Source organism: Hippopotamus amphibius, chromosome 8, assembly GCF_030028045.1.
Source record: "Hippopotamus amphibius kiboko isolate mHipAmp2 chromosome 8, mHipAmp2.hap2, whole genome shotgun sequence".
NCBI lineage: Eukaryota > Metazoa > Chordata > Mammalia > Artiodactyla > Hippopotamidae > Hippopotamus > Hippopotamus amphibius.
Window position 1 is genome coordinate 98,416,307 of NC_080193.1, and position 287,852 is coordinate 98,704,158.

The following is a 287,852-nucleotide window of genomic DNA, read 5'->3' on the forward strand; positions in this document are numbered from 1 at the left end:
CACAACTTTGTGAGCGTCTGTTTTTGCCGTATAACGTAATTCAGGGATGACTCCAGACTGTCAGGTTGTCTGACCTCCGCTCCTGCCCCCGCCACACACTGAATGACTGCAGTCTTTACCCTGTGTGACTCTACTTCCTCTGCTGCATCCTCCCTGTTTGCAAGTTGCAAGTTCTCTCCGTTGCCTTCTAGCAATATTTATCTCCCTGTCAACTCACAGATCAGAGAAGCAAGCTTGGTAACAGTGCAAAAAATAACTATAATTCTAATTCAACAGGCAGTAGTCGGAACGCGTAACCTGGGTGACCTAGGGGAATGAAGTGTGTAGACTTTGTGACGGCTCTAATCTGAGGTTATGTATCTGATTGGAACTTCTGTGCTAATGGAAAGGAACCTTGTAAAAAGCAGAGCTCAGTGGAATTGATAAATAATTTAGTATAGCCAGCTCATCTTCCATTTAGGATTATAGGTTTAGAAGGGGAGAAGGTGAAAACTTTTAACTGAAACAAGATTTTGAAGTGACTGGTGGATGATGATGGTTTTTTGGGTTACCCATGATGAGCCAATTCATGATTCCTTCTTAGACATTAAGTATTTTATCCTAGCTGTTCACAACTATCAGTACTGATGACTTTGAACGTAACCTATTGTTTTCTTAAAAATTCTGCCTGATCTTAATATAGTTCTACATACCACCCCACTATATTTAAAAATACCGAAATGACAAAGAGCTACAAGAGAGGGGGAGAACAAGATTCGTGTTTGATTAGAATTTTCGCTTTGTGTACTGCATTCGCATTGTCCAACAAGACTTCATAGTAATGGAATAGGTATCATTGACCACCATGACCCTTTGCCTTCACAAATAGAGACACTGGAACTCAAAGAGGGCATGTGACTTTGCGAAGGCCCAGGGGACACAGTAAGCGACAGCCCTGGCTCCGAGGTCCCCTGCCTCTGGACTTGCCTCACTGCTCCTCAGTGACCCAGGAGCCAACTGGATGCTTATGTGTGTCTATCCATACATACCATTGACAGCACTGACAATTTCCCCACTTCCTTCCCTTTAGTCACAGACGGTAACCTATAATATAGATAAATCATCACTTGCTAGAGTTGGAAGGGATCTTGGCAATTTCTTTCAATGCCACCGTTGTACTTGAATATACTGGAGCCCAGAGAGGTTGCAACCTGCCCAAGATCGTAAAGCATGTCCTTTGCAGAACAAGAGTCAACCCAGGGTTGTTGATATGCAGTAATGCTCAACTAGTCCTGGAGGTATTTCTTAAACTTAATCACTTGAGTACGGCCTTCAAGCCTCTTGTGATATCCTTGCACTGATACTTCCTTAATTTTTTTCTTTAAATAGACCCACTTTTAAAAATCTTAAATGCCTGTTTTAGCTTTGTCCTAAGCCAAAATTTGACTGATATGACTGTTTCCCCTTCAAATATAAATGAAAATAAATATATAACTCAGAATAAAAACACACATAATTGTGTTACATTGAAAGACTCAAATTACTCCTGGTGGTACTGGAGAGGCATCATTCTGTGCCATTCTCTAAAATCTATTCTGCACTATTTCTCTTTAGCTAATTATTTAGTTCATATGATGATCCTCGAGCACATTTCAAATTGAATCTAAAACTAAGTGCATGTGAAAATTTAATAAAGACTGATTTGATGACTGGGAAGTTACTTAAGAACCCAGAGGTCTCTTAGGAGGAAGAAGATAATGTGGCTGTGAGTGGAGTTGAGCCTGCACTCTCTGCCTTGCTTTCCCATCCTGGGAACACCCATCTTCCCTCAGGGAAAGGCGCTCTCAGTGGATGGGCTCATGGCCAGGTCACGCCATTATTTTAGAAATGGAGCCCTGAACATTAGGCGTTGACTGCATCAAGGAACTCACCCTATCCTCGTGTCCCCCAGTCAGCAATCAATGCCTAGAAACAAAAATGCATGCTGTGAAACATGGCATCAGAAGATGTGTTCACCTTCCAGGCATGTTTCCTGGGACCCCCAGCTCACCACCTCTCCATGCACACATACGCACAACCCAACCCCCAAAATATTCTTCCAGCCAGCTTCCAGGTACATGATATGCTGCTATTAATTTTTTTTTTTTTTTTTTTTTTTGCCTAAAAACTCCCCTGTTGTAAGATTTCAGCTAGCCAGGAAGAGCTAACTCTATATTTATCCATGATGTGTACCTTAACGTGAATGAGTGTATTCCAGCCTTTCCCAAGAAAACAACTTTAAGTACAAGGAAGATGAGAGACATGGGGATTCTGGATAGGAAAGTAGGTGGCTAACTTTGGGACTCAGGAGGGGTGGGGGCAGGATAAGCAGTTAGGCAGGCAGTTCTTTGTCTATCACCGCGGAGCCACAGGGTAGGCAAATGACTTCGTAAAGGGACCGAAGCATTATTGTGTTGCCAGCAAAGTCTCCTATGGGATCAAAATGAGAGTTTACAGGAACCTACGTCTGCAGAGCTTATCACAGGAAACAGCTACCAACAAATGGGTAGCCACTAGTTGGATATAATGGCAACGACGGATTTCTGGTTGCTGGGTTTGATTCTGTTCCCTGAAGCAACAACTTCTAGGGTCCTGGTCTGCTCATGAAGATGGAAGTGTACGTGAGTTATTGGGGGAATAGGTAAAGGGTCATCATTTATGGACTCAAAGAGCCAAAGCAATGATGATATATTTTCTGCAGTTCCACATCATGCTATGTTCTCAGTGTTATTTGTGGACTGTTCTGAGAGGTCCATGATGATAGGATTGCCTTTCAAGGAACCCAGCCTGCAAGAAATAAACACCCTCATCTCACTTACATGCCCTGCTGAACTCACAGAAAGAAAGACAGAAAGATTTGCCACTTGAAGTATTAAATGAGTTGACTCGGTGTCAAATTGGTACAAAGTCATTTTCCATCCCTGCTTAGAAATATCTAATCACACTCTATTTCTCATGTTAATATGGCAATACTAACGAATGGCCAAAAGTTGAAGCTTGTCTTTGGTTCTGGGGACTTTTAACACCTTTCTGTCTCCAATCTTGATATTTTTGTTCCCATTTATTCTCACTTCCTCTTCCCTTTCTCTCTCCTGGTATCTGGTATTTGGAACTGGCTCCAAAGCCCATACTGGACTTCTCTCTGGTATTGCCCCAAAGACCTGACCCATCATTCCATAAGCTCCTCCTTCCTCCTCCTCTCCTCCTCTGTGCCTTTATAATGTCACTATAGCCCAGTTGGAGGGTGTCCATTTTTGACATAATTTAAAATGACACTGCTAAGAGAATGGTTGTGGTGGTTTTCCTTGTTTCCTTAAGTACAGTTAGAAACAGAAAACTGCAGGATGATATGGAAGATTCCAGCACATCCTTGTTTGTTAAACACTGTGATCTGCCAGGTAGTGGGTCAGACACTTAGGATGTGTGTGTTGTTTAAGATGTGTCAGCCACATACACACCCATTTGAATGTTTCTGAACAAGACACGTGCAAGAATAAAATAATAATGAAATAACTTCTTGATGAATCTTAGTGAGTCAAGATTATAAAATCCCAAATATAAATTTTCTCCCTAGCTCACAGTTCTGTCCATTACAATAAAGGTGGGTTTTGATTTTTACGTAATGTAATTATCCCCCCAATAGACATTGTTTAAATGCATGCGGAAACTGTGTGTGGTGCTATTCAGGGTGCAAACCAATGACCACCTGCATCAGAATCACCAAGCATGCTTTTTAAAAAAGCATAGTCTCATCCCAAACCTGAATCAGGTTCTTTAGGGGTAGCCGCAGACATCTGCATTTTAACAGATTCTCTCAAGGTCATTTTCAGAGCACCTCAGAGTCTGAGAAACATATAAAGAAAAGCAACATTTTTAAATAGCATTATTTGCTATTGCGTTCTTAGTTCTTATGAAAATGTGGGTTTTCATAGGTATTTATGATTTGCTCAGAGTGCGGTGTATCTGTTCATCGCTCTGCATGTGTTCGGGGTCTGTCACAATAAGAACACCCCTATCTTCCAAGAAGGCAGCGGATCAGGTTAAGTCCCAGGAACCCTCTCCTGAAAATGTGTAGAGATGGACCTCCTCTGGTGGTAACTCTCTGGGGACAGTGTGTTTTGATTTGGATTCTGTTGATTCAATCCTCCCAGTTGGCTCTGGCAGCTCATGTCCTGTGCTAAGATGGTCCCTGGTAGAGGGCCTCACTGGGGCATAGGAGCGCCAACTTGTCACTAGGACCTAACAACTTACCCACTTTGGGCTTGAGACCCCAGTCTGGGCCCTGGCCTTGGCTTCTGCGACACCAACGACACCCTCTCTGAATCAAGTCCTGTTTGTTTCTTAAAACTTGGCTGCCTTTATGCCAGTGAAGTCCATCCTTCAAGCAGAAGTCCCCTGGGACTAAGAGCTTGGAGGAGCCCATGTGAGTCTGCTGTCTGTCAGCAAAGCCCCTTGAGCCAAGCCCAGTTTTACATCCAGATTTTATCAACTAAACGAGAGGCAAGAATTCATGTCACAGTTGGAGAATATAGGCTTTTCTATATTCTGAGAAAGCTATTCTAAAAATAGGCCCCTGGAAGACCTAGCAGGGAAAAATAGGAGCAAAGAAAGAATTTTAAAAATGATTGTGAAAGCTCTTCCTGAAAATGTACAGATACACATCCTGCTGTGTCCTTCCTCTGACCCGCAGCACCCCAGAGATGAGGCAGGTAGCTCTGGGAACAGGAAGGGAATTGCCATATATCCGAGCTAATTTGGAAAGGGAAGGATGAAGCAGATACTCTGCAATCAATAGAGAGACAACTTATTTTGTGGTAAATGTTTACAGCTCTGTTGCTGCAATGAAGTCCTGCTGCAACAGAACATGGACCCTTAGAGGTGAAATGAGTTCACCTAACACCCTCGGTATGTAATTGGTACGCCTCCCTCCTCCACGGACAGCAGCCCAAAGTTCCTGGCTTCCAACTAGAGAAAAGATCTCAGATGATTCTCGACATCCTCTTTACCTTTTTATTACTCCAGGATTCCCAAGAAAGAGAGAAAAATGACCGATGTCTCTTTCCTTAGCCCGTGCTGGCAGGACGGGATGTACCAACGGCACTTAACGTTTCCTTCCACTTCTGAAAGTGCTACTGGGGAGCAAATGAGGAAACGAAAACAATAAGAACAGGGGCTGGTTTGTTCCTCCACTGACTGAACTCAAGGAGCGATGCCTTGCTGAGCCACAGGGGGAAAGAAGCAACGCCTGTGTTTCCTTGTCATGCAAAAGGGAGGGTGTGAAAAATGCTTTGACTGAGAGCGGAGCGCACTAATTGATTGTTAATGACTACGCAGCCCTAAATGTCTGGAATTTGGTTTAGATTCAATGTAATTTGACATTTGCCAACCATTATTAAATCCCTTTGATGCTCTCCATGTGCAGCAGTGATGAGCAGCTGATGGGCTCTTGGGGTTGGAAAATGAGGCTGGCTGGGCACCGAGTCAATGGGGTATCTGGAAGGCAGCCACCGTCACCCAACTCCCCTCAGCTCCGCCAGCCTCGCACGCGCTGGCGTTCCCAGTGCCCTGTCTTCTCCGTCCCCTCTCCTGTCTCTGCAGGCTCTCTTCTCTTCCGTTTCCCCTCATTCTCCAGGTCATATTCCCTGTCCAGCTCCAGTTCACCTGCCCCTTTAAAAGCAAACAATCCTCTGCTCAATCGGTTTCTCTAACTCAAAATCCAACCTCTCTTTGAAAAGCAAAAAACTTACTACAATTGTATCAAGATTAAAGGATTAATGAAAAAAAAAGTTGCAGGAGGATTTCATGAAAACCCATTGTAGGAAAAATAGTCCCTGAGAGAATTTGAGAGTCCTCGCCTCCCTCATTTTTCATTTCTGTTTTCCTTTGCCTGTATGCTCTACTTTCCACAAACAAGCTGCTTTGCTTCCTCATCCGTTGTATACTGTCCAGCATACCTTTCACCAGAGCCACCTCCGAATAACTCCCTTGGCTCCAGCCTCAGCAGAACCCGTCTCCTGGCTCCCCACAGGAACGGACATAGTCGCAGGGTCCCAATTCTACTTTCCCACGAGAAAGAATGTAATTGGCCAGGCTCAGGTCTAGGGCTCATCACTGGCTAAATCAGCTGTTGCAGGGGGTGGGGGTGAGGGTGTGTGGAGAAAGGCAAGGCAAGTATTGTTCATTTTTCCAGAGCTGGGAGGGGGAAGGAGGAAAAGATGGCAGTCCCTGCGCAGTGTCCAAGAGCCAACCTCCTCATTTGAGGGTCAACTCTCTCAGAATATCCAACACAGCCTTGCAAGTAGTTCCATTTTTTATGTTCCTAATTTTTGATATACTCCAACAGTTGCACTGACCCACTTATTTTACCGGAACCAATTCCTCCACATCCAGATTTCTGCTGCATCTCCTTTCAGAAGATTCAGGAGGCAGAAAAAAAAATCAGAAAATCTTTTAAGACAGATCCATGTGAATCAAGAGAAGAGCTGGGGCAAAGAGAGAAAAAACACGTAATTCCATTACAGTGAGGACAAAGGTGGATTTCCTTATCAGTTCATCTCCGAAGCAGCAGGAAAGGGGTACAGACAGAAAGGACAGACGAGGAGGAGGCAGGAAACGTTTTCCTAATTCTAACTACGCCTCTGGTGAGCTGTGACCTGAGGCAAATCATTTAACCTTCTGGGCCTTGCTTTTCCCTTCTTGAAAAATAAGAAGAATAAATTAGATGAGTCTTTAAGTCCTTTTTCTTCAATTCAGTGATAACTTCAAGAAATATTTGATACAGAAATTACAGAACAGCAAAAGAATTTGAATGGTTCTGAAGAAGTATTCATCTTTCCATTCATTCTCTTAACCTATTAAGCAAAAATTAATTTTAATATTTTAACTCATTTAATTAATTAATGCTTTAATGCTCGCTAATCTCAGGGCTAGGCTCTGATATGCAAATGACAATACGCAGATATGATCCCTACACCCACAAAAGGCGCAATTTAGCACGTTAAGGAAAATCTTTATCATCTACATTTCAGTATTTCTGAGATAAACCTTCTTTTATGTATAATGCTGTTTTCTCCCGTAGAACTCTTAAGATACTGACGATATACGGCTTCTTTCTCTTTGTCAAACTGGAACCGAAGCCTTCCCTCTCTCGGTGAGACACTTAGAAACCCTAACACTCAGCTGCTAAGGAAAAACATGGCCGTGACTGGATGAAGAAATGGGCCTGCTTTTCCATCTCCTTCTGTGTCAGGTCTTTCTAACAAGACTCCCTCTTTAGGTTCGGAATAAGTTCCAAAACCACCGGAAGCCTTTATATTCAAAGATAAATGTAAAAGCATCACGAAACACAAGCAGACACTAATTACAAATTATCCCCCATGTTGACTGTCCGAGGCTCTCTGAGCCACTGGAAGTTCGTTTCAAGAATGACACCAGTGGATCCATGGCAATGATGGGAGTTGGGCCTGGCACCTCTTACCCTCTCACTAGGCACTGGCTGTCACTGTTGATATTAATAGAAAGCTGGCACATTTCAGGGCACAGTCTCTTAGATCTGAATCTAATCCTCATCTTTGAGCAGGTGGACCCGCTGCTCACACTCACCCCAGGTCTTGGACTGGGGGCCTCTGCTTTGGGCTCAGGGAAGGAGAGACAGCACAGTAGCTACAGCCTTTCTCTTTCCTCCTCCCCTGCAGCCACCCCAAGTGTGTGCCCCCTGCTCTTTGCCCAGCGCAGATTCTCCTTAACTGGGGACTCACCAGACAGGCTAGGGGGTCAGTGCTTTGCAGGTTCAACCCTGCTCATCATTCCCCCAAAGCAAATCAATGTGTTCTCAGAAAACACAACCCCGGTGGAAATGTTTGCCATTTTCTTGGCTAAGTGTTATTTTTTCCATATTAGAGGCCTGATTTCCTGCCATTCTTGGAGAGTACCCGGAGGAAGAAGGGTCAGGAAGCTGGGCCCAGAGGGGAGCAGTGATTAAACGCCCACTCATTTCCGTCCTTTTCCTTCACAACTGCGGGAAAGGGTTCTGAGGTGTTTCTGCATCAGTTATTTTTGCACAGAAAAGAACAGTGTCTTTGTTAAGAGATGCTAGATGGTATGCACGGAAGAGTCAGCGTTTTCCCTTCGGTTCTGTCACTCACAGGCGGTGTGGCTTTCAGAGAACTGGCTCACTGGGCCGTTTCCTCAGCCCTTAAAAGGAGACACTACTTGCTTGCGAAATGACTTGGATTTCCTTCCAAATAAAATGTCAGGCCCCTCTAACATACTATTTTATTTTTTTTATTTTTTTTATTTTTTTAGGGGGGTACACCAGGTTCAATCATCTGTTTCCATACACACATCCCCGTACTCCCTCCCTTCCCCGAGCCCCCCCTCGAGTCCCCCCCACCCTCCCTGCCCCAGTCCTCCAAGGCATCTTCCATCCTCGAGCTGGACTCCCTTTGTTATACAACAACTTCCCACTGACTATTTTACAGTTGGTAGTATATATATGTCTGTGCTCCTCTCTCACTTCGTCTCAGGTTCCCCTTCACCCCCCGCCCCCCCCATACCTCGAGTTCTCCAGTCCATTCTCTGTATCTGCATCCTTATTCTTGTCACTGCGTTCACTAGTACCATTTTCAGATTCCGTATATGTGAGTTAGCATACAATATTTGTCCTTCTCTTTCTGACTTGCTTCACTCTGTATGACAGATTGTAGTTCTATCCACCTCATTACATATAGCTCCATCTCATCCCTTTTAATAGCTGAGTAATATTCCATTGTATATATATGCCACATCTTCTGTATCCATTCATTTGTTGATGGGCATTTAGGTTGCTTCCATGTCCTGGCTATTGTAAATAGTGCTGCAATAAACATGATGGTACAAGTTTCTTTTGGGATTATGGTTTTCTTTGGGTATATGCCCAGGAGTGGGATTACTGGATCATATGGTAGTTCTATGTGTAGTTTTTTAAGGAACCTCCAAATTGTTTTCCATAGTGGCTGTACCAACTTACATTCCCACCAACAGTGCAGGAGGGTTCCTTTTTCTCCACACCCTCTCCAACATTTGTGGTTTCCAGACTTTGTGATGATGGCCATTCTGATGGGTGTGAGGTGATACCTCATTGTGGCTTTGACTTGCATTTCTCTGATGATTAGTGATGTGGAGCATCTTTTCATGTGTTTGTTGGCCATCTGTATGTCTTCTTTGGAGAAATGTCTATTTAGGTCTTCTGCCCATTTGTGGATTGGGTTATTTGCTTTTTTGGTATTAAGCTTCATGAGCTGCTTGTATATTTTGGAGGTTAATCCTTTGTCCGTTGTTTCATAGGCAATTATTTTTTCCCATTCTGAGGGTTGCCTTTTAGTCTTCTTTATGGTTTCTTTTGCTGTGCAAAAGCTTTTAAGTTTCATGAGGTCCCATTCGTTTATTCTTGATTTTATTTCCATGATTCTAGGAGGTGGGTCAAAAAGGATGTTGCTTTGATGGATGTCAAAGAGTGTTCTGCCTATGTTTTCCTCTAGGAGTTTGATAGTGTCTGGCCTTACATGTAGGTCTTTAATCCATTTGGAGTTTATTTCTGTGTATGGTGTTAGGAAGTGTTCGAATTTCATTCTTTTACATGTTGCTGTCCAATTTTCCCAGCACCACTTATTGAAGAGGCTGTCTTTTTTCCATTGTATACTCGTGCCTCCTTTGTCAAAGATAAGGTGCCCATATGTGTTTGGGCTTACTTCTGAGTTCTCTATTCTATTCCATTGATCGTCCTTTCTATTTTTGTGCCAGTACCATACTGTCTTGATCACTATGGCCTTGTAGTATAGTTTGAAGTCAGGAAGCCTGATTCCACCAACTCCATTTTTCCTTCTCAAGATTGCTTTGGCTATTCGGGGTCTTTTGCGTTTCCATACAAATCGTAAGATTTCTTGTTCTAGTTCTGTGAAAAATGCCATTGGTAATTTGATCGGGATTGCATTGAATCAGTAAATTGCTTTGGGTAGTACAGACATTTTCACGATGTTGATTCTTCCAATCCAGGAACATTGTATGTCCCTCCATCTGTTTGTGTCGTCTTTGATTTCTTTCATCAATGTCTTAAAGTTTTCTGCATACAGATCTTTTGCCTCCTTAGGCAGGTTTATTCCTAGGTATTTGATTCTTTTGGTTGCAATGGTGAATGGGAGAGTTTCCTTAATTTCTCTTTCTGCTCTTCCGTTGTTAGTGTATAGGAATGCAAGAGATTTCTGTGCATTAATTTTGTATCCTGCTACTTTACTAAACTCATCAATGAGTGCTAGCAGTTTTCTGGTAGAGTCTTTAGGGTTTTCTATATATAATATCCTGTCATCTGCAAAGAGTGACAATTTTACTTCTTCTTTTCCAATTTGGATTCCTTTAATTTCTTTTTCTTCTCTGATTGCTGTGGCTAACACTTCCAAAACTATGTTGAATAACAGTGGTGAGAGTGGACACCCTTGTCTTGTTCCTGTTCTTAGAGGGAATTCTTCCAGTTTTTCTCCATTGAGAACAATGTTGGCTTTTGGTTTGTCATATATGGCTTTTATTATGTTGAGGTAATTTCCTTCTATGCCCATTTTCTGGAGAGCTTTTATCATAAATGGATGTTGAACTTTGTCAAAAGCTTTTTCTGCATCTATTGAAATGATCATATGGTTTTTATCCTTCAATTTGTTGATATGATGTATCACATTGATTGATTTGCGTATATTGAAGAATCCTTGCATCCCAGGGATAAACCCCACTTGATCGTGGTGTATGATTTTTTTCATGTGCTGTTGGAGTCTGTTAGCTAGTATTTTGTTGAGGATTTTTGCATCTATATTCATCAGTGATATTGGTCTGTAGTTTTCTTGTTTTGTGACGTCTTTGCCTGGTTTTGGTATCAGGGTGATGGTGGCCTCGTAGAATGAGTTTGGGAGTGTTCCGCCTTCTGCAATATTTTGGAAGAGTTTGAGAAGGATAGGTGTTAACTCTTCTCGAAATGTTTGATAGAATTCGCCTGTGAATCCATCTGGTCCTGGGCTTTTGTGTGTTGGGAGATTTTTAATCACTGCCTCAATTTCCGTACTTGTGATTGGTCTGTTCATGGTTTCTATTTCTTCCTGGTTCAGTCTTGGAAGATTGTATTTTTCTAAGAATGTATCCATTTCTTCCAGGTTATCCAATTGATTGGCATATAGTTGCTTGTAGTAGTCTCTCATGATGTTTTGTATTTCTGAGGTGTCCGTTGTGACTTCTCCTTTTTCATTTCTAATTCTGTTGATTTGCATCTTCTCCCTTTTTTTCTTGATGAGTCTGGCTAATGGTTTATCAATTTTGTTAATCTTCTCAAAGAACCAGCTTTTAGTTTTATTTATTTTTCTTATGGTTTCCTTCCTTTCTTTTTCATTTATTTCTGCTCTGATCTTTATGATTTCTTTCCTTCTGCTCACTTTGGGGTTTCTTTGTTCTTCTTTCTCTAGTTGTTTTAGGTGTAAGGTTAGGTTGTTTATTCGATCATTTTCTTGTTTCTTAAGGTAGGACTGTATTGCTATAAACTTCCCTCTTAGAACTGCTTTTGCTGCATCCCATAGGTTTTGGGTTGTTGTGTTTATGTTGTCATTTGTTTCTAGATATTTTTTGATTTCCTCTTTGATTTCTTTAGTGATTCCTTGGTTGTTTAAGAGTGAATTGTTTAGCCTCCATGTGTTTGTCTTTTTTGCAGTTTTTTTCCTGTAATTGATATCTAGTCTCATGGCGTTGTGGTCTGAGAAGATGCTTGATATGATTTCAATTTTCTTGAATTTGCTGAGGTTTGATTTGTGACCCAAGAGGTGATCTATCCTGGAAAATGTTCCGTGTGCACTTGAGAAGAAAGTGTATTCTGTCGTTTTTGGATGGAATGTCCTATAAATATCAATTAAGTTGAGATGGTCTAATGTGTCATTTAAAGCTTGTGTGTCTTTATTGATTTTCTGTTTGGATGATCTGTCCATTGATGTAAGTGGGGTGTTCAAGTCTCCCACTATTATTGTGTTACTGTCAATGTCCCCTTTTATAGCTGTTAGCATTTGCCTTATGTATTGAGGTGCTCCTATATTGGGGGCATAGATATTTACCATTGTGATATGTTCTTCTTGAATGGATCCGTTGATCATTATGGAGTGTCCTTCCTTGTCTCTTTTAATAGTCTTTACTTTCAAGTCTAATTTGTCTGATATGAGTATTGCTACTCCAGCTTTCTTTTGACTTCCATTTGCATGGAATATCTTTTTCCATCCCTTTCCTTTCGGTCTATATGTATCCCTTGGTCTGAAGTGGGTTTCTTGTAGGCAGCATATAGAAGGGTCTTGTTTTTGTATCCATTCAGCCAGTCTGTGTCTTTTGGTTGGAGCATTTAATCCATTTACATTTAAAGTGATTATTGACATGTGTGTTCCAATTACCATTTTCTGAATTGTTTTGGGTTTGTATTTGTAGGTGTTTTCCTTTTCTTGTGTTTCCTACTTAGAGAAGTTCCTTTAGCACTTGTTGTAAGGCTGGTTTGGTGGTGCTGAATTCTCTTAACTTTTGCTTGTCTGGAAAGCTTTTGATTTCTCCCTCAAATCTGAATGAGATTCTTGCTTGGTAGAGTATTCTTGGCTGTAGGTTTCTCTCTTTCAGGACTTTCAGTATATCCTGCCATTCCCTTCTGGCCTGCAGAGTTTCTGTAGAAAGGTCAGCTGTTATCCTTATGGGTTTTCCCTTATATGTTGTTTGTTGCTTTTCTCTTGTTGCTTTTAATATTTTTTCTTTGTGTTTAATTGTCGTTAGTTTGATTAATATGTGTCTTGGTGTAGTTCTCCTTGGGTTTATTCTGTATGGGACTCTCTGTGCTTCTTGGACTTGGTGAATTATTTCCTTTCCCATGTTGGGGAAGTTTTCCACTAGAACCTCTTCAAATATTTTCTCAGACCCTTTCTTGTTTTCTTCTTCTTCTGGGATGCCTATAATTCGAATGTTGGTATGTTTAAGGTTATCACTGAGATCTCTGAGACTGTCTTCTAATCTTTTTATTCTTTTTTCTTTTTCCTGCTCTGTGGCAGTTATTTCCCCCATTCTATCTTCCAACTCACTTATTCATTCTTCTGCCTCAGTCATTCTGCTGGTTATAGCATCTAGAGTATTTTTAATTTCAGTTATTTTGTTATCCATTGCTTTTTGTTTTTCTGAGTTCTTATGAACTGTTTCTTGTACTTTCTCTATTTTGTTATCGAGATTTTGTATCATTTTTACTATCATTACTCTAAATTCTTTTTCAGGCATTTTTCCCATTTCCTCCTCATTTATTTGGTCTTGTGGGTTTTTTTCCTGCTCCTTTGCCGGCATGGTGTTTCTTTGTTTCCTCATGGTTGTCCAAACTCTTGGGGTTGCTTGTCCTGGCGATAGAGGTGTTTATAGAAGACTGTCCAAGCCTCAGACTAATGTCCAAGTATTGAATTAAACGAATATTAAGTCTAGGAAACACATACATGTATAAGACACACAATTACTGAATCCATTAGGACTTAAGGCTCTAGAAAGACCTGACAGAACCCCAGTGTGCTATCAGATATTCAAAGAGAAACCCAACAGAAATTGACAACTGAAACAGAACAAATCAGAGACAAAAGCAAAAGCAAACAAACAACAAATAACACCTTACACATACAAACATTAATCCAGGGAGATTTTGTAAGCTAGGATCAAATATAGAAAAGAGCTGGAGTACCACCAGAGAGAATGGAGATTCTCAGAATGTAATTAGACAACTGTACTAAGAACTAAGATAAAGACAAAAGCCTAATATTAAATACCAAGGCAGTGCGTCATCTGGAGAATAGAGCAAGGAGTCTGAGCAGACCGATAGTGTTGCTTATAAGTATGTTAAGATAAAATAAACTTAAAATGGCTGGAAGAAAGGGGAACAGAAGAGTGTAATGTGGTTGGAAATATGCAAATAAAAAGAAAGGAATAGAAATGTATAAAAGATAGGGATGAAAGGAAAGTATGAGAGATATTTTGTCCATACTACCAAAAACTTAGCTAGATATAGAAGTATATAAAAAGGCAAAAAAAAAAAATATCATTAAAAAATTATGTTATAAAACTTGTAGATCCCTTAGGGCTAAGATCGTATTTAATAAATCAAAAAAAAAAAAGAGAGAGAGAGAGAAAGAAAAAAAAAAAATCCAGAACTGATCCCAGAATGGACCAGTTCAATAGGTATTGATACTACTATTTCTGTTTCCTTAGTGTCTCAGCTGTAAGGGTCCTTCTCCTTGCCTTGGGTTTTTTTTGCGTTATTCTGTGACCAGCAGAGGTTCCTTTATTGTTCGTCTGTAAGCGTTGGTGTGTGGGGAGGGAGAGGGTACAATAGTGGCTCCTTCTCCTGGGAGTGAGTGAGCAGTGGCACACTGTTGTTTCAGTCAGGCTTGGAGGTGCCTGTTGCAGAGGGCGCTGGTGGCTCAAGCGTAAACAGAAAGTCTTAGAGTTGGGCCTCTCTCGGGGTTTTTTTTCTTTTTGATGCTGTTGTTTTTTTTTTTGTTTTTTGTTTTCTCTCGGCAGCCTCCCTGATGCTGGCGTTGCAAGGGGTTTTAATCTAGCCCCGCCCGAGCGCCTGAGGGTGCTTGTTATCCCTGAGCACCTTAGGTGGCCCACAGGGCATCTCTCCACTGCCTGTTGCAGAGGCGCCGAAAGAGAGGGAGAGGCTACGCACGCGGCTCCTCCCCCGCGCCCGGGAGCCTGCAGCCTCCAGCCGCCATCATGGCCGGGCAGCGCTCAGGGGCAGGCACTCCTCTCCGGGGACCTCCTCCCTCCTGTCCTCTCGGTCTGTCACCCTACCGGCAACCAGCTGACCCAGCTCTCCGGTTCCCACGCTCCCGCTCCTGGACCCTCCGTTCAGCCGCGGATCGATATCTGGGTCCGGGAACGCTGAGCTGCGCTGCGGACCCTCCGTATGTTTCTCACTCCCTCCCGTCTGCCACAGCTCCGCCGCTTCACCCTCTCTGAGCCCTCGCAGATGCCTCCCTACCGGCTATGTCGGGCTCCCCGCAGCCCTTTCTGGTGTCCGAGGCCGTCTGCTGGTGTTCAGCTGGTTCTCTGTGGGAATCACTGCGTCCTTCCGTGCATTCCCAATGCATCTGTGGAGAGGGATGCCCTCCACGTCTCTCTACTTCGCCGCCATCTTTTCTCTCCTAACATACTATTATTACTGCGAAAGGCCTCTGTCTTGGGAAGTAGCACTCAGTGAGAGGTGAAGAAAAGAGAGGGCAATCTTGAGAAGGGAAAGGGACCAGACAGGGTCACAGAAGAATATTCTCAGACATTGTCCCCTCCACCCCACCCCCTCTCTAAGAGGAACTTTAGTGTGGTTTTCACTAACCAATCACAGGTTGCAGTACTTAGAACAGTAAACCTGTTATGGGTTAATGGAACTGATTGATTTGATTATGCATGTATATATAGACATATTTTTATTTGGCCGCACTACACATCATATAGGATCCTAGTCCCCTGACCAGCGATGGACTCCGCACCCCCTGCTTTGGAAGCACGGAGCCCTAACCGCTGGTCCGCCAGGGACGTCCCCGTGCATATTTTTAATACCAGCTCTCCACGAGCACAAAATGAAGAGAACACGATTTATCCACGTGTTCACTGGTGATATAATGGGATAATGGAGAAAGCTATACCCCTTTTGATGACTGTTTTAATAGCTTGTCAATAGCTTTAATGTATTATTTCATTTAATATTCCTAATAAACTTGTGAGGTCATGAGGATAGGTCTTACCTAAGCCCCCCTCCCTTCATCCTCTTTGTCTTTTGAGTGAGGAAACTCAAGCCCAGGGAAGCTGAGTGGCTGGCCCAAAGTCACAAAAGTGCTAAGTGAAAATATCGAGGTGAACACATCACTCTTCTAGTAATTCCCTTTCCCATCCTCCATGTGATGACCAGTACTTCAGGAAGCAAATTCGGCCCTGTTGTGAAGGTTTAGTTCACTTCACAGCTGTTTATGCTTATACCTGAACTATTACCGTATTCCAAAAGTTTGTTCCAAAGGTGAGTTTTATTATATTTTTATTAAAGTAATTAGTCCATGTTTAAAGGCTAAAAACACAGCTTCATTGTTGTATTTTGTCCTTCACAAGATCAAGTGTTTTTATTCAGGATTGTGAAAACTGTATGAAAAAAGAATTGGGATAAGAATAATTTAATTTGTTAACTTATTTAATGAATACAGTAAGCTAACATGGTGTTCAACACTGGGAGTCAAAGATGCCCAAGGCAATTTATATTAGTTAGAACTGTATGTTTATGCTTGCCTGTTTATTTTTGGTGGTGACAGAAATTCAACTTGTGACCTGTGCATAAAGGTGAATTCATTATAAGGACTGGGGTATAATTTATTGTAGGAATACTAAAGTATCCTTGTGGAAACCCTAGAAATGAAATATGACTTCTAGAACCACCAGAAATGGGGATTCATGAGCTCAGGGCCCACCATCTCAGCTCTCTTCCTCTCAGCTCATTTATTTCATTCTTCTCTTTCTCAAGACTCCCACTGTTTTGCTCTGATGTCTAAAAACGTGGCAGCCAGTAACACTCAACTTTAGTGCTTCAAAACCAAAAGCGATTGAGTTCCTTTTGTCAGTTCCAATTCCCAAATTGGACCAGGAGCTCACTCTAAACCAAATGACTTTGCCCTTCAGGATGGGATACTCTGCTTTAGTCAGGTACTCACTCCCAACCAATCCCTCCGTGCAGGTGAGGGGAGGGATTACACTGGACTAGCATGGAGGATCCTCTGACTACCATATGGGTGGAGGGGAAATGAGCTGCCACCAGAAGAGGGATGCGGAAAAAACAACCCTGTGAAGAATGGACAGCCTCTACCCTCATGAAGCTCCCAATCTCATGATCAGTACACAGATAACGACACTATAGTTACATGAAGTCAGAGAAATATATCAGGTGGCTCTAAAAACAGAAGGAACAATACTCTGCCTAAAAGGAATCAGGACGTGTGTACAGAGAAAGTAAGCTTCAAGCTGAGTCTCAAAAAATGACAAGAAGATCATCAGGAAGGAAAGGGCGTTCCAAGCAGAGGGAACGGCATGTGCAAAAAGGCTCAGAGGCATGAAACCATGACACAAAGGAGGGAAAAGATGAGGCTGGAAAGGGGAACAGCCCCTGTGTCCCTCTGTACCTACGACCCATCCACCTTCCCCGTCCTCTAAGGAGCAAACGAGGTCCTGAAACGATAGAGGCACTTTGTGTGGCACTTCTGGCTTTTGGGTAACATAACAGAGCACTGTCACGTAAACTCTTTCACTGGGTTCACACAATTTTGCCATGATGTAGGTAGGACTCCCATTTCCCCCGCTATTTTGTTGATGAGAAAAGAAATCTTTAAAGTACTATGACTTGGCTAAGATTAGTTTAGGGAGAGAAGCTGAACTAGAACTCAGGTTTTCAATTCCCAACTCAGTGTTTTTCTGCCTCTTCTTAGGGTTTTCCTTTAATGCCAACTTAAGGAATCACCCCTGTGTCACTAATAATTCAGTCTACTGTGACAGACCACTCAGATGGCCCCAAATGAGTTATGTATATTTTATTTTGGTCAGTTATTAAAATATCTTGCAGAGCCTCCATTCCAGAAAATTATCTGAAAGAGGAGATCCTTGTCACCTGGAATGGGAGGAGAGAAGGACAAAGAAATGACCTTTCTATAAGTTGTTTATTCCTGTGATTCTTTTATTATAACCAGTACATGAAGATTTAAGCAAATCTCATAAATACATAAAATGAACTGGTGATCAATTTTCACCTTACAAAGGGCCTGCTAGATTTCAAGCTAACTGAAGACAGGGAATGTATCACATTTTTCAAGAGCTAGAATTTGCCCAGTGTGGCTGTTGTGTCTGGCCACACTGGGCAAATTCTGGTCATTAATTTTAATTAATTAACTAATTAGTTTTTTTATTTATTATTGGCTGCGTTGGGTCTTCGTCACTGCCCGGGCTTTCTCTAGTTGTGGTGAGTGGGGGCTACTCTTTGCTGTGGTACGTGAGCTTCCTATTGCAGTGGCTTCTCTTGTTGCAGAGCATAGGCTTTAGGTGCACGGGCTTCAGTAGTTGCAGCACGTGGGCTCAGTAGTTGTGGCTCATGGGCTAGTGGTTGTGGCACATGGGCTTAGTTGCTCCGTGGCATGTGGGATCTTCCCGGACCAGGGATTGAACCTGTGTCCCCTGCACTGGCAGGTGGATTCTTAACCACTGTGCCACCAGGCAAGTCCTGGCCCTTACTTTGTAAATGCTCAATAAATGTTTGATAGATGAATGGATAAATGAACAAATGAACACAGGGAATTTTCAAAAATAAGAACTCAACATAGATCTATGAGGAAGAGTAGGCCTTGGTGTCAGATATATTTGGGATCAATTTTTGGCTGTACAACCTAGTAAACATGAAACAATCGGCAAATTATTATCTAGGCCTCCATCTCCTTAGTTGTGAAATGAAAATAATAATGGAACTTACTCCCAAGGTTTTTATTGAATAAAAACTTTTTGAGCTTCTGTTTTGTGCCAGGCACTGTTCGAGGTTCAGGAAGACAGTTCAGAAAACATAGTGACAGGGGCCCTGGACAATAAACAAGGCAGTACATCAGTGGGTGAGTTCCTTTTCATTGGGATGCAGTGCCGTGGAGGAAGTAGTGCAGGCTCGATTGTGGACATGTGGACTGCTTTAGATAGCATGGTAAGAAAAGGCTTCTCTGAGGAGGTGACATTCGGATGAAGACCAAGGGAGAGAGGGTGAGCGTGCAAAGGGAGAGCCAAGGAAGAGCTTTCCGGGCAGAGGAGGCAAGAGCCAAGGAGAGGGGGGGGCAGGATTGCAAAGCTGGAGGAATAGCAAGGAAGGCCCTGGGGCCAGGGGTACGAGGTGGGAGAGAGGCTGGAAATTGGCCAGGTCCAGAAGTGCCTTGTAGGGCAAGGTCAGGGACTGGGGCTTTTCTCTAAGAGCAATGGAGACCCACTGACGAATGTAAACAGAGAGGTACCCTAATCTGATTCACATTTTTAGAAAAGCACTCTTCCTCAGTAGAGAGCACTAGCATCCATCTAACAGCTTATATGAGAAATCTGAATCTTTCTTGGCTTCTCAATTTCCCTTTCCCTCCCCATCAACTAATCCAGTAAACCAGCTCTCTAAAATATACCTGCAGCATCTTAAGTTCTCTCTGCTTCCACTAAAACCACCTTCATCTAAGCCGTCTTCCCTAGTCTAGGCTATTGCAAGCCTACTTTATGAATTTATTTATTTATTTATTTATTTAAATTTATTGGCTGCGTTGGGTCTTTGTTGCTGCGTGCAGGCTTTCTCTAGTTGTCATGAGCAGGAGCTTTTCTTGTTGCAGAGCACGGGCTCTAGGCACGTGGGCTCAATAGTTGTGGCTTGCGGGCTCTAGAACACAGGCTCAGTAGTTGTGGTGCACAGGCTTCATTGTTCCTCGGCATATGGGATCTTCCTGGACCAAGGATCGGACCATTTTTAAAAATTAACACTCATCCTCCTGGTGCTTTGCAGCATGATGCAAAGATCAAGGGGTTTGGAGCAGGAGACTTGGGTTGATGTCCTGATTTTAAAGAAGTGTGGCTTTGGACAAGTTCTAATTTCTCTGAGCTGCTGTTTCCTCCTCTGAGGAATGAAGATGTAAACACCTGTTCTTTCTATCATACAGGGCTGTTGTGAGGGTTAAATATGGTGATGGATGTAAAAGTGCTTTGTAAGCTGAAAAGCATCTTTTCGTGAGTGATCAACTATATGAAATTGTATTTAATTCAGTTTCCCTTTGAACGTGACCTCTCAGGTTCCTATGTTGTAAGGCAATATTACAAAAGAAATTTTATTATAGGTCACTGGGGTCTTCAGCTTACAGGAAGACTGAGTCCCAGATTCTTGAACCTCTGCCTTGTGTAGTCAAAACCAGTGCTATCCAATAGGCCTCTCTGCTGAAATGGAAATGTGTATCTCTGCTCTCTAACATGGTAGCTACTAGCCATTGTGGCTACTGAGCACTTGAAACATGGCCAGTGTGACAAAGGAACACTACATTTAATTTTTAATTTAGATTTAAATAGCCACATGTGGTTAGTGGCTGCTCTATTGCACAGTACAAGTCCCAAAGCTCTGCTTTCTCAGGGTCCTTTCTAGTTTTATCTGTGCTTCTACGTATACAATTCAGACATGGGTAAGCTAATTTGGATAAAATAAAAGCTGAATCTGGGGTCAGTTTTCTTGTTCTTGGGTCAAAGATAATCCTACATTGTTTTTAAAAAATTCTGGACTTCCTAGGTGGCGCAGTGGTTAAGAATCCACCTGCCAATGCAGAGTACATGGGTTCGATCCCTGCTCCAAGAAGATCCCACATGCCTCAGAGCAACTAAGCCCGTGTGCCACAGCCATTGAGCCTGGGCTCTAGAGCTCGTGAGCCACAACTATTGAGCCCATGTGCCGCAATTACTAAAGCCCGTGTGCCTAGAGCTCGTGCTCTGCAACAAAAGAAGCCACCGCAATGAGGAGCCCACACACCACAATGAAGAGTAGCCCCTGCTTGCTGCAACTAGAGAAAGCCCATGTGCAGCAACGAAGACCCAATGCAGTCAATAAGTAAATAACTGACTAAATAAGATACATTAAAAAAATGTTTAAAAAGTTCATAGCTGGTTTATTTATCAACAAGAGGAAAGACTTTGAAACAGTGACAACACAGTCTTAAGTAAAAGGCAATCCTAGAAGATGAACTATTATACTTAAGGAATACATTCTCCTGGGAGTTATATTTCCATATGGAATAGAATACTTGTTCCAAACTTAACTTTCTCCATTTCTCATTAAGTAAAATCGCCAGGGAAGAAAATATTTGGAATTAAATAAATAAACGGATGGCTGCATTGGGGATTGTTTGTATGATGCTGACAGTTGCCAGATCATAAGGGGTTTCCATGATGAAGCTGGCACTAATTTTGTCTCTTTGTATAAGAACTGTGTTCCTGTTATTGGAGACTTAGAACATAACATGAAATACACAGAGAAATAGACAGAAAAGGAAGGTAACATGATTGAATTGTTTGGGGGAAAAAAATGAGAGCTCAGCAGAAAGGAAACCCAAGACAATTGAGAGGACGAGAGATGAGAGATGGCAAGAAGTGAGAAAAGCTTTTGAAGGGGAGAAATGAATATGGAACTGAAATCAAGAAGACAGAGAGGGAACAGATTGAGGTAGGCGGAGTGAGGAGCAGAGAAGAAATTCCAGACCCATTTGTGAACGACACCAGGAGCTAAGCCTGTCTGTGGGGAAAAAAAATAAGAAAGACCAGAAAAAAAATTACTTTGGAAAGAAAGAGAGTGACAAGGTAGTGAGGACAAGGAGGGACAGCTGTCATGTCATTTAATTAAGAAATTATTAATGGAACAGACGGGCCAGCCACAATGAGGCTTTACTGATGAGATGCTACTAAAACTTCAGATAATAGCAGCTGAAAAGTTATTGAGAGCGACAGTGGTGAGAATGTTAATTTAATTGATAATAACATTATACTTAGCGCTATGCTTCAGAATTTAAAAATCACACATTAAGTAAATTTAAATGACTCTGGTTATCATCTAATTATGGTTGTTTAAATAATATAATACAATTAAATGTAAAAAAAAAAAAGCCTTAGTAATTTTAAGTGATCACTCTCACGTTCTGAATTCTCCTTTTAAGCATTTACTATTCAATCCTGTAGTCCTTGTGGAGGTAATAATACTCTGCGGGCTACACCTTTACTAAACAGAGTTAGTTGTTGGATCAGAAGAAGATAAATGGCTAACTTAGCTTCTAAATGCTTTATTTTTTTTCTTCTCCGTCCTTTATTTTTCCATTATCAGAATAGGTGGCTTCTTTCTCCAAACAACTACCCTGTTTCTTTCTCCTTCCTCCTCTCATCAAACAGGTCCTCTGACAACACAACACCTCCCTAACGTCATTACGGGAAAATATGGCATCAGTCCTGTTAGACTAAACGTAATACAGGTCATATAGGAGCTCAGTCATGCAGGCTCCCTTCACAAAAAGCTGTGGGGATTGCAACATTGAGAGCCAAGAACCATAGCCCTGCGGCCATGACTATGTTGCTAATGGTTGTTGGAGACGAGAAGGACATTTTGCTTACCTGACTCCTTTATGGGCAATCCTTCCAGAAGTTCTTCTCATAGTGGGTGGAAAGAAAAGGCAAAGCAACTGATTTATTTGAAAATACCTATTTTTCCTAATAGTACATGAATGTTGTAAATTATTCACTCCAATGCAGAGAAAGTTAAAGCTCTTATAACCTCACCCAGACCATCACTATTAAGAATTTGATGCGTATTTCCAGATATCAACATACATATGAACGTAAATGGGATCTTATCTAGGTAGTGTTCTGCAGGATCCTTTTTAAACTCTATGTACGATGGCCTTCCTTCCATGTCAATATGCCTTACGTCACTGAGTGAAAGATGCTTGTGATTGTAAGATGATGTACCTGTAAGAAGGAGAAAATGCTGCAGATTATAATCGGCAGATTTTGGAGAACCTAAGACACATCCTAATTTCAAAGATGTTAAGATATTAAAGAGGCATCTTATCAATAATGAAATACAGTATTAAAATTTTTACTTAACATTTTGAGAGCTGCGTAATATTGCATTGTATGGCCATATCCTAAATTACTTAACAAATCCCCCATTAGCAGACATTTGTGTTGTTTCCAATAATTTCAAATTTTCTTGGCTTCCCTTAATGTCTATTTTTGCATATTTGTCCTATTACTTCCTCAGGTTGAATTCTTAGAAGTGGAATTGATGTGTTAATCTTGTCTGCACCAGGTGGTACTGATGTACACTCTTCCCAGTTGTGTTTCAGAGTGCTTACTTCCCCAGGTCCTCAGCAACTGATGTATCTAGCCTGGACCTCAAGGAAGAAAAATCCAAAGCCTAACACCTCAGTTGCTACCCATTATCATCCTTATCTTTCTTCTTGGTGTTTCCAGTATTCAAGAAACTTCAGGAACTTGAAAATGTGATGTCCATCGACGATTCCTCGATAATGGACAAAGCCCAGATCTATTTATTGGCAAAGACCCACCCTTAACAACAGGGCTGTATTCAATGACCTGCTTTGCTGCCCTTCATCTTTCTGCCAGTTAGAGACAAGGCCTAAGGACCACATCTTTGGATGTGACTTAATATTATTAGCACCAGTAATTAGGAATTACATCGGGACTACTTTCCTGAACTATTTTGTTCATTTGATCTGAAATCAGTGAACGCACACTGTGTACTAGGCTGTGGGGACACAAAGATGAACAGCTTACAGTTCCTACCCGAGCGTGCGATTGAATGGGGGAGATGAGAGTCACTCATATAAAGTTATAGAATAACAGAAGACAAGATCATTGATTTCATGAGACAGGATATGATTTAGTGTCAATTATGCAGACATTAAGTCCAGAATTTGAATGAAATCTGGAGACAGAATGCCCTGTCCCTTTGAGAGGCACCAAGACCAATGCTAATGTGCCGTGACCCTCTGAAAGCACTAGGATGACACATGGTCGATCTTCTCCAGGCAGCATCTGCGTCCTCAGGGATCTAAGGCACAGCAACAAATGCTCATCTTTTCCTGGAGCACCAGAGGCCAGCTGTCCCAGCGCCCTGTGTGTCCTGGAGGGGAGAAGGCAGACCTTTTGACTCCGGCCCCTCTTCCGGAGGAGCGCCCCGAGGGCAAGACAGAGTTCCAGGATGGGGGGTGGGGGTGGAGGCAGGGCTGAAATGCTAAGAAAGTGGAATTTCACCTCTCACAAGTCGATGCCCAGTGGCATAGGAACTAAAGTCCGTTTGTAAAGCAAGCTTCCCAGTTCATCAGCAATTCAAGTTTGGGGACATATGCCTCCCAAACCAAATTTCAAGACAGAAAGAGAGAGAGAGAGAGAGAGAGAGAGAGAGAGAGAGAGAGAGATTGAGATGGCCGTTTTCTTTTATTGTTTCTGAAATCAGATACACATGGCTTTTAGGAGGCCCCACCTCGTGTCCTGCTTCAGGGCTCTGATTTAATAAGGGTGGCAAGAAACAAACGACTTGCTTGCTAATATTGGAAAAGTGCAAACACACCTGCCCCAGGCCCTCCAGGTCAGGGCATGTATTTGTAACTGACACTGGGGTTGTGAGCCGGTGGGAGGAGCCCTGGATGGAGACTCAGCAGAGCCAAATGGACCCGATTAGTAGATCTTAATCAAAACTGGGAGACAGAATACTGGAAACTCTTTCAGAATGGATGCAGGTTTGGACACACCCAGACCTCCTGAATCAGACTCTAGAGGTAGGTGGGGCATTGTTTCTCCAGAAATTCCACCAGAGATTCAGATGTGCTCCTCTTGTTAAAAATCACTAAACTCGGTCAGCTCTAACCAGGAACTCTCAGAATCATTTCTGACATTTTGGGGCATTTAAGTAATTTTACAAAATGAAGGAAAGTCAAAATGGGGCTTCAAAATCATTTAAAAAGTTGGTACATCTTAAATCCCACAACTTGTGTGTATATTTTACTTAATAACACTATTGGGTTGTAATGCAATTTAATCTCACAATGTAAGGATTTATGAAAAATATTCATTCTTGGGGAACTGTAGGCAATCTGATCCGAAAATAGAATACAAGTTTAAGGTTGTTTGATGAATGGCTTCTTTCAGTCCCGTCAGGGTGACTCTGAGCCTGAAGATACCACCTCATTTGATGAAATGATTGAAGTATCAGTTTGAGCCTCTTCATTAGCGGCAAGCACAGGCTCATGGTTATCCTGCCTCCCCTCCTCCCCTTGTACGCCCATGAAAGTCCTGGGCTTCAGCTGTAACCATCGACAACACCCTGGTCTAATGTTTGGTCATGCTATTTCTAGGCTGACGACTTTACCCCCCAGGGGAGAGTTGTTAATGATAATATTAATAAGAACAGCTAACATCTGCTGAACTCTTATTACGTTTCAGGCTCCACGCTTGGGACAGAAAATAGATTTTCTTTTCTATGCCAGGAATCCGGGTCCCTGAAAGTTTATTATTCCTATTCAAGAGAAGCAGTCTATTTTCCAGAACAGGCTCCATATTAATTGTATTACAAGAGTGAAATATGGTTCTTTTCTATTCTTTCTGCCAGTGTATTGGCTTTCACGTGATTCTCATCTCTTTTTAGAATACTCAGGCACCATTCGGGCCCCAAGACTTTGACACTGGACACAGTGTTGAGATTTGATGACCAAGAAATGCATAGAGCTAGAGGGGCAAGACTGGATGAGTGATCATGAGCGCCCAAGTGAAATGAGAATAAGAGGGAGACGGGAGCACTTGCAGGTCTGCAGCCTCGAGGACAACTGTGGTCCTCGTGGGGTCAGATCTCTGCCACCCGCTCCTAGGGTGGCAGGCTTTCCCCCTTCTCACATCCTCTGCCTCTCTTGGAGTCAGAGTTATATTCCTCTTCTCTGATGTCCCCTATGAGGAGTCCCTCAGCCCCAACCTGTGTCTTTCATTCCAACCCCTCCCAAATTCTCCTCCAGACATTTTCACATTCCACACGCCTTCTCTGTCTTACAGCCTCAGTAGGGTCCTCCTCGCCACATCCACATCCCCTTAAGACTCAAGGTGAGAACCGACTTCTCTTTCCTCTGTGACTGTGGTGCTCTCTACCCAATGATGTAGCTTTCCACTTTTCACGTTAACATTTTTTGTTGGGGAAAGAAAGGATTCTGCAGTTACTGATTCCACGTACTTATCACGTCACCAGTGTGAAATCTGGTTTCTACGCCCACTGGGCTCCAGTGCACCACATGCCTTAACACTGTCACGTCCCCTGACCCAAGGCCCCTCCTCCTGGGCCTCTTCCCAGGATTTGGGACCCTCGGTTCCGGGATCCTCACTGCCTGCCATTTTGATTCTCACAGATGACTCCTCTGTCCCTTTTGGACTCTATTCTTCCTCCTAATCTCTAAAACTCTAGTGATTTCAAAAGATTGTGCCCATTTGTTCTCTCTCTATCCCCTCTCTTATCCATTTCATCTACTCTCACAACTTCATTGTCAACAAATCACATCCCCAATCTGGTCCTCAACTCTGAGTTAGCTTTCCCAACTTCCTTTGAGACACCTTCCACTGAATATGTCTCCGAAACGTCACACTCTGCTTTCTAATATCAAACTTATCCGTGTTCTCCATACCCAAACCTAAACCACTTCTTCGCCTATCTTCCCTATTTCTATTAATTCCCTATTCCTTATTTTTTGATCTAGAAACATTTCTTAATCTAGCAACAGCTCAAGGTAGAAACCTCAGCCCCGCGCCCCCCCCCCCACCCCCGCCAGCAGAGCAGAGGTGGAGGAAGGGTGGGCTCTGCGCTAACTGCCATTCAGGGACCAGATGGACAGTGGTTCTGCCACCTTCAGTGCACGCATGCCTTCCAAGGAGGTCTCAGGTGCTGACATGCAGATGGCAAGAGGAGAAAGGGCACTGAGACTCTTTTGTGGGAGGTTTATCCAGACCAGGACCAGAGTGGTGCATGTCATTTTGCTCACATTGGCTAGAAGTTGGTCACATGACCTAAGCTGCAAAGGAGGCTAGGTAACGTTGTCTGTCAGTGTGTCCAGAGGGAGACGGGTTTATTCCCCTGTAATCTGTATTCAAGGCCTGGAAGGAGGTAACCCCTACTTCTACTCATCTGCTTCCTTTTTCTCGTTAGTCGCAGGTCCTGTCGCTATTTCTTCCACAGTATCACTCACCTATCCAGTACCACCATCCTAGCTAGGCCCTCATAAGCTCTGACTAGGTGACTAGAGTGGCCTTCTAATTCAAATCTTCCCCCTTCTAATCTCTCATCTATTCAACAAATATTAAGTGCTACCCTCCAGGTACGATGTTAAGTGGCTGGGGGAAATGAGAAAAGGGATAGACCTTGTCCCTGCATTTATAATCTCGAGGGGACTATAGATGAGTAAATGGCCCTTTCCACGCTGGGTTGTTATTCCCCGTGATGGGGAAGTGTGGGGTGGGTGCAAAAGAAATATGTGGGAGGGGCCCCGCACTCTCCTGACCGTGCCACTCAAGCAGGACACAGCTCTGCCTACTCACTGAACTCTCATTGCACTCACTGGTCCCTAGCCCACCATTCTGTTTTATTTTCATCACAGTCCTTAATGCCATCTGAAATGATCATGCATATTTATGTCTTTATTTGTTAGTTTTGTGTTTTGTCCCACCAGAATGGGAGCTCCACCAAGAGCAGGGACCCTGACTAATTTGTCAGCAGCATATACACAAGGTCCAGAAAAGGGCTGAAATGTAGTAGGAAAGGACCTAATCTAGAGGGGTCATTAGGTTTCTAGAAGAAATGATCTGGAAGAAATGGCCTGAGGGATGCATAGGAGTTAGTCCGGTTTTTCTCGTGCTGGGGGTGGGGTGGGGGTGGGGGTGGGAGGAGTTATTGTTTTAAACCGGAGGGGAGAGCGCATGACTGAGGGTCTGTGTTGGTAAAGGGGAGAGTTGGGGATGGAGGTGTGAGTTTGGATCTGCACATATGGGTTTGGATTTGCTCCTAAAACCATTCATTGGTTTAACCACTGGAGCTACATTAGGATCCAATTAGAGTTTTAGATCCCTCACTGCTCTTTGTGGAAGAGATCGGAGTGGGGCAGGACCGAGGGCAGGACAGCCTGTGAGAACCCAGGAGCGAGATCCTGGTAGCATGAGCCGGAAGAGCACGTTTCAGATGAATTTTTCAAAAGTATTAGCTCAGAGGATATCATTCCCTCAGAAATGTCTCCAAATGGTAAACACTGCAAAAAGTTGGATAATTACTGTATTTTTTCAATTCTGTTTTATCTTCCCTTCCAACTCAAGTCTGACCTGCTCCTTGAAGCTTTCCATGATTTACCCCAGCCCTGAACTGTTGTAAAATTCCACATTTATCCACCTCATCTTGCACAGGTGCGTAGTCCTATATTTTTTGGAGTCTTTACATTCATCCCCAACCTTCCTGCAGTCAATTACCAGCATTTTCAAAACGTGACCTTGGTATATCATTTCATAAACATGTGCTAATAGAAATATAATTTGAACAAACTGATTCACACTTGGATGTTTGTCACTGATTATGACACCTTCCCCTATGATGTTGGGATCTTAAAAGAGAAAAAAAAGTTCTTGGGAGAATAAGAAATGTTTAGTCTAAAGAGAAATTCTATCTTCTTAGGATTTTCTAAAGTGCAACTATGGCCCATTGTTTACCCCAATGCTACAAAATCAATCTTCGTGGAATTTCTGAAACCCTTGGGGAGAGATTTTGGGTGAAGGTATCCTACAGACGGTGCCTCCACCAGGACCCTGAAGCCAGGCACCAGCCATTTCCCAGAGACCAGTACATCCTTCCTGCCTAAGGCACATTTGGATGCTGCCCATCAGACACTCCAGCAGGTCTGAAATGGTCCAGGTAGCATGAGGCCCGATGTCTGGGTCTTGTTGACAGGCTCACAGAGCTGGGGAATATGTTTTAATTTCAGGTGATGTTGGAGGGTCACCCAGTTCTGAAAAGGAGATTTTTCTCTTAAAGGCAGCCTTTCTCTTCCTATTTCCATCCTCTAAACTCTAGGTGCGTCAAGGCCAAACTTGCAATTCAGAGAAAGAAGAGCACGGGAGGACCCAATGGGATTTTTATTTCTTAAGTGCTTGTGCTGTGAGAGGTCGAAGAGGGTAGGAGAGAATGTTTGGAGAAGGCAGAGCAATTGTCACCTGGGAAGCCAGTTATTCATGAACGCCGGGGAAGTAAAAATGAAAAAGCTCTTTTATATCAATCCGCGTCTCCCCCGTCAGGGCAGAACATGCCGGTGATAATCGCTGCAAAGGTGAGCACCCTGACGCTGACATCCTTTATTCCCCCTTCCTCTGTCTTTCAACCCACAGGTATGTTTCCTCAGCTTTCTCTGCTATTTTTCTTTTCAGTAATAATTAAAATAGCAGACCCTTATCTTCTGTAGGATTTATCTTTGCATTTGGTTTTTCTTTTCCATTTTATACCATCCTGATATTTACATGTAAATGCCCTCTTTTCATAAAAATTGCATTTCCATAGCTCTTATGATTGCAGTGTTAAATTATCGAGGCATTTGTTCGCCTTGTGTGTGAAAAGACATGCCCTTGGGGCCGTTTAGACACTCACACACACGTACCATTCACCGGTTTGTGCAAGAAGGTCAGCAAGAATATCTTCCCCCAACCCCCTTTTTTTCCTTTCACACAGTCCAAGTGAGACTATGGTGTCTGTGAAATGCAGAAATCTTAACAGGAATTATGGAAGGAGTCATCTACATCTACTGATATTTTGATGTTCAAAAACAACTATTTGTGCACTCAAGCAAAAAAAGAAACAAACAAAAAAAGGACAGCTAAACAAGCAACACCAGTGTTACTTAGAAACTAGAAAACAGTAGTTGACCAATCTGTTCCTATTTCTCAGGTCTTTCCCGTTTCCCACCTTTCTGGAAGAGGTGTTGAAGGCAAGTAGCCAACAGGAGAAGTAAAATCAAAGGATTTTCATCTACTGCAGTCTTGGGTAAGCTGTCCCCCAACAGCAGAAAGCTGACCGTTCTTATTTCTGGACGCACCCTTGGGCTGAGGGAGCAAGAACATTCTGGACACTTCACAGTAAGTGGGGGCGGGGGTGGGGGTGGGGCGCGGCTTGCAGCTTCTTACCAGTGTCTACTTCCCAGAGGCCAAGGCGGTGTGGCTGTGTTCACACACTGCGTGACCTGTCTGGACTTTCTACTTGGCAGGCTGTCATTGCTTTTGCTTGAAACCAGACCCTGAGAGGAACATGAACTTGATCCACGCCATAAATCACGTTCTAATACGGGGGGAGCGCCGTAACCCCTCTCCTCCCAGCGCCCCCCTCCTGGGAGGCTCCTGCACATGCCTCCAATGCTATTGAAATGATTCAGAGAGCCGGGCTGTTATTTTTATCACTCAGTCCCAAAGGTAAAATGGTTGGCTAATTTGGTTCTTATTCTCGACGCCCCCCCACCCCACCCCCCATCTTCTCCCCCGTATTTAGACATGGAAGGGGAGAGACTCAGAAAGGAATGCTTAGGCAAATCAGTCTGAAAACAGAGCTCAGGAAAAACTGGAAAGAGAATGAAGGAAAAGAGCCAGCAGAAAGGATGCAGGCTGTGTCTAGACAACCCCCCTTTGTTTTCAGAAACCTCCCCTCCTCCTCTTATGACTGTTTCTTCCTTCACTCTTATTAATTTTTCTCTGCAGCTTATCTCTGCGCCCTTAGGTAGGGAAAGATCAGAGCCTGTGCACTGGCTCCAGAGGCTGGTGGCTCTCCTGGCAGCCCGGACCTGCAGGGAGCTCAGGGAACACACTCACTAGGCAACCACGAGGCCAGCAGGCATCCGGCAGGCGCCCCGGCTGCCCTCTCAGAGTAGAGGCGATTTTCTCATCCCTCACAAGCACCCTGAGGGAGATGAATAGTCGTCCTCAGCTTTGGGCGTTTGTTTTTCTTCCTGTGTCCTTGACACGTTCAAGATCCACTTTAATGCCTCTAAGCAGAAGGAATAACCCCAAAAAGTTAAGGCCGGGAGTGGACAGTGTTATTCAAAGACACGCTGCTTGGAACCCTTAATGATCACACTCTAGAGTTGCTGTGCCTTCGTTATGTGGTTGTCATTGAAATGTTCAGAGGGGTTAAAAACTGGGGGCTTGAAATGAGCATGTTTTCAGATCAACCTTTTTTTTTTTGTTTTTTTATTGGAGTATAATTGCTTTACAATGTTGTGTTCGTTTCTGCTGTACAGTGAAGTGAACCATCTTGGACCTCCCTTCCTTTTGATACATGTTATCTGCGTGACCTTAATCAAGTTACTTAAATGCTCTCAGCCTCAGCCTCCGCATCTAGAAAATGGGAAGGATAATAACGATAACACTTAGCTCAGAAGGTTTTGTGAGAATAAGATGAGTTCATGTGAGTGACGTGTTTAGCACAGTACTGGCTATATGTAAGGACACCACAAACTAGGTTGAGTGGTAAGAAATGCTATTATTACTGTTGTGATTGTGTTATTAATTTTAATTATTGGTGGTGACCTGAAATAAGATTAAGGTGTAATCTGTACCTGTATCCAATGAAGAGTCTCAGAAAAGAACAGACCGGACTGTGATTTCAGGGTCCAGTCAAGCAAGAGAAACCATTCTAAGTATTTTAAATGGAGGGAATTTTCATACAAGAGCTGATTATGCGGATGGTAGAAGAGAGGAGAAGCCAAAACAGAAGTGGGGGAAGCAAACCAGAGATGAATAACAGCAGGAAGCTGCTGCCACCCTTAGCATTGCAGAAACACAGGGAGAAGCGGATGTGACAAAGGCCGGAAGCCAGGGGCTACCTGGTGGGAGCTGGGACCTCAGAGGGAGAGGCTGTTGGGAAGGCAGCTTAAATCACACAGAGGAATTCAACCACTACCGTAAACTGTCACCTGAAGCAGAAAGACAGACCCGCCCAGGTCCTCCCTTCCTTCTACCCTCCCGTGCATTGATCAACCTGACCAGAAGCCTATTGAGGCAGTCTGGGAAATGTAGTTTGCAGATTCATCCATGGCTATAGATTCAACAGAAATGTATTCCAATCATGGAGGAGAAAACTCTTCATACCTATGAGGTCAAAGGAAAAACTGCTTGATATACTGAGAAGAAACCATTTAGATTCTGGTTTTCAGCTTTTAGCTGGAATGCCTAAAGATCCAGAAGTTTGAAGCCAGGTAATGATCTTGTGATGAATGTTGCTACCTGAGATGTAAGATATTAGGAACACAGAAAAGGAGGAAAGCTGACAATCCCACATCTTTGGGGAAACTTCTTTTATTCCTTTTCTTTTTTCTTATCTAGAGAGCTCTTATCCACAATCATTTCAATAACTTTCACCAAAAAAGCTCCATTATTATTTATTGAGGTTAGTTGTGTAAGTTATTGATTAAACCACTATTGACCACAGTGAGAAAATGACTGCCATCGTGGAAGGCCAACAGTGATTCTTTGGAGCATTAAAGAGTGCAAAGGGGAAAGAAAAATTGTCAGTTTCTTCACTTTCTGCAGAGTTGCTTTCAAGCTGAGGGATGTTCCCTTTGAAAATGTATCAGCCTTAAAGTATGAGAGAGGGCACTGAGTAAAGACTCAATCTGATACATGCTGGAAATGTTCACCTAGCGCTTTGGCTTCATCTCTCTGTCCTAGACCATAACACTTGTTTCTTGTAAAGTGCCGGGCTCTGGCTCTCTTCCCAGCACAGAATGGGCTCCCTAGCCATTTCATTACCAGAAATTACAATGATCATCTGCCTAACTGGGAATAGCATTATCTGAAACACAATTATAAGTAAACGCGCAGAAAGTCTAGGTGGCCTGGTGATGACTATTCAGAAATATCACTGCCTGGCACCTCACACCAGATCATAACTCAGGATCATCACAGATACTCATCGTTTTCAGAAGCACCTCAGTTACCATGAACGTGGCTGTAAGGAATGAAGCAGTTACTAATATCTTCAACTTAGGTGTCTAGAAATTGCAGCACACAAAGGTCCAGGGACATTAGGGTCAAAAGCCCTGGTCAAAACATGTTCTTAACCCGATGAACATGATAATGATTTGATCTGCTGTGATTTCAACTCTAGGATTCTCACCCAGTGGGACTGGGAAGAAAGTAACCCCCCAAAATGGGACTGCTCAGGGCTAGAGCAGCACCCATGAATTTAAGGTACGAGGTAGCAGGGCACACACTTCAGGAGAAGCAAGCTACAGGAATTTCCCAGAAGACAGAAAGCACTGGAATGTGGCTTTATTTGCATCTGGAAATAAACGTAGGAATAAAGTCACCTCCATAGGACTTATGGGGATCTAGCCTCAAGGTCACTGATTTTGCCAAGACCAACTCTTTCCTCTCTAAGGCAAAACTAACTCAAAAAGCAACCGCACATGTGTTTGCCATGATGGAAGAGAATATTTCAGAGTAGACTGTGTGTGTTTTTAGCCTTATAATAATGCAGTCACATGACAGCAGAATGATTCCTTGTTGTGTTTTAGGTCTGAACTTTGGGACAAAGCTCGGTTCGGGTTAACTCAGGAGACTGAGGACCAACAGGTCAGACAGGAAAGTCAGCTGCCATGTCTAATGTAGCTCAGAAGAGTAGGATCAAGAACCTTGACCATTAGGGGCCCAAGCCACTCTAGATTCTCTTTTTCGAAACTGCAGGGATCACAGAAGAGGTAGCAATAGCACTGTGTAGCAGCACCAACGGAGCACTTCTGGAGTTGCCTAAGAACAGCCGTGGTGGCTGGTAAATCAGGCCATCCCTGTGACCAAAGCAAGGGTAAAGGATAATAAAATGAAGGTTTAGTTTACCTCGGTACTCCCCATGCATTAAATATAAGAGAAGTGTTCCCAAATGAATTGCGGTCTTTCTGAAAATGATGCTCTAGGAAAAAGAGCAAATATTGACACTTCAATAATGTTTGCCCAGCAATCAGTGAGCTGTATACAGCACTCAGGGTATCTATGTTACTGGAATCAATTAGGAAAACGGAGAATTGATATCCTCCAATGAGAAATATATGGTAACTGCTGACATTACGGATAACGTCGGCCCTGCAAATCATCTCTGAAGTCGTAGGCCTACCCAACATTGTCATTGATGCTTGGGGAATCTGTCTGAGAACACAGCTCTTACTTCAGTTATACCGCCCATTGCTTTTACCAGATACTATCTCCCCCAATGTGCAGTTTCCATCCCCGCAACTTTTTCTATTCATTCATTCATTCACTCATTCAATAAGTTTGCTGAGAGCCTACCTTGGTAGCATTATCTTAGGATGGACAGAACCGCTGGTTCCAGTAGGGGAAAAGAAACAATGGAAAGGTACAAAGTAAGGTATTTTCATAGGAAAATGAAAATGAAGGAGTCATGTGAAGACCTGAGTAAGGAACATTCCAGCTAGGGGACCAATGCATGCAAAGGCCCTGGGGTATATTCAACTGCCTTCTCTTTAACCTCCTGGAGTGTTTAGTTGTTCTCTAGTCTCTGGTTGTCTCTCCAACTGGTTGCTCTTTCCTTCATTCTTTCCTTTTCCCCACCTTCTTCCTCCCTCCCTTTCTTTTATTTTATAATTTATACTGTCAGAGTTCTTTTAAGGAAGTCTTATGGCCATGAAGATCTTACATCATAAAGCCTCTCTTCCCGAACAGAATTTTGTTGTCATTATTGTTCAGATGCCTCAATCTCTTCCCGCAAAGATTTTAAGTTCTTTGAAATAAGGACACACTCAAGTGTCTTAGATTTTTATGGATTTCCCAAATTGCCTAATATAACAAGGGGCATATAGCAGAGGCTCAGAACAATAAATGTTGGCTCAAACTAAAATGTTTCTAGCTGGAGAAGGTTGTTGAGATAAATTTGCCCACCCAAGACATTTTTTGACCATACATTCGTGGTCTCTCTCCTTCTGTTATTTATTTGTATTCAGTTTATTTCCAGAGAACTAAAAAATTTTAAAGCACTCTGGGGAAGAAATGCTTAGATGTTGCTAATGGTTTTATTTAGTTGCATTTGGGGTATCCATTCTTATCCTATGAAGTAACTGATAAAGTCTTTATTGATAGAGGCATTCCAGTAACAAGTAGTTTTTATGCAAGGAATACATAGGTACAGTGTAATCAGGCTGGCCTAAAGTTGAAAGATAAAGTTCATTAGCTTCTCCTAATAAGAGATGATTCCAAAGAGCCAACCAATGATTTATAATGTGTTTGGGAAAAGCCTAATCCTTAACTTTTGGAACCAGAAAAAATTTTTTTTTTCTCGCTGCTCCTCTTTTGAGAGGAAAGATGTGACCCTGGGTGAGATGGAGGGGCTGTTAAAGTAAATTCTCAGTCTGTGGCTTTCAGGATCACAGCTTTAGCCACCTAACCTCAAACTAGTGTAGATGAAAAGGGTTTTTATAGCAGCGGGCTGGTGCCCGTAGTGATAGGACGGTTGCTAAGGATGTCATTATCACTCTGATTGCAGGAATCAGGGAGTTAATTGGCATGACCTCATTCAAGTCCTCAGGGCCTACCTGTTCACAAATTACAAAGGAGACAAAAAGTTGATCTTTTTATAGTGTCAGGAGGCAGCACCTGTTAACATTTAACATAGCATTTGAAACAAGGTATAACAAACACTATTTATCTACCTGATACCTTTTTCTCACACTGCATCCTCCTTTCTCCTCTCTACTACATGGAATTAAGACTTGCCCTTCTCAAAAAAAATTTTTTTTAATTGCGCAGTTGTTCCTGTTCCCTCTAGAAGAAGGGGGAATTTTTTTTTTTTTGTCTGAGAATCAGCCATTAAACTGAAGACGACTCAAGGAAATGAACTGAAATGTCTTGTAGGAAGAAAAATAGCACGATGAAGATGAAAAAAAAAAAAAAAAAAAAAAGCCCAGGATAATGGAGATTGATCGCTCGATCTATCTATGGCCTCAAATAAAACTGATTGAATTTAACATGTTAGGTTACAGTTAAAATGCTTAGTTGTTTCAGTCAGGGTAATATAGTTTCAGATTTTCATAGGGAGCCATTTATTTATTTTTGCATTTGTGAGTCATTTAGTCATTCCCTTGTGAGTGAGAATACATTTATTTTCCAACTCCCTGCTGTTAGGCGTTCTATTAATACCACACTAGTTGAAATAAATGGAGCAGTAGAAACTGTTTGGTGGTGAATTTGTTTTTCAGATTTTTTTTGATACTGCTATTTTGGTAAGTTGGTTTCCCAACCTCTCCAGCGGTTTAAATAGAATCTTAACTTTGCACCCTTTCCCCTCTCTAGCTGCACATTTGATTGTTGCTTTTGCCTCAGTATCGACAACTTCAAGGCCACCTGAAGCCTTATAACCCAAGAAATGCATAAAAGAGAGGATGTTATGGTAAAAATAATTCTAGTCAAGCAATAGGGTTGTCAAAAATTATGGACAAAGTGACAGCTTTCTTAAACACAAGTTTTCTCTTCACCTTTCTGTACTCTACCCCAAAGGAAAATCCAACCTAATAAAGAGGAAAATTGGCTCTACAGGTTATAAGGCAGCGGCAAGGGTCATGTTTTTCAGGCTTCTAAAAGGGAATTTTCAAATGTAATTGTGCTTAAGCGCAGTAAGATTTGCTCACGCGCCTTTGGAGTAAAGCTGAGCAAAGACAACGTCCTTGTTATTCCGGGCAGCTAATTACTGTCAGTAATTGCTGTTTGTAGTGGACACCATGCGGGTTAAGGTTTGGGGGGCAGGATGGGACACTAGTGCTGGGAGGCGGGTCCACCGGCTTTGAACCACATCCAGCCCTCGGAGGCGGATTCGAAGGAGCCGCAGGAGGGCTCCTTTGGGGGCAAGTTCAGAAAGGCCCCAAAGGGGCATTGGAGGAAAGCACGTGGATCTACGCACTTTCCGGCACTGGCAAAGGTCAGGCAAATAATCGAATCACTCTTGCTGGGCTTTCATTTCATCGACTGCGCTCATGAGGATGGGGGCGGGGGTGGCTGGAGAGGGTGTGGTAGTAGGTGGCCCATCCTCCTCCTGGTAAGGGGGAGGGGCCTGGTCAAGGACGTTCCATTCCATTCGCTACTCTCACTGAAGCCTTGGGAAAGAACAAAGAAAGAATGACGAGGATGCAGACATGCCAGGCACGTGCCTTCACAAACGCACACACAGGCAGCACTGGCGGTAAGGAGTCAATAGGAGCAAGGATAATTTATGCCGAGACTGGAAACACTGAGAGAAAACCAACGCAGAAGTGCAACGTGGCCAGGGGAGAGAGAATGAAGACAATCCCTTGCATTTCTAACGGGTCACTCTCTAAGATCTTAAATTACACCCACGCCTGAGATAAGTATAAAAGCAGTATCACCTGAAACTGACAGAGGAGGAAACTGAGGCTCAGAGAAAGGAAGTAAATCCTTCCAGGACACAGATCAAATATTCACGGAAGTAACAACTACAGCTCAGGTCCCTGAGCTGGTGTCCTGACACCGCAGGAACCTGCGCAGGTGGCAATGGCTAAAAGCAGCGCAATGGAGGAAGGATGCGAGATGGGGAGCGCACCAGGGCAGGCTTCAATCTCCTTCATAAAGAGACTTGCATGTTGGTGAGGTTCTGGACTTTCTCTGATTCCTTTCACTTGTTTTATGAAACCAATGAAGTGAAGTCAGTGAAACATTTTACTGGCAGCTCTGGGTGTATTCTAATTGGCCTGTAGTTGGAATTACCGTTATTGCCAGGGAGAAAGCAATCGCCCCAATTCCCTAAAGATTATTTGGGGGTAGATTTATGAGGGGGAGAAAGGAACAGGGGTAGAGACTCAACTTCCTAAAGCCATTTTCTTTGATTGGGGTGGGGAGAGTTTTGCCACCAATTTCCTGCCTACATTCCTAAACATTTTTACCAAGGTCCTTCCTCCATTGCCATTTTCATCAACAGACTTGAAATTTCCAAAGATCAGCTTACAGGGACTATCTCATCCAGAGGAGAACCATCATCTAAGACACATCCCAATCACTTTCCACCTCTGTCCGCCGGCCAGGCTGGATGCTGACTGGGAGAACTGGATTCTAGTGTTTTCCCCATCCCAGCCTCCCCCAAAGTTAGTTAATGAAGCTGAAAAGGAACTCTCTGCCTCTGCTGCCCAGGGCCACGGTGACTTTGCATTATGCTGGGACAATGAGGGCAGTGTTTGTGGCTGGGGCTCCTACAAGCAAGTGTTACTGAATATGTTTGGAAGGGGCATGCTTGGTTAGACACTGCCATGCTGTAGGAACCAAAACCAACTGCAAAAGGAAGAAAGAGTGTAGAAGAGTTTAACTTCTTAAATTTCACCATATAGGGTCTGAACTTGGACCTAGATTCAGATTTTTAGCTAAAGTAGATTTTGCATCTTGTTCAACTTATTTCACCTCTTTTGTGCCTCAGTTTCCTTATCTGTTAAAAAACAAAGCAAACATAGCATTTGTACCCAATTTACAAGTGTATTATGAGGATTCAATTACATTATTTGTGTGAAGCAATTAGCACAGTTTAAAACATAATTAGTACTTGACAAATGTTAGTTTAACAAGCCTCGCTGCCTTTTAGTTCCTCATATATCTGTTACCCTTTCAGCTCTTCAATTTATAGAACTTAACTAATACCTTATACATAGAGTCAGACTGAGGACATGAAGAATAGAAAAGGATTTAACTTTTGACTTTGGTATTTCGTTGTTGTCGATATGTTTTTCTAAATACCACTCGCTGAAGAGTGTTAACTGTTGCAAAATGAGAGAAGCTTTTATAAAGTCTTACAAATGTTGACTTTCCAATTCTGCTTAATCTTATGATTTGGTTCAATCAAATGTAACGCCTTGTGCGTGATGGGTTTATCATCATTAAATAGACATTGTCAAGTGTCCACATAGTCACCACACATTTTTAATGTTTAGCAGTTTTGTGGCCAAAAAGAGCAGACTGCATTTTGGCGGGGTGTGGACACACTGTCTCTCATTTAGATGTGACTCCATTTACTGCAGGAAGCGAGAGCAAACAGAAGGCATCCAGCCTGCTTTTGGGTTGTCTGGGCAGATTTTTGAAGGACACTCCAGCTACTGAGACATGAAGCAAGTCCTTTCTGGCTGTCAGGTGGCAGGTAACAGCCCATCCGTTTGCCATCACTGGAGGAGTGACCGTAGAGGACTATCACATGACACCATGATAAAGCGGAGCCTAGCGGTAGAGAGTTCCAAGCATTTGAACATCCTGGCAGGTGGGCAGCATCAGGGATTCTTTGAGGAGATATCGGGACCACAGACACTGGGTTCCCTTCCATGACAATGGTTTGAGATTGTAAAGAGAGTCTAGTAAGGGTCTTGGTTTTAAAGAAGCTAAATACTAGGCAAGCTATCAAGACAAGGGCTTCAGGCTTGAATTAGGAACCAGCTGCCAGTATTGGAGCGCAGGCCAGGACTGAGCCATGTGCTTTGGCTGTGTTAACTAATCCCCACAGTAAGCCTGTGGGTTGGGTATTCATCATTATGCCCATTTTTCAGAGGAAGAAACTGAGGCTTGGAGAGGAACTTGCCCAAGGATGCACAGCAAGTAGCAGAGTTGGGATCAACCCAGGCAGTCTGGCTTCAGTGACCATATCCAACCACTGTATCCAACACCCCTCAAAGCAGATGTTCCTTTGAGGATTATAGAGTTCGAGAACCGTAGCCAGGGCTGACCCTGCAGGTGAGTATTGAGGGCCCCCGGCTATGGGGTAGGTGTAAGAGTTAGGCTTAGCCTGATACTGTGTCCCAGTGTCCCTTGGAGAAAAGCTTCCTAGCTCTTCCCAATAAATGGCAGTTTATGTTCGAGTCAGGAGTTTCCTCTGTTTCAGTTCAGACCTAGGAATTTTGGCTCAGCTCTCAGTCCTTTCTAACTCAGAAATCCTCCCAGGAAACCAGATAATTTCTAGCACTGATCTGTAGAATTCGAGGCGGCTCTCAGCAGACTCAAAGATCCATCTGCCATGTGGTTAGACCATAGTGCAATTCCAAAGAGAAAGGGAACGGGATTTGTCTGCATTCCAATGTATACATCCTTTCCTTTGAGGAAGGGAACTTGACTTTATTGAGGTCCTACTATGCACTTTACATAAATAATTGCTTTTAATATTTACAATGATTTAATTTCCCAGGGCTGCCGTAACAAAGTACCACCAACTGGGTGACTTAGAACAGTAGAAGTTTATTGTCTCACCGTTCTGAAGGCTGCAAGTCTGAAATCAAGATTGTGGGAGGGCCGTGCTCCCTCAGACACCTGGAGGGGAAGTATCTTTCCTTGCCTCTTCCTCGCTTCTGGTGGTTCTCAGCAATCCTTGACATTCCTTGGCTTGCAGATTCATTACTCCTGTCCACCATCCTCACATGGTGTTCTCTCTGTGTCTCTTCACATGTCTTGCCTCCGTGCATGTCTCTCTGTGTCCAAATTTCCCCTTTTTATAAGGACATCAGTCATATTGGATTAGAGACCATCTTAATGATCTCATGTTGACTTGACTATGTCTGCAAAGACCCCATTTCTAAGGAAAGTCCCATTCAGAAGTTTTGGAGGTTAGAGGTTTGGGGGGCATATACAACAACCCCATTAGTACCCCTTCCTCTCTTTTGCAGACAAGGAAAGTGAGGCTCAAATTCACGCAGCTAGTAAGCGTTGGAGAACAAGAATCAAATCAAGTCTAATTCCAAGGTTGCACTCTTCCTATCCACATCATGCTGCCTTCTCAGGATAGCAAGCAGTTTGTTCCTCTCCCTAAGTGACACATTTTAAGAACCAATGTGTTCGCTTATGATGTATCTCAATCTTGCTAGTGACGTGGAAGTTCTGGGGCCCACTCAACACTTGTTCTTTGAACAAGCCTCCTTTTCTTCCTGCTGAATAAATATGATGTACGCCCATGTTATTGAGGGGAGTCATAGATGAACACCTGTTGGGTACCCCTACGGGTAGAAGTGACATCCCAAGAGGTCTACACCGCTCAGGGGATTTTCTCATGCTGTACAAACAGCAGATGCTATATGACGTGTTTTACCCCGGGAAGATTTATTTGTTGTACAAAGAGTCAGAAACTCACAGAGATAATCCCATATTGGCACCTGATGCCTTGAAATGAAGTGTGTGGCCTGAGGCGACTCGCTTAACCTCTCAGCCTCACCATCTGGGACCTGGGAGTAATGATGGCCGGCTCCTTGGAGGCATCATTTGTGGGCAGCTTCAGAAATGGCCTGGAAGACTGTGGCAAATGAAAATGCTCTATTGACAGCAAGAATGTTAACCGAAAGTAATTGGTATTTATAGAATGCCGTTCTTAGGGATGCTAAATTTTTTGTGGCTGTCATTCCCAAGCTTCAGGAATTGGAAGAACTGACCTGGAATGTGGTGAACATGTTCCCTCCTCCCCCATCTTCCTTACCATTCTGTTTTTAGTTAGAATCCAATTTGAGTTCTCGCTGAAAACTGAACACTGGGTCAAGGGGGAGGTTTGGGATTATTAACTACCATCCATCTTCTGAGAGTGAATGTGCTTCTGCATCAAAGTCTTCTTTCGATTTCCTTCTTCGATAAAATGTATTCAGCATCCAGGCTCTGAGGCAGACACTCCTCTCCCCTATTCTTCCTGCCTCGCTCAAGTTATTTAATTATATTGTTTCCACTATCCCTTACTGTCTGGCTCTTGGATACCCATGTAATTATGTGATTAGCTCCTATGTAAAATCCTTGCTTTTGGTTTTCCTTCCAATATGCTAAATATACGTCTAGTGGCAAAGAGCTGGCACTGGTACATTAAGCAGCTCAGAATAGAGTGGAGCCAGATGTAAAAGGATCTCATCTTACTTTATATTGGAGCTCCAGAAGTGGAGAGACTCTTTCTTGCCCATGTTGAAGATCTGCTTGGAAGAGAGCCACACCATAGCACTATTTTGCATCATGGGTCCCATTTACCTTTACTAATAAACAGCACATTTACAGGTTCCAAATAAAGAGGGCAATGCAATCCCATTACACTACTTGTTCCCTGTAATGAGTAGGAAGATGATGTCTGATTAAAATTATTTGTAGTGCCACCTTTATGTTCTATCAGAACTTTCTGCTTGCTTAGGGTTCATGCCACTCTTGGTGTCTCTATTTGTTTTAAAAAAGAAGAGCGAGAGAGATTTGGAGCTGCCTGACTTGTGTCAGAACATTTTTAGCCTGCACATTTCCTAGCAATCAGATATTTGGTCAGATACACAGAGTGATTTGATTGGGTGTTTAGTCCTCAAATGATGGTCACTGCGAGTGAACAAAGAGAAAACAATTTAACTTACACAAATGCCATTATTTAATCACTCATCTGCTGTAAACTTGTTTCAAAACCAATGGACTGTCTCTCTAGACCAGCACTGATCCACTGCTGCATATAAATGATTAGCCAAGAGAATCTATAAATGGCATTATTTTCTTCGATTCTAGTTTGCTTTCTGCTGTTGGACTTTGAGAACTTGAAAATATGCTTTCTGATCATAGCACTTTTCAAGGAAGTAGAAAGAATTGTTAGCGGGACTCAAATTTCTGTTTATTTGTTATCTGAGGTAGGCAGAATTGAGACAATTCATAAAACACTATCATTCTTGCAAGACCCCTATTTTATTTTATTATTTTATTTCATCTTATTTTATTTTGTTTCTGCCTTGATCCCCATCCCTAATACCCCCCAGCACTCCCATCAACACCTTTTTAAGGGTATTTACGTAGATTCTTCTAATTCACCTTGCATATGTTTATTTAGTTTATTAGAGTTTATTTGGAAGGTTTTATTGTGTCATTTATGTATGCATTTTAAAATTATATACATGGTAATGTGCTATAAATCTCATTCTCTCTCTTATTTTGCATCTAAAGGAATGTTTTGACAGCTACACATTTTTCCTGGTATAAATCCAGTTCATTGCTTCTGAGTTCTGCAGATTATTTCAGTACCAATGTATATACCATTTCCGACTCTTGCATGGAGCCCATTTTACTTATTCATTTCCCTAGTGGATATCTAATGGTACTTAGATTCTCTAGAGGGTACTTAGATTGCTTTCAACTTTTTCGTACCACAAATAATGCTACAACAATACTCTATCATCATGTTTTCTTATGGGTTTCTGAGCAAGAGATTCTCTAGAGTATATTCCCAAGAGTGGAGTTTCTGAGTTATGAGGGTATACAGATACTTTACTTCATTAAGTACTTTCAGATTGCTATACAGAATGTTTGCACCAACTTATCATTTCACCATTAGTGAGTGTGAAATTTCCCCACATCCTTGCCAGCACCTTCCAATTTTTGCCAATCTGGTAGGTATAAAATAATATCTCATTTAAAAGAACTTGCATGTCTCTGGTTGCTAATGAGGATATATATCTTTCATATACTATAGTAGCTGTTTCCATTTCCCCATCTGTCAATTGCCAGTTTGTGTCCACTGCCCATGTTTTTCTTTTAAATTTGCTCTCTTTTTCTTATTTGTTCGTAAAGTTTCTTATATATTCTAGATACCAATCCCATGTCTCTTTTGTAAATATCTTTTTTGTAATATTTTGCTGATTTGTCAAAAATGGAAGTCTTTAATTTAGATGTGGTCATATCTACCAAATTCTTTTCCATTAACAGATTTTCATGAGCAGCCTCTGTGTGAAATCTTTGTTTTCCATTCTGATACGCTAAATACACATGTAGTAGCAAAGAGCCGGCTTTGCTTGAGCAGCCTAGAATAGAGTGGAATCAGAATGGGTCTCATCTTAGTTTGTATTGGAGCTCCAAAGCTGCAGACACTCACCCACATTGCTGCATTGCTCAGAACAAAACCACATCATAGCTTATTTAGCAATGTGGATTCCGCTTATTTTTTGTAAATAAACAGCACATTTGCAGGTTCCAGATAAAGAGGATGATACATTCTCTTGTACTATTGTTCTCTGTGATGAGTATGGGGATAACTAGTTAGGATATTTTGCAGTGCACCTTTGATGTTCAGTCTGAACTTTCTACTTGTTTTTCCATTTTGTGTTGTTTGTTTTGGTTTGATTTTGGCCTGGTTTTTTGGACCTTAGGTGTATAGGGTTAATCAATCATACTCCTCAGTTTATGGACTATTACCATTACTTGTCCATGCAAAACACCTCTTCATTTATTTGTTTTTTTACAAATGTATGTATGTATGTATCTATGTATAGATGTGTGCACACACTTAACATCTATCTACTATCACAGCAAATGGAATTATTGATTCCAAAAATTTAACTTTCCTATACTGATATTATTTAGCTATATCCTTGCCATAGCCTCCTGGTGGGTGGGGCAGTTTTCCTGACACTTGACTTGGGCTTGGCCATATGACTTGCTTCAGCCAATAGGGTATTGGTCCCATTGCATTAACCTGGTTAAACTCACACACTTGAGCTCCTGCTCTATCATCACAAGAACATACCTAGGGTAGCCACCAGCCTAGGGAGGATGAGACACGTATGGAACAGAACTGGACTCAACCTGTAGCTTGTAACCAAGTTCCCAACCTAGATCAGCCAACTCCCAGCTGACCTGCACATGCATGAGAAATGTTTGTTGTAAACCACTGAAATTCTAATATTTGTTGTATATTATTACTGCAACAATAGCTAATATGTCTTTCTTCCTCCCTCCATCCCTCCCTCCCTCTCTCCCTCCCATTCTCCTCCCTCACTCCCTCCCTTGGTTCCTTCCTTCCTTCCTCTATGTATCCCATTTTATCCTCATACCATACCATTTCCCTCCATCCAGATTAATGTGTTTTGTGTGAATCTTTGTGTATTTTTGAGTGTATATAATTTTTAAATTTTTGTAAATGATAACTGTATTATACATCTTCTTCTGTTCCCAACTTTTTTTTAACCAAGTGTGCGAACATCTAGTCCTTTGATTCTAATTGTTATGTAATACTCCATGATGTGTACCAATCACATTTTTCGTATTCTCATTCACAGTGATAAATACCCAGGTTACGCCAAATCCCTTTCATGTCCCCTTACAGACCCAAAGAATCTTTTTAGTGGATCCAGTAGTACAAGACAAATGGTGCAAAGGATGTATTTTTTCCTTTAATTTTAGGAAATTCTTCACCATTATTTTTCGAGTATTTTCTTTTCTCCATATGGAAGCTGATTTATCTCCATCTGCAACTCGTGGGATGGAGCCAATAACTTCTAGTTCTATCTTCCATATTACTTAACTTCTACTTCAAGTTCTTATATATAATTTTCTAGCTTACTAATTCTTTCTTCAGCTATGTTTATTCACTCTGCTATTCAAACTACCCTTTGAGTTCTTGATATTTTGAACTCTGTTTTTGGCTTCATACTCCCAAGTTTACTGGGCTGCATTACTGCCCTGAGGTTATATCACCTTGGACTGACACTGGCCTGCCTTAAGGCAGCAGGGAGTGAGCAGGCATCTGACAAGACAATGTGGAGGAGAGAAAGCTTTCTTTGGCCTCTGACCTACCTTCCAATGCTGTTCTTACCATTTTTGCCCTCCCAAGGGCTACTTGCAGTTAGTGATAAATAATGAAGGCTTTGTGCTCCTTTAGCTACTTAAACTCTCGTGTGGCATCTCCAAGGTTGAGTTGCATTGGAGTGGTTGGGGGAATAATCTGTGCTAACTCACTGTCTTGTCTGGACCATTAAACCCAGAACATCATTTCTTTTCTTTTTCTTTTTTTTTTCATTCTAGGATCTTCATTAAGTAATCTTATTAAGCTTTGGGTTTTTTTTTCTTTCTATAATTTAAAAGAGAGTGATATATAATTTGTTAATTGAGAGTATTTGTTCTCAATTTTATAGGAATCTTGGGGAAATTAAAATCATAAAATTGAGAATCATAAAATTCCTACTATCTGAGAAATGGTTCTAATTATGAAAATTCCCAAAAGCGTTGGGTTCTAATGCTAAAATATCCTGATGCTAAAACATTGAAAAACAGGCTCTATTCTGGTTCTTGGTCTCATTTTCATGTCAGGAGAAGTGATTCTGACTTAGGCAATGTTCTGTGGGAGGCACATTAGTTATGGTGTAGGCTTCAGGACCACGTGGACCTGGTTTAATTCATGGATCTGCCGTTTATTCCTACATCTTAGTCATCTTTGTATCTCCAGGGCCTAGCACAATTTCTGGCACATAGGAAATCTTCAATAAATCTGTATTAAACAAAAATATTTAGCATTTCTAAGCCTCAGTTTTCTTCACTTAAAAAATGGGGATAATAACTTTCTAACATAATATTTGGCAAAGAATATGTGTTTAACAAATATTTGTTTTCTTTCCTACTTTGCCCTCCTTGTGGTCTCAGCCACTATATTACCCAAGTAGCTTATCTCAGTGCCCAGGGAATCCTGTGCTCACTTGTCGTTATTACCTCAATTCTTAGAACAGAGCAAGGAGGATGATTTTTCCAGCTGTTATTCGTACAATGATTTCCTAAAGAGTAAATTATGAATGAACTCAAATTACAAAATGCATCCTAAAGTCTGAATCAGGTTAGAAGATGCATTAAAGCTAATGAAATATCTAATTTGGAAACAGATTTTAGAATCTGCAAAGCTAAGGAATTGGCATGGTCTGATACAGAATTCAAAATTAATTTCATTCATAAATTCCCAATGTTGCCTTTTGAAGGGACACTGATGGAAAACGTTGATGGAACTCTAACCTAGTCTTGTTTTTTTGTTAAGTGATATATTTTGTTTACTTTTTATATCAGAATTGGCTACCATCCTTTTTATATCAGAACCTACCATCCAAGGCACGGAATGCAAAGAGGCAAATACTAGAAAAGGTTTAAGTCTTGACTCCTTCTTCAAGAGATTTGGTAGCTAATTAAAAGATTCCATTGTAATGTTTTCTTCACCCCTAGAGGTTTTTAAAATAATATAAGGGAGAAATGAGATCAAAGCCAGAACTATTTAAAACAAGTCATCCACATCCTTGGCCCAGTTAGACCTTGGTCTTGACATTGTCGCTTCCAGTTGATTTTAGCATCTTGAGACCTTGTATTAGAGTCTGTGATTACAACAAAAGGAAAGGACTATGGCCAACTTACACACAATGGGAATTTGCAAGGGCGCAGAGTGGAGTACCTTCGAGGGAGGTTTACAAAATGGGAGGGAAAACTCACGAATTGGACTAAGGGGAAAAAAGGAACTGAATTGCTTTAGAATTCTGTTTCAAGATTTACTTGACCATCTCACCATCCTCTGTTGCCAGAATGAGTGAGTGACACCCACAAGATATTTAGGAGGGAGGCTCTGATGGACATGGCTTTTTGTTTTTCTTTTCTATCACTCGTCTAGAGGAGGAAAGAGAGGCTTCATTTATAGTCCGACCCACAATATATACTTTGGGAGAAATATATTATCCCTAAAAGGAATTGGGATTCCATTACCAAAAGATGAGGGGATAGATTCTGAATAATCAAATAAAGAACAATTGTTCACTGTATATCATTCCAAAATGCAATTTAAAAGAAGAATCTTTTAAATCAGAAAGCTTCTTAATGAGTCCATTAATGAATCTAAAATTCAAATGTCAACAAGCCATGACTTAAATTTAGTGTTCTCTTATTTGAATCATAGGGAATAATTTGAGGACAGGCCATAGCCTTTATAGATCGGATTAAAGATGGGAATAATTTCCTTGAAGAATAATTTCAGGTGGAGAGAAAGGTTAGTGGTTGTAGTGGTGAACAAGTTGACCTTCTGGGCTTACCTGCTAACCCATTTTATAATCAACAGTGAGTAATTTAATTTACCCAGCCTTGCAAATCATTAAAAATAAATAAATAAATAAATAAATAAGCCTGCAAAAATTCTGCCTGGCCTGCAAATTGTGCTTTGCTGTCGTCCACGTTGCCAGTACTTCTGATCTCTATGGCTTCTTTCATGGGCAACTAAGAACATGTATGCTCTGATACACTCCAGCATACTCAAACATCTTCCGTGTGTCACTTCCTGGGAACCAACCCCCCTACCAACACACACCCAAAAGGAACAGAAATGGGGGAGGGGTATGGAGGGAAGGAGGTGATTGTTTTCTCATGAGGCTTCACATAATTTCTTTTCCACCCAGAGCATGTGGCAGGAGGTGATTTTTGCAAATAAATTAACCTCTGTGCTCTTCAGGGTCAATAATACTTTCCCATTTTACTGGGGAATTTGAATTATTGACTGTCTTGTGTCTTCATTCCCTAGAAGGTGAATTGAAGGAAATAAGGTTTTTGAAGTAGTTTTGTTGTTGTTGTTAAATTGTTTATATCTTTCTAATAATTAGTATTTTGCTAGTATTATTTTATTCATCCTTGATTGCTTTGCAAAACGATATAGTAACTAAAATCACTAAGCTCACTTTCTAGGGAGGCATAGGGAAGGTAAGTGTGGGACTTTGAGAAACAAACTGGTTTCAGAATAGTCAAGGAACCTTCCAGCACAAACTGGTCGAGCACGGGACATAGTAAGTTCATAGTAAGTTCTACATTCATATTAAGTTCTACATTCCACTGGCAACTAACTTGTAGGACTTTAGGGGATAGGCTGTCTTCCAAACTGATCACATACCGATTTTCTAAGATCCGTTTTGACTAGGTTGTGCCTTTAAAATCCAACTTAAATATTTGGAGCAGTTATCCTGGAAAAGAGAGAATAAATGATCAGCCATCTCAATACTTATCTGAGAGCCTAGATACCTATTTAACTAAAAACAAACAAACAAACAAAAAACCCATATTTTAGAAGACCATGTCTGAACTCTTTATTAAAACCAACAGACGGCAATAAAGTTTCTTTACAAGTTGTTGAAAAAAGCCTGGTGACGCAGAATAAAAAGTGAGAGGCTTGGAATTCCAGTTAAATTTCCAGCTCTGCCTCTTGCTAGCTGTGGGCAAATTGCCTATTTCCTCTTAAAGCTTCATTTTCCTCATTTATGAAATAAGGAAAGTAAATAGTGCAGGTTTTGTGGTGAAAATTAAATAAGGCTAATGTATTCAAAGAACTTGTGAACTCCCTGCATACAATATAAATTCAATCAGTAATACCTATCAGAAAAGAGAATCCAAACCTAGTATGCAGGCTGAAGTGACTTGGGTTTTAATATCTATTTGATCTTTTACAGGAAGTAGATCATCACCAAGTTATTTTTCTCTTGGTGAAGAGTGAATGGGTCCAAAGTAAATCACTGGTTCATCACACAGCCTAAGACAACTCTCCAGGAAAGGGAGGTTTTTGCCCTTCTTTGCAAGGTCAGTTTCTTTTCATTTTCTCCTCAAGTCTCTCCCCACCCCAACACCCACATCTCCTTTATATGTTTATCTATTTCATAGCTTTCCTCTATAGTCTGTGTTTTATACCTTCTTCCCTTCCATGTAAGAAAGATAGCTTACTTGATGATATTTCTCATTCACTAAAGAAAGTGCTAAGTCAAACAGCAGTAGGGTCTGAAGAGGTGAGTCTCCCCCTATCAGAAGAGACAATGGCTAATAGACATCATGCAAACTTTTACATACAGATTATTATTATTATTGAGCTTATAGCACCTTGGCTGTTTGCCCAGCATGTCCTTGCTAACTCAGGGTCACAAAAAAAGAGTAATTCTCTGCCACAACTCAGTAAGACATGGAATCTGCATGATTCAAATGGCCTTAGCATTTGGATTCCTGAAATAATGGCACTCGAAATTAAATTAAAAACGGGTTAGATTGCTTTCCGTGAAGAATTGCTATTACCCTGTACCTTTCTTCTTGCTCCCCTCCAAAGTCTTTATTGATTTCACTGTTGCTCAGATCTGATAACATCTGTCCTATTGTTTGGAAGAATTGAAGATGCTTACAAAGTCTTAATCAAATTAATGAATTAATGGAGGGAGGGTGGAGAAACAAAGAAAATTAGGTGATTTAAATATGTATATAGACACGCATCCCTAACAGAGGTTGCTGCTGTGGTAGACACTTTTTTGATAAAACCAGAGCAGAATTCTTTGTTCAGTAGTCGCTTTCAGGGTAAATGTGTTTAGTCGGGACATGAGACCGGTGGCCCCTGGACAACTGCAGCTCATTTGCCCCACAGCAACCACGGTGCCCGCACAGACCGTTTTGCTAATTAAATTTCCAGAAAACCTGCTCTGAATCACCCAATAATTGACTAAATTTGTATTTGGATGCCGTTGCTGATGAGAATAAAGCACCACATGATAATGCTTTCCCTTTCACAGTGGTTTTATTACCTTATTGGACCACCAGGGACCTGGTACATCCCAAAGGGAATACTTTTCAATTTAATTAACCTGCAGAAATTTAGCTTAAAGAGTAATAAATAATAGACAAATACTCCCCTTTCTCCTATTTGTCTCTTATGGAGAATTACAACTACTAATACTATAATAATGGAAATCCAAAATAAAACTACACAGCCAGGGATGTAATCAGACCATGTGGAGGAAGGAGAGTCCAGCTGCAGAAGGCGAGTGGGGACGCCTGGACACTAGATATGGTGACATAGGGGTCTCCTTTGCTTTAAGTTACTAACTCAGAGGCAGGGAAGAGAGAATTTACTTTCAGGGGTACGATTTCAGGAGTCTCACCAAAGGGCCCCAATTCCATGCTGCCTCCTTCCTTCCCAGCACACTGAGCCTTTAACCAAAAACAAAGCCTTTCTTCCTATTGTTACATAAAAGGCTTGGAATGTGAAGTCTCCCTGGCGAGGGCGAGGATGATGTAAGCTCATTAACAATGAGAGGCAAATGACTGATGTCATATCCTCTCCTGAGAGCTGACTTTGATGATGAAAAGAGGAGAGGAGGCCTGGGCTTTGGAGAGGGATGGGGAGGGAAACAGGGTCTGGGGTTTGTCATACTTCACGCCTTCACCTAGGGCTGTTTGCTTGGTGAAACATCATCCCTCCATCATCTGAAAGGAACGTTCCTGGTATGTGGATCTGGATTAGGCATTTAGTGGGTGCCAGGTTCTGTGAGAGGTATTTTCCCACACACTATTGTAATTATCGCAACACAGCTACAAAATAGGATTTCTAGTCCCCTTTTGCTGGATAAGAAATTGAGGCTGGCACACATAATTTATCCACAATCATTTGGCTTCTTTTTTTTCTTTTTTTTTTTTTTTTTGGCCACACCACATGTGAGATCCTAGTTCCCTGACCAGGGACATATCCTGTGCCCCCTGCCTTGGAAGCACAGTCTTGTCCACTGGACCACCAGAGAAGTCCACATCTGGCTTCTTAATCGCAGAACAAGGATTAGCATCAAATTCAGCCTGAGTCCAAGCATATGCTTTTAACTCCCACCATGATAAACCCAGAGCTCGATCTAACATTTGGGGGTGATTTTTTGTTGTTCTCAAAATAAAAATAAAGTCAAATTTTGCCATTAACTTTGGAATATTTTGGTGAAAGGAATCAGAAAGATTAAGTTCACTTTATAGATAAGACTGAAAAAGGATAGGCAGGAACCAAGCCAAGTTCCTACAGCAAAGAATAAAGTAATTAGGATTTTGTATTCTGATGTTATACCCAATTGCCTATTTGGTCTCTCCTATTGGGTAACTCAGTTCTTTGGGTACCTCAACTCAGTCTGTGCAAAACTAAACCCAAGATCTTATATTAGCCCATTATCCATACCTGTTTCTTGTCCTAACCTATTCCCTCTTATAGTTCCTCTCTTGATTACTGGACATCATTCAACTTTAGTCATTTAAGACAGGAATCTAAAAGTATGTCCATAATTCTCCCTCTGCTGTACTTCCCTGTTCTATGCCCCACATCTAATCAGTCTTATTGAATATACTTCCCAAATTTCTCTCAAATCAGTTTCCCTTTCCCTTTTCTTCATCTACACTGTCAGTACCTCAGTCATTTCTCCTCTGTCTTATGCTGGAATCTCCTAAGCGAATTGGCCACACTGCATTCTTTTTTTTTTTTAATTAATTAATTAATTAATTTTATTGGCTGTGTTGGGTCTTTGTTGCTGCACACGGGCTTTCTCTAGTTGCAGTGAGTGGGGGCTACTCTTCGTTGTGGTGTGCGAGCTTCTTATTGCGGTGGCCTCTCTTGTTGCAAAGCATGGGCTCTGAGCGCATGGGCTTCAGTAGCTGTGGCACATGGGCTCAATAGTTGTGGCTCACGGGCTCTAGAGCGCAGGCTCAATAGTTGTGGCGCATGGGCTTAGTTGCTCTGCTGCATGTGGCATCTTCCTGGGGCAGGGATCAAACCCTTGTGCCCTGCATTGGCAGGTGGATTCTTACCCACTGTGCCACCTAGGAAGTCCCGGCCACACTGCATTCTATGCTCCCATGCGTCCCCGATCATACTCAAATTGATGACAGATTGGTTCCCTAAAACCCAAAGCCTGGTACATAGAAAATGCTGAATGAATAAATGAGTGAATAATAAAATAAACAAAAAGAGATCTACTCTGAAGTACAAATACTAGAATAGCAACAAATCAACTAGAAAAAAATATAAACTGTTTATACTCCCTTAAATTGAGGTAAGATATACACAGTGAGCTATAAATCTTATGTGTAATGTTCAGTCGGTTTTGTCAAAATATACACCTATGTAAACAACACCTCAATCAAGATATAGAACATTTGCATCATACTGGAAATTTCCTTCATGCCTTTCCCTGATGATTAATGCTGCTGAGGATTTTTTCACATGCTTATTGGCCATCCATATATCTGCTTTGGTGAAATGTCTATTTGTGTTTTTCACCTGTTTTTAAATTTGGTAGTTTGTGGCTTTGTAGGATTTCTTTATAAATATGGATGAGACCTTTGTCAGATAAAACAACAGTGACTATTTTTTCCCAGGCTTACCTTTTCACTTACTTACTGCAGTTTTTGAGAAGAAGAAAAAGTTGAATTTTGATAAAGTCTATCTGATCAATATTTTTTCTTTTATAGTTAGTGCTTTTTGTGTCTTGTCTAAGAAATCTTTGCCAACCCCAGGATTCAATAATACTCTTTTCTTTTCCCTAGAAATTTGAAACTTTCAGCAGTTATGTGTAAGTTTGGAAGCCATTTAAAGTCAATTTTGTGTATGGTGAGAGGTAGGGGTCACAGTTATTTTCTTTCCCCACTTGGATATCCAGCACCATTTGTTGAAAAGATTTCTTTTCCCCATTGAATTGCTTTAGTGCCTTTGTTGAAAATTAGTTGATTTTCTATGTGTCTATTTCTGGATTCTGTTATGTTCTACTATCCTGATACTACTTTCACACTGTTGGTTAATATACCTTTACAGTAAGTTTTAAAACTGGTAGTGCAAGTACTCCAACTTTCTCAAAATTGTTGTGGCTATTCTAAGTCCTTCGGCCTTCCTATATATTTAAAGAAATCAGCCTAAATTTTCACAAAGGAAAATCAATTGAGATTTTGATTGAGAGTGTGTAGAAAACTTTAGTTCTGTTTGGAGGAGAATGAACATCTTAGCAGCAGTGGTTTTTCCAATCCACGAGCAATGATTTATGTCTCTATTTCTTTAGCTTTTATTTATTTTCTCATAGGTATAGGTCTTGCACCTCTTTCATCACATTTATTCTTAGCTATTTGGTGCTCTTTATGCTATTTTAAATATTGTTTTTTTAAATTTCATTTTCCAATTGTTTGTTAGTGGTATATAGAAACATTTAAGAATATTCTACATAAATAATCATGTAAATAGATGAATAAACTGAGTTTTGCTTTTTCTTTTTCAATAATTATGCTCTATTTCTTTCTCTTTCCTTAAGAAGTCCAGTGCAATTTGCATAGAAGTGATGAAATTTGCATTCTCTCAGTGTTAGAGAGAAGAGATCCAGTGATTCACCACTGAATACAATGTTAGCTTTAGGCTTTTTGTAGATGCAGATGTAGATCAGGCTAAGAGGGTTCCCTATTTTCAGCTTACTGGAAGTTCTTTACCATGAATGAGTGTTGAATTATGTCAAATATTTTCCTGCCTCTAATAAGATGATCATGTCATTACTCTCTTTTTCACCTGTTGATGTGGTAAATTATATTGAATGATTTTTTTTGGGGGGGGGTATTAAAACAGTCTCCTGTTCTTAGGAAAAACCTCACTTTCTCATGATGTGTCACTCTTTATATTTCATGGAAATCAATTTGCTAATATTTTATTAAGGATTTTTACATCCCTGCTCATGAGAGATATTGGCCTGTAATTGTCTATTTGTAATGTCTTTGTCAGGTTTTCGTATCAGGGATAAAGTGGCATCATAAAATGAGTTGAGGAGTATTTGCTCCCATATTCTTCTCTGTTCATCTCCATTGCCTTAGAAACACATCTTTATAACTTTTTGGTTTGCTTTTTGTTACTCTAAGGCAGCAATTCTCAAACCACCTAGAGATTTTGTTAAAACAAAAATTGATAGGCCCCTTACCCCAGAGTTTCTCATTTAGTAATTCTGGGTAGAGACCAATCATTTGCATTTTTAACAAATTCCTTCATGATGCTGATATGGTAGTCTACAAGCCAAACTTTGAGGACTACTTTTCTAGGGATTAAAACATGCATCTTTAATTTATCATAATTTACTTAGAGTTAATATTGTATCACTTCACATAAAACGTATGAAAGTTTCAACAAAAGTGTTCTATTTAATCACTATCTTTTGTGCTATTCTTGTCATGGGTTTTATATGTACCTAAGTAATAAAAACGAAATATGATTTTATCATTATGTAAAGGGCGAACTGTTTTTTGGCAAAATTAAGAGAGGGAAAATATATCTTTTATATTTATCCCATATTTATCATTTTAAATTCTCTTCATTCCTTTTTGTAGATCCATATTTTTAACTGGTATTATTTTATTTGGATGGAGAAAATTCCTTTAGCATATCTTGTACTGGCCATGTGCTAGAGTTTTCTCAACTTTCATTTATCTGGAGGTATCTTTATTTCACTTTCATTTTCTTTTTAATGAATTTATTGATTTATTTATTGATTGGCTGTGTTGGGTCTTTGTTGCTGCGCACGGGCTTTCTCTAGCTGCGGTGAGTAGGCGCTACTCTTCGTTGTGGTGCACAGGTTTCTCATTGCAGTGGCTTCTCTTGTTGCAGAGCACAGTCTCTCGGCATGTGAGCTTCAGTAGTTGTGGCTCACAGGCTCTAGAGCACAGGCTCAGTAGTTGTGGCACACGCGCTTAGTTGCTCCTCGGCATGTGGGATCCTCCCAGACCAGGGATTGAAATTGTGTTGCTGTTTCTACCCCATTAAAGCTCTCATTTCATTATTTTTTTACTTCAGTTGTTTCTGGGGAGAAATCATATATTTTCACATTATTTTCTTGAATGTAAGATGTTTCTCCTCGTTTCCTCTGGCTGATTTTAAGACTTTATCTTTGGTTTTCAGTAGTTTGCTATGATGTGCCTATGTGATCTTTTTAAAAAATCATTTTTCTTGGGTTTGTTAAGATTCTTGGATTTATAAATTGATATTTTTACACAAATTGAGGAACCTTTTGGCATTAATTATTTGTATATTTCTTCATATTTTTCCCCATTCTCTCTCCTTCCCTTTTGTATATCCAGTTATAAATATACTAGCCTGTGTCAATAATCTTTGTTAATTTTTCCCCCCTGTTTTTCAGATTGGATAATTTTTCTTGATCTGTCTTCATATTCACTAACTCTTTCTTCTGTAGTTTCCAATATTCCAACTGTTAAGTCTATCCAGTGAATTTTTTGTTATAGAATTTGTATTTTTCAATTCTAGAATTTTATTCATTCTTCTTATGGTTTCCATTTCTCTGTTGAGATTTCCCATATTTTCCTTTAAGCCTCTGAACACATTTATAATAGCTGCTTTCATGGTCTTGTCCATCTTGTCTAGGCTATCTGGGGATCTGTTTCTCTTTATTATTCCTTATTATGGGTCTCATTTTCCTGCCTCTTCCTATATTTCTTAATTTTGTATTGTATGATGAGCCTTGTGGATGATTTGTTGTAGGGACCTAAATTATTTCATCTTCTTTTAAATAATGTTGAATTTTGCTTTGGAAAGCAGTTAAATAACTAGAAGATCTTTTAGGTTCTATTAGGTTTTGTTTAATTCCTTTATAAGGACAGGTCTTTTTTGGTTTCCATCTTAAACTTGTGATATAGCCTTACTCTCAGGTATGATTTTATTACAGAAGTGTGGCCTTTTGGAGTTCTCAACTGAATGCCCAAGGTGCTTGATGAAGTCTTCCCCACTCTGCATGCACCAAGGTTTGTTTCTTAACACTACACAACTTCCTGTTTCTCCAGTCAGCTCTCAGCCCTATAGCAGCTGCTCTCTACAAGATTTTCTTGAGTCTTGTCCTACAAAGTCCCAGCCCAACCTTCAGCCAAGGACACATGATGAATCCCACACAAACTTTTGGAACACCCACTTTTGGAGCTCCATCCTTCCCAGTATCCTAAAAAATTCCAAAGACTTCCACAGTCTAGAATTCTGATCTCTGCCTTTTCAACCCAGCAAAAGTGCCACTCCAGTTGGGCTCCAGTTTCCTACATTGTAGCAGGAAAATGCCCCCAGCAGAAAACCATGGAGGTTCACCCTATGTGTATCTCAGGTATCACAATCCTTCACTGCCTATTAATGCTTAAAAACAGATACTCCATATACTTTGACCAGCTTTATACTTGTTTACTGTGAGAGGGCAAATCTGGTACCAGTTAGTCCCTCATGTTTGGGAGCAGAAATTTGAAAGCTCTTTGTATCCTTAAGTAAAGATGTTATGACTAACCACAAATGTGTTTGCTGAGAACAATGCAGTAGAAACTAAAGTCTTTCTCAATGCCCCCTCCCCCCATGCCCTCATACACTTACAGCAACCATCTGCTAATTCTGAGCTCTGATTACCACTGGGTGTTCCAGTGTGGCTAACATCTTGACAGCAGTGGTGTTTTAAACACTTTCATGAGTTGACATTAATTAAAAATTTAAGAAGACTGACATAAAAATCCACAGTTTCTACTTCTGTTTTAAGATGAAAAGATCCGGTGGCACTAAATAAGCTTGGCAACAATAGCCTGGAGTAGAGTAGTGGTTTCCTTCTGTACAGACGATATTTGTTTTCTGGTCTGCCACAGTCTCAAGCTAGTCCATTTCACTCAGTTATATTGTCTGCCTGATCCCTGTAGCTATTTATATATGTAATCCTGCATGTGGGCAGATAATCTTACACATAAGTAGCATGCTCATGATATCCAACATGATCCACCACACCACTGCCACATTCCCCATGTAGCTTTATTCCATGAATATACCCAGTTTTCCCAGTCTCCTTCTGGGGATGTAAATATCTCACTAGAGAAAAGAAGTAAAGAGACAGGGAGCAGAGGTATGGAATGAAGTTAGATTTGGCCAGTGTACTTTGGTCTTCATGCAGGTAGAAGTTCATCAGTAAGTGGTCAGTGGCCAGCCATGCTGTCTGCTCCCATTCTGATCCCAAGATTAAGATATGTTTATGCCTTTCAGCCAGCAAACCTCTCTCTTGCTTAAAAGCTTCTCAGATATTACTTTCCTGGAAATTCAATTTGGCCCTGCTCTGAATTTTATACCCATAGTTTTGTTTGAAACTCAAAGAAATGAAAAACCATAATTGTTTTGCTTATGCAATAGGGAAATGGTCTTTGTGTTTCATAATCGAAACATTGCTTTTTCTTCAATTTATTGTGTGTGTGTATGTGTTTTGAGGGATAATAATATTAACCAACATGTTTTGGATACTTACTATGTACTAGGAACTCTGCTAAACATATTCTATGAAAGATGAAATTTTATCTTCAGTAACAATCCTGTGAGGTAGGAAAGAATTTTCTCTTCTTTTTACAGATGAGAAAGTGAGGCACAGAGAGGTTAAATACCTTGCCTGAGATCAAATGGCAAGTAAGTGGTGATGTTGGAATTTGAAATCTAACCAGGTTGTGCCCTTTGGCTTCCTGAGTGTAATAGTTACCAGCTAGAGTGTCCAAGTCACTCCTGCAGTGCAGATCCCCCAACTACCACCAGTCTAGCAAGCCCCTGGCTTGCACATCCTGAGGGGTTTTCCTTACCTAGAGTTATAGTCAGGTATTCACTATGAAAAGGAACCCCTTCAAGTGCATGCCTCTTTTGCATGAAGTCAGCCGAATCTGCAGAATGAACCACAAAGTGTCCCAATGAAATGTGCAAATCCCATAGGAAGTGAGTTTCACCCTCTGTGCTCTACACCGACTTTGCAGCTCATCCCCGTGTATTGAGCTCACAGCTCTTAGACTCAGAAGGCAGGCAGGACAGAGACGTAAAGAAAATCCCTTTCGTCTCAAGACCAAAAAGCCTGCAAAGACTTGGCTGAGGGGACCAGGTAAATCTTAAGAAATGTTCTTTCTTCTCACGGTCATAAAACATGAAAGCTGGAAGAGCCCAGGGAGGTACTTCGCTCTAGTCCTCTTATTTTACAGATGGGGCAACTGAAGTCCAGAAATGGGGTCTGACTCCCTAGCTAAGTCAGTGATGACAGAATAGAACCCGGTACCCAGATCTCGTGGCTCCCTAATCTATGGCTCTCTGCACAGGACACGCTATGCCTCTGCTGGGCAGGACTTAAGGGTCTGTTCAGAAGGTGACTCCACTCCACCTCTGGACGCAGGAGCAGAGGGAGAGCAGTGCATCCAAGAAAAAGGAGCTGGCGGTACAAGAACAGTGATGAGTCAATCAAGAGCCAAATACCAGGTTATTAAAAATAGAGCTAACGTTTCCCCTTTTATTACCACCCAAACTTTCACAGACATTTCCAAGCTGTCTTCTAAGAGATGTGAAGTAATAGGAAACAGAGGATATTGTTTTTATTTTATTGGTTCCTTCTCTGATGATTAGTGCCAGGAAGCAGAGAAATTACAATTGTGAGGGTCCTGAGGAGGATGACTGACATAGAACATCTCACTCATTTTGTACTCTGACACAGTAATTGCTGCTTGGCCTCTTTTATGTGTAGTGTAGTGTCCCATTGTCGTAAATGAAGAAAATGAGCTGGCAGAAGTCAATAGATTTTCTGAAGTTTGCTTATCTACTAGGTTCAAAGGCCGGACCTAGAACCTCTGCACTTCCAGTTGTTCCTTCTGTGAGATGGGCCACCATCAAATGAAACATATTGAACCTTAAAGAAGACATCAGCCTGGGGAGGCAAACTTTGAGTAGTAGACAGAGCTGGGATACATTCTACCCATGAACAGATGTCAGCTCACTTGCTGCATGCCCATGGCCAGCCACTCGACTTCTCTAGGCTTTCATTTTCTCATCTGCACAATAACAACAATAATGGCTGCCTTAGGGGACTGCTGTAAGGATCACATGGTTATCCTTATATTACATAAAGTGGTTGTCATGTAATAAATGTTTAGGAAATGTCAGAGTGTGTTCTCTCTGATATCCTCTGTCAACACTCAAAATATTCAAGAGTAACCAGAACAAAAGATCTATAACTAGTTAGGGAGAATCAGGATACCAACAGAAATACCAAACCATGACTGCAGTATGGCCTCTGGTCAAACTTTGCCATGGCACAGATTTGTTCCCCTCTTTTGATGACTTTTCAGATATTCCTATTGGCATGCAATAAGGCAGGATATGGCTTCTTAATTTTTTCCAAGCCTCCCTATTTAAATCCTTCATATAGGACTTCCTAGGTGGCGCAGTGGTTAAGAATCTGTCTGCCAATGCAGGGGACACAAGTTTGAGCCCTACTCTGGGAAGATTCCACAAGATTCCACAACTAAGCCCTTGCGCCACAACTATTGAGCCCATGTGCCGCAACTATTGAGCCCATGTGCCGCAACTATTGAAGCCCACATGCCTAGAGCCTATGCTCTGCAACAAGAGAAGCCACTACAATGGGGAGCCCGTGTGAAGAGTAGCCGCCGCTCGCAGCAACTAGAGAAAGCCCGTGTGCAGCAACGAAGACCCAAGGCAGCCAATAAAATAAATAAATAAAAACAAATTTATAAAAAATATAAAAATAAATCCTTCATATAAAACTTTGCCTCTCCTAACTTTGATATGCTGATTTAGTATGTGTATGGGTTTTAAAGAGAGAATAGTTGAAAAGAATAAAGGCTGTAGATAGGCCCTCATCTCAGGCTATAGACTTTTTTTTTAATTAATTAATTTATTTATTTATTTTATTGGCTGTGTTGGTCTTTTTTGCTGTGTGCTGGCTTTCTTTAGTTGCGGTGAGTGGGGGCTACTCTTCATTGTGGTATGCGGGCTCCTCACTGCCATTGGCTTCTCTTGTTGCAGAGCACAGGTTCTAGGCGCATGGACTTCAGTAGTTGCAGCACATGGGCTCAATAGTTGTGGCACGGGCTCTAAAGCGCAGGCTCAATAGTTGTGGCGCACAGGCTTAGTTGCTCTGCGGCATGTGGGATCTTCCTGGAGCAGGGATCGAACCCATGTCCCCTGCATTGGCAGGCAGATTCTCAACCAATGTGCCACCTAGTAAGCCCCAGAGGCTATAGACTTTGACACATACTATGTCAGTCATGCTCTCAGATTTTGGAAATGGGAAACAGAATTCCAAGAGGTGATATGTCAGTGATAAATCATAGTTAAGGATAAGGTTATCTTTTATGGGCTTGTAACCAGATAAATGATCATAAATAAAAGCATTTAGTACTGCCAAAATTAATATAACAAACTGTACCCAGATTTTGTAGCAGAAGACATTTTGATGAGTCAGCCTAGCCTCCATTTTACCATTTTTCTAAGAACTATCCACCCACCCAAATGGATGGGCTTTCATAGCTATATGTATCCTGACTGATAGTTCTTTTACTGGGTATAGCTGCTTGGATCAGAGATAGACAGTGGACCCAATCTGGGCTAATAAGATTCTCTCCTAGGATTTGGAACTAGGGTGGTAATCAATTAGTTGGAAGCCTTAATTTTTCAAGGCTGGGAGGTGATGTGTTTCTAGGGCTGGGCCTGTGATATTCCACCATGTATGAAGACAGAAAGCAATAAGATAGGCACCTGGAGAGAGGTAGAGGCAAATGACCTCATGGTCACAGGAAGCTTGGCAACAGCCCCCTTGGTTCTGATGAATTGTCTAGTCCCTATTTCCCTTTTTCCTGGATCCTAAGGGTTCTTGAGTTCTATGGGATACACAGGGATCCTTCCAATAAATCCTAATGTTCACACATCTGAGTCTGTTTGTTACTTGTACTAAAAATCTCTTAACTGAGGTAGTGTGTATGATGATTAAGTGGTCAAGTTTATTATCCAGCTACTCTGTACCAGATGTGTCTTGTTGGGAAGGGTGAGTTTCTCATGCTTCCTCCAACAGAGCAGGGCCTCTGCCAGAATACAGCTACAACAATTGCTTTGTTCAAGTTCACCTACCGTGTAGTTCTATTTTCCCTTCCATGTATGTGCATTCTCTCCAGAGAAACTGGAAGCTTCTTTATTCATCTTTTCATCCCCTGTAGCACCTGGATTGTGATACTATTGAATTTGCTGATGGTGTTCATGTAAAAAAGAAAAAAAGAAAAAAATAAACTTTCTACTTCAATAATTTTCCATTTAGGCAAAACTTCTCTTACCTCGATTTAGGAAATAATCACATTTCTTTCTTTTTTTGTTGTTGTAACCGATCTCTCTTCTCAGCTTTGTGTCAATGAGGAGATAGGTTTATTTAGCCAGTAATTTCCACTGCAGAAAATCTTGGTCCCAGATTGCCCTGCAAAAGCAATATGTTCTGTTTTATTTTTATATTACATTATATTTATTTTAATTGCATTCTCCATCTGGTCAAAGATAGCATTAGGCACCATAGATGGAGAAAAGAAACAAAGAGATATCTAACCATGATAATAACTGGAATTATTATTTTTAAAAACTATCCAGAGGTACTGTAACCTCCAGGAATGAGGCAAAAACAATAGCCCTCTTATTAGAGAGCTCTAGAAGGATTTTGGAGAGGAAGAGTGATGAGGAGAAATGGACCAAAGCAGGACTCCTGGTATCTCCTGAGTGGCCCAGAGTGGACCCTTACAATGAGCCCACACTTGGAACCAGTTCCAGGACAGTGTGGACGACAGTGTGAAATGACAAGCCCTAAGCTATCTCGAGCACTTTTACTATTTCCCATGTACTTTCAGCAGGACATTAATGCACAGTTTCAATCACATGTTTTATTAATAAACTTTAGAAGAGACCCCCAAGGGGGAGGTCATTTTCTTCTCATTTCGGAAGATGTTTCTACAAAACTCTGCCAGCGATTGGAGGTCTTCCAAAGGAAGCTAATATTATGTCAATGGTTTAGTATCCTAAAATTGGATGCCTGCAGTGGATGGCTAGGCACTCGACTTCCAGGTTCGGATGCTGGGTGAGGCGCTATCAGGGATGCTGAATCATCTATTCCTGCTTTTAAATCTGAAAATGCTGGGACTTGAGGGGAAGGTTTACACATGAAAGTTTGCCAAAAATCAGTGAGTGGTGCTATCCCCTGATGAGAATCCATTCCTCCCGCCACTCCCTACTGTCTACCACTTAGGATAGTTTATGTTTCAGAAAACAAAAACCCGTTTGAAACTGGCTTAGGCAAATAATGGCGTTTGTTGGTTCACAGACTGACGATTCAGGGGCATATAGCTTCCAGCGTAGTTTGACGCAGAGATTCTCCGTATACTCAGGGGCTCCATTGATTTGAAAGCCTTTTGTCCACCTTTAGGGTCAGCTCTTTTCTTTGGGCTGGTCCCAGGGTCAGGTTCCAGAAATGGTTTCACGGCTTGAACATGACTGCCTTTCTCCATGCCAGTCAGAAGAAGAGAAAGCATCTTTCCTAGTCTTTAATAAGACCAGGGAAGCATTTTCCCCTGAAACCTCAAGGTAAAGGGGCTTTGCGTTTTATTGGTCCAGTTGGGTCAGGTGCTCATCTCTAAGGCAATCCTCATGCCTGGAAAGGGATGGATGGGTTTTGCAGATTGGCTTAAGCATATCAGAGCTCATCCCTGTGTCACTTCCACTGGGAGTGAGACTTTTACCCAATGGAAATCTGGGATGCTATCATCATGAAAGGAGGAAATGGATATAGCAGCAAAATCACAGGTACCTCCTACAATATTCAGAGCCATGACGCGTACCACTGCCCACTCCCAGTGCTAAGTGGTCCCCTTTCACCCCACAGTTACTACTCTTGATGCCAATTTCAGTATATTTCACAGAAAAATGAAAGGATGACTATAACAACAAAAGGTAGACAATGACATCTGGTGTTCATCAGGCGGGGTACTTTGTGTCCTGTGAGGTCTGATAGGACCTATCCTTGAAAGAGCAGGCAAGAACAAGAAAGACGAATTCAATTATTAGAATAATTAGAAGGCTGTCATAGACACAATCAGTGCCCTACATGTATACCTGTCACCAGGCTCAGGGCTCCTTCCCCAGCTGCTATAGGGAGTGGTTGCTAACAGCTAGCAGTCATCCTGTTCTTCAGGGAATTGCTGTTGGCTGATGGGAGCTGCCTTGCTCAGGAAGTTAACCCTCGCTCCATCCCCAACCCCCAGTCAATCGGTGACGAATGGGATACAAAAGTCTTGCCCTCTTTCCTCAAACTGAGACAATCTGTGGAGCAATTTGTCTCCCGAGTCCCCTGGGCCTTGGGCCAAGGCTAGGTGTTAGCTAAGACCACCGCTGTCCTCAGCTCTTTTCCCTTCCTCTGATCCCCTCACTCCCCTCACAGCTTCTTCCTGAAGAGCAGCCCCTCAAATCACACCACCCGGATCTCTGTCTCAGGCTCTGGTTCTAGAGAAGCTGAATTAAAAGAGGCCACTTGGTGTAGAGGGGGCAAAAAACAAAACACAGATGAACAAACAAATGGAAGTCAGGAGCTGTGGTTCCAGGTAAGTTTGATGAGCTAATGGGTTACAAGAATTAGAAGGTGCTTGGGATAATTTAGGACTTTGCTGTTTCCAAGTAACAGCCCCCACCCCACCCTGCCAAAGTGAGTCACATGTGAAAGGGAGGATGCCTTACAGAGAATGGAGGTGGCACAGAGGAGCCCAGGGCTGCAGGCAAGACTCAGTAGAAGGCCATTCCCATTATTGGCCTCAGCTGCTCCTCTCCTCCTCTCATCTCTGCATCTGTTTCATTGTTTCCTTCTCTGCTCCCAGGCAGAGATGGGGGGAAATCACGGTCATGCCAGAGCTCTGAATAGTTCTCTCTTGCACCTAGGATTGGACGGGACTCCACTGTCCCAATGTTTTGCTCCAAGAGAATGGACTTTAATTGACCCACTTGTGTCATGTAAGCCCTGGACCAATCAAGGACCGGGGCCGGTGGAGGCTAGATCTGCCCCGAGCTGGCATGATCCCAGTGGCAGCGGCCAGAAAGCGCGGCAAATTGTGCGCTGGTCTTGGAACTTCTGCCTAGAAGTGACACAGGTCCTTTCCACTCACATTTCTTTGGCCAACACATGGTCACACCCAACTTCAAAGAAAGTGAGGAAGTGTAGTCGTATCACAAGACCAGAGGTGGAAAGCCATACAGATTTGGGGTTGCCCTCATGAGTTCCACAATAGGATTTTGATAACAGTAAATACTAAAGGTTGATATTACGTTGACATGAAGTAACTATGATACTGAAGAATAACTCAAGGAAATTGTGAAAAAATAGTGCAGAATTTATTCCCTCAAAATCTGGGGGACAATAAATTGAGTCTAACCATCTGAGAGTGCCAGGAGCTGAGCCAGGTTGGTGGTTTTCATCCTGTGCCGTGGATGGGATGCCTCTGCCGCTGGTGACTCTGTAAGAGGTTAGGGATGGGGTTTTGGGTGCCCCTTCTTTTCCCTCCATAACTGTTTTCATCTCTTTTATTTGGGGGTGTGTGTGTGTGTGCGTATTTGTGGATTTTGCTTCTTAGCATCCATTCCTCCTCAGCACCCCAATTTCCATTTGGAAAATTACTTCCTCCATGCTGTATACCTGCCCGTCAGCCACAGAGGCTCCTGGCTCCTTCTGCCAGAAGCTCTCACCGCTTGGTACCGTGAAGCATGTGACCCAAGCTAAGTGGACTCTCTTTCCTGGATTTTGAACCTTAAACCAGTAACTACAAAGGCAAAAATAATGATCAGCGTTTATCCAGTGCCACTTCTGTTCCTGCTATTTTGTATATTCTATTTGTATAGTCTCATGCTTCCATCCTCCCTTCAATCACTTGACAGCACTAATACCTTTCCTGTGCATTCCCTTATGCTTTATTTAGCTCATTAGTTTCTGTTGCCTACAACAAAATAACCCTAGGTGGATAAAACTGCATTAAGACTTGTTTTTGTTTGTTTTTTACAGAGTTCCACTGCTAGAATATTAGAGTTCGGACCAGATAATTTTAGATGTTGTTCCTAGTCCTGTGTGTTTAAGCTCGAAAAACAACAACAGAAGAAAATGCTTATTGCATATCTGGCAGCTGACTCAATGCAAATGTTACCACCAAGAGGAACCACAAAGAAACCTAGGTCAGTAATATGCTCTTGTAAAACATTTCTCAATAGCTTTCCCACCAGTCTTCCTGTGCTGGCCTCTGAAATGTAACCCTTTCTAACATCCAGATGTTCAAAGCCTGCAGACTTGCACATCTGGAGCTGTGCAGTCTCAGTTTTGCTTGTGAACCTCACTCTAAACTTCTCTCTATGATGGAGGAGAAAGAACACTGTCCCATGCGCTTGCTGAATTTGAATGAGGTTTGCGCCGTTTCTGAAAAATAGAGACACCATCTTTGGTGAATGATTTGTATAATCCTGGCACCACCTCCTCAGTCTTCCTGGCTGATATTTACGAGTTTAAATATGGCTAATGATATAACATTCCTGCCAGATGGTCAATAGGAACTACATGGATTCAGATATTTGAGCATCAGACAAATGCTTGATTCCTTTGATTGAGACTCAAACACAAAGTCTTTTTCGGAAGATAGTTTAAGTCTGAGAGTTCATAAACGTGATGAGAAGTAAACAGAAGTAGCCAGCACAAATGAATGTAACAGGACGAGCTTAGCATGAACCATGTCTTCTTCTCACCAGGGCTGGTAACTGGTGTCTCATCTGGGCTGGTCCACATCTTAGGACTCTCTATGTGTGTGCTCTTTCTAGAACACCTGTTATCACATAGCTTGCAGGGGGTTGACATGCATTTCCTCTGTGACCTGCCTAATGTTCACTTATTTTGTTTATAGGAATTTGCTGCCTCCCACTATAAAAGTTTACAGGTTTTCCTTATCATTTTCCTTGCCTACATGGTCCTCCACCACCTTCCTCCTGTAAAGCATCCTTTGGCCGCAGTCTGGACTCTCTGTCTTGCGCTGCCCTGAGGAGTCTCCACTTTGCTCCAGCCCTCTACCAAGTCTCTACTCTGCATGTCTGCCTGTTTCATAGTCTTTGCAGCCTCCCTCTCCCTTCCTCCCTCACTTGATTATTGTTAATGCTCCTTGAACCACCACCATCCATGCTCAACAGCCTAGTTCTGCACTCCGTGGTTTTTTTTTCTCACTCTCTGCAAAATGGACACTTCTTCCAACTTGCCCAGAAAGCAGCCTGGTTTCCACTAGGAAAGACTGGCCTCTTGGAAGAATATCGCTTCAGCGCTCAAAATGAAATTTTTTATCTGTGAATTTTTGTTTGTTTGCTTGGTTTTCTAACTTTTAAAGCATCACTCGACAAAGGCAGGCACATTTTGAGTGCTAGCAGCAAAGGGTAGAAACACTACTGTGTATTTATTGTCTACTCTTTACAGGCTGTAAGTAAGGATGACTCTCAGAATTAGGTAAGAGGGTAGAGTAAAGAGAGAGTTTCATGGAGGAGAGGATTTGCAGACAATACAGAACAGAGCCCAGTGGAAGAAGGTTAAGGAAAACAGAAAGCAACTAGTTTTGTATAAAAATTAAAAGGAAGCCACACACAGACTCTGGAGGAGTTCAAAGCTGTTTAAAGACTGGCCTCTTTTTCTTTAAGTATCAATTTCTTTCCCGCAGATTTCCCAAGCAGTCCACCTGGCTGACCTCACTGCTCTCTCCGCTACATGGAGGTTTCTGGCAAAGTCCAAGGAGCGATAAACAAAAAATACAAATAAGAGCCCTGGAAATAGAGATTCAGCTCCCAAGCTATGAAGACATCTAGTAAATTATGTGACATTACTGAAGAGGCATTGCGGTCCTTCTGGCCCTGATCTTATGGGGCTCATTCATTCCTATAAGTGTGCCTGTGTGAACCAGCACCTCAGCCAACAGCCTCTTGCAGGGGAAAGGCATTTGCCTACCCTGTCTGTCATTCCTCTGTCCCTAGGTCTGTCCTGAGATGTCATTGTCAGGTCCTGGGAATTACATCAGTAACACGGTTGGTGTGAATGCATTTCTTACGTGTGCGTCACACAGGGCAGTTCTGTCAATGGCCGGTATTATCCGTCCACTCCTCTCTCCCCCATCACCCCCACACCACCATTCCCCTTAGCTGTCTGGAATCTGGGGCCAGCCTTGGGAACAGCTCTGCTTCTCACGGGAGAGGCTGATTTGCTACGCTCTTCACCCTGAACAAGGAGATCTTTCATTTCCAAAGGGAAGATGTTTTATATCCCCCCTGAATTAGAATAATGAAACATTTCTTGTAAACCTGGAAATTAAAATGCAGACAATACATGTCCTTCAATTTCCTTTTATTAGTCTTCAGAGGTGAACCCAGGAAGAGTTGTAAATATGTATCAGGGTAGCTCCTGGCCTGGAGGTATTGAAACTCCACTGACAGCAATGCCAAGTGTCACTGTCTGGCATCTCCAAGAGCCTCCGCCCATTACTCCCCACCCTTCATCTCCCTTCCATCTCTCTATCTTGTTTACAGTGACTTTGAGGCTGGTAAGAAGCATTTTGAGGTGACACTTGAGCAGCTGTGTGGTCCAGAATGCATTATCATGTTATGTCTCAATTATAATATTCTTTGGTTGATTTGGAAGGCAGGCACAGCCAGGATCCAGCCTTAGAGAGCACTGCCATCTCCTGGAAAACCCACTATACTCGGGGCCTGCTGTCACAGCTCCTCCAATGCCACCAGTAGGAAAACAAAGCCTTAGTCATGACCTTCTATCTTTAGAACCCAAGATCTGGGTACACAGAACCATCTCCTCCTGCCCCTTCCAATTGAAATGCTCCAGTTCCCTGAAGGACATGAAAAGGTGTTGTATTGTCATCTTAATTAAAAACGAGTAACTAGGTTGAGGAGGCCACTGGTGCTAAGACTGTGATCATTACTCCCGCCTTCTGCTCCCGAGGCTGGTAACAGACGCCGCTTCCTGTAAATGAGTGCCTGGCACCAGTACAATCCCGCCCTTGGGATCTTCAGAAGAAGCGGTAACCTTATTTACACTGTTAAGGACGGCACTGAGGACTCAGGGACAGAAGTCACCTGCTCAGGCAGAGCTTCGGAGAGGAGACAGCCCTGAGTTCCGTGGCAATTGCTTATTGAGATTGCACCTTACGGGTGCGTTGGGATAACTAACGAGATATTTTCAGAAAGCACCGAGGACACAGAAAAGCCCCTATGAGTTTCCACTTAAACTCACAGCATATGAAAGCCAGCACATATGACTGTGTCTTAGAGATACAGTGGATCTTCTAAAACACAGCTTTATTGATTAGAGCTGGCTCGTTGTCAGGTTTGGGCTAGAAGGACAAAATACATTTGGTAAGATATCAGCCTCATCATCACGAACAAGGATGGGGTAACGGATTTCTCTACCAACAGCTTTGCTTTGAAATAACAAATAAATTACTTGCATAAAGACAAATAAGAAAATATTCTCATTAGCTGAATTAATTGATTTCAGTTAATTAACTGAATTGTTTAAATTCAACTAGTGTCCCTCTGAATCAGTAGTTCTTATCTTTTGGAAGACCCTTTGAAAAATGTAAAAATGTTGGTATCCTTTTCCCAGAAGAATGTATACACATTCTGCATACGATTTAATATACTTCATCACCATCTGGACACAGCCAGAGTGATCTTAACGGCACTTAATTTAAAAATGCCCGTTGTAAATCTAGACTTATTTGCAAGCCCAGGTTTAAGTTTTGGGCTTCCTGATTACTTGGGGGAGAAGTGGGGGCCACAGGAATATTTGCGAATGTCTGACCCCTGGGTTGGCACTTACAAGGAAAGGCCAGGGGTATTCCCTTCTCTTCCATTCTCTGGCATCGTATTGAAAGTGGGTTTAAATGTTCATCCTTTGACAATCCTGGACTTGAAGAGGCACACCTCTGAAAGCTCTGATAATGCCTGACTTCAGCCTGGCTCCAGGAAAACAAAGCCGAGTCGAGGGTTCTGCCATGGCACCTGTTTAGACACATCCTGTGTCCCCACCCCTGGAGAGAAACCCTAATGAAAGTGATTTGGGAACACAGCCTTCCATGTGGCAGGAGGCTACGACACCGCCTCTTCTGACAAGGTCATTGTTGTAGCCCCGCAACCCTCCCAGGGGACTGTTGTATATGAAACAAAGGGAGAATTTCATGGCACAAAGGTGCGGTGAATTGTTAAGAACTCCACTGAAATAGCAGTGAAATACGGACGTGCAGGATTTATCCCAGGGGTCCAGGCTTCTAACCCAAGGCTTGTGTCCTTGACTCCTTGTTTTTATCTTTATCATCAGTTTCTGGAAGGAAGCCTTTCTCTTCCCTTCCTGATCTATTGGCAGAAGCCATGTGGTCACATGGGTAGTTTCTGGTTTGAGCTTCCAAAGAAGTTTCACCCTCCAGCTTCTCTTCTGCCTGGGCCGCTTCAGCAGGTCACTGGAAACTCACCCTTGTTTCTGTCCCTGAAATTGACGGCAATGGCAGAGTCTCACACTTATATAGCACTTTAAATTTTTTTGCAATTTCACCGATTTAAACCTCATCTCTCTCCACTTAGCAGATGGGAAAACTGAAGCACATACAGATAAGAATAATGAACATATAAACTCTTGACACATAGTAACGATAATAACAGATAAGCACTGATTAGCTCTTGTGTATCAGGCAGTTTATGTAGCACCTCATATGCATTCTCTCATTTAGTCTCCCCAACAGCCCTGTAAAAGGTACAGTTATGATCCCTTCTTTTTAAATTATTTGAGAGAAAATTCAAACATTGAGAGAAGATTCAGTTAGCTATTATTGCAATAATGCTGTGTAACAAACAACCGCAAATTCTCCACGTCAGACAGCAGTAAGCACTTGGTTAGGCCGCGTATCTCTGGGTTTACAGGTGGTTGACTGCACTAACCTGGATTCAGCTGGGGTTGTTCTGTTTCTTGTGTTTTTCATCCTTTTTAGAAACGTGGGCTGGCTGGGGCATGTTCTTCTCTTAGCGATGGTAGAGATGAACACAGCAAAGTGGAAACATATGAGGCCACTGAAGTCTTAGGCTCAGAATTAACACAGGGACACCTCTACCTACGTAAAAACTAGCCAAAGCAGGTCACATGGGTAAGCCTAAAATCTAGCAATGGGGAAGTACACCCTGCCAACGATAAAACCATGGCAAAGGGGATTAAAAAAGGGCAAAGAACTGGAACCTAAACTAGCTAAGGAGCAGGGTTGGAATTTGAACCAAGGCAGCCTGGCTTTAAAACCTAAGCTCTGAAACAAACGCAATATTGTTAATCAACTATACTCCAATATAAAATTAAAAGTTTAAAAAAGTAAATAAATAAAAGAGAAAAAGTCCCCAAATCTAAGTTCTTGGCTACTGTGTTATATCATGGGGACTTAACAAAAGGCCACTCATCCATTCTTAAAAACTCAGCTTGTCCCTCCATAGACTGGTGGGATTAATGTAGACACAAAAAAAAATGAGAATAAGAGTGGGAAGCTATTAATAAGGAGAAATGATGGAAGAACAAGAAATAGGACAGAGGGAGTTTGTAACTATCGTGTTAAGTCACAATTACCAAAGTTCACTATTTACTGAATACTTGCTCATATTTTACATCACCGTTTCAGAGTGAACAAACAAAATGTCCCATTTTGTCTCCTAAGCGTCCATATTGGCATGTGTCAAATGTTTTGAGACTCAAAGTCACTTTTCAGTAGTAATTTGGGAGATGTATCCCTTTGTAGCGTAGTAAACCTCACTTTGGAAAGGTTGGGGACACTGTGCTCTGTTGGAAGGTGTGCCAGGGTCAGAAACGTTAGGATCCAAACTCACAAGGAGCAGCAAGAGAGCAAATCCCAAGGTCAGGGAACCAAATGAAGACAAATCAAAGGGACGATGCCTTAGAATGACCTTTGAGAACCAATGGGATTGGAATAAAATAAAGGCAATGGATCAGGAGAAGATGACTGAACACATAAACCTTTGCCTACCAGGGACAGACGATCTAGTTTCTCTAAACTTGGACCTCAACTCAAAGCTAGATTGCTGGTGGCAACTACAAATAATCGGACAAGGGAGAGCAACCCTGTCAAGATCAGGCATCCAAATCCCACCCTCCAGCATGAAGCCAGTGATGCCTGGAGAAGAGGTCATTGCAAACAGAAGTGACCTACTCTTCAGCCATCCAGCACCTTCCCACTGGATTTATGACATTCTCCTCTTCCTCCCTTTTTGGGAAGCAATCTATGCGGATAACCTCAGACACTGATCCTATACTTTCCATTTCCTTATTCTCCTAAATGAAATAATATGTAAGGAACTGCTGACACCCACTCTTTGCTCCTTACTGGACATGTGTGTCCTCATCTCTGTGATACAGAAGCCTGTCTTATAGAGGGAGAGGGGACGAGAACCCAGGGGGCCCACCGAGGACCAGAGGTGACTCGGATCAGCCCAAGAAAAAGGCAATAAGATGGAGAGGGACAATAGAAGATTCTTACGAGAGAAAAGAGACAAACTCTTTCTTCTGGTGATATTAGTGCAGCTTGGGTCTCCGAGTCAGTGTGGAGACCCAGCAGGCATCCAAGAAGTGGGAAACACCTATGGTGCATTTTGGAAAGAGTCACTCATCTGTACTCTGCCTCCCTCCATCTTCCACCCCAGCCTTCCAGGCCAGGTGTCTTTCTTAAGGCGCAAACTTCTTTTCAGTAATGCCCCCGGGAGACATCTTACTGATCCCAGAGTGACAGGATGCTGAGAAACCAAGAGCTAAAAGAGGGAGTATTGAGAATATTTGGTCATTGACAATCACATCAGACATACCCTAGGCATATGTTAGCAACTCAATATACTCACAAGTGCTTTACCTTTTATCATCACTCTGTGGTAACCAGAGCTCCCTTCCTGTGTTTTGGAATTTCCCATGAGAGCTGGGGCTAGGGTAGTGAGAATAATAGTCTCAACTCCTAACATTCACTGAGCACTTACTTTGTGGCTAGGGGAGGTGGTCTACGGTGGACAAATGACTTCGTCCTGGAAAACCAACATTGTTCAAAGTGCTTTACCAGTCACTAATTTATTTCATGTTCCCCACAACTGTACCAGGTAGGTCCTCTTCTTATTCCCGTTTTATCAATAAGGCAGTTGAAACAGAAACACAAGTTTCTGTTGAACACAAGTTGAAACAGAAAAACAAGTTCAGTAACTCACCCCAGACATACAGCCACGAAATAATTGAGCTGAGCTGTGAACCTGGGCAACAAGTCTTCAGAATTTTGGTCATGACATCGCCCCATAGGGTCTGCCACACTCATGAAACCTGGGAATGGTCCCAGAAAATCGTTACCTGAAGAATTTGTGTAAGGCCCCAGAGACACAGCTGCTACCATGAAGTAGACACTATGAGTAGAGTGACTTTGGCTTTGCTTTGGGTGACCCTGAACCTAATTTTGGATGAATGCCCAGCACACAGTTCAAAAATAAATGGTTGACTTGCTTCTTGAGACTACGATGCTCTGAATCTGCTCGGATCCATTCTGAGACTTGGCTGAGGCCCTGCTCTCTTCCTGGTCGAGTGGTAGCTGTTTCTTTTTGACTGACCAGTGTCAGTTTACTCTGCTTCCACTACAAGCATCCTGGTTTTATTTCCTGTCTCAGTCTGTGTGGTTTGGGGAGCTGGTCTCTGAGGGAGCACGCGGCCCGGGCCTTCAATATATTCCAACTTCTTGACTCAAAGAGGCCCATTCAGTCCCTGTTTGGGAATTTTATTGGAACTATTGGAAAAGAGAAGCACTTTTCCTCCATTGTTGCGGAGAGGCTAGGGTGCAGGCCTGGAGCTGCTGGGGGTCACTTGCCCCTACGTGGAAAGAACCCACTTCAGTCAAACCAATAGAAAAAAAAGCTGATGCAAAATTAAAATATGGAAAATTACTAATTCTGGTAACGTCTTGGAATTTCCAGATTCTTTACTTCCTGAACTCCCTCTATACATTTCTATTATGCAAACCAGTAAATTCCCCCCACCCTCTTTTTTTTTTTTTTTTTTTTTTTTTGGTTTAAAGCCAGACTGCTTGGGGTTCCAATCCCTTGTGTCTGAAAAAAATCTGCCAAGACACCTGTGGTTCCTTGGAAGAAGGCACACCCCTCAGTCCTAGGCCTTAAGAACTCCATTCCTTCAAGAGCAGGATACTGGGGATTTCCTCCTGTGACTGGGGTAGCAGCCAACATCAGAGGCTTGGCTTTTTATTTTAAGAGGCAAAGATCCAGAGACAACCAGGTGTTTCTTGACTCTTCTCCCCAATTCTGAGAGAGGGTTTGTGCAGGCTCATCCCCACCCCCACTGCTCTCCTCCAAGCCCCTGACTCCCAACTGTACACCCCCAACCTATCCTACCCTGCCTCATTCTGCCTCATAAAGACTGAGGGTATTTTTCATTACAAAAGCATAAATGAATGGAAACTCCGTGGCTATTATCAAGATCTCAAATGAAAGAATGTGCCTTGCAGAGAGCACAGGTGATTAAGCAATCAGACCCTTTCCAAGGTCTGCTCCAGCTTTCAGACAAGGAGGTGAAACCTTCCTGGGCCCCCCTGGATACCGACATGGAGCCCGAGGTCACGGATCTTCTGCTCTCAGCTCTGTGCATATGGCCTATGTGAGGTGTTTGCTTACTTTTCTGTCTCTGGAACTAGACTCTAAGATCCTTGAGGGAAGAGATTTCCATCTTTTCACCTTTACCCCCTTTTACTTAAGAAAATAAGGCAAGGTCCCCGCTGATTACCCAGTGGCATCTTTATCCCGGTGATGAGCTAGGTGCTCTGGTTTAGGGTTTCCCAAAGTTCGTCTCCTAGAGCAGCAGCATCAACATCCCGTGGGAACTTGTTAGAAATGCACACTCCCGGGCCCCACCTGCTGAATCAGAAATTGAGCTGAAGCCCAGAAAGCCATGTTTCACAAGCCTTCCAGATGATTCCCATGCACGCCAACACTGGAGAACTGCTGCCCTAGCCTCTTGCTACTCAGTGTGTCATAGTCCAAGCACCAATAGCATCAGTCTCACCTGGGAGCTTGTTAAACCTGCACCATTTCGTGCTCTGCCACAGACCTGATGCTGTGGCCTGAGAATCTGTGTTTGAACAAGATTCCCAGGTGATTTGTACACTTGAAAGCAAAATTTTCAAGAACATCAAATTACCTAGGGATCTTGTTAAAAACAAACTCTGATGCCTGAGAATTGGAATTTTTAACAAGCTGCTACTGGTCCATGGACCACACTTTGAGTAGTAAGGGCCTAGAGAGAAAACAGAAAGTGCTTCGGGATTGCGGGGAAGTTAGGGGTGGGGAGGGCAGAGAAACACCTCCAGATCTGCTCACTACCTATCCTTCTCCCTGGATCAGGCAGAGCAATTCTGTTTTTATCTGATTTTTATATCACGCTTTAAGGACAATTTTGATTTGAAATAAGAATTCTGCTGCAAAACAAATCTTCTAAGCAACTGCATTACAGAAAATAGTCAACCTTTAAAGTGATAGACTTGCAAACCTACTTCTAAATTAAATGTCATAGGGTAAATTAGTGTATGTGCAGGAAGAAGCTGGTGGATATTATATTTTTAAACTTTTTTTTAAAAGCTTTACCAAGTTTCCATATTGAGTTAAATTTTCAAACATGAAATTGAAATGAAGATTGCTTATTCTTGGAGACCTGGTTTAGAGTCAGAAAACAAATCTTAAGTTTCAACTGACACTTCAGTGTGACAATTTTGCGTTTCCTACTTCTTGTCTGAAATGAAATGACTTGTCACTCTTCCATACCACTTCCCTTTGGGCTCCATGGATCTGTAAGTCCATACTCAGCACTGGTCTGTTATACCTTTCTTGGTAGGGATGAGGTAAAGATGACTTAAGGTAAAGTCTCGTGATCTTCTAATACCACACTTTTTCTGTTCAACCACTCACAATAATTCCAACCCTCCTTTCTCCACATCTCCATAATCAAAGAGACCCCACACTGAATCTTCTGAGCAATATCTCTGATGCCTGTTCCTTTGTTTCCATTTTTATGGCCACCAACTCAATTGAAGTCTTATTTGAGTATATGTGCACAACATAATATTTTCTGAACTGTTTACCTCAGATGTCTCCCCTTTAACTGTCTCATTCTAATCCATCCTTCCAGACTGATATTTACACAACAGGTTTTTATTTACCCTCCCTGTGCAAAAAACATGGGTACTCCCTGCAGCCTACAGGAATAATATCTAAACTCTTGTCCAGCACTCAGGACCTTCAATCAACTGATTCCAGCTTGACTTTTCACCCCACCTTCTCAGGATTCTCTACCTACTCAACTGGATTTTTTTTTAGGGGCGGGGTATTCAACCCCATGAATACACATTCCTTTTTGCCTCCTCTATGTTTCTGTGGTTGTTTTTGCACCATTTATGTAAAGAGAAAGACTTTCATTTTTTTATTTGCACCATTTTTAGAGCTGACTTGCACAAATGTATTTTTTTTTAAAGAAAAAACATAATAAGAGCTCCAGGAGTAAGGAAAATGCAGGTAGGAAAGGAGTTAATACACTCACCATTTAAGCTCTTTGGAGCTTTATTTTTTTATTGGTATTATTTTAAATGAATGACTCCTTAGAAAGAAATAAAATTCCCTTTTTCAGGGTAGCTAAGAAAAGACGATGCAGTCTTGATTACGGTAGAGTGGAAAACTGTTATAAGCAGCTATTATTTTCTCATAAAGTCTTATCATAATACCAGATACTTCAAAATTTACAAGTCCATAAAGGCTAATCTTTTTTTACTATGCCTTCAATAGAAATCAGACTGGAAATGCATACGTTTTCCTGAAATGAAAGTCTTTTCTAGAACAAAATTCTTCATGTTCCGGAATAGTAATATCTTCAAAATAGTAATATCTCTGTCCATATGATGTTGTAATCCCCAGGCATATTCTGAATATTAAATAATAGTAATATTTAAAAATTTTTTATCTATGATTTTTTAAATTATAGTTGACTCACTATGTTAGTTTCAGGTGTACAGCACAGTGATTCAGTTATACTTTTATTAAAGGTCATTTTAAGAAATTAAGAATGTATTATGTTTTGGTAATAATTCCCAAGGGGGTTGTCTTATGTTGGGTTCCCTAGAGGTAGACCCAGAAGTGAGGATTCAAGCACAAGTGGCTTATTCAGGAGGTGCTGCCAAGGCAAAGTGACACAGGACAAGGAAGGGCAGAAGCCAAACATGGGTTGTAACCTCAGAGAAAGTTCTTTGGAGGATATCGTCAACCTTATCCCACAGGATCTCTGGAGCATGAGTGGCTCTTTGGAGTTTTCCCCAACCCACTGCAAGGGACTAGGTTTCATTCTCCTGGACCCATCAGTTTCCATCTAGGCAGGGGCTGGGAGTTTCTGGTGGTGGGTAGAACACTCAAGTGCATCTAGCTCTCTGTGGCTGCAGGCAAATCACATCAGGAGCCCAAGGGCAGTCATTGGAAGAAGAGTCACTCTTGTGCCAGCCTTTGGAGTCCAAAAACACATTAAGGACAGAGAGATGCAGGAGAAGGGGCCCAAGGGGATCTAGATGAAGCACCAGCAGGGGCCACTAGATAATACTTCTAACATCTTAGAGCCAGAAAATTCCTATCCCAAGGAATTATTTGATCAGTCAACAATGATTAAGAACAGTGTTTTGACCAGGGACTTCCTAGGTAGTGCAGTGGTTAGGAATCCACCTGCCAATGCAGGGGACACGGGTTCAAGCCCTGCTCCCGGAATATCCCACAGGCCCTGGAGCAACTAAGCCCATGCACCACAACTATTGAGTCTGTGTGTCACAACTACTGAAACCCATGTGCCTAGAGCCCATGCTGCACAACAAGAGAAGCCACCACAATGAGGAGACTGCACACGACAGTGAAGAGTAGCCCCTACTTGCTGCAACTAGAGAAAACCCATGTGCAGCAACGAAGACCCAATGCAGCCAATAAACAAACAAAAAAGTACAGTATGACAGTAGATGTGCTCTTATTTTCCCTTCATTTCAGCTTCTTCATCAAATTAACAAAAGTACCTAACTCAGGATTCTTATGCATATTACGCAAAGTAATGCACATAAAGTATTCTAATTACTGCATATAGTAACAAGTTAATAATTATTAATTTAATTTTTAAAAACTCCTTTGTATTTAATATTGCAATTTCATATTCTTGGGCAGTGGGCCTCTCTTAGTGCCATAATAACTTTATACCAGATTCAAATTATATGCAGAAGATAAGAATAATACCAGGCAATATGAAGAATATATTTTTAGTAACATATCAGGAGATTACTAAACTGCATAAGAAAAGGAAGGGAAACAGAGTTTGGTCATACATAATGGAAACAAAAATATAACTCATTTGACACTGATGGGGAAAAAAGTTAGAGCCAGAAACTTGGATACCATCTGAATTTATCATTTTGTACCATTTTAAACTCTAAATTCACCTATAGGTCAAGAAGATCTCGATCCTTTGCAGGAATAGTTATGGGAAAAAAGCATCAACCAAGTTTGGTGGAAAGAAAGAAATAGTAACAGAAAATGCAATGGATTCAAACTTAAGAGCAAGGGGAACCAATGTAAATATGCTGATGTTCACACTGCTTCCTGTGCTGCGGGTGATAACTTCCTGTCTCTGACTCGGGGGGTTCATATCTTCTAACACCCATGTAATAGCAGCAAGCTAACTTCCTAGCTTTAAAGTAGGGTAAAATCAAATCCCAGACCTAACAAGCTTCAGTACAGGATACTTTAAAGATTGCATTAGTTGCATCGGTTGTGAAGTTTTCCCAGACTATTACCATTTAGGACCAGAAAGTTGAAAACATCCTTGAGAAAGATCAGTGTGGTCATTCATCACTATTCTAGCCTTGCTTTTAGTATCCTTTCACAAGGAATAAAACACTTTCAGAGGAAATAAAAAACATGTCATGGCCCACAGTCTCCCATACACTTGGAGCCACGTGAAGCCCCTCCCCTGCCCCGAGAAAGCTACAACTGTGTCTTAAACTTTTGGAAGGATCCCCACCGGAGGTTTCAGGCAAGCTGCCGGCTTGCATTTCCCTCCATTCCCTTCCAGCTTTCTTTGGCCATGAACTCAATCTTTAGACATAAATTAAGCTTAGTAGATCATAGCTCCTATAGTACTCAGAGGTCCAAATTGTTAACAGACAGCCTTAGAAACTAAAACACAGGCTGGATGAAAGCTGATAACCTGAGTCTCAAACTGCAGCTCCTCTGCTTTCTTCTTGAACATGGCATTGGAGGCCATGCTAGTTTTCTTCCCTCCCAGGCTGACCATTGATGAAACCCAACCGTTTTCCCCTAACAATGCCACAATTGTAGAGCTGGTATTTTTATGTAAATAGCTGTTCTCTGATTCATTAAGCCCCCCTGCCCCTGACATTTTCCTTTCTGACCCTTATCAGCCACACACTGACAAAACATGAAGAAATAAAGAGGAAAAAGAAAGGCAATAAAAGTGTTACAACCAAGAAGTATATTGTGACTGTGACCAACATGGAAATTTGGAAATGGGTGACTGAACACCCAAGGATACCCTGTCAGCAGGTCACAGCGACAACATTTGTTCAAAGCCTGACAAGTGCTTAGCATCATTTCAAGGTGTCACATAGAGATACATAGGAAATGACAGTCATAGATGCTACCTGAAGGGCAGGTAAAGTGTAATAGACAAGATGGTACAATTAAATGCCCATGTACCCAGAAACATACAATCTGGCCCTTGCTTACCTCTCAACTTACTCTTTATTTCTCTCACAGCCCCTGTCACAAGCTGCAATGTTTAGTTTATATATTTGTGTTCTTGATGATTATGGTTCCCCAGAGATGAGATTTGCCTGGTATGCAACAGTGTCTGTTCCAATCAATCTCACCCACTGGAACAGAAATTCCAGGGGAACAGGGACCATGTCTAGCTTATTCACCATTGTAACTCCAGAGCCTAGCAAAAGGTACCTTGTAAATTCTCAAAAAAAATTTCTTGAATAAATAAGTAAAAAATTAAAAAAATAAATAAAACCAGCAACAGCTATATAGAGAGATTATATAACTTTATCTTCTGAATGCTGCTACTAAAGCAATTACACAAAATTAAGCATGAATTTAGGTCAAAGGCATGAGCAAAATTTTCAGAGAATTTGGATGGGAAAAAACTTTCTAGACCCTGGGGCAGCTGCCCTGAAACTGACCACAGATATATAAGTGAGTACAGCCAAGATCAGCAGAACTTCCTAGCTGACCTGTATATTTGTGAGCCACTGAATTGTAGAGTGGTTTGCTTTGAAGCATTATTGTACCAATAACTAACTAATATTATACTCTTTTGAAGTAATACAAATTAATTACCAGCAGAACAAACATTAAAATGCAAAGACGATTCATCTTATTGAAATAGAAAGTATTTCTAGTTAAATTATTTGGTTCCTTCATAGCCTCAGACACCTTTTGGGCAGCCATATCCACGTCCCTGGGGCTGAGCAGGCCTGGGTAGGATGCACTTACAGAAGAGACATGAAAGACACCAGCAAGCTCAGCACCATAGCAGCAGATGTCACCTTTCCAGCACTGTTTGAGTACCAGTATTTCACATACACATCATCCAGGACTGAAAGCACAGCCTCCATGGTTTCCTCACAGGTGGCCTGAATCTGAGGTTCTGGCAGGACAAATCCATATGTACCATTGTCCCTCAGCTCAAATGTGTATGAGAAAGGGACCCCAATGTCCCCAGCCCAGTCTCGTGAAGACCCTGATGTGGCATCTACAAGTGAAAACATGGAGGCAGAATTAGAAGTTGTCCTGTGAAAAGACAGGTTTCTATAGCCATTTCAGGGATTAAAGGTTCAACCCGGAAAAACCCACTCTTTCATATTAGGATCTATGAATAGCTGCCTTCTCTCTCTCCTTGATATTTTCAGTTTCTGTCTCTACTCACCATCCCCACAATACCTGGCATTATGCCTGGCACATAGCAGAGGTTTGGTTAAAGTTTCTCAGCCAAATCAAAGACAAGACAATCTGATATTGGGAGGTAAGAGTCAACTGACACGTAAAGGAACAGAAACAAAATGATCAATAGGAAAAATATTAGGAAAATATCATCTTGGTGGTCCTTCAGTGGGTGGAGGAGGCAGTAGTTGGAGATGGGGAAAGCAATGCACTCTCCTTTCAACTAAATTCTTTTTTTTTTTTTTTTTGCCAAAACTCCAGGCCCCACCTGTTTTGCTTTCTTAGCCTGATGGTCCTCTGGGAACTGAGTCAACTGACCAAGGGTCACAGGAAAATGTCTTTCCTGTTAACTCCTGTGCTTTCTCACTGCCAGTTCTTTTAAACTGAAGCCAGAGGGAGTACTGGTCTGAGCCAGTGTATTAATTTTTGCTTTTAGCTCACACCTTATCCCTAGAGAGCACAATTCTGGATTTGTACAGACTCCCTTTTATCCCTGGTCATTCTGATTTGTACAACTTCCTGTTGATCCAAGGAACTCTTCTATCCTGTCCACCCCAGTCTCCACCGTCCACTGACTTCTTTTGTGCTTTAGATACTATTGAAGAGGTGAAAAAAAGATACTTACATAAAATATCTGCACTTGATCCAACTCTATAATTGGTTCCATGCTTTGCTTTCAATGCATTTGCTGCCTTCTGTCCAACTTGGATCTGTAGGTGGGAAATGCAGAGACAGATATCTGGTGTTAAAAATAAATCCAACAATCCAGAGGGTTTGCTATTTGGTCCAAATCCATCCTCAGAGTTCCAGACCATCTTTCTAACTTCCCATTGAACATCTATACCTAGGTAGTCTGGTGATGCTTCAGACTCAACATACCCAAATCCAGTTTCATCATCTCCCCCACTAATAAGGCTTTTTTGATTTTCACAGTTCTGACCTATTATGTGCCCCTAACATGTAAATTCCTACAATCCTCTTTGACTCTTCTCTCAAATAGTTACCAAGTTGCATTTCTAATGTCACCACACTATTTCAGTCTTATTAACACTGAAATGGACTGTTGTCATCTTCTAATAACTTTTCCTTCCTCTGGCCAATCCTTAATCCCATTGCTCTCCCTAACTTCCAGGTGAACCTTTGTAGAACAGGACAATGCTCATGATCCTGCTGAAAACCTTCAATAACTCTCAGTTGCCCACTGCATTAGTATAAACGTCTCAGTCTAGTATTTGAGATCCCCTGCAATAGGGACCTAACCCCCCTTTCCAACATCATATTCTCTAGATCCCCCCCTAGATAATAGTCAAACTCAAGTTCTCCCACAATTCCCCAGACATGATCCATGTTCCTCAGCTTCTCTGCCTTTTCTCAGGATATGCCCTCTACCTGGGATGCCTTTCCTCTTATCTCCGTCTGTCGAAATTCTATGCAACCTCAAAGGACCTTCTCAAATGCTAAGTTCTCCACAGGCATTTCTTGAGCACCCCAACTGGATTCTCTCTCCCCCCTTTTTATCTCCCATAGCCCTTTGTTCATGCTTCTCTTATTACTTCCCTCTTATTTTTGCTTAAAGATATTTGATACTTCTCTCTCAAAGGCTCATAAACTTTCAAAGCAGGAAATGACACCCTTCCCTGTATCTATCACCATGTCACCTTACTGCATTGGAAATTCCTCAGAACTAGATGATTTCTAAGATCTCAGCCTTGCTCTCTGCAGACCCTTTCCTGAGATCAGAGTCACTAACTGAGGTCCAAGTATATTGGCTATGTTTATTGACTGTCTGATAAATCTCATTGCATACCCTTTTGACAGTGTAAGTTTTCCCTACCCTAGATTCCCTAATGCTATATTCTATCCACCTGATGTTATATCCCACTACTTCTCCTTGGGGTCGCTACAAACACCTCCAAAATCCCCTTGGCAACTCCCTGCCTGGATCCACCATTGCTTTATCCCTTAGGGCAGCCTGACTATGCTTATAGGTGTGCCAGCTCCCCTGATTTCTTCCCTTGACCAGTGACAGGTCTAGTTTTAGATTCTCTCTCTTCTTTCCTGGTCATGTATTGTCCAACTGAATCCTAAGATGTGACAGTGTGCTGCCTAGGTAGAGTGGGGATAGGTACATTGAAATTCAAAAGGAAGGCTAGGAGAGGTAATAAGTCTTCATGGGGTCCTATGCATCAATGGTAGGACTTAGCACTTTCTGTGTGTGTGTTAGGAGTCAGCATTAAACATATTTGCAAGCTTTTTGCCTCCTCTCCACTCACTACTAAGAGTTTCACCTTCTCTTTCTCTTCCTGAAAATAAATTCTGTGTCTACGCTGGTTCCTGGGCTTGTGTTGTCTAGAACAGAGATGATGGGTAGGAAGGGCTAAAAAAGTGCAAAGAATAAAGTTGGTTTTAATCATTTATACTGGGAAGAGGTACAAGAGCTGTTTGTAGAAAGAAGAGGAAATTATAAGAAGGAAAGGAGAGTCAGAAAAGGGATTTATGGAGAGAGAAATTCCTGTAAGGAAATAAGAATGAAGAGTGGAGAGAAAGGATTCAGGGTAGCTGCTGTGTATGAATGAAATTAAGAGCATGTAGTCTGGGGAAAGTGTTGCTAAGATTTAGCAACTATACTCCTTTTTGAAGTTCTCTGAGTCTCTGGTAGAGATATGAATTGCTTTTAATTATTTTTAATTCCCATGTGTTTCTGTGTTTCTTTGAATGAAACTCCATGCTAACTGGTCCATGTGGGGTCTTAGCTGTTATTTGGGTTAAGTGGGGCAGCTCCAGGCTACATTTTCTATCCAAATGGTTTCTTGCATTCTTTTTCCTTTCCTGTAGCTCACCCCAGACCATAATTCTTCTTTCCACTGCCAACATTTCCTTACTTTATCCTATAGTTCCCTTTCCTCAAATCTTGGCTGTGGTGTGGGAAAGAGCCTTCTCAGTTTCCTCTTCTTTATTGACAAAAGAACTTTGGATTTTTTTTCTTTTTAATGATTCCACCAGCAATTACTGTGGGCAAGTAGGTAGGAGTAAGAAATATAAAATATATGATAAGCACACAGTTGTGACCCTTCGCTTATGGGTTTGGTCCTTTCTGAGAAGATGAAATGAAGATTCCCCTAGACTCTGCCTTCTGTCTCTAGGGGTCAAACCCCTGATTATCCTTCTCTCTCCTTTTGACACTACACTGCAAAGCCATAGACAGCCAATTACTCTGCTGTCCTTCTTCTCAGCCTAAAGGTTTTTTCTAGTCAAAATAATAAAAACCCTTTGCTAGTAGTACATAATTTACATTGAGAAAGACCTCATGCATGCTTACTAACTTCTTCACTGGGCCCAGAGAATTTCCTATAGGCATATCTTCACAGGCAAGCACTCCAAAAGATTGGTTAAGGCCCTGGCATGTGTGTAGGAGGATGGAGCTTGGAATGGGATACAGGGGTTGATATGGTAAGAGTTCAAATGGAAAGAATGTCAGCATTTGAAACATTAGACTCCTTATAGCTATTCTAATTTCCAGGGCAGTTTAGAATGAGGCTATATATAGTTCTGTTTCCCCTACTTAGTGATTGCCAAGTTGTCTATCATGCAGTATAATATTTATCATGATTTCTACAAATTTTTAGTTTTGTAAATATACAGAGATTAATTACTAGTCTCTGGTGGTTGTAAATATACCAGAAATGGAAAACTCCTTGAACAGTTGGTGTGATTCTGTCTTTGTGTACTGTATCAAAGCTTACCGCTAAGAGCCTAAAAACACTGCTAACTAGCTTCGATGAGTTTGACACATGGTGGCAACATTTTCAGTCTTTTTATGGAAAAGTCTTAGTGATGAATGTCATGCTAACTCTTCAACACCTGAGACTGTTAGAGATACAGAACTGAAGCAATCTTTCTCAATTCAATATTCCAATCTCTACATAGAGTATTAAAGACAGCCAGTAATTACCATCTTAGAGTTCAACCTACCAGTAGCAACAATGTCAGTGCCCCCACTGCGGCCAGAGGGCTCTAAGGGGACAGCCACTCAGCAGCCCAAGACCCTGTGACATCTGAATACAAACCTTGCAAAATGGTGGTGTAGTATCTGTTTTCCTGAACCAAAAAAGGGAATGGAATTCTCTAGAAAAATACTGGGGTATATGGGCCTCTTTTTTCTGCTGGTAGAAGGCCTATCTCATCAAAGATCTATAATGGCCTGTCTTTGGCAGTTCATTTGTATTTGTCACAGAATCCTTATGCAGAGAGTAAACATCTATGGCAAATATCACAGGAACTGGGAAATAAGGAAGGGTTCTGGGCTTCTTGACTGAAATCTCTGTTTCTGTACATTACTGAAGAAATAGAACTTCTGGGCACAGAAATGAGGAGGATATAGGACACAGTGGACTAGGCATCTAAGTTGATGACAACTTCCAGAAGTTGCAAACCCTTCCTGAGTGGAGAGAGGCAGTGTTCTGTGGTCAGATGAATGTAGCCTCTGGACTCTGAAGACGTGAGCCCAGACTCTACCATTTACTGTCTATAAAGGCTTTAGAAATATAATTAACCCAAGGTCTAAATTTCCACATCCCCAAAGTGAGCTTATGGTCAATAAATTGTCATGAGAATCAGATGAGATAATGGCCATAAAATCTCTTTGTAATTTTTAAAGTTCTAAATAAATATTATTTTCACCTCTTGCAAAATGATCACATAGTACAAATGTCCAAAAACAATTGCAGGGAAGATATTGGGTTACTGCTGGATATTTTTGACTGCTGGGGGAAGGGCTCCCTTCAGCAAGGAACTGTAGTGGTTTTTCTTTTAGCGCCCAGACTGTGTGTTACAGAGGATGTTCCAGTGGGAGAGGGACAAGAGGAATGACAGAGTCAATGGGCCAGCAGGCTTCTGTGATCTTAAGAATACAGCAAGTTTAGTACCTATCCAGCCCAGCATTTGTTGATAACGAGGAGCTTGTTTTAAAAACATGTTTTAAAGACATAGAGAAAATAAGTGTTGGTGAGAATGTGGAGAAATTGGAAGTCTTGTTCACTATTGGAAAATAGTGTACTTGCTGTGGAAAATAGTATGATGGTTCCCCAAAAATTTGAGGGTAGAATTACCATGTGATTCAGCAATTCTGCTTCTGTGAATATTCCCCATAGAGTTGAAAGTGGGATCTCAAGGAGATCATTTGTATACCTATGTTCATAGCTGCATTATTTGCAACAGGCAAAAGGTAGAAATAATTCAGATGCCCATTGATGGATGAATGCATAAAGAAAAGGTGGTATATACATACCATGGAATATTATTCAGCCTTAAAAAAAAAAAAGGAAATTCTGACGCATGATATAATAGGTATGCAGCTTGAGGACATTATGCTAAGTGAAATAAGCCAGTCACAAAAAGATAGATACTGTATGATTCCACTTGTATGAGGCACCTAGAATAGTCAGACTCATAGAGACAGAAAGTAGAAATGGGGATTGCCAGGGACAAGGGAGATGTGGAGTTGTTGTTTAAAGGGCAGAGATATTTCAGTGGTGCAAGAGGAATGTTTTGGAGATTGGTTGCACTCTAATGTGAATATACTTAACGCTATTGAACCATTCACTTAAAAATGGGTAGGACAGTACATTTTATGTTATGTATATTTTACCACAATTAAAAATTGAAAAAATAACTTTTAAGAAAAGATGCCAAGTACTACAATAATTCTAAATTGACCCTTTCTTTGACTTAGGTCTACTGTTCTCAGGTTCACAAAAAGAGCCCAGTCCTTTTCAACAATTCCGCCCACAGGGGCTTGGGTAAACACAGCTCCCGAGAAGGACCCCATAAGACAAAGTAGACTCTCCCTGCCCAGGCTTGAATTTCACTGGCACTTCCCCTTACAAATATTCCTAGGCAAATACTAGAGGCAGAGTTTAGAAGAAAATAAAGCATTGTGTTTAGCAGAGAAGAGAGCAGATATTATTTAGCCATGTTATTTTAGATATGCCATATTCCACTAACAGCTGGCAAGTTCTTTAAAGCACAGTTCAGAAGCTATAATTGCTGAACGGAGCTTCAAGAGAATTTACAGAAATGAAAGCACATTCCTACAGATTATTAACATAATCATCTCATTTATATTATACACGAATACCTAAGATGTCTCCCAACTTGACACTTTTCGAAACAGGTAGTTAATTAATGTAGGTAAAGCAGCATTTAACCTGAAGCCTTCCCAGCAGGCGTCTGGCAAGGTGTAAAAAGCAGGAGAAAGAAAATAAGGAAGATCAGAGGGAACAAAAGCCGGGCTGGAGCCAAAATCCTAGAAATGGATATCAGGAAAAGGAAGGCAGGGTCCTGCTGAGGCTTCTCAAGGCTCTGGCACTATGGTCTTACCAGTTCTTCATGGTTACTTGATTTATTTTTGGTGTAGCCATAAGGCACAAGGATGAGCTGCCCGTAAGAGCACAAGGTCAGGAAGCAGGCAATGTTCTCCTTCTTGCTCTCAATAAAGCTGGAAACAGCTTTAGTCTCTGGTTCAGACATGGGTCCTGTCCTGCAGAATATATCTTGGCAGTTGTGAGATGCGCCGATACCTAAAATATACAGCAAACCCCAAGGAAGGCATCACAATCTCCGTTTAGCACTGACCTAAGACGAGAAGTCAGTCTTGCTCAGGGCATGTGTGTGTGGAATCAAGGCTTGCCTTTGCTTGTCTAAGTTTGTCCTTTTTAAATAGATCATTCAAGGAGGAACTCAGAAAGGCAGGAGGACTGATATTCAGATTTGGAAACAGACCCCCTGCTTATGTGGCCCAGGCAGGAAGATGCAAAATGGAATGGCATTTTCAGAAATGTTTCACTTAAACCTTTGGTGGGCCCTGAAACAAATGCTTGGGAACCAGTTCTTGGGTTCTGGGGTCAGACTCTGAAATAACCTTGTTGCCCTAAGTGTATCTCTTGTTGTCTTACTGGCTTGAATCTCATTAGAACTATTTTGCAAGGGTGAGAAAAAGAAAAAGCTATTTTGCAGTCTGTTCCCCTCACCAGTAACAATAAGGACCATCAACAGAGCACCTTCTACATGCTGGGCGCTGTGCTCAGACCCTCCTGTGTGGCGTCTCACTGAATCCCCACAACAACCTGCTGATAAGATGGTATTACTCTGAGCCACGTTTTAAAAATGAGACAACTAAAGCCGAGAGATGAAGCAATTCTTCCAAGACCACGGAGCCGCCAAGTCTGAATGTTAACTTTTACTGTCTGGTTTTTAACAGACTGCTCTTCACCATCCCTGCCTCTATTTGCTTCCAATCTACTGGGCATGTTCAGATTCAGAAACATGAAAAGGCTTTAAGGAGAAGAAAATGTTTGCCTTGTTTACTTCTGCCCTCCTGCTGTAAAGTAATTTACAAGGATACTTTTCTGATTTTTCTTTATAACAGTTCATATATTTTGAAACAAAGTGGTGGATTTCAAACATATTCATGCTGGCCTGGGTCTTCTTTGCCCTAGTTTAGCCAATCTCACTTGAAAAGAGTTCTGCATTTGAGTGTTACTGTTTTTACTGTATAGATAATATCATCTCTTTAGAAGGAGTAAGACTGACCAGAAAGTCCAGAAAGTTGTACAAAATTAGATGTTTATTTCAAAAGTTGTATATATAAATAGTACTAATTCTAGTAATTTACCTCTTTCCTGGCTTCTCTGCTCCATTTTTTTGTTGTTGTGATTATTCATCAATTCATCTACAAAGCATGTACTTACTACACCAGGATGCATCGAAATTTCTATTGAGATCTGTCCCCAAACTTGTGCCATTATTATGGGATGAACGGGGTTTCCTCCAAAGCCGATCCTGTAACAGAGGAGCATAGGGAAGTTGCCGTTCTAAGGTCTCATAAATCACAGCATTAGTGATGATGGGTGGTCCTCGAACATGAAAAATGTTTCCTGGGATTGTCTGGAAGAACTCGCCTCAACATTATGAAGCTTGTGCGTATAATTTTTAGGCCCCCAGATGGGCTAGCAACCCCCAATAATAGAAACATCTGTACAACCCAAAGCATACAAGTAAATCACCACATCGGAGGGGTAGTTTGGTCTTTTCCTCACGAGCAGATTAATAGTGCCTGGTGGATGTGATCTGCTTAATCAGGAAAAGCTTCAGAGAGTCATTATTTTAGGTCCAAGTGATAAAGGATGAAAGGGAAATAGCTTGGCAGATGGAAAAAGGCTGTTCCAGGTGCATCAGAGATGGTCTCTGCACATTTCCAGAAGCAGAAGACTGATGAGTGGAGATGGGGATAGAGATGTTTCGCCAGACAAGCTGGGAGGGAAGGGTTTGATTCACACACCGGGCCAGAAAGGCCATTACAGAGGAAGGAGTCCCACAAAGGGCTGGGGGAGCCAGGGGGAGGGGCAGGAATTCATAGTCCCTAGAAACAGAGGCTCTTACTTATAGAGTGGCGTGCTCTAGAAACATTTTTAAAGAGGAAGTCGTCTACTAAAGAAAAATCTGTATAAGATGTCTCCCCCTCCACCACCACCATATGCATGACCACCATGGAAAATGAAGACTGGGTTAGTATTTATACATCATTTGTGCCCCTCATGTTTCTAGAACTGATTTAAGGACGCAGGGTAGTGTAGGAGTTTTATACCAGCGTAACCCTTATCAGGTGCCAGGCAATCCACAATGTTAAGGGATGGAATTGGAGAAACATTAAATCTGGCTGAAAAACTGGGAATATGTCAAAAACAACCCAACAAAAAACATGCTCTGGTTTTCAAAAAAGGCCTTCAGTCTCCTCAGTCCTAAACTTGACTTAGGTTGTTGACTTAAAAACGTTGATTTTTATCCAAATGAGGTGTCTTCCTTTGCACGACCACAAAACATTTTTATAGCTGCAGTGACTAAGGTCAGAAAAATGAACCTGAATCAAGATCTAGTTCATGAACTCATCCCAGGACCGAACTCGATGTACTCACAGTTGTCCAAGTGTAGATGAGATGTAACCGTCTATGTTGAGAACCAGAAGCACATAGAAGTCCAGGTTTTTCAGGAGCCTTCTTATCCTTGAGTTGTCTCTGTCGTTCTGTAGAATCTGGACATTTAATAGAGAAACATTTGGAATGATCCTGGGAAGAGGTCTTTTCTCTCAATTTTCTAACAATTTCAACTTAATCATAAGAGGCAACTGCACATTCAACCTTTGCCTTCCAATCCTGCCTCAATCGTCCCGTTTGTTATGGTGGTCTTTCTGAAACTTCACCAGGCATCAGAATCACCTGGAGGACTTTTTAAAATACAGCCTGCCTGGCTATACTCCCCCTCATCTCCACCCCCAGCCCCAACTCAGTAGGTATGAGGTGGTGATGTGGAAGCCCAGAATTTGCACTTCTAACAAGTTCCCAGTTATGTTGATACTATGGGTCTAGGAATAACACTTTGAGAACTACTCTTTGTGGGTTTAATTATGTTTGGGTTTCTGAAAAGACTGACACAGAAAGTATCTTACATAAATTTTGAAGTTTTCTTATTCCCTCAAAAGAAGGGTATGTGTAATATGCAAGAATTCACAGTGCTAGGTATTTTCTGTGTGGTAATCTCTTAATCCACACAACGAACGCTGAAGCAGTTATTTCATACACATTTTGCAGGTAAAAAACTAGGGGTCCCAGCGTTAGAAATTTTGCACAAGACTGTTAGAAAGAGACAGCTCCAGGATTCAAACTGATTCAAACTCATCTCTGACTTCCAAGATGTGTTTTCTTCTCCATTTAGATTTGTTTACCTTCCAATAAAAATAATTTTGCGTGCACTAGAAAGAGAACAGAATTTCTAACTCAGTTTGCAGTGAAGCTACTTATAAATTCCATTTCCCTTGGTGTGAAAGAGCAGCTCAGTAGAGAGTTGCCTTGCCAACATGTGAAAGAAAGCTGCTCTCCAAATAGCCAAGACAGGACAGGTATTTTGTGGGGTGGTTAACCATTATGAGCAAGTTAAAGACACTTCTTTCACAAACCACTGGCAAAAAGCAGGGGCAATCCATTTCCTGGCATGAATTCCACAGTCCATCCAGATAATCTTCTTGGGGTTACTGAATGGTTGGCTGATCTGGAGGGGACATTCATGTTCTATTATCAAACAATTGCTTATGATTGAAACCACTGCGCAAATTTACCAGGTTTTTTAAATTCCCCTAGAGGTACCTGTCTCCTTCCACTGGTTTCAAGGATGAGGCCAGGATGCTAGCAGAGACACCCACCAAAAAGATTCCTCTATTGGCTGAGCTTGCCCTCCTGTGGTTACCTTGGCTATTGTTCTTAGGACCACACACTGACTCCTCCATGTACTGCATGCAAAGCCTGCTCTTCCCTATGTCCTAAACTATTCCCCAACTTTAAGTAAAGGCATAAACCCCCAAGCCACACACTGAGAGGCTAGATCTCCATAAACCTCATGAAGCCTTACCACGTAGGGCTCACTCAGAGTGGTAGAGTGCACAAGTGGTAATGTGCAAGGCTCAAAGGTAGTAAACCTGAACCCCAGCCTACATTTAAACTTCTTGAAACTGTGAAAGGATCCAAGTGCATAATCTCCTGCAATGCTTATTAAATTCATTAAATTCCTCTTTCCTTAGAGACTCCCCCAGTCCCAAGAGACCCAGCCTTCTTTCTCCTCTCCTCATTTATCATTCCTGTGTATCCAGTCAGACTCACGCAAGCAATAAAGATCCCCTCCTCTTTCACAGGTGGGGGAGGTAGGAATTAACCTGGTAATTACGGATTCTCTTTGGTGGAGAAGAAGCTGTGAACATGCTGAGGTTTGTAACAGTCATATCTGGTTTTGGTTTGTAAATGGCCTGGACTCATACTGTTCATTGAAAGCTCTTGGGAGCCAGGCTGATGGAGGCTCTTCCTCTATATCTAGGAGAAACTTACGAATTGAAATAAATACAGGGCTGGATTCATCACGTTCAAGGAAGTTTTTCCTTTTAGCCTTACTCATTTTCAAAGCTCTTGGCATAATTCCTAATCCACCTTTTACCTTAATTCTCTCTTGTAATTACCACTTTTATGAGTCTATGTATATGACCGTATGTTTATCTTTATTGTCTCCTTATTATGTGCCATATCTATTCTTTAAAATATGTCCTGGGCAAAGGATGTTTAGATATCTTTTCTGGCTGACTCAGCTCAGAGTTTGATGGCCGATGGAAAATCAGGTAGGTAGGTGGCCCACACTTAACATATCAGTCAGCTCCTGGGTAAATTCTATTTCAGAGCCCATAGATTTTTTTGTAGTTGTAGGTAACTCTCAAATTTCAGGATGTGCTTTGTAAATTAACATGTCTATAGTAAGTAGTAAGAGGACAGCGAACAAAGTAATGCTAGTTCTTAATGCCAAACTGCTTTGGCAGTAGTTCTGGAAGAGCAGTCCTGGCCCAGTGACATCAGCACCATCTGGGAACTTACTAGAAATGCATTGTTTTTCCAAAACTTGAGTATGCATCAGAGTGACCTGGTGGAGGGCTTGTTAACACACAGATTGCTGGGCCCACCCACAGAGTTCCTGATTCATTAGATCTGTAGTTAGACCTGAGAATGTGCATTTCCAACACGTTCCCAGGTGATACTGATGCTTCTGGTTCAGGGACCACCCTTTGAAAACCCGCTGGTTATGTGCGGTGGATGTCAACCCTGCCTACACACGTGGATCTCCTTTCATAGGGTGCCTGGGCCCCATCCTGGAGCAATTAGCTCAGAATCTCTGTGGATGGGGCCCAGGCATCAGTATTAAGCAGCCAGGATTGAAAAATCACTGGTCCAGAACTGAAAGCCAGGAAGGCCTGGCCCTGTAGAAAAGTGGTTATTCAGTCTCAAACACGTTTCACCATGTCACGTGCAAAACGGGCAGAGAGCCTAGAGATCGGGGTATCCCTCTGGCTGTGTTACGATCTAGCTGTGTGACCTCATACAAGTCACTTCACTTCTCGGGGTGTTTCCTCATAAAATGTAGGAACCAAATATAAAGGTTGTGCATGAGGGTCAAACGTTTTTATGGGAAAAAAATTGTGTTAAAAAAGAAGAATTTTGTAAAAACTCAGAATACACATGAAAAGTGAGTTGGGGATTTCTCCCTTATGCAGCCCCACCCCCCGCCAGCTGTGGGAGCACTGAAGGCAGCCACAGAGCACGGGCTGGAAACCTCTCAGCCAGAGCATCCAAGGTCCTTTCCAGCCGCTGTCCACGATTCTAAGTTCCTTAGTCTTAGCAGGGACAAGGGAGGCCCAGCATGAAGAAAACTAAGGAATAAGTTTTTACTTCTGGGCTTTTATTTTTAAGTCCTCCCCGCACGATCTCACCCAGCCATTCCAAATTCTCTTTATCCCAGAACATGATTCCACCCCGATGATTAAGATGTAAGCATTTACAAGTTTTGAATTTTTAAAAAATTTTTATTGGAGTATAATTGATTTACAATGTTGTGTTAGTTTCAGGTGCACAGCAAAATGAATCTGTTATATAAATACATATGGATATATGTATTTAAACTCTTTTTTACATTCTTTTCCCATATAGGTCGTTATAGAGTATTGAGTAGAATTCCCTGTACTATACAGTAGGTCCTTATTAGTTATCCATTTTATATATAGTAGTATGTATATGTCAATCCCAATCTTCCAGTTTATCCCTCCCCACCAAGTTTGGAATTTTAAAATCAAGAATTTGGAAAAGCCAAAGTCTCTCTGCCCTGCCTCTTTTAACATTGTCCATATTTCTGACAAAAGACCCTGGATAGTAAACAAATATCCTTGGACGGGGCTGTAATTCTCAGCCTTCTCACTCACCTTCAAAAAACACATGGTCGGCTCTCACAGGTCATTCCTAGGAAAGGCTCTGTCACGTCTTCTGTGTGCTTCTCTCTTATCTGACTCATCCACTGATAAATCTGAAACAGCCAAGGAGGACTGAGGTTATCAGTAAGAAGATCCTCTGCTTGTCTCTAAATTAAGATAATTGCTTCTTTCATCAAGATACTGAACTCTGAACTCTTCACTCTTCATTAGCAAACAAACTAGAAGACTAAACCAATGAATTATGACTGCCCCTCCTCCCATGTTCTTTAAAGATCTACTCTGCCACCCAGGTTTGGGACACCCTGTTGAACTTTACAAATAAATGATTGAGAATTCTCAATTTTAACAATCCACTGTAGGACTTCCCTGGTGGTGCAGTGGTTAAGAATCCACCTGCCAATGCAGGGGACATGGGTTTGATGCCCGGCCGGGGAAGATCCCACATGCCTTGGTGCAGCTAAGTCCGTGCACCACAACTATTGAACCCGTGTGCTACAACTGCTGAAGCCTGCGCTCCTAGAGCCCCTGCTCCGCAACAAGAGAAGCCACTGCAATGAGAAGCCCGTGCACTGCAATGAAGAGTAGCCCCCACTCGCTGCAATTAGAGGAAGCCCGTGTGCAGCAACAAAGACCCAACACAGCTAATAAATAATAAATAAATAAATTTAAAAAAACTCCACTGTAACACTTCCAAAACATTGTACAATCACACAGCCTTCAAATGGCCACCAGACTTCTGGACTTCTCTGTGGCACTCCATCATGCCAGAAATTTCAAGTCAAACTTATTTTGTGGGATCTTCTTTAGCCTTTATGAATCCCCAAAATATCCTTTGCTAATGTTCATGGATGCAAAATTACACAAGAGCCTGGCTATTCCCTTTACAGTACATGGCAGGGAAATTTCTAAATCAAGCCCAAGTTAATAACTTGGGGTTCTTTAAGGGAGAATGAAATCAGGACTTCACAAACAGAAGAGATATTAAGATGGTCATCAGCATGTGACATGATACCTCCCACACTGAATTTCCGTTTAGTGGATGACCCTCCTGAATGACAGGAGTTATGGTAAATAATAATAATTAATTTGGCATAACAAATAATCGATTTGAAATTTTCTGTGTCTCAACTGACATTCATCTTAGCATGGAATATCTACAGATAAAATGCATTATTCTAAAGTAATAACACTTAATGGAGGAAGAGACCAACAACTCATCACATGGATATTGTGCGTTCTTCTGTGATGGGACTGGATCAGATACAGGTGCCTTGAATCTTGGGAGGGATACAAATAGTGCATCACAGCAGCAGCTATCATTTATTGCTTAATCAATAGCAGTGTAGTTTATTTCATTTACTCTCACAACAAAGCTGCAGGATAGGTACTGCTGCTCCTTTTTCATGTATGGGGAAACAGAGGAGCAAAGAGGATAAATATCTTGGTCAGGGTCACAGAGCAAGTGGCCCAGCCAGGTGTGACTCATCCCTGATACCAGCACACACAGTTCTCATGGGTCTTACTGGATCTTGTTCAAAAAATTCTAAGAAGCTTCAGTACTTTGGGGTGATTGTTACAGAAGAAAATATAAATTATTTCTTTTACACTTTGAAAAAAATTCTGGAAAATATTAATATATTCCCTAATATGAGGAAATAAATGGTAAAGCCTCGTTGAAGGTCAACTTGTGCATTTATATAAAAAATTTAAATGTGCATATCATTTAACACAGTAACTCTAGTTTTAGAAATTTATACTTCAGAAGAAGTTTTACATATCACACACACCACATATATGCATATATGCTTTTTTACTGTATCCAGTTTCAGAAACTACCTAACTTATCTTAGTTGCAATAAGATATTTCTTTGAAAAAAACTTTTCCCCTTTTGAGAACTGCTGCCTGTGTTCCTTGCATCCTACCAGAAATACCACACATTCTGCTAAATAGGATTCAATCAGAAGGCTTCTTCACCCATGTCCCACATCCGTGTACACACTGACCCTGCCCTGCTTAAAGCAGCTAAAGACTTGATGCACAAGAATAACGTTTAATTTTGATCCATGTTTACACTAGCAAAGCTGTTTGGGGTGTTCTTTTCCTCTTTTTTCTTTCTGTTGTTGATTTGCCTTTTTATTTCCTGTCACTAGGATTTGTATCTTTAATGGTGATGACCGCGGGGTGATGTTTGGGAATCCCTTGACCTCTGTGCACAGGCAAATCTAAACCTCCCATTGTGAGGTTCTCTACGACATGGATATTAACAGTGAACTATGCCTCGCCCATCCTAGAGTAGATTGTGACCACCACCAACACCCCCACCCCAGGTCTGTGCTCACCTCCCCCATGTGGTGGTATCTGTTATAGGAATAAGTCTCCAGTGTCCTCCATGGACTCCCTATCTTATCCACACCTTCTTGTCTCTGTTGTGCTATGGATCTGCAAAGGGAAAAAAGACAGACAAACAGCAGTGAAGAAACCAGAATATCATGAGTGTTGGAAGGTTGATGATAAAGGGAGTAGAAACCAATGTGCACAGCATCTTGAGGACAAAAGTTGGTGTTGGAATCTTGCCTCTGTGACGTACTAATTGTGAGAACTTGGGTACCACTGAGTTCCTCTGAGCTGCAGTTTCATCATCTGCAGATTGAGTACAGACATTCCCACTGCAGGGAGGCTGGAAGAATTCAGCAAGATGTTGTAGATAAAAACACTTTTAAGTTTGTAAAGAAAGAATAGCTAAGATTTCTTAAACTGAAACTTGCTGTTAGATACTCATTGGGTTAAGCAATTTAAATCTCATTTACTTCTCTTGAAAACTCCAAGGTAAGCTATCTTATTATCCCCATTTCAGAGATGAAGAAATTTGATCCCAGGGAAAGTATTATTAGGATTTAAACCCTGAGAGCCTGACTGAAAAGCCTGAAATGTTAACCACAATACAATATATAATTGTAAGAACCTTTATGCAATGGTTTATGTTTTTTAAAAATAAACTTCATTTTTTAGAGAAGATTGAGATTCACAGCAAAATTGGATGAAAAATACCGAGAGTTCCCACATACCCGCTGTCCAGCCCCCTCCCCCCCCCCACAACCTCCCCCAATATCAACATCTCACATCAGAGTGGCACATTTCTTACCATAAATGAACCTACATGGCCATATCATTATTTCCCAAAGTCCATAGTTTACATGAGGCTTGGTGTTGTTCTATGGATTTGAACAAATGTATAATGATGTTTATCCACCATCATAGTATCACACAGAAGAGTTTCACTGCCCTGAAAATCTTCTGTGATCTACCTATTCATCTTTCCCTCCCACCTAAGCCCTGGCAACCTCTGATCTTGTCATTAGTTTTGCCTTTTACAGAATATCATGTAGTTGGAATCATATAGTATGCGGCCTTTTCAGATTGGCTTCCTTCACTTAGTAATATGCATTTAACCTCTCTCTGTGTCTTTTTATGGCTTGATATCTCATTTCTTTTTAGCACTGTATCATAGTCTATTGTCTGGATTACCTCGGCTTACTTATCCATTCACCTACTGAAGGACATCTTGGTCGCCTCCAAGTTTTGGCAGTTATGAATCTAAAGCTGCTATAAACACTTGTAGACATGAGTTTTCAATTCATTTGGGTAATACCAAGGAGCATGGTTGCTGGATCATATGGCAGAAGTATGTTTAATTTTGTAAGAAACTCCCAAACTGTCTTCCAAAGTGGCTGTGCCATTTTGCATTCCCTCCAGCAACATTTCCCATGTTTATCTGCCATTTGTGTGTCTTCTTTGGTGAGGTGTCTGTTCCGGTCCTTTGTCTATTTTTTAAATCAAGTTGTCTCGTTTCTTGTTGTTGAGTTTTAAGAGTTCTTTGTATGTTTTGGATAAATGTCCTTTTTCAGATGCGTCTTTTGCAAATATTTTCTTTCACTTTGTGGTTTGTCTTCTTCTCTTGACATTGTCTTTTGAAGGAAAGACGTTTTTAATTTTAATAAAGTATAGGTTATCAATTATTTACTTCATGGATCATGTCTTCGGTGAGGTATTTAAAAAATCATCACTTTTCCCAAGGTTATCTAGGTTTTCTCCTACATTATCTTCTAGGATTTTTATAGCTTTGCGTTTTACATTTAGGTCTATAATCCATTTTGACTTAATTTTTGTGAAGAATGAAGGTCTGTGTCTAGATTCCCTTTTTTTATTGCATGTGGATGTCCAGTTGTTCCAGCACCATTTATTAGGTTTCATCAAATGTTTTTTCTGCATCTATTGTTATGATCATGTGATTTTTAAAATGTTTAGCCTATTGATGTAATGGATTACATTAATTGATTATCAAATGTTAAACTGGCCTTGCATAGCTGGGATAAATCTCAGTTGGTGGACATGGTGTATAATTCTTTTTATACATTTTTTTGGATTCAATTAGCTAATATTTTTTTGCAGATGTTTACATCTGTGTTCATGAGAGATATTGGTCTATAATTTTTTTTTCTTTATAACGTCTTTGCCTGGTTTTTGTATTTGGGTTATGCTGCCCTTAAAGAATGAAAGAAAAAGTATTCTCTCTGCTTCTATCTTTTGGAAGAGAGTGTAGAGAGTCGGTATAACTTTTCCCTTATGTGTTTCATAGAATTCACCAGTGAACCCGTCTTGGCTTGGTGTTTTCTGTTTTGGAAGGTTATTAATTATTGATTCAATTTCTATAATACATATAGTCCTATTCAGATTACCACTTATGGTTTATATTTTAACAAACAGTTTAATAAAACTATTCAATGTCTCTCCTTTATGCCGCATGTTGTGCTGGCACAATCATACACATTGTATGATTTATTCTCATTATAACCCTGTGAAATGTTATCATCCATGTTTCACAAATAAGGAAACTGAGGCCAAGAGAAATAAAGTAACTTGCAAACAGTCACAGAGCTAGTAAGTCATACAGCTAGTCCTCTATCTCTAAGCCACACAAACGTTTAATGAATGTTTTAGTTCCCTAACTAAAGGTTTTACATAAGCAAAAAGTAGGGTTATATTTTCATCATGAGAGTGTACTAACTGATCATTCATTTACCCTATAAATATGTTTGGAGTGATTTCCATGTTAATAGCACTAGGATGTGAGTTTGGGAGAAGCCAGGGTGTGAAATTTTGGGTAGTGACAAGGAAATGTGTAGAGATCTAATTAGCTAATGTTTCAATGACATGTATCTATTTTCCCACATTTTTTTCTCTGAACATTCTGGTGTTTTATTTACTCTTTCCTTAAACCTTCATTTTTTAATCCATAATATGGGAATAATAACACCTTTCCAAAGGATTCTTATGAGGATTAAATAAGTTAATCTATGCTTAAAAATAAGCAAATTTCTGGAAACTTGTTAACGTTTAATACATGTTAAAACACAGTAGTAGATCAAAAGAAAACTAAAAAAAAACTTATTTTGCTACAATAACATTGAAAATAAAAATTACATGGAGACTAATTTAGCCATCTAACTGGTATTATCTTTAAACAATACCAAACTGCAAAGTATTTTGATAGAATTAATTAAAACTCAAGTTCCATTCACATCTACATAACTCCAGTAACTGGACTGACTACATTTTAATTTTTTAATCTGTTCAATTAACACCATGTACCACAATCACTCACTCTAATAGAAATCAATTTCTCTACACAATTCCATGACTTTAACTGTTACTAATATTAATAATAATAATCTGAGTTTAGCAGAAGCTCTTTATCTTTAAAACTGTACATTTTTATTGTTAAATGAATTTTACTTTATTTAGCTTGTCCAAGGAAAGCTCATGAGATAGGATTGTCTAGATAATTAGTTAAAACAATGAAATGAATTTTAGAAGGCGATTACAAGAAACAAATGTTATTAAAATTGTAATAGTTGAGGAGCAATATGCTCTTCCATGTTATTCAGGGATTCATTTCTGTTTATCATTTATTTGATTTTTTTTGAAGTAAGCCAGAGTGCTTCAGAATGAGCAATTTCAATATAAAAATATATACAGGTGTAATATGTTGAGGCTGATTATTTATAAAACATATCATTATATAAAGAAAATACATACATCCCTTGATATGATTAAAATTCAAAAAAATTCAATTTACACATAAATTTTCAGGAGCACATTTCATGTTCTTATCAAATAATCAGCAAACATGTACATATTATAACACTAGTTAACCCTTTTTGGGCACTATATTCTAGGCACCAGTCAAAGCATTTACATTATAATCTTATTTAATTCATTCAACAACACAATAGGTAGTTACTCTTGGTACTCTACGCGAAAGTGATACTAGATAGTAGTAATAGTAATAGTAGGTAGATTTCTTTCTTACAGAGCTTAAAATCTACTTAAGGAAGGGAGACGTAAACACACGAAAAGCAAAATAACTTAGCCATTAAATAATAAAACATGAGGTATGATAAGCTAGAGCCTGATTACCAATTAAATGGTGCCCTAAGTGTATTGAGGACAGGAGAGGGAGAGTTCCAAACTTAAGCATAGCCAGTAATAATAACAACATTTTACAAGCAATTATGCATGCCAGAACTGTTCTAAGATATATATATCTTAGAACAGTTGTATATATTCTTATGTAATTCTAACTAGAATCCTTAAGGTAAATACTATTATCCCAGGTTGTTGGGTTTTTTTTTTTCTGAAGATTTTGTTACAGAGGCTGAATAATATTTTTATTATACTCCGGAAAATAAGCATAAAATATTCATTAGCCTCTTTTTATAAATTGTTTATCTCTGACTTGGACTACAAAGAAAGCAAATAAGTAACAGCATCATAAATTCATCGGAAAATAGTTTCAGTGCTTTTTCAGAATGGAGAGAGGAGAGGAAATGAAGCAAATGAGAAGAGTCTTTTCAGCCCTTCCTTCCATGCCATTCCTCACACTGGCTGTTCCGCCAGGAAATGAGATCATTGGAGATGCTTTTCACGCAGTGTTGGCACCAGGGACGGTGGCTACTCAGCGTGACGTGGTTCTTTCCTTCACATAGTTCAGCAGATGTTCAGGTCTTTCTTTATCAGTTATCTACTCAGTGGCCTAGGAAAGTGAGTACACTAAAAAGCAGCCCTGGCAGCTGGTGGATCCCTGTTTCAATTGGGCTGGTATTCCCAGGCAATTTCACAATATGGAAGGGAATAAATGAAAGGTAACTGGACACCATCAAGCACCAACATTTGGCTTTCCCCCAGCTAACGTCTGCAGAATGTGTGCGTGTGATGCCTCCTAAGCCCAGCATTGAACGACTGGGTCCACATAACATGCAAAACAAAGTGAACCATGTGGGATTTGAGTGAAAATCCCTGATATTAAAAATGCTTATCATTTTAACGCAAAATTAAACACAATACTTAAACCTCAGAAACCCAAATACTTAATTCAAGCAACGTTTAAACCATGTACTTAGAAAAGGCAGTTTCCTGTTTCTAGGCAATTTCCTGGGTGATACATAATACATGTAGAGAAGGAAGGGAAAAGCTGGCTAATCCCCCAAATTACCACCAGTCTCATCTCACTGATCAAATGAAAAGATTATTGTACTTTGTGTATTCTTCTCGAATAGGAATTCATAAAATGTTTAACAGAGAAAATGATCCTTTGGGGGTACATTATTAATAAATACTGCAGATCAAAGATTGTCTGATGAAATTTTGATTGGAATATAAAAAATGGCAAAAAAACCTAATGAATATTGAGGCAAATTTTGTATTTTAAATACTTAGGAAACAGTTACATGAATATTTCATGAGAGTAATATATTTTCAAAGGTTTTTTTTCCTTCTTACAAAATTGACATATACTTATAAGTGGAAAATTTAGGAAGTATGGGGAGGAGAAAAATAGAAAAGAGAAGGAAGCAAGCCCACTGCCCTGAGTTAACCACTGTTGATATTTTGCCATATTTCCTTTCAGTCCTTTATCTGTGCATATTTTTTCACAAACACAGTGCAGATTATATCTATATATAATTTTGTATCCACTCTTTTTTATTATATATTCTACCAGAGACATTTTCTGAAACCAATAAAAACTCTTTACATAAACATTATTTTTAATGACTGTGTAATATTTGACAGTAAGTATATATTACATAACATCATGCACTTAAATATTGTCATCTATGCCAGATATTAAAGCCATTTCTCTTTTTGGTTTTTTGCTATAGTAAATAATTCTGGAGTTAAAGACTTTTCTGCATATATCATAAAATTTCTGACTATTTCCTTGAGTTATATCCCAGGAATGGGATTAGTAGGTCAAAGAGGATGAATATTTTCGAGGCATTTGATTCATAGTGCTAGATCCCAAATGATTCTACAGATTTACACTTGTATTGGGAGTATGCAATACACGTAACAGGCTACCTCCCTAAATGATCAAGGGAGAGATTACAAAGCTCGTCATCCTTGTTAATTGTAGATTTTCTGGATGGCTATTACATCACACATCGTAAATAAAGAGTATCAAAAATTGCAGTTAACCTATGTCTTGAGTTGGTAAGAGCCATATAAAAGTGACATTTTATATCAGTAAATAAGAATGAAAATGAAAACAGTCAGTAAAGACAAGGGCTAGCAGATTTGAGATGTTTCCCTCAAGTGCTGTCATGAGGAGCTGCCACTGGAAGCCGTCTTGTCTGAGTCCCACTGTCTGAGCCAAATCACTTCCGTAATTTAACCTGAGCTTGGCAATCATTTTTTAAAATAAGAGTTTATGTATCTTTTTTGTAGAATATTTGCAAAATGAAGAAGAGTTGAGGGAAAGGAAAAAAAAAATTACCAAAGATAACAATGTGCATTTTGGTACATATTTTTTCTTTTAGTTTTAAAAATATTTTTATTACATTTTATATTCTGCATCTTTCTTTTAGCATAAAACATGTCTTTCCCCATGCTATTGAAATTTTTCATAATTATTATTCTAATGGATAAGTAATATCCCATTGTCGTATGTCACATATCAACATTTACATAACTTAATATGGGGTATTTAGGTTGTTTCCAAATATTATAATATTTAGTATCATGTTTATCTTGTAAATAAAGCTATACCTCAGTGCATACGATTCTTTCCATAGTTTGTTTTCTCAGTGTAAATTTCCTAGGGATACTAGGCCAAAGGATGTGTATGGTTTAAGGCTTGTGTTATTTTTAAGCAAGTTAATTTTTTTTCCAAAGCCCTGTGACGTACATTAGTCTTTGTCTCTGATCTATGAATGAAGAATCTCAGAAGAGAAGATAAATGCAGTATCCATATGAAATCAAGATGGCGATGTCCAAACAGCTTTAGGGATCACGTAGAATCTGAACTCCCTTTATACATCTGAAATCAGACTGTCTGTGAAGCTAAGGGACAGGTTGAGGTCAAACAGTCTGGGGCAAAAATTGGAGTGGATTTCTCTGTTCTGTTAGAGCAAGTTTGTTGCAGGATTCCTTTAACCATGAAACAAAAGAGGAAACACTGTTTATAACCACACATGCCTGATGCCATATACCAAATGTGCAGAATAATAACTATGTATGAATAAAGGAAAATACACTTTATATGGAAACTACACACACACACACACACACACACACACACACAATGTTTAATATATATTATATATTCAAAGAAGATATTCATTGCAAATAGAGAATAACACAAAAAGGGGCAAATGACACAAAAAAGTAATTTATAAACTAATAAAATGAGTAGTAAATAAGACAAAACACTTAACCTTATAAGAAAGCAATGAAATGAAAAATAAGTCAACTGTGGGTATTTTTCACTTAAATTGGCAAACACTTAAAAAGTGCTTTCATACACTACTGTTGGAAATGTAAACTGATGCAACTTTTCTAGAGGGCAGTTTGGCAATGCATAGAAGGCTCTTGAATTTTTCTAAGCTTCTAACCCAGTGATTCCACTTCTTATAACTTATATTATGGAAATAGTCAAAGATTTGCAAAAACAACAAAGAAATTGTCATGTAGCTGGATCCTCATCATGTTATCAGGTAAAAATGACAGTAGAAATCAACTCTGCCTTATAGGGTAGCAATGATGGAATATTATTAATGATTGCATTATGTTTTCAATAAATTATGAATGTCATAGGAAAATTTTTATATACAACTTAATTGAAAAATTCTTGCAATAGTACTATATACATAATTAGCTAAGTAGCTATCTATTCAAAAACATTAATAGTAATGATGTCTTAGTGAAACTGTTTGGCAGTTTTAAACATTTTAAACATTTTCTCAATAATTAGAATAATGTGATTTACCAATGGGGAAACTATGTGAATGAGGGCTATTGAATTTTCATTAGAGTTTTCTTGTTTCAATTACAAAACATGACATATCTATGGGTATTTATCATACATTGTGCTAGGAAATCTTTTTTAGATATCTATTCATTTATTTAAAGATTATTAGAGCAATGTTCAATGATAAAACTTCAGTGATTACTATTCTCATCTCATGGTAGTGTGTATGGGTAGGAGGAGGGGAGAATCCAGCTGCATTGATCTTGAAAAGAAGCTTTCCATTTAGACAATCTAAATCATACCAGTCAGCCCCACCTCCAGCTTCACACTCACCTATCATATCCCAGCCCCCCAGGAACCAGCATCTCCAAGAGGTGCAAGGTTCCAAGCAGAGGCTTCACTGTTCTGCAAAAAGGGCTAGAAAATCCTGTGCTTCTGCAGGTCAGTGGATCACGTGTCTCTGAGAATGCATAAGGGCATAGGCTCCCACAATCAAGATAAGATACATCAGTTAGTGTCTCAGCAGAAATAATATGTGAGCAGTTGCTTCATTAACTCTATCATGCCTTCAACCAACTTTTTCTGATAGTGGAAAACTACTTGATTTTCTTTCTCCTCTAAAACCAAATTTACCAAAGCCCCTGGCTCCCCCAGATCCAGAAAGAAGTTTCTTCTCTGCGTAAAGCCCTCAGTCCTAGGAATCCCTATCACTGGTATTCAAGAGCAGACCACTCCTGCTCTTTCCTCCACACAGGTCAGTGGGTATAATAGGGGCTGTGTCTTCTGCTCTGGTCATGGCGGGCATGGTTATTTTTCAGGATCTTTACTTGCCTTTGTAATCTAAAGTTCTGATGGACCACGTCACCAGCTTCTTAAACAAACCCAGGTCTCTCCATATCTGAGCAGTGAAAATATTTTAAATCCTTTCCCAGGTGGATTTCCCCACACATCCCTCTCACATAAAGGACTCTGTCCGACACTGTCCACCCGCCCTGTGTTTTTAGACAAACCCAGAATATGCCTTGAATCTCAAATAGTGACCAGTAAAATAAAGGCTCAAGTTAAGATTGCTGTTAAAAGTCTAACTGAGCAAGGCAAACTTTAGTACAGAGACGTAGAGGATTTAAACAAAGTTCTTAGCGTTTGGAGATCTCCCTAAACTTTTTGCCCTATGTGATCGTTCATCTATGCATTCACTCTACAGAAATGCAATGAGCACTCACTGTATTCCAGGCATGCACGACTATAAAGATCAATACATACAAGGTGAATGAGTTCCTCTATGGGATTCACAGTAGAGTTGAGAGAAGAACAAACAAGTTCACAAACAAATAATACATTCTTAAGTAAAGGGAATCAAATTAAGGAGAGATATGGGCCAAGACTATACTGAGATAGGCCATTCCTGACTGATATAAGACAGTTTTTGAGTTAAGTTCTATATGATGTGGTTCATGAAAAGTCTATAGAAAAGATGTTTTAGGAAAAGGGGGCTGCATGTGTAGGGAAGAAGTGAGCTTGGTGCGATTGAGGAACTGGAAGAAAACCAGTGTTTAAGTGAAGTGGGAGCAAGAAAGAGTGATGGAAGATGAAGTCAGAGAGATACGCAAGGGCCAGATCTTATAGAAACCGTGGGCCAGAATATGGACTTTGGATTTTATTCTAAGAAATCACTGAATAGGTTTTGTTTTAATATTGTAAAAGATTCCTCTGGCAGCTGCTTAGAGTGTAGGCAAGAGAGGGACAAGAATGAAGACAGAAATACCAGCGGGGAGGGTACCACAGCATTCCGGGGGAGGGGTGATGGGGCCTCGGGCTACATGTCATTGGCTACATGGAAAGGTATGGTCACACTGGGGAATTTATTTTAGAAGCAGACCTAACAAATGTGTTTATGGAATGAATATGAAGTGTGAGGGAATTAGGGAACTCAAGATCAACTCCTAGATTTGGGGGCCAAGAAATAGACTGAACAGTAGTGACTTTTTATGAAATGGGGGAAACGGGGAAGAGTGGTTCCGAGCGCCTGGAAAGTCAAGACTTCAATTTGGGGTTGATAATTCTGAGATGCTTTTTAGACATCCAAGAGATTGACAAGCGGGCAGCCGCTGCGGCAGGCTGGACCTCAAAGGGAAGTTGGAGCGAAGTGCATACATTGGTGACTCTTCAGGATGTAAGAGATGGTGTTTGAAGCCACATGGAGGAGCCCTTCTAGGGTCCAAGTATAGACTGAGATGAGAAGAACAAAGACTGTGGCATAAGTCAGTCTAACATTTAGAGATCTTGGTAGAAGAGAGGAATCCAGCATCGGAAATAAAGAACAGCCAGTGAGGTAGGTAGAAAACTGAGACTGTTGTGTTCCAGAAGCCAAGCGAGAAAAACATTTTAAGAAAGTGAAAGTTACCCACTGGGCCAAATGCCATTAAGGGGTTGAGTCAGATGAGGACAGAGAACTAGCAATCTTATCCAGCAGGATAGAGACTCCTGGAGACCTTGAAAAGAGCAATTTCAGTCAGCACGTGCACTTGATAGGGACAGAAGTCAACGGAAGTTGGTTAAAAGAAGGAAGGGGAAGAGTGTGGAGGCAGGGAGTTTAGAAAACTCCAGCAGCATGCCTCCGTTGCCTATTGGAAACTTCATTGTTAATGACCTTCCTTCATCCCCGGGGGATGACGTCAAATTGGAAATCTTGAATCTGAATTTCGATGATGTTCACAACGAGGGGTAAAATGCAACACCCATGACATTCTTTTCCTTACCCAAATGCAGGGACAGGGCAGCCACCTGGGTAGTCCTAACTCAGAAGCAAGGGTTTTCATGGAGCTGTGAGTTCCGCAGAGGAAGAGAGGAACATAGGAGGTAAGGGTGTTTTCTTTCCACACTTCTGCTAATTAGAATGGGACCCACATGGACTCAGAGATGCATGGATAGTTTAAATAAAAAGCAAGATTAAATAGGCTTTTCTCCTCAGCAGATATGTAATCCCATGAAGTTATTCTGAAGAAAAAGAACATAAATAAAAATAGGAAGTACATGAAATCCACAGTCAAATAATACATACAAATTGTTAGTGGAAACCTGCAAATAATTTTTAGGAAGATGTTGCAAGGACATTTGGCAGTACTACACAGGCTTTTCCTAACAATCACTGATAATTGGATTTTTCTCAATCCCCACGTCCAATTTCACTGTAGTATGTGGTCTCCTGCCAACCCAATGACCAAAGATTATCTTTCTGCAACCTTATGGAATGCAGGCAGTAACCTAGAGCACCCGGGGCCAATGAACTGGAACCACGGACTCCTCACTAACAAGAGTGAATTATTATCACATCTTTCCTGGTGATTAGATTATTCCTTATGACTGTGTTTTATAGCTTTCTAGTTAGTCATCTCAACACAATTTATTCACAATAATAGTGTTTTTTATTATTGCTGTTTTATAGTTCTTATAGCAGTAAAATTTATTCTCAACTCTATTATTACAATATTCAACTACTAATGGAATTCTTGTTTTTATTTGATTGTGTTTTAAAGCCGTAACAATAAAATTTACTCCCAAAAAATATTACTGCAAGTTTTATGTTCTCTAAACTACTTGATAGAATGCCTGCAAACACATGTGGTTCTTTAAACCATGTGAGAGAAGGCCTGCCAAAATGTAAACATTGTTCTAGGAAGAAAAAGCAGGGAATCGGTTCCTATTATGGTGAGACCCATGTTCTTTGATAGAATAAATAACAGGATGAAAGAAATAAAAAGGACCTTAGAGACTGCTGATTTAGAGGAAGATTAAATTCTAATGGGCAGGAACATTTGTTTAAAAAATCAGCCTCTTTTTATCACCTGCCAAGCCCTAGACAACGCCACCATCTTTTTCCTCCAAAATTGTGTGCTCTCAAAGTGATGCCCGTGATTTCTCATGGCTGGTTGCCATATTAGATGGAGAGAGGCTGCTATGAAATATTATAACCAAAGGTCAGGGTCATTTTGAAGGTAAACAGCTTCAGGGACTTCAGAACGGGAAGGCACACAGCCAAACCATCTCACCACCTCTGCTGCTCCTTAGTTGTTCTCATTGACCCTGAACCGAAGGACATCGCAGTGAACTTCATCCCTTGCCACGCACCTTTTATGCCTGGAACACTGAGTCTAAGAGCTATAACATAAATTATAGTCTATACAGTGGAGCAAAGGTACATGAGGACTGAAGAAAGAGGTGTGTCAGACTGGCAGAAATTAGGGCTTACTTAAGGACTTGGTCTCAGATGTATTGATATAATAAGTTGATTTACAGTCACAAGCAGGGATGGAAGCAGATTGGGTGGAGATAACAGGCTAGTTGTCACTCAGAGGTTATAGCCTTAGTAGCAGAAGATGCAAAATCTAGATTTGGTTTCTGAGGCAGCACCAAGGATAGATTTTTGTTCTGACAGAACTTCAGAGACTGCTGCTGTCATCTAAGGCAATAAATGAGTGAATGGGTGGATGGTGGGTAGATGCATGGATGCACGAATCTGTATCCATGTTCTTGTCAGATGGCATAAATCTTGGGTATATCTACAGTCTCATGTATTACAGCTAGGCACTTAACTTTCTGCTACTCTCTGCTTCCCTTTAACTAGCTATAGCAGCTATGGGAGTATCCCCACTGAGATCCACTTTCAAGAAAGAAACTACAGCCAATCTCTGGCTGTGGGTGCCTTCAGAATCTTACTCAGTATTCAAGCTAAAACTAAGTGCTACCTGGACATCCCCCAACCAATTACTGAGCACAGAAGTGGCCCAAGAGCTCTCCCTTGTATGTATGCAGGATTCGTCTATGAGCAATCTTCTTGCAGCTGCACCACAGTCTGAGGCTCGTTCCCCCTCTCTTTAACAGGTATCAGACCTGCATCAAGTTTTAAAGGTTCTCCTTGCCTCCTCCTGCTTGCTCTGCCTTTTATCTTTCACAAGGTCTACCGCCTATAAATCTTTTCCACTTCCGACCATCTTGGCTTCTGCTCCTCAGATGATCCAGCCAACACACCAAGCAGACTCCAGGACAAATGAAAATAAGTAAATACGATTGGCCTTGAGTCATAAGGATTTTTCTGGACTTTGTGAATAATTAGATGCAGAAACAAGACTGTGGTTTGGAAGAACAGGAGCAATCCTACATGGCCAGGCCTTATCAGGCTTCAAAAACACAGCCAGCAATTTACAGAAAACCATACACCAGCTAAATAGCACACCATACTAATTGGCTTTAAAAAAAAAAGTGCTTTCTGTCTCATTGCTTGCTTGCCCTGACTACTGTGTTCATAGCACTTTAAGGCAGGTCCTCAATCTTTCTGTAGAGATCATAAACTTTGCTCTTCTTTTCTTTTTTGTGGTAAAATGTCTTCTGTTTAGATCATCAGGGAAAACAAGAACAGGAAAGAAATACATGCTCTCAAGTGCCAGGAGTGTAGGTGGGAGAGTAAGGCGACCGAAGAGTTACCAGCTAGGCACTTGGGTTTCCTCCAGAAACCCCAGCAAACTGCCTGGGGGTGGGATGGGCATAGAACCAAGGTGTGGTGAGGGCAATTAGCCTGGGAATTAGCCCTTTGGATCTTTTCATCTCTTTCACAGCTGGATAGTATCTCCTTCTGTATCAGCCACCAACTGGTTTTCAAAAACTCTTTTTGCTTTTTTTTTCTTTTTGAGTTTAAACAAATTGAATTAAAAGAAAAAAGAACACTTCTGATTTATCACCAATGGGGCTTTGCTTCCATCATCTCTCAGGTATTTAAAGGGAAGGCGGAAGATGTGGGAGCATCCTAATTATCTGTCAAGAGATGAATCCGGCGAAGGGGAAGCTGGGATGAAGTGAGAAGGTAGCATTGATATATATACACTACCAAATATAAAATAGATAGCCAGTGGGAAGTTGCTGCATAATATAGGGAGATCAACTTGATGATGGGTGATGACTTAGAGGGCTGGGATAGGGAGGCTGGGAGGGAGTCACAGGAGGGAGGGGATATGGGGATATATGTATAAATACAGCTGATTCACTTTGGTGCACAGTAAAAACTGGCACAACAGTGTAAAGCAATTATATTCCAATAAAGAGCTTAAAAAAAAAGAGATGAATCGATAAAGAAGATATTTTTTATGTGTGTGTGTGTGTTTATAATGGAATATTGTTCAGCCATGAAAAAAGAAAGAAATACTGCCACTTGCTACAACATGGATGGAGCTTGAGGGCACTAGACTAAGAGAAATAAGTCAGAGAGAGAATGACAACATACTATCTCACTTCCACATGGAATCTAAAAAAGCCCAACTCACAGAAACAGAAAGTAGGATGGTGGTCACCAAGGGGTGGGGGTTGGGGAAAATGGGGAGATTTTGGTCAAAGGATACAAAACTTCAGTTAAGAGGTGAACAATTTCTGGGGATATAATGTACAGCGTGGTGATTATACTCAACAATACTGTGTTATGTGCTTGAAAGCTGCTAAGAGAGAAGATCTTATACCTTCTCACCGCAAAAAATAAATGGTAAATACGTGACAGGATGGTGATGGTACTAATGTTTGCCCTAAGCTTACACAACGTTATATGTCAACTATATCTCAATAAAGCTGGAAAAAATTTTATATGTGTATACACACACACACACACACACACACACACACACACACACATATAAGGGAAGCAGGGAAGCAGCCCAATTAGAACAGCCTTCCTCCGTTCTCCGGATTTTGCCTCAGGGTCACTGCCCTACATCTTTTCATTTCCGATTACTATATTTAGCAAGATCATTACGGATCACTACGGACTATTACATTGATTGTCAGAATCTCGGTGCAATATTAGATGGGCCAAAGGCAGAGCACTGGGTTAGAAATCAGAAGCCTTGGATCCTAATTTTGATTCCAGTATTTATCAGCCGTGTGAATTGGGGCAAACCTCACCTGTCTTCCTTCAGAAACAATTATACCTGTCTGGCCTCTCACTCAGAGTTGCGGAACATATTAAATGAAATAGTGAATGTGAAAGCTATCTGAAGATTGTAAAAATCATCAAAAATGTATGGTGTAATTATTCCTGACGCTAATAACAAGGATCTGTAACTAGATTATACTCCTACATAGGATTATTCCAATGTGATAACCACACTATATAGAAGAGAAAAATCAAATTTCCCGAAAAGAAAAATGTGGAACTATTTTCTCTTTTACCATGAAATTTCTAAATGTAAAGTTCACTAGAGGATTCTCATGGGATGGGGAGTAGAGGGGCTTCTCAGCTTTATATATATTAGAAGAACAGATTTTGAAATGCATTTCTGAAATGCAGCATCTGTTGAAAATGAGCTATATCTTAGCTGCTAAAATCAACTGTATATAATCTATACAATCCTAGCTTTCTGTTTATAAAATAAAATTTTTTTCAGCATAATTAACTTATATAAAAATATCTCTAATTTAATGTCATTCCCATATTCTTATTTCTGTGAATTTCCCTATTTCTCTAAAATAATTTCTATAAAAGAATAGAAGGGAGATATATTTTATTTCATAAGTTGAGGTTAACTTTATACACAGAAAAATCACTGTTAGTGAAATTATGATGAGGTTTAATAAACTCAAATACATTCAGAAAGTTCAATTTCACACTTGTACACTAAGACCACCAAATTCCACAAGACTCCTCCTAGTTATTTCCACACATGGAAATAATATTGTCAGTGAGGGTGGATGTCCCTTATGCTAACTTTCCTATGCCCTGCTTGCTTCTATTAGCACCTGGACAGATGCCACAATACTCTGATGAGAAATTTTTAAATTATTTCTAAATTATAGTTACAAAGAAAGTTTATAGAATAATTACTATGTCCCAGATGTTGTGTTTTAATGCATAAATTTTACATAGTCAATTATTGACCCCAATTACAGAAAAGGAAGCTGAGTCACAGAGGTCTTCATTGACCATGTTATCTGAAACATAAAATCAAAAATCAAATTGTGGGCTGGGAACCAGCAGCATCAGTACTCCCTGACCCAGCCACCATCAGAAGACAGAATCTCAGACCCCCACAACACTCTCCATTTTAACAAGACTCCCAGGTCAGTCACATTTTGTTATCTATTTATTGTGGGTCCTAATGGCTTCTATGAGCATCTCCTTAATAGGGTAGAGGAATGCCATGTTCCTCCTGCCCTGGCTCTTCTCTGCTTGGAGCACTCTTCTTTGAGAAAGCCAAAGAGCCAGCTCTCTCTCCATTCATCAGGGACTTTGACCATCACGTTAATTCCAGTCCCTAGACCAGAGCCTGGCACATAGTAGGTATTTGGTAAATATATGGTGAATGAGGGAATTCTAGTTTCATAATTACACAGTGTGGTAGCAACGTTTAAAATTTATCCACACACCACCCACCCTAATCAAGCTCTCCCTCATTCTCTTAACAACAAGTCACAGAAGCCCCTCTAAGCAAGTCATTTAGTCTCTCCGGGCCTTTTGTTTCCTCACCTATAAAACAAGGATGAAAATGCCTCTCTCATGGGATCACTCTCAGGGCTAAATTAAACCAGAGAGCACAAGTAAATTGAGTAACACCGGACTTCACTAATTTGGTTTCATTTTAGAATCATCTGGGGAGTTTTCCCTGGCACGTCCCTCTCCAGAACAATTATATCTGAATTTCTGATAATGGGGCCCAGGTATCAGCATTTGTACACATCCGCAGGTGATTCTAAGGGGTGGTCAGGTTTGAGAATTTCTAACATCCATTACCTTCTATGTTGTAAACACCAAATAAAATTTAGCCTTGGTTACTATTTTTCCTATCTAGACCTTGTCAAGGAACAAATCTCCCTGAACAGGTCATGCTGATTTCCACCATATGTTCTCTCAGTTGTGTCATCCCTTCTCAAAGTAAGTTCTAGCTCCATTCCCTCTGGGCTTTCTGAGGTCCTAGCTCAGATATCATACCTTTTATCTGAAACCTTTTTTGGTTATTCCAACCCTGATCTCTTTTTCCTCTCAAACCCAATGGCAATCTGAGTTCTCTACTCTAAGTTCTACTTACTTGCCCCCGTCTTTCATGTGTAGTTTGCAACTGTTTTATGTGTATCAAGTTGGCATATCTCCCATGCCTCCAGCCCAGTGCTAGGGACACCTGAAACTAGATACTGAAAAAGGATAAAAAATGTTTTTCAAATGTAGAATAAAGACTTTCAGATACAATGAACATGGGTCAAAGATTTTATTTCATAAAATTTATCTAGTTTATGAGCAACCCAATAAGATGTTACAACCAGTCCAAAGAAAAATTTAAAGAACCACAGGTACATGGGCAATAAAGAATGCTGAAATGAATTCACAGATAGATGCAAAATTAGTCACTTGCATTCCGCCAAATGCTGTTCATTTCTTTCTTATGGACAAGAATCATTTGGCTTATTACTCATTTTCTATAACATACAGTCATAAAGCAGATCAAAGACAATGAAACCACAACAGTGCTCTAGACAGTTTCTCATTTTTCCATTGTAGAGGTCTCATAACTTTTGTGGGTCATTTCATAGCTTTTCATAATTTTTCCTGATAGCACTCATTGTTTTTATGGTCTACTGAATGTTGGGACAGATAGAAGGGTTAGATGAAAACCAATGAAAAAGCCTCACTTTGTTAGGAATTTGAGTGAGATTAATTTAGCTAATGGTATCTTCAAATAACTGCAGCCAAGGTGAAGCCCAAATCCAAGCTTTAATGGAGTAGCCCAGACTTTTGCAACACCTGTTCAAATTTTACTGGTTAGAGGTAAAATTTCCAATATTACTTGCAAAGGAGTTATCATCACGCTGGCCATCCTGGGAAAGAAGCCATAGGCACTAAAAATCTCACTCAAGTCTGTGAAAGAGAAGAAGAAACATTAGGGAAGGAACTGTAATGTCCCAATAGACTATTCTTTAGGTACTTGCTTATATAATACCTCATTTCAATCTCCCACCAACCCTAAAAGGTAATTTCTTTTCCGTTTTCCCATGAAGAAATTGAAGGTCAGAAGAGCAATGGGATTTGGCCAGCTAAGGGCAACGATTTGAACCAAACCCACCTTTGCGAAGATCCACACACTCTTTCCCATAGTTTAAGGTTGCAGATTAGCTTAGTTCTTTCATTGTCACTTCCAGAAACATCCAAAACTTTCTTTTCTGTGAAGCTGTAGTTTCACCCTGAAAGGGAAAAATTGATTATTACTCAGTGTGGTCTAGATTTATTCTGGGAGATACGGCAACAGCTTGAAATTTCAGTTTCAGCCACCAAATTTCACTAATATTTTACAAATTGCTTTTCAAATATCTGAATGTTTCCCAGATCTACCTCTGACTTCTTCCATTTCTTATTAAGCTGAAATATTTGAAGTACAATAACTTTTCATAGGCATTTTGCAATTGTAGGAAAAAGGTACTATAAAGTACCAAAAACTTGGAACATACAGTTATTACCACGATGATGCTAAAGTTGAGCATTTGGATTGAAGATTTATATATTACAGCCTTATTTCTGAGACTCTGTGACTAGCCGATCAAGTGCAACGACATAGCACAGGGAGTACATACAGCCTCTCAGCCTTGTTTGAGGAGCACATGTGACTAAACCGCCTCCCTGATGAGTAAGTAGACCCCATTCCCAACACTACTGTTAAACTCAGGTGTCTCTCGTAAATCTTTCAAGCCGAGTACCCAGGCCAGAGGAACAATTTCAGTTTCTCTTCTGAACTTTATTCATGAGTTTTCTGTAGTAATACGTGTGCTGCCCATAATTTGGATTCAGGTTGTCTTGTACTTTACATCTTCACCCACACTTTCTTGCTGTATCTAGTAGATGTGCAGGGTCTCTTCATGTTGAAATGGCCCAGCCCACTTAGTCAGTCTTCCTGCACTGTAACATCAGGTCAGGGGCAACCTGACCATGGTGTGTGGATTTCTAAAATTGATAATGGTAAATGAAATAGGTATGGCTTGTTGGTTGTTAGACATGTATCTGGGCTGGACCTAGAGATTATCATACTAAACTACGTCAGAAAGAGAAAGATAAATACCATATGATTTCACTCATATGTGGAATCCAAAATATGACACAAATGAACACATCTATGAAAAACAAACTTACAGATATAGAGAACAGACTTGTGGTTGCAAGGGGTCAGTGGGGTGGGGGTGGGAAGAACAGGAGGACTGGGAGTTTGGGATCAGCAGGTACAAACTATTATATAGAGAATGGATAAACAACAAGGGCCTACTGTAGAGCACAGGGAACTGTATCCAATACCCTGCGATAAACCATAATGGAAAAGAATATATATATATATATAAAACTGAGTCACTTTGCTGTACAGCAGAAATTAAACACATTGTAAATCAACTCTACTTCAATAAAAATTTTAAAAAACAATATATATGGACTTTAACACTGACTCAGCAATCTAAAACCCATTTAGTCAACTTTACTCATTCTAAAATGTATTGTTAACGGCCTAATGTTAGTCGCTGATCTCTTTTGATCAATGTACGCACATTTGGGGTGTATTTCTTTAGGGCTCACCAAAATAGAATTAGTAGGTCTACAATTACTTGTAGAAAATTGAACTACGTTGTAGATTATAAGATTCCTAAAATAGTCCCCTAATTTATTTACCTGCAGCCATTCCTTCTCCCTGCCAGTCTGTTCTCTACCCTAATCCCAGAGAAAGCTTTTGAAATCCCAACTTTGGTCATACCTTTCCATGACTTCCCATTGCTTTAAGGGTTAAGACAATCTCCATGTCAATTCCTACAGGGAAAGCGTCTTTTGACACTTTCTTATAACCCTACCCTGGTCCAGACAGTGATGGATGTCCCCTTAATACCTTGACTCATTCCTTTCTCGAGATCTTTCCTGCCCCCTCCCACTCTTAACTGGCTTCCATCTTCCTGTTACATGCTCTCCTACTAGCCCTAATCAAGAATCCTTTATAGCACTAATTAAGGCTGCAATTTTGTGTTTATTAATATGATAATCTGGTTATTGTCTATCTCTGCCACCAGACTATAAGCTCCATGAGGGCAGGGGTCTTCCTTTTTCTGTTCATCCCTTATTTCCAGTGCCTCACACACTATCAGGCCCAAAAGGGGCACCCAATAATTGTCAAGTCAATAACTGTATGAAATCACCACTTATCCACAGATGTAGCAGTTTCTTCTTGGTTCTTAGAGTGTTATCTAATTCTTTGCTGACGGGTTTTGTTTGGGCTTTTTGTTTTGCTTTGCTTTTTTGCTGTTTTTACAAGATTGCCTCAGAGACATGGGAAGGAAGAGGCATCCGCTGAGCAGGTACAGAGTATTTTCACATGATCTCATTTAATCTTCATAATCTGTGAGGTAGGTATTATTTTTCAATTTTATGGAGATAAACTGAGGCTTAGAGATATTATACAAAATTACATCACTCGGACATGGTAGAGCCAAGTTTGAGCCCAGATTTGCCTTTTACTGCTGGACTTGGTGTCGGAGATCTCGCTTTGTCAGCAGGCTGAGAAGTCATCCACTGCACTGTCTTAGGAACACTTTGGGCCTCAATTTCCTCATCTACAAAACGAAGGCTAGGGACTTCCCTGCTGGCACTGTGGTTAAGAATCTGTCTGCCAATGCAGGGGACACAGGTTCGATCCCTGCTCCGGGAAGATCCCACATGCCACAGAGCAAATAAGTCCATGTGGCACAACTACTGAGCCTGCCCTCTAGAGCCTGCAAGCCACAGCTACTGAGCCTGTGTGCTGCAACTACTGAAGCCTGCACACCTGGAGCCCGTGCTCCAAAACAAGAGAAGCCACTACACTGAGAACCTTGCACACCGCAATGAAGAGTGAGCCCCTGCTCACCACGACTAGAGAAAGCCCACACAGCAACGAAGACCCAATGCAGCCAAAAATTAAATAAATAAATAAATAAATAAATAAAAATTTAAAATTCTACTTAAAAAAAAAAAACAACAAAATGAAGGCTAAAAGCCAATGTGAATGTGTTTTTCTTTAATCACTGGTAATGAAATAAATTTCCATTTGATGACCTACTCTTTTCCGTAGTGAAGCAGTCAGTCTCCTCTGCCAATCATTGATGTGGGGTAAAAATGGCCACAAGTCCACCCCTTCCCTGATTCCATGCTTTGGTAGAGCCCCCCGGGCACCGACTCTGAGACTGACCATGTGACTCTTTTGGTTCATGGCATAGTAGCCAATGTGATGCAAGCAGAGACTCATGTTTTGGCTGCACTTGGAACCTTTCTGCCACACATGAACAAAATTTGACTAGACTTTCAGATGATCAGAGCAGGTGCCTCCAGGGCTCCAGCCGACAGCTAGCCAACCCTTAGAGGTAGGACCACCTCCCTGACCCCAGATGCCTAAGTAAGCTGGCAGAGATCAGCAGAAGGACCGTCAAGTCAGACCAAAGCCAGGGACACATGGCTGTCTTTCTAAATGGTTATCATTTTAAGCCACTACAATTTGGACGTTGACTTTGTGCATTTATTATTTCTCTATTTTTTAACAGTACGCTTCTATCATATGTTGATCCTACAATTTTCTCATTCTGAGAGAATGTATCATATTTCTTAGTTTTATTCTGTTAAATGATGTAAAATGTATAATTTAACAGACACATCTCTACCTTTAAAGGTGGGAGAAATACATTCTTTTTTTCCTTCTAATTTTGACACCATTTAACCTACTAATTCATTTGGAATTTAATGAAATTTTAGAGATGAGACATGGATGTGAATTATTTTTCTCCACATTAAAATCCAACGGTGACATTATTTTATCATTTAATAACTCCTTTCTCAATTGTTACACTGCTTCTTGATTTCCAGGTATTAATGTCATATAATGTGTTACTTATATTCTTTGAAATTGCTATGTCATTCTATGAACTAGCTTTTCTTTTTATAATTTAACACCATATTTTATTACAAATATAACATTCATTAATATAAAATATATTAGTAATATGCAATTTGTAAAAGTTGTTTATTTGTAAGGGTAATTAATGAAGGCCCTTTATTAGTGTAATAGTATAACTTATGTACCACAGACAGCAGTTTCTGTCTCTCTGCTAAATTTCCACTGCTTTTCTCTCTTCTGACTCCACAACTCTGCTTTCTCTCATAGTTATTTGTTTCATTCTTATTCTCTGACTGTAAACTTCTTGAAAGCAGGAATAGTATTTATTTTCCCTTTGTTCAGTGTCTTCCACAAAGTCGATATTCAGTCCCTATTTATTAGAGTGATGTGAAGTTTAATTATCCCATCAGAACTTAGTTCTTAATGCAGTCTTCCCAAACCTATGAGTTTTCCTTGCTTATAAAGTTCCCAAGTCTGTACAAATCTTCTCTGTCTTATGTAAATGGAAGAGCTGAAAGATAGAAAGGGGAACTCTTGGGTAGCTCAAAAAAGATCATTAAGACTGGCATGTAAACTTAACTAACTGGGGTGCCTGTAGAAATAAGTTCTAATTATTAGTAAGATAAATGAAAGCAAGACCTGGAGACTCTTTTTCAGGGCAATGCCAGCCTTCTGGACAATACCCTATTTGCCAGGCCCAGGGCTTGCAAAGATGACTTGGGTGTGGCCTCTGCTTTTGACACCAGAATAATAGTGACCAAAAGCTGTGACAATTGCAAAGCCTAACCACATGATTGTGCAAACCTCATTTTAACTACTTTAAAGAAAAAAGTATCCGTAAGAACTTTTTTTTAAGCTCTTTATTGGGGTATAAGTGCTTTACATCATTGTGCCAGTTTCTGCTGTACATCAAAGTGAATCAGCTGTATTTATACATATATCCCTATATCCTTTCCCTTCTGTGACTCCTTCCCACCCTCCCTATCTGGCCCCTTTAAGTCATCACACATCATCGAGTTGATCTCCCTGTGCTATTCAGCAGCTTCCCACTAGCTATCTATTTTACATTTGGTGGTGTATATATGTCAATGCTACTCTCTCAATATTGTCATATATTGTCATGTAAAAACCAAGTTCTAATGTCTGTTTCCTTCTCCCACTCACAAATCTATTTTCCAAACAGAATCTATTTGTTTAAACTTTCCTCCCCTCCTTATCCTTGATGATGGGAGGTTCCCACTGGATTGTGAGGAATGCTCTGAGAAGTACAGCTTAAAGGCCAGGAGCACTTTTGGACTGCCAAGGTCACATCCCAGCCCTGCCTCAACCCTAATGCTTCCCATGAGCCCTCCACTCCTATGGCCTCACCCCAGACCTTTCCCCTGTCTTGGCATGCACCACCTCTCAAACCCTATCTGACTCAGCCCTCATGGAGCACTGTGTCAACAAGGCTCCTGCCAGCATCCTAACATCTTTATCCCAGGCTACACCCACCCTGCAAACCTCTTAATCACTCTGAATTATTTATTTCATCTGCCTCCTTTGCTTCTCTACCTTGGTTTCTGAGAACTATGGGAAAAATCTCACAGCTGCCATCTTAATGATGCCTTTTCAGCCAGCATTTATTGAGCACCTACTATGCACTAAAAATAGTAGAAAAATCTATACTAGACTCAGAAGAATACAACAGTAAATGAAGGCAGGTCTACTCCTTCTCAGAGCCTAATGTCTGATGGGGCGGGGAAGCTCAACAGTCACACCATCACATGATAAGGATTATCAGGGTGGAATTACACAGTGCCATGGAGCCCACAGGAGGGCACCTAACCCAGAGACAGAGGGGGTCAGGGAAGGCTATGCCACTTCAAATTCATGGTCTTCAACTCCAGCAGGGTCCCCGGCACCATTCAGCAATCTTCTATAGTTGTCTAGTTGACCACAGTTCCCTGAAATGAATGGTGAAGCCTTCATGGCTCTCCCCAGGATGCCCAGTCCACTCTTGCCTTTCCCATCTTTCAGCAGATGAGATAGCCTCTGACCGCAGAGAGGAAGTCCAGTCCATGTTGACAAGTCCATTTCTATCTCAACGCCTCCCCTCCTGACTCAGTAGAAACAGAAACAGTACCCTTCTCATATCCTATTTCTCCACCATTATCCTCCAGTTTATCAGGGACCAGAAGCCAGACAAATTGGTTTATATCCTCCCTCACTTGTATCTTCTTATGTTCAAGCTCTTCCTCTTAATTACTCAATAATAAACACATACATCTCTCTTACACAGACACACACACACACACACACACACTAAATTATAAATAAATTTTAAAATAAGGTGACCTAAATAATCTTAGGCTTCATCAGAATCCAGTTTTAATCCAAATGGTACCAGGTAAAAATCTACTAGTTACAAATGTTTTCTTGCACCTTAACAAGTACTCTAATCCAACCTCCACACGCCCCTGCCTCTAGGTACATCAGATTCCCAAAGGGGAGAGAGAGGGTCTTACATGTGTTTATGGAAAAGTTGTGTTTGTTCCTTGCTGCCACTTTGCTAGAGACCTGCCTCTCCCAAACCACTGCCAGCCCCTGTGTTGAGGGTTTATCACCCACACTGGAGAGCCCCTGGCACAGCTGCCTTGAGCCCAGCAGCCTATCTGAATCTGGGATGTCTAATTGCTGGCCTCCCTTCAGCTGAGCTAGGGCTCCTTGTTAGAGTGTCAGGTCCTACTGAGGACACTGCCCACCAAGGTTCTCAATGTGGACACTAGCCCCATCACATTGCATGGTGACTGGACAACGGCAGTGTGCAGACAGGGGAAGGTAATGGCTCCCACCTCTCTGCCCTAATTTCTGTTAAGAAGCCCTAAAGCAAGCATGCCCTCAACACACCTGATGCCTTGTACGATTCCAGGGGACTCCATGCACATTATTTTCTATGTGAACAACACAGAACAAAGCTCCTTAGAGTTCTCTCTCGGGAGCAGTTCTGTCTAATATTCCAGGCTCTGCTTGCCCATCTCCAATCAAAGCCCATCTGGTAGACATGTCTATGTATGTCTGAATCCCCATTGTGGTTACAGCTCAGTTTCCCGGGAGGATTTTCAGCCTCCTGTAGATCAGTGGGTGTCAACAGACGCCTGGATGGGAGAAGAATGTCACAATATCGATATGATAGTTGTAGGGGAAGAAAAGTTTCCCTCCACCCACTTGGGTCCCTGGCTGGGTCTGAAAAGTATACTGACAAAGACAGATTAACAGGAGAAAACTACACAAATTTATTTAATGTAAGTTTTTCGTGACACAGGAACCTTCATAAGGAAATGAAGACCCAAAGAAATAGTTAGATCTCAGTATTTTTATGTTAGGTTTGATGAAGAGTGAGCAGTCATGCAGAAAGGTGATAGGTCAAAGAGTACGATAGGTGTGTGTGATAAACTGGGGGAAACTTAGCAAGCCTTGTTTGTTAGTATTCTTCTCAGCATCCCTTTGTCTTTACAGATGAAGATGCTCCTTTCCACTGGGTCTAAAGAGGGTACCTCTCACATGAGGGTTTTATGACCTGTTTAGGGAAGGAAAAGGGGAGAAGATCAAATAGCTTCTGCTGTTTTCTCTTTAGCTTAAAATATTGAATACGCCAAGGTGTCATATTTTGGAGTAGTGTGTCCTAGTCTTATACAAATCAGACCATTTGTATAAGACCACAGTTGTATACAAATCATAAACTAGTCATGACTCTGCTACAAAAAAATAAAACATCACTCCTCAATCCTGCATCCAGTTCTAGCTCCTGACTTTTTCTCTTCTTCCCTTCACAGCCAAGCTCTTTGAAAGAATTAGCTATATTTTTTACTTCCTTACTGCATGTGCATTTTTTTCAATTTAAGAATGTCTTCTTTTTTAAATACAGTTATATATTAACTTGGTTTAAAATTCAAAAAGTATAAAAATCTATCTCTGGCTCCCAAATATCCCTGCCTAGAACGACCAGTTTCCTATGTACCCTATTAAAGATACTTTATTAAACACAAGCAATTGCAGGGACTTCCCTGGTGGCACAGTGGTTAAGAATCCACCTGCCAATGCAGGGGACACAGGTTCAATTCCTGGGCCGGGAAGATCCCACATGCCGCGAGCAACTAAGCCTGTGCACCGCAACTACTGAGCCTGTGCTCTAGAGCTGGCGAGCCACAACTACAGAGCCTATGCACCTAGAGCTTGTGCTCTACAACGAAAGAAGCCACTTCACTGAGAAGCCCATGCACAGCAATGAAGAATAGCCCCCTCTTCAGCAACTAGAGGAAGCCCGCGCAGCAATGAAGACACAACGTAGCCAAATAAATTAATAAATTTATTTTTTAAAAAGTGGCAATTGCATCCAGTATCTACACACTGTTGCTTTTCCCCCTTAATACCATATTTTAGGGATCATTTCAAATCAGCAGATAAAGAGCATCTTCATTCTTTTTTTTGTGAGGGGGCTATAGAATATTCCATTGCATAGTTGTATCCCATATTTAACTAATCCCATAATGCTGGATTTGGGGTAATTTTCAATTTTTTATGATCGCAAGTGGAACCAGATTTTCTTTAATGCAAGTTTCCACTAAGGCTTGAAGATGTTACATTCCAAAGTCAGGTAAAAGAGCATATAATTTCTAAAGGAGGTGAAAAGCCAGTTTTGTGATCTTAAGCTTCTCACCCATAGAGAGGATACAAGGGGTTTGGGGTTTAGAGATTAGAAATCATTTTGGAGATTGCAGTCATGGGTTATGAATCCTATCGGGGTCTCCTAGGAATCCTTACTCTTCATTTCATGCCAGAGGAAGAGGCTTCAAGATGATTTCCCAGAGAGTTTCATGTGTGGCCATATGGTCCACCTAGAAAACCTAAAGAATAAGAGAAGTACATCTAGCTGCTTAGAAGGTGAACAAAGAGATGGCTGCAGGGAAGCCTGCACTCCTTGAGTTGGAAAAGAGATGTGTGGTTCCTCTGGACTGGATGAGTCCCCAAGCAAGGTCAATGTGAAATGTCTTAGGTTTTGCTCAAGAGGAATGCCTGGAAGAAAAAAAATCCCAGCAGAACTGAAGCCAAAGTTCATAAGGACTGAGGAGAGCATACAAGACCAGTGGGAATAGAGATGGATCTACCTTCATGGAGGGGTCAGTCAGGTGAGAGATTCCTTGGTCATGAGAGAGACGGACACAGGTCTCCAAGAATCCATGAGAGATCTCAAAGAAGAGTGAGGTTAAAGAGTCTGCCACAGTCAGAAGTGATGTCGGTCCAGTGAGGCATTTCTGCTACCTCGCTCTTCTCTCTCCCCACTCGTCCCACCTTGAAGGGGTCTGAAAATAGATGCGAAGGATGGGAGGAAGGTAGGAGAAAGCCAGTGATGCCCTCCTGCCCCATCACCCCCTCTCCAGCCTGCGGCGAGCCAGAGCTGAGGCAGGGGAGAAACTTAAATGAGCTTTTAAGTGTTTCTTATTATACTGGAATGAACATTTGAATTTCTGACTATAAGACCTTTTTATTAACCGAAAGTGATCAGAAAAGTCATAGGGCAAGTTACTTTGACGGAGGGACTGAGTTCCACAAATAAATTTAAAGGGACATTAGGTGACTTCCATTTCTTACAAGAAGTCTGTAAAAAGTCACAAGAAGCTGCTGCTTTCATCCTAGCAACAAAAATACTCCAGAGAAGTTACTACATCATAGTTGTGGATGTTTTCTTCTTAATCTATCTGAGCTAAGGACACATAAAAATCTAAATGAACTAAGTTCCAGAAAGTGACAGCCCTTCTTTGGAGAAAAGAGAGCCATTGCAGAGTTCATCCCTGGCAGAACAGTGAAAGTGGGAAAACCTGACATAGGCGGGGTAAGGAAAAACCAGGCAACATCTAAACAAGACTTTAATGGCCATGTGCGGACTGGCATAGTGAATTTGAAACCCCAAGGATCCTAACCACAGAACAAGACTGCACTAAGTTAGCAACTTTTTCTCACAGTCCTTCACTAAGTTCCTGGGGTTAGTATTCAGAAGGCTGGGGAGAGGGCAGGAAAATTGAGAGAAATCACCTCTGAGGAGCTGTAGGGAGGAATGAGGAGCAGCTGAAGTGGTAAATATGTTGCGATTGTTCTTCCTATTAACATGTATACACACACACACACACACATATATACACACACACACATATACACACACACATATATACACACACACATATATACACACACACACATACACACACACACACACACATACACACACACACACATATATATACACACACACATATATACACACACACACACACATATATACACACATATATTACTAATGATTGTCTAAAGCAAAAGTAATAACAGTATTTTGGGACTTTGTAAAAGTAAAATTTATAACCACAAGAACACAAAGGATTAGAGGAGGGGTAAGTCTCTTTATACCATAGTAGTGTTCTTTAAACTCTGCATGGTATAATTTAAATACTGTTTGAAGATAGACTATGTTAAGTTAAAGATGCATACGGTAATATCTAGAGCAAACAGTCAAAAAGGCACAGCTAAAAAGCCAATAGAGGGGATAAACTTAAGTAAAAAAAAATCATATTCAATGCAGCCAATGGAAGTCATCAAAGAATGGACAGAGAAACAAGACTAGATGGAACAATCAGAAACAAATAGCAATATGGTAGATTCAGATCCAACCATACCAATAATTATATTAATTTTAAATTAGACAATCCCACTAAAAGACAAAGATTGTCAGATGATTAAAAGCACAAGATACAACTTTATGTTGTTTTCAAGAAATCTATTTTATAAAGATAAAAATAGGTGAAAAGTAAGTGTGCTATCAGATAAAAAGGCAAACATTAAAAGGTAAGGAGGGTTGTGTGGCTAATAATTGTACCCGACAAAAGAGATTTCAAGATGAAGGATAATACCAGAGTTCAAGAGGGACCCCTAATGACAAAAGGGTCATCAACAAGATATGATAATCCTCTAAATGTGCATGCACCTGGTAAAATAGTTTCAAAATACATGGACCGAAAGCCAAGAGAATCAAAGGGGAAAATAGAGAAATCTACCTATATTTAAAAAGGTGGAAATAGGTAATTTTAACACCTTTATGTCAGTAACTGATAAAGCTGATAGACAAAATCTGTAGTAATATAGAAAATGTGAAAACTGCTATCAGTCCCATAACTAATTGATATTTTAGAACAATATGCATCATAACTGCAATACCCCAAAGATACATTGTTTTCAAATGCACAGGAGCATTCGCAAAGGTAGACATACAGAGTATGTCCTCTGACCACAATAATATTAAATTAGAAATTGATTGGGGCTTCCTAGGTGGCTCAGTGGTTGAGAATCTGCCTGTCAATGCAGGGGACACTGGTTCGATCCCTGCTCCAGGAAGATCCCACATGCTGCGAAGCAACTAAGCCCATGCGCCACAACTACTGAGCCTGCGCTCTAGAGCCTGTGAGCCACAACTATTGAGCCCATGTGCTGCAACTACTGAAGCCCATGCGCCTAGAGCCCGTGCTCTGCAACAAGAGAAGCCACGGAAACGAGGAGCCCACGCACCACAACAAAGAGTAGTACCCACTCACCACAACTAAAGAAAGCCTGAATACAGCAAAAAAAAAAAAAAAAAAAAAAAAAGGACCCAACATAGCCAATAAAATAAATAAATAAATAAGTAAATTTATTAAAAAAAAAAAGAAAAGAAAGAAAATGATCGTAATAAGACATCTAGGAAACCTTCAAATATTTTGAAAGTTTGATATACACATCTAAATAACCCATGGGTGAAAGAAGAAATCACAAAGGAAACTAGAAAATATTTTTAACTGAATGGTAATGAAAATACCACATATTAAAATTTGTGAGTTGCAGTAAATCAATCTAGAGGGCAATTTATTACTTTAAAAGCCTTTATTAGAAAATAAAAATGATGTAAAAAAATTAATCATCTAAGTTTCCTCTCAAGAAACTAGAAAAAGAAGAAAACATTAAAGCCAACATAAGTAAAGAAAGGAGATAATATATATGAGAGTAGAAATTAATTTAAAAAAAAGACCAAAAAATAGAGAAAATCAATGAAATCAAAATTGTCATTTAAAAAATTAATAAAATTGATAAACTCCTAGTAAGATTAACCAAAAGACACACACACATATACACACACACACACAGAAGGAGAGAAAGACAGAAAGAGAGAACAATGGTAACACGAATGAAAGAGGCAATATCTTGAATTGTCAAGAACTGTGAAGATTTTACACTCCCAAGCTAATGAGTTGGCCTGCCAGTTTCATGTAGCTGGCAGAAGACACAAAACTCTTAGGTCAGAGACAAAGGACGTTATTCCTCATAACACAGCAAGCCACATAAGCTCCAAGTTTAAGTAGGTTCTCCCTTGATACCCAAGTTCCACTGGGTGACGCAATCAATTCAAGCAGATGCTGCACACATTGTTGGTTTGTGTCACACCTGAGGAATCCTGAGGTTAGGAAACCCCAGTCATTGATAAGGAGCAAACCTGCCTGACTTTTGCCCAGAAGAAGACATCATCCTTATTATACTGGCTGGCAAACAAACCTTCTCTCTACACCAGACAGAGAAACGATCTCTATCGCGCAAGGCTATTTGCCATACAAATATCTTGAAAAGATTGTCTGCAACAAAACCTGTCTATGCTTCTGCTCACAAAACAGGTAGAAATTTGACAGATCCATGGATAATTATCTTCCAACACAAATTAGATGAACTGGGCAAATTCCTTAAAAAATACAACTAAACTGTCACAAAAACCACAGGAGAATAAATCACTCTTTATCTAGTAAATAAATTGAATTTGCAATCAAAATATTCCCACAAAGAAATTCCAGGTTCTATCAGTTTATTCTATCAAAAGTTTTAAGAAAGAAACTCAGAAGATAGGAGTGGACGTTTACCATTTTTATGATGCTAGCATAACCCCAGCAACAATACTTGACCAAAATATTTTTTTAGTTACAGACCAATAACCCACATAAACACAGATGTGAATAAACTAAAAAAATTTGAAAATTCAATCCAGCAATGCATAAAAAGCACGCCAAAGTGGGTTTTATTCTAGAAATGTAAAGTTAGTTTATTATTTGAAAAATCAATGCTTGACACTAATAGATTAAAGGATAAAAATAATTATCTTAAGAAATGCGGAAAAGCATTCGACAAAATTCAGAGTCTATTCATAATAGAAATTCTCAATCAATGAGGAAAACTTTTTCAATGTGATAAAGGTTACATATGGAAACCTATAGGTAATATCACAGCATAAAACAAAAAGCAGCTTTTCTTTATGAGCCAGAACAAGGCAAGAATGCGTACTCTTACCACTTCTGTTAGACATTGTACTGAAGTCTAGTCTAGTGCAATAAGAAAAGAAAAAGAAATAAAAAGCATAAAGATTGGAGAGGACAAAGTAAAACTGTCACTATTTACAGATTACATAATCATAGGCATAATTGTGCATTTAAAACACTGAAATTTATGAAAAATTACTAGGACTCCAATTAAACTTAAGATGTTATGGTACATGACTTAAGATGGTATGGTACCAATTTGAAAATCCATTTTATTTCTATATACTAGCAATAAACAATTGGAAAATTAAATTAATTTTAAAGTGCTATTTATAAAAGCATCTAAAAAATAAAATATCTGAAAATTAAACTAATGAAACATAGGTAAGACCTATGTACTGTAAATTACAAAAGATTCCTGAGAAAAATTAAAGAAAACACAGAGGGAGCAATATATGGTGTTTATTATTGAATGATTCAATATTGTTAAGATATTCATTCTCCCCAAATTTATCTACAGATTCAATACAATCTCAAACAAATTCAGCAAAGGTTTTTGAAGAAATTCAAGCTGATCCTTTTCTTTTTTTTTCTGAAAACACTAATGATCGAGAAGAGCCGAAACAATTTTGAAAATGAACATATTTGACAGTTTGGAAGACTTACACTACCCAATGTCAGCAATTATTGTCAAACTATAGGTACCAAGAGAGTTTAATATCATGACAAAGACAAATAGATCAATGCAAGAGGATATAGAGTAGAAGCATTGACCCACATGATTAATTTTTGACCAAGCCACTGAGTCAGTTCAATGGGAGAAAGGAAAGTCTTTTTAACAAATGGGAGAGGAAAATTGAATATTTATATAGAAAATAAAACAAAAAGGACCTTGTAGTGGCTGCTATGGTGTACCATACAGATTCCTCCTTCAGATTCATTTTCTTTGCCACTGGAGGGTTGGCTGCTGATGGCTCAGAGCTGGGTGCCTTGTTCTCCAGGAATTGTGGCCAACCAATGTTACAGCTTCTTCTTGGTGAGAGCTGGAATCCAATAATTGTTTAATGTAGAGGTATAATGACCAGCCCTCTTGCATCATCGGGGACAGTGCTAAAGAACCATCCTAAATCCCAGGGTCCTCATAGGATTGGCTGAGGCCCTTTTTGCATCACAGTTCAATATCTCCCTCTGCCCAATCCTGCTTCCTTTACCTCTTACAAGTATTCTTCCTGGGATAAGTCACTGATAAACTGTGGGAAGACATGCAGGAGTCTTTCTGAAACCTTGAAAATGTTAAAGTATGTGGGCCAAGCGATGGGATTCAGAATGTCCTGCTTGAGCAGTGGAGGAGCTGAGGGTGCGGGGCGTGGAGACTATGGGGGCATAGGCAGAGGATTGGCCCTCTCTGGGGGCGCAGCCCCTTTCTCACTTGCACACCTCATATCACCCTGTTTGGCCCTGGAGCATGGCTGGTTAGCCAGAGACGGGTAAGATTCCTCAGGAACAACCTAAGACAGGCACAGCCGCAGAGGGGCCAACAGGGGTGGTGCACAGACCCTTCCTCATATCACCCTGTTTGGCCCTGGAGGATGGCTGGTTAGCCAGAGACGGGTAAGATTCCTCAGGGGAGGAATAACCTAAGACAGGCACAGCCGCAGAGGGGCCAACAGGGGTGGGGCACAGACCCCTAATATCTGAGAGAGGTCTCCTGCCCCCAGGGCTGTTTTGCTCTCCACGCCCAGCTCAAATCCATACCTGCTCAACTGGACCCAGGAGGCAAACAAAGATCATTGCCCCAGTCATGTGAAGCCTTTGATTATTTATGGGATTAACCTGAGAAGTGTTAGCCAGGAAACAAATAAAAGCCACGTGGGATGAATCAGCAAGGCTCTTGATCCTAGAGGTCTTGAGTCCCCCGGTCCCATCTTTCTCTTCAGTCTGTGTCTGTGTTTTCTTCAAGCTTGCGGCACCCGTCACTCACCTCGAGTCGCCGAGTTGGTCTCGGCAATAAACCTCCTGTGTGTGAAAATGTTTCACAGAAAACTCAATCTACAGCAAACTCCACCCTTACTTTACTCTATAATTTGAGACGGATTACAGATCTAAGTGTAAAAGTAAAAACTGTAAAACTTATAGAATAACTCATGGGAGAATATATTCATGATTTTGGGCTAGTCAAAGATTTCTTAGGACACAAAGGGCATTTTACATAAGGGGCAAACATTGATAAATTGGATTCCATCAGAAATAAAAATGCCTGTTCATCAAAAGATTCCATCAAGAAAATGAAAGGCAAGTCACAATCTGGGGGGGTGGGGAGGGGGGAATACTTAAAATATCTGAAAAAAATAACTCGTATCCAGAAATATAAATAACTCTTTACAAATCAATGATATATTGGACAAATAGCCCAATAAAAATGAGTAAACAGAAAGATTTATGAAAGGCACATATAAAGATGTTGAACAACATTGGTCATCATGGAAATGCAAATTAAAGTCAAAATGAGATACTGCTTCACAATCACTTAGAATGTCTAAAATTTAAAAAGACTGACAACATAAGGCAAAAATGTGAAGCACCCAGAACTCTCTTATATTGTTGGTAGACTATAAAATTCTATAAAATCTTTAAAAAACTGTTTTTCAGTTTCCTATAAACTTAAATGTACATCTACTTCATGAGTCAACAATTCCACTTCTACATAAGAATGAAAGCTTATATTCACAAAAAGACGTACAAAAATGTTCCTAGTAGCCTTATTCATAACGGTCAAAAATTGGAAACAACCACATATTCACCAACAGAACAGATAAGTAAAAGGTTATATCTACACATTGGAATACTACTCGGCAATAAAAAGAAGTGAAACTACTGACAGTGATATGCTTGAGTCTCAAAAACATGTTGAATGAGAAAAGCCAGACTCAAAAGAATCATGGTGTTTGCTTTCATTTATATGAAGTCTACAAAGAGAAAAATCTATGGTAATAAAAAACAGAAAATAATCTCCTCTAATTGGCTAAAGAAGCATGATGGAATTTCAGTTGTGGTTGAACGTTCTAAAGTATTTTTACTTGCAGAGTTTTAAAAAGATTTCTTAAAAATTGGGTTCTCCAAATAAAAGACACAGCAGGTATTAAAACAAACAAACCTCACCAATGGACCATCACTCAGCCATAAAAAAGAATGAAATAATGCCATTTGCAGCAACATGGATGGACCTAGAAATTGTCATATTAAGCGAAGTAAGTCAGACGGAGAAAGACAAATATATGATGTCGTATGTGGAATCTAAAAAAATGACAAAAATGAACTTATTGCAAAACAGAAATAGATTCACAGACATAGAAAACAAACTTATGATTACCGAAGGGGATGGGGGGGAGATACAAATTAGGAGTTTGGGATTAACATATACACACTACTGTATATAAAATAAACAACAAAGTCCTATTGTGCAGCACAGGGAACTATATTTGATTTATTTTAATAACCTGTAATGGAAAAGAATATGAAAAAGAATATTACTAAGGTTACATTTAGAGTGTATCTCACACTTTTCAGAGTGAGGTAAACAGCAATTTCCTCACACAATTATTGTATCTTCAAGGTATCACATGTCTGACACGTTCAGTATTGCCAAAATCAAGAACGACTTTTTCCTAGAGAGTAAGCAGCTTAATAGAAAGGCCTCAAGACTTCATTTATTTTGAAGACTAGTGCTAAACAGACTGTTCCCTTATTTTGTTTTGATTTCATTTATCTCAGGAGGCAAAGTGCTTGTTGTTGTTCTGTTTGTTTTTTCACTGTGGTGTATAATGCATTACTCATTTGGTAGCAAGACAAGGGATCACCTTTGCTTTCTCAAAACCAAAGATACCCTCCCGACCCTGAGGATTCTTGGGAAGAATATCAAGGTTGTTCTTTCTTTATTATACCACATTGTCTTACTCTTGATAAGTAAAAGCCCTCCCCCACAGTTGCTAAGAGATGAAGAAATACGATGAATCCTATTTTAATTATAGTAGTCTTCTTAATAGCTTCCTTTTGTGGTTTTCTACTGGGAACAGTGCTGTTCCCCACTAAGGGGTATTTAGAGATGTGTAGGCACATTGTTTGGTTGTCATAGTGACAGAGTAGCACTACTAGTATTTCATAGTTGGAGACCAGAGATACTAAATATCCTGCAATGTACAGGATAGTCCTGTATAGTGAAAGATTGTTCCAACCAATGTCACTAGTGCCCTGTCTTAGTCTACTCAGGCTGACATAATAAAATATCATAAATTGGATGGCTTAAACAACAGGAATTTGTTTTCTCATAGTTCTGGAATCTAGACGTCTGAGATCAGTGTGCCAGCATGGTTGGGTTCTGGCAGCCTTCTTCCGGGCTTGCAGATGGCTACCTTCTCACAGTGTCCTTACGTGGTGGAGTGAGAGCAAGGCAGAGAGAGAGACAGAGAGGCAAAGACAGAGAAAGACAGAGAGGGGAACAAGATCTCTATTGTCTCTTCTTATCAGATTGGGATCCCACCCTTATGACCTCATTTAACTTTAATTACTTCCTTACTATAAACACATTAGGGCTTCAACATATAATTTGGCGGGGGTGGCGGGGGCGGGGAGGGAGGATACAATTTGGTCTATAGCACACGCTTAATGAGAATAGTAAAGTTTCATCTGTTCCAGCTTAAGGTTCTATTACGACATTAAAATTAGCATTATTCCTTTAGGTTAACATGAAAATGACACCTTCAAGATAAATCTTAACTCTCGATCATGGTGGTCAAGGCCTTTTATGTCCTGGCCTCAAATTCTTTTTCCAACCTCATTTCCGGCCATTTCCCCAAGTTACTGAGTATCTCCCAAATTCCATTCTCACTTCCACACCTCTGTCTTTGCCCATGTTATACCCTTGGCCTGGAATTCTCTTCTCTTTCTAGTGTGCCTAGAAAGTATCTACTCATCTTTAAAAGACTTAGCTCAAGTGACCCTCTCATTGCAACTTTTTCTCACCACAATCACCACTGTCAGAATTAATTAATTTCTTCTTTAGACTGTATTACAATTACTTACACCCTGTCCCTTCTGACACAGTTTGAACTTTATAGCTGCAGCATCTAACAATACAAGGTATATGCTCAACAAATATTTCTAAAATTTAATTGATGTCAATTGTGACATCATGGATTTTTATCCACTTTCAACACTATGTATCTCTCTTTTTTCTTTTTGTCTTCCTATTTTAGAAAATTATGATTTAGCCTCAATACCACCCTTCATGCCTTCATTTCTTCTCTCCCCATTCTCCTGATATTATTATGTTACAACTTTTCACAAAGTGCATATTCATTGTTTACTCTATAATAATAATATATGTACATATAGTAATGAATGAGTATATCTCATTCCTTATTTCTTCTGATAGATAGACAGATAGATGATGATAGATAGATAGATGATAGATATTTTGCTCTACCAACTGAGCTAACTGGGCATTTTTTTTCTTGTATATTTTTGATTATCGAATACACCTTCCATCTGATTCATAGTTGGTCCTTGTCATGGACAAGTTATGCCATGTTCCTCAAAACTCCTCACTGCTAAAATTTCAGTAATGCTGGTAAATCCTCTGTGAATACAAATTTTGACTTTCTCAAAATCTACAGAGAAATATAGAAATATATCTGTGAAATAAAGAAGCTAAATTTATTGCTTATTAAGTAATAGAGAACTAGTCTTATGTCTCAATCTCTCTATACAAAGCAAGACTTGCTATCATAAAGGGTTTTAGGAACCATGGAGTTCAAGTATTGGCAGACTTTCTGAAGCAGCAGTGTTTAGAGATTGGCTGACTTTCAGCCGTGGAGTTTAGGGATTAGCTGACTTTCAGAAGCAGTTCCTGGAGTAATGCTGTTGCTGGCTGGCTGACCTTCAAAAGCATGGGACTATCACTAATTGATTAGTATGGGTTTAATACCTGTTCTGTGGTTACTTGTTTATTACTTTGGACTAGGACCAAAGAACAGTCTTTCAATCCTCATTTTCAAATTAGGAGGCAAGATTTTTCCAGTTAGGACATGCATCAGGATCCCCTGGAGTGCCTGTTAACACACAGATTGCTGAACTCCCCCCCCCAGAATTTATTATTCACCAAGTTTGGAGTTGCACCCAACACTGTGCATTTCTAACAAGTTCCCAAGTGATGCTTCTGCTCCTGGGGCAGAGATCACACTTTGAGAACCACCAAGTTAGAGAATGGAAATGTTCCAAGGGTAAACAGTAACTAGTTAGTCATGTTGAAAGAACTGTTTGGTGGTGGTAACCTACAAGATGAATGGGACTGGGGCTTCCTAGGTGGCGCAGTTGTTAGGAATCCGCCTGCCAATGCAGGTGACACGGGTTCGAGCCCTGCTCCAGGAAGATCCCACATGCCACGGAGCAACTAAGCCCATGCGCCACAACTATTGAGCCTGTGCTCTAGAGCCCGTGAGCCACAACTACTGAGCCCACGTGCTGCAACAACTGAAGCCCACGCACCTCCGCAACAAGAGAAGCCACGGCAATGAGGAGCCCGCGCATCACAACGAAGAGTAGCCCCCACTCACCGCAACTAAAAGAAAGCCCGCGCACAGCAAAAAAGACCCAACACAGACAATAAAATAAATAAATAAATAAAATTAAAAAAAAAGAATTTATAACAAATAAAAAAAAAAAGATGAACGGGGCCGTTTTTGGATAGAGGAACGTCAAGGCAATGGGTAGAGGCGTAGGCACTGCGAAGGCTAACCGTGGGAGCTTTCTCAGGGGCTCATGGGCGACAGGGCTTAGGAACTGTTGGTGTGGAAGAGCTGCAGGAAAGACATCAAAACGACAGCTTTTGCTTTCCTCCTTCCTCACGATGTATGAATGCTTTTCATTTCTAATTTGTCGGTTAGACCAAGGAAGTCATTTTACCATAATTTTTTTCCTTTTTGTAAACATAAAACATACCTAAATAAAATAGAATTTTAATCTCCCCTTTCTTCTTGATGTATGTACATAAATGTTGCCCTTGCTAATCAGCATAACCATTCCAGGTAGTGGATACTTTGTACATCTCAGCAGGCAATTTAGTGCTTTAAGAAAAGGAAGATCCCAGGGGGAAAAATGTGCATCATCAGTTCCTACCACATGAAAGATGTATGTTGAGAAATCAAGGTCCATGCCCAAATGTGCAATATATTTTTGTCTCAAATCCATTTCCAGCGCAAGAAATATGGTTCCAACTAGATTGAAGATTTTTCTTCCCTTAAGAAATGTGATAGTTGCCAACTAGTGATGGAGTTTCCAGAATTCTCCCAATACTTAACAGATGAATTTATTGGATGGAAAAGTAAGAGCAACTCCGAGCCTCTTTGGAAGCATGCCCAAACTCAGCAACAGTGATACCAGTGTGTCACATGGAGGCATGTACAAAAGACAGGAAAAGAATGGGGCAAGCATGAAACCACCAAAAAGGCAGCAAAGTAGAGCAACTCTAGCCTTGATGGAGTGTTGGAGTCAAGGTGTGAGCCTCATCCATTCATCAGTGCTGCTTGGTGGCTCATCCGGGTAACCATCAGGAATGACAGTGTCCTCACTAAAGTAACAATGCCCAAGAACACGGTGTGTTGTCCTCTCTGTCCTCTATAAAGCCTATGACAGCTCTTACCCTCCACAATACAGGTTTCCTCTACCGAGTGTTACAGACCAATCATTTTTGAAAGCACCAACAGCTTCAAGAGAAGTTCCCCCAAATCAGAGACTATAAATCTGTACATTTTGAAATGACAGATTCTTTCGTAACAGTAGGAGAATGCAAGGAATTGGGCACAGGAGTTCGTATTCCTCCCTACTTCTAATTCTAAGTATCTGATCAATAGTTGATGGCTTGTCCCAAATTCTCTGCGCTGATTTCTGCCTCCCGAATAGAGTGAATCATTACCAAATATGCACATTTTCAGCCAGAGTGACATCTATTTTAACAAGATTTTATTTTCAGTTTTTTTCAAGGAAAGTGAGCGAGCATGCTGTAGGATGTGTTTTTTTAAGATTCTCAAATGAGTCTCCAGGACAACCCCAGAAGGTTCACGATGGCACAGATTTTCTGTGCACATACAATTTATATTCTTTCTTTTCACTGAGGGATATGCTAGACTGTTCTGACTTCACTGATTCAACAGACACATCTGTGTGCCTACCTTGTCCTGGGCACCATTCTTGGTGCTGTTCTTCCTAAGTGAGTCAAGTCTGTAGTCCCCTCCAAGTATGGTCTCCTGTTTCCCTACTAGTTTCTTAAACCTGCCATCACACAATTAGAGTTCTGTCCTTTTGATTCAAAATAAACAGAGGATTTGTTCCTTGTTAAAAAAAAATTAAAAAGACAAACAAATGACAAAAACAAAAATGTAAGCTATGTTAAACACATAACATGGTCATTTAAACTTTTCTATCATTTAGCCCAGGAGTGTGAATGCTTTCCAAGAAAGATTTTGGTTAGGGGAAGATGAAGAGCCCAGAATCTAAAGGGTGGGAAGTAAAGCAGGCAAGTCTGGAAGAATGGGGCCACGTAAGTCTCATTTCACTTCTACCCTACTCAGGGCTTTAGCTGCGTTGCTCCATTTTTTGTACATTTTTCAAATGTCTAGCCTTGCTTCTCAAAGGGTCGTCCCTTAGCAAATGCTATCAAAATCTACACCCTGGGAGCAGTGGTGTAGATGCACAGAATACAACGTGTAACAGACAGGTGGAAAATCTACGTGTGCTTAAACTGTCATCCCCACCCCCAGAAACACAGCGCTTTGTTAGTTTCTCCATTAAACATTTGTGGAATGCCTACTACTCCTGCTGTGTACCCGGTACTGGAAGCACATTATAATAAAAAACACATGTCCCTCCCCCAAATTTAGATTTTAGTGGAGAAGATAAATATGAAAAGTAGTCATTTCATTATTTTGTGATGAGTGTTTTAAAAAAATAAGAATATGCCTATATAGCATGAGAAATTTAGGGTATTACCTAGTCTAGTCTAGGGAGGGCTGTGAGGGAAGACAAGTATGAATTAGCCAGGAGGAAGGAATTTAAGGTCAAGGGTGAAAATATCATTTGAAGCAGAGGGAACAACACATGTAAAGGTCTAGAGTGAGAATGGGTGTGAAATAACAAACATATATTGGTTCTTGCTGATATTTGGTCTTTGATCTTGGCTCCTGACACACAGATCCTAAAGTCTTAGTAATTTCCCCAAGTATTGGGGGTGATAGGAGCATCTTACAGGACTCCTAAATCCCTAAAAATGTCCTGGGTGCTAGGAGCACCTTTTGTTCTAACAAAGCAGTTCTTAGTGGGCTCCTAGATGGCAGCTGGTCACCAGAAAGACCAATCATGACTAGAAGCTTGGAACTTTCACCCCAGCTCCCATCCTCTGGGGAAGGAAGAGGGGCTAGAGATTGAGTTAATAATGGATCATGTGTACATGATGGAGCCTCCACAAAAATCCCTAAAGTACAGGACAGACCATGCCTCAACCCATTTGAATATATCTATTGTATGAACAGAGAGATGTTTAGAGCTTGACGATTATAATGAACCCACTTTGCAAAACATCGACTTGCCTTATAATTTTGAGGCCTCAAAGAAATTAAAAGCTATTTTATTATATTGGAGGGAAGGCTGCTACCTCTTTGCTCTCTAGCTCACACGACTTTCCTGTCTTCCTGGCCATCTGAAAGGTCTTTAGCGTTTCTAACGGAAACGAACCTGTATTTCTAGAAAACTGCAATAAAAACCCAGCTGAGTTCTGCCAGCCTGGCCCCAACCATGGACTGTTCTTCCTCCTACATTTCTTCTTCTTTCTGGAAATGTGTGTCTTCGCTAAAAATGAAGGTGAATCTTATTAGGTAAACGTAGAGTCTACAAAAAAGTATCTCCTTGTGTCAGGAGGGTCCAGTTAGGAGACAGCAATCTCAACAGTTACTTTAAAAGAAGAAATTTACTGAAAGATCACAAAGGTGAGATAAAGTAACAACTACAGGAAGCAGCTATCACTCCTTCTTGTTCAAAAATAAACATAAATATACATTTTTATTGTAAAAATGAAAGAAGTTGGAATTATTAAAACTTAAATGCTTGGAGCAGGGGCTCTTCTGACGTGGGGGTGCTACTCAGCTAGTGCTGTGAGTGTTGGAAACACTATAAACTAGATTCAACTGCAGCTCCTAGATTGAACTGCTATAGCTGAGGTTAAAAAAAAAAAAAAAAAAAAAAAGCTTTGCTGGGTAAGTCTTACAGGAGAGGGAGCTGAAAGGAAACCCACAGGAAGCAAACAGGAAAAGTCCACACTTCCTGCTCTAGCGTTACAGTCCACTCTAGCACCCCCTACTGGCAAAGCCAAGCAAGGAATCAGCAGGCAAAGCAAAAATGTGATCTGCAGAGTCCTAGTCTCCGCATCAGAAAGCAGGTAGAAGAGTAAGTTTAAAGTTGAGATTAGCTGATGCTTCTATTCCTTAAAAAAAAAAAAAAAAAAAAAAAAAAAGGAGATCTTGAGTGAAAAATGGATTGTAATTCTGAATTTCAGATTAACACCAGTGTTCAAAAACATAGAAAAAAAGAAAACATCAACTATAAGTACAACAGATTTTATGAGTTAGCCGCCCCTTGTACAGGCGCAATAAATGATGATATAGCTCAATTTTCTAGGGGATAGTGAATCTTTAAGCCAATTGTGGTAGAGTTAATTACTGGTCTCAAGTGTTTCCTCCCCTGTAATAGAATTATACAGCCACACCCCTGCCTGGCTTTATGGTGGACAGAATGTATTCTTCTAGATCTTGATTTTGTGCTCTGACATGTGACTTGCTTTAATCAGTGAGATGTTAGGGAACGTGGCCAGGCTAGAAATGATCTAGCATAATTGAACTTTTGTGCTTTGGTGATCTACCATGAGAGTAACATGCCCCCAGTGTAGATGATGCCCTTTCAACCTTGGCCCCAGAGTAAGATACATGGATCATACCCTATGTTCTGGGTAATCATAGGTCCGAAGAAGAGGAGAGACACATGGGACAAACCTGAACTCAGCCAGAAGCCTAACCCAGCCAAGTAACATTCAACCTGCCCACCCATCAATGTCAGAAGAAAATCTGTTATGTTAAGCTCTTGAGTTTTGGAGCTTGTTATGCAGCATTGTTGTGCCAATAGCTGACTAAAACATTAGGTTTCCCAGACTTCACCAATGTATCACTAGAGCTAATCAGGAAGCAGAAAACTCTCTGATTATTTGATAGAGAGATTTAATAAAGAGAATTGGTTTACACAGTTGGTAGAAAAGGCCAAGACGTCAACCTGAGGACACTGAGACAAGCTGCTTCTCCCCCTAGGCTACAGGGAAAAGGGGGGGAGGTGGGAATCACTCGGTGGAAACTGAAACCTTGACAGGCTTCCTGGTGCTAACTGGAACCAAAGAAGATACATGGCTCCTACCAGAGATGCCACCTAATGCACAGAGAAAATAACAAGAATTAGACAACCAGGTCTTATTAAACTTTGAGATGATACTCATTCCCCCGCCCTCTTCTCTGAGCCCCAAACCAATTTGTTGACACAGGAGTTTAAAAAAAGTCTGATTAGTAAAACTGTATTAAAGAATAGAGCTTGGACCAGAGGCCAATGTAGGCTTCCTAATAGTCCTCCCTCCACCACTCACATACCCAAGACCTCAGACCTACAGAGCAGAAACTCACCCCTGCCCCCCCAGCTGTGTAGAGGTTCCTGGCCTGTCTTATCCCCTTTGAATGCAGATGTCCTACTAACAGAGCAAAACAAATGAGACCACCAGTGCATGCAATCCTTCACACGTTAACTCCACCCAACAGTGGACCACGGACCATGGAGCATCCAACCCTCACCACCACACCACACAGGTATATACCACTCCTCTTTTTCTGGGAAGGGGAAAAAAATACAAAAAACAAAACAAAAGAAAACAAAAACCTTCCTCCTCTTACCTCAGACAGGCTGGAAATGTCTACCTTATTGGCCAGGAAGAAGAAGGAGGGAGGGAAAGAAGGTTTCCTCCATAGGTCCCCACCCTCCAAAAAAGTCTTCCCAGTAACCCCGGCAACAGGGAGGATCTGGCTGCGGGCACACCGTGGACTGCTTTTAGCTGTACCCATTGCAGCTGCGTGGACAAGGCACCCGAGCGCATGGTAGAGCAGAGGCAATGGAAGTGACGTTAGTGGCTGCCGGATCCCAGGCTGACCCAGCCAGGAGAAGCTGCGGCAGTGAACTCAAGAAGAAAAGACCAGTTGAGCAAATAGCAGATGTTTAAGGGCTCTAGTCATTTCCCATATGGTTAACTGGAATTTGGGGTTTGGAAATAAAGTCTTTTCTCCCCTCTCTTTGATAGAAAAAGAGTGGATCTTCACCATATTCAGAAGGGAGCAGCTGCATGTTTTGGCAACCATTTAGAGGGCCAGAGTGAATATGTGAAGTGTTCCTGCAAGAATATGAGGGAGAAATTTGAGTAGACAGCCAAGAAAGAGTGAAGAGTGGAGAACAGTAAATTTAGGAGATCTCCATATGATGTGGCTTCTCAAAGATGGTATATTAAAAAAAAAATTTAAAAAAAACAAAAAAAAAAAACCAAAAACAGGGAGCAAGGAGAGATGGGTAGAAGCAAAAGGTTTGGAACAGTGAGCACCAAATTGAGGAAAAACTTTCCTGAGAGACACTTAAAAACTAATCAGAGAACAAGCTAAAGACCCAGAAAGGGCAGTTTATCTGGAGCTTGAAATGGAGAGAACCACAGGGAGATTCCCCTACTCTATCAGACCCTCAATGGACCAAGAAATCTGCTGTGCTAATAGCTCTGAACCAATTGCTTTACATGAGATCTGGGCTAGTCCAAATGACTTTGTCAAACTTCAATTTCCCATTTTAAACACAGACCAAATAATTTCAAGATGTATATAGCCTATTAAGTTGACTCATTGCAAAGAAGCCGAGTGAGTTTATGCACGCAACAGTTTTCTCCTCTGATTCTGAGAAAGGCTGGGTTCACTTCTGTCACACACTTTTCCCTCTTTGCCATTCTCACCTTCAGGGTGTGCTTTTCCTCATGTCGTAGAATGCTGGAGAATGCTGTGTCACCACTTCACTGTTCTCCTCCCTTATCTGGCATATCCACCAATAGATCTGACATGGCTGCAGAGAATTAATTGTTCACATAAATTTAAAAGCTTCTGTGACTTTAGGTAACTCTCCGTCCTGGCCTTAAGCTGACCACTTACCACACTTGGATAAAAGCTGTGCCAATTCTTAGGTAATCAAGTGTTATATTTTGCTGAAACCCACCCTAAAAACTGTCATTTGGACCTAAAATTGAAACCAAATCAAATCCCAGCTGATAAAAGCAACAATCATTAAAAGGTATTAACACTGAAGTATGACTAAGGGATCATTTAATCAAGCCTTAAATATCGGAATTTCTAGATGATAACATCTGAAATAGATCATCTTCTTTTACTCAGCCAGGTGGAGGGATGGAGGCGCGGGCTGGTCAGAATATTCTGGACTGTCTTCTGCAAGCAATGGAAAGAAACTGCAGTTTAATGTGTCTTCAAATGCCATACACTTTGCCAACTGATTTTGTACTCTTTATCTCATTGTGGCATTGGTGTCACTATTTTTATTTTAAACTTAAAATCAAAAAGTTTGTCACTCATTCAAGTTCACACAACTGTCTCGTAACAAATCCAGAATCCGTACTCCACACTATTTAACTGTAAATTCATTTCCATTTCATTTTGCAGAAGTTAGTTCTTAGAAGTTGCCCTGATGGATGTTTTTTTCCTCTTTAAGCCACAGCTCCTGGTCTCATCTCATTGGACCTTCCAGAAAGAAAAGTCACCACCCATTGAGAGAAGAGACACCACTCACAGATGTAAAAAACAAACTTATGATTACCAGGGGGGAGAAGGGGGGGGATAAACTGGGAGATTGGAATTGACATATACACACTACTATACATAAAATAGATAACTAATAAGGACCTACTGTATGGCACAGGGAACTCTGCTCAATACTCTGTAGTGACCTATATGGGAAAAGAATCTAGTATGGAGTGGGTATATATATATATGTATAACTGATTCACTTTGCTGTGCAGCAGAAGCTAACACATTGTAAATCAACTGTAATCCAACAAAAAATTTTTTAAAAAAAAGAAGAAAGAAGAGACATCTCTGGGAATCAGAAAGAATTCAATTAAGTCCAATGGACATGACGTCCAAGACACTATAATAGGTGTTGGGGGTGGGGAGCAGAGAATTAGCAACAGAAATACAAATATGACATGGCTCCAACCCTTTGTCACAATTTTTCTTCCTATGAAGCCTTCTCTGCACCCCTCCTTCCTAGAATTGACTTCTCTCACTTGAGGTCCTCACTGTACCAGGGACATCTTCTTCCATTGCACCCTAGGGTTCATTATACTTTGAACTTATTTAACAAAGGAGAATTCAGCAGTTGATCCTCTTAGGCTGGAGGGGAGAAAAAAATTGCAAATGAAGTTAACATATTTTTCTCCCTATATTTGAGTGCCAGCTTCTTCGGGACAGGAAGTGCATCGGTGCTGAGTGTTTAGAACTGGGTCTGGAGCACGGTCAGGGTTTGACATGAACTGGAATGAAGCAAACTGAATGACTGAAGTTAATTAAGTAATCCAATCTAGTAGTCTAAAGAAATAAACCACTAAGTAAGGAACAGAGCAGATTAAACTAAGGATCAACTCAATGGATAAGACTTTTCCAAATGGGGGCATGCAGCTGAAAAAAATAATGCTAAAACAAACCCCCAAAAGTTGAAATATCAAAGAGAAGAGTCCATAAAACACACAATGTAATGTTATCTTTTACCTTTTTTAGGTTGTCTTTTAAAAGCATCCTGTAGATACCAGAATTTATTCTGCCCAATGTTCCACAATCACAGACTACAGGCAAGGTACGCAGTGTTCACTCTAAAAACATTTGTATTCTAATCTCTTCCCCTCAGCTCATCTTCTGTTGTTCCGCTTCACATCCTCTAATGCTGCATGTAGGAATGCCGCATGAAAGGAATTAGACATCTTATTTTATTGATAGCCATATTAATGGCTTCTGTTTATTGAGTACCTGCTCTGGGTCAGGTGCCCATAAGGCCCCGGACGGATTATTCTTGTTTAATCTTCACGACAACCCTGAAGAAGTGGACGTGAGGTTTCCACCTTTTACAGATGAGATTTCTGAGACCAGGTTAAGTAATTTCCCCCCAAACTCCATAGTAACAGGAAGCAGAGTGAAGATGTGAATTTTGGTTTTTCTGACTTCAGAGCCAGGACCCTTCAACACCCACCTAAGCTCAGTGGCCTTAGAATTATTTTGCAGGAAATAAAGGATATCAGACACCAACTCAAATTCTTCATTCCCAGAGAAAAGGGATCCTCCTCCCAGTGGGTCCTGCTGCTCTAAGCTGCCCCTTAAGGGGTAAAGCTGCAACTCTTATATATAATTTTAGCCCAACTCAGCTGGCTTCGGGAACATTTGTCCACAGATACAGCTGGGTAGATGAGGCTGAAATGAAGTCTCACTTTATTTTGGAGGGTCGTATTGTGTGTCAGAGAAAGGGATCTTACACTTTCCACCAGCAACATGATAGGCAATACTGAAGCCACAGCAGTCTCAGGAGGAGTCTCTTCTCACAGTTGCAAATGCTCTACCCAAATGCAGGCATGTAAATAACCAAAATAACTAGAGTCAAACTCAAAGCCTCCAGGGAGAGAATTCATAAGCACTGTGCAAAGTGGTTTATAAATGTCATGTTATTATTTCTTAAAATGGGTTAGGTAGGTGTTTATCCACGCTTTTTTATAGACCAAAATGATTTTGCATTCTCGAATCTTTCTCCTGTAGACTGGAAATGGTTACAGGCTGTCTCCAAAGGAGAAAATGAATGCATAAAAGCACATGGCGTGTTAGAGTTAGCAGGAGCCTCGGAGATCAGCTCACCCAGCCATCATCGTGCTGTGGCCAGGAGAGCTGGTGACTCGCCTCGGGACACAGATGAGCTCGGCCTGAAACCCAGCTCTGCCTGCTCTCAATCCAGGATGATTTTTAATAACACTCCGGGGGAAGCAATGTTAATCCCGGGAAGCAAGGGTCAGTGTGTCATATGCTGACTTGGAATGCTAGTGCCAAGTCAATATGCCACAATATTCTTAAAAAATAAAGATTTTTTATGTGAACAATACAGATTGATTTTTTTTAAATTTAAAAATACAGATAAGGAAGAAAATGAATGGATGGAGACAAACCAAAGTAATCATCTTGCTACCCAGAGATAATCACTGATTAAACCTTGGTATCTACGCCTCTGGACATTTCTCTGCTTATGTGTGTTTATAGAGTGATTCTCTTACACACATGGGACCACACTATAAACATTCTTTGGTAACAAGCTTAGTAGCATATTTCGGACATCTTTACAAGTGGATGTATCTTCATTTATGTTATTTTTTATGGCTGACTAATATTCCCTGGCATAGCTGCTACATAATTTATTAAACCTGTTCCCTAATGTGAGACTCCGACATTTTTTTCACTACTGAAAGCAACAAAAACATGATGTGATAACTAAATGGGCTCAGCCCCCTGCCAGTGCTGTTTCCTTAGAGCTGTGTCAGCATGGACAAGTTACTAACCTCTCAGCCACTTCCTCAATCAGCCATCATGCCTCTCTCACAGGGGTTGTGTGGTGTCTTAGTGGAGAGGACAGAGCCAACACATGTTAGCTGCTTTGGTTGTTATTATTTAGTTGTATCGCATGTTATTAACAACTCTTCCACAAAAGGTCTTTTTTTAATTTACTTTATTGAAGTATAGTTGATTTACAATGTTGTGTTAATTTCGGCTGTATAGCGAAGTGATTCAGTTATACATGTATATATACACTCTTTTTCGTATTCTTTTCCATTATGGTTGATCACAGGATAGCGAATATAGTTCCCTGTGCTCTGCAGTAAGACCTGTTGTTTATCCATTCTGTATATGATAGTTTCCATCTGTTAATCCCGAACTCCCAGTTCTTCCCTCCCCCACCTCCCCTCCCCTTTGACAACCACCAGTCTGTTCTCTATGTCTGTAAGTCTGTTTTTCTTTTGTAGACAGGTTCATTTGTGTCATATTTTAGATTCCATATAAGTGGAATATCACTTATACAGAATATTTATATGGATATCACTTCCATATAAGTGATACTATATGGGATTTGACTTTCTCTTTCTGAATTACTTCACTTATTATGATAATCTCTAGGTCCATCCATGTTGCTGCAAATGGCATTATTTCATTTTTTTATGACTGAGTAGTATTCCATTATGTATTTGTACCACATCTTCTTCATCCATTCATCTGTCGATGGACATTTGAGTTGTTTCCGTATCTTGGCTATTGTGAATAGCGCTGCTATGAACATAGGGTGCATGTATCCATCTGAATTATAGTTTTGTCTGGATATATGCCCAGGAGTGGGATTGCTGGATCATATGGCAACTCTATTTTTAGTTTTTTGAAGAACCTCCGTACTGTTTTCCATAGTGGCTACACCAATTTACATTCCCACCAACAATGTAGGAGGTTACAAAAATCTTTTTAGTTAAATTTTTGTGCACACTCTCAATTATTTCCTGAAAATAAGCCTTAGAAATTTCAGGACTAAATAAAAAAAATTAATGAATTTCACATTTATTGCCAATTGCCCTCAAAAAACTGTGACCACTTATATTTTCATGGGAAAAAAAAAAAAAAAAAAGAAGTGCTCATTACTTCACACCTCCGTGACTGGCATTATGATTCTTTTTAAATAATCTTTGCCAAGTTGAATAGTTATAAACATAAATCATTACTGTTTTAATTTTATTTCTTTGTGTGTTGAGAAGTTAAACAGTTTCCACCTATATTTTGGGGATTTACATCTCTCCTCTTTCCCCTTTTCCTTCTTCTTTGTGTTTTAACTTATCTCCGGCACAATTTGATCTCTCTGAAACTGGTCTCTGAAGTTTGTTTAGCAGCTGCTTTTATCCTTTGGATAAAAAAAAGTGTCCACTAGACTATTACAAACACCATGAGGACAGAGACGTGGACTGTTTTCCTCCTATCACTCTCCATAATGCCTAATTGTGAAATGTTCCCAGGAAACCCTGATGGAATGGCTGACTGACTGAGTAAATGAATGGATGGATGGGTGAAGGACTGTGAGAACAGTTCCCGCGAGCAGCCTGCAGCAACTGCCATGGCATAGCGCCCCAGGTTTGCCAAGCCTTCCCTTCAATCCATTTCAAGAATGATACCCAAGCTGGGGCCACACCTCTGGTGAAACTCTCACTACCAGAAATTCCTTCCCATCCCATTGGGAGAGTTTTCTTATTATGAGATCACACAAATCACCAGGCATGCAAGCAACTCAGATTGACTTGATCTGAGGAGGAGAGCCTGAGTAAGCAGTAAGTATTCATCAGATAGATGATATTACCTTTGATTTGCATCAATAAACCTGTATTGTGAACTTACCAAGTGAAGAAGCAAGGGCCCAGGGAGAAACAAATACAGGAGGAACATGGAGAGAGGGACAGGATGTGATGCTGTCCCCATCTTCAAGAACAGGAATCCTTCCCGATGTTACAGGAGCCAGGCAGGTTAGTAATTGTGGTAACGCAGCCACAATTGCTGGAGCACGGTGTTGATCTAAAGAGGGCAATTACTCCACAGCTCTAGCCAATTGCTGCTGTACCAAGAATGCAGGTGTAGAGTTGCCAGAATCTGGACTCTGAAATACCCTGATTGAATGTTGGTTCAGTTTTGCAACCATTACGTAGATCCACAAAAGATTAGATCTGTTGTTAGTTTGTAACCTCTGCCCAGAAAGCTGACGACTCAGAAAATAAAGTAGCCATGTTGCCAATGAGGGGCGCAGGTGGTAGAGAGCAAGGGATGCCAAGGAGGGAGCAGTGCTTGGGGGAGGCAGCTGCACACAGAGGTAAGGCTGAAACCTCCGTTTGTAGGGTGATGTCCAAATAGGTTGAAAGGACCATTGAATGAATCCCTCAACCTTTCAAAAGCTACAACCAACAAAGAATTGGTGTGCAGGGCATGGAGGCAGAGTGAGGCAGAGTGTATTAAGCCTAGTGGACATATAACCATTGTGAATATCGGACCTGGCAGATTCAGTAAGACATTAGAGAGCTACGGTTTGGGGAAGATGGCAAGCCCAAGTCTCCACATGACAGAAAGTCCTCTCCATCCTCCACAGTATCACAGATGCATTTCTTATCCTATTTTTTCCTTTGAAAGTTACCCAGGATACCACCAATTTGGGGCACCCACAAGCAGGCATGCTCATTTTTGTGAGCCTCAACCAGCCTCACAAAATTCAGAAGACTCATGAGCCTGACATTGCAGAATTTATACCACAGACTCCCATTTTCCAAGCTTCTGCCCATCCTCTTTCTCTTTAAACAGCGATCTCGTGTATGATGTTCTATTTTTCCGTTTGAAAATGCTCCAGCTGAACACTTGCATGGTTACCATAGCAACTATCAGGTAGCATCGTCTTGTGCCTGAAGCTGAGACTGTCAGCAAGAAAGCCAATACAGTAGTATATTGTTTCTTCCTGGACTAATCTTTTAAACTGTAGCCTATAGAGTTCCCATAATATATTCAATCAGAAGCTTGAGTGGTTTATTGAATTTAATGTGCCATGGCTCTCCTCTGATGGAGCAGTCCATTCAGCAATGGGCCTCTATTTTGAATTTTCTCTTTGGCAGTGAAAAGTGCAGAGCCTACCGTGGTGCACGTTTTCTGATTTCTAAGATTTTAAGAAAGAAAATGGATTTGTACACACCAGACTCTGTCTTTTTAATCTCACACTAGTTGAAGAATTATTCATCTTATTTTGACTGGACCCAGGTGGACTATTTGCCAAACATCTGATTTCTAGATACTGTGTGTATCACCAGGGGAGAGCTAATATATTTCTGTGATTGGTGCACACTATAAGGAGGCAAGAAGTAAAAGCCAGCTGGTTCAGCCAAACAGTGTCTATCAATTCCAAGTCCTCTGATGTGCCCCCTCCATCTGTGTCCTAAGAGAGTGGCCATGTCCCCACCCCACCCCCACCCCAGCCTCCTGGGCAAGAGGGAGGTAAGGTAAGCAGAGGATGGCGGCACATTTACTGTGGAAAGGGCCAGCATGGTGGGACATCATGCATGGAAGTGTTCCTTTGGGGTCAATAAAAGGAGAGGCTCCATTGTTTCAGAAACTTTCAGAGTAGACGAGAGTTTAGAATAGGGGATTTAATGAGTCGTTCTGCACTTGTGCTTGGACCTTTAAATGTTTGAGAGAACAATACTCTGTAATGGCCTATATGGGAAAAGAATCTAAAACAGAGTGAATACATGTATATGTATAACTGAATCACTGCTGTACACCTGAAACTAACACAACATTGTAAATCAACTATACACCAATAAATTAAAAAAAAAAAATATTTGAGAGACGTGTGGGTAAACACTGGAATCCCTTTGTGGGCTATATTTCTTTGAGTGTGAAACCACTCAAGATGGGATTGGACTGCATGGACATAACTTAGTACACATTGCAATTTTTTAATTGAAAATTAAATTTTTCTAATAATGTGATAGTCTTAACAAACTACTGACCAGTTATAAAATCTTTAATATTAGGATTTTCATTCAATGGATGTTAGCTGAACACCCCCTCTGTTTTGATTTTTTTTTTCTAATTGGATCTGAGGCTAGACACTCTCATCATTGGTCCAAGCATGAACATTTTTTTGTAATTTACTTACTTATTAATAATTTATGAACCCTTGTGAGCTCATCATCCTCTGTGCACAGTTCTAGATGTTGTAGGAAGTGCAGAGATGAAGGTAACAGGTCACTCCTTTCAAGAAGCCTCTAATTTGGTGTGATAGGCTGATAGCGGCTCCAAAAGACCTGTCCAAATCCTAGTCCTTGGAATCTGTGAGTATCATTTTATTTAGAAAAAGGGTCTTTGCAGATGTGATTATGGTAAGGATCTACTATGAGTAGATGGCTGAATTCTCTGGGTGGACCCTAAATGTCATCACAGGTGTCCTTATAAGACAGAGATAGAGCTCTGACTCACCCCGACAGACGGCAATGTGAAGACAGAGTTAGAGATTTAAGTGGTGTGGCCACAAGCCAATGAACAGCAAGAGATTCCAGCAGACATCAGAGGCTGGAAGAGGCACGGAGCAGATTCTCCTCTGGGGCCTCCGGTGGGAGTACAGCCCTACTGACACCTTGGCTTCAGACTTCTGGTCTCCAGAACTGTGGGAGAATATGTTTCTGTTGTTTCAAGCCAGAAAGGTTGCAGTAATTTGTTATAGCAGCCACAGGAAACTAATACATTTGGTATTAGTGAGACGTGCATATAAGCAGCTGCAAGGGTGGTGACTACAATAACTAGCATTTACCAAACACCTCTATGCTAAGCATTTTATATGCATTCGTTCTCTAAACAATACTATCAATCAGGGACCATAATCACCTCCATTTTATATATGAGGTAATTGAGTCTCAGTGTGTTATAAAACTTACCTAAAATCTTAGATCTAATTAGGGGCATTCAAGGGATTCAAGCACTAGATACTGAAAAGTATACCCTCTAACTCATCCCTTATGTAGTGAAAACATGCTCACACACCCTGACCTCCAAAGTACAGATCATTCATGTGTGCTGAAACCAAGACAAATTCTTTCTAGCTTTCTAATAGAATGATTATGGATACTTTAATTGAAGCTTCACTTTTCTCTATTCTTTGGGCCTTTATTATACTGGTACTCTAAGCCATACCTCATCTGCCTAATAAGAAAACTGCTCTGTTTTCTTCAGAAATGCCTTCAGGAGACATGGAGTCAACCAGTTTTGCTGAAACAAAGCTGTTTACATCGGAGTCATGAGAGAGGAAAGCAGAACTTTGGTCCAAGCCCAAAGATGGTAAAGAACAAGGGAAATAGGATCTGGACTTGATCCTGTAATCAGGAAGTTGGTGGAGGTGACTAAGAAAGGATATTTATAGTAGTGACTGGGGTCATTGGTGACTTTGAACTTACAGGGTTTGGGGTGAAGATATGGTGGGTGGAGGGAATTAAGGCAGAACTGGGCAGTGTGGAAAGGGAAGCAGCTGGGGCAAGGGTCTCCTTGGAGGTGCCTGGCAGGGGAAGAAAGGAGACAAACAGAATGAGGGTGTGGGGGCAGGTGGGTGGGTGGGCATCAGAGGGTCAAGCCTCTGCCCTGTAGGAGAGAAGTGGTGAGGGTGGGGACAAAGGAGACTGGAAAGGAAGCCAGGGATTTCTTTCAGCCCCAGGGTGAAAGCACAGGCTCTTGCTAGACTGCAGAGCAAATGAATTCAACTCAGTTCAGTAATTCTCAAAGAGTGTTCCAAGGAGGCGCTGGAGGGCCCGTCAGAGAGCCGAAAGTCAAACTTCAGAAACGCTGATGCTTTGATGATGTCTGTTCTTTAGTTTTTGCATGTCAATGCCTTCATTCAAAAAATATTTTACTAATATTTAAAGTAGCTGAGAACAGAAAACATGCATTCCCTTCTCACCCTGGCGCAGCACAGAGGCTGTGTGTAGTAAACATGAGCTGAAGGAAGGCATGGGGTCTAATAGCATGACTCTGCTGTGTGAGCTCTGTGACCTTGGGCAAGTTACCCAGGCTGGTTCCCTGATCTCCAAAGTGCAGATAATAAATCCCAGTCACAGAGTAGTTATGAACATTAATAGAGATAACAATTGTAGCCTAACTGCTGGCACATAATACATAAAAGTCCTATCAAGTTGTCAAGACCATGTTTTGAGAAGCTGTGCAGCAGAGTGGTCGGGACAGAAACTGTGAGGCAAGCACCCTGGACCTCCAATCCAGTTCAGCTGCTCGCTGTCTGCATGACCACGGACCATTGACTTCAGCTCCCTGAAGACGGTCTTTCATTGATGAAAGGTGGATAATAATATTTACTTTATTAGCGGTGTTGTGAGGAGTGAATGAGATCTTATATGAAGAGCTGGCCTCTCCTTTGACATTAATATACAAATTTTAAAATATTTTTTCACTTTGAAGTGGAAAAAGAAGTGAAATCTCCAGTAAAATCTGTTTGGATGTGTTCTCTTGTTTTTAAAATAAACATTGTTCTGATTTCTTTCCCTAGTTTAAAAGATAAAGAGTTATACACTGATAAATTTAATATCACCTGACCCCCCCCCACCCCCAGATTAAAAAGCATTCCCAACCTCTCTATTCTGAATGTGGTAGAACTTGATAAATTTTCATGTATCTGTGACAACATGAAACTCCATAATGTTCCTTAATCAGTCTCTCTCTGGTTGGTTTCAGTACCTCAAGGTGTGTAAAACGAAAAAGGTTCACACTTTCTATACCCCAGATGATGTGAGACAAATGGGAAGGATAGCAAGTAAGATTTGAGAAGATCTGAGAATGTAGATTCTCACAGTTCACACAGCCCCTGAGTGCCAGTCCATAACATCACTTCTAGATGGTTATTGAAGACATGAAAATGAAAATACAACAATTAGATCTGACACTTCAGGGTCTAAAATCTCATGAGATTCTGCTTGATTAAAAATGGTCCATGCATAAACTTTCAAAACCTGAAATTAGTTTGAATATATTAGAAACTCTTTTCACACATGCTAATAACAGACAAATGAACTGGATACCAGACTATGGAGATAGTCATGGGAAACGTGCTGATTCAATGCTCTAAGTAATAAATTGGAAACATCCATGTGTCCTAACTTCCACTCCATGCACATAGAAAGTGCATAGCGACTGAGTGGCCTGGAAATGTTTAAAACAAGATCCCTGACACACAGAGGCTCAAGGTCTAAAGGGGGAAGGAAGATACATAAGCATTCAAGTGCTGTAACAGAGAGGTGGATGGTGGGTGACAAGAATACTCATTTAGTGGAGAATGATGATCTTAAGCTGGATTGACAGAGTTAGCAAAACATTCAATTACTTGGCTCTTAAACCACTAGCTACAGATTGAAAAGACAGGTGATGGAGCTTGATTTTTAGCTAAATATTAAGCTCTAATTCCACATTCTTCTTTTTTAAGATATCCACCTCTTCTGCCTCTGAGTGGAAATTGAGGTGTTTTTATTTTTGTTTTTGTTTTTTTCTGGAGGCTTCTGGGATCTTAATTCCCCGACCAGAGACTAAACTTGGGCCCATGACAATGAAAGTGCTGAGTCCTAACCACAGGACCGCCAGGGAACTCTCGGGAGTTGAGCTCTTGATGCTACAGTGTATTGAAAAATAGATTTGAAAAATAAATCTGTCAAAAAATAAGAAACTCAGACAATCTATGGTTTATTTGTTGTACACTGCACCAAAATATTAATTTGAGTGGTGGTTTGTTGCTACGTTTTCTTCTCATTAACTTGATAGGTAGGTCACATTAGTTACAAATAAGTGAATTTAGAGACAGCAAAAGGCTGCAAGAAAATAAATCTCTCAAGAATTACAAGAAGAGTGACGTTACTGGAACAGAGGAGTCGGTTAGTTGAAATTTCAAAGAAGTCAGTACCTTTTTTTTAAATTCAAGGTTTAGATGTATTTTGAATGTCTTTTAACTGGGAAGCTCCGAAGCTAGTTCTAATTCTGCCTCTGACTTTTTCTAGGCCTGGACAAGTCACCACCCTTAGTGTCAGTTTTCAAAGCCTATAAAATGAGGGGTTGTTATTAATCAGAACTCTTTTGGATGCCAGTAAAAGAAATCTGATTCAAACTGGCTTAATTTATAAGAGGGGAGGCTTTATTGATTTAGATAATTGAAAGTGGTATACCAGCTTCAGGCATAGCTGGATCTGGAAGCTTTAAATTATCTCACCAGGGCACTATAGCTCTCCGTCTATCACCTCTGATTTATATTGTGTTGGCTTCATCCTCAGACATGTTCTCGCTCTGTGATAACAAGATTTCTCCTCACAGCTCCAGGTTTACTTCCTAAAACTTAAAGCCCAGCAGAAAAAAGTTTGTCCTTCACCGCAGTTCCAGAAAAAGTTCCAGAATTGAGTTGCATTGAATTTGATTGACTTGAGTCACATCCCTAAACCACTCACTGTGTGAATAGGGAACGCAGTGTTTGAATTGGCCAGACCTAGGTAAAATGCCCTCCCCTGGAACCAGAAGTGGAGTCAGTACACACATAGCCCTGGAGTGAGGGAAGACTGATTTCCAAAGGAAAGCCAAGAGTCAGGTACAGAATAAAGGGGAAATGGAGTTTGAAAGTCCATTTCAACAGATGTCCACTATAGGATGAGACACATTGCCTTTCAGGCCCCTTTTAACCCCTAAAATTGCCTCTTGAAACTTTTTCTCTATTAGATAAGGAAATTGTTACCCAGAAAGTTTCAGTGATTTGCCCAAGTCTCACAGCAAGTTAATGACAGAAACTGAACCCTGATCCTTTAACTCATTATACTGTGTTCCACATCTTTTCAAGGGTTCTAACTCCAGGGATCACAATGGACTCAACAGAAAATGGCTCACAAAATGTGAACCCTACCACTTCAGGCAAGTATTTTAATGAAGATCATTTCCTATATTTCTTCTGAAGATGCTATCAGAAACCTCTGATAACTTCTCGTAGGTGTAGCAGAAAGCCTCTGCATTGCCTAATTTGGTTGGCTGAGCCTACTTCGAACATGCTACACATGGCACCTGTTTCTAGTTCAACTGAAGATGCTTTGAGTTCTCATTTTAAATGTCTAAGAAGAACATGCTTGCGGTTACCATAGCAACTGTCTAGAGGTGACTCCTGTGTGGAGATGAGGATGCCAACAAAAACACTGTTTCTTTGTCTTGATCTAGACTAGCCCTGTGATGGACCCAGGCAAGGGTGATTTTCTTTTTTAAGCCTTTTAGATGATAATATGTGGCCAGTGTTACAAGCCTGGATCTAGCCCTTTAAATTCTTATTAAAGCAGATTTGGCTGAGAGTTCAAATGGTTCATTCCTTCCCATACCTCATATTTCACTTCAGAGCTTCCCATAGTGCATATCAGGTGACTTATTTTAAATTGCATTTTTTTTCTCTCTTCTCAAAGGAAAGGATATTGTCCACTCTGGGACATTATGTGATTTCTGGCTTTCCAAGGTGCAAACTCATGAATATTCTTAATTAGAACTGTGGTTTCTCCATCTCTTTCAAATTGGGCTATGTTGGAACTTAATTGCAGCAAGGGACTAGGAACATCTGGCAGGTCTAAAACAGCCATGATCTGTGGTTCTGAATATACCGTATGAATTACCAGCAGAGTGATGCGTCACTGTGATTGCTGATATGCTGTGGAGACGCGGAGGAAGAAGGAAGCAAAGCAAATAATGACCTCTCAATTAAGTTTTCTAAAAGGCTCAGATGATTAACTGGCTACAGGCAAAGTTTACTCCTCAATTGAAAACATAAGCAGCAACACAAAACAGGCACACCTGCCATCTCAATAATTTAGGGATGGTGAAAAGAAACATCTTTTTTTACATTAGCAGGCTGTCCAATGTTTGGCAGCCCTTTTCCAAGTGATTTTTATTTTCCTTCCTTCATTAGCATGAAGCTTGAAGTAAGTTCTATTCAATCTCATATTATTGACTTGATTTGTGTCAAAACATTGTACTGGTGATGACCTAGGCAATGATAGACATCTTCCAGGGAATATGGCTTGCTGTTTAAGATGTGATCCTTGGAAACTGAGTGAGAAATATTTTAGTAGAGAAATTCCACCTGATTTTGGAGACATTAAAGGAATAAATTTAAATTGAAATGTTTATGATTGAAAATCATATAGAGAGTTTTGGTAAACAATAATGGAGAATTTATTCAATAAATGTGGAGCATACACTATTTGTAAATTTTTAGATGCTACAAGAGACATAACTTGGGATGTTTATAATCTACGAGAGGAGATGAGAGAGCCATTAATAACTAGAATGCTAGGCCACATGTATAAAGTATGGTAGTGTTTTAAAGTAGGTAGACTTTGGACTTGGCAGGAGAAAGCAAGTCAGGTAAAAAGACCAGTAGAAGCAAAAATTCACAAGAGACAAAAGGAGGTTGGAGATGAGACTCATTGAATGTCCACAGTGTGAGAATCAGGTTACAGATTTCTTAAAATTAATTAGTTAATTAATTAATTTATTTATTGGCTGCACTGGGTCCTCATTGCTGCACATGGGCTTTCTTTAGTTGCAGAGAGTGGGGGCTACTCTTTGTTGCGGTGCACAGGCTTCTCATTGTGGTGGCTTCTCTTGTTGCGGAGCACAGTCTCTAGGTGTGCAGGCTTCAGTAGTTGTGGCACATGGGCTTAGTTGCTCCTCAGCATGTGGGATCTTTCTAGCCCAGGGATTGAACCCATGTCCCCTGCATTGGCAGGTGGATTCTTAACCACTAGGCCACCAGGGAAGCCCTACAGATTTTTCTTTTAACACATTATGCTATTTAATTCCTGAAACAACCTTATGAGATTATTCCCAGATAATTTCCAAATAAATAGAGTAAAATTTTGAAATGCTAAATAATTTCCCCACCCTCACTTGGGCAGCAACTGGTGGGACTACTGGAATTTAATATTCACCTTCATCATGGAAAGATGACCAGCAGAGTTGGGCTAAATTGAAAGTAGATCTGGGAAAGGAGGCTAGAATGTAGTCAATCAAGGCAAGATCACCCAGGACTGGAATGTCAGGTTGAGTGCAAAGTCAACTCCACAGGTAATGTGAACCATTCATGGTCTAACCTAAAACTCAGTCATCTTACCCACGCCCTGAGAGCTTTGAGAAGCCCAGTGCCACAACCTGAGACTGTTAAAAGCCCTCCCTACGTTGTCCAGGCTTTCTTATGTTTATTTCTCAACATCTCCATGCCCCATGCCATGCCTATCCATGTAGATGGGATACACAGCTCAATCCTAGGTTTCCACAAAAAGCCGCCACCCTCAAGTATTATATGAGCTTGGTAACTTCTTTCTAAAGATGAATGGGGGTCAAGAGGAAAGATTATGTCAAGGAGAGAGATTTCTTTCTTCTGCCATCACCTGGGCCCTTTCCTTCTATTTCCCAATTCCAGATTTTTGCTTTTCTACCCCATTTCTTTCTGACAGAGGCAAGAAGCTGCTCTTATTTGTCTTTCTCATGGAAGTTCCACCTGTGCCCTTGGGTGGGTCCTTGGTGCTTTGTCTTCATCCCCAATACCTTGTGAGATGTCTCTCTGAAACAAATACAGGGCTCTACTTGGAAGGAGTTGTAGTAGGATAGATGGATGGGATTGGGGTGAGCCTGGAAGCAGGGAGCTGTGTGCTGAGGCCAAGGCCCAGGTGCAGCCTAAGCTGATAATGAAAACCCAGATCTTGGCAGTGAAGGTGGGAGAACAAAGGGTAAACATGAGACATTAAGGAGAAACTATTGTTCAAATGACAGGAAGGAGAGCTTTTTTATCTTATAGATTTGTTTGTGCCATAAAAATCACTATGTTCTTAATGAGGGTGAGGGTATTTTTTTTCTTCCTCTTCAAAAAACTATAGTTCTATCTAAGTTTTGGCCATAAGGCTATATTCTCTCCAGTTATAAAATAGAATATCAGCAGGTGGTCTGAGAAAGAATTTTCCTAACATGCTGTACACTTTGTCAGGAAAATTTTTTCATATCACTAGATTTTTTTTTTCTTAAATCATGATTTCATTTCCAGATATTTAAACCTTTATTTCCATTTAGTTTGCTTTGAAAAGCAGCAGATTAGCTGGAGCCCAAGATTGTCTGTGATCAACTGAGCAGCAGAGCACACGGCCACAGTGAGAGAGCCAGGAACGAGAATCATTTGTCTTTTCAGCAGGCACACACAAATGATCCTTGCCTTGCCATATGTTCCAGAGAATTCTTTCATTTCCCTTCAGGTATTTGACCCCCTATTGAATAGAAGCATTGATCAAAGTTGAAGCTGTGGAGTGACTGATAGAATAGCTTCCGTTTTCAGTAAATCAAATGTTAAAAAGAATCAAAAGTAGAATTCTTGATGTTTAATTCCTATTCCTGAGTCCCTGGCTTATGTGAACATGAGGATATTGCCTAACAATCTTGTGTTTCTGATTTCTTTCTTTCTTTCTTTCATCCTTCCTTTCTTTTTAAAAAATATATATAGCCAAGAAATTCTACAATGAGAAATTGTTTTGACTTCTACTGACCTTGGAGATGGAACTCCTTAAGTAAAAATGGTGATTTGAAATAAAGCTCCTTGTGTCTATTTCTAAAGAATTATGATTTGGAAGGTTCATGTGAGGTGAAGGAGAACAAGAAGAAATAGACATCAAGTTGAGATGCTGTGCCAAACATCTGGAGGAGAGGATGAGAGCATTATGGGAAAACAGATGGAGGGAAGCTTGGCCAGATAAAATTAAAGGTAACGCCGCTCAGCATCTGATTAGCTAAGAGAATTCTCTTTAAAAGGAAAATATCTATAAAACCTGTACTTTGAATCGTCTCTTGACATGAAAATGCTTTAAAAAAAAATTAGAGTTCTTATCAGGCCTTGAGGTTTACTTTGAAGGTTTTCATTTATTAATTACTGTGTGCATTGTTTTGTTTTGTTTTTTAATTAGAAACAAGACCCTAATTGATAACTAAGAGGCTTATAGATAAAGACCTACACTAAAAATTATTTCTATGCTATTTTAATTAACCTACTGAAATCCAATTTGGAAAATCAGGGTCGAAGTCATTTGTGGGTGTGAGTTAAATATCTGCGTTTGTCAAGGGAAGCTGATAACGCTTCTTTGGGAACTGGCTTTACCTCTGCAAGAAAGAGCTCCCTTTCATGTCTGAACATTTTCTCCATTAGCTATATTAAGCACAGGGCAAAAGGCTCACAAGCCTTGCAAAGGTACATGAAAATGTTCAAGATCTGGTCTTAAAAAATGTATTGGGTCCAAAACAAAACACTCTGAAATGGAAATGAATAATTATATCAAGAATATATAACAATATCAAAAGCAAGATTACAAAGATGGTTTCACATTTATACAACAAAATACTGTGTTGTATTTAATGTGACACATGTGACATGAGCCCTATAAAATCAAGATGCCCAGGTCTTAGAGAGGTCCTAAAATAGCCCTGCTAGTGGGGTGAAGCATCTCTTGCTAGTAAGAAATCACACGCACTCTTCTGCTACATATTCCTTTTGTAGCCCCAAAGAAAAGAGATGCCCTTTCTTTTAATAACCAAATTAAAAGGTTGGTGTCTCCAACCCAAGAACTGGGAGATGTACAGCACGCTCCTCAAGATTCCATGGTATCCCTCAAAGGTCTGTTGACATCCTAGTTACATCTTGCCCAGACTTCCTGCTTCTTCTTGATCCTGGACTTCTTGATCCCTGTTTACTCGTCCTTCTCCTGTGACTACTCTCCTCTTCCTGTGCTATGTGCAGCCACCTTTGTCTTCATTTCTTCCAAAATACACCACCAACAAAAAAGCCAATGTGCACAACAGACTTTTCTGGATGTTTGGGAAGAATGAAGAGGGATTAGCATCTCGTGGGTTAATAAACAGCTGAATATTGAATGCAAGAGGATAGTGTACTTGTAGTTCCTCAGCCATTCCCCCAGGAGAAATTTTTTACCGGCACTTTCTTGTCTTGGGGCTCAGCCTGCCCCCAAATTGCTGGGGCACACCATCCCTATCAAGATTCCCATTTTCCAACTCTCCTTCTCTCCCAGCTCCCTGCCAAGAAAAAGCGAGCATTCCTGTTACAGACCACCTGGCTCATCTCACCTGGTGTTTTCTTGTGCATACCTAGTGATGCCCACTATTGGACTCTCCCAGCAAAGACATCTTTAGCCCTTCATTAAATTCTGCTACATCGTTGAATTGTGGAAGATGCTAAGTAATCTTCCTTTTTTGAAATAGTAATCTTTACTTTCCTATAAGACTTTTAAAGAAGACCCACGTGCTCAAATTAACAAATGGCACATGTTCCAGCAAGCCTTCTTCCTCTGATTTTTTTTTCCCCTGAGGCTGAAAAAAAAGTCCTTGGAGATTCAAGTTCTTTGTTGCTTAACAGAGACGACAGAGTGAAAAAAGCCACAAGACCCAGCTTTTGCTTCCCCAGATCAACATATTTCAACTCAAAATGCTGATTGAGTCCAGGGTAGGGAATTAAAGGATGGATTACACAGTAGAGCCAATCATCATTAGAAGAGTTAAATAAAAGAGACAAACATGGGAATGAGAAGCCAACAAAAGCCCCAGGGAGAAGATAATGTGTGAGTTGGGCCTTGAAGGAGAAGTAGGATCATTTCCCAGAAATGCTAGGGAACCATTTTCTTCCGTTTCATTTGACTCTGGACGTCTTGACTGAAAATGCAGCCTAAAAAGTCCATTTTAGTTTCAATGTAGCTTAAAGGACAAAACCACAATGTTAGTTTACTCCACAAAGAATGAAGAAAACATTCACTGATTTTCACCAAATTTGCTAAACTATCAATGACTCAAGCTACTCTTCAATTCTGACTTGGGCTCCGTGTACTAATTTCTCACGTTTAATCAACGATGATCATTTACAATCTGCTATGGACAAGCCCTGGGCTAGGAGATAGGAACAGACATGAGGGAACATACACAGTAAGACACAGGCTCTCTGATAGCCGAGTGAGGGATGATACAGATGCAAATTCAAAACTGTGAAACAACGTAGTAAGTGGTAAATTAGAGACGGGAAGGGAGGGCCATGGACCCAGAGGGCGACAAACTCTACCAGGGATGTCGCAGATGGTTCTAAGATGAGGTGACATCTGAGCTCCTTCAAAGGATCAGAGGAGATCATTGGATAGAGAAGAGGAGAAGAGCATTCCAGAAAGAAGAGGCAGCCTGTGCAAAGCCAGAGAGCACAGTGTGTGCTCTGGAGTTGAAGTTGTACAGAAGGAGAGCCGAGGAGGAGGCTGGAGAAGCTGGGCCATGTGCTTTGGCATGCTCATGCCCAACACGGGTTCTAAAGGATCCTGCGGATGCCACTGAGAGGACCAGGACTGGTCAGGGTCAAGGGGGAGAAAGACGTGATGAGACAGGCTGACTGTGCAAGGACTCTGCCCACACCTAAACCCACTTCCACAGAGCAGGGCTGCTGCAGTGTTTTATATTACATTCCATGTTGCATTTCATTTGGGAGGAAAGGGAAATCAAAGTATACCGAAAAAAGCAGGTGACAATGACAAGTGTAGATGTGCAACTGAGAAAGACAGTTCCAGCATCAGTTACAAAGTAGAGTGGAAGACATAAAGACTAATAAGGTGTTTATTGCAGAAGTTCGGGCAAGAGATGATGAAGCCTTGAACAAAGGCATGACAGAGATCAGAAACAAAATATTATCACTACAAGATTGTCAAATGTACTTCAGGGCCATTTTGTAAGGTAGGAAAGTGTTCCTGAGGTCTAAGATTGTGTTGGGTGAGGAGGCAGAAATAAATAATAAGCACAGGAAATGACATTCACTTCACTTAGACCTGCACCCCTCACCGTAGCAGGAGGGGCCAGATGGCCTTATGGTCAACTGGTTAGATGGGTCTGTTTAGGACTGTCTTCATGACTCAGGCTTCCTTATTGATGGAATCCAGCTGACAGGTGGTAATTGGGGATGGAACAGCCAAAACATGTCCACCACAGACTGGGAATCCCAAAAAAGATTTAGTCAGTTCTCTGCCGCAGATGCGAATAAGGTTCTCCATGCAGAGCAAGGGGGTAACGTGCTTTGGTGAGCGGCCTCCTGAGTCTATATAAGGCACCCCTGAGTTCACAGGAGTGGCTGTTCTCTGCCCTGCTCCGGGTGCACCAAGCACCCACCTACTGCCTGCTCCACACCTGTGCTCTCTCTCCCGTAGTCTCTCAGCCTTACTCATGCCTGCTTCCCTTGCCTCCCCTTGCCCAAGGTCCTCTGTGTAGTACCAGTCATCCTCTCCCACACAGCCTGTTAAAGACTCCAGAACCTGAGGATGGAGAAGGAAAAGGGGAGGGAGCCCATCATTGTAGCTGAGCCTAAGGTTAGAAATTGATATACATATATATGTACATACAGTCACTCTTTCCTTAACTTTGAAAGGATCCCAGTTCTCCCAAGGAGAAGAGAAGTGGTACACCCTTCCTTCCACATTGACAAATACTGTTCCTAACTTAAATAACATATTTACATAATTAAGTGCTAACATGTCAAATTTTGTTTCTTAAAGTTTACTTGCACATTAGCAAGTAAAATCTAAAATAGAGCAAAAGAAATCTTGGGGGAAAAAACAAAAGAGTCACTATTCTGTACACTTGAAACTAACACAATTTTGTAAATCAACTATACTTCATTAAATATATACATGCATATAATTAGAAAAAAAATGTTTTAATAAAATAGAGCCAAAGAAACTAAGACCCAGGGAACTATAGGAGATTTCATGGAGAGTCAGGGAATGTTTTTGACCTTCAGAGCATTCTTAGTGGTGGGTATTTCAGCTGCTGTGTCTTCTACACTGCAGAGAGGATGAGTCTGGCTGGCAAGAAAGCAAACCCAGAGGTGGGATTTGGTAAAGAAGGACATACTATTAACTCAAGAGATCTTCCTTCATCAAAGCCAAGAGTCCCTATTTCTTTTTCAATAATTTCTACTCCACCCTTCAAACACTCTCACATTCTCTGTAAATCTTCCCCCTTTTCACACTAATCCATAATGATTTACTGCTCTCCAAACTACCATTATGCTGAAGTGGTTAAGATCTGCGGGTCTTGGGATCAGTCAGGTTTGAGTTTGAATTTTCATCCTGATATAAATTTATTGAGTGAATGCTGGCAAGTTATTTAACCTCTCAGAGCCTCAGGGTAATAAAACCTAGTATTCATAGACCATTGACTCCACATCAGGCACTGTTTCAAGCATGATACTCACATTTTCTCATTGAATATCAACTCTATAAAGTAAGTTTCATGATGATTCTTATTTCATAGGTGAGGAAATAGAAGCAAAGAGAGGGACATCAGTGCTCAGAAAGTCCTGTGGCCAGTAGCAAAGGCTAGATACACCAACCAAATGTCTGGGAAAGAGGGTTCTCTCTCTGCAAAAGGGAGAGGCCAGACCACAGCTGGACTTAGGACCGTGCGATCTGACTCCGGAGCCCGGCCCACCCACTGCATCCTCCTGCCTCAGCACACCTTCTCCGCACACCTGAGCACTTGTGGGTTGTAGTTAGCATTCGAGAGATGTATACATGACATCCTTAGTGTGGTGCCTGGCACTTAGCAAGCACTTTGTACATGGAAACTGTAACCACTAAGAGTCTGTGTAGCTTTTATTATCGACCACTTAACACTCAGATGTTCCCCTAGCTCTGTATCTGTCCCACCTTCTTACTGCCTTGTCGTATCCCTGGAGAAGAAGGTAGTCTCCTGTCTAATTCCCACAGTGCAATGCTGGGAACATATGTGCCAGTGTGCATGGATTAGGGATAATTCTAGATTGAAGCAGTGTCTGTTGCTGTGGGTTTCCCCCAGTTTAATCCAAAGGGATCAGCATTAAGGCAGAGTATGTGCTTATACACATTCTTGTCTTGTGTCTTCATAATCTGTGCTGGCTTGAAAACACGATGAGTCACTGACCCTGCCATAAACCAGAGAGCGAAAGAAGGAGAGAGAGAAAGAAAACAAGAGAAGAGGCAGGAGTGGAGGGGGGAGGAAGGAAGGGAGGTACAGACAAAGAGAGAAAATCTGCCTCTTTTTGGAGCACTTTTAAGCACCTACAAGCTCTGATATTCCTCTAACTGTCCCAAACCCCACCTTCCAAGGGTGACTGCAGTTTGTATTAAGCACCATGTAGGGAAAACTTTTATCCCCTTTAAACGTCAGATGGTGGCAAAAAAAAAAAAAAAAAAAAATCAAGACTGTGGCAGTCATGAAACTCCCATTTTGCTCTAACAGAGTCAGTATTGCTACCTTAGGAATCGGGGACGGAAGTCCTCTGCGAAGTTGTCAAGGAGGTTCTATTTTTGGCCCCCAGTCTGTTTCCACAGTGATTAGAAAAAGCGGGCCAGAACACAAAAAATGGTTGAGGGCATCTGAAATACTCATGAAAGGGACACGGAAGGCACTTACATGTGTCAGATGGAGGAGACAATTTGAAACAAAAGGAAAATCTGGAGGCAGATTATTTAACATTCATTTATGCATTCATTCAACAAATATTTGCTGAGTGCCTACTTGGTACAGAGCCCTGCACGGGGTGATCCTATGGAGGATATAAATATTAAACAGGCTCAACTCCTGCCCTTATCTTACAGTCGAGTGGGGGAGATAAGACATGCACATATTTATTATTTAGTGGTGTCGTGTAAACGTCTGAGGTGGAAATCTGTGGGCTAAAAGGCTATATTAGTCATTCCACAGAGAGTGAAGACACAAATCAACTTGGCCCACAGCATCACCGGCAGCACACGGCATCAGCCTTCTGGCCTTTCCATAAACCAACAGCACACAGGTCCTGTGCTGCAGACACAGACTCTCAGGAAACGCAGTTACTCAAGTCCTCTCTCCTTCAGAGAGAGCAATGGCTGCATGAATTACACTGAAAAGCCTGTAGTCAATGGCAGAGGATTTCAAGACCCTAAAGTGGGCAGATTCAGAATCTCAGGGAGGCGACGTCCCAGGGGAGTTTAGCGCAGAGGCTTTGGAGGTGCACTCCTCGGTTTGCTTCTCAACCCTGACGGCTGTCTCCCTGGCAATGAACCTCTCTAACCCTCTGTTTCCTCCTCTATAAAATGTCAGTAGAGAAGATTCTCTGATACAATGTGCTCTGAAATAGAGTGCACAGGAACAGACATTGGTAATAAATAGAGTGCTCAAAAGACAGACATTAAAGTGGACAAGGTCATTTTTGGTTCATGGCGTTCTGTGCTACCACACTCTAGTCCTGCAGCCTGTCCCCGATTCTTCCTTTTGTGATGTGTGATACTAGGTTAGCCAATTCATTGCTCTCTTCCCCTTTTTTTTTTTTTTTTGTGGTTGTAGTAAAATATACCTAACATAAAATTTACCATTTTAACTACGTTTAAGTGCACCGTTCAGTGGCATTAAGTACATTCACATTAAAGCAGCCATCACCACCATTCCTCACTGTAAACTTTTCATCTTCCCAAACTGAAATCCCACACCCATTAAACACTTCCTTCCCATTCCCCTCTCCTTCCAGCCCCTAGCAACCACCATTCTACTCTCTGCCTCTGTGAATGCGACTCTTCTAGGTACCGCATATAAGCACAAGTACACAATATTGGTCCTTTTGTGTCCAGCATATTTCACTTAGCATAATGTCTTCAAGGTTTATCCATGTTGTAGCATGTATCATGATTTCTCTCCTTTTTAAAGACTGAGTAATATTCTATGGAATGTGTAAGTCACATTTTGTTTACCCATTCACCCGCTGACGGCCACACGGGTTAGTGCCACATTTTGACTGTTGTGAATAAAGCTGCTACGAACATCAGTGTATAAATATCTGTTCAACCCTTTTTCATTTTTTAAAACAATGTCTTAAAAATACGAATGCTGAATTTTTAAAATATCTTCTTATTCCCTCAGACTGACAATATACGGATTGATAAGGTAGTTTCTCTTTAAACTGGTCTGTGATCATGGTGGAAGTATCAAGAAAGCTATTTTACTTTGGTCCTATAGAGTGTTCTTCAATACATCTTTATCATTGTAAAGCAAACACCTTTATAACCAGCTTTATTCTGAAATACAGGTTGGCTATATTTTACAGTAAGTTACTAAATATAAAACAGTTGGCGCATATACTATTGTTGAACTTTAAAAAGTATTACATTTTTTCTATAAGTAAATAAGGCATATAGAAAGAGGAGTTGGCTAGCAATAGCCCATGGGCCAAAATTCAACCCACTGCCTAGTTTTTTTATGGCCTGAAAACTAAGAATGGATTTCATATTTTTTAATGGCTGAAAAAATTATAAGAAGACTAAAACTTCATGACATATGAAAATTATACAAAATTCAAATTTCGGTGTCCATAAATAAAGTTTTATTGGGACACAGCCACACCCACTCATTTCTGTATTGTCTATGGCTTCTTTTGAGCTACAGTGGCAGAGCTGAGTAGTTGTGATAGAGACTATGTAGCCCTCAAGTCCTCAATATTTATGATCTAGCCTTTTAGAGAGAAAAATATTGCCAACTGCTGATGTAAATCATTGATATAATCTCACTTCCTCATTTATAGTTGAGAAAACCAAGGCCCAAGTAAGTGTCCTGTCAGACCAGAGATGGCTAAGCATAGAGTCACTAAAAGGAATCCAGCTGTCCCAACAGCCCACCCTGAGTTCTTAAACCACGTCCCGGTGTATTCCTGGGTCAAAGTGCAGTGGCTTACCTCCCAGCTGTACATCATGAGCTAAAACCATCATTATTTCACATTAATAGTGCAAGGAAGTCTGTCTCTGTTCTTAATTTCCTCTCCTGAATGCTAGGGAAAAAAGAGATATATGCTTAGTTGCTACTTCTTTGCAAGGGTCGCTTCGGTTCATATATTTTCTTTAATTTCTTAAGCATGATTTCATATGATGAAATACTTCCCAATTGCTGTCAGGATAAAGCCTAAATGATTAAATATGTTATAAAGCTCTTCTTGACCTGGCTTCAGATTACCTCCCCAGTCTTATTTCCCCATCCTTGCCTTCCTCCCTTCTTTCTTTGTCCTCCATGCTCACAGTAATTCGCAAACTCTCAGTACCCGCTCTAGATGCATCTTACCTTTGAGTCTTTGTTCACGCTGTCCCTTCACCAAGGAAGTATTAGTCTCCTCATCCATCCAGCAGGATCCTCTTCATCCTCCAAGACCCACCTCAAATGCCTCACCCTTTGAGTGGTCTCCGCAATTCCTGCCACAGGCAGAAGTAATAACTCTTCCTTTTGCTGTAGATTGTGGTCAAAATCATTTGAGAAATGCTGTGTTAAAACTTCTGAATTTATCATAGGGCTAGACAAGAAGTTATTTCTATAGATTAGCAGATAATATGACATCAAAGAGGAAGGTTCATAGACATTTCCCAAGCTTTTAATCTGCAGAGATAAGAATCAATGCCATTTGGAAGGATATACAATGGAGAAAAGGCAGACTCTTCAATAAGTGGTGCTGGGAAAACTGGACAGCTACATGTAAAAGAATGAAATTAGAACACTTCCTAACACAATACACAAAAATAAACTCAAAATGGATTAAAGACCTAAATATAAGGCCAGACACTATCAAACTCCTAGAGGAAAACATGGGAAGAACACTCTTTGACATAAATAACAGCAAGATCTTTTTTGATCCACCCCCTAGAATAATGGAAATAAAAACAAAAATAAATAAGTGGGAACTAATGAAACTTCAAAGCTTCTGCACAGCAAAGGAAACTCTAAGCAAGACAAAAAGACAATCCTCAGAATGGGAGAAAATATTTACAAACAAATCAACAGACAATGGATTAATCTTCAAAATATATAAACAGTTTATCCAGCTCAATAGCAAAAAAAAACAAACAACCCAATCAAAAAATGGGCAGAAGACCTAAATAGGCATTTCTCCAAAGAAGACATACGGATTGCCAAGAGGCAGGTGAAAAGCTGCTCAACATCACGAATTATTAGAGAAATGCAAATCAAAACTACAATGAAGTTTCACCTCACACCAGTTAGAATGGGCATCATCAGAAAATCTACAAACAGTAAATGCTGGAGAGGGTGTGGAGAAAAAGGAATGCTCTTGCACTGCTGGTGGGAATGTAAATTGATACAGCCACTATGGAGAACAATATGGAGGTTCCTTGCAAAACTAAAAATAGAGTTACCATATGATCCAGCAATCCCACTACTGGGCATATACCCAGAGAACACCATACCTCAAAAAGACACATGCACTCCAATGTTCACTGCAGCACTATTTACAGTAGGCAGGACAAGGAAGCCACCTAAATGTCCATCAACAGATGAATGGATAAAGAAAATGTGGTACATATATACAATGGAATATTACTCAGCTGTAAAAAGCAATGAAACTGGGACATTTGTCAAGACATGGATGGACTTAGAGACTGTTATACAGAGTGAAGTGAGTCAGAAAGAGAAAAACAAATGCCGTATATTAACACATATATGTGGACTATAGAAAAATGGTACAGATGAACCGGTTTGCAAGGCAGAAATAGAGACACAGATGTAGAGAACAAATATATGGACACCAAGTGGGGAAAGCGGGGAGGATTGGGGGGGAATGAATTGCGAGATTGGGATACCAAATTGTACACTCTAAATATATGCAGTTTATTGTAAAAAAAAAAAAAAAAAGAATCAATGCCATTTGGTCATCATAAGTCACAGAAGACTGTACTGTCTTCATGTGCCCTTATAGCAATTTTGGCCATAATGTGTAGCTATTGTAACTACAATTTCTGAGTCATGGTGCTTTACACTAACATGCACAAAGCATTATGTTACGAAACTAAGATATTTTGTAGTGTTTATTTTGAACAAGCATTCTAAAAACTAGAATAATAAACAGAGCCTCATTTTGATCAGTTCTCACCCAGTAAAAAATCTTGTCAGAATTGCGTTCTGCATTTGAGTTTTCTTCATTCTTGTTGGACCTATAAGAGTTCAATGTCAATACCAACGCAGCTCATAAAAATCTTCCTGAAGATGGCATGACACACAAGTGAGACTACAGGGAGTTTATCTTTTTTGGCGTAAATTGTGAATTTAGGTCTCGATGTATTATGGTAAATTAGGTCATTATAGTGACTTGAAGGAAAATACGTAGCATGTTCAATAGGCCCTTTGGATCATTTCTACCATCATCTCATTGCACCTTGTTGATTTCTTTTCTCTTCCCTAATGTGCATTGGCCACAGGGACAATGGAATTTCCACCAGGGTGAACTTTGGAATAGCCATCCGCATTTCAGCATTCCTGAAATTTTCTCTAAAGATAATCATAGAGGTAAAAAATTGACTTCCTGTCAGAACACCTTGGGTCCAAGCCTTTATTCCTACCATTGACTGTTATTTTGTCAAGTCAATCATTCTTTGTGCTATTTTCTTACCAGCAAAATAGTAATAGCAATTCCTACCTCCCAGTTTGTTTTTTGAGAATTAAATTATGTGATTCTTTTTTTCAGAGTTGGGCACATCAATTAGAGGTATGACACTTATTCAGAGAGTAATTCATCTCAAACGCATCCTGCCAAAGTGTCACCAGGTGCCAAAGAAGTGCCATACTGCATAGTGCCTAGTGATGAGAAAGGGACCATCTCACAGAAAGGCAGAAAAGAGATAAGTATATAAGTACAAGTTGTGTTGGGTGATGCCAAGGAATGGACAAGCTCCCCTGAAAGAGAAAACACCATTGAGGAGTTGACCTGGAAAGTTTAGTTCTCACATACTGAGGGAGCATCAGCCATGGAAAGAGGGTGAGTTCCAAGTGAAAGTTTAAAAAATAATCAAAGCCATACTCCAGTGACACCAGAAAGACACTGCTCTCTGTGACAGAAGAGGTGTTGGGTCCCCTGGTTTATGCCACGTGCAGAGGAAGGGCTTGCACATGCCTGCTCTTTCGAGGTGAATCCCCCAGGGAGGAGTTTGGAGGAGGGGGTGTTGAAAATCTTGAAACTTCATGGAGTGTGCTCTCCTTGTACAGCACTATCGGGGTCCCTAGTGAAGAAGGAGTTTATGCATTTTCTGCAGCATAAATGTGGAGAGTGGAGAATCTGCCTTTCCGAGGCAACCCCGTCTTACCTCTGTTCCAGACAGCAGTGCTAGACTTTGTAGATTCATTCAATGAACGTTTATTGGGGGCCACACATTATGTATGCCTGGTGCTGTGATTGAGTCCCTGCCTTCTGGCAGCTCAGAGCCAAGCCTAGAAGAGACAAGGAAAAACAGAAGAGCCCCGCGGAACATAGGACAGTGTGAAGGAAGAAGTGAGCTCAAAGCATGATGCAGGCACAGAGGAGGGGACTCACTCAAACTGGAGGGGACAGCAGTTGGAAGGAGGCTTGCCAGAGCAGCCTTGTGTAAATACAGGACAAGGCATGAGAGCGCACCACCATTTGGGATATTGGAGGTGTTTCCATGCAGTTGGAGCAGAACCTTTGCATTTCAGGAGACAAAGAAGAAGAAAACCAGCCCATAGAGATGGGCCTGGTGCACCCTTCTAGAGATCTGGGATTCTGTCCTAAAGGTTATGCATCACTAAACAATGATTCTAAACAGAGGAGTGATGCATCTCTTTTGCATCCATAAGAAAATGTTACTGTATTTTACACTTAATTTTTAGGATGTCTACGTATATTTAAATGTATAGGCCGTAAGCATGCAGCTCAATAATTTAGAAATTATACGTTAGGAGGGGGTTTTATTATTCTCTAGTAATTTACAGTCATGTTGGCTGTTATCTCCTAATGTACTGCTATCAGTGTTTACTTGTTCCTCTGAAGGCAAGTCTAAACCTAAAATTAAAGTTTCAACTTAAAATGAAGACATATTCTGGCCTAAATTATGATAGGGTTCTACATCTGAAGGATGTAAAGGAATTCAGTAAACATGGTATTCCTAAATGCAGTGTGACTGCCAGTCTTCCTTCTGGCAAAGGGCTGGGATGATGGAGGCAGGCAAGGGAGGCACCGCCCTGTGTAGAAATAAGACCATCAAGGCAGAGAACCCGGGAAAAGCCGGGCATCCAGGCCTTCCTGAAGTGGATGACCCTGGAGGACCTTGCTCTCCCATAGAAAACAGGTCCTTTTTGTTGCCATCTATTCCACTTCCCAGCGGCACAAATTAATTGACTCCATTGATAAAGAGGAGCATCTTCTTGCCTTGGCTCCCGCTCTGCTCTGGGCATCTTGCTCGGCCTTTCATGCTTACCAATAAGTTCTGCTTATTTCTAACTGCGCTCATGACACTGCTCCGTGTGTGAGCGCCTCGTCCCGCTACCATCTGCTGCTGCTTCTGCTACAAAACACAGTCCATTTGGAGGGCTCGCTCGCTATCACCAGCCTTGCTGAGCTAGATGGGCCGCTTCCCAAAGTGCTGGCCAGCCTGTATTTTGGCTTCGCTGGTGTCTGCCCTGGTCCAGTCGCTGGGGCCAGGGCCACAGCACAGGTGAGGCAGACTATGATTCCTCCACATGAGGCATTTCCTGGGCTCTTCCCTAAGCAGGGCCTGTGAGCTTGAATTTTCCCCTCCAGATCTGGGCTTGAGGCAGACGTATATCTGTTTTCCACAGTGGCAACAACCCACCTTAAAGTAGTTCTATGGCAGCTTTAGAGCCCAAAAAATGCTGCTGGAGGACAGTATAGGGCCAACGATTGCTTCAGAGGAAGAGGTGGAATGAATCCTATTACTGCATTTTTACCCCTTTCAAGACTCTCTGAGTGTTGGTTTAAAACTATGTGAGCCAGGTCAGGTTTCTCCCCTGTTTAAAGCTTCCCAAAGCTTTCCCACTGCACTCAGAATAAATCTACCCTCCTCCCCAAGGCCACTCAGGTGCTGACCCAACCCCTGCCTCCTCTTCAACATCGACCTGGAATTCTTCTCCACTCACGCGCCAGCCTTCAGCCATACCCGCCTCCCTTCTGCCACTCAAACACTAAAGCTCTTTCCGCAGCTCAGAGTATTTGTACCTGCTCGTCCCTCTAGGTGGAGCTCTTCCTTCAGCTTTCTAAATTGCTGTTCCCGGGGTATAATCCCCAAATTTGGCTTGAATAAAATTTCCACTTCTTTCTCTTTTTTTTTAAGCTCTTTATTGGAATATAATTGCTTTACACTGTTGCGCCAGTTTTTGCTGTACAACAAAGTGAATCAGCTATGTTTATACATATATCCCCATATCCCCTCCCTCTCACGACTCCCTCCCACCCTCCCTATCCCACCCAAGTCATCACCCATCATCAAGTTGATCTCCCTGTTTTATGCAGCAGCTTCCTACTAGCCATCTATTTTACATTTGGAAGGGGAAGTTGGGACGAAGTGAGAGAGTAGCATTGACATATATACACTTCCACTTCTTTCATAGATTGGCTATTGATTAATTTTCATCGACAATGGGCATGGCACACACCAAACTTTGAGAACATTGTCTAAGAGGCACATGGAAAGAATTCTAGTATAAGTCAGTGAGGTCTGAGTTCTAAAGGATTTATGCTCCACTACAAATCTATCAGATAAGTAAATATCATTCATATATATATATATTCTTATGCACTGTTCATAGTGCTATAAAGAAAACAGGATAAAACAGGGACCAATGATGATAGTGTGCCATGAACCCCAAGGTTCCCCAAAATCTATTCATTTATTCATTAAACTGAGCACTGGCCATGGCCGAGTGTAACTGAGGTAGGATGGTCAGAGAAGGCGTCCTGTGTTCCCGAATCTACTCTGAGTTCTGAGTCGGGAGGTGTCTGAGGATCTGCAGGGAGGGTGGTCTAGGCAAAGACCTTAAAGCGGAAAAGAACTTGGTGTATTTGAGAAACAGTGTGTCTATAGCTTATGCAGAGAGAAGGATGAGCGTGCGGAGTGAGGCAGGAGCCATACTGTCCACGGCCATGGTGGATGCTTTGAATTTCATCCTCCTTGCAATGGGCAGTCCTCAGAGTATTGCAAGCAGTCAGGTGGCATGAAGAGATTCTTGGTTTTAAAAGATCACTCTGGATGCTCTGTGGAGAATGGCTCATGAGGGTAGAGATGTAACTGATAATTTTTGTTTAAATATTTAATTGTTTATTTTGAACTTTGTTTTATTGAAGTATAGCTGATTTACAATGATTCAGGTTTACAGCAAAGTGACTCAGTTATACACACATATATATTCTTTTCCAGATTCTTTTCCATAGGTATTACAAGACACTGAATATAGTTCCCTGTGCTATACAGTAGGTTCTTGTTGTTTATTTTATTTATAGTGGTGTGTATCTGTTACTCTCATATTCCCAATTTATCCCTACCTGCCCCTTTTTCCCTTTTGTTAACCATAAGTTTGTTTTCTATGTCTGTGAGTCTGTTTCTGTGTTGTAAATAAGTTCATTTGTTATCATTTTTTTTAGTTTTCACATATAAGTGATATCCTATGATATTTTTAATAACACACTTGCAGGATACTCAGCACTGCTTTAAACCCTTTGTAAGCTGTTACTCACCAAATCCTGTAACACCCCATGAGGTATATACCATCTCACTCACTCCACTTTTTGAATGAGACAACGGAGATTCAGAGCGGTCAATAACTTTTCTGAGACTGGACAGCTGGTAAGTGGCAGACCCAGGACTCATACCCAGGTGGCAGGCATTCAGAATCTGGGCTCGTAACCACCATGCTAAAATAGGTAAACTATTCCTGCCTTCCCTCCTGACAGAGGATGGCTTTGAGCTTAAAATAGTACACTCTTGTAAAGTGCTTTGAATATTAAGAAGAGTACTATATGAATTTAACAATGCCATTATATTGTATAAATATAACTCATTAAACAAAGTATAATGAATTGGCTGCTAATCTTCTGTATATTGTGGTTAAAAGCAGCACTAATATTTGCAGCAAGAAAAGCAATTAGCACATTCATTAAGTAGAGTCCCGCTTACATCTCACTCATTAACTTTAATCATCTATGAGATGCTTGAACTAAACTAACCTGTCAGCCCCAGAGTCATTAGTGCCTGTCTGCAAAAGACGATGCTTTAATTTTTAGGGTATGTTTTAATTTTACAGACTAACAAAGAACCCAGCTCAGTCACTAATATCCCTTAATGGTACTCATGATCAAGATATTGAATATTATTTAAGCTAAGAAATCATTATCTTTCACAATAGCACCATTAACTGGATCCTAATTAATAGTTGCATTTATTTCCCTTCACCTTTTCAAATATTATAGCTCCTATTTGGACTTTAAATAGCAATATACATTCTTAAACAGAACATATCAATATTTCTAAGAGGGTAAAATTCTTAGGTCTAAATCAACACAAAGAATTCCCTATGTGCCACTGATAACCAAGAAAATTTAGGAAAGTAGTTCTTAATTTTTTGAGGTATGATAGATACCTTTGAGAACCTTAGTGCACTATGGACCTCCTCCCAAGAAAAATGTGCATGTACACAATTTCAAGAGCTTCACAAAACTCCTGAAGTGGATCCTTGGATCACTAAGAATCCCAGGGTAAGAATCTATACTTTAACTTGACTGTTTAGAAGTAACTAAAGTGTGTCCCTACTTGATGATAAAAGCCCATCTTAAAAGAGGAATACTAACTAATAGGTACAGAATAGAGAAGTAGAAAACTCACCACTGAAAAAATTTAAATGTGGAGTTGATACTAGATGGTTTTAGGACATTATTGTTTCTTTTCTTAGATGATATAATGATATTTGTTACGCAGGAGAATGCTCTTATTTTTAGGAGATGTTTGTTAAAGTATTTAAGGATAAAGGGTCATGAGGACTGGAATTTACATTGAAAAGTTTCAACAAGATAAACAGATGATAGATAGATGAATAGATAGATGGGTAGATACTTACATACATGCATACATACACACAAACATTTATGAACTGAATTGTGATTCCCCCACCCCCCTTCAAATTCATATGTTGAAACCCTAATTAGCAATGTAACTGTATTTGGAGATGGTTTTTAAAGAAGCAACTAAGGTTAAATAATGTCACAAGAGTGGGGTCTTTATCGTGTGACAGGTGTCCTTACAAGCAGAGAAAGAGCCGGGAGGTGTACACATGCACAGAGAAAAGACCATGGAGGACACAATTGGATAGCAATAAAATTCACAATCGAAGAAAAGAAACTTCTTTCGTTTAAGCCACCCAGTTTACAGTATTTTGTTGTGGCAGTTCTTGCTGAGTAAGATAGATGGGGTTGATAGATAGATGATAGACAGATAAATAGGTGGAGAGAGAGAAATTAAATATGGGGAAGTATTAATAATTGACGAAACTAGGTTGTGGGTTTGTGGTTGCTACTTTACTATTCTTGCAAATTTTCTGTTTGAAATTTGTACAATAAAAATTAAGGGGGGAACCTCCTTGCTTTTGAGCATTTGGGGTATTGGAAAAGAAAGCATTAATGTAATTTAAAGTCTAGGGGGAAAAGGAGGATTTACATGGATATTCTTGAACAGAAGCTGGTATTAGAAGATTCCAAAGGAAAAGAAGTTTCAGGGTTGTTTTAGAAAAAGATTGGGAAAGAGGCTAATAAAAAAGGAATGCCTCAGATTAGGACCATAATTGTCTCAACCCATTTTAATTTCAAGTAAACTGAACCTTCTTACAGATATTCTTTATTTAATATTTTCTATGTACAGCTATAACTATCAACATTGATCACCAGAGCATTACATTTTGAAGAACCCATTTAAAAATATTGATCTGATTTATGGCTTGCCAGAGTTTGAGGATATTACTAGTAGATAAGGCAGGGAGAACTGAGGCGGAACAAGGCCCTCCCACTGCAAAGTAGGATCACTGGATACAAGGAATTTTAATGCATTGCTAAAACATATAAGAAAAAAAATGCATAAATGGAGAGATGTACTACAGTTCTGGGTGTAAAAACTATTGTAAAGATATCAGTTTGGGGACTTCCTCGGTGATGCAGTGGTTAAAAATCCGCCTGCCAATGCATGGGACAAGGGTTTGACCCCTGGTTGGGGAAGATCCCACATGCCGCAGAGCAACTAAGCCCTCGAGACACAACTACTGAGCCTGTGTGCTATAACTACTGAAGCCCAAGCCCCTACAGCCCATGCTCCACAACAAGAGAAGCCACCACAATGAGAAGGCTGCTCACCACAACGGAGAATAGCCCCCGCTCACTGCAACTAGAGAAAGCCTGTGTGCAGCACTGAAGACCCAACACAGTTAATAAATAAATAAATAAATAAAATTTAAAATATATCAGTTTTTTCCAAATCTATGTATAGAGTCAATGTAATTCCAATCAAAATCTCAATCATATTTTTATGTCTCTTGATTCTAAAATTTGTATTGAAGACCAAGGTTGCCAATAGTAGAAAACAAAAACAAAAACAATCTACATAAGAAGAAGAAAAAGGCTGGGTGACTTGTCCTGGCAGATGCTAAGTTGTGGTTATGAAAATAGCATGATATCATGTTATTGGTGTAAGAAAAACAAATAAACACAAAATTGTCCAGAAACTGAACCACACATATATTGATATATCTAGAAGGGACTCTGCATATTAGTGAAGAAAGAATGGAGTTTTAAATAACTGCTGCTTGGACAATTGGCTATGTATATTGAAAATAAAGAGCTAAATCCCTCACAGGATAGCCAGAAAATCTATTCGATTCAGGTTAAGATTTCAAATAAAACTTTTCTTGATAAACTTAGGTTAAGGGAAGAACTTACGTCAATGTGACCAAATAAACAAACAAATTATAAAGGAAAATACTGATATTTTTGGCTACACCGAAGTTTAAAACTTCTGCACATTAAAGGACCTTATTTAACAGGTGAAAATAATCTATTGGTAATTTGCAGTTCATACAGTAAACAGAGGCTTAGCGTGCAGACTCCTTTGAACTCCACAAAGTAAAAAAGGCAATGAAGTTGATGGGCAAAGGCATGAACAAGCATTTCATTGAAGAGGAAAACAGAGTCAAAAACATATGAAAATGTTGTTCCCTGATTAGAAATCAAGGAAATGCAGATTGAAACCACAAAAAGATGCCATTTACACTCACCAGCCTGACAGAAAATGTAAGTCATACAGGCCCACGTGTTGGCAAGGATGTGGAGCAGCAGCAGCACTTGCACACGCTGATGAGAATGCACAGGGGCTCAGCCACGTCTTCCAGCCAAGTGAAAAAATGCGTATACCCTATGGTTCAGCAGTTTAACTTCAAACAAATACCATAAAGAAAAGCTTTCATGTGTACACGCAAAGACACATGCAAGAATACCTATACAGTGTCGTTCATAATAGCAGACAACTGGAAACAACCTAAATGGTCATAATGACACTGTGTGAATATCCATATCTAGATAGGTGATAGATGATAATAGATAGATACATAGATAGATACATAGATAGATAGATAGAGAGGTAGGTAGATGATAGATAGAGATGATAGATAGATAGATAGATAGATAGATAGATAGATAGATAGATAGATAGATAGATAGAGAGGTAGGTAGATATAGATGATAGAGAGACCTCTTAATATTTTAGTTTGTATTTCCTATGAAGGCTTTCCTCTTAGGTAACCATTGTAACCATTGTATAGCACCGTTATCAGCATCAGGAAATTTAACAAGGATACAATATTTTTACCTAATCTTCCATTCATAGTCAGCTTTTCCTATTGTTTCAATAATGTATCTTTACCCTCCAGTACAGGATCCAATCCAGGATCATGCACTACACTTAGATATCATGTTGCTTTACTCTCCTTTAATGTATAAAAATTTCTCAATTTTTCTTTCTTTGTCTTTCATGATATTGACATTTTTAAGAATATTGGCCAATTATGAAACAGAAAATTCTCGGTTTATATGTTCTTTATTACATATTTTCAGTCTAAAAAAATTTTATGTTTAGATCTTCAATTAATGTGGAATTTATTCTTGTAAGTAGTGTGAGCAATGAATTTAATTTTATCTTTTTCCAAGTGGTTATCTGGTTGCCATGTCTCAACACCATTTAGTAAAAAAAAAAAAAAAATTAAAAAAAAAATTAAAGAAATAATTAATTAATTAAAAAAATTTGCCCCAATAACTTGAGATACCTTTGTCATGTACTAGAATTCTCCACGTAGTTGGTTCATGTATGAACTTTCCATTCTGTTCCATTGTTCTGTCTATTCATGTACCAGTACCGTACTACTTTAACCATAGAGGCTTTGGAGTGTGCTCTGTTATCTGGTAGAGTTAATCTTCTCTCATATTTCTTCCTTTTCAATGTTTTTCTAAATACTCTTATGTGTTTATTTTTCCCATTTAAGTTTAGAATCAACTTAGCCAGCTGTGAAAAGGAGCTTGTTGGTATTGGTGTTTTTATCAGGATTGCATTAAATTTATAAATTAATTTAGGGAGAAGTAACATCTTCATTATGTAGAGATGACCTGAGCAAAACAAGAGATGTCGTTCCATTTTCTGAAGTCTACTTTTGTTTTTTGAATATTTTTAAGTCTACAAAATGGCATTTTAATACAGTTAAACCTAATGAATGGAGAAGATTTATTATACCTTTGGATAGGAGACTCAATATAATGAGGATGTCATTTCTTCCCAACTTAAAGCATAAATTTAATAAAATTCTAATCTTAGCCTCAGCAGCAATTTTATTACTGTTGATAATAACTCCAAAATTCATTTGGAAAGGTAAAAAGCCAAAGAGATAAGAAAGAGAAGAGTGATGGAGATTTGCTCTATTAGAAACCAAGACTTCCCATAAAGTCAGAATAATAAAGACAGTGTAGTATGTGTGCTTAGATAGACAGATGGACCAATGGAAGAAAATAGAGAACCCAAAATTAGAACCATGGTGTATTAATCAGGATAAGCTAATAACAAATATGCCCCGAATTCTCAGAGGTTTAGCACTTATAGTTTACTTTTTGCTCATACAGAGGCCACTGTTAGTACAGATGAGCACGAGGTGATTTAACAATCCAGGCAGCTCTATCTCGTGGCTCTGCCATCTCAACATTCTTCAGGGAAGCTGAAGCTGAGAGATTGATCAATGAATTTTCAGTCTTATCCCAGAATTGTTACATGTGGCTTCTGCTCACAGGTCATTGGGTCATTGCTAGCTATGTGGCCCTGCCGAGCTGGAGAGCAGCTGGGAGGTTGCATTTTTGGAGTATCCAGGAAGAACAGGATAAGCAGATATTGGGGAGTGCTGGTGATGTATACCTTAAACAGGCACTTGGCATATGAAAAAGGTGACATTATAGGTTGGTAAGAAAAAATGGAATATGCAAAAACTGGTAATGCATGAACTGGTTTTCATATAGAAAAAAATATTAGATTCCTATCTCACACTATGCCCAAGCAACCCAAATGAAGATTTAAATGTGAAAAACAAAACTCTAACAGTTTTAGTAGAAATTAGAAATTATTATCTTTACTAAATCTAATGAGAAAGGACTTCTTTAACAAGACAAAAAGCAACAATTATAAAGGAAAGGATTGATGAATTTGACTAGGAACAAGAGAAAGCACAAACAATGTTTAAAAATAAACTGTATACTTTAAGGAGATATTTGCACTATATAAAAACAACAGATTGTATTACGAAATTTAAATAACTCCCTCAAGTATGAAAAAGAAAATTTTTAAAAAACACGAAAAAGACGAATTATATGAATGGGCAATTTTACTTCTAGGTGCAAAGATGAATACTGGAGTATTGCTGGTATTAGAGAAAAATTAGAAACAACAAAAATGTTCAAAGATAGAGAAATAGATAAAGTACAGTGTATCTCATACAATGGAATTCTAAATCAGAGTTAAAATAAAGATCTAGATCCACTCATATCAATACGGAAAGGGGTTACAAAACATAATGCTGAATAAAAAAGCAAATTGTAGAACATGTATGGTAATGATTCTGGGTGACTTTACAGTGTAGCCCAAATTATGGCAGCTGTTAAAATGTCAATGATGTCCAAAAAGAGGGGGGAAAAGTATATTAAGTAATATTTTATAATCACTTTTCCCCTCAGGAATTCAAAGCATCTTATCAGCCATGACACGTCACGTGCATACTAGTAACCATAAAATAGGACTATTTGTGAGTTTGCTTACTCTGCATAGGTCATCAGGGTGCCTTTATTTAAATTATTGCTTCTGTAGACTAAATTGTTTCCCTGTGACCTGCAGACATAAATGCACCTCTGAAGGTGCATTCAGAATGATTCTGTACATTCTAAATAGCTCTATGTATCTCTTCTGTGGCTTGTTAACACATACACATGCACCTAGTCAAATATAACATCATGGAAAGGAAGAAACATCAACTTCAGGGGTTTCCCTTGAGGGGAGAGAGGAATGGGCTTGGAAAAATCCTTCGCAACTCTATTTAGAGTGTTTCATTCTTCCCATCACTTCCTTGTAAAAGATCTGGAGTAAACATGGCAAAATACCAGCATTTATTAAATCTTGGTCGTTGGTAACAGGGTTTGTTATATTGCTCTCTATACTTTCCTGTATGTATCCTTAGATATATTTCTTAATGATAAGGGAAAATAAAGGAAAGCGGAAAGCACTTAGAAGACCTGATTTGTTAAATGTATTCTATGTGATCAAAACAGAGCCCCCTCATTAGTTAGAAGGCATGCACAGACCCTATAAGCATAGGTGTTCACAGACACTATATTCATCCATCAGAATCGAAAGTTGAGAAGCCTGAGTTCATCTCTCTGAGACCAGGTCTTACTTTCCCTGCTGGCTTCCTTTTAAGGATAGGTAAAGGTTGCAGTGTTTATTAAAACAGATCCTGCCTGGGCACTGAAAACCTTCAGAGGTGCATTTATGTCTGCAGGTCACAGGGATACAATTTAGTCCACAGAAGCAATAATTTAAATAAAGGCACCCCGATGACCTATGCAGAGTAAGCAATCTCACAAATAGTCCTATTTTATGGTTACTAATATGCACGTGACATGTCACGGCTGATAAGATGCTTTGAATTCCTGAGGGGAAAAGTGATTATAAAATATTACTTAACATACTTTTTCCCCCTCTTTTTGGACATCATTGGCATTTTAACAGCTGCCATAATTTGGGCTACACTGTAAAGTTACCCATATATCATTTACAAAGCTACCAGGACATCTGTTTCTTGCATTAGGTAATTAGTTTAGACCAAGTTATGGTGAATGACGTATATTTGTTTGACCATCTGCCTCCATAATATAGCTCACTTTCAGGACATAGCTCTTGTTCTGTCATATCATCAGTATTCACTGCATATGTGAATTACCCAAAGTTCCGCTTCTATTCTCTGATCATTTGTATTTGAACTACTTTCATTAAGATTTACAGAGCAGACCCACAACTAACACAAGAGAGATTTAGTTTAGAGAGATTTAGGAGAAGTAATCAAGTCCCTTTAAAGATAGACTGGTCAAATAGTTACAAATGGATGTTTCTATATGTGATGTGGTTTTCCTAAATCAACAAATCTTATTATAGGTTATACATCACAGTAACAATGACAACTAAGAGCAGGGCTCTGAAACAACTCTGAAGTGTCAGACCCAATGTCAGACACTTCTTCTGGGGAAGAACAATAGTTCTCAGGGTAGTGCCGTGAGACCAGCTTTGAAATCATCTCGAATTTCCTGTTATGTTCAAAACTGCCTCACTTGTGTTGGTACAGCAGCCTTTCTTGCTCTTTGTTGCATAAGCCTGGTAAAAGTGGACCATCACGTTATTCACAAGGGTTAATTTGTTGAAAAAAACAAAAACAAAAAAGAAAGGGGTAGGGGGTAAGTGAGTCTTTTTTTCCAGAAGATTTGAGCTATAGAATGCAGTGTGTGTGTGTGTGAATCTGAGACTTGGTTTCCCATAATAACATTCAAATGTCACTTCGTAAGGTATTATTTCTATTTTCAATTGCCATATTGCTGTTCCTACCTTACCAAGAATTATGGGTTAATAATTCATCCTAATTTTCACTTCTCTCTATTTGCTACATTTTTAAATAATGACTACATATTAATTCTATAAGTGGAAGAAAGAGGCACTTTAATTCAAAAATGTTTTAGGATTTGCCGAAATATTGTGATTTCATCATACGATTTTATCTCTTCCTTATCCGGTTCTACCACTCACAGGTTTAATGGGATAGTAACTGGGAATTCCTTTATATCCATTGCTTTGCTGCAAACTGTAGGTGACTATATCACGCTCGCTACGAATTTCACTGTTTTGTCCCTGTTGTTCCTAGGAGATTACAACACTGGCAAAGGTTAACTAGCAGCAAAGCGAAGGCAAACACCATTTGCTCTGCTGCTATTTTAATCGGCTTCCTTTGCTGTAAGGTCTCTTGACACCGTAGCATGATAGATATGCAAATATCACTTAAATAGCCACATAACGATATAGTGTAAGTGGATCGATAATTATATCCCCACAAATTTAATATAAGATTCAGCTAAAATAAAGAACGGAACTGTAAAATGTGATTTTATCTACTAAATTAGACCAGGATGAATAGATAAATACACATTTTAAAGGTCAATAACCATCGAATCACAAGATTTCTTAAGCGTGCTATATGTTTTCCTTCAAGGCCTTATTCAAATTTTACCTCTCCCTTGAGGCTTTTCCTGTTATTTCTAGAATGGTGTCTCCTTCCATGGCTTTTCCCATAATTGTGTCATTTTATTATAGCACTCACCAACCACCTCATAGTGTATTGTTTCCTCACGGAGGGACATCATAATTATGCATATTTTAACTTTTCTGAAGTTGAGATGCCTCCTGTAACTTATATGTATTTAATGTGATGCTGTCTTCCCTTTTTCTTTCCTTCCTGCATTCTTTCCTTCAGCGATCATTAAATTAGTGGAAGGATTTACAATTGATCAAACCTGGGAATAGCCTTACAATCCACTTACCTGGGGGACAGGTAGCACACCTGTTGATTCTTGTATTCTCTAAGAGAACAGACGATAGTGCTTACAGCATAGTGACCTAGAGGGACTGAAGTGAATAACCTCAGGCTCTTTTAGACTAAGAGAAGAGGAGAATGTTAAAGAGGTGACCACCATCAGGAAGAATTTTTGAACTTATATAATTGGAGTCCTATCCAACAATTTCTCCATCTCTCCAAATTTATGTTAGTGTTCTAAGTCTTAATCTCAAGTGACTCTGTGATACTGTGTTAGTCTGTATGGCAGCAAACAAATCAGACTTTAGCTATTTTATATAAGTGACAGAGTTCCAAGCCCCATCTTGCTTTTCTTTCTCTAATGGACACTGTGCTGAGTCACCCAGAGGCCACCATGATCTCAGGACTGAAGCACTTATATCCCAGCTGCTGGGAGTGTTTGTGGCTGACAACTCAATATTGAATCCTGCTGCAGAGATTGGTTTTTGTTAAAGAAAACTGCCTAACTGAAATTTACATCGCCTTTCTGGGAGCAGCCCACATCCAATGACTGTCAGAGATACAAAGGCCACACCCCCTGCCCTAATTTGGGACAACATTGCAGAAGCACCCCAGCTCCAGGGCAAAGCAGGGGATTGGCCGGGATCTTGGTCATAAATGCATCACAGTTCAATTTCTTCCTCTGCTCGCTCCTGATTCCTTCTCTTTCCCACAACAGTCTATCCAGAGATTGCTATCACCCAAGGAACCTGATCTGTGACAGCTGGTGTGTTAGGAGTGGTCCAAAAGTGAGTCAAAGATAAGACTTGGGAGCTGGACCACCCACGAACAGTTAATAATAATAACCCCTATCGCTGACGGAAGGTAAATCATGGATACAACCTAGCATGTGGCAAAACTTCCACTGGTGGTGAACTGGGACGGCATACTAGCAAAATGGAATGTTTAGCCTGTCTGGTAAATGAGGCATTTGCAAAATACAGAGGAAAGAGTAATAATAAGGGTAATTCCTCACCAATTAAAGACTAAGTGTGAAAGCCAAAGCCTGCTGTGCAAAGTGACTCTAACCTCCTGCCACTGGAGGACAGACAACACTGAGAATCAAGCCCAAGACCTATAAGAACAAGAGCAACATTAACTCCCAATATCCCTGGTGGCTCTGATTCGCCAAGGTCAAGACTGATTAGCAAGGAATGGGACCTTGAGACACGAGATGGGGATATCTGCGGTGATGCACTCAACAATCTTGAGTTCCCAGATGCCCTGAACCCCTCTGTAGAAGTGACCTGCTCCTCCCTGTTAAAGGCTTATATCCCCCCTTGATAGAAGACAAAGCAGAGGGAATCTTCCCTTGCAAGGCGACATGGACTCTATTCAGCATCTTCCTAGACCTCGCCTTCTGGGCACTCAAATAACTAGAATTAAGTCACAATCAAATTTGGCCTGAGAAGAGCTAGACATACTAAGGGAGGAAAGGGATCACAGGCCAGAGGAGCTGTGGTGCCTGGACAATATGTACTGGCAGGGACCAGGAAAGTATGTGTGAGACTGAATGCTAAGGGTTAAGGGGATGGGCGGAACATAAAGGCAGATAAGGGAGAATTTATAGGTATCAGAGTAGTATAGAATTTAACACTTGGCCAGGACTCAGTTGGACAGTGATAATATGTTACTAGGAGGGTTCTTAGAGGAAGCAATGGCCCACACTAAGTGATGTAGAAATACCGCGCCATACAGTTGAAGGATGGATGAAGAGCATCAGAAAAGTAAGCAATAATGGGTATACCAGATAAACCTGGAAAACCCACCAGATGACTGATCCACAAGAAGGCCCAGAAAGCATACTACGTAACAAAACAAGAAGGAATTCACTGGTGCCAAGGGTAGCAGCATTGTTGAGACTCCCCATGGTGGCCAATCTTCAAAAAGCTATAGGGATGCTTAGAAGAATAAGGCATCCCTAGAGATGACAGACATAAGTAGGGGCTACAGTTTATTCCACTAAACTTCCGCTGATAATTGTCTCCTGGAGAAAGAGGGCCACTAGAGCATCAAATAATCTGCTCCCAGGACATACACGGAGCAGGTAGATCTGAATGTCTTGAGAGGAAGACTGCAGTAGATGCTGTATGATGCCCCCCAGGTCCTCTTTCCCGGGACTGAAGCACTCAATCCCCCAGCTGCTAAGAGCATTAGCAACAGACAGCTCATAACTGAGTCCCTCCCTGGAGACTGTCCTCTACCGAGAGAGCCACCGCACACAACATCACACCCCACCCTGACCCCGGGCGTGGCCACATTCCATGACTGGTCAGTGAGGAAATAGACAGGCCCATCTTCTTTACCCTAATTTGGACAAATATGTAGAGCTATTCTAGATCCAAAGGTCTCCTTGGAATCATCTGAGGCCTTTTACTGTGACTGTCTCAGAGCCCAGCTTTTCCCTTTGCCATACCCTTCGTCCTACCACAGACGCTGATCCCAAGAGAATCCCCCAGGAAGTGTTCTCCATGCAAATCTCTGCCCCAAGTCTGCTTCATGGAGAGCCTGACATGCCACACTCCCCTCTCATCACAACTGATACCAACAGTTTCTAAATACATGTCTTTGGACTTGCTCGAGCAGAAATACCTTGAGAAAAAAATATATGTTTGTATATTTCTCATTTTCCACCTACAAAATTACAATCTTCATGGATGGGCCCCAAGAGTGAGTATTTTTTAAAGCTCTCTGGATGAATTCTGTTTTGTAGCTTAATTTAGGAATGGCTGTTACCTCAAGAAGTCAGACTCAAGTCAGCCTATGATGTAAATCTTACCCCATCTTCCTGTTCCGGTATATTACAGAATAGAGAAAAAAAAATGGTCAAAAGTTGGGTACCAGCTAAATTAAATGTGGGGAGCTAATGTCAGTTCTCAGGAGCAGCTAGTATATTTTTGACTATTGGATACTGTGACTATTGCAACTCTTCCCATTTCCTCCTTTACTCAAAAAGCCAAAACAGAGTTTGTAGCCAACCTCTGGCCTTTTAAAAAAACTTTCTCATTTGTGTTTCCAAATGTTAACTTCATCCCTGGCTATCTCTCATTTTTTGCAATCCAATTTCCCTTTTACCCCAACTTCCTCCTCTATTTCTTGTTACATTTTATATTTCACAAGTTACCGTAGGCAACCTAAAACCCGTTTTTGGTTCTTATGAGGAACAAGTGGAGAATCGATTAAATGGAGGAGAAAGAGAAAAAGGATCAAGTTCATGCTACAGCAGAGGCAATAGTGGAGGTACAGGACTTAAATTATTCAGAGTACAGATTATCATGAGCAGCTTTTATCAGACCGTTGTTTTAGAATGAGAACTTACCACTGAGCACTTTTCTTAACATTGGACAGTTAAATTTGCAATATGTATACCAAGGTGAAAGGGTAAGAAGGAATGGGAGGATGCACTTGGCCTTGGTTGGCGTGTACCCTGTTGCCCTAGCTGAAGGTTCAAGTTTCAGTGGTTGTGCTTAGGCATGACCAGGTCCCCCCACCTGGTGTTGGTCCTTCAGCCCAGGGCATTTATAACATCTGTACAGAGGCAGCCGGTCGGATGGAGAAAGTGTGGGGGGCAGGGCTGAGGGATACGTTTAGAAATCATCCTTGCCTTGTCCACAGAGTGATATTTGTTGTAATTGTAGATCCTTGAATTCCCATCTGATTCTGTTCTTTTTCCACCCAGTAGTCCCTGTGTGTTTTACATTAAGAGTCCATGTCACGGGAGGAAAAGGAAAAGCTCTCTCTGGAACAAATCTGGAATGGAAACCTAATAATATTTTTTTCGGGCTGAATAACTGTCCTAAATGAAAGTGCCAAAAAGTCTGACATTACATCCCTGATTATAAGTTTTTTCTCTCCTTCTGTAGTCGGCAATTACTTGGAAGAATAAAGCTACGGTTTCCAAGTGTATCAGAATTTTAGAAATACAACTTACACACATTGAACTTTATTTTTTCCTCTCTGGAAGGTAAATGATCATGATTAATAGCAATTCCATTGCTGGGACTCCTGGGCCACTTGACCCCCTAAGGAAAAGTGAGAAATTAAAATCAAGCTAAAATGCATTTGTCTTCATTTCAAGAGTACGTGTTATTCGCTTCTATTTATTTAACGGCGTGTTCTGTCGGTCTCTGACTGGGGTTACCTAATATTCTTGTGCCTCTTAGAAGATTTGCAATGGCCCAGTTTCATTTCAGAGCTTGCTCTGGACTAAGCTTATCATTCAACCTGGCTTCCCACCCTCAGGCACCCTCTGGTCTTTTAGAGACTTCTGCCAGTAGCAGGGAAGCAAGCGTGGGCCCTGTGGTCCAAACCAAAGTGCGGGGTGAACTTCAAGGGTTCTTGCTTAAACCCACACAAGGGCTTGACTGTATATTAGTGTTACCCTAGTCAGCTTACAAGAGCTGAGAAATTGGAACCCAGAGGAGTATTAGGGCATAGGATAAACTCCTTCCTTAAGCACAAGCAATTTTTGTGAAAATTGGCCAATATTTACCCGGCTTATCTGGAGAAAAAATATAGCCTCACTTTTGTATGGCATGTTATTGTTCATAATGAACTTTCACAATATCATTCATAGGGTCAAATGATAGAACTGTGAAGGAGGCAGAGCTGGTGCTGTCATTTTCTTTACACGACTACTGTCCTTGCCTCAACCCCTGGACACGAGTGCCTCTCGGGCTCTAATGTTTGCAGATTTATATTTAAGATATACAAAATAATTAACTAGTTTTATTGATCAGCCTAGTAGAGTTGCTGAAATATCTCCTCCCATCCTTTTGGACAAGATGACCACTTCAAGGCCTCCGCTTCCTCATCTTAAAAATAGGGCGTAGGCAAATGATATCACTTTTATGTGTAATCTAAAATATGACAAAAATAAACTTATTTACAAAACAGACTCACAGACATAGAGAACAGACTTGTGGTTTCCAAGGGAAGGGGTGGGGGTAGTGGGGGAGGGATGGATTGGGAGTTTGGGATCAGCAGATGCAAACTATTATATGTGGAATGGATAGACAACAAGGTCCTACTAGCACTGGGAACTATATTCAATATCCTGTGATAAAATATAATGGAAAAGAATATTTTAAAAAAAGAATGTATATATAGGTATAACTGAATCACTTTGTGGAATCACTTTGAATTAACACAACATTATAAATCAAGTATACTTGAATAAAATAAATTTAAAAAAAGTATATACCCTTGGGAAACTCTCAGACACGGGCACAAAGGAATGTGAACAAAGATGCCTAGGAAAGCATTGCTAGTAGTAGTGGAAAAATCAGAACAACACAAATATTCATTAATAGGGTAACTGATAAATGTCATGATGTTATGTTTTAAAAAAGGGTTGGTATTGTAGAACTGCTTAGCATCCATTTAGCTCTAATACTCTACTGACCTATAAAAAGTCCTAACCAGAGTACAGACATGAGCAGTCAACAGTAGAAAGCACATGACCACGATGGGCGTAAGTGTAGGAAATTCTCCCATAAACACAGAAGAGCTGTATAAACTGGACAGGTTATAGCCTGTAAAAGAAAATAAAAAATAAGGGCCATGAAGCAGAGAGACAGCATGTGGTCGAGGCTGTTAGCAACGCCACACAGACCATCTGGTTTGGGTGATCCATCCATAAAATTTGTAATACTGATGAGTTAAATTGGGTATATTAGAATATGTAGGGAGAGCATGAATGAATCCAACTGGAGGGTGACTAAAGCAAATTATGCATTTCAAGATCAAACAGACATCCATGCAGGAGAAGATCTGTTACTGATAATAAGATCTGGCTTCTGTAACAATGGCAGAAAATTCCAGTTTTCCATTTACCTTGCTGGCCTCCCTTCTCTGCTCCTTTGCTGGCTCTTCCTCCTCTATTACAACCCCTAAGCACAGTTATACACCTGGGCTTAGTCCTAGGGCCTTCACTCATCTCTACCTGCCACCTATCCATCAGTTATCACATCTAGACTCATGACTTTAAATAGCATCTATATGAGGAAGGCTCCCATATTTTTATCTTTAGATTTGACTGCTTCACTGAGCTTCAGTTTCATATCCGATGGCTGATTAAGCATCTCAAACTTATCATGACCAAAATAGATTCATGACCTCCTCTTTAACTCCAAACCTTGCCAACCCAAATCTCCTTCCTCCCCCAGTCTTCCAATCTCAGCAAACGGCACCACCTTCCAGTAGTTGCTTAAACCTAAAAATCTGTGCATCATCTATGATTCTTTTTCCCTCCACCTTGACAACAAGTTCATAAAACATCAGCCTCTGCCTATCAACTTATCCTGAATCTACCCATTTTTCTCCATTTCCACCGCTATCATAATCCAAATTACCATCATCTCCTGTCTAGAATACCTCAACAGTGGTTATAGTAGCCCCTGGTTTCCAGACACCGTATCCAATCTGTAGGTGTGGATACTTGACCGTAGCTAGGTCAATCAGATTCCTCTTCCAGGACTTGGATCTTAATCAGGAGGACACATAGAAGTCACCCCCTGTCATATTCCTATTTTAAGAAGCGAGTTGGAAATGCGTCACAACAATGCTAGCACCACGAAGAACGACACAAGGGTTCCTGACCCTGAGATTCTAGAGCTCTCTTGGCATTGTTTCTCTGAAGCCTCATCATTTCACTTTTCTTTTGTTTTGGTGAGCCATCCAGGATCCTTCCCTAGGGAACGATGCAGTGGAAAGTTTCCCTTGGGAGTCCCTGAAGAATTCACAGATGAGCTCTAGTTGGATACCTGCCATGACAGATGACAAAAAAAAACCAAAACCAAAACCAAACAAACCCCACCCCCCCCACAAAACCTGATTAGAACAACACCAGTCCTGAGGTCAGTGAACAAGGGCGTCTCTATTTTATTCACTGCCATACCCTTAGTGCCTAGTACAGTGCCTCACTAATACTATAAAGCGTTAACAAAATGTGTAAGTGAATGATTGAATGAATGTTATCCTGGCAAAGAAGGAGAGCAGAGAGTTCCAGACAGAAAAAGCATCACATTGAGATGAAAGAGAATATCATATATTAAAGAAACTGAGAAGAGGTCAGCCTGGATGTGGCCTGGAGAGCCAGAAGGGGGTGGTTAAAGATAAAGCAGGAGACATAACCAGTCAGAAGTCATGTACGATTATAAGCCTGGTAAAAGTGTGAACGTCATGGAGAAGGAAAAAGGAACATGTTTTTAAAATTTTAGGCAGGTGAGAAAATGATAAAAAGTTACATTCAGAAAGAACATTCTGGGGACATCCCTGGTGGCCCAGTGGTTGAGAATCTGCCTGCCAATGCAGGGGACACGGATTCCATCCTTGGTCCGGGAAGATCCCACATGCCATGGAGCAACTAAGCCCATGCACCACAGCTACTCAGCCTGCACTCTAGAGCCCACAAGCCACAACTACTGAGCCCACATGCCGTAACTACTAAAGCCTGCATGCCTAGAGACTGTGCTGCACAAGAAAAGAACCTACTGCAAGGAAGAGTAGCCCCTGCTCTCCACAACTAGAGAAAGCCTGTGTGCAGCAATGAAGATCTAAAGCAGCCAAAAATAAATAAATAAATAAATAAATAAATAAATAAATAAATAAATAAATAAAATAAAGTGAACAATTCACTGTTAAGAAGGAAAGAAAAAAAGAAAGAAAGAAAGAGAAAGAAAAAGAAAGAAAGACAGAAAGAAAGACAGAAGAAAGAAAGAAAGAAAGAAAGAAAGAAAGAAAGAAAGAAAGAAAGAAAGAAAGAAAGAAAGAAAGAAAGAAAGAAAAAGAAAGAAAAAGAAAGAAAGAAAGAAGGAAAGAAAGAAAGAAAAAGAAAGAGAAAGACAGACATTCTGGCTGCGATTTGGAGGTTCGTGTTGGAAAGGTGATGGACTGCAATAAAGAGACCAGTTTAGAGTATGCTGAAGTAATCTAGGCAAGAGATCTTGGTGGCCAGCCTAGGACAGCAGTAGTGCATAGCAGTATATTGAGAGGGACTTATAAGAGGTAAAATGATGGTGATGGAGAGCTAGCAGGTAGGGATGATATCCTGATATCTGGCTTGTCTGCTAGATGGGTAGAGGTGCCATAGACTAAACTAGGGAATGTGGGGGAAGGAGCAGGTAGCAAGGGAATGGCGATGAGTTGAATTGTGGACATGACGAGTTCAGGTTTCTATAGGACATGCAAATGCAGAGTCCAGGAATTATCTGGAGATGTATCAGTCTGGAGCTAAGGGAATATATGTGAGCTGAAGATGTGGGTTATGTAGTCATCAGCGTAAAGATGTAGTGAAGACACGGGAGCAAGTAAAATTAAGCAGCAAGATGATGAAGAGAATAGAAGTCCCAGCACAAAATCCTGGGGAGATGACTATCAACACTTACGGACGGGCAGAAGAAGAGCCTGCGAAGAATATTGGAAAGGAGTGGCTAGAAAAATAGAAGATACAGAAATGTTTTAAAAACCAAGAAGAGGACTATTTCAAGAAGGAAGGAGAAGTTAAAAGCTGCTCTGAAATCAAATGAGATAAGGACCTCAAGTCTGTATTGCATTTAGCAGCAAGGGTATCACTAGGACTCCTTGAAAATGATTCCAATGAAGGAAATGGAAAGGAGTCAGTGGGGGCGGGTAAAAAGGGGGAGTAGAGAAGTGAGGGCAGCACCTCCCCTAGGAGTTTGTCCTTGAAGAGGAGGAGGTGGAAGGCAATTGTTGCAGAGGGATTTGGGCTTGTGGGAGGGTTTTGCATGTTCAAGATGCAGGCGTGTGAGCATCTTTAAACAGCGAAGGGGAGGAGACAATAGGGGAAAGAGGATAATAAACAGAAGGTGGGACTGAAGATGAAAGAGATTCCAAAGGCTGACAGGCAACCTCCTCTACATCCCCATCAACTGTCTCTCGTGTTTTGCAAGTAACCATTTCCCAGTTTCCTACCCTCCCAAAACTCTTGAGCTCCCTGCCCCCAGCCCCTATCAACTGAGGATAGATAGCTCCTCACAACTCAGAGGAGACAGAGCCTTCAGACAGGAGCTTGCTGGGCTTTTTGTGTCCAGGGTCACCTTCTCCTCCCCTTGCCCGGAGGTGCTGAAAGAGGTTTTCCAGTTCCTGCTGGGGGCTATTGCCCCCTACCATCCTCCCCACCCCCGCCTCCTCCCTCATCCTCCCTCTACCTTTCAAACAGCCCCTACTTTGGGCCACGTATGTACTAGGCTCAAGAGACACAAAGCTGGAGAAGACGAAGTTCTTCCCCCAAGGAGTTCAGAGTCTATTGGAGAGAAAGATAGGTAATAATACTATAAAGTGGATAGTATTGTCAGTGCTGTGGTAAAAGTTTGCATGACCCCAAATGGTTCTTTTTGGACTCTCACACAGGTAATCCTCCTAAACTTCCAAAGTCTAGGCCCTCTCAATTCACCAGCCCCAACTCATCAAGGATCATCCTGGTAGCCCAACAGAAAAATGCCATTTTAACACTGCAGAAGAAAACAAAACCCCAAATTCCCTCAGGTGTATTTCACAAAATAGAAACAAAAGTTCCTATTTTGAAATACAAATGTACTCTTACTATATTTTCTTTAAGTGGAAAATAAACAAACCATCCCATTCAGTTTCAAACGTGATTTATTTCTTGGTAGCAAATCTTAATTGCCATGTTCCAGCGACAGGTTTGTGCAACAATACAAGAAAATCTTCAAGATGTATCCAAGCTTCCCTTGGATTTAGTTTGAGAGAGCAAGGTAAATGTGATAGACAATGTGATTACCACCATGTTGAGCTTGCTACATGAAGACTGAAGTATATTCAGGTATGAATAACTGAAATGTATGAAATATTCAAATTGTATCAGTTTGAACATGACATTTGAAATATGTAGTTTCCAATGGCTTCTCTCTCAGCAATGAACAGCCACCATCTGGGCATCATCAATAAGATACAAGGGCCCCTGCCCAAACCCCCAATAAAATGAAACTGATTCCAGAAAAAGAGAGCAGTCACTAAAGCAGATCCAAAAGACTGTGTGACAGAGACTACCATATGCCCTCTCCAACATCACTGTTTTCCCCATCTTCCTTTTAGTACTAGAAAAAATCTGATTTTTAGCTGAGCACTTAGCTACCTGACTAGAGACTTTATTTTCCAAATAGTCTTGAATGTAGGTGTGGTCATGTGATGATATTCTGACCAATGGGATGAGCAACTTCTGGGTTATATCTCTTAAAAGGAAGCTGGTTGCCCTCCATTCCCTTTTTCCCTTTTCCCTTGGGCTGGAAAGAGGATATGATGCTTATGGCCTGGCTTATGACCATGCAGCTGAAGACATCAGTCCAAGCAAAGGCAAAACAACAAGTTAGAAGAAAAGTTAGACCTTACACAGCTGGTTGAGCAGAATCAGCTACCTACCCCAGACTTCTCAGGCTCATCTCTGGACTGCTATGTGAAAAAGAAGTAAACTCCTAGCTTACACGTGTCCTAGATTCATTGTAGATTGAGGTCTCTTTGTTTGGTAGCTTATTCTGACCCTGACTAATACAGACTGGTTCTGGATAATTATCTCCAAAAAGAGGAACACCTGCTGGTGCCTACTCACAGCCAGTGGAAGAGAACCACATATTCCACTGGAGCCCAGGGACCACCAAGACCTCTAGAGGATCACCAACACCTAACCTGAGTCTAGAGAAAGCACCTGACAACAGTTGAGTGTGACATACCTATCTATAACATACTGGGCTTGTAAGTTTCTGTTACATCCAATACCAGAGAATCAGTTAATTATTTTTCATCATAGGTGTTTAAGACAAAAAAAAAAGAACCAGGTAGAAAAGGTAAAGGTGTACTTTACCCCTTGCTGCCACATTCCAGCAGCCTGCCAATACAGACAGCAATCTGGCAATGAAGGGTTTTACAACCGAAAATTTCACAGAACAATTAGAAAACAACAGCCCTCTGTGTACACTGAATGGTCGGCAATGTGCTATTGTTTGTTCTGAGAGCTATTAGCACTGCATTCCCACACATGGTCACAGTTTGCTATTTTTCCCAATGGCGTCCTCCACATTTTTATATTACCCATTGAATGTTATACTAAATACATATTAAAATATAATTTTTTTCTGAAACAGAAGCTTCTATTGCTGAATTGGTACACCAAAACATTTTCATTTTTCATAAGAGTTAGGGTTCATTGTTGATTATAAACCCCATAAACAAGCATCCTTTTATTGTCTCATTGACGATTACACATATCTCTACCCTTTTACCTACTGAGTTTTATGGAAACTATTTCAACAGAGTAGACATTTATCATCTCAGGAGAAACTCCCATTTAGACATTAACTACCTTAGCTTTATTAGAAACTCATTTTCCACAGATGTCCAGGCATGATTTGCTCCTTTTTATCAGAAAATAAATAATATCAGGTAATAGCTTCCTGTGGCAAGAGGTTACATCTTTATTATACCCAGGGATATAGATATCAACCAGTCAGAGAACAGCCAGATGGCTTACCCTTCTTATCAATAAAATTTAATTTTCACTAAGCCAGTTGCAACCAAGCTCACTTTTAAATAGGAAGCAGACATTTAGGATTCTTGTAAGAAGCATCAAATATGCCATCCGTGAGAGCTTCAAATTTGCACTAACACAGATCCCAAACCAGAAACCTGGACATCTTCCTTGGCACTAAGCCAATCATTCATCAGGTCCTATTGGTTCTAACCCATGTGATTTCCTGAATCTGTCTACTCTCTGTGTTTCCAATACCACCTCTTAGTGTAACTATCATCTCGTACCTGATTCACTGAAACAACGGACTCATGCCTACCCCATCCTTCTTCCTCCTTGCTGTCACAATGGTCTTTTCAAAAATGGAAGCTCATTCCATTTAGGATAGAGCAAAATGCCTAAATGTGGTTTTGAATGTCCACCTGATCTGTTCCCCTACCTAGTTTCCTGCCTCACCTCCCTCCACTCCCTATCCCTTACCTCTGACACTTTTCATTGATATACTATTTATATACTAACTTCCCTCAGATAGATCAAGTTCACTTCTGCCTCTGTCTTTGCAAACACTGTTCCTTTATCCTCTTCTCCCTCCCTTCCACCTCACCCTCAGCAGTGAACTGCTGCTTTCCTGGCATTTTTAGCACCCACATCATCTTTCTAATGAAGACATCCCTGTCCTTTTAGACTACACTCGGTACCCTTGCTATATGCTTCCCCAGCATCTAAGTGAATATGTGTTGAGTTTTAGTGACAAACAACAGCACTGTCAACATCAGCTGGTTCGTCCTGTGAGATCTTGCACAGATGACTAGCTTGTGTGTGTGTGTGGGGGGGGGGGTGAGGGGTGCTCAAGCATGATTATTACTGTGACTTCTGATTCTGACACCACCACCCTCAGCCCCTTGAACTTGACAGCATTACCAATATGGCTAGGTATCTCCGAATCTACAATAAACTGCTCATATCAGAGAACAGAACTAACAGAGGCTTAAACAAAATAGGAGGTCACTGTGCTGCCACAGAAAGGAAAGCCTAAAGCCAGACAATCCAGGGCAGGTAGCGCAGCCCCATCAAGTCATCAGGTACCATAGCTCCTTCTTCTGGCTGCTCCACTACCTTTAGCCTAATGACTTCCACTCTCAAAGCCACAAAATGTCTCTGGGTCTCTAGATATCCAACCTTCCTCCCAAACAAGAAAAAGGGAGAAGTGAGGGGTAGAGAGGGACCCTGCCTGATGCCTTACCTATCGCCTTCAGCTTATATCACATTGGTCACCCCTGTATGCAAGAAGTATTGTGAAATGACGCCTCTCAGTGAAGCACACTGACATCTCAGATAGCATCTTATTAAGAAAGAGGGAAAATGTGAATAATGGGTAGGCAACTAACAGTTTATTCCACATTCAGCCTAGTTTTAGAATCCATTCCTGAAAGAAAATAATTATTCTGCTTTATACATTCAAATTTCATGTAATCTAAGAAACAATTGTTTCGCAAAAAGAGTCATAGCGGGGACTTTTAAAACAGCACACTTCAAATATGAAGGTCTAAAAAAATTCAAATCACATACAATCTTCCGGGAACACATCTCTTACGTATAGGGAAGGATACCCTCACGCAGAGATATCACTTATTCACTCCTATATTATCCACAATGAACTATTCATAAGTAACATTGAATGTATTACCTTCTTTGCTCCTTACCTTATGAAGCAGAATTATTAGCCCCACTTTATAGATGAGAACACAGACAGAGTGAAGATAAGTGACTTTCGCAGAATTATGTTGCTAGTGGCAGCACCAGTGTTTGAACTCAGGCTGATCTGATGCTCTACTCTTTTATGTAACCTCTCCACAAACTGCCCCTGCTCTGCCTTCACTTTGACTAGTGATTCTGTCTCTCTAAGGATAGAACTTCCAACACATGTTGTTTGCTACATTAAGATTGAAGTGTATTCATGTATGAATAACTGAAATGTATGAAATATTCAAATTGTATCAGTTTCAACATGACACGCAATAACTGAGCCCAGGCTGGCCAATCTTTAAGGGAAAATATTGATCACTTTATTGTGTTTAAGCATACGATGAGTAATTTAATCAGATTACTTGGGGATCTTAAAGCTAGAAACGTCTGTACAGATCATCTAGAATCACTTTATTCATTTTTGAGATGAGAAAATCAAAAATCGCTAAGTTAATTTGTGAGAGTCACACGACAAATGAATTGAACTCCCAAGGAGAGGACTCTGGCCTCCGTACTCTAATTTTTTCTAGGTTGTCTTCTTCTGTAGCATCCCTCAGCTTTCTCTTTCCCAAATTTTACAGTCAGTGATCTATGCTCTCTGTCACATCTCGATATTATTTATTTCATAGAAGTATTTTTATTAGGTAGATATAAATCAGAGTTTTTCAAAGTCCAGCTTCAATTCCATAGTATCCTTAAGGCACTCCATTATTTTCCTAATGTGAATGAATTATTCCTTTCTCTTCACTGAAATTATACTTTGAACTTCAGTTTGAACACAATTCCCTCTGATTTGTATTAATTTTGTGTACGGGTATCCTCTTCTGGATTATAAACCCTTAAGAACTCACCTTTTTATAACCTCCAACCATCTGACCTACTGTTTTGTCTATATTGGGTTTTCAACATGTATTTATTGAATGAATGAAAAATCTAATAGTATTTTAGCATCTAGAATGTCTTCCAGGAGAGCAGGAGTGCCATTCCCCAGTGCCCAGCCCATGTCTGATACAGAGCCAGCAACCAAATCTCTGATAAATAACAAATAAATGACTGAATCTTCTCCTCTGTTTCACAGACATTCATAAGATTTCTGTAGTTTTAATCCAAGTCTTTCAGAAGCATGAACGCACTGCAAGCAAATACCTCAAAACAGCTAGTGGGTTCTTGCAAAGAAATTATTGTAGAATGTATGAGAACGTCAAGTGGGCAGATATGCAGCGTGTCATAGGGAAAATGGAAGTGTGGTTGTCAAGGAGAAAAGATATGAGGACAAAAGTCTTTGAAGCCATGTCATTAACTTTTCCAAAGTAATGCTGACTAATAACCAACCACAACACATCCATGGCATACAACAAGTGATTCTTACTTGTGCCTCTGAGACGGTTGATTTGGCAGCTCTGCTAATCTTGGTTGAGCTTGACTGGGTGGCTCTTCTGCTTTCAGTTGGACAATCTCACAGGTATAGGGAGATGTATTGTTGTATGGGGGTCAGCTCACTTTCAGCCAATATAGGATATTCCTAGCTGGAATGACTGAGCTAATTCATTTCTGTCTCAAGTGTCTCTAATCATCCAACAGGCTAGCACGCACAGGACTACAGTGATGAAGAGGGCAAGAATGAGGACAAGCCCGATTGCACAAGTGCTTTCAAGTCCTTGCTTATGTTATGCTTACGGACAACACATTGGCCAAAGCAAGTTTCATCACTTGGATCAGAGTCAATGTGAAAAGGAACTATAAAGTTATGTAGCTAAGAGGGAAGGGTGGAGAATTGGAGCCATTTTTGAAAATCTACCACAAAGGAAAGACTGAGTATTGCTTGCTTAAATCTTTTGACCCTAGAGCATAATAGTAGGCTCAATAAATATTTGTTGAACAGATGCACAGATCAATGGATGCATAAATGAACAGATGAATTAATGAAGCTAGTTTATGGAGCTCTTAACACAGATTGGTTATCAATAATTCAACTATTAACTCTATGATGCCAGTAAGAAAACATTTGTCCAGAGATTTCTGCAAGATCCAATATAATATCTTATAAAAATAGAAGCAAGCACACAATTACTGGGTCCATCAAGCGACTCTGGGGATGGATTCTCAGAACCTTTCTCTAATGAACATGAAGTACTTTTCAAGGCATCTACCCTTCTTTAGTTAGCACAAATCTTTCGAGGCAACTAAGCTGAGTTTTTAATCACCGTTGTATTAAAAACATTCTAATATCACCAATTCTTGTTTTCTTTCTAAACAAAGCTAAGGCATCTGAGAAGTAGCTTTGCTCTTAAATATAAGCTCTTTTACTGCAAGAGCAGCAACATTAAAAGATTCCTGAACCATGGCTAACTACTGACAAGGTCACACAGAATTTTCTGGAGTTTCTAGGCAGATCTCTACTCAGGAAACTTTAATAGAGGAGACATTTTTCCATTGGTGATTAGATTGCAATAGAAAAGTCTAAACTGCAACTCGTAACTGCTATAGCTTCCTCTATATCCCTTTTATCTAGTCCAGGAATAGTAAGCAGCATTCTAGTGAAATGGATTTAATAAAAAATTAATTCACCCAAGTCAAGGGGTTAGGATGGTGAGACTTCTATACTGCACTTAAAGGAAACAGGAAAAGAGCAGCCTTGCTCCAAGAAATAAACCCAAGATCTTTTAGTAAGTTCCATATGATAAACAAATAATATATATTAATTATTGATAGTATTTAATTCCAGGCTGCCCAAGGAACATGAAAAGTTGTATATGTACAGTTGGCTCAATAACTGACATTTATTGACTTTGAGTATATTCCAGGTTCTGTGCTGAGCACTCTGTATTCGTTGTCTCATTGAATCCTTACTACATCTTATAAGATGGGTATTTTTCAAATTCTTACATTTTTCCTCCACATTTTACGGAGGAAAGAGCTTAAACTGCTAACACGAGGATGACCACATATCCAGGGCTGGCCAGGACTGTCCTGATTTACACTTGTTGTCCTGGCATAATTATTGATGACACCCCCCTTCACTCTTCAAAGCACCCTGGTTTGGATGATTGTTATGGTCACCCTGGTTAAGAAATTTGCCCACATCGCTAATAAAGGGCAGAGCTAAGACTAGAAGCTGGGTCAGTCTGACACCAGAGGCAGCAATTTCACACTAAACTCCTCACTGTCTTACAAGTTTGACCTTAACAACTGTGGACACAAGTCCATTCCTCTGCCACCTTAAGTCCAGAAACTGGGGGCGGGGGGGGGGGGGCATGTGGAGATGCTCAAAAGTAATAAGACTGGAAAGTGGAACTTGAGTCAAGTTCTAGCTGTATTTCCAGAACACTGGACAAAAACAAATTGCCCAAATTGCTGGAAAAGGAGGAAGAAATGGAGGCTTTCCAAAGCAAAGTCCATGAAATGACTCCTTTGAAAAGAAATTAAAACACTATTTTTATATATTTAAATACCAATGTATTTATTGAACTGCTATTGCTTATTGGATATGCACATTGAAGAGACCAAGTTTCTGTCCTTACTCTCAAGTAGAAGAGAGGACAAATTTACAGTTGAAATATCCTTCCCCTTTCTCATTTATCTTGTTAACAGTAAACCAGTAACATATATCTCCTATTGTGCAACAGGAAGGATAGTTTGTATTTCCGAAGAGGGTCAGTTTGTTTAAAATGTAAATCAGTTACATCATAAGTTTCTTCTTTCAACCCTCCCATCCACCAATAGTAGGAATTAGCAGCACAGAAATGTAGAGGAACTAAGGAGGAAAATCATGGGGAAAATGTGAATAAGAACTGTTCTTACATTTACTCATGAGTAGATTTCTTGAGAAAAGAGACAATCAAGGGTTTTTTAGATCATATTGATTACTCTTTGCTACATGCCTTATGCAGAATTCAAGCACATCCTCCTCGGGCAAATCAAATTGGACAAAAATTAACCTGGAAGGGTGGTTGTTTACTCTTATAAAAGAATTGTCATTAAATTATTTTGAGAAAATATATTGACTAAATCAAAAGAATAAATAACTAGTCCAAAAAAAAAAAAAAAAGACAGTTGTACAAATCAGTCCAAATTATAAGAACAGAGACCAGAAAAGAGTAAGGAAAGAAAAAACTCAATAAGAATGAACACATATAGATGTGAAAGGAAAGCAGTTGAAATAAGGCCTTCCTTATAGAATAATTAGAAAGAGTGCTGGTGACATTAAGAAATTGCTTTCCCAAACTACAATATGAAGCCAGAGCACCTCTGGTTCATGGGGGATACATCAATTTAGACAGTGAAAACAGATGTTTTCAAGTAGCTTGATTGCTCTGGAGAAAACTATGGGAGCAATAATGCAAATCCCCTCTAGGAGACAGAAACAGAGACTCACTGACTCATAAAGGAAGAAAGGAATTGGGTGGCTGCTCAGCCATCTGCCTGTCATTACCCAGAGCCACACCTAAACCATCCCAAGCAGGTGAGACCTCCAGAGATGTAGCTGCACAGTCTCCTTGGGCACAGTGCTCCGGGTGGAACATGGGTCAGAATGCTTTCCTTCTTACTGATCAACATCCTGTGCATAAGATCATTCTCTTTCATTGTGTTTGCAGTAGACAGAAAGCAGGCAAGCCCCTCACTGCCTTGTTTTCTTATCGGGCTGATGGGCACTCGCATTACTTTATAGTGTGGAGATACCATCTTCTGGAAGACCACTGCCAGGAACTCCCGTTGTCCTCTCCAGGCACATTCATCCAGATCCTTGAAGGCTTTCCTCCTGAGAAGGAATTCTTGAGCTCTAGGAATTAGTGCATTTTAAGAAGACAGTTTTTACAAATCATGCTAATGAAAGAAAGCTTCTCATAGTTAAAAACACATAAAAGCAAGACACTTGGGAAATGAAACTCAGTCCCAGTGGTGGCTCTCAGGATATGGGTTTCAACTATTAGGACCCACCCAAATCCCTTAGAGTGTCAACAGAGAGGCAATGAGGAACCCCAGGCAGCCCAACATCAGACTCGGGCTGCTCTGGATTTTGACAGTTTCCTCTGTTCTATTAACTCCTGTTTGGGCCCTCTTTTAGATGCGGCAAGTACTACTATTACTAATATTACAAAGAATAGTGATAAAAAATTACATAGCTAGCATTTATTTGTGCTTACTCAGTCTAGTGGGCAGGATAATAACCCCCAACCCCACCTTCAAAAATGTCCTAATCCTCAGAAATCATCAGTATGTTATGTTACACAGCAAGGGAAAAATGTAGATGGAATTCAGATTGCTAATCAACTGATATTAAAATAGGGAGATTACCCTGGATTATCTAAGTGGGCACAATGCAATCACAAAGATCCTTACGCAGAAGAAGGAGGTAGAAAAATCAACATCACCCAGCCATTGCTGGCTTTGAAGATGGAGGAAGAGGCCTGGAGCTAAGGAATGCAGGCAGCCTCTAGAAGCAGAAAAAGGCCAAACCAAACCAAACCAAACCAAAAAAAACCCCAGATTCTTGGGACTTCCCTGGTGGCGCAGTAGTTGAGAATACACCTGCCAATGCACAGGACACAGGTTCAGTCCCTGTTCCAGGAAGATCCCACATGCCATAGAGCAACTAAGCCCATGGGCCACAATTACTAAGCCTGCGCTCTAGAGACTGCAAGACACAACTACTGAGCCCATGCACCGCAACCACTGAAGCCCGCGTGCCTAGAGCCCGTGCTCCACAAGAGAAGCCACTGCAATAAGAAGCCTGTGCACTGCAATGCAGGGTAGCCCCTGCTCGCCACAGCTAAAAAAAGCCCGCGCACAGCAATGAAGACCCAACGCAGCCAATAAATTTATTTATTTATTATTTATTTATTTATTTATTTTTAAAAAAAAACACAAATTGTCTTCTAGAAACCCCAGAAAGGAAGGGCAACCCTGCTGACACATTGATTTTATCCCAGTAAGACCTAGTTTGGACTTCTGTACTCCTTCACTATAAGATATTAAATATATGTTGTTTGAAGCTACTAAATTTGTGGTAGTTCGTTTCAACAAAAGGCAACTAATACACTCTGAAAACTCTATCACATCCAATTATCTCTAATTCTTACAGACACTCTAAAAGACATGACCATCACATTCATACAAATGAAGAAACTGAGGTTCCAGACGTTAAGTGACTTGCCTAAGGCCTCAGCTCGTAAAAGACAGAGCTGGAGTGCAACCCAGGTATGTTTGACTCCAAAGCCCATATTTCTTCTCTATTCAAAACTAACCCACGTGAAATCAAACCCTAAACGACCTTCGCTCCGTGTCCAGACATGCACCGCTCCGCCTCAGCTGTTAGATGGGCACCATGGAAGCTGAACAAAGTGCACACACAAAAAAGTCAATTACCGTTTAAAAATAGCTCCCTATCCAAGTGGCCAAATGAACGTATTATTTTGGTCTAATTGGTCCTCATTTATTCACTATGTAGGACTTTTCTGAAGAAAAGGGTAGAGGAGGCAAGGGGTGACTTGTGAATGTAGCCTAAAAGCTTGGCTGAAAGCACTTTGAATCAATAAGCACGCTGATGCTTTGGTCTGGGAAATTTACTAGAGTCGGATTTGAAATTCTTCCTTGTTTTCGCTTTTATAATTAATTACCGTGGATAATGCTTTTTGTTAATATTTTTATAATAAATTACCAAGTGTTGCTAGTGGCCAGCAACTTTTCATACATGGCTTAAACATATGGAGTCAAGAAACCAAAACCATAGCTAGAGTGCACATTCATGGATTACTAAAATACTCACATAAGAATTACACACTAATTCAACTACAATAAAAAAAATTACACTTGAAGAGCTTATTATATACTATTCCTTCCCCTTCTGAGAAACATTTGAGCAGAAGCCTAGCACGGTTACCATGGCAACTATAATGCAAAATTGGCGGTAACTTTATGAATTGCAAATTCCTCTAAGGGTGTTGGGGATTTTTTTTTCTGCTTCCATTTTTAACCATCTCATATGCATTATTCCAGCAATATGTTAAACAAGGTTTTTGGGAACTCATGCATCATTTTGAAACAAGCTATGTTTTAAACCCTCAAATTCTATTATTTTAACAAGTGCAGGCTAAATACGGAACACCCAATTTACTGAATTTTAAATTGTTCATTGTTTTTAACTAAGTGCTTAACACATTTACCACCCTCACCTTTTCTTAAAAAGTTAGTCAGATAAATGGAATCCGATCATCTTCAGTGCTGTCTAAAGCTCTCTGAGGATGGAGAAAGGGGATAATCTCAGTTAAAAAACAAAACAATGCAAAACAAAAACTCACACTCTCACAATGTTTTTCCCTCCAGGTAATTTCAATTACATTGTGTCAAACTTTTACCAAACAAATGGCCAATGTTCATTGTTTCCCTTTCTTAACCCCATTTCCCCTCATAGATGCTTCTCTCATTAGACCATGAAAATGACTCAGAGAAGTTCTTTGAGGAACCAGTTACCCAGTATGGATCATTTGCCTTGGGAAGTTAAGGAGGTACAAAGGTTGCCAAAAATATTCTGCTACAATGTGCGTGTCTTCTCATAAATCCTTGTAATAAGAGGTAGTACTACCTACATAATCATAGCAGGTTCAGGTATTAGCACAGCCATCTCCCAGCTGTGTGACTTTGGACAAGTCACGCATGCTTTCTGAGCTTCAGCTTGCTCATCTATAAAACAGGCATTTTCACTTTTGCCTAGTCCATTTCACAACTGTTGCAAGGATCATATAAAAAATGTATTCAAAAGCTATCAAGTCCAATTTTTTTGAATTTTTATTTCAAATAACCAATGCTAGGAATCTCCAAAATATGAATTCATTCTTTATCTTCAGAGCCTGATATTAAGAAGATAGGTGCTGATTCATGGTTTGGGTGTCTTGCGGTTTAGGAGATAAATTGAAACAAAGGTAAGAATAAAAAGATCAGAATTAAATCCTTTTTTTACAAAGGAAGACCTAAATGACTGCCTGGCCAGTTTCTAATTTGGGACACTTATTGGTTTGCAAGACTGTCCACAGGCAATGACTGCATTCAAAGCACATCTCTCAGACCAGTGTCCATCCATGTGCTTCACAAGCTCGGGGAGCAGCGGCATTCTGCGAAGACAAGCATGTCTACTGGTTTGGTCCTTTCTGTGCTGTTCCATAGCAACTTCCCAAGGTCAGAGGAGCGTTTGTTGTTTTCCTGTCCTGGAACAGCAGCCTTCAAAAAGGATGCTAGTGTGGCATGAGTGCCTAATAGCTATAAATTATCATAAACAAGATAATCAAGAGCATTATGGTGGAGAAGCTTCAAAAGACTGAGACCCTGATTGGTTTCCAAAGACTTTCTCTTCATTCATTTGTTCACTCAATAAACACTTACTGAGAGACAGTTATACTCTACTCTGGAAGATAAAGGGAATATTTTCACTCATGAAAAACTCTCCAATGTATGGGGGGAGGTGGGTGCAATTATACATCTCTCCTTTCTTGCCCCAACTGTGTCTGAGGGCTATGGGAACACAGAAATGGCAAAGATGAATCGTAAATGGGGAGGCAGTGAGTGAGCAGAGACCTCCCAGGGCATGTGTTGTTCAAACTGCATCTATCAGGAGCTTTCCAGGTGGAGACGGGGTGGGAGGGATGCTGCAGAGAAGAAAGCAGGTGGAAAGGCTTGGGGAGATGAGATTGGAATGTGGCTAGAGCACAGGATGCCAAGGATAGGGAATAATGACCCAGGAATCTCAAAAAACAGGTGCAAGCCCAACTTGACAGCATGGAATATGTGCATTAAGCCATGAGTCCTGAATTTTTTGAATAAGGGAGAGAAATGACCCTGTCAGACCTGGGTTTTAGGTAAGCCCCTTTAGGAGTTGCAGAGTCAACCAAAACAAGTACAAGTGGTCAGTCAAATTCACTGACCTATGTAACAAGAGAGCCTGCGTTCAGCAGGGCAGACCTAAACCCCCGTGGCCTCAAGGGCACAAGAAGCCCGAGAGAGAGCTGCAGGAAGGAAGTCCTGAGAAGTGAGGACAAGTTTGGAAACCTGTCAGCGTGATCTCAGCAGGTGAGCACACAGATTACACGGTATTTCTGCTTTCCCAAGCTTGGCAATCATACAAAAATGCGGTCGATTCCCTTCACTCTGAGTAACTCACACCAGATGTTGATGCCCTTAGACTCTTCCAGTTCCAGCTACAGTTCCCCAAATCATTTCTTCCCAGAGGTCAGGCATATGGAGCTCATTAAGTCCCATTTGCCAGCATTTCAACTGTGTACAACTTTCTGTTTGTAGTGCAATTTAATGTTGAATTTGATTTACGAAGCACTGCGTATTCTTAGTCCCGGAGGACAGCCTATTCTTCTAGGAGCTTAAATCGTGGCTGGAGGCAATGGGAAAGGACCTTTGACCAAAAGCTGGAATTGGAAATCTGGGCTCATGCTAATGATTTCTAAAGAAGAGAGACATGCACATCTTAGAGACGTTCCATCTGACCTCCTTGTCATAGAGACAAGGAAACCAAGCCCCAGAGAAGTTTGATGAGAGAGCTGGAGGCTGAAAGCTTGATCCTCAGTCCAGTGGCCTTTCCTCTCACCCCCACTTCACCCCCACCCTACCTCCCTACAGTTCAAATACAAAAAAATAAAAATAAAAAAAAAAATAAGGAAAGGAAAACAGGGTGGGGAGAAGGTCTTTTTAAAACCATGAAGAAATTCATTCAAAAATGAAAAAAAAATTCCTCATGATTATCAGTTGGTACCTTCAGATCCTAGTATAAAAGGAGAGAAATTTGATGACATTTGTTTGAAAATGACTTGCCTTTTTTGTTTGATTGGTATGAAGTTATGTACTGTGTCATATATGGCTCTGGAATCAAATCTGAAAGATTAAATAATTCGTTCAAAGTCACATGGCTGGTAAGTCTAAGTCTAGGGTTCTTCATCTGTGAAATGGGCATAATAATATATATCTCCAAGTTGTAGGCTCTAATTTAATTAACCTTTGAGAGAAATGCAAAGGGACAGTGGCTATTATTACACTTGATGTAGATGTGGGTCTGGGCTTACAATAGTCTCCCTGGGAGACTCACCCTATACTCACTCCCATGATGTTGACCTCATTCAAACTATCTGGTGCATTTCCCTTTTGCAACTGCTTCCAGAGCTAGGGTTTATATCTCAGGAGAAAATGATCTCTTTATGCCTACATTTGACCAAGAAGGGTTTAACTTCATTTCATGAGCCTCATTCACCAGTGTTAGCTGTGAGGCACTTTTAACCATTTGTGAAAACCACAGCTAAATGCAAAGGCTGAAGATACGAAGATTTGCTGCGACTGATGAGATTCAACATAATTTGCTCCCTCAAGTGGAGGGGATACATTTTCTGTTTGCTGGACCAGGCCCAGAAACCTTGGGAAAGTCATAAGCCGTGGAAGCAAACACTGCTGCAGAGTCGAGAGGGTGGGAAACGGGGGGTGTTGATGACTCGAGGTCAGTCCTGGGGAAGCTAGTTTTTTCTGGAACTTCTGAGAGAGAAATACGGCCTCTCTGAAACAATTTCACGTGGATTTTCACAAGCAGGAAAGATTATTGTAGCTCTGGTAATGATTAATTCTCATTCAGTGTGAGGGATTGAAGGAAGGAAAAGGCTTGTGGGAGCCCTGAGCACTCCTGACCTTGAATGCAAAGCAGCCTTTGGAAGACAGAAGAGGAGCACCCGGGTCACTCCTGCCCCATCCATAGTCACGTATTCAGGGTAATCTTATCCCCTTCTTCCTCCCCTTTTCCCCAAGAAACCCCCCCACCCCCCGACACAGAATAGACTCCCTGCCTTTGAAACTTTCAGGTTCTAGGGTTAGCATCTTGCCTACAATTTACACCTCAAACATTTTCATTTGTCACTTTGTTATCACTATAACCCTATCATTACAGTGCCGGTTAATCACGAATAAAACAATAAACAAAAAAATCCTTTCCCCGGCAAGCATTAATAATTGCAGATGAACTCCTTGTTTGGGCCCTGCACCACATAATGCTATGTGCTATTATAAGCAATAGCAGAGGATATTTTATTGCAAGAGATAATTTTTTCTAACTGTAATATTTACTCCCTTCAGAGTCTAACCTCACCCTGAAGGCCCAACAAAGTCACCTAGAGGGAGTTAGCAGCTCTAGCCTGCAATTTATGGAAAAAGTATTCTCTCTCCTAAAGTGAAAAATGTGAAACCAAGCAGAAGAGGGTGAGGGATGCTTCTTTAACCAGAAATTAAGAGAAACACACACACACACACACACACACACACACACACACATAGGATATGAATTCTAGAATGTGCCTAGCTGCTGGGGGTGAAGGAACGAGGGAAGGAAAGCCAGTGAGTGGTTCCTCTGAAACTGTCTCATGCACTAGGAAGGCTTTCATGAAGTGAAACAGCCTATCGTAGGGGCTGGACCAGTACTTAGACTGGAAACAGCTCAATTTTTCTGCCATCCCCTGCCCATCATGCCGGCTCTGACAGCTTTCCTTCCTCCCCTGGCAAGGATACCTCAAGCATATACTGGAACATTTGGGGCCACACTTGAATATTAGAATAGTCTCATTTTCAGGTATTAAAAAGTCCATCTACTGATTGATTCTCAAAATACTAACCTCTCACCCAGTTTAAGTTTCCCTCCGCCCCTGCTCAGTAAGGAGCAGTGTCTCTTCTTCTGCTGTTTGTCCACCTTATTCTTTCTTTCACTCCTCCTGCCCCCCTCACTGTGCTGCCTCTGGCTCCTGCGGGGTCAGGACGGAGAGGAGAGACAAGAGGTACAGGGACAAGGTCTTAATATTAACCTGTGACCTCGTATTCTGTGAAGATGCCTTTTTTGTGTGTTAGGTGCACAAACGCGGGTTCCTCCACTTTGAGGTGTTCTTAAGAGACACCCCCTTTCCATTGGCTGCAGCCCCCTGACGCCACATTGTCGCTTCCTTGACCCTCACAACGTGCTCTCAAGCTGCCTGGGAAGACCTCACATGGCCTCTTTTTGCTGGGTTTGCTGTGCCTTGGCAGGAAGTCCTCTAGGGCAATGCTTTTCAGGATGACTCAGTCCTGCCATCTTCCTCAGCATCTGTTTAATCCATGGAAAAGATTATACATCCATGCCTTCCCCCTCCCCAGCGAAACCTGGAAGCCTAAAGCCCTCTCCTGCTGCTCTCTGCTTTTACTCTGCCATCAAGCAACTCCAGGCAACCTCCTGCCTTCGGGCTGTTTCAGGCAAGAGTCAGGATCCTACCTCCAAGCCCCGCAATGTTCAAAGGACTCACAGCAAGCTCTCAAAAGAATTCTGAGTCAAGGTTTCTGAGTATCACACTCTGAGTTGTGCCTCTACCTCACTGAGTCAACAACGTGTCCAAGCCAGCAGTCATGACCTGCAGGACAGGGGCCGTCCCCCCCGCTCCCTCTCCACACTCTGGGCTCCCTTGTATGGTGGGTGGCTCTAGCTAGGATTACAGGTCAGTCGCTTTTGAGACTGTATCAGCCTTTGACTTAACTAAAAAATTTAAACATAACATCCTCCCCTGTGATCATTTTAGGCGATTTATAGAGATAAACTTATGATATCATATCTATAGCATATATAGCATGCATTTTTTAGATTAATTAGAATATATAATTCCCACATTTAAAAGTTTATACTCATAAATAATATTTCCACAACACTCAAGTCAAAGATGGTCTTATTATATACAGTATAGTAAAATTCATCTCTGATGAATTAAACTTAATCCTGAAAACCTTGTCAACCACACCTAATACATGGTGCCTGATACATTTATAAATTCTTGTGAGATGGATGAATAGGCGGATGGATGGAAAGGTGGATGGATGAAATATTTTTAAAGCACCAAATCTAGGAAGGCAGCATGAAATTAGAGATGGATTTGGTTTCTTTTCTTCAATATAATAATTGTGACCTTGGGAAATGTCATTTAACCATTTAATGTATCAATTCCCTCATCTGTAAGTAGATGTAACAAAGACCAGCTATGAGCATCAGATGAGATAATCTTGGGAGTTCTAAAGCTGTATACAACAGAAAGGTGTTGGTGGGATGGTGACTGAGGTTCTGCAGCTCTGCTGCTGCCTCGAACAATTTCCATGTTTCTGTAAGTCATTTTTTTAAGATCTTTATTGGAATATAATTGCTTTACACTGTTGTGCCAGTTTCTGCTGTACACCAAAGTGAGTCAGCTGTATTTATACATATATCCCCATATCCCCTCCCTCCCGTGACTCCCTCCCACTCTCCCTATCCCAGCCCTCTAAGTCATCACCCACCATCGAGTTGATCTCCCTATGTTATGCAGCAACTTCCCACTAGCTATCTATTTTACATTTGGTAGTGTATATATGTCAATGCTATTCTCTCACTTTGTCCCAGCTTCCCCTTTGCTCCCCTCCCCCACCCTGTGTCCACAAGTCCATTCTCTACGTCTGCATCTTTATTCTTGCCCTGTCACTGGGTTCATCAGTACCTTTTTTTTAGATTCCATATATATATGAGTTAGCATACAGTATTTATCTTTCTCTCTCTGGCTTACTTCGCTCTGTATGACAGTCTCTAGGTCCATCCACCTCACTACAAATAACTCAATTTCCTTCCTTTCTTTGGCTGAGTAATATTCCATTGTATGTATGTGCCACATCTTCTTTATCCATTCATCTGTTGATGGGCATTTAGGTTGTAACTCATTTTTACCATCTGCAAAATGGACAATGAAAGACCTCTCTAGCTTTCCTTAGAAGGCGGTGCATTTATAACATATAGGAGGCCCTTTGATTTCAGGGTCCAGCTGATCTAACTAGTTGTATGACCATGGACCAGTCATCAAAATTTCCGGTTCCAATGTTCTCAACTGTTTTTAAAGGGACAATGATTACTACATAGGGTGGTTGTAAGAATCAGGTGTCTTAAAGTCATACAGTACCGTGTTCATAGACAAGAGTACTCAGCATATACAAATATTAGAATCAAGAGTGTCCTGTGAGTTTACAGTAAAAAATACCATGGGGTTACCTCTCTCTTTATTGCCTAGATTCAGTCATTTCTGAATAAGCTTAGTTGCTATGGTTACCTTCCAAAGACACCACGTTTGATAATGTGTTGGGAGACGGGGATTGATGGTAGAAGGCTTTTGGGGGGACACAAAGCAACTTCAGCAATTGAGACATTTTAATACATGAGAACTCTTTCCCTTGGAAACCAAAGTCACATTTTGCCAAAATGGAAATGAACTCAGGAAATGCAGTTTCAGAAGTTCTGCATCACATTTGGCCAGTGTCCTTTCCCCATCACCGGGACCTCAAGGACAGGTATATCTGGCCCTGAACCAACTCCCGAGCATCTCAGTTTCCTCCCCCAGGATCTGGCAGTCTGAAAGATGTTGGTTGCCAGACAGAATTCATCAGATTCACTTCCCAGATGCTATCGCTTCTGATGCCGAAAGAAAAATGGGTTGCCCAGAAATTGAGGTTGGAAAGGATGAGTGTAGCTGAGAAATGCACAGTGATACACACAAAACAGTAAAGGACTATTCTTGTTAAAATTCATTAGCACATTCTATCTGAATATTCCAGGGGTCCTCACATCCCTCAAATTCCATAGTCCATGGAGGGGCAAGCACTAACATCCCAGGCTAAACTATCCCTCACGGCAGAGTTATAAATCGTTCTCTATCTGTTAAAATCAGCCACAGCTCCAACGGCGAATGAATAAAAGTTGGCCTGACCCCACTTCCTGTTTCCAACTACAGCAAACCCAACACCTGAGGGGGCCTCACCAGCAAGAGTATTGTATACACAATCCTGCTAAAAAGACTCTTTCTTCCTGATCATTTTTTCCCAGACATTTCAGGGAGCTGTCCTGCTCTTATTTGAAATTCAAACCAGAAGAAAGTCACCTCTAAAAATACCAAGTTTCTCACTTACACTTTCACGATGATGCAGCACCACCTAGGGGACATTTTTATTCGTTTCTTACTATTTCCACTGTAACATTCCTTCTAAAATACTGCAGCACCCTGCCCCACTACCTCCCTGTATCTACACGAGATAGGTATAGAAGCGGCTCTACACACAGTTTTCAAGATTTCAGCTCCAGACCTAATTCAACTGGAAACCCTGGTAGACTAGCTCATTACATAAGGATCACTGCCAAGGGCTGCAGGTCACGTTTACAATCACCGTAGAAAATTTGCTATATTATAATATTATTACTAATATAATGTTATATTATATTAATATAGTATAATAATGTTATTTTATTATAATAGAATATATTTTATATTATGTAATATACTTATCTATAAATATCTTTTATAAAATTTTACATATTTTACATATAAATATTATCAATCCATATTATAAAATATACTTAATATTTATATATTTTAATACATATTATATATTATATTTAATATATATTCTATTTATATTTTTTAATATTTTATATATATTTATAATATATTATAATAATATAATTAAATATTATTTGTTATTATAACAACCACCAATTAAGCATCTGCTACATGACAAGGTATATATACATTTATTTCTAGTCCTTCAAATTGGGTATTAGTATTCCCATTCTACAGATCAAGAAACCAAGGCTCTGAGAAGTAAAAGTCTTACCCAGGACCCCAGGTCAGGACTGTCTTGCCCTTTCCACTATAAAATGCCATGAGTTGTGCCTACAGAGCAATGAGGCTGTTCATTTTAGTGACAGTAAAATAGAACATTCAAATATGCCTTCCAAAGAAATGATTTTGAAACTTGTATTATCATTCCAATAACTAACGCTCATAACATTTCTAGTATCTGTTGTAGGAAGTGCCTCAGAGCTGTGCACAACACAATCTCTTTACCTTAAATGTATATCACATGTTTAATGAAAATATGGTGGAGATACCATGATGCCAAGCAGTGTGATTTTTTTCAGGCCTCTCCGTTTCAGATTTTGATTGGTATATCTGGGCTAGGGCCAAGGAATTTGTATTTTCATCAAGTATGCAAGTGATTATAATCATCAGGAAAGTTTTAGAAATAATGGTGTAATGATACATGTATGAGCTTTGGGTTCAGAAGGACTTGGGTTGCAGATTTAGCTCTGTCTTTTTTCTCATTGTGCACTCCTGGGAGAGTCATTTAAAGCTTAAAGCCCCTGAGCATCAGTTTCCTCATCTATAAAATGAATATTAATATTTATTAATAACCACCAAACAAGCTGGTGATAGGACTGAATGAGATTATGGGTGTGAAATGCTAGTACAGTGCCTGGCATATAGTAGACACTTAATAAATGGTCATTACTATTATTACCTAATCACCCACTCTCAATTCATCAAATTCGTCCTCTGTAGTTTTTGCAATTTCCAAAAATTAAGTCCACAGTAAAAGAATATAAGGATGCACAAAATATAGTATAGTGACATGTACTTAATTTAAAAAAAACAACTAAAGATTCTTAGGAGAGACGATAGATAATAGATGATAAATAGATAGATGATAGATAGATAGACAATAGATAATCTTTAGGATAAGGAAATGCTCTAGAAATAAGAAACCAACATTTAAAACATTTTAACACTCAAGAGAATAACAAGTTTCTGGGGGTGAAAAAAACACAATACGATACAAAAGGTAAGCAACATAAGTGTTCATGGATGGATGAATAAACAAAATGTGGTGTATATATATATATATACACACACACACAATAGGATATTATTTAGACTTCAAAAAGGAAGGAGATTCTGATACATGCTACAACATGAACGAACACAGTGGACATTAAGCTAAATGAAATAAGCCATCACACAAAAGGACAAATACTGTATGATTCCACCCATGTGAGGTACCTAGAGTAATCAAATTCATAGAGACAGAAAGTAAACGGTGATTGCCAGGGTCTGGAGAAAGGCGGAATGGGGCTTATTGTTTAATGGGTACAGATTCAGTTTTACAAGATGAATGGAGTGCTAGAGATGGACGGTAGTGACGACTGCAGAATAATGTAAATAGACAACGCCATTGAGCTGTACACTTAAAAATGATTAAGAGAGATGGTAAATTTTATGTGTATTTTACCACGATTTTAAAAAAAAATTTTAAAACCCAGATTGATATCAAGATCACAGTTAACACGAGTTTGAGAAATGTTTTGCTCGGCTTGTAGTTCTAGGACAAAGACTGCCATGTGAGATACTGTGGCTTAGAAAAGCATATAGTACAACCTTTTTTAAAACGAGCAAGTAAATTCTCAGAAGTGTGACCAGCACGTCTTTGGTCGCCTCTGTTTTTCTTTAAAGCCACATGTCTACCCAAGATCACCCAAGACATATTATTGAGCAAAATAGGAGGCTAAGACTGGAAAACTTGTTCAGATTTCACTACCCCAGCCTGGGAGAGTGCTTTGAGAAAAACGGCTGTGGATCACAGAGCCGCGTTTTACCGACGGCCTGCAGCAGCAGCAGGAGCGGCAGCGGTGGATGCAACTTTATGTGAACCTCCAGCTGGCAAGAGGGCATTGCCCCTCCATTTCAATTATCTTTAATTGATTTTCCTCGAGACTAGCATTTAATAAGGTAGATGGAACATGTTTTGATGAGTGTGACATTGAAGCCCTTCAAAGGTCCTAGAATATGATAGCATTGGCTTTTTGTCTAATTTAACTTAAAACTTGTGACAAGATGAAAGTCTTTATATATTTAATAAATTCCATGTCTTTCTCCCTTCATTGCATTTTTTAGCAACTTAGGAATTTCCTTTCCCTCTTCCAGTGTAATGAAATAGCCGGAGATGGAAGCGGCAGAGTGGCAGAGTTGCAAAATGGGCAAGTATGGGGAAAACTGGGTACAAGGAGCAAAAGTAGAAAATAAAGGCAGGCGGGCTGATTTTGCCATTCACCTGCCAGGGAAATTTTATTGCTGCCTGGAGAAACCTCCTGAGAGTGAGGTACACATAAAATCAGCTGACAGTATATGTGGCTGTTCCCAGTGGGTCTTAGTCACATGATATATGTCTCTTACCTTGAGTGAAATTCTTTAGAACAAAATTCAGAAAGTATTAAAGAAAGGTATCCTATTATGTGTGTATACATATTCTAGAATACATATATACACATTCTATACACATACACACATATATACACATATATATACTGTAGTATACAAATGTGTATAGAATGGGTATATATGTATATACTATAATATATATTACAGTATCTTTATCAGTGAGGAGGTGCTAATTACAGAAACCACTCTAGTTCAAGCACAATGTGCTTGGATGTCAACTTCTGGGCATTCACAGAAGCCTCCTTCTGCTTACAAGATGACTGGAAGGGCTGAAGCAGCTGCCTTTAATCCAGCTTTCAGGAATGCCTCTCAGAACAGCACCACAGAACCGGCTGTCCAGAAGAGCTACTATCTCTGCTATCTACAGCCCGGAAGCTAGGAAATCATGAAGATGCTGCCTAGTCGCTAGTTTCAGATCCACGTTACCTTAGCCACCACACTGCCAGCAAAATGGAAGCCCCCTATCCTGCTGCACCACACCTTGGGACCTCTGCTACTGCTACTCCAGAACAATCCAATGTCCCTGACTGTTAGCAGAAATAGCAGAAACACGGTCTCCATCTCATCTGGCCTTCTTAATCTCAAGCAGGCACATCTGTTTGGGGACGTTAGGTCACATCTGGAATTCAAGCTGTAAGGAGCTTTGGGAAATGTATAGATTTTAGTTTGCTGGGCCCATCAGTGAGCCTGGCACACACATGTGCCACAAATGGGTTATACGTGTGTCAAGGGATATCTATTTCCTCAGCCTTCTAGGTAGCCACAAAGGGCTGGGCAGCTAAAGGCCTCTTGGCCAGTAACCTCCTCACCTAGTGCTCCCTAGAAGTAGTCTGAACAGAATGGGGTCGGATGGTTCACGCCTCAGCTGCTGTGGATAAATAACAGGGGAGGCATCCGGCCCTCGCTGCTCTGCTGTGATGTTGTGTGAAGCCAAGAATGTATCCAGTCACCCGGACAAGCTTCTTAAGGCTGCTGCTGAGTGAGCCACTGACCATCATGGACAAGAAACACTCTAGATGCTGGGTAATTTCATGGTAAGGTGCAGGCAGCGTTTGGGAAAGGCCAGCTCCTCATATGTACAGTCCAGGTAGATGCCCCAAATCTCTGTCTTATGTTTACTTATGTCTATTTGCTTAGACATATCTGAACTAGTTGCAGGGTGACTCTTCTATCAACACACACACTCACACACACACACATACAAATACATTCTATAAATTAGAACTTCATTGTTACTTGTAAATAGTTGATATGAAAAAATTCAATTGCATTTGAGATCCATTTGTATTATCACAAAAAATATCAACATCACATTTGTCAATGACAGAACAAGAAAGCTGTTGGGCTCTAAATTTTAATTTTTGAATGGTTTAAAAAATAGTTTAAAGTTGTTTCATCAGTTACTTATGTAAAGCTTCCTGTCAATGGTTTCAACCAAGAATTTGATAAAATATTTTGATCAAGAATTGCATATAGGCATTTCAAGCAAACAACTTGATATTTAATGGTTATGTCTAGAAAGCAAGATCAAGCTTCTCATTAAGGAATTTGGAAAAATTAATGTTTGGGAATTTTACACGGTCAATATTTAAAATCTTCCTTAATACTTAGAATTTTACTGATTTTAGCTCTTATTACATCATATAGAGAAAACATATTTTGTTCTACTAAGCTCCAAACAAACACCAAAATACATTCCCACTCAGTGGTATGAAAACTGTCATTTTCTATGTGCACCATGACATAAAAAAGACAAGGCTTGCAATGGAACGGAATGAGCCAATTTGCAATATATCCCATAGTGTCACATACACAAGATTTCACAGTAAATGTAAGAAAATTATTCACAATGTTAACATTCTAAGCAAAGGATAAGTCTCCTGGCCGCATCCCCTTTTAAAATTCAGATATCAGAATTTACCACATGCACCTCCATCAATTATCATTCCATCTCGAAAAACTTGCGAGAAATAATTTTCAGATCATATATGGTCTCCCTTTGGATGTTGCCAAATCTTGCTCACCCCCCTGTTCAGTTCTGAAAACCCATCCCAGTGACCCCTTCCCCCTCTGACTTCCTCTTATCTTCTGCTTTGTCATACATCAAATTATCTTTCAACATACAATAATGGCATCTTATAAGCCATTAAGAGGGTCTCTGTCTTAATTTCTTTACATCCCCCATAGCTCTGGGTATATATTAAACTCTTAGTGGTTATCACTAATCGCTAAAATGCTGTTTGGGAAATCAAATATTAGAAATGGATTGAGATCAGCTAATGATTTGCTTTCTGATTTTAAGTATAATACATATTCATTCTTGAAATATGAAAAATAAAGAATAAAGAAAATTAAAATTACAATCCCACCAATACTATTTAGAAATACCACTTTCTACATTTGTATCCCTTTTCTTTCTTTTATACACCTCTTGCCAATATTTAAAACAAAATTTGAATCCTTGTATATAGAGTCAGTGTTTGTTTTTCCACTTCATAGAACTGTAAAGTTTTCCTCACATCAGTAAGTAAATTAGGGCACATCCAGATAATATTTTACAAGTAATAAACTGATGTCTTAGAACAGTGTTTCTCAAATTTTCATGAGCATACAAATCACCTAGGATATTGTTAAAATACAGGTTCTGGTTCAGTAGGTCTGAGATGGGTTCCAAGGGTCTGCATTCCTAACAACCTCCCAGATGATGCTGATACTGCTAGTCTGTGGACCACACTCTTTAGTAAGGGCTTAGAAGACATATATTCCACTAATGATGAACGCTTAGTTTCTGGTGCTTGGCTCACATGCAGTGAAGTATCAAATCAATGGAGTGATAAGAATCCTTACACAGTGTGGGAACAATACCCATATTTATCAAGTGTATACTAAGGGTGCATACAGGCGCAAAGATAATCACAAATCGAACTCCTGGTCAATGTCAACAGATACCAATATTTTCAAGACTCTGCATGCATACGGCCGAAAGGCATTCCAGAGCGACAGGAAGCCCATCAGTGGTTTCCAGGGAACAAAGGGAAAGGCAATAAGCGAGGAAACTTTTAGGGGTGGTGGATGTTCATTATCTTGATCGTGGTGATATTTTCATGAATATTATATATATATATATAAAATTTATATATGCAAATTATAAACATATAAATGATAAATATACAATTATATATAATTATATATAAAAATTATACATATAATGTTAAAGGTCATCAAATTGTACACTTTAAATATATGCAGTTTGTTGTTTGTCAATTATAAATTATACTTCGATAAACCTATTTTTAAAAATATGGGGGAAAAAGCCACAAAACACATTCCAGAAAGGTTGTATTAATTTACATCCCGCCAGCAGCATACATGTAAGTGCCTGCCGCATTACCTTTGTCAGCACTATAATTCTTAAAGAAAAAACCCCCCACAACGCTAATTTAGAAAGGCAAAATCTCTCATTTGTTCGAATGTGCATGTCTTTGATTACAAGTAGACTGAAATTTTTTCATGTTGATCAGCTCTTCACTCGTTTTTCTTTTGTAATGTGTTTCTTATCAACTTATAGGAGCACTTCATTTAGAAGTGTGTCATAAATATATCACCTTTCTCTTGGCTAGATGTCTACATTTGTGCATGTGACATAATTAGAACATAGGCATTTTAAATAAGATCAAAAAAAAAAAAAAAAAGCCAGTCTTAACAGTGCTCAAAACACAAGCAAAAAAGGCCCACAGTCAGGACATAGAATTAAGACATAGAATCAAGTCTTTACAACACCTATTTCTTCCACAAGGTGGCCGACTTATTAGCATAAGACTACACCAGAAGCAAGCCATATACATAAACATATCAACCGTATACCTTTCATATTCACTCTTTTAGTTGGTTAATAAAGTAGGTTAATTTTATCCTCTTTAAAACAAAGTCTGGTACTGAGATATAACATATTTTGTGACTTAATCAGGAATAGTTAGAATTTGGATTTATAAACTCCCACTTTTTATTTATTGATCTTCTCTAATTGTGTGAGAAATGAGTCCATGAAATCAAACTGGGGTTGAGTGGTTTCGTTTTGAATCAACTGAATAAATACCAGAAAAGGAGAATATTTACATATTCTCCTGGAGTGGAGAGTAAATCTTTATATTAACAAAATCCTGAGGAGACATATTAAACTGTTTTCCTTTGCTCTATACCTTGAGTCTCACAAGATTTTTTAGACTACACAGCAATGAAGGATGTTAATACTAGTCATAATGGCAGAAGAGGAATGCTTCTTTACCTGCCATGCCAATTGGTACAAATTCAAGAAAACTAGTTCCCCCAAAAGGTAATTACAAGTATTCATAAATTTGTCCAATCCTTTGAAAATGAGTCATAATTAGCCACCAGAAGAAACAGATATGCATTTACCATTTAAAGAATGAAAATTTTAGTTTCCTTAATAGAATATTTTCAACTCTAGTTTTGAAGCCTTATAAGGTTAAACCATTTGGTCAAGTACACAAAAGTAGATGACATCCAATCTGGAACAAAAGTCCAGATTTCTACAAGCTGAAGAGCAGGAGAAGATGATATAATGCGAAAAGCAATGATGTGGCTGAGGCTCCAGAAAAATCAAATTCTTTGAACCTTTACTTCCTCATCCATAACATGAGGTGGATTAAATGATTGATACATTTCCTTTCAGCTTTAACCTTTTCTAAATGCGGGCAGGATAAGTTGATAAAGCCTGTGACAGATGTAATCATATTGTGAGAGACTTTTTATTGCCAACCTGGGATTTCTCAACTACTTTTCTTGTTAAGTCCACGTCAGCTCAGGTTCAAACTCTAGCCCTATCCTATTTATGTAGTCTTAATAAATAATGTATCCCCTTATTAGAGAAATGGAAATAAGGGCCCCAAGAGATTAATAGCAGCTAGACCTCAAAGAGTTAAGATAATGAAAAGAGAGAATCCATCCCAATACTTAGCAGTGCCTGGCACAGAGTAAGATGTCCAATAATTGCCCATCTGCATATCTGGGGTATCTTAGTCCATCCAGGCTGATATTAACAGGGTACCACAGACTGGGTAGCTTATAAACAGCAATTTATTTCTCACATATAACCGTGGGAGAGACTTGGAAGCCCAAGATCAAGGCTCTGGCAGATTTTGTGTCTGGTGAGGCCCCCTTCCTGGTTCAGAGATGGTCATCTTCTCACTGTCCTTACACGGAGATGCAACAAGGGAGCTCTCTGAGGTCTCTAAGGGCACTAATCCAATTCATGAGGCCTCCACCGTCATGACCTAATCATCTCCGCAAACTCTACCTCCAAATACTATCAAGGTGTGGGTTAGGTTTCAATATATGAATTCTGGGGATGGGGTGGGGGTGGGGCATAAACATTTGATCTTTTACATGGGGGTATAATAATACCAACCTACACGCAGGTTTCACAAGTGAAATAGGTTTCACAAGTGAAATACCCCAGTGAGTCTAATACGAGGTAGACAGGCATACGACAAACTTGACAAATATTTCCACAAAAGAATGAACAAACATAATTGAAAAATAGCCCTCAGGTCTGGCTCACAAAACAGTTCAGCTTTGTATTTACTTTAAAACTTTGTGAAATGGTGGGAGGGGAAAGGGGAAGAGGGAGAAAGGACCTCAACAATGGCAAGAATTGTGGTGTCAGCAACCCACAGCCTATCAATCTTAAGAAATTTTGACTCCTTGCCATCCCTGTATCATCTCATCTGTGTTTCTCTTAGTATGGTCCACAAACACTTCCACCTAGAACACTTGTTACAACTGCAGATGCCTGATCCTTACCCATTTTTAACATGCTACCTCATTAATTCTTTTTTTTTTAATTTATTTATTTATTATTTTTGGGGGGGGGTACCTCATTAATTCTTATACATTCCACAATTTGAGAACCTAGTCCAATTGCTTTGTGGTCCGTGCTTGAATATGTGGTCCATATCTGAGTCCTTAAACAGCTTAGATTCCAAACCCAAGGATTGCCCACACCAACTTACCTGCAACCCATTACAACTAAGAGACAGTTTCTAATGCATTAAAGCCAATCAGAAACAGTAAAACCTATAGCTCATGAACTTGTCAAGTATCTTGGCACTGAAAGGAATAGGTATGACTGCAAAGATAACCCTTCTGGAATTTTCTCAGCAAATTCTAAAGTGCCAGTAACAACATTTCTTTCATTCTTAACATTAATTTTAACACTGAACTGAAATAACACTTTTTATTATGGTGAGCAGTCAGGTAAATTCCATCGACAACTGAATTGTAGTCTTTATTATTTTTACAAATGTATATCTCCTAACATTAAAAGGTTGCTTTTTATTTTAACACGTGCTTTGCAAATTTATATCAGCAGTAGAAAGTGCTTCAGGTGAATAGATTTTAGTCTTCAAAACTGTGACTGCATCCTTCATCTCTAGTTTTTCCATCTCCCAACTATTGACCTTACCAAAGAAAGAAGAAAATAATCAGTCTGCAAGAATATGATGACATACAAAAGCTAGTTTCAAGATCCAAGGATATTAAAATAACACCAAGCCAACCACTGACAATTATGCATATTTTAAAAGTTTAGTTAGACTATGTGCTAGGGTTGAAGAAAGCTCTCACAGTGAAAATTATAAAAACTTTAAAGGTCCTCTAAAGGGTGCAAAACTTCTTTTCTTGGGATAATCTTCCTTAGAATATACATAATAGCCAATATGAAAAAAGAAAGTGCTACAGATTAGCCCATTAAGAGAAATGGGCCATCTTAACCTTGGTAATCTGGGCACGCTCCAGTTTTCGATACTAAAGTACCATAATGAAGATTCAAATGTTTAAATTTCACATTAATATGTAGGAGCAAATGAATGGCATTTAGATCGATCCCAACATTAAATATAAATTTATTTGTATGGTTCTTGCTCTGTATAGAGACACCTAGAGAGGCGGTTCAAGAAAAGCTGTAGTGTTCAGAATCAAACGAAGCAAAAGGAAGAAGAGGAGGAATCATCCTCTTACAACCATACAGCATTTTCTAGTGATGAACATCCTTAACAGCCTCACACTGACCCATGAAAACAAAGCTTTAATTAACGTCTTTTCTTCTCCCATTCAAGATAACCTAGAAACTGAATATGGTTTCATGTGTCTTCTAAATAAGAAAACATATTATTTACATTTTTCCACTTAACAAAAATGATTAAAGTTGACCAAAGGCAGTATTTATAAAACACCTAGTAAATGATAGCAGGAGCCAAATCATGTACCAGAAATGTTCCTTTCAAAGAAAACAATAACTAAAACACTTATTCCAATACTGATGACAATTCTTCTAGTCTTAGTAACCAACTTCAACCAACGACAACATTCCTCACAGAATGAGTATCAGTAACTGAAGACTATTTCATTTGCATTTTTTTCTTACCAAGATCACATGAAAACCCATTACTTTCAAATGCCGCATTTTCACAGCAAGGAATCCTCTGGGGTGGGTTGAATCCAAACAGTAAGCAGATCTAGGGACACAGAGTACAGCTACTCTGAAAACAAAATACAAACTAGTTACTAACGAGATGACCATGTACAATCTTGCTGCATTCTTGTTCTTTGGAGATTTCAAAGCTGAGCTCTCCACTGACCACATTCCTCACCATTTCCGCCCATGTTAGTCCTTCATTTCCTTGTTACCTGGCCTATGTAGATATTCCAGTCTATGAAGGCTACTTTAGCAACTAAAAGCTTATAAAAATGCTTTATACCATCAGTATCCCTTAACCATCTTTAAGAATGGCTACATTCTCAATGAAGAAAATTTTCTGATATGAAAGCACCATTTTAGGGCTTTCCTGTGCAGAGCTAATCTGTGATCTAAAAATAATTATTTATGCTACTAGAAGTATTGATGTAGATAATACCAAATGGAAAATGCTCTGCTTGTACATATTGTCTCCCAGAGAGAGAAGCACTTAAAAGCCAGAATGGGGAGACCAAATACAAAGAAGAAAACACGAAGAGATAGGCAAGACTGTTGAAAAGATAAAATCTGTATGTGTAACAGAAATGTGGAAGGTGTAATTTGTTTTTTCATCCTTCACAGCCTTCTGGAAAGATTAAGTTCATTGGGAGGAAAAAAAAGACATTTGTATCCTTCCTGTCTTCTGTTATAAGCTGGCTGTTTTCTGAGATAAAGTAAGAGAAAGTTTATATCTTTAAAGGAACACTGATTCCTCATTTCTTAGTACTTCAGGCTGAGAGCTACTATACTATATTATTATGCCAGAACAGGCGAATACCTGGAAAAGAAAAATGATCTTTCAACAAGGTCAGAGAGAAAGCCTTTTCTTGAGGGGAGATGGGTAATATGCATAGGGAAGATATGGCTGAAAAAGATGGCCAAGGAACAAGCTACATGGATTCAGAAAGGAGCAAAAGTTACAGAGCCGCATGTGAGTAGAAAAGGAAGGGCAGATAAGAGTTTGAATCCCTACACTTTTTTCTGTACCTCTCTCTACCATATTAATGTGCATGTCCTACAAAGCAGTAGGGGATGTAAGTCGCTTGGGGTTAGGATCCATGTCTGACTCATCTTTTGTGCCCCAAAGGCCCTAGCAGAGCCTTTCCACAAAGGCTGACTGAACACCGGGTGTGTGCAACGTGACCTGATCCAGCTGCTTATAAGGCAGAACATTCTCTCAGGGAGCAGCAGCAATTTCTCCCAGAGACACCCTTCTGTATTGTGTGAGTCAAGGAAACTACTTCTAATTAACTTCGATATGATCTGATCCATATAAAATACAGCTTAATTAAAAAGCTAAAGTTTCTCTACCTTTTGAAAGGGCTGGTTGGTGGAACAAAATGTTTACTGGGCATCTGACTCCAGCAGAAGACTTAATTTTTTATGGTCATCGTTGCCTCATCTGGTCAAAGATTTACACTGCACCGACGGTTTCAATCATGTTAACATTGTTTTATTGAACTGTTTAGCTTTAAATCCTAATTTTTTAAAACTGCCTGTTTCATTAAATGGTCAACTCCAATCAACTGTCTTCAACCACTGTGCCCACATGTATACCTAAGGAGTAGATTAATGGATGAGAAGTCCCTAGGTGCACTGCAAGCTCCATACACATATAAGGTCTTTGTGCTGTTACTGCTGTTTAACATGAAATCTCTGAGATGTAAATTTAGAAAGCTCAGCAAAGGACTATGTGTAAACAACCTTTGAATATCTGTAGCAGAAGTTACCACATCCACATCAGAAAATGGAAGCACTTGGCTCCTGTTAGCATCCATTCTGATTTCAAAATCTGAAAGAGAAAAATTGATACTAATTTTTCAAATATTGCTAAAAGTGATTTTTTGTTTGAAAATATATAATACTACTGCCAATAATGATAAAGGCAGCAGCTAAGATATACTGAGCTTACTCACCACGTGCCAGATATTAGTCTGGCTTTCACATGCATAATCTCATTGTTGGTCACAGGAACCCTATGAGGTGGGTACTATTATTCTTGGCATTTTACAGGTAAGGAAAGAGGCTGATGAGTGCCTACAGCACAGCACTAGCGAGCAGCAGAGTGAAAATGCACACCCAGGCAGTCCAGCTCCAGAGCCCACGTCACACCACAAACTAAACTGCCATAGTAAACCCCTTGTGTCAGAAAAACAAGAACAATAAAGTGAAACAGAGGAAAATCATATAAAGTCCCATACCGATATAATAATTATGTGGCAACCGTACACTTTTTGAGAAGCACCCTTCTCCCAGAAGGCTACTCAGCACCGCGGCAACCTTCGCAGGTGGATGTAATGGTGTGGAGGGCAGCTGCGGCAGCGCTAAGTCTACGTCCTTGTGACAAGGAGCATCAAGTTTTAGACAAGCAGCCAAAACATGAAGCTTGTGGACATTCCGCTCCACGTCACCTGAAAAAAAGAGAAAGAAAACATATAGTTAAGAAAAATGTGAATGCCACATTTAAGAAATCGTATTATGCACCTACAATTCTGATTATTTGCTTCTTATTGGGAGGAGTCTCTCTGTGTCTCCCTAGGTCCCACAGCGTGTAGATCAGTGCCCTGATAATGTTTAAGGTTTAAAATATCTTTCAAGGTGCTTTAGCCTCAACTCTTGCCTGAACAGATGGGGAAATGCTCAGGAATATTAAAACACCTCCTGATTAACTAAAGGCAAAGCTGGGACTAGATTCCAGGTCTCCTGGTTTCATGGCTGTTTCCTCCACGTTAGACTGCTTGAAAAACCAGCACATGGTATTTCTTCACCACACTTCAACTTTGGAATTTCATACTGTTGTTTTAAAAAGGACTTAAAATACTCTATTCCCAGATACATCATCAAATTTTGTGCATCTAAGCCTGATACTGCTTTTCCTTCTTTAACAGTAAAGACTGAAAGACAACAATGGATTCCGAGAGTAAATAAATTCACTACTTTGGTAACTATTTGGTTTCTTGATCTAACGGTTGTACCCTCATTACAGGCCACGGGACAAAGTGTTTATAGCTGCAAAAGTTAACTTGGCTTCAAATGTGACACGTAAGGATTAGAAGTACAAACAACTCTGATCAAGGCATGAAGAACAACCTGAACATTTAGCCTTTGTACAGGTGCATGAAGTGTAAATAAAAAGAACAATGATGATGTGTTTCTTACTCTTGTCGTCTATGGGCAGGATCTGTCATTAAAGAAGGCTCCACCAGTTTGCTGGTTTGAAGCACAGCCCTTTGACTTCACCATCACTGTCCTTTCATCAGGAGCACCTGCTCCACACGTTTTAACTAACACTGCTGCAGCTGAGACCCCATTCGGAATCACCAGGTAGCCTGGTGGTACTGCCTTATCTCAGTCACCACTGGGCACTAACATCCTACCTGACGTCAGCAGCTCATCGATGATGTCCTTTTGAAGAAGCTGATTAATAGAGGCCAGGGGAAAATGGTTCATCAAGCAAAACGAACACACAGCACTCAACAGGTTTTCAGAAGAGATGTGGTGCAGACTACCAGTCACAGCACTAGCCATAACTTCTAGGAACCTATAGGGGCAGAAAGGAAAGTCAGCTTTCAAATGCAAAGAGAAAACAAGGTCCTGGTAGAGCTAGTGAGGTGTCACAGAACCGGCTGCTTTAAGGGATAAAACAATCAGGCTTGCAGTAAGTCTTCACACATCTTTCAGGTCAGGTGACTATCTCATAATAAATACATATACTCAAAAAATGTTATATGTCTTACACAGGGCAAATATTTATAGGCTTTAACTCATTTAATTCCTATTCAAACCCTACGTGATAGATATCATTATTATCCTTATAATAAAGATGAGTAAACAGGCTCAGCGAGGTCAAATAATCTGTCCAAGAGCACATAGCCAGGAAGTAGCAGAGACAACACTGGAATCCAAGCTGTCAGGGTCCAGAGGCATTTAACCATTGCGTTAGATTTTATTTTATTTTGTGTGTGTGTGCTAGATTTTTTATCATAAGTAAGTCTTTAAGACCTGGAACACCACTGCAGTTTTATAACCAATTAAAATTCTCTAGCTGTTAATACTCTGGGTTAAAAGAACTGCAAGCCTAATCCCACCACCCCGAGCGAATGTTATGCAGTATAACAAAGCACGTAAGCACAGAGGAAGAGAGGAAAGACCAAAATTAGGTGAGGTCAAGTGCCCAGGATGCCTCTGCTAATAAAGGGCTAATAATACACTTTGAACCCAGGTCAGTTGGGCTCTTAGGGCATAAGATATATATCACTATATAAGAAAACAGGAAGTACTTGCAAAGCACTGATAGTGTACAGGAAAGAAAGCAGATAGGGTAGCTTTGGGGATAAGGAGAATTTCAGTAAGTGGAAAAGATGACAAAAGCGAAGAAGACCACTTGAAACTAAGCCCTGGCAGTACATGCTATTCACGCTGTAGTAACTAGTAAGTCTGGGGCACAGGCAGAGATGCTCAACATCAGGGCAAATATGCCCTGAAGTACACCCTTAGCAACAATGAGCTGTAAAGGGAAATGTCTGAGATCAACTTCCGTGAGGAGGAGCAGATGGACGAGCGAGGAAGGCTGTGATAGGTTAAGCAGGACTGCTAACAGGTCCTAGAGACAACTGCAGGGCAACACTTATTAAAGGGAGAACTGATGGAGTTTGGAATATGCAGCAAAAAAGGGTGGGACTGCAAAGAACTGATCTGAAGCCCGGGTGGTAACCACCTCTCCAGTCTCCTCTCATCCCACTCCTTATGCTGTACCTCAGGCTTCAGCAACACCGGAATCTGTGTCGTTCCCTGCATGTACTCCGCTGTTTCCTTCCTTCCTGACTTGAAATATGGAGTGCCTCCTACTCAGAATGGTCTTTCCATGGTAAACACCTATCTATCCATCTTTTAAAGTCTGCTCAGGTACTAACTCCTCCAGGCAGGATGCTTGACACCCACCTTCACCCTCCACTTCGCCAGGCTAGCATCCTGGTACATTCCTCCTCTATTTCTATATATCCTGTATCAAACTCTATCATTTCAATGTTCATGCTATATTTAATTGCCAACTTATGTCTACCTCACCCATTACATAGAATCCTCTGACAAAAAGGATTATGTCTTATTCATTTTTGTCTTAGGTACCTGAGCTCTTGGTACAAGTTTTCTAACTAAAGGAACAAATAAAATTAGATGAGGAGGAGAATGTTAGTGGAAGAGGAAGAGTCAAGAATAATGAGCTAAAAACTCACCAAGCTGTACACACTGAATATGCACAGCTTTTTACATGTTGTTAACCATACCTCAATAAAGTAGTTTAAAAAAAATCATTTGACATGGTGTTTGATAAATAGTAAATAACTGACCAAAAAAACAAAAACAAAAAAACAAAGCAAGATGAATGATCTGACTTCCAGAATTATTGAACTTGAGATACCTGTGGGATCTAAGGTGACCATATACAACCCGCAGGAATTCTGGAATTCAGGAGCACACCAATGACCAGAGGTGCAATCTGGGATTATCTACAGGATAAGTACAGATCAAGAGGAGAAGAAAACAAAGGACTGAAATGACAGAGTTGAAATGTTACATGTTTTCTTCCTAGGGTTTCAAACGCAGGAAGATACTCTAGATTTAACACATTTTCTCTCCCAGAGACGTTAATATCAATAAAATGATTAAGGTACAGCATGTGGATATACAATGTGTTAAGCCAAATTTTCTACAACTCTTCTACCTAATCCATCTCTTCTAGTCAACTCACTTCCCAAATGTTTTGAGTTATTGCTCTTAAAACCTTTGACACTCCAGCCTAAGATGCCATCTTCCTTTCTTCCTCCTCCATAAAGCATTCATGTGGTACCTACCATTTACTGCCTTCCTCTCAATATACCTAAACTGCCTCCTTCACTGGACTAAGAAGGATAGCGAACATAAGCTTCTTTTTTTAATAGGCCTCAAAATACCAAATTCAGACAACTGCACATTGATGGACACTCAGGAACTTTTTACTGATTAATCTTGATCTATTAGCTACACTCTTATTGCCCCCATTTCTCCAAAGGAGAAATGCTGAGGTGTGAGGGCAAGGGATAGACCACAGTTCCTCAGTCTCAGCACTACTGACATTCTGGGCTGGATATTTCTTTGTTGCAGGGCTGTCCTGTGCATAGTAGGACATTAGCAGCACCCCTGGCCTCTACCCACCAGAGGTAGTACAACAGCACTCTCCTCCCTCCCCGACAACCACATAAAACTAATGTCCCCAGATACTGCCAAATGTCCCCTAGGAGGAAAATCACCGCCAGTTGAGAACCAATGAGTCAGATGAAAGCAGAGCACACAGACAAAAGTACAACATTCATGGTTCCCCGGTCTGTATGATCTGCACCTGATGTGTTTCATTGAATTTCCTAACCTTTGTGTAACTAGTTAAGGTTACCTTTGTTATCCCCCCTCTATTTCCAATATAACAATTTTATTGGACCAAGTTATCTCCTGGGATGTCTATAGTCAGCTGAAAAACTCCCTAACACTCAATGTTTGTTCTCTGAATTCTATGGAATCCATGGAGCTGTTTCTGTAGTTTTAATTACTGCTCAGCTTGACAGTATTTGTCAAGAAAGGGCAGGAGGCACATAGGAGTCAGCTTCATAATAAAACCAAGATGGGGAGCAGAGGAAGGTTGAATTTGAGGGATCTTTTCAACCTTTATTTTATGTCTACTCTGTGCCAGGTTCTGTGCTACGTTTAGAATAACTGGAACCTAGGTCTGACTCTAGAGAGCTTTCCAATTATGGAGCAGAGACAGGCTTATAGACAAATAACTGCACCTATGTGTCAAAGCCCCACTGGAGATTTATATAAGATATGACAAGCACAGGGGCTCTGATGGAGACAATAAAGGAAGGCACAGGACACGCAGTATGAACTGAGTCTTTCAGAACAATGGAGAGCACAGTGGGCAGCGACTTTTCTTGGCCCAGCACTTCTTTGATTACTTGCCCCAAAGAAATGGGCATGTGACCCACACTCAGTCAATCAGATTTTCTTTTGGAAATCTGAATTTTAAGGGTAAACCATGGGGACAAAAAGCTGTTGGAGTCAAGCCACCTGATGGCAAAGAGATGGCCTGTAAACCTTGCCACTGAGACCCTCAGAAATGTCCTAGTTTATTCCTCCAGTGCCTCTGTGACTTACACTCTATTTTTTCTTTTAAATCTAACAGTTACTATGCGTCAGGCATTGCCTTAAGAACCTGACACAGGTTAACTAATTTAATCCTCGTAACAATCCAATACGATTAGAAATAACTCATTTCTCATCCCCATTTTAAGAGATGAAGAAACTGAGGCACAGATAAGTAACCTGCCAAAGCTAAATACCTAATGAATGGCAGAGCTACGATTCAAACCTGAGCAAGATGTCTCCAGGGTCTGCGCTTTTAATCACTCTTTTATCAAATGACATGTTACGTGCATTTCTGGCTTTTAACGAACCCTAACTGATCTAGAGAGGAAGGAAAGATGTTCTGGGTGGAAAGAAGAAGTCTGAAAGAGCACAGCACATTTGAGGAATTTCTGTGCTTCAATAGTAGAAATGCATAGTTGTGGTTAAAATGAAAAAATAGAAAGCAGTAGTTTGGGACCAAATGAAGAGTTAGGGTCAAACTGAACTATAAACTCAGGAGCTGAGGGAATAAGCTGGAGGAGAGTTTGAAATGAAAACTCCTATGCTGAATTACCAAATATATCATAAAGAACAAAGAAACAAGCAAAAGCAAAGCACATATCTTTAGCAAAGATAAAATAAAATTCTGTTTAACTTCATAAATAAGGAATATTATGTTTTATTTCTGGACATGGATGATGGCCATGGATGGGTTCGCTTATAAGACTTCATTGAGCTTTGCAATCTTTTCTATAAATATAGGTGGCAATAAAAAAGTAAAAACAGAACAAGTACATACTCGTGGGTCCAGCACTTGTGGAAGTGATTGAGAGACGAGTACACATTAAGAACAGAGACAAGGCTTTTCACGTTTAGGAAGCCAGGTTCCTCTGCTACCTTCTTCATAAACAAGTCCATCAAGCCAACAGGTCGAAAGCCAAAGTTTTCAAATAAAATGAGGAGAAAAAGAACCTAAAAAAAGAAAGAACTGAGGGAAAATGTCTTAAGAATTACAGTATGCTATTAGCATTCTTTTAGATCTCAAAAAATTTAAACTGCAATAGAATTGTCCTGATTGACCAAATATTCCCTTAAAAGGAATTATCTTTACCTTACAAAATCTGTTCCAGTTATTCCTGGATCAGAATCTCCAGTTAACAAGCAATCTCTTTTTATAAGCTGAGAACCACAGTACACAACAGTTTCCGTATTTCCATCCTGTTTAAGATAAATTTTTTCCTACATGCCTTTCATACAACAGCTCTGAAAATCACCTTTAAATATAACTTTTCTGAAGTTTTTCAAAACGACCAAGTCAATTTTGAACTGTTCCCCCTTCCAAACCTAGACACCTCCTAGATTCTAATAGATAAGAAATAACTCAAAAATTTCTATGTTAAATACTAATTCCCATAACTGAGAATAGAGTTGAAATACGATTAAAATAAACGTTCCAGTTCACCTCTCATTTCCCTCTTAATCCTTCTCACAATAAGTACTTCTCTTTTCAAAATCAATTTCCATAGTCAACTCAATATTCACCTCACCCTCCCAAGTGAACTAAACCAGTAACCTAACATGGTTACCACTACTTCACTACAAAAAGAAGTTTTTACCAGCTGCTTCATTTAGATGTTTTATTATTAACACAGGCCCTGAATTTAAAGGCTCTTATTCTGGAAGAAACAAGCAAACTTTCCATAAATAGAAAATAGACATGATTATAAAGTAATGACATTTTATTCTTCAAAAAGCATAAGCCTGTCACATCACCTATCTTTATTATTCTAAATCTAATAAAGGAAAAGCAGAAAGATATAATCCTTAGTATCCAACCGAAGTACCATACAATCTTTCAAAAAACAAACAGAAAAACAAACTCTGGACAACATAATTTATGTTTTGAATATAAAGATGGTAAAGACATTGAAGAGTATATTAACAGGTAACCCCCCGATGAAAAGTATAAGGAGCAAATTTTCTAGCCAATTTAGCACTGGAATATTTTGGAATCTAAACGGCTTTAAAATGATCAAGAAATATTTAGAATGCTAAATAAATTAATATGTTTTTTGAGAGTTTCTAAGGCTTATTCTAAACAGTTAACATACTTACTTTTTTCAGCTTCCAGATGTCAAAAGTTGTAGCCACATAATCTGCTATTCCCTTAAAAAGATCTATATTAATGTATTGGAGGTCTCTGCAAGACTGCAGTATGTTGATCAATATTTTAAAAGGACACCCATGGATGTTACCTTTAAGAATGAGTTAAATAAACAAAAATTACCAGATGGTTTTGGCTGTAAGATCTAAGATACTATATACCCAGTACTTTTGTTTCTTTAGAAAAAATAGCACTATATTTTATACAAAACGAAACAAACAAAAAAACACTATAGGCAAAATAAAATTTAGATCTAACCATATCATCAGATATTTTCCATATAACAGAAAAGTTGTTAAAACAAACAAAACAAATATAGTCCAGAATAGCTCGAATGCTACAAATCAAGTAGGAAAAATTCCCCTTACCTGTGACTATCTTACTGCACTCATTCAGAAGGACAACGGAGCGGTGACTCATGGCGGCCAGTACCACAAACATGTGCTGGCTATTCAAAACGGAAAATCGGTCTAATTCTTTCAAGGCCTTCATCTAAAGAAAAATAAACTTAAATTTATCACTGGTGGCAAAATAAACTCCTACATCTAAATAAAAAAAGGATAAAGTTTGAGCAAAATGACTCCGACAAATAGATATATAGATAAATATATATAAATCTATATATACAGATAAACATAACTCTATTTCTACTATTTCACTTTAGCAAAGTTACACCCAACAGCACAACAATGCTTTAGGAGGTGACAGCAAATTGCAACAAATATTTGTTTCAATATTTACCCAATAAAGAAAATTCAGAAGGTGTTTACCTCCAATTTCCTTTTAAGACCAATCGGTGCATCTTTTCCAATACATTTCATTACAGTTTGTAATGTGAAGACATGGTCTATTTTCCAAACTTGCTGATCAACCAGCATCCTGTCATCAAACACAAAAAATATCATAGTCCTAGGATCTTAAAACCAGAAGAGAAATCTCAAAAGTCATTTGGTCCAGCTCCTACTGCTAGGCAAGGAATATGAAGCCCAAAGAAATGATCTACCTGCCCAAGAGAGTGTCAATAGTTAGTGAAAGCTCCAGGACCACCCTATTATTGTTTTCCTCTCACATTATTTTGCTGTCCTTATGCATGAACAAATATCAGGAGATTATATTAAGACATTCCAATGCAAAGTCAATGAAAAAAGGAATTAAAATTTATGCTCATCAACCTATGACACTAGATTAGGTGCATCAATTTTATAAGTTGTAAAACTTAACCTCCTTTTCAAGCTGGGCCAGTGTCATGTGCCCTCCACATAGTACCCAAATAACCATTATGAACTGAGTACTACCAGTTCTCCCCCAGCCCCCATCAGTACTATGTTTTAAGATAATTTTAGGTTTAATGTTACCCACACCTTTTTTTTTTAATGGACCCTGAAGAAACATTATTTCCAGCTTTATCTGATCCAGAGTTAGGATTTTAAGTTTAATAAGGTATTAAAAACCATAACTACCAACAAAGTCTTTCATGACTCCACTCCAAAAAAAAGGAGCTCACCTTTCATCGTGGTTTTTGATTTGAGATAAAAGAAACAGAAAAGCCACTTGAACAAAATGTAAGAGAGTTCTCACCGCAATCCTGCTCGAAGAACATCCACATTCTTGCATGGCTCCATTGCCTCTAAGACAGTTGACAAAACTGAAAGACGTTTCTCATCACACTCATTGATACGTTCCTATTGAAATATAATTACAAAAATACTATAGGTGATAAGCTCACAGTAGACTATCTCACCCAAGCAAAACCATTGAACTGATGCTTTCGACTAAAGGATTAAGTATCAAACCAATAATTCACAGTGTCAGTCCACAATAAACAGCATCTTTGGAAAACAAGATGTCATATGTAAGTGAATCTTCCAAATAACTGATGCACATTCTTTTATGTATCAACACTTTTTACATTCTCCATTATCATTGAAAATGATTTGATACTGATTATCTACCTTCACTTCTGAAATAACTTTTATCAAACATTATTTTTTACCCCTTCTTGAGACCCAAGGCCATCATGATGACCACCAGTGCAGTAATTTATAAGAGGTACAGGACAATTTTCCTACCCCTAAAGAATCTTACATCACTGTGCTTACGGTTTCCCAATATTCTTTCCTGGGTATTGAACTGCCGCCTCAGTTGTGAACCTTCTGATTCACATCTGCTGTCACATTTTACCACCACTATCTGGATCTCAAGAGGAGCCCAGGCTCCATGGATCCTTCTTTCAAATCCTCTGAATGAGGGTACTAATTTAGGTTCCAGAAATGGCCTAATTTAGAGAGTGAATAGTAACAACACAGCTTACCTAGTGCTCTACAATTTAATCACAACTAGTCTATATACCTCAAGAGTACTTGTGATTACATCTGAAATATGTGTGCTCTCTTGCTAAAATTACAATACATGACCAACGAGTCACAAAGTCTCAAGTCAGAACCAGATAATGGTAAGAAATGGATACTGCTGGAAGGAAAAAAGGTCTCAATCCCATGAGAGGGTTTCCATTAACAATCTACAGCATTCCATCAACATTTACTGTGAAAGAAAAGACCACTTGGCTCTGTGTTTGAAGGGCAAACTTCACTGATGACATACTTCATCCCTAGTTAAAATGTCTTTGCAACATTCCAACATGTTAGTGAGATACAATGATCGGTACAGATAACCTGACCCCAAATATCCACTCTTCATACCTTACCAATGCAGTTACTATGCTGATATGAATACCTGTCCAAAATTCATTAAGACCGTCACTGACCAGGTAGAGTGACTTACTGTAATCACTTTTAAATAACTATATAGGGAACAGTCTACCAAAAAAACACAGATATTCTGCGGTTTAAACACACACCCACACAAAATACAAGTTAGTTCCTGGTTGGGAACATGGAAATCACAATAATGTAAAAAGTTGAAGTTAAAAACTCACATACCTATGAACCCAATTCTTGAATTCTATAGTAGGAGGATGTATGTCAGATCATCCTCAGGAAATTCCTGTCTTTAAATAAAATTATTCAATTATTATCATTGAGTTCAGAAGTCTGAAGAGCCCACTCTTAAAAGGTAAATGATTACTTTAATGAACTATTCTTTTCCTCAGCCAATCTGGCGTCATTTCAGTGACATCAACCAGGACACTGACTCCTTTGTTTGAAACTAAAAGTGGTTCCCCTACTCTCCAATCTTGTCCTTCCAATCCATTTTCCAATCACACAGTGATCTAAACACAAACTGGAGCATGCTGACAACCTTTGCTTAAAATACTTCAATGGCTCCCCATTGCCTATAGGATAAATCCAAACTCCCTGACCAGGCATAAAAGGCTCTTTATGATTCAGTCCCTTTTTTCCCAACCTCATGTCTTGCCACGACACCCCCAACCCCTCCTCCTTGACAACCACAGACACAATTTACTCCCCATTCCCTCAAACTCACAACCCCAATACTCTGTACTTCCAGCCACACTGAACTACTTTCAGCTCCCCCAACCTTTCTTGGGATTTGAACACATAGTCCTCTCTGCTTGAAACGTGATCCTCTTCTCTATCAATCTTCTCCACTAACTGCTGTCCATTGCTTGGGCTCAGCTTAGACATCACCTCCTACTGGGCTTGAATTTTAGTTCTATTATGACAAGGTGTTTGGTCACTCACCCAGAAAATATTTATCAAGTACCTACAAACAGTGACATTAACAGATACGTGACCTTGAGCAAGTTATTTAACCTAAGCCTAAATTTCCTAATCAGTAAAGTGAAAGTAACAATACCTGCTTTTAAAAGCTACCCTGAGAATTACAAGAAACAATCCTCCTTTCAAATTTTGTACATATCACCGCTCAAACAGTAATCCTGTATCTCCTCCCTCATCACCCTCTTCCCATCATGAAGGCCTCTACTGACTAGGTTTGAAGCCCCTGTAATACACTCTGTGTATTTTTCTTTCATTGCACTGAAAGCTCTATGTGGCTGTTATTGTGTAACTATATTCCCTGTGCTCAGCACAGTGCCCACAACATACTAAATATATGACTGATTAGATGAATGTTGGTTATTTTTTTAATTACTTACAAAATATCTGTTGTCCCTTCCAAATTATGAGGGCAGGAATCACGTCTTCTACATCTCTACATCCCCAGTGACAAGTGTAGTAACTGATACATAGTTGACATCCAGTAAATGTTTGCTGCGTGAATAAATAAATCCAGCAGCGATGTGACTTTAGCTGAGCTGCTTAACATCACTAAATTTCCTTCCTCATCTGCTAAACTGAGCAACATCAACCTTACTGGTCTATTGTGAATATTAAATAAGACAACACAAGAAAATGGTAGAGGTAGTCAATAAATACTAGTTCTGTTCCCCTCTCTCCTTTCTACCCAACCTTTCCTTGTATGTTTTGTATCTCTCCCCATTTTAGCTTATTCACTATTACTCAACTCTGGAGAAGAAAAATGGGGCAAGCTTTCATAAATTCCTATAGCAAAAGGAATATCTGGATAATTTAAGGTCTCTAAATCACATAATATTTTATGCAGAAACAAACATAAATGACCATTCCAAAGATAAGTTTCTTTCAAGGAGGCTACATGTCTACTTCCCATAGTTCTTTCAAGATACGCTAAACCAAGTAAAAGTATAGTTAAGGTTCCTTTGGATCTTACCTGGACCACCCTCAGCAAAGTCTGGACGAGTAGCGTGTTCTGAGGAATCCCGAGCTTCACCATAGCATGAAGACTGAACAGCAGGTTGTCGTAGCGCATGATCTTGGCTTCTCTCATACTTTGTTCACACAGCTGGCTAAATGCAGGGTGGTTAAACATCAATTGTTTTTCAAAGCGTTTCTGGTCTTCGGACAACCGTTTGGCAATTGTCCACATGGCTGAGAAATAGTTACTACTAGGAAATGTAGGTGCTTTTGAAAATATATCTAACACATCACTCAGGGAATTACACTCCTGAGTCAGTTTTCCATAGTTGATGGGGGTTGGTTTTGTTCTCTTGGTGAGAGAGGCTTCATTGGAAGCCTCATGATGGTTTTTCTTCAATCCATCATCAGAGACAACAAAGTGTTCTGAGTTAAAGGACAGTCTTCTACGACAAAGCAGTCTGTCAACTGTAAGGCCTGTTACAGTGTTTATGCCCTTTCTTTGAAAGCCATCACCTCCTGATTTAAAAAGCAAGGCATCCAAAAAGAGATATCTAATAGATGATTGCATTCCATTATCAAAGTTACTTGAGCGGTTTCTTGGGTTCCAGTTTGAATGAACAATTTTTGGTTTGCAAAATCCCAAAGGATACAGCCTCACAGTTCTGCCTCTTGGAACTAGAGAACTGAATTGTCTGAGGTTCCATAAAATGGAACCTGCTCTGTTATTCATTTTCCTAGCCACGGAAACGCTTTTAAATGGCTTTAAAGGTGTCAAGATGACACACACATCGCTTCTACTTATAAAAAAAAAAAAACTCATGCCGTCGTTTTCCTGTAGGGAAAGGGGTTATAAGAGAAATAAAGGTCAGAGTAAAATTTCTACATAAAATATGAAATGTATTTAACAGAGACTAAAGTGGGAACCTAGGAAGACATTAATGTTTACGTTAAAAAGGTAAAACCATGTTACCAATATGGGCTTTCTCCACTTCCACCACAATGTGTAAACAGTCTTAAAGGTGCAAGGTTACTTTGTGAGTAGTCGTTGTATAAATAAGGCTTTTTTTAAAAAAACAAAATGAACAGGAAGTGGCTTTCTGACGGAAAAGTTTTCCTACAAAACTTTCTTTGCAGTAAGGCACTTTATGTTATCACTGCCTTGGAGATGTCGTCAATGAAAAATAAGGGTTTAACCTTGATGGATACTTTTTAATACAAGGATTTAACAACAGCTAAACACGAACTGTTAAGAATAAGGACTTGGACAAGCAGAACGGCTGAGAAAAGGAAGCAGCAAACTAAAGTGATGGTTGCACGTGGCCTGCGCTTAGGAGGGAGATACAACCAGATAGTCTCACCGGGCCTCAGAACCTGTGTCAGGAGTCCGTCCTCCCGGAGCTGGACCTCTTAGTATTAACCCACCTAAACTTACTTCCCGGGCAACTCCTGAGACCCTTCTCCGAGAGGCAAGAAGCCTTACCCGCTGCACGGCCAACCGTCCCACCTACGCACACCCTCCACTGACCTTACATCAGAACCCGGTGGTTATATAGAGGCGCGGCCATAATAGCGTCCCCGCGAGTTGACCGTATCGCGAGATTTTACGGATCCCTCAGAGGCCAAAAAGTGTTATGTGCGCCGGCGATTGGAAACAGTTTACTTGGAGTGAAGAAAGCCTACCGAAAAGAATGACTAGTATATCTTAGCTGCAAGGAATAGGAACGGGGGAGACCACAGAGCTCTTAATGGCAATGTATAACTGTGTACCCCAAGATCCAACCTCTCCAGCTGGGTGCCAGTCAGCGCTCAGCTTCAGAGTGCGCCTGCGCCAGGTCCTGGGCGGTGTGGTTGCCTAGAAACGGTGGCGCCGCGGTTCGAGTCCCAGGGTCCCGGCTTCCTCATGGCCAAATTCGTGCTCGCGGGTGAGTGATCCTCGCGTCCGCCCGCAAATCGCTCAAAACACCGACAACTGCTCACTTCCTGTGACCGCTTGGCAGTGATCTTAACTGGCTTCTGTTCTAGCAACTCCGGCCTCTATATGGACCACCCAGGCTTTATTATGCTTTCATTCAAAAATATATATTGGGCAGTGATTGTGTACAAAGCACTGCTGGACACAGGGAATACAGTGAGGGGAAAGACACATCCCTGCCTTCGAGGAGCTTTCAGTCTCCTAGGATACAGAAGCATGTAAACAAGTAATTTTGAAACAGTGTGATTAATGCAATGAGGGATATGTGCACAGGGCTCTGGGAGGTGTCATAAGACCTGACTTGTGAATGTTTGGAATAGGGATGACATTCCAGAAAAAGGCACAGAGGCCTGAAGTTTCATGCCCTCTGGATATGGAAGAAGTGACTGGACCTGGGGCAAGAATGGGAGCAGGAACCAGATCCTTGCACTTCAAGTACACCAAGCAAAGGTGTTTGAACTCTATCTTGAAAGCAGTGAGGAATCATTTAAAATTTTTAAGGAGGAGGGTATCTTAATAAGCTTGCATTTTGGGAAACCCACCTTGTCAGCAGTGGCGGGGAAGGATTGGAAATGTTGACTGGCATCCAGAAAACTACCAAAGAGGTTTTTACTGCAAGTTTCTCAAAAGAGTAGACTGCTCTTCTATCTCCACGTTCTCCTTCCACTCAATCTGGTTTCTGCTTCTGCCTCCTTTCAGAAATGGCCCTAACCGAAGTCACCAAAGCCTTTTACAGAAGCTGTTTAGTCCTTGTCTTATTTGATCTCTTTGATGCATTAACACAATTGGCATCTCCCATTTGCCTGAAAACCTATTTCCTTTGCTCCTTTTATTCATTCAGAAGAGTATTTTTGAAAATGTTACATTTGTGGCAGTGGCAGGGCAGGGTTCTTATAGGAGCAGTGGCAGTGGTAGGGGACCTTTCTTTGGCAAAGTCTTCCCTGAGGAAGTGATTTTTTAACTAGGGTCCTGAAAGATGAGTGTTACCTATCAGAGAGGAAGTAAGTAAGGAGGAGAAAAGTAAATTAGGCATGGGTAGTAGGGAGTGGTGCTGCAATGAAGAGAGCTAGTTTGGTGATTATTGAGAGTATACAATAAGCAGAAAATTCAAAAAGATTTAGTAGGGTTGGAGCATAGAGTACAAGGAAGAGACTGTCATAGGTTGAGGCCAGAGTTAGATAATGTAGATTCTTGTGAGCCACGTTCAATATTTTAAACTATATCCAAAATGGAAGGTTTCTGGGAGGAGATACATGATCAAATTTTCATTTTAACTGAGTGTTATTGCTGCAATGGGAGAAGCAAAAGACTGGATGCCCAGAGCCCAGTTAGTTCCTGTAGTCCAGGAAGGAGATACTAGTGGCATGGTCCAGGATGGGGGGCAATGGAAATGGAAAGAAGTGAATGGATCAGAGAGATGTTAGGGAGGCAGAATCTATAGAACTAGACATTTAAGTGGGTGGAGGAAAGAAGGGAGGGAGAAGAAAGAGTTAAAATTATTCCCAAGCAGTAGTTTGCATAACTGGGTAGATGGAAAGTCATTGAAACAAAACAGAAGAGTAGGCTTCATACTCTGGGTACTCTTGATACTCAAATAACTGGGTAGATGGACATAGAGAACATAAAAAAAGGAGCAGATATGGTAGAGGAGTGGTGGCAAAATTTGTCATAGACATGCTGAGTGCCTATGAGACATTCAGAAGGAGTTGAAAAAATACAGGAGGGTATAGACATCTAGATAAGGAAATAGTTCTGAAGTGGAAATGAAGATTTCTACTTGAAACCAAGGGAGTGGAGGAGATTATCCAGGAAGACTCATAGAGTATGAGGATCAGATGCCTTGCAGAATGCTAACCTTTTAATGAATTGATAAAGAAATGAGAGCCTAAAAGTGTAATGAGGAGTGGCCAGAGAAGTAGGAAGAAAACCTGAAGAATGCCCCCACCATAGTGGGCATTTTAGGAGTAGAAGGGAGACATATGCTGCCAAGGGTGAACAAGAAAAGGATCAAAAAGTATCCATTGGATTTAGTGACATGGAGGTCCTCAGTGACTTTCTAGAGAATTATGGGCAAAGCCAGATTGCAGTGGGATGAGAAATAAATGTAAGTGAGGAACTGGGGATGGCAAGTGTAAAGAACTATTTTAAGAAGCTTTAATACAAAAAGGTAGGTAGAAGGCAATGACTAAAGGGGGTCATGGGCTTTTTGTTTCTTAGGACGGGAGAAACAAATATAATGAGTATATTTTAAATATGATGGAAACGGGCCATTAGAAACAGAGCTAAGATGCTAGAAAAGGGGATAACCAATGGAGGTGGAAGAGGGTGGTATTCAGAGCTTAAGTGGTGAGATTAGATCTGGACAAGAGGTAGGATCCCTCTTCCATGTAATAGAAGAAAGAAGGAAAGGATGGGGTCCAAATGCAGATAGGCTGGTAGGTTTGATGGCAGGAGGTTGAGAGATTTCCCAACTGATGCCCTTTTGTACGATTTGGTTTAGTTTGTGTAAAGTAGAAAGCAGAGTTTTTTGTTGTCTTCTGATAGTGCAGAAAAATGTTGGCAAGAAGGAAGAGGCTTACAGGAAGTAGACAAAGTTTGAAACAGTAATTGCAGAGAACAGAGGAAAGTGCTGCTAAGGGAAACAGAGGGATCTACAGGAAGCGTTGCGGGCCAATTGAGACTGGTGACCATGAGTTTATAATGGTGCCTCTATGCTTGGTTCTACCATGTTTATCCAAGGTTGCCAAGTACATGAAACCCAGGCACAGAAAAGGAGGTTATTGGGTTCATCCAGGGTGAGGGGCTTTATACCAGGCTAATTTGCTAGAAGTACAGTGGGACAAGAGAATTTAAGACATGAGCCAGAATTTAAGACATGAGCCATGGATTTGAACTAGACAGGGAGGCTAAAAGACAGGAAGTTTGAGAGGGGTTGATGACTTAGAAGTTACCAGGAGGTTGAAGAACTAGTGATTGGGACACACTGGGGAAGAATGCTACAGAGAGGGTTCTGCCCTTGATCCCCCCTACTCGATCAGACATCCAATTCCACCCACTTAGCGGCTTCCACTTTCTCTGTGTTGATGGCTGCAAAATCTGTATCCTAAGGCATTCCATGAGGCCTGCTCTTCAGATTTGAACATGCAGCTGCCTGCTGGTCATCTCCATGTAGATATACTACAGATAATTCCAACTGCACTTGTCTATAATTTAAACTTCTCACCCAGGAGTTCCCTCTGGTAATGTCAGAATCACTTATGCATGCCAGAAGAAAGAAGTTATCCCAGACTCTTCTCTCTCCCTCCACTTCTCCTTCCCCCATTACTCCCTGCCACACATATCACATCCACATGAAATTTTACAACCACCCCTCACTTCACACTTTGCCTTTTAGTAGCTACTAATGAGTAACTCATCATTAGTAGTTGATGCTTAATTAGTAGCCTGGCAGCTTCTTAGAGGAAGTGAAGTCTAATATAGCACTGGAGGAGAATAAATATTCAATAGTCTTTTCCTTTCCACATTTTATTACTTCTGATTCTGATCTCCTATGAAACTCATTTCATTTTGCCAATATAATAAAAATCAAAATTTTATACTGTAATTCCATATAAATTATATTGTAACTGTGTGATTAATTCTGTAATTACATGACAAATACTTGTAACCACATGATAATTTCCATGTGATGAAAGAAAATATCGCTAATTTGAACTCTTTTAGGTAGAGCAGATTGCCCGTATTACGCCAAAGCAGAACTTGTAGCAGATTATTTACAAAAGAATCTTCCTGATTTTCGGATACATAAAATTACACAACATCCTGATGTTTGGGAGGTAAGAGCCCTTTGCACTTGGTTATACTCAACACACACATAAAAATGTGTTCTGATTTCATTAAATATTAGCTAGTGTATCAGGTAGCTTTCCAGTAATGAATGTTCATGTACTATTGATATTTTAATACTAGTAAAATAAATTCCTACTTATCAGTCTCAAAGTATTATAAATATAAATATAAATGTTTTTTTCCTAGTACCTAGTGGAACAAATGAGGCCCTGACCAGTAAGTAGAATAAATTTGGTTGTTTCCCACCTCCACCAAGAATCTACATAGTTTATATTGCACTTTTCAACTTTCAGTTCTCCTTCATGTTGATTTCTAATGACATGAGGGATCTGTTTCTTTGACATACCCTTCTTTGGGACTGAGAGGCAAATTTGGGTGAAGGAGTTTCCTTTACTGAGGAGTGCTCCTGAGAACAACATCCTTAGAAAGAATGAGGGCAGGAGGACTGGGCAGTGGGAGAAGTTGAACTGCCACACAGCTCTAACAGAGGTCTCAGCCAGCCCTACAGGGAACTCTGAAGCTGGGATTGCCCTTCAGAGATATCCCCCAAAACAGGCAAGGGGGACCAGGCTTTCGTTCTCCTACAGCTAACAGTCATAGGATGTGGGCTGCTCTGGGGAAGAGACTTAACCTTAGGCAAGGGAACATCCTTTGATTGAGGTCAATTTCCAGAGAGAGGCTCAGCACTGAGCTATCAGCAACCAATACACCTGGTGGCAGAGGGAATGCGTACCTTGGTCACGAAGGAGGAATAGGGACTACAAGTGACAGGATCTGCTAGTTCACCAGTTGTGCCTTTTGGATCCACATGTTTCATATAATTAGTTCATACCATCAGGGAACAGCTCTTCCAGAATTCTGGCTGGCATCTCTCCCTGGGGAAACTTTATAAAAGGAAGTTTAGTTAAATGAACAATAGTCTCCACCACACATCATTTCTGCACCATAACTGACTCGTCACCTTTCTTCTCCTCCATCCATTGTAGATTCCCCTCACTCCCTGCTGATCCAGGTGACTCATTAGGTGTGGTGGTGACTTAGACCTGTATCCTTAAGGGTCTGAGCGCTCATCTCTATTCCCTTTCCAGGGTGCGACTGCTGCGCTTGTCCATTTGCTGTCAGAATTGAGCAAGGCACTACCAAGGATGCCCCAATGAATTACCTAGATGGCAGACATTCTCTCCTGCCCACATTGGGTAATAGCTGCCCTACATGCTCCTGATCAACAGGGGGCAATTACCCCTTCCATGATGGTAGCTCCTTTCCTTGCTGGCTGATCTTTTGGCACAAGAGCTCTAAGTGACCGTGTAGCAGCCACAGATTAGAGTTTAATGGGACTCTTCCTGATAGAAGCACCCCTCACCCTGTGTGGGTCACTGGGAGCAATGGTAAGCAGGGTCACTCTTAATTCCACCCTTGGTTCCTGGATTCATGTATTCTACCTACTGAGGCAAAACTCTATATTGATTTGTGGTATATATTGCATCCTGAAAGATGGCACCCCCCTCCTTGCAAGGTACCAGTGTACCTAAGCTGGTGCCTGCATCTTCAGTGGGTTTCCATCCCTCTATCGTGCTGCTAGATGTTGCCATATATGATAGCACCAGTGGGTCCCCTGGTTACATGCCCAACGTCATACATCCTTTACTTTAAAATTGGCTTCTTGGTTCAAAGTGATGTTATGCAGGATCCCATATTGGTAGGTTAAACATTTTGAAAGGTCTTGAACAGGGTGCTGGCCAAAGTCCTACAAGCAATAAAGGCAGTTCTTTACCCAGAATATATGTTGGTTAAAATCAAGATGAGTCACTGCTCTTTCCAGGGTAGAAGGAATCCAGTGTAATCAGTTTGCCACCAAGAGGCTGGTCATTGTCTTCGAGGGATAGTGCCATTAACAGGAGGTCAGCGTTGGTCTCTGTTAATGGCAGCAGCAATGGCTAGATCAACTTTGTTGAGTGGTAGCTTGTTTACTCAGGCCACTGCATAACCTCTTTTTCATGCCCCCATTGTGCCTTCAGCTGTCTAAGTTATCTTACTGCTGGGTTGCTTAGTGCTTCTTTCATAACAGATGTTCTCTGATGGGCACTGCCCCATCCTCTTTTATTTCAGAATTCTATCGTCCCAATTGCCAGGGGGCCCAACTTTCTAGCAGCATGTCATTTAACAGCCATGGTCCAGAATTGACAGCCAGACCACACTTCTCAGTGATACTGAGACCCCTCTCATCAATGCATTCCTTGTCACTTTGGTGATTGTAGTGTCCTCCAGGCCTTTCCAGAGAATATAGTTGACTAGTAGGTTTCCAGCCTTCCATCGTAGCATATCCACTCTAGCGAGTCCGTTTTTTCTAAGCTTTTTCATCCCTTCTTCCATGGTCTTCCATGACAGTTTTGGCATTTCCATTTTATTTCAGCCCTCCTTCCAAACTTTGAAGAGCCATCCTAGCAACATGTTAGCACCCTCTTCTGAGGTCTTTGTCAGGGTGTACACTCTTGAATAGAAGAAAAGTGATTCATTTTGATAAATCCTCTCTTGTCCAGCTTTATGATCCACTCTTGATTCAGCACCCTTAAGGTCCAGTCCCGTACATATTCTCCCAGCTCCTTCCAGGACATCACCATGCCCTGCTTGTTGCTGAAGTTCCTTTGAGGTAGAGTCCCTTTCTTCCAGACTACCAGTACTTCACTGGTCAGGCTATATTGTGACTAGAGGGACCATTCCAGAATCATCATGGTGGAAACATCAACAAGGGAAATTCATTTCTAAGATTTTATTTGTAAGGTAGCCTCATTACACATGCCTCCAAAGACAAGAATGTTGCCATGTATTTTACCCATAGAAATGTTGCACTCCGTCTCTACGCAGATACTGTCATTGGAAGCCCTAGTACACACAAACCAGATGATGATGATTTAAACATTTTTAGTAAATACTGTCAGAAATCCCCAGATACTTTTTTGCTCATTAATTCAATCTAAAAAATATAAACTGTACTCACATATTTGGAAAGCAATAGCAAATTTATATGGCCCTAAGACCAGAGATATTGCATGCAGAAGACCACGTGAGTTGGAAAACTTGGCTTCTTATTCTTTTTTTTTTTTTAATTATTTTTTGGGGGTACACCAGGTTCAATCATCTGTTTTTATACACATATCCTTGTATTCCCTCCCTTCCTTGACTCCCCCTCCTCGAGTCCCCCCCCACCCTCCCCGCCCCAGTCCTCTAAGGCATCTTCCATCCTCGAGTTGGACTCCCTTTGTTATACAACAACTTCCCACTGACTATCTATTTTACAGTTGGTAGTATATATATGTCTGTGCTACTCTCTCGCTTCGTCTCACTTTCCCCTTCACCCCCCGCCCCCTCCCATACCTCGAGTTCTCCAGTCCATTCTCTGTATCTGCATCCTTATTCTTGTCACTGAGTTCATCAGTACCATTTTTAGATTCCGTATATGTGAGTTAGCATACAATATTTGTCCTTCTCTTTCTGACTTACTTCACTCTGTATGACCGATTGTAATTCTATCCACCTCATGACATATAGCTCCATCTCATCCCTTTTTATAGCTGAGTAATATTCCATTGTATATATATGCCACATCTTCTGTATCCATTCATTTGTTGATGGGCATTTCGGTTGCTTCCATGTCCTGGCTATTGCAAATAGTGCTGCAATAAACATGATGGTACAAGTTTCTTTTGGGATTATGGTTTTCTTTGGGTATATGCCCAGTAGTGGGATTACTGGATCATATGGTAGTTCTATTTGTAGTTTTTGAAGGAACCTCCAAATTGTTTTCCATAGTGGCTGTACCAACTTACATTCCCACCAACAGTGCAGGAGAGTTCCCTTTTCTCCACACCCTCTCCAACATTTGTGGTTTCCAGATTTTGTGATGATGGCCATTCTGATCGGTGTGAGGTGATAACTCATTGTGGCTTTGACTTGCATTTCTCTGATGATGAGTGATGTTGAGCATCTTTTCATGTGTTTGTTGGCCATCTGTATGTCTTCTTTGGAGAAATGTCTATTTAGGTCTTCTGCCCATTTGTGGATTGGGTTATTTGCTTTTTTGGTATTAAGCTTCATGAGCTGCTTGTATATTTTGGAGGTTAATCCTTTGTCCGTTGTTTCATAGGCAATTATTTTTTCCCATTCTGAGGGTTGCCTTTTAGTCTTGTTTATGGTTTCTTTTGCTGTGCAAAAGCTTTTAAGTTTCATGAGGTCCCATTTGTTTATTCTTGATTTTATTTCCCTGATTCTAGGAGGTGGGTCAAAAAGGATCTTGCTTTGATGTATGTCATAGAGTGTTCTGCCTATGTTTTCTTCTAGGAGTTTTCTAGTGTCTGGCCTTACATGTAGGTCTTGAATCCATTTGGAGTTTATTTTTGTGTATGGTGTTAGGAAGTGTTCTAACTTCATTCTTTTACATGTAGCTGTCCAATTTTCCCAGCACCACTTATTGAAGAGGCTGTCTTTTTTCCATTGTATACTCGTGCCTCCTTTGTCAAAGATAAGGTGCCCATATGTGTTTGGGCTTACTTCTGAGTTCTCTATTCTATTCCATTGATCTTCCTTTCTCTTTTTGTGCCAGTACCATACTGTCTTGATCACTATGGCCTTGTAGTATAGTTTGAAGTCAGGAAGCCTGATTCCACCAACTCCATTTTTCCTTCTCAAGATTGCTTTGGCTATTCGGGGTCTTTTGCGTTTCCATACAAATCGTAAGATTTCTTGCTCTAGTTCTGTGAAAAATGCCATTGGTAATTTGATTGGGATTGCATTGAATCTGTAAATTGCTTTGGGTAGTACAGTCATTTTCACGATGTTGATTCTTCCAATCCAGGAACATGGTATGTCCCTCCATCTGTTTGTGTCGTCTTTGATTTCTTTCATCAATGTCTTAAAGTTTTCTGCATACAGATCTTTTGCCTCCTTAGGCAGGTTTATTCCTAGGTATTTTATTCTTTTTGTTGCAATGGTGAATGGGAGAGTTTCCTTAATTTCTCTTTCTGCTCTTCCGTTGTTAGTGTATAGGAATGCAAGAGATTTCTGTGCATTAATTTTGTATCCTGCTACTTTACTAAACTCATCAATTAGTGCTAGCAGTTTTCTGGTAGAGTCTTTAGGGTTTTCTATATGTAATATCATGTCATCTGCAAAGAGTGACATTTTACTTCTTCTTTTCCAATTTGTATTCCTTTTATTTCTTTTTCTTCTCTGATTGCTGTGGCTAAAACTTCCAAAACTATGTTGAATAATAGTGGTGAGAGTGGACATCCTTGTCTTGTTCCTGTTCTTAGAGGGAATTCTTCCAGTTTTTCCCCATTGAGAACGATGTTGGCTTTTGGTTTTTCATATATGACTTTTATTATGTTGAGGTAATTTCCTTCTATGCCCATTTTCTGGAGAGCTTTTATCATAAATGGATGTTGAACTTTGTCAAAAGCTTTTTCTGCATCTATTGAGATGATCATATGGTTTTTATCCTTCAATTTGTTGATATGATGTATCACATTGATTGATTTGCGTATATTGAAGAATCCTTGCATCCCAGGGATAAACCCCACTTGATCATGGTGTATGATTTTTTTAATGTGCTGTTGGAGTCTGTTAGCTAGTATTTTGTTGAGGATTTTTGCATCTATATTCATCAGTGATATTGGTCTGTAATTTTCTTTTTTTGTGACATCTTTGCCTGGTTTTGGTATCAGGGTGATAGTAGCCTCGTAGAATGAGTTTGGGAGTGTTCCTCCTTCTGCAATATTTTGGAAGAGTTTGAGAAGGATAGGTGTTAACTCTTCTCGAAATCTTTGATAGAATTCGCCCGTGAACCCATCTGGTCCTGGGCTTTTGTGTGTTGGGAGATTTTTAATCACTGCCTCAATTTCCGTACTTGTGATTGGTCTGTTCATGGTTTCTATTTCTTCCTGGTTCAGTCTTGGAAGATTGTATTTTTCTAAGAATGTATCCATTTCTTCCAGGTTATCCAATTGATTGGCATATAGTTGCTTGTAGTAGTCTCTCATGATCTTTTGTATTTCTGAGGTGTCCGTTGTGACTTCTCCTTTTTCATTTCTAATTCCGTTGATTTGCATCTTCTCCCTTTTTTTCTTGATGAGTCTGGCTAATGGTTTATCAATTTTGTTAATCTTCTCAAAGAACCAGCTTTTAGTTTTATTTATTTTTCTTATGGTTTCCTTCCTTTCTTTTTCATTTATTTCTGCTCTGATCTTTATGATTTCTTTCCTTCTGCTCACTTTGGGGTTTCTTTGTTCTTCTTTCTCTAGTTGTTTTAGGTATAAGGTTAGGTTGTTTATTCGATCATTTTCTTGTTTCTTAAGGTAGGACTGTATTGCTATAAACTTCCCTCTTAGAACTGCTTTTGCTGCATCCCATAGGTTTTGGGTTGTTGTGTTTTTGTTGTCATTTGTTTCTAGATATTTTATTTCCTCTTTGATTTCTTTAGTGCTTCCTTGGTTGTTTAGGAGTGAATTGTTTAGCCTCCATGTGTTTGTCTTTTTTGCAGTTTTTTTCCTGTAATTGATATCTAGTCTCATGGCGTTGTGGTCTGAGGAGGTGCTTGATATGATTTCAATTTTCTTGAATTTGCTGAGGTTTGATTTGTGACCCAAGAGGTGATCTATCCTGGAAAATATTCCGTGTGCACTTGAGAAGAAAGTGTATTCTGTCGTTTTTGGATGGAATGTCCTATAAATATCAATTAAGTCGAGATGGTCTAATGTGTCATTTAAAGCTTGTGTGTCTTTATTTATTTTGTGTTTGGATGATCTGTCCATTGATGTAAGTGGGGTGTTCAAGTCTCCCACTATTATTGTGTTCCTGTCGATGTCCCCTTTTATAGCTGTTAGCATTTGCCTTATGTATTGAGGTGCTCCTATATTGGGGGCATAGATATTTACCATTGTGATATGTTCTTCTTGAATAGATCCCTTGATCATTATGTAGTGTCCTTCCTTGTCTCTTGTAATAGTCTTTACTTTACAGTCTAATTTGTCTGATATGAGTATTGCTACTCCAGCTTTCTTTTGACTTCCATTTGCATGGAATATCTTTTTCCATCCCTTTACTTTCAGTCTATATGTGTCCCTTGGTCTGAAGTGGGTTTCTTGTAGGCAGCATATAGAAGGGTCTTGTTTTTGTATCCATTCAGCCAGTCTGTGTCTTTTGGTTGGAGCATTTAATCCATTGACATTTAAGGTGATTATTGACATGTGTATTCCAATTACCATTTTCTTAATTGTTTTGGGTTTGTATTTGTTGGTGTTTTCCTTTTCTTGTGTGTCCTACTTAGAGAAGTTCCTTTAGCACTTGTTGTAAGGCTGGTTTGGTGGTGCTGAATTCTCTTAACTTTTGCTTGTCTGGAAAGCTTTTGATTTCTCCATTGAATCTGAATGAGATTCTTGCTGGCTAGAGTATTCTTGGCTGTAGGTTTCTCTCTTTCAGGACTTTCAGTATATCCTGCCATTCCCTTCTGGCCTGCAGAGTTTCTGTAGAAAGGTCAGCTGTTATCCTGATGGGTTTTCCCTTATATGTTGTTTGTTGCTTTTCTCTTGCTGCTTTTAATATTTTTTCTTTGTGTTTAATTGTCGTTAGTTTGATTAATATGTGTCTTGGTGTATTTCTCCTTGGGTTTATTCTGTATGGGACTCTCTGTACTTCTTGGACTTGGTTAATTATTTCCTTTCCCACGTTGGGGAAGTTTTCCACTATAACCTCTTCAAATATTTTCTCAGACCCTTTCTTGTTTTCTTCTTCTTCTGGGATGCCTGTAATTCGAATGTTGGTACGTTTAATGTTATCACTGAGGTCTCTGAGACTGTCTTCTATTCTTTTTATTCTTTTTGCTTTTTCCTGCTCTGTGGCGTTTATTTCCCCCATTCTATCTTCCAACTCACTTATTCGTTCTTCTGCCTCAGTCATTCTGCTGGTTATAGCATCTAGAGTATTTTTAATGTCAGTTATTTTGTTATCCATTGCTGTTTGTTTTTCTGAGTTCTTATGAACTGTTTCTTGTACTTTCTCTATTTTGTTATCGAGATTTTGTATCATTTTTACTATCATTACTCTAAATTCTTTTTCAGGCATTTTTCCTATTTCCTCCTCATTTATTTGGTCTTGTGGGTTTTTTTCCTGCTCCTTTGCCTGCATGGTGTTTCTTTGTTTCCTCATGGTTGTCCAAACTTTTGGGGTTGCTTGTCCTGGCGATAGAGGTGTTTATAGAAGACTGTCCAAGCCTCAGACTAATGTCCAAGCATTGGATTAAACGAATATTAAGTCTAGGAAACACATACATGTATAAGACACACAATTACTGAATCCGTTAGGACATAAGGCTCTAGAAAGACCTGACAGAACCCCAGTGTGCTATCAGATATTCAAAGAGAAACCCAACAGAAATTGACAACTGAAACAGAACAAATCAGAGACAAAAGGAAAAGCAAACAAACAAACAAATAACACCCTACACATACAAACATTAATCCAGGGAGATTTTGTAAGCTAGGATCAAATATAGAAAAGATTGACTTCTTTTTTAAGCTACCCACTTGCACTTTGGGTCTACTCAGGAAAGAGAACAACTTTCAGTACCGTTATTTGATCAATCAATTTGAAGAATATTCTTTCTTAATTAATTTGTTACTCAAGCTCATCGCTATTTCTATATTTATATTTTACAGTTTAAAGATATCTAAATTTTATTATGTATACACAGAGGTAGTAAAAAGAAAATAGTATTTTAATGTTTGAACTCTAAAGTATTGAATTGAATTCCAAGGCAGATGCAATGTGTGACTTCTCGTGGACTATATTATTCTATAGGAGTGGCTAAAAGATTTGTGTAAAAAGAATAAGTGGAGTCACAAAAATTCCCCCATCATCTGGAGAGAGCTGTTGGATCGTGGAGGAAAGGGTTTGCTTTTGGGAGGATATAACGAGTTCCTGGAACATGCCCAGGTATATAAAATAAGTTGATTTATCCGTCCAAAACATCTGTTCTCGCATATTATTATATTTTTCAAATGTCTTGCTTTCTACAATATTCTCTCAGCTCTCTTTTTACTCTATTCAGGCTTTCAACAAGAACCTTCCATTATAACCATTGTCAGCTATCCTGGTGTTGATTTTTTCTTTCCCAATATTTAGCTTTACTATGGTGTCACCTCTAGCATGACGACTGAGCTGATGAAGACAGTTGCTCAAGAGAACCTGGGGACACATATAGAAAAAGAACTGGAGAAAGAAGCCCTGAAAGGTCTCATCAACTCTTTGCAGGTCTGGATCACCAGGTGGGACTGTCAAATCCCAGGATTCATGAGGTTGGCTTTTTATGTTTAGAAAGGACAATGGTGTGGGATTAATTACCTGATGGAAGAATACCTGAGTGTCAAGTCTGAGATTTGTATGTATGTATACGACTATTATAGATATATATGTATATGCATATATATCCCCTAATATAGCCCCATGTGTGAGTTTTATAGACTATATGTAGATTCAATGTGTATATAGTATGCATGTAATTCACATGCATACTGAATCTAAGAGCATCTTTATAGCAAAGATATTTACATTGTACAACTCTCTCCGGCTCTTCTGGCCCTCATTCTGTGTGACTCGTGATGTCTGCTGTGCATACCACCTTGCTCTTTGCCACCTCGCTTCCTTTCTTCCCTTTCCCATCCTCCCCTCCCCCATCTTCAACTGTTGCCCTCTTCCTCTTTCCCACTTGCTAGAACTCTCCTCATCCTTGGCTCTTCCAGATGCACTCATTCTCTGTAACGTCGCCCCTGGCACTCTTGCCTCTTCTTCCTTTTCTTCCTTCTCACTCTCGCTGCTCATCACCCCCGCTCTCAGCAGTGGGTACACACCTTCAGTGTTTGTCATTGCTTTGCTCTGTCTCTCCCTCCCCCTTTCCTCTCCCCGCCTCTCAGTCTGTCTCTCACATTGCCCTTCTTACTACCTATGTGCGTATCCTAATATACAGGCTCATCTGAAAAATTATTTGTTATTATGAAATATTTCAAATGCAGAACAGAACTGAGAATGATGTAATAACTGTACATGAACCTAAGACCCAGATTTAATAATATTACATCTGCTTTAGATATTTTTAAAGGATTAAAATAGTACAGATGCTCTTGAAAATCCTATTGCACCTCTCTCCAAACCCACTGTGAAAACCAAAAATGCCCAGATGCATTTCTAAACTTCCCTCAAAGGTTATTCGGGCTCTCAGTCCTCAGCCAAGCTATAGAGTACTCAAATACTGACTGAACTGTGGGTACAGATGCATGATGCCTCGCCTGTGTTGATCCTAGACTGCTTTATAAGGATTTGGAAAAATACACCTTTCTAAAAAATGTCATTATTTTGTAGATAAGAGTATAAAATAGAAAAAAGCTATGGTTAAATGAAACTGATTTCCTTATCATTTTTTTTTAAAAAATGTAAACGTAATTACAGTAATATGGCACAGTTCTTTTAAATTTTGCTTTCTGCCTGTTCTATTTAATTTGAAAAAGCCTTATATACAGGTACATTTCTTATCTGGGATTGTTTTCAGATGCCCAAAGCACAAAGTTAGCAGTGAGAATTGTTTTGTTCTATTTTTGATTTCTAGCCTTAAAAATGTCTGTGCAGCTGTGTATGCCAATTTAAGATGTTAAATCACCCTATTAACGCACATGCTGAAAAGTATCTATTAAGACTAAAGCCCGAAAAGGAACAAAAGATTTAACCATTGGTGATCTGGCTTTGCATTTTAACTAGTGCATCAGCTCCTGCCTGCTACAACCTAATCCCCATCTTGACAAGCGGTGAAGTGTTCGGACCGCACACAGAAATTAGCATAAACCTATTTGACAGTAAGCAGGCAGAAGAAAAACTCACAAGCCTCGTGGAAGAGGCTCAGGACCTGGCGTCGCCCTTGCTCCGGAGTGTGTCCGTCTGCACCCGAGAGGAGGAGGCCTTCCGCCAGGCCCACGTGATCATCGTCCTCGACGACCACGTGGAGAAGGAGGTGTACAGTTTGGAAGACTGCATCCGCAGCAGGGCTCCTCTGTGTCAGCTCTACGGGACCCTGATTGAGAGAAATGCTCGTGATTCCGCCAGAATTATTGTGGGAGGAAAAACCTTTGTGAATCTCAAAACGGCTTTGCTTATGAGATACGCCCCAAACTTTGCCCACAATATCATCGCTGTGGCCTTGGGCGTGGAAGGAAAAGCGAAGGCAGCGCTGGCCAGGAAACTGAAAACGACTCCCTCACGTGAGTGAGCTGGCGTTTCCATGTCTGGTTTTAAACAGCGTGATTTCACAGCAGCCAGAACCAACAGTGTCCCCTCTAAAATCAGTCGGGATATCTGAATTAGAAAGTGTGAAGTAGATGCCGGGAACTTCTGGTTATGTGATTTCACTATTGTGCAAACATTTTTTTACTAGCCTCTATGACTAGCTGATTTCCATCATTATAAAAATTAAGAAACAAATATTTAAGTAACATTTCTATTTTTCAGGTAGTAATTAGAGACTTAGTATTCCCCCCCTTTTTTTTCCTGTGATAATAGTCAACTAAGGTAATCACTGCTTTTAAAAAAATACTCAGGGCTCTGATAAAGTGGCCCCACCCCACTTCCCACCTGTGTGACTTGGGGCAGTCACTTAACTTTGCTGTGCCTCGCTTCCTCACCTGCAAAATGAGGATGTGAATAGCACCTGCCTCCTAGAATCAATGCAAAGATTCAAAGAGAGAAGATTTCTAAAGTGCTTGGAGGAGTGCCTGGCACATGGCAAACATTTGCAAGGAGAGTAAACTTATTAAGGGGGTTATGCTATCTGATCAGTTTCTGCTCCTAGTAATTTGTGAACTGGTAGAGGTGAGAATCATAGGAGGATGAGATGGAATCAGAAAATGGATTGTGGTATTTAAAGGGGGAGTCCTGTATCTAAAAATGTATGTGGTATTTGACAGACTGTAGCTATTTGTGCTCTTAGGTGGAGCAGGTGCAACAGAGTCCATTGAGAATGCCAGGAAGTGCGAGGCATTCCCTCAAACAACATTGGAAGGACAGTGAAATTCGAGCCTAGAATGCTCTCTGTCAGAGCTATAAAGGACTTCAGTGAGCTTCTAACACATTAGAGCAAGAGCCCTACTGTCCTTTTCTTTACAACAAAGCCCTAGGACCGTAACTTCTGGTATTCTTGCATACGAATCATTAGTGGCTTACCCCTAGGGTCAGTGCACACCTCAGCCAAATGGATACTAAAATTATTAATTAGGAAAGGCAAATATTTCCTAATCATTGTATCTGTTATTAACCATATATATGTGTGTGTGTATATGTAGATTCTGATTTCTCACGAAAGATCTATGATACACTGATGAAAGTGTCAAGAAGGGGCAGTGTTATAAAATTGAAAACAGGGCAGGTGCTTTCAACCAGAAAGCTTCTCTCTTGTGGGTCTGGTGGTACCATAAATTTTAAACCCTGCTGTATTCAAAACCAATAAGCTCAGGAGAAGCAGAAAAAAGAAAAGTGGAGATAAGTTGGGACAAAGAAAGGGAAATGCTAGAGGGACAGCAGTCAAAGTGGAATTGTCAGTGGAGCAGCAGGGAGGAAGTTGAAAATGATAAAGACAGAGGTAAAGTGACATGAACTAGAAAAACCATCAGGGAAAATCATTCCGGGAAAATTCCAGACACCAAGAGATAGCCTTTTCAGGCTATCCGTTGGGTTCAGCTCACCCGTAAACCTGTCTCTCAGACCACATGCTTTGCCTTAGTTGGAACTCTTTCTGTGCAAGTGACAGAAAGTCCACTCAAAGAGATGGACGTCAGATAGCTTTTCCCCACAGAACTGAAGAGTGCAGGAAGTAGTTCTTATTTGGGGCATATAGCCAGATGCTTGGGTTCAGATGATGATGTCAAGCCCGGTTTGTGCTCTCACTGGGCTCATCCCTCAGCTCTGCTTTCCTCGGCATCGGTCTATAATCAGGCTTCCTCTAAAAAGTGGCAAAATGACCACGGGCATCATAGCTTTACGCCAGTAGAAAAAGAGCTTTCTCTCTCGATTCTCTGTATAAAAATAGCAGGATTATATCTCATTGACTGGGCTTGGACCACATGCCCTTCTCCAAATCAATCATTGTGGCCAGGAATCTGGAATCTAGGCCTCATGCCTATTGATAGACTTCAGGGGTAAGGACAGCTTCTGTCCAAACCAGATGGACTGAAATTGGGGAAGGGTACCTATTTAAAGAAAAACCAGTATGCTGTTAAAGAAAAAAGTAGGAAGAGATGTTAGAATAAAAAAAAAAAAAAAAAAAGCAGATGTCCACTATAATTTTCTCTAGCTTGATTTAAGGCATTTAGAGTTATTAAGGACCTTATAAAGAAAAATTATTTTCCCTGTTGCCTGCTTCTGAACACAGCTCTGTAGGAGTGTGATACTTGGAGCTGCTGCAGCCATTTTAGAACCATGAGGGGAGGGCCAAGAGAATAATATCTTTGAGCTGCTTAACAAGCATCAGTGTCACTGCCTGCCTCAACCTGTTATCTAAGAAAAGTAAACTTCTTCTAGTTAAGCCACGTGAGAAGGATATTCTGTTACTTGAAGCCAACAGCAATCTTATCTCATACAGAACAGGAAAGAATTTAATTTCCATAATAGAAAGTGGTGTGACCAATATAAGAGCATTAAATTTTTAAGCAAATAGGTAAGTTCATAAATAAATCAATAAAATGCCTTAATTTCACATAGGATACATTCGTAGAAAATACACAATTATTAGAATCATATTAAATACCAATTCCTGTTTCTCCCTGACCCCATCCTCATCTCTTTCTTCGTAGTATGTATCATGTTGTTAGTAGTTCTTGTCTCACCCACTCTCCTCCACCCTCAGAATATTTGCAGGGATTTGGGCTGAGTTGTTTCCTTCTGAGCCCCCCACCTAAAAGTGCCTCACACATACAAGCTAATTAATATCTCTTTGTTGATTAAGATGTTCTTCGGGGTCCTCTTATTCCAACACCCTCATTCTGCAGGAAACAAAAGCCACTCAGGGATCAAGTGACTTGCCCGAATTTCTATTCCAGTCTAGAATCAAGGACTCTCTGTCAGAATCAAAGCAGATAAAAAAAAATCCTCTTCATGGCAAGCAGAGTGGTGAAGTTAGGACTGCAGCGAGGATGTCATGTTCAATAGCAAGTCCTCTCAGGGAGCATTTCCGTGTTCCCTGAATTCAGTCATGTGCCCACACCATCCATGAGCATTATTAGCAATGGCCAAACCCTGATGATTAAGGAGATGATTCACGTCATTTGCACACAGAGAGCATAAACTTAAGTCTGTTTTATAGCAGAAGGACCAATTGTAAAAAACACGCACAAACAGAAAGTGGGCTGCAGGCAATTTTTTATATTATGTTATTTTTTAAAATTTCTTTTCTTCACAGGCATCAAAGATGTGATAATTTGGGGTAATATTAGTGGAAATAACTACATCGATCTGAGAAAAGCCAAGGTTTACAGATATGAGAGTGCTATTTGGGGACCTCCTGACTATTCACGCCCTGTTTTAAGCCTGATTTTTGATAGGTACAGTATCTTTTTAAGTGAAGTATTCTAACAATATTGAATAAACGTATAATACTTGTCGTAATCTTTTAAAAATTATCTTAGAAATCTGTGTACAAAAATAACTTGGCATTGTTCACACTCATCCTCATTTATGCGTTCTATTGAAGAAACATAGAGAATTCCACAGAATTTCAACTAGTCAGTCCCCACCCCCAATTTTTGAAATTATGAATTTTTATATTTCAGATCATCCTTAAAGTGGCTCACATATTCCATTAATGTGATCGCTAAAGCAATATGTAAAGTGAATCTTATTTAACATAAGGACAGAGATATGTGTCCAAGTTGAAATTAGTTGAAACAGCTTTGAGAATAAGGAATTAGGATGGTGAGCAGGCCCAGGCCGTGCTGGGGGTTCTGTCCCAGGAGAGGCAGAATCTAGACGTGGTAAGGAGCACTGTCTCTGGAGCCAAGCCACCTGGGTTGGAATTCTCATTCAGCCACTCATTAGCTGTGTGACTTTAGAGAAGTTACTTAACGTCTCTGTGCCTCAGTTTTTCCATCTGCCAAGTAGAAATGATAACAGAGTACAAGCCTTATAGTGTCACTGGGAAGGTGAAATGGATTAAGCCAGGCAAAGCACTTAGAACTGTACCTGTCACAGTCAACATCGCCATTATGAAAAGGGTGTGAGAGGAGGAAGGAGGAGGAACACCTTCAGAATATTTTTCTAAACTTTGCAGCACTTTCCCAGGGGTAGCATGTGCTTTCCATCACCCCTTTCTTCCCTTCCCTTCCTTCATCCATGCATGGAAATTGTGTCCCTGGACTCACCGCCTTGGAGTGCAATTCCTCTGCATCGCTGCTTAGGTGAGGGCAGCATCTCCTGGAAGGGCAGCCTTTTCATGCTTGTTCTAGTCCAGCTGGACTGTTCCCTGAGTTTAAACTTAATTCTCAATGTGAATAATTTCAACATTTCATGATATTATTTTATTTAAAATGAAGGATACCACTGGTTCCAAGATAGCCTCTACGTAGAATAAATTCTTTGTGATGAAATTAACTGTTCTTCAGCCTTTGGCCACTTTTCTATGTTTCATATTTATGTTATCATGTTTTTAGTTTTAAACCTTAGGACTCCTTTCTGCTCTGTTTCATTACTTTTCAGTTGACTCATTATGGGATTGAAGAAGCTTAAAGAAGGGGCACAGGAAGTCATATTTCTATTTTGTGGGGGTGATTTCTTGTACTTAGATCCGTTGACCCAGGGAACATTCTTTTTCATTCCTATTCCTTCCTCCATTGTAAAATTATTTTTTTTTCTCCTTACAGAGAGTGGGTAACCAGAGAATTTGTGGTAAGTCTTAAAAAGTTGACCTCCACAGGAAGACGATTCGGAGGCATCTTAGCTGCACACAGTATAGCCACTACGTTGAAATACTGGTTCTATGGCTCACCCCCTGGGGAGATTGTGTCTTTAGGGGTATTGAGTGAAGGTAAATCTGGGTTTTTCATATCTTAAGATATTTAAAAATCTCCATATATGCCTTGTGCTCTGACTTTTGTGTCCTCACCTCTCTACCCCTTTACAGGCTCTGTAAGCTCTCTGGGTTTTCACAGTTCTGTCATCATTCATGCATGCATGCACTTCTTCAGTTATCCATTCAGCAGTTCAACCGTGTTTTATGTGCGTGCACTGGGAACACACATAGGAAGCAGGTCTGGCCTTTGCCCTTCAGGAAACTCACAGCAGCATAAAGGAGAGCCACATACATAAAGGAAATAATTCCGTTAAGTTTTCCTTACTGTATCCCAACTGAGGAAGGGAGAGCAAGGTCACTGTTCGGCAGGCAGCAGGAAGAGTCAGGACAGGCATCATAAAGGAGGTGACACTTCAGGAAGTGTCCCCTGCAAGTCTGAGTAATGTTTACTGGACAGACAAGTATGGGGAAGACATCTGGGCACAGGAGCTGCAGGAGCAAAGACACAAACACAGAATACAAAGGCCACAGCAAGACCCAGCTCTTAGGGTACCAGGCAGCAGTGGGAATGTGGAAATCTTGCTCTCCATCCACAAATACTGTGGGTATATTTTTATATCCTTACTATTTTAATCTGCTAAAAACTATTCAGAGCACTTCTTCCATTTGTGAAAAATAGGAAAGAGAGAATAGCTGATGCTGTGTGCACTCTAGGTTCTACCTAGAGCATCTCTTCCCTTTGTGCTTTACATTCTGCCTGCATAAGCCCATTCATTCCCAAAGCTCCAGGCCTGGGCCTTCCTGCTGAGCCCTGCCCTGTCAAACATTGCCACCTGGATGTCATGCTGTCACTTCAAACTAATACACACCAAACTGAACCTGTTGTCTTCCTCCCCAATCTGATCCACCTCTTGTATCCTTTATGTTATTAATGGAACCATGATCCTTTCCATTGTTTCAGTGACTGTGGTGCAGCTTAAGGAAATTTCCCCAAGTCCCCAAAGTCAGAATTAATCTGTCTCTCCTCTCTACTCATGCAGCATTTGTTCCTCCATCAGAGAGCATATCACAACCTGCCTGCCTTTATGGATGGGATGGTTAGGTGCACATGTCCTCTCCATAGAGTTCATCCACCCTGAGGGCAGGGCCTTGGCTGGGTCTTCTTGTTGCTCCTTCATGGGTAGACACTCAGTGAGTCTTGTTCAGTTAAAGTGAAGGTGTGTGAACATCCCCATTGTGTAAATTCAAATCACTACATTACCTTTTTAGTGAAATGGGCATTTAAAACCTCATCTTTATTCCCTGGCAGTCCAGTGCTTATTACATGGGCTTCCACTGCAGGGGGCAAAGGTTCGTTCCCTGGTAGGGAAACTAAAATCCCACAAGCCACTCAGCAAGGCCAAAAAAAAAAAGCTTAATTAATCTCTGTAGGAATTCATCAATAAGCAGTGCAATACTGGGGGCAAGTGAGGTGAGGAACAAGTGATCATTTTGTCCCTGAAACGGTATCACATATGTAAACCCTCATCTGTTGTCCACTCATAAGGCTGGCTGTTTACAGACCAAACAAATAGAGAGTAAACAGAGGGCCTGGGACATCCTTTGTGGAAAAGTCTTAGATCCTGGTTTCTTGACCTGCCTCAATATTTCGCCGTAGTGACAACTGTTTTTTGATTGAAGTGTAGTTGATTTACAATGTCATGTTAGTTTCCAGTGTGCAGTTCAGTGATTCAGTTTTATATATATATATATATATATATATATATATATATATTATATATTCTTTTTCAGATTCTTTTCCCTTATAGGTTATTACAAAATATTCAGTAGAGTTCCCTGTGCTATATGGTAGGTCCTTGTTGGTTATCTAGTTTACATATAGTAGTGTGCACGTGTTAATCCCATCATCCTGGTTTATCCGTCCCCCACTTCCCCTTTGGTAACCATGAGTTTGTTTTCTGTGTCTCTGGGTCTATTTCTGTTTTGTAAATAAGTTCATTTGTATCTTTTTTTTTTCAGATTCCACATATAAATGATATCATATGGTATTTGTCTGTCTTACTTCACTTAGCATGATAATCTCTAGGTTCATCCATGTTGCTGCAAGTGGCAGTATTTCATTCTTTTTACGGCTGAGTAGCATTCCATTGTATAAATGTAACACATCTTCTTTATCTGTTCATCTGTCAGTGGACATTTAGGTTGCTTCCACGTCTTGGCTATTGTAAATGGTGCTACAATGAATATTGGGGTGCATATATCTTTTCGAATTAGAGTTTTCCTCAGATATATGCCCAGGAGTGGGATTGCTGGGTCATATGGTAGCTCTATTTTTTGTTTTTTAAGGAACCTCCATACTATTCTCCATAGTTACAACATTTTTGATGACTAGAATGGCAAGAAAAATTTTCGTATTTGATTGAGGCACAAAAAACTGGGAGCATTTTATCTGAAGATTGCTCAGTTAGTAATAAACATTATCAATTTTTTTTTTTTAATTTGGAGCACATTTAAACTGGGAACTGGGAACTGCGAGGAGATCCCCGACTTCCCCTTCCCAGTGCTCACCCCTTGGCTCTGTCTCTGCAGTAGTAGTAGACTGGAAGAGCAAAGGCCAGATCAGACAAGTGTCTGGGGCTCAGGGGCCACCTGGAGGGGCAGGGAGAAGCCAAGGAAGCAGACAGAAGGAATCCAGACAAGGTGGGAAAGGAGGACTGCATTAGGTCCCAAGGCAGAGGCAGGCGTCTGAACCCAGCAGGGACAGAAGGGGTAAAGAGGGAACAGTGGTTCTTCCATCTGAGAGAAACACAGAAGGGACCTGTCAGAACTCGGAGAGGTGCTCCATCAACACTTCTCGAGTGGGTGTTTCAGTCTTCCCTGGGGAGGAATTCGCAGACATTTGGATATACCATTATCATTAAAAAACTATGTACTATGTCTGTCCTTGTCTACAGTGTTACCAGGAAGGATTATTTATCTGAGTGCTTCTGTTTTGCTTTGCTTTGTGTGTGCTCCCTGCAGGCCAGTTTGGTATTCCTGAAGGGATTGTCTTTTCAATGCCTGTGAAATTTGAGAATGGAACTTGGGTGGTTCTTACAGATCTCGAAGATATTGAAATAAGTGAACAAATAATGACCAGAATGACAAGTGATCTAATTCAGGTAATGTCAGAATAGCTACAAGGGAACTGACTTCAATAATGGCCTTAAACCGATTCCGCTAGATCAAGGCATACACTGGTTTTCTGTGGGTTCAGTTTGCATCTTATTCCTAAGCACAATAAGGATGCAATAAAAGTTTGAAGAAATCAACAGCAGAACACCACTTATTTGGTTGTGTAATTTCTAGTATGGTAAAAACAGTATTTAGTTTCTTAAACATCAAGAATCAAAGTGTTTTTCTATTAAAGAATGATTAAGTTAGTAATTGTGGTCATTTAATACTCTGATTACAAAATTTTTTCACAGGAGAAACTTGTTGCACTTGGAGAGTTGGTGGATTTTCAGCCATACCAATCAGGTAATCTGTTAGATATGATGTTTTATAGGGTCTCTATTAACATAGTATTAAAATATGTGTTAAAATGAAATCACTATTTAATATAAATAAGTATAATCCATATTTCATCACTAAATTATTGACAAAATAAACTACCAGGTTTGGTGTGTCCTTTGAAATAAAGTATCTTATAAGAATGCTAAAGGCTTCACATCTTAAAGACACTATTACCTTATCAAGTTTGTGTATACCATATGTATTAGTTTCCTTGGGCTGCCATAAAAAATTACCACAAATTGGGTGGTTTAAAACAACAGAAATTTATTCTCTCATGGTCCTGGAGACCAGAAGACCAAAATCGAGGTGTCAGCAAGGCCATGCCCCCTTTGCAGGCTCTGGGGAAGAACGCTTCCCTGCCTCTGCTAGCTTCCGGTGCCAATGATCGGCATTCTTGGCTTGTAGCTGCTTCATTCCAATCTCAACCATGGTCTTCACACATCTGTCTTTCCTCTGTGCATGTCTGTGTTTCCAAATCTCTCTCTCTTTATAAGAAGACCATCATTGCATTGGGGGCCCACCTTGATCCAGCCTGACCCCATCTTAACTTGATTATATCTGCTCAAACTGTATTTCCAAGTAAGGTCACATTTTCTGGTACCAGGGATCAGGACTTCAACATATCTTTTTGGGGACACAATGCAACCCACAACACTATGGTTACTTTTAGGTAACTTTAAAAAATAAATAAATTTCAGTAAGCTTATTTTTCCTATTGGTATTTTCTCTAATTGTAAACTCACAAGGAAGTGTTCTCACCTTTCTTTCTTTCTTTTGCCTTAAAGAAAATCTCATCAGAAATATGAAAATACAAACAAATAAATTCACTTACAGAAAGGCAGTCAAGCACCTTCTGAGAGCCCAACATCCCTTCCTTCTACTAGTGTTTATGGAGTATCGACTGTAAGTCAGTGCTAGGAGCTGGAAATATGGGGGTGGAGAAGATAGACCTGTTCTTGTCTTTTGAAGCCTACAGTCCATCAGGGGGTCACACATTTCACAAATGACTGCAGCTGTGGTGAGTCTTCGGCATGAGGAGCACAGGGTGCTGTGTTGTGAGAGCTTATACCTGGGGATGTGAGCAAAGAACTTGAGGCAGGAAACCACATGTCAGCTTGTTTGGAAAACCGCAAAAAATAGCTTGTGTGGCCAAAGCCTAATGAGAGGAAGCCGAGAGACAGAACTTTGAAGGGTAGATGAGAGTCGCAGAGGCTTCTGGATGGAGAGTGACCCGATAGGGCTGTGATTAGTTTGGAAGACAGATTGGAACAAGGCTGGACTGTTTGCAGGGAGACCCATATCAGGAGGGCAGCACAGTGACACAAGGCTGGAGGCTGTAGAATTTTGAGAGATGTTTAGGAGGTGGAATTATCAAGACTTGATAACAGACTGGCTCTGGGGAACCTCAGAGGACTCAGACTTCTTTTGGTTGAGTGATGGGGTAGGTTCGCCAATGTGAGAAAAAATGGTAGAGGAACATTGAGAAAGAGACAGACAGACAGACAGAGAGCGTGCATGTGTGCTTGTGTGTGTGTCTGCTGAGTGGGAGAGTACAGATGCAGTGCCAGAGTAGAGGAAGGGGGAGTTCAGTTTCTTACGTTTTGATTCTGAAATACCTATAGACTCTCAACTGGAAACATCAGATAGAGAGCTGCATCCTTCCTGGAGCTCAGCAAGGTCTGGACTGCAGTTATCACGTTGGGAATTGCTGCCTCATAAAGAGAAATGGGGCCATGAGCGTGATGGAGATTGGAGGGGTGCGGGCATGGCCTGGAGGAACTTAGCCTCTAATGGTTACGTAGAACAGGAACAGCTGACAGAGGACTGTGACAGAGGGGTGATCAGAGTGTCAGGACAGCCCCTGAACTCGGATATCATGGAAGACCTAAAAGCAGAGGGTGTTTCAGGAATTAGGGCTGGTCTCCACTGTCAGATGCTGCCAGGGGGGTCAAGTAAAATGAGGCCTAAAAAGTACCCAATGGATGTAGAACACAGAGGTCATTCATGGCTTTGATTAGAGCAATTCTGTGGAATGGAGAGGGCAGACGTGAGACCGGGGTGGGAGGGAAGGAGCTGGGCTTCTTAGTGCCGTGGGCTGAGGAACATGCTGGGTGCTGCGAACAGTGGGAAGGGCCTCCATCAGGATTTTCACCTGAGAGAAGGGCTTTCTGGAGGAAGTGACATCTAAGCCAAGTCATGAGAGGAAAGAAGGCGTTAGCTAAGGTGGGGGTCGCCGGGAGGTCGATCCATTCAGGGAGGGCAACAATGTGTACAAAGGCAAAGACATGAGACAGAACTTTCTGAGACCTGCCAATTCATTTTATCTGGAAAATAAAATTTGAGGTGAGAAATGTCATGAGGCGAAGAGCTTACTTATTTTGTTAAAACCAGTGAAGGATTTTAGCCAGGGAGGGACAGGAGCAAATTCTAATTTTGGAGTGATTACTCTGTTCTTAATAGGAGGAATGAATGAGGTGCGAGCGACCGGGAGTAGTAAGACCAGTTTCTTTGAGGGGAGAGAAATGATGAGGGCCCTAATCAAGAAGTGGCCATGAAAACGTAGAGAAGGGGCTAGATTTGAAGACATAAAATTGACGGAACTTGACCAATCTGAGATAGAGGCTAAGTGAGAGCTCAGGGGAGTCAAGAATGCCCCAGTGTTTTTGGCATCTCGACATACGGTGGTGTCATTCCCTAAGACAGAACTTCCCAAACCATCAGCCACAAGTAGGTTGGGGGTGCGTGTGGAGCTAATGGTCTCCTTAGCTCCAGGGACTGACTATGTGACAGCTGGAGTCCCCAGTCTGGTTGCCTCTGCTGTCCTTGTCGTTTGCTGTGTGTGCTAAGTCGTGAAAATGATTGGGAAGCTGTGGTCAAGGTAAGGAGTATAGAAGGAACAGATTTTTCAAGAGGCGTCTATGTCCAGTGGGTGAAGGACACATCTCTGGAAGCCAGGAGAGCGATTTGGGCTGGAGATGAGGCTATGGAGTCATCAGCAACTAACTGGTAGTTTTTTAGAAGAAGCTGATAACCATGGTGGGAAGGACCTGAGTGGCTGGGGAAGGAAAACTTCTTCACTGCATGGTCTCTCATGCCTTTTGAATTTCATTCCATGTGCATGTTTGACACATTCAAAACTAAGTGGAGAGAGAGAAATCTGGGTAGATGGGTATTAAGGTTTAACTACCATTGGAGAGGGAGAGGGTGAAATGCAGGGGCATGAGGAGAAAGATCCTCAAGACAGCAGTAGAAAACAAGCTTCAGAGCACAGGATTAGCTTCACACAGGAAGCATCTCTGCTGCTGAGACCCAAGAGAAGGGAAGAGGTGGTAGATAGGACACAGGGAATTATGTAGGATGGGAGAATTCAGAACAAAATAGGCAGCAAGGCCAAGTCCCAGAGATCAAAGACTAGGGGAAAGGCTTGGGCTATAAGGAAAGAGGAGAAGATTTGAAATAATTTGTTAAGAGGAAAGGAAAGGAGAACAATAGAAAAAGCCAGAAATTTTTTTCAGAGCTGAGGGCGCAGTGGAATTTTAGAGACCATGAAATTTGTAGTAACTCCAGTGTATGGTTGTGTGATTCCCTGCAAAAGTGCTTGGCTGCGTGGATGCAGGAGAGGAAACCTAGATGTATGATTTGTAGTAAGCCCTGAAATATTAGAGAGTACTGCCACCCCTGCAATTAGAATAAGAATAACAATTGTAATTAAGAACAACACTATACAGTATTCCAACAAAATTCTGAGTATTTCCATGATGACTTCATTTGGAATATCAAATTATTTCCCCAAAGTTTTTCTTTTTCTCATATTTTTGATGTGTCCTTGTTTTACTGGCACCCTAAAGGAGTGCTCAGGCGATTTGCTCACTGGCATTGAATATGGGAGTGGAAAATGAGTACAGTTTTTTTTTTTCTTTTTTTTACTTAGCATTTGGGGAGGAAGCAGGTGAGGCAATGAAGATGAGGATAATTGCAAGAAAGCTGATGGATGAAGTGATGGACTACAGGAGTCGTGATTGGATAAAGAAGGAAATAATAAATAGAAATAAAATTTAAAAGCTCCAGGCAGGGATGATATTGAAAATATTTAACAATAAGTATGGTACAGATTCCAGCCAATTAAAACAGTTGCTGCCCCTCAGAATGGATTAACTAGCAAAACGAAGCTGGCAGGAGACAGGACCCAAAAGGGTTTAATGAGGTCAAAGTGCCAGCAGCAGGAGGAAGGGCAGAGAGACTGCAAGCAAAAGAGATTATGGGCAGAGAGTGGGCTTTGGGAATTCAGACCCGGTTCTGGCTGGTAGTCAAGTCACCAGAAGTGGGCCAAACCAAAGTCCCAAGGCGGCATGGAGGCAGAGGGGGTGGGCACAGAAATCCAGTGAGCAGTTGGTTTTACCTCTAACTCTTTTATTCTCAGAATTTAAGGCCCTCTCCTCCGGCTTGGCAGACTAGAGTTGCAAATTCCGCTTACGATAATGAGCTATAAGGCAGTCACTTTAAATTTGACTCCATTGACCTGCAGTTAGCCCTAAATTTCCCGTAACACGTGCATTATAGAAGGTTTTGTGAAAGAAAATGACCTAACTTTATGCTTTGTTTTTATTAACAAAAGTCAAGGCATATATATATGTTCATTCAATTGATCTCGACTCTGAAACCTTTGGACCATTGGACCTTGCCCAAAACACTGTTCCAGAGATTCTAAGGTCAGAGCATTGAAACTAATCAGAACTTTGCAGAGTTTGGAGATCTCTGCTTATTACTATATCAATGAAATGATTCATGTATGAGGTTTGTTTAACCTTTGCAATTAATTTAACACTTAATTTCCTGACTTTTAGAAACTGACTTAGCCAAGGAAGATGAAAAGACTACCGTACCCACCACAAATGACAACCAGGAACGTCGGAAAGTCTCAGATGGTAGGTATATCACTTGGAAAAAAAAAAGTGCCCTTTTTATCTAGGTCTTAATGCTGAATTTCAAAGAAAGGAATTTGATCATCTATTAGCCATAAAAAGTGGGAGTTAAGTCTTTCATCACCTTCATCCTATACTCAAAAATAAGATCATTGTTAAAAATCTATTGAAATCTTTGAAGGAAAGTACCAGGCATTCACTGAGCACCTTTCAGATGCTGGTCACTGTGAGAGACACCAGGGTCCACAGTAAGGGAGTTGTTGCCTCACAGACATGTCTGGGGAAAAGGAGCAATGAGAATATGAAAAAGTAAATGCCAAGACACACAATGAATTAAAAATCTCGATGAAACAGGGCAAGGTAGAACACGAGGAAAGAAAATAAGTAATCAAGAAACACACAAGGAAAGAAAACATCCTTGTAATGTATAAAGGAGAAAAATTTAATAATATCTTGAAATCTAGTTGAGACTTAACATGGCTAAAGATAATCCAATAGGGGGACTTCCATGGTTCCAGTGGTAAAGAATCCACCTTCCAATTCAGGGTACACGGGTTGGATCCCTGACTGGGGAACTAAGATCCCACATGCTTCAGGGCAACTAAGCCCACGTGCCACAATACCGAGCTTGCACACCACAACTACTGAGCTTGCACGACTCAACTAGAGAACCTGCGTGGCAAAAACTGCAGAGCCCCTGCGCCACAGTGAAAGATCCTGCATGCCTTAGCGAAGATTCCGTGTGCCACAGCTAAGGTCCAATGCAGCCAATAATAATAATAATGAAAAAGATAATCCAATAGGCATTTATTTATTTATTCAGAAGCTGTGCTGGTTCAGTCACGCTAGATGAAAAATTTCTAGAGATCTGCTCTACAAAAATGTGCATATGGTTAACAGTTCTGTACTATAGATGTGAAATTTTGTGAAGGTAGATTTTGTGTTATATGTTTTTTTGTTTTGTTTGGTTGTTGTTGATTTTTTAAATTAATTAATTTATGTTTATTTATTGGCTGCGTTGGGTCTTCGTTGCTGCACATGGGCTTTCTCTAATTGCTGCGAGTGGGGGCTACTCTTCATTGTGGTGTGTGGGCTCCTAATTGTAGTGGCTTCTCATTGTGCAGCACGGGCTCTAGGTGCATGGGCTTCAATAGCTGCAGCACACAGGCTCAATAGTTGTGGCTCATAGGCTCCAGAGCACAGGCTCAGTAATTGTGGCTCACGAGCTTAATTGCTCCGTGGCATGTGGAATCTTTCCAGAGCAGGGCTCGAACCTATGTCCCCTGCATTGGCAGGTGGATTCTTAACCACTGCACCATGTAGGAAGTCCTGTGTTATATGTTTTTACCACAGTTAAAAAAGAAACCGTAAGAGGTGCTAGGGACATATACATCAAATGTTGTCCTTGCCCTCAAAGTGCTCACAGTCTAGCGTGGGAGACTGCAAAGCAAAGTGAAAATTGCCTTATTGAGAGGTGAGTGTTATGCTAGAGAGAGGCCCAGGGTATAGTGGGACCACATAGGTGGATCTCCTGACATAGAGAGTGCTAGGAAAGGCTTTCAGGAAGAGATGAAATGGAAGCTGAGTCTAGAAGGAGGGGTAGGAATTACTCATGTAATTTGGTGAAAAGGAGGTGTGCAAGCAGAGGGGCGAGTAGGGAAGAGCTTGTGAAAGATGTCCCACCAGAAGGAAAAACAGGGGCAAAGCAGGCACTTCACGGGTCAAGGCATGGCCAGAAGTGTGAACCAGAGGCAGCATCAGATTCTATTCGGAAGATGAGAAGTAGGGCAGCTGGGCTAGAGGAGGGGATCCAAAAAGGATGAAGAAAGCTGGAAAAGGTAGGTAGAGGCCATCTGTTGTTTGGCTGAATATTTGGTGGAGGGCTCCAGAACCTGGCTGGTGAGTGGCTGGACAGAGCATGAAATTGATGGGGGTGGGCTTAGGGAACTAATTTAGTTTCATCACTGACCCTCCGGAAGATGATCAGGCAGCCCACATTGCTATGCAGAGGAGCATGGTGAATACAGTTCCAGCCAGAATACATATCTTAAGAGGCAGTTAGACAGTGTATCTAGGTATCTGGCAGCACTATCATTCCCATCGGCCCGGCTGGTGATAACACTCACAGAAAGGAGGGAGGGCACTGAGGCCCTTGTGAGAGAACAGAAAAGCTGTAAGGTCTGTCATGAGGGAATGATCAGCAACTTCCCAGGGTGGAGGGAGAAAAGCCGAATTGTCGAGTATGTATTCCCTAGTCTCTGCATCAGAATGATTTAAGTTGGTCATTCAGATTTTAGGCTCTTAGGCTTAACTAACATAAAGAACTTTGGTGGTAATTAAGTGGAGAAAATGGGTTAATTTCAGGTTGTTGTGGGGGCTGTTTGTTCAATGAATACTGGAATCAAATATAATGATATAGTGCTTTCCCTATTGTGGAGTAGGTGGGTTGTGAAAAAAATTTAGTGGATCATGAAATGGATTTAACAACTAGCATTTTTCCTTGAACTAGAATAAGACTGAGAATAAAAGGATAAGTAAGGAGAGCAGAATTTTTTCCAATGAGCTAGAAAAGAATAGAAAGAAAAAGGTATTAGAAAAGATAAGAGAAGGGTAAGAATAGATTAGAAAGGGGTGAGTATTTTTTCATGTAACGTTTTGTTTCCATTGTATGCACACAAGTGCAGGTGCTAGACTGGAATGTGAAATGTATTTTGTTTTTTTACAATGGGTTATGGTCAACAAAGTTTGAAAAGCACTCATGCAGAACATCTCACAGGCTGTTAGTTATATTCTAAACCCATTATGTTTTATCTAATTTTGGTTGCAGACTATAAAGATTTGTTTTCTGATCTAATGCCGGATGATGAAAAAGATCTAATTTTGTCAGATGGTAAGTCTGTCAACTGATAAACAACCTCTGTGGTACTAATGGTCATGACACATATTGTTCAGTCTTAGAGAGTGACCTGGTGGTCAGAGAACACAGTCCAGCAACCGAGGTAATTCTTAAATAACTCTGTTACTTTTATTCATAAACACTTTGAAGGAGGGATAAAGGATGGAAGGAAATTTTTTTTTAATACTGAAATTGTTTCTGTGTCACATTTACCCCAAACTCTCCCCAAATACTCTTAACTTCAGCTCCAGTCTCTGTGTCTCATCCTTCTCACCTTTTCTTCTCAATTCTTCATTACAAAGCTCAACATAGCTGACGTGGTAAGTCAGGATCCTCATCAGAATGTGGGAGAAAGGAAGACCCTGACAAAGCCAAGTTAGAATTCTCTATACCAGGGAAAATCTGAGAATTTCTATATATACATACGTATATATATATCTTGTATATATTTGTATAGAGGCTTATATATTTTCTAAATCTGCTTATACGAGTTATAGATCCAGAAGATAATAATCTAGTCTGTTTCCATCTTTACTACTACTTTACTTAAAACTCTTTGTACAGGAGGGAGCTGGCAAACACTGAACCATTGCCAGTGATTTATTTTGTGGGGACCAAGTTTCATAGGGAGGTTGGTAGAAAGATGCTACACTGAGCTGTTTGGCTAGACACCCATTTGCCCCTGACAGTGGCTTATCCATGACACCATGTAAAAGTGATCTGGCATCTTGCAGCTTTCAAAGAGGGCAAGGCATTCAGACACACTTGGAGTAGAAGGAAGAAGATAGGAGAAAATGAGAATAACTGCAAAAATTAATGTGCTTTAAATACTAAAAACTCCATTATTTTAATTCTCTATTTACTACAGTGGATTTTTTAGATCTGATTCCTCAAACCAGCTCAGAAAAGCCACACAGTCAAGAACACACACAGCGTAGGTGGTAGACAAATGTTAACGTTAAAAGGTGGTCTTTCCTTTTATAAATGGAACTGGGTAAAGAGGTCAAGTGTCCCTGTGATACAGTTCTTCTCAAACCCTCCGTGTTCCCACATCCCTGGAAATTCAGCCTTGTTCGCTGAATCTCTAGAGCCTGCCTTCTTGCTTTTATAACCAGGGCTATGACCATGACAACCGAATCCTTCCCTCAGAATGAGTAAGTAAGGAAATGGACACAAGTATATCTGCAGGTCCAGGTTTTCAAAGATTGTAACTGAGTTGTCATGATATAACTGCAAACAAAGCAGATGCAGGTTTCTTTGTGGTTGACCAATCTGGATATTCACCCACGGCTTGACACTTTCATTTAAATATCCAATAAGATGAACAGATCCATTGCACCTTTCAATCTGAAAATGTGCAGGGTGGTGGGCTTCGGAGTGGGGCTAGCCATGGAGAAGTAGAATTGGTGCATAGAAGAAAAGCAGGGCCAAAAGAAGAAACGAAACTGATAATATAGCTGCAAAAAAAAAAAATTCAAAATGAGAAGCAAAGGAGCCAAGAGAGACTGCACATAGAAATAGATTAAGGTTAGGAAAGTGGCCAGAATAGTTTCTCCTTATGAAAATATCTAATGATGATCATGTAGTTTAATTTCCCTCTTAACATCCTTCTTACACATACACTCTATCAGCTATTGAATTAGATTGAATAGAGGAATCCAGTAAATAGAAGGAAGAGCGTACCAAAGAAAAGCTAATAAAAACATGTTACTAACATATTTTTTAAATACTTACATCATTTCATTTCTTTCCTTTTACAGATTCTGAAGGCATATCTATGGAACAGTAACAGATCAAATTAGATCAACTGTAAAATTATTTGGTAGTGTAATAAATATGGAAAGACCCATGAATGTCTGTATTTAGGGAAGAATAATTTGAAAGATTTACTTCAGTCTCAGGTAATATTATGTGAGACAATTAAACAACAGTGACAGCACACACACAAAAAGTCAGAGGTTAATCATTTTATGTTACCTGAATCCATTTATGTGTTTGCTTATTATTGCATTTTCTCTAAGTAGCTTGGTGTCAACTGCTGTTTTATAAACTACACTAAAATGGAGTTGTCAGTCACTGCATCCTTGTCCACACATCTGAGAGAACCTCTTCCTCCTGCAGGCCATACCTAAGACGTGGGCCTAGGTGGCTGTGTTTGCTCAGATGTCCTTACCACCTTGGCCTCAACTGGTTGGGCCAGACTGGATACACCTGACTCAAGGAGAAACAATCAGAGTTTCCTCTTGCTCTCTCAAAGATTTTGAACTGAGAAAAGATGAATGAGTAAGTTGCTGTCTGAGTGATGGTAATGGCAGCGAACAAGAGAAGGCCACAGAGTTCTGCCTGTGAGGTCTTCAGAGCCACTCCCGGCTGTGTATTGTTTTTCCTTGGATTTGCCTTTATTTTAGTCTATATTGAATAGATTTCTGTTTCTTGACACCATATATTGCCTGAGTAAATGGAATTTTGAAAGAAAAGCATAGTATTTTACCTTATAATTGCATGATTTAAGAAAAAATTAGTCTTTTATTAAAGCGGTAGTAGTCATACCCATCTACTCATGTATTTCAGGCTAATTAGACTGTTTACAAATGCCAATTAGGAACTTTTTGAAAGACCAGGAGTGGTGTTAAAAACTGCTGTTACCTGTGCTTTCTCTATAATTTTAAATGGTGCTTAAAGTACAAACTGCTTTCTGAAAATTCAGGGAGCTTTCAGATGCTTCTACATTGCTTCTATACCATCATAATAAAGTTGATGATTTGAAAACCGTGAGTAACTTTGTCTTATTTCCGAAGTCAGCACCTCATTTATTGTGGAGAAAGCTCAGTGTTAAGGACTTCAGATAAGGTTTTACGCCCTAATCCCACCATTTCCCCTGCCTCTTCTTGTGGGGTTCTCAACCGAAGGGGTGAGACCACGAAGAGCGTAACTGGAGGTGAAATCGCCTGTGCTCTGCAACACACAGCGGGGCACGTGGCAGTTGCCCCTTAACCCACAGGGCTTCTTCATGGTAAAATTGAACTAGATTGGAACGTGTGACTCAGACAAAGAAACTCGAGCAAAGCTTCCTCTTTCATTCCCCTGGAGTCGGGTATGCCCATCAGTTATCAGCCAGAACCAGGAGGAAAAGGCAGAACAGAGAATACAACCAGGAATGCAATCACCTTTCCAGCAGTGGCCCTGCCCTTTAGTGAGACTATTCCCGGTGGGTGTCAGGCCCTGAACAATCACATAATCAGCTGCTTCTCCAATAGGTGGACATCTAGGAAGGCACTAGAGAGAGACATGGGCAGAGTGTTCGTCTCTAGGAGCATTACAGGAAATATTCAGCCCCATTCCCAGCAGGCTGTACTTCCCAGTATGAATCTAACTATCATTTATTTGAACCACAATGGGATGACCAGGATGCTCTAGGATAGACTCCCATAGGAGAAGAGAACAAAGTAATCTTAACCACTATACCTACTACCATACGTTTGTCCAGAATGAATATAAGATATGGAATTATACAGGGAAGAAAGTATTTGTGTTTGCTATTAGTTTAAAAATAATGCTGGTGCCATTTCAAAAATAATATCTTTCAGAGAATTACTATTTTGTTTTGTTTGTTTGTTTGTTTGTTTTTCAGCTGATGTACTAGCTCTCACAGTAGCTTATTACATGTAATGAACCAATTTGGGAAATCTCAAATCTGGTCTTCCCATTAGGAGTAACTTTAGTGTGAGGTTATTAAAAAATAATTTCTCTGTGTTACTAAAACTGTCATGATAAAGGCATGAGGGAAGAATATTCAGTAGAAATTTTAGAATATGACTCAGAGAAAGGCATTATGTGAATAAAGTAATTACTTTATTGGTCACTGAGATATAGGTTAAGTGTATATGTCCTTATAGCTGTAGCAGGCACTCCTAGTTGCCCTCCCTACAGCCTGCTCCCACTCTCTTGACTGACAGAACTCTGATTTTGTTGGGATAGGCAATGCGCCCATCCCTAGGCCATGAATCCTGATAGATCTAATCTAGTCCCATTTGCCAGTGATTGGTCTAGGGGCAGGCATGTGACAGTTTTGTACAGTGATACATAAGGAGAAGTCATCACAACAGAGGGGTTGTGTGTGTATGAAAGAGAGAGGGTGGGGTGTGGGGGTGTGGAGAGCAGAGAGAAAGAGAATGAAGGAATGAATGAATGAATGAATGATGTGCAAGGAGAAAGCACTTTGACTTCCACCTACTTCCTTCCTGCTTAAAATGCTATTCTACCAGGATGTAATGCTTGCAGCTTGGGCAGCCATTTTGTGGCCATGAGGCAAGACATGACCTGGAGAGTGACAGTGTAGAAATAGAGAAAAAGCCTAGTGCCTGAGCCCAAGGCCTCAATGACTTCAAAGAGCCTCTGAACCAACCCTGAACCAACTTCAGAATTCCTGTCAAGTAAACAACAGATAACTTTATGGTTTAAGCCCCTGTGAGTTGTGGTTTCTGTTACTTTATAGCCAGCAAATACATAGTTATATATATATATATAAAACTACATAACTTGATAGAGAAATATCTTTCATTTTGTTATTATTATTAGCTTTAGGAGAATTAGAAATAATTTAGATAATTTAGACAATTCCTCCACTCAGTCAGGTTCAAAGCCTGTATTGACTTTCATATTTTTAATATCCTCAATTCCAATGAGTAAACGTTATTAGCCTAGGGCTTCCTAGGTGGCGCAGTGGTTAAGAATCTGCCTGCCAGTGCAGAGGATACGGGTTCGATCCCTGCTCCAGGAAGATCCCACATGCTGCGGAGCAACTAAGCTCGTGCGCCCAAGAAAAAACAAACAAACAAAAATATTATTAGCCTAGTTCAGTCCTAGACCAATAGTTTTCAACATTATCATGAATCAGAATCATCTGCTAAAAACATATTGCTGGGTCCCATATTCAGGGTTTCTGATTCAGCAGGTCTTATGTGGGGCCTAAGAATTTGCATTCTTCACAAGCCCCTAGGTGATGCTGATGCCGCTGACCTGGGGACCACACTTTGAGAACCACTGCCCCAGCTAATGGGCAGTCACCTCCTAAGTCAGCCACCTTTCCAATTCCCGTTATCCACACCTACACTCCTGATACTTTAGTCTGAATTTCACTTTCTGACCATGGGATTCCTCTCCACACTGACCAGCACATTGTTTTAGGACCTCTTAATGCCATCCAAACTGGTCCACCACGATCCTATGAGCTTTAGTTTGCTGCCTCCCCACATCTGCACAGACCATTTGCCCTACCTAGAGTCTTATCTCACTGAAGCCTCTTTGGGTCTGATACAGTGGGATGACTTTCCTTTTTATATCTGAGAGATGAAAATTATGGTATTCCAACAGACAGAAATAGGTTAAAGACCATTTTCCTCCCTCTCTCCCTACCAAGTGGGAAATGATGTCGTATCTAACCTTCATTTTTCCCTTTGCTGGATTTAACATAAGCATTTTTACCTCTAAAATGGTCCTGGCCCAGAGCTGAATGCTTATTCATTCTGCAGAGGCCATAGAAAGGTTACTCAAGCTTACAGCTGAGCTGCAAAACCCATAACCCTCCCAAGCCTGAGCAACTGCTCTGCGCCTTCAATTAATTTCTTCTGGGCAGAAATGATAAGCCCCTCAGAGATCTCTAATCACAAGTTTCTCACTTTATTGGTCCAAGGAAGCACGATTTCTATACAAAGGGTCTGTAAGCAGGGGTTTTGCAGAGCCACGGTTTCCTCCTTCCCTGTGGGTACACTACACTACCCCAAACCCAAGTGTCTCCCACTCAAGAACAGCATGCAGTAGTCACACTTGAGTAATGCCATCAAGTCGTTCGCATCCACAGCCTCCAGAAGTTACTGCAGTGACTGAAAAATCCCATGATGTGTCCTAAATCCTCACACAGACTTGACCCATCAGCGGTGTTTGACATGGTGGGTCATTTTCTTCTCTCCGTTACACTTGCCTTCCAGTGCACAGCACTCTTATGGTTTTCTTCCCACTTCATCCTCATGAGGTGCCCCACTTTTTCTCTATATCCTTTGCTGGTTCCTCATCTTGTCCTCTGGTAAGGTTGGAGTGCCCCAAGAGTCTATCCTTGGTTATCTTCTCTATCTACACTCATCTGTTAATAATTCCACCTAGTTCTATGGCTTTACATACCATCTGTGTGTAGTTAACTCCCAAATTTATACCTCCAGATTGTCATCTCTTGCAGACTTCACATTCCTCTATCCTACTTGAGATTCCCAGTTAAATGGCTAATAGGCAAATAAATGAACATGTCCCAAATTTCCCTTTTATTCCAACATCTCTCACCTCAAACTTGTTCCTCCCACAGAATCTCAATGAAGGGGAACTTCATCTTTCCAATTGCTCAAACAAAAACCCTTGGAGTCATCCTTTACTTCTCTTTCCCTCACATTCTACATCCAATCTCTTAGGAAGTCCTGTTGGCTCTACCTTCAAAATATTCTCTTGTGAATCAGATTGTGTCTCATCTACATTTAAAACCCTGTAGAGGCTCTCAACTTACTTCGGGGTGAAAGTCAAGTCCTTACATTGGCCTGTTTCCACTCCACCTTTGCAGCTCTCTCATCTCTCCTACTCCTCTCCTGCATGGTCATCCCACTCTGCTCTGGCCACACTGGGCTCTTTGCTACAGCTTACATCTGCCAAGCACACTCCCACCTCAGAGGCTCTACCTGTAACACTCTTTCTCTAAATGGTACGTAGTCAACACATTCACTTCCTTCACGTCTTTGCTCAAATTTCACTTTCTTAATGGAGTCTACACATGTCACACTATTTAATACTATAATATTCAGCGACCTCAACCCCCCTTATCCTGCTCTACTTTTTATTTTATTCCACAGCACTTAGAATAATCAATATTATTGTTTGTTCATATTTTATTTGTTCATCTATTGTCCATCTCCCATACTAGAATGGCAATATCTTCATCTGTTCTCTGATGTTTTCTAAGCACCTAGAATAATGACTGATACATAATTGCAATCCATCAGTGTATGTTTTTGCCCCTCTCTTCTAAATTCTGATAGTACTCATTATTATTTATTGAAGTATCTATAAAAATGGGAAACCAGTAAGTCTCCAAGGAAGTGAGTAGTTATCTTCTAGGGTGATATTACCTTGGTAGAATCCGCCACCAAAGCCTATTTTCATCCTTGCACAATCAAAGGTATAGTTTGCGGGCACTATTAATGATCCTCACAAAACCAACCAAAACTAATGATAGCACAAGAATGCCAATTTATAAGTCTCAAATTTAAAATAGAACCTACCAAGGATGCCAGATATCCACAGCCCTGAGGGGGAATTTACTTCCTGTGCAAGCGATGCGGAGACACAAATTATAATCAGAAGCCTTGGAGTCAGGACAAGGGGAGTTATTTAGATGATTTAGAAATCTAAGAGCCTCAGACTCTAATTAACTTTCATCTCCACAGTAAAGTCATGTGTAATATGAAGTGTTTGAGGTCACGGTCAGGGCACTCTTTCCCTGCACAATGCTAACTAGTCTCTCCTGATTGGTTTATTCAACATATTTCTTGGGTGCTTACGAGACAGCTCATACAATACGGGAAGCAAGCACTGAGGATACAGGGTATAATTCTGCTCCCAATTCCGATGTGTAGGGGTCTTCCCCACCACAAAGCTATTCTCTGACATCAGCTGCATGTCCTACAATTCAACTCAATTCTGATGCTATCTACCTGGAGGTAGGGTCAGATCTCACAGGCTAAGAGCTCAGTGCCAACACACACACCACTTCAGATATCAATCAAAAGGCCAGGTTGTCATCTGTGCTTCTGACCAGTGGTTGTAGATCGGTGGTTCCAATGACCCCCTCCTTGCGTTAGATTAATTTCCTAGAGCAACTCACAGAACTCAGGGAAATAGTTCACTTAATAGATTACCAGTTTGTTAAAAAAAAAAAAAAACAACAGCTAGATAACTCAGGAGCCAGATGGAAGAGACACACAGGGCAATACATGGGGAAAGATTACAAAGCTTCCCTGCCCTCCCCAGCGTGCCACTCTCCCCAAATCTCCCCGTGTTCACCAACCTGGAAGCTCTCTGAGCTCCATTATTTTGGGTTTTTATGAAAACTTCATTGTAGGAATGATTGATTAAATCATTGGCCATTGGCAATTGATTCAGCCTCCAACCCCTGTCCCCTCCCCCGAGATTAAGGGGGTAGGACTTAAAGTTCCAACCCTCTAAAAAGATGGTTGGTTCCTCTGGCAACCAATCCCCATCTTTAAGTGCTTCCAAAAGTCACCTCATTAACATAACAAAAGACAATTTGTCACTCTCACCCCTTAGAAAATTCCAAGAGTTTTAGGAGCTCAGTGCCAGAAGGGGGATGAAGGGACAAAATCCAAATATTTATTTCTTATTGCAAATCACAGTATCACAGAGGCACAAACAAGACAAAAGAGCTCTTATTCCTGCCCTTGAGGAGCTTGTTTTTGTCTTGTAGAGAAGGCAATAGTAAGTCAGTAAACATACAAAGAACCAAGGTGACCACAGGTTGTGCTAATAGTTATGAATAAAATGGAATTATGTGTTGAAGCTACTTCAGATAGGGTGGCCATGGAAGATAGGGATACTTCCCTTCAGATAGGGAAGCCTGAAGATTGAGTTTGTACCCTTAGTTCAATGTCTATCCCCTTCCCCACACATCCCCCACACACCTCTGCCTCTGGTAAACTGGTCACCACCATTCTACTCTGTTGCTATCAGGTCGACATTTTTTTTCTTTTCTTTTTAAATTCTATATGTAAGTGAGATCGTGTGGTATTTGTCTTCCTGTGTCTGGCTTATTTCAAACTGGCATAATATCCTCCAGATTCATCCATATGTTGCAAATGGCAGGATTTCCTTCTTTTTAAAGGCTAAATAATATTCCATTGCTTATATACATCACATTTTCTTTATCCATTCATCCACTGTTGAACATTTAGGTTGTTCCCATGTCTTGGCAGCTGTGGATAATACTGCAATGAACATAGGAGTGCAACTATCTCTTTGAAACAGAGATTTTATTTCCTTTGGATGTATACCCAGAAGTGAGATTGCCGAATGACATGGTAGTTCTATTTTCAAAGTTTTGATTAATCTCCATATTGTTTTCCATAATGGCAGTACAAATTTACATTCCCACCAATAGTGCACAAAAGTTCTCTTTTCACTATTTTCTCTTGAGTTAATTTTAGTAACTTGATTTGTTAAAATTGTTCATCATGTATATAAATATGTATATAAAATTATCCTATAATTTATGTAAGTGACTACCTACACATTTTAGGGTGTGACATGTTAAGGTTCTTCTTTCCCTCTTGGGAGTTAGAGTCTTTAGATGTATGTATAAAGAGCTACCAGATACTGAACAGAAACTGGCTGCCTCAAAAAAACAGTACCATACATAATAAGGAGCAGTCAGCCAGTTTCTGGTTGGTGTGGAGTCTGTTTGTCTAAACCAGGGCAAGTTGTGATTGCATAGGAAGATTGAACTCTCTTCCTACCTGCTTCCTCAGGATGAAGCTACTCTGTTTCAGAAGCTAAAGAGAGTGTCAATTCCAAAATTGTGATTTACCGAAACTACCGACATACTAGTAAAATATGTCCCCTTGTCAGTTACCTATAGTAATGTAAAATTGAAATAACTTGTTTTGATTTATAACCAAAAACATACTACAAAAAAAGAAAAGTCTTAATGTGACTAAGTCTATCTGAGCTTGAACCAGGAGGTGCAGCAGTAATTAAAAATTTCCAGTTAACAGAAATAAGTGAAACCAAAACAGCCCTCTGATCTTTCATCCCAGCTGTCCAAAACCAGCCAGGTTGAGAGCTCAGGACTATCAATTGTCCACTTGCTTAAATTACTTTCCAACATCCCCTAGTTCATTCTCATGTGCTCAAACATTTGTCTATTTAATTATATCATTTTGCATGGGACTTCAGACAACTTTTTTTTTTTGGTGCAACGATTTTTGATCCATGTAATTAATCAATGTGAGAGATCTGCCCAAATCTCAACATGGCAGCATTCAGAAAAATATTCCAACCTCCCTCTACTACCAACAGCTCAGATATTATGATATGTCTTGATGCAGATATAATGAAGTATAAAACTTCTAAATATGATCTCAACTTCGAGTCTATAGCACTCAAACAGGTATAGATTTCCTGTGAGATAGATAGACTTTCTCTCTTCCTACATTTCTTACCTGCTCCCAGAAAATCAACATAAATTATATAGAGATAAACAAATAATACATTTCCCCCCTCCACTTGATACCATTCTTGCCCTATTACTAATTAACCTTCATTTTTAAAAATGTCCCAAGTTTCTGTTTTTAAGAAACCAGTAGTGAGATATGAATACTTTTCAAAAAGAAAGGAATAAATTTGCTGTCACTGGAGATCATATTAATTTTTCTTATGGCACATCCTGGAGTGGATTAGTGACCACTTATTATAATTGTTTTAGGAGCATCAATTGGGAGGGTGGACTCCCAGATATTCTAGCTCTCCAGGCACTGCTCATGGAGTAATATATCAACACCCGTGCTTTGGGTTCCAGCCCTTTTGAAAGACATGTCTCCAGCCACTTGAAGACGTTAATGGTAAAGTTTTAATACATTTGGTTCATATGACACCATTAAAAAAAAAATAAAACCGTATTAGAATTACAACAGGTTTATTTTTAATTTGAATTTAGTGCATATTCAGGTTATACTTAAAACTTAAGAGAAAATGTGCCTTCATAACAAATTATAATTATCCTTTTGAAGACATATTATATTTGGTACCTTTTAAATGAGTTAGATTCTATCCCTAGGTCACTCTTATCTGAGATGGTTAGTAAGGCGGCTGTTACCTGGGAGGTGGGGCCCTTCTTACTGTTTCCTAATCTCTATGGTAACCCCAGCTCTCGACAGCACCCAGAAGAAGCTTTGCTTGTCCCTCCCACACATGAAATCAATACGGATATAGCCCTTTGAAACGGAGATGTAGGAGTGGCCTTAAATTATTCAGCATCTTTATTACTAATGAATGCACTTCTTTGAGCCCTTAAAAACAGTGCAGCTTCAACATCAGTTTCGTGTGTAATTGCCAGGCAGTCAGAACAAGATATCAACTCTCCATAGGAATGCCACATCTGGAAAGCTGTTAGTACTCAACTTTCCCTTCTTCCAAAACTGCTGAGTAACCTCAACAGAATATTTGACTGAACTGCTTCCTCAAGGAAACTAAGAAAGGTAAGGACCTGGCGTGGAGGCAAACAGATTGTATCTCCAGGTGCACTGTTGACAGGATGGGAGGCTGGACCCGTCTGCACCTAGGTGGGGACTTCAGGAAGGGCTAGGGGGAGCATTTCTATACCAAGAAGAGTTCTAACCTGATAGCCCTCACTACAACTTTTTAAAACAAATTTTGCTTGAATATATTTGGAACCTTCCTGGTTTGGCTCAAGTCTGATATTATCACTATTGCTATCATACCTTTAAGGGGAAAGCTGGGGCAAAGTGAGAAAGTAGCATAGACATATATACACTACCAACTGTAGAATAGATAGTCAGTGGGAAGTTGCTGTATAACAAAGGGAGATCAACTCGATGATGGATGATGCCTTAGAGGGCCGGGATGGGGAGGGTGGGGGGGAGTCGCGGGAGGGAGGGGATATGGGGATATGTATATAAATACAGCTGATTGACTTTGGTGTACCTCGAAAACTGGTACAAGAGTGTAAAGCAATTATATTCCAATAAAGAGCTTAAAAAAAAAAGTCAGAAAGAGAAAATAAATAAATAAATAAATACATATATTTAGAAGATCTAGCTGAAAACATGATACGTATACATATATTAAACATTACACAGTTATTCAAAAAAAACACTAATGTAATCAATTTTATATTAGTTTCTCTCTGTTAAATTCTGTTTATCTGCCCAACAATTTGTACCTTAGTTAATGCACTCATTAGAAGAGGAGGAAAAGTCCTACCTAAACATGAAACTTTTTGGAAACAGTTTTCAACTACTCATATTAAGAAATGTATTATTCTTAGAACTGCATAAGGCTTTATTATAGCATAACCCATTCTTTTTGTTTAAAGCAAACTGAATTCTACATCTACACACACACACGCACAAAAATACACACATATATATGATAAGGTGTTCAAGTGGATAGTACTTTTCAGATATTTAATATGTAGAATTATTTAATATAGTGCTATTAGAAATTCAAGCATTGAGAGCTTCGAATTTTGTCCTTCCAAATTCATGTGAATTTCCATTTTTTTTCAAGTGAGAACTTGGTCCACTCTTAAAATTATAATGCCTCAAAAGTTCTAAATATTCACCATATTAGTTTTAGGAGCTGTTTCTAGTTTCTGAGCTACAGCTCTAAATGCCTAGAGATGTGACCAGTATAAGCCTATCCCTGCTTTCCTTATTATTTATCCTCCCAGTCTCCCTGACACCTCGTAGTCATCATTGCACTGGTGAAAGGACTTTGCTTAGTTGTCTTTTTGCTTCCAACCCCACCCTTCCAGTGCAAAACCTCCTGCTTAAAATATTGGTTCATTTCCGGTTACAAGGACCTTCTTGCCATCTGTCATTCCAAGAAATTCCTAAAATGGACCCAGATAAACAAGGTAAGTATTATTGTTAAGTTTCTGAGCATAGTTTGCAAACAAAAAAATTAGGCACAGATGTTGTGGTTTCAGACTTCCGAGTTGCAGGGGAGTGACATTTGGCAAATGGCTGGCTGAAAAAGAAACTATTGTGTGATTGAAAAGACTTTTTTCCTTTTCTAAACAGAAATTCATAATATGTTGAAGCGTATTTGGTCTTCTGTCCCCGAAGCACCAAAAATAATTTAACAAAGACTTGATCTCAATGTAATTACACTTTAAATTGCTATTCAAATACACACACACAAAAAGGTTTATCTTATTTATATGTATCTTCATCATTTACTATTAAAAATGACATCATCATAGATATTTTAATTTCAGGGGGAAGTTCACAGTACTATGTGAGGCCACAGTACTATGTGAGGCCAAGTATTCAATTACTATATGAATACTTGATAAATGGATGAGGGAAATGAATTCCCTTTTCTTTCAGCATCCCTGAATGCAAGGGTGGGCCCAAGACTGGCTTGTGATATTTTTATTGCTAGATCTAGTGGCAGCCTTATTCTCCTAGCTAAAATCTAGATTGTTAACTTGGCTTGTTTCATATAAAATTCTGTACTATCTCAAGTTATTTATCTAAAACAATATAATGAATGATTCAAATTATCTTTGGGTTTCCCAAAGTTGGGCCTTCATATTAGTAAGCTTAACACAAAGCCGTAGATAATCCACTCAAAGCCTACTTTTCTCTCCCTGAAGGAGTGTTTCTTAAATGTAGGGTGTGTGCATCAGAATCACTTGGAGGGTTTGTTAAAATGCTGGCTCCACCTCCAGAGTTTGTGACTCAGTACTCCCAGAGTGGGGACCAAGAATGCGAATTTCTAACAAGTTCCCAGGCCATGCTGATGCTGCCAACCTAGGACCACTGGCCTAAAATATCTCTTTCTGGGTCATCCAACTAGATGACGGATCGCTGAAAGAAATTTTATTATATCCTTAGTATCTGTAGAAAATGACACATTGATTTGGCTAAGTAAAAATATGAATCATTTAAAGCAAAACATGTTTCCCAGTTAAACTGCTTCCATGAGCAAGACCATATGTAGCTTATATTATTATTTCTTCGAACATCTCAAATTATTTCGTTTATAGCTTTGGGTCTGACACATCCAGTAATTTCTTCCTTTCTTGAGTTTTCACCTACCAGCAAGAGAAAAAGAAAAAAAAAAAAGAAGAAGAAACCTTGAGGAAGCAGGGCTGCTGGTGAATCACCTGGGATCCTCATTCATATTCCCCATGTACTGTATCACAGCTTGCCGTGTTACGCTGCATAACTTCATCAGATGACACTGCAAAACATAATTTGACAGGAGTGTGATGGGCCAGATGGTAGAGCAGCCCTAGAATCACTCTTCCACCAAGAGCAGCATCTGGGAACCTGCAGACTCCCTAGTCTGCTGATTCTCCATATTCATTTGGTGCATCTGAGAGGAACCAAGGCACAAAAACTGGCCAATTTCTGGAAGGAAAAGCAGTGTTGGGCATTACGTTTTTGTAAATCATTTCCACACTATTGTGGCTACCCTCCCTGTGCTTTCCTTTTCCAGACTTAGGACAGAGGTGTGACTTTTTCCCTACTCTAACATTGGATTCTTATCTGAAAACCAAGCATTTTTAAAACATAAGGAAAGAGTAAACAACAAAAGAGTTAAATTGTAGGTCTCTGATATGATTATACCTGTTCAAGAAAATAAAACAAATATAGAGGGTTTTAAAACAAGCTATCTGGCTTAATGACGTTTTTAGGCATAGCCCACATTCCCCTGGGGTAGGTGTCTTTGACTCATGATTGTATATTGATCATTCAATCAATGCACATTTAGGGAGAAGCCAGGGGTGTGCTCTAAGTCTCAAGGGTGAGTCTGACCTGGGCCAGCGCTGTAACCCCCTGAGTGGCTGAGCATAGTGCCTGGTGCTCAATGTCCGTATGTGGAACAGCCAGGACTTTGCGCCACAACACTCAAGGGCAAGAAACAGCCTTTTCCAAACCAAAACCAAGTCATCATCACTTGGTATGAAATTTAGACTGAGTTACGTTTGGGAAGCGGCCATGCTGAGACAGACAGAAACCATTCAGGTTTTAATCCTGAACATCTGGTCCGAAGTGCCATCGTGGCCGCCACTTACTCTGCTCTTTGCCTTTGGCTTTGGGGTCCACTTGAGGACATGGGACTCCATGTCAAGACTGGACACAGAAATCCTTGCCAAGCCTAGTGTCTGGTCTCCCTCATTACACCACACAGCCATTCCCTCTAGCTGGGGAACTGCTAGTAAGGGCAGCCGTGGAATCAGCCCTCAAACTTTAACCTCAGTTTAGGCATCTCCCACCTTCCTATCCAGGCATCAGCATTTCTGCCGCTCTAGGAAAAGAGAGCCATAGCAAGAACAACACTAAAATCAAGATTGGTTTTCAAACACAACGGATATTCCAGAATGTCTGTATGTATATGGGTCAGGAAGGATGGGCCAGGACGGAGGATGAGGTTGAGATTCAGGCAGTGGGGGATCAAGTGATATTTGCCACAGCAAAGTCCCTCTCAGAGGGAACCTACTCTTCTGGCCCTCCAGCATCCGGTCATGTTTCTTCTGGTGAACCAGTGCACCTATTTTGCTTTGGAAGAACAACTTCCCCCTGATCTTGGTCCATGAAATTCTAATAGTGTTGATTCCCACTCTCCCTTTTCCATGGATGGCATTGATTCTTCAATGGGCCTTTCATACTAAAGCCTGAGTGGGTTGACTTCAGGGTGGCCCCTGAAACACTGGCCCCTTAAAAGGTGATAAGTCTCCCAAAGGAGTTAAAAGAGCTTAGACATTGGAACACGCACAGAAATGGACATGGAAACATTGCTTTTTCATTCTTTAAATTCTCCCACTTCTGCAAGAACAAGAAAGAAATTAATATCACCATAAATTATCCTACCTCATGTTTGAATCAATGAAATACCCCTATCAATCCCTTGTTTTGTTTTGTTTTGTTTAGGGCATGCTTAGCAAAGGCTAAAGAGCTTGCTATGTTTCTAGTCACAAGCACTTCTCCAGCACACAAACCATTTACTCCCAATTGCCTGAGTTTTATGGTAATCAGCTGACAATAAATTTGAAAATAGCTTTATTTTCCTCAAGGCATCTTTTCTTCAGCATAATAAATACAAGTCCTGGGCTCAAAGCTTGTTTGCATGTGAAACCTTGCCTCCAAGTGAACACTATGGGTATAGTCTAATTGAAATTTGTCATAACAGGAAATATTAGAGATGCAACGTTGCTTGGCAGTTCTTTCCAAAGTGTGTAACTGGTTTCCTCTCTCACTGCCTGCTATAACAATTCCAAATCTTCACCATTCCTCAAGTTTTCTGCTCCACCATCTCCTCCTAATTCAGAGTGAACTTGTCCTCAACTTCATAAAAAAAAAACAGAAGCCCTCAGACATACCTTCTTTCCCACACCCACCATCATATTCTTTTATTCGTCTTCTCAGGGCATGAGGGATGGGCTTCATGCCAAGGCTAATTCCTTCACCCATACATCTTCCCCTATCCAATGCCTCTACCTCAGAGATTGTATCAGTTAGCTACATTTCAGTTGCTTGTAAGAGAAAACTCAGCTCAAAGAGGCTTTATTACCTTATATAATTAATTACCCCAGGGAGGACGAACTTGCTCTGGGCCCAGACAATGTCACTAGGATGTGGTTTCTCTCCATCTCCAAGTTCATCTCTCCTCTCCTTTGTGTGTTGGCTTCATGCTCAAGCTACACACCTTGACAAGAGAGTAACTGCTGCTCCAATCTATGATTCCAAGTTCAAGTCCAACAAGAAAAAATGTCTTCTTCCCTGATAACTTGAACAGAGTCCTTGATCCAAGTTTCACTGGTATATTCTTTGCCTGGCTTTGGTTATGAGTCCACGTCTGGGGAGGGCAATGATGCTGTCACTGAGTAAGCCTGGGCCACATGTCCCCCATGGAAATAGGAGCTTTGGAATGAACCCAACTAGAATTTCATGGACTAAGATCAGGGGAAGATGGTTCACCAGAAGAAAGGTGAATGGATGCTGAGAGGCTAAGGGAACATGTCCTCTAAGACAGACTTTGCTATATCAAATACCACCTGGATCCCTACTTCCTGGACCCTCAAACTCATCCTCTCTCATAACCCCTCCTCCCTGACCCATATATACATTTTGGAATCTCTCCTGCCTTTGAAAATCAGGTGTTTTTTTTAAAGAACTTTTATTGAGATATAATTGATGTACAATAAACTGCATATGTTTAAAGTGTACAATTTGATTTTTTTTCTTATTAGTAATGTATATATGGCAATCCCAATCTCCCAATTCATCCCACCCTGAAAATCAGTTTTTATTTTTACTGCTTTTCTAGTGATGGCCCTCTAATCTTTCCTTCAGATTAAGGATCTTGAAAAAGTTGTCTGCTTTTATGTTTTCTCCTTACCTTACATTCATTGATTAACCCTGTGTAATTTGAATTTGGCCTCCATATCCCCATAAAACTGCTCTTATAAAGCCTTCAGTAGTCAGGTTAACCAAAAACAGAGACTACCTCTTAGCACATAGTTGATCTCCTCGTGGCTTCCTGGTACTGAAGCACTGGCTTGTCTCTACTTTCTGAAATTCAGCTTCCTTGGCCTTTGTACCATTGCTGTCTCACCGTTTCTTTGGCTTTCCGTTCTTATTCTACCTCTTAGGTTTCTCCTTCCCCTCTGGTACTTAAGTGATTATGTTTCTCAGGCGTACTGTTACTTAGCCTAATTTTCTCTTCACTTGAAGCACTCTTCTTAGACAGCCTGATGGCTGGACATGGTTTTGCCCACAGTCAGCACTAATGACTCTTGAATTTCTATCCCACCCCAGATAGCAACCCTGACTTCCAGACACCAAGTCCTGTTGAGCCCCCTGAACAGCAACCCCTCCCAGCCAGTGTCCTCTAAAACTGAGCTGTCAGTCTGGTAGCCCCAAACCCCGTGTGGCTGTGGAGCACTTGAAATACAGCTAATCCAAATTGAGATGTGCTGCTAAAAGATATTGAATTTTGAAGACAGTAAGAATACAAAAATGTCATTAATAATTTTTATGTTGGCTACATGATAAATAATATTCTGATGTATTAGATTAAATGAAAGGCATCATTAAAATTAATTTCACCTGTTTCTTCTTACTTTTTAAAATGTAGCTGCTAGAAATTTAAGGTGACATATTTGACACATTTGATTTCCCCTATTGGACAGCGATATTTTAAAAAGTTCTCATGGCTACTCCCTCGACACTGGGAAACCTCTTTAAGCTTCTCCTTTTCCTCACCATGTGGAACCCTGTGGCTGTACTCCAGCATTCCCAGTTTCTGACCTGCTGCCTTTCACCTGGACTCTGCTCGATCCACAAGCCCTCTCAGAAAGAAACCTTGACCGATGCGTCTGCCTAGTCTCTCAGGTCACCTTAGCTCCTGGCTCTGCAATTCACGGACCATGCCCTCCAACTCCCTGTGTTCCAAGCCCGAGCCTCTGGGGCCAAGTCCCAGTTCCAGATTTCTGGATTCACAAGTGCCTATGAGGAGATCCTGCTGCCTACTGGACATTCCATTCAGCTTCCTCACAGAATCTCAAACTCAGATGGTAAAAACAAATTCCCATTCCACCTCTATGCCCAAACTTTTTCCTCCTGCATTATTTCCTACACTTGGTCTCCCTCCCACATCCAATCAACCACCAATCTCTGTCAATTTCACTAGCAAATTATGCCTGGTATCTCTCCCCAGTTTTCTCTCCCCAGTGCCATTGGGATCGCTATCGTGTTATAGAAAGTAAAAAATTAAACCCCTCTCATAATGTACTCCTGTCCCCAGATAAACAGAAGTTTAATATATAACTTTCCCTACTGTGTTTATTGTGTTCTTCTTTGCTATTATTTTTCATTATTTACAAAAATAGGATCATACTAAATTGTAGACACATTGCCATGGATTTGGGCTTGTAATCATGTTTTAAAATGTCTTTCAATCTCAAGATGGTCAAAAATCTCTTCTTTTAATAGTCCTAGAGTTTTAAGAATTCATGTTTAACTCTGTAATACATTTTGGTGTTATTTTTGTTTATGCTGAACTACAGTACGTATATTATTTTTTCTAAATAGTTATCCATCCAATGGTCCCAACACTATTTATTAAGTTATCTGCAATTTCCTCATTGATATAAACTACTGATATAAACCACCGATATAAAGGGAAGTTGTTGATTCTCACTGAGTTAAAATATCACCCTTCTCATATGCTAAAATCCTATGTATACATAGGTCAGTTTCTGATTCTGTCCTGTTCCATTACTCTATCTGTTCCTGAAATAAGCATACATTGCATTTATTCTTACAGATTAATTTTATATTGTTTTGTCAAATTCAAAATGGCAGTTGGAATTTGAGTGGGCATTGTTTTAAATTTATAGATTCATCTGGGGTAGAATTCACATCTTTATGACATTGGACATTCCTATCCAGGAATATCCAACAAAGGAGGACATAGATCTCTCCATTTATTCATATTATCTTTAACTTCTTTTTTAAAATGTCTTTCAGTAAAGATTTATAAGGTCTTACACATTGTTTCATTTACTTTAGGCATTTTTTAGATGTTAAAAATTACTCGTTCTAACAGATTATTGTTGGTATAAAGCAGTGGTCCTCACAGTATAGTTCCTGGACTAAAGCATGAGCATTGCCTGGGATTAATAATGCAATTCCCAGGCTCCCTCCAGACTCTGGGGGTAAGCCCAGCAATCTGATGCAAGATAAAGTTTGAAAACCACTGATATAAAGGGAAGTTATTGATTCTCAAACAGTTGTCCTAAATCCAGCCAACTTGCAGATGATCCTCATGAATTATCTAGCTAGAGAGGCAATCACATCATCTGTAAATCACTTTCTTCCTAAAATTTATAACTCTTATTTTTATTTGTTTTTGTAGATTAGAATTCCAAAACAGTGACAGGAAATAAATTCCATTTCTATTATTATGTGCCAACTCCAATGGACTGATACTGATGAGCTGGAGGGCTATCCTTCAAGGTCTATGAAGGAGATTCTGCCCTGTCTGGCACAGTGTGGAGGGGACAGGGGTGGCCCTGATGCCCTGTATTTTATTTCTCTGCTTCAGACTAGTGTTGGATCACAGTGGTGATAAGGAGAGCGGGGGTGACTTTTTTCTGACTTTAACAGGGATGTCTTTTGTCTATTGCACTTTTATACGAGATTTGCCTTTTATTTCTGACATTTTAAGGGTGTTTCCTTTTCTTCCTAGATCACATACCAGTTTTTTTTTAATTAAAATGGCTGAAGAATTTTACCAATGTATTTTGAGAATCCACTTTCTCTCAGTAATAATAATATTTTCAATAAAACACTATCAAATCTTGACATTACAGTTATGCTAGCCTCCTAAAATAACTTGGGAAGTTTTCTGAGTTTTTCCAGTTTTTAGAGGAGTTGAGTAACAGGGATTCCCATATCCCTTGAAAGTTTAAAGGAATTTGCCTGCAGAGTTATCTCTATTTATGGTTGTTTATCTTTGATGACTTTTTCCTTGTCAAAAAGTCTCCTGTAGTAATTAGTCTTTCAACATTTTTTAGTATGTTTTGATCATTTCTATTTTCTATTATATATATATGTATTTCCAAATTTGTTGGTATGAAATTGCACAGCGCATTTTTTCCATTTTAAAATATTCTCTGTATCTGTAAATATAAAGATTTTCTCATTTCTAACGTTCTATATTTTTCTTCTCTATTCTCGTCAATTGCTTGCTTAATTCACTTTCCTTACCAAAAAGTCAGTTCCTGTGTTTTTTTTTTCCCAATTCTATTACTATTCTGGTTTTGTAGCCAAATTAATTAATTACAGTATTGATATTTAGTAATTCTTTTTTCATCCTTTTAACCACTAGATAGTGCTTAATTTCAATTTTGATTTCTAAATTGACCACATGACATTTAGAAAATGTTTCAAATGTGTTTCACAATGGTGATTTTTAAAATCTTTTCATTGATTATTTCTAGGTTTATTGCATTATAGGTCAGAGAACATGTAATTTCTCTAGTTCTGTAATTTTTCTGCTTCTTTTGGAATTCATTACATTTTCCTTGTGGCTGAATCATGATCATTCTTGTCATCTGGGCCTGAGGCATTGAAACAGATTCTTGTTTCTGGTCTCACTTGTAACCCATTCTTCACAGCTGCTGGAGTGAGCTTTATAAAGTGTGTATCAATCCCCGATGCTTGCAAGAGAAATGCAAGCTCCTTAATGAACTCACACCAACCTACCCTCTGCCCTCTCTTCCCCAACTCTCTCTTACACCTTCCAGCCATACTGAACCCCTTGATCCTCATACCCTTGTCCTTTAGCACATGCTCTTCCCTAGACCTGGGAAACACCATTCCCCCAAACCCTTCACCTC

The 287,852-nt window shown here is 40.3% G+C and overlaps 3 protein-coding genes across 13 annotated transcripts; 1 reads left to right on the forward strand and 2 right to left on the reverse strand.

Annotated features, from left to right (window-relative positions):
• Window positions 1-79,734: 79,734 nt before the first annotated feature.
• Window positions 79,735-211,303, reverse strand: CPO (carboxypeptidase O). Its single transcript, XM_057746503.1, is given in 11 exon segments — window positions 79,735-79,997; window positions 80,811-80,895; window positions 86,564-86,763; window positions 87,934-88,024; window positions 89,158-89,175; window positions 89,178-89,273; window positions 90,182-90,306; window positions 93,037-93,124; window positions 95,373-95,472; window positions 103,673-103,799; window positions 211,228-211,303. Coding segments are annotated over 11 exon segments (1,269 nt in total).
• A 6,830-nt stretch (window positions 211,304-218,133) lies between these two features.
• FASTKD2 (FAST kinase domains 2) lies at window positions 218,134-234,992 on the reverse strand. 6 transcript variants are annotated; one of them, XM_057745931.1, is made up of 12 exons: window positions 234,886-234,992; window positions 233,374-234,192; window positions 230,281-230,384; window positions 229,473-229,581; window positions 229,071-229,194; window positions 228,654-228,793; window positions 227,338-227,510; window positions 222,761-222,924; window positions 221,585-221,794; window positions 221,088-221,175; window positions 219,294-219,408; window positions 218,134-218,328 (listed from the first exon to the last, which is right to left on the reverse strand). In XM_057745931.1, the coding sequence occupies exons 2-12, from the start codon at window positions 234,178-234,180 to the stop codon at window positions 218,209-218,211; spliced, it is 2,154 nt and encodes a 717-aa protein (XP_057601914.1). In that variant the 5' UTR covers window positions 234,181-234,192; window positions 234,886-234,992; the 3' UTR covers window positions 218,134-218,208. The 6 variants fall into 6 exon arrangements, with proteins under 6 accessions (XP_057601914.1, XP_057601916.1, XP_057601915.1 ...); XM_057745933.1 differs by having other exon boundaries at window positions 234,841-234,926; XM_057745932.1 differs by lacking the exon at window positions 234,886-234,992 and adding an exon at window positions 234,719-234,858.
• Window positions 234,993-235,220: 228 nt separating this feature from the next.
• Window positions 235,221-269,377, forward strand: MDH1B (malate dehydrogenase 1B). 6 transcript variants are annotated; one of them, XM_057745937.1, is made up of 12 exons: window positions 235,222-235,282; window positions 239,056-239,168; window positions 248,032-248,166; window positions 248,356-248,498; window positions 249,982-250,478; window positions 253,667-253,808; window positions 255,123-255,286; window positions 258,293-258,432; window positions 258,739-258,790; window positions 263,671-263,751; window positions 266,576-266,638; window positions 268,405-269,377. In XM_057745937.1, exons 1-12 carry the CDS (start codon window positions 235,261-235,263, stop codon window positions 268,431-268,433), a joined length of 1,581 nt encoding a protein of 526 aa, XP_057601920.1. In that variant the 5' UTR covers window positions 235,222-235,260; the 3' UTR covers window positions 268,434-269,377. The 6 variants fall into 6 exon arrangements, with proteins under 6 accessions (XP_057601924.1, XP_057601920.1, XP_057601922.1 ...); XM_057745943.1 differs by lacking the exon at window positions 235,222-235,282 and adding an exon at window positions 235,777-235,782; XM_057745939.1 differs by lacking the exons at window positions 266,576-266,638; window positions 268,405-269,377 and adding an exon at window positions 259,612-259,729 and having other exon boundaries at window positions 263,671-263,731.
• The last annotated feature ends 18,475 nt before the right edge of the window (window positions 269,378-287,852 follow it).

Coding starts and splice junctions, on each gene's coding strand:
- FASTKD2 (XM_057745931.1), bottom strand. CDS start 234,180: ATGAGTTTTTTTTTTTTTATAAGTAGAAGCGATGTGTGTGTCATCTTG. Junction 230,385..233,373: donor CTTTGCTGAGGGTGGTCCAG/GTAAGATCCAAA, acceptor ATATTTCAATAG/GAACGTATCAATGAGTGTGA. Junction 228,794..229,070: donor GTGCAGTAAGATAGTCACAG/GTAAGGGGAATT, acceptor TCATTCTTAAAG/GTAACATCCATGGGTGTCCT.
- MDH1B (XM_057745937.1), top strand. CDS start 235,261: ATGGCCAAATTCGTGCTCGCGG. Junction 248,499..249,981: donor TTGCAGGTCTGGATCACCAG/GTGGGACTGTCA, acceptor CATTTTAACTAG/TGCATCAGCTCCTGCCTGCT. Junction 266,639..268,404: donor AGATCTAATTTTGTCAGATG/GTAAGTCTGTCA, acceptor TTCCTTTTACAG/ATTCTGAAGGCATATCTATG.